Raw genomic sequence first — 241,463 nt, forward strand, 5'->3', positions numbered from 1 at the left:
AGCTGCAGCTCCAGATGTGAAGGGAGCTCTCTGGGGGAGGGGAGGATGGGGAGTCTGGCTCCAAACCGCTTGCATCACCCTCAGATGATGAAACCATGTGAGAGATTTTGGCAAGGGTGTGGGTTAGGGTCTGAGGATGGATGCATCTCTTGCTGCCATCCTCCCCGTCCTTCCCTCACCCACCCCCACAGAGAACTACTCCATCCAGTAGCCCAGATCCCTTAGTAGAGCAAACCAAAAGCAAAGATAATTTCAGGGGCGAATCAACCCTTCTCCCATCCCGATGGAAAGTGCCACCAGCAGGGTGGAGGTGGGGAAGGAAAGAGGTCCTGGTGGGATCCTGCACCTTGTACTAGCGTTTGAACCTAAGGGAAGCACTCCCTGGGGCTAGAATGTCACCCCTCCAGAGCAAGAGGCCAGCAGAGTGTGGAGGCCTCAGACCCTGGGCATTCTCTCCCCATCCATCAACCAGAAACAGGTGGGGAGACACCAAGTTGAGACCATACACGCGAACAAGATACTTTCTATGCACATTCTCATTTCATTCTCACAGCCTCTGAGCTAGGCTTTATAATTCCTTTTCAGTTTGCAGAAGGAAAAACTGTGTCTCGCCCAACACACGAACAGCAGACCCAGGATTTGAACTGATGTGTCTGGTTCCAGACTCCCCGTGTCACCTTCAAGCAGCTGCCCAGGGGACGGGACCTGGGCTGGCACAGGCTTTTGCTCCAAGAGTAGCCCTCCCGCATGGCAGCCGGCGTTTTATAAAGCTTGCTCTCCCGCCCACCAGATTCTGGACTTCTCTGGGGCTCGACTCTGGTTTCCTGCCTCCAGAAAGTCCCCTCTGACTTCCGAGAGTAGGAGACCCTTCTGACTCACAGCTTCACTGCTGGGAAATGGTGCCAAAGTCGCTGCTGCTGCCACCACCGCCACCAACACCACCCATCCCTCCAGGGCATAGGGTGTCAGTCAGGAGAAGGGGGAGGCACAGGGGCTAGAAAATCAGGCCTCCCAGAGTCAGGGCCTCAGGCCAGCTACACCAGCCCTGCAGCAGCTCCCTCCTGGGCTCCCAGGGAAAAGCAGGGTAGCTCTGGGCCCTGACCCCTGGTCAGCGCTGCTCAGAGGTGAGGTGGTAACTGGGCACAGAGGTCAAATGGGGCCCATGAGGCAGGAAGGAGGCTTAAACGCAGCTTGGAGAGGTTTAGGCCAGCAGGTTACCGGAAGCCTGGGACAGTCCCTTGGGTCTCTGTCCTGCTTCAGTACAGCCAGGCCTCCTGTGTCTGGTTTGTTCCCACTCCCTTTACCTCCTTCCAGCTCTCTCTTTCCTCCTTCCTTCAGTCTCCCCCACCTCCATATCTCCCCCACCCCCAACCCTTTCCTCTCTGCCTGATAGAAACAGGGGGGGGGGGGGGCGCGCGCTAAGGTATTTGGCCCTGAGCCCCACTCTTGTCCTGAGCTGAGGCTCTTCCCCCAAGGCATCTTGGGTCTCCATCACTTCTCCTGACAGGAGTTGTGGGTGTCTGGGCAGATGGGAACCTGGGGGAGCTGTGGGGAGCAGGGAGGCCTCTCCAAGGCAGGAATCTCCCACGCTACTGTGATTAAAATACTCTCAGCGACTTGGAACAGCCATCTGGCTCAGCTCCCTCAGGCGCAGCCCTTCAGGAACAAACCAAAACACCAGAGAGATTCCCTTAGGCCCTAGAAATGTCCCCAGGGGAGGCCTGACCTTAACTCCTGTTCCCTTTGATCTTCTTTAGCGTTAGCATCAGGCATTGGCATTTGCAGAAGCCATCAGCTCTTTGCCCTGAAGTTCTTAACTCCCGCCCTAACCCCTAGCCCCACCTCCGCAGCTGTACTTGGTTTCATGGGAGGCAGGTGTGAGCCCATCCTGCCCGCAGCTAGTGCAGCCCCACCCACCTGGAGACAGAGCTCAGATCTGTCTGTGCAGGAGCTCAGGACCCCAGACAGGGTCTATTGGGGTGCAGACTCAGATCTTAGCTGAGGCATAGGCTTAGCCTGACTTCCTCTGTTACAAAGGAGACAGACTTAGCTGTAGAGGAAACCAGAATTTGTTATAAATAGCTAGGGAGAGAGAGAACTGCCGTGGATCACAGATACCCCGCAGTCTTAAACCAACCAACCTGTTTTGGGTTTCACAAGTTACTGAAGGTTTAATTAGTTCTCCATGGACCCTCAAACAGGCTCTGCACCCAGTCTCTGCAATGCGCTCAAATACAGCCCTGGGGCGCGAGGCAAGAGCAGGTGTGGATAGTTCTCTCGAAGGCCATCGTTCAACCCCTTCATTTTCAGGTGAAGAAGCAGAGGCCCAGAGAGGTAGAGAGACTTGTCCAAATTTGCACAGTAAGCTGGGGGCTGAGCAGGGACTAAATCATGGTCCTCACACTCCCAGAACAGGGCACTTCCCACAACAGCATGAAGGACTCAAAAGGCCAAACATCTGAGATCAGGCTGTAGGTGAGTTTACGGTCCGGATAGAAGTGAAGTCTGTACCAACGGACAAAAGACAGTCCAGAAGCCAAAGGGCGGTGTTCCACGTCGCAGAGATCTGGGTTCAAATTCCATCTCTGCCATTTCCTGGCTGTCAAGACAAAGACACCCACAGTCACCTCATCGTGAGGCTACTATGAGGTCGCAGTGAGGTCACCCTGGTCAGGCATCCAGTGCAGTGCTCGGCACAAAATAGATACGAATCCCCTTCCCGTGTCCATGAACCTAACCCTTCTTCTGTGGGCCCCGTCCTCTACAGGGACAGAGGGCTAACGTCACAGTGAATCCCCTGGCAGGTAGGAAGTCTGAGACGGGTGTGGGTGAGGCTGGGGGGAGGGGGATGGCCGCGAGGTTGCCCGGCAGGTGTGGGTGAGGCTGGGGGGAGGGGGATGGCCACGAGGTTGCCCGGCCCAAGTGGTCATTGACCTGGGAAGTGGGAGGGGCCAGTTTGCAGGGAGTTACCCAGCCCGGGAGCCAGGGTGAGTGCAGAGGCAGGAAGGAGCCCAGCGTGCTGACGTCTGCTGTCCACGATACCCCTGGTCTCAGCTCATGGGGGGCTGTCTGCAGGGACATCTGAATTCTATTTTACCCCATGTGATACCCTGGGCCAAGGATGTTACGTTATGCTCCTTGTTTAATCCTCACAACAGTCTTTGAGGTGAGTGCTGATTACCCCCATTTTGCCGAAGAGGAAATAGGCTCAGAGGTCACTTGGCTCGTGTAGCAGTCATTAGTGCTGCCCACCAAATATTTCCACCCTCTGCCTCTGGCTCACACAGGACTTGGTGTCCTCGTTCTGAGGTTAGCTGTGCCCATGTGACTGACTTTGACCAATGAAAAGATGTCAAGGGGCCTAACTGCCATCCAGGACTCTACCTTCCATCTAAGACACACAGAAGCCCCTGGGTTCTGGTTCTCCTGGGATACCTGGAGCTGTGTGGGGCAGGTAGGAGGGTAGGAGGTGGAAGCTCTTGGCCTCCACCTATCTCTACCCCCTGATGATTTGACTACGGTTTTGCCATGTCTCCAGATTGCGGCGTCCTGGGGGCTGACGAAATGAGCATGATTTCCTATTAGCTCCCTGGGGCTCAGAGCCTTCTCTGGTCAGCTCTGCTGAGCTGCCCCTCGGGGTCTTCAGATGACACACTGATGAGTAATTAGAAACATTCCAAGGGCCCTCCAGCACCACTGCCCATCGCCTGTCTAGGAAACAGTCCTCGAACTGGGTGTCAGGCCACACCTGTGTTAACCCCAAACTCAAAGGCTGACCCTGGTCACCTCCTCCTTCCCTTGGGACCGAGTTACTCCTCCGTGGAATAGGGCCACTACAAAGGGCTGGGTAACTGCTCAGCTAGAGGAAGCTGATTTGGGGTCGTACAGCGCTTCTGAGAACCGCAAGCAAAGGAATAACTGCTATCGTTTCTGTGCGTCGTGCTGCATACTGCACGGCATGCATACTGCACGGCATGCTCACGACAGCCCCAGGAGGTAGGAACAAGGTCATCCCCATCCAACAAAGGACACCAGGAGTGGCCCAAGGTCACAGCGTGGGGTGGAGCAGGGTTCGCACCGAGCGAGCTGGTTTCCTGTTTCATCCTGTGTCCGGTTACAGTGAAGACTAAGGATGGATGGACCTGGCAGCTGCTGAGCCGAGGAAGAGCAGTCGTAGGTCCACACAGAGACGTCCACGGCTGTCCACATGGCCCCCACGTGGAGACAGCCCAAATGTCCACCCAGAGAGGAATGTACTATTCAGTGATTAAAAAGAACCAACTATCAACACACGATGGATGAACCTCAAAGGAATTCCGCTGAATGAAAGAAGCCCCGAAGAACACGTGCTCTATAAGCTCATTGATACGAAGTCCAGAAAACAAAAGCCACTTATAGGCTCAAAAGCAGATGAGTGGCTGCCTGGAGGGGTGGGGGGTCAGGGTGGGGGCAGAGGAGGGGTTACTCACAGGCACCAGACATTTTGGGGGGTAGATACCCATCACCTTCACAGTGGGGATGGTCCCACAGGGGATGTATCTTTCCAAAATAATCAAATTGTGCAGTTTCAATATGGGCCATTTGTTTTTTGTTAATTCTAACTCAACTGGTTTAAAAAGGTAACTGTTCCAACTTCTTTGCTCAAATAGGTGCAGAGTGGCTGGTGACTTATCCTGGGTCACAGGGACCATTAAGAGGAATCCTGGCCACCTAAGGGCACCTGACCCGGCTGCCTTGCCCCATTTGGCCTGTGGGCTCATTGAGGGTTTCTCCCCTAACCAGATGGGGGACAGTGGTGGGGAATTAGAGAGCAGACAAGGAGGGTGGACACACAGAAGGAGAGAGAGGGCACAGTGAGGGGCAGGCAGGGAACCACACTGGGAAAGGGGGAGGAAAAAAGATGAAGCCACAGGCCTGGGAGGAGGAGTGGGGAAGGGGGAGGCCAGCCCTCCCTTTACCTGGCGACAAGGAGGTGGCCTCCCAGGCGGTTGTAGCCACAGCCCCTCCTTTGGCTGCCACCCTGGTAAGGCCCTTAGGTTAACACATAAGCCCACCCTGCCTGTGGGTTCCCAGTCCCCCAGGATGTATCATTCCTTGGATTTTAATAGATATGTGCCTCAGCCAGACCCTGCATAACCAGCGCATGAGCGTTTAACACTGAAAATAAGAGGAGATGGTGGGGTGAGGGGTGCAGATCACACAAGGTTAACCTGGTAAGTGCCAGTTACCCCAAAATGCACCCAGACTGAGGACTTCATGGCTAGCAATGCATGCCAGCATCCCAGGCCATGCGGTGGTTTAGGGGATGTCAAAGGCACTTTCGCCATGACAGTCTGCACTGGCTGAGGTGAAATGATCTCTTGAAAATGTAATCTGTGTCCTCTCCCCAGCCCCTATTTCCTGACACTTGTGCCGTTGTTAGAGACACAGTTCCTTGGGAGAACTGGGAAGGGACTAGTGAGGATTCAGAGGCATGAAAAGAACTTTCTTTTCTCTTTAACTTCCAAACTAGGTTGGAAAAACCAAAAAGAAGCTAGGCCTGGGCAGAGCAAAGAGTTTTAAGTCTTAACCCAAATTAGAAAGAGGCCTCAGGGGACGGGTGATCACCTGTGTCCCAGCCCCCTCCCCCAGACTGATGAGGGCCCAGGCCCTGGAGGAGATCAAACCCCGATTCTTGAAGATCAGACGCAGGGCGCCCTGGAGAGAGAAAGGGGTCCTACTGGACAGTCAACCTGACACTGGCTGGCACTGGGACAGCTGGGTCCACCCCTGCAGACCACTCCTCTCAGGGGACATTTCAGGGATGACAGGTGCTAAAAGCATCCCCCCCACACACACACCCCTTAACATGGCCCGAGAACAGCTCTGCACAGGATGCCCACCTTGGGGAGCCCCAGCCGAACCCATTTATGTGATCAGGTCACCTATAAACTGCCCCAAAATGGAAGGCGGGGGCCCTGTTCCCCAGAGGGGCCGTGGTGGTACTTGGGTGGCGCTGGGCAGTGGGCACCCCCCAACCTCATTATAGTAGGTTAAATATTATAAAACTGCATTTTGTAGACAAAAGGGATAGAATATTGGCGATTTCAAATGATTCAATCTAATACAAACTGTTTACTGTTTAGGAGTTTGCTTGGTGCGGCCTCTTGCATTGGCCTTCCCTCCGTCCCTCCTCCCTCCTTCCATCCCTCCCTCCCTCCCTCTTTTCTTGTCTCTCTCCCTCCCTATCTCCTTCCATCCCTGCCTTCCTTTCTCCGTTCCTTTTTGCCTTGCTGGGACACAAAGTTATAAAGAAACGCCCTCCCTTGAGACCCGCACAGTATACTTGGAAAAGGCAAACTGTGGACTTCTAATCATGACACAGTGTAACAAGTGCCGTGACAAAAGTTACTAAGCGCTACAAAAATAATAGGAAGAAGCAACTAAGTTTACTAACTTGGGTGGCTGGAGAGGTCTTGCCTACAGGCTGCCGAGGGCAGAAAGGCCCCAGGAGTGGAGGCCCCTGGGAGTGTGGTGTGTGCAGGGGGCATTGGGTGGAGTGTGGTTGGGCTGGGGCCTGGAAGGGTGTGGAAGGGCCTCAGGTCAAGTTGGTAGGGGATGGGGTGGGGGGTGGGGGTCGGGACTGTCTTGCGATCCCCACAATCATACAAGTACTCAGCCGCTGAAGCATCATGCCGGCTCCTGTTAGACACCCCACTGCACTCCACCTTGGCCATGTGACCTCGGGTAGCTGACCGAGCCTCTCTGCACCTCTGTTATCATCACAGAATGGGATCGGCAAAGATAATACCTACTTTATAGATGGCATTGCAAAGACCAGGGCACTTAATGAATTAGGTGTGATGGCTGTCTTCTCTCAGCATTCTAAGACAGGAACCATTTAAAGAGAGTCCACAGCTCGAAGTGGGCGCAGTTTAGCTCCAAGTCCGGCCTTCCCTTTGATGCCCCCTGCCTATGTCACCGGCTCCTTGCTGAAGTCTGGCTGATGCAGTGACCTTGGGTAGACATGGCTCTTTCCTCCTCTGGGTCTCGGCTTCCCTTCTCACCACCATGAATCGCTTTTGTTCATCTTACTTGAACAGCGGTCAGTCCTCTGAACCCCCAGCATACTGCTCTGACATCCTAGCATTTTCAACTTCTGTTCAACACCACAATTATTATTTTGCCCTGTGTATTTATGGCAAATTTAAGATGCTTCTATGCCTTGCTTTTCTAAACTGGATGTCACGTTGCACTTAGGAACAGTTGTACAGCATAGGAGAAAGCAGCAAGGGAATCAGAAAGCGTGGGGACCACGCCTCACTCTGCCCCTTCCAGTTACGAGACCTTGCCCCTGGAGCCTCATCAGTGATGTGACAATAGGACCTTGGTGAGGTGGGGACAGTCACCTGGCACTGTACGTTGTCAGCCCCAAGGCAGAGTGGCATGTTACTGGGTCAGGTGCCAGAAGAATGGGGGTCAAGGTCAGCTTTGTGTGGGCTGTGCCTTCAGTATTGACCTAAGGAAGAGCTGGCCTTACAGCACGGCTGTCACTGGGACCTGCCAGCGCCTGTGACAGGCCCGGCTGAGGGTCACTGCTGCCCAGCTTCCCGTAGAGGCCCAGGGCCCCCCGAGCTCGGCCTTCAATGTCTGGTTCCCTCACTAGCCAGCAACTGACCAAATCAAAGCAATGGCTTCTTACCAAGGGCCTGGTCCTTACAGCGTTACATCCATGCTCTCCAATGAACACCACAGAAGCAGGAAGTATTACCCCATTTGAAAACTGCCTGATGTCACAGTATGGGAGCAAGCGAATGGGATCCCAGTGGGTCCGGCTCCCAAGATATGGGTGCTTTTGACCCCTCACAGGGTGCAGCCACGTCCGTCCTCTAAGAATCCTTCAGCCTGGCTACAGCAGGGCCCAGAGAGATGCCAGCGCCCCCCCCAGGGGGCTCCTGCGCTCTGAAGATGGCCTGAGCTGGGCCCTGCACCCTCCACTGAGCGCCACCCCTTCTAGAGTAGGAGGCCCCCGTTGTCCCCACCCTGGTGGCTTTGTGCCCATCCCTCGCACCAGCTGCATCCCAACACCTTTGAGCAGATTCCCCACCCAGCAGCTGGGCCCCAAGTATGCAGGGAACTGGCAGAGAGAAGATGGGGGTCCAGCAGACACTGTCCCTGGCCAGTGCCCCCAGGTGACAGAAGGTGGCTCCCCAGCCCCTGTGGGCACACTGTCTGTCAGATGGTCCTGCTTGGAGGAGGGGCCTGTCCCACCAAATCTGCCAGCCTCCCCCCACAGCCCCCTGGGTACCCATCCTTCTACAATCTGTTCCTTTTGTGCAGGAGACAAAGCAGGCAAGTTCACTGGTTTGGTGACAGGAACTGAGGGAGGGACCTTCTGGGGCCTGTGTTTCTTGGTGGAGGAGGAAGCCAGGCTCTCGCTGAGGGTGGGAGAAAGCATGCTGCTGGGCTGACATTTGGGGACAGAGGACTTGCAGGAGAGCCACTGGAAGGGACCGGAAGCTGTGGTGCTGGGGGAGGCGGGGCCATGGGTTTGCAGTGGCAGCCAGTGAGCCCCTCCCCTACCCTGGGCAACCACATTGGGGGGCAGCCAGGAGCCCTGGGGGTGTGGCAGGAGGCTGCAGGGGGACCAAGTTACCATAGCAACGGTCAGAGAGTGAGCTCTGGGCTCAGCTCAATGAAGGAAGGGGAGGAGAGGAGAGAGAACCAGCTGAGTGGGGAAGGGCCATGCTGGGGTCACCACTGCCTCCCGCTGGCTGTGTGACCACAGCACACGTGCCTCCTCTCTGCCTCCACTGCCACGTCTTCAAAACGGAACCCACCTGCACCTCACAAGGCTGTGGTGGGGGCGTGATGGGTGTCACACAAGGAGGCACTCGGCCAATTGCAGCCGCTGCTACGCATCGTCCCTTGGTGTGCACAAGAGGGGCCGTGGCGCCTGTCCGTCTTTGACAGCCAAGACCATGGGCAGGCACAGCCGGGGCTCTGGCCAGTGAGAAGCCGTGTGGCGTGACCGGAGGTGGGGCTGCTGGGCTTCCAGGAGAACCCACACGTGCTCAGTGGGCTCCACCTGCCTCCTGCAGAGTAGCAGTCCAGAGGCCCCCGAGCCCACGAGAAGGGGTTCTGGGGAACAGAACTGGGGTGGGGGGGGCACGCGTGTAGGGGAAGGTCGGAACAGGAGACAAGCAGAGGCCAGGTGCCCGTGTCACAGGCCGGGACACTTTAATGTTTTGCTGGGGATGGCCTCACACCAGCCAGACACTTGCACTGACCAGGCCAATCTGAAGAACGGAGGGTCTCCATCTAACTGCACCTGGTCTGGTGGGGAGACGGGCCTGCCAATCTGCTTCCTCCCGATGTCTGGGGGCTCCTGACCATCCACTTAGCTGCTGACGACGAGGCTGCCGCGGTGGGCAGCCTTCTTCCTCTAGCAACTGTCCCCAGCACTGCTCATGCTGGCTCCCAGGTGCGGGCTTCACGGCCTGGGGGGAATGAGGGTCTCCTGGGAGCCCTCGTGCTGGTCCAGGCTGCCCAGGGAGGACCTGAGGCTCAGGCTGCCCAAGGAATGGGCTGAGTCCTGGGGACACTCTCGTCCCCTCAGTAGCTCGGTGGCTGCCACCTCCACTTCCTCTGGTTCCATCCGGCAGGCGTCTGCCAGGGCGTGGCCTGTTGCCATGACAAAGCCAGCATCGGCCGCCAATGTGTCCAGGCCTCCTCGAAGCAGAGCCTGCAGGGAGGACAGGGGCTGGGTGGGGTCTTCCTGGGGGGCTGCCTGGGGCCTGCCTCCATTGGGCCTGCCTCGCCCTTCCCCAGGCCAGCCCTGAATGCGGCCCACAGCTCTCGCCCAGCCCTGGCCTCACCTCTTGGACCAGCAGGGCCGTAGCTGGAGCCGGGCACCTGGATGGACTCTCCTGGGTCCTAGTGCTGTGGGGGGTTTCCTCAGACAGAGACCCTGGCATGGGGCATCTCCTCGCCGCAGGCATGGGGGGCTGTTCCAAATGCACAAAAGCAAAGACTCACACAGGATGTTGGAGCCCAATGGGCCCAGCGAAACCACAGCTCTTTCAAGGGAAGCTCAGCCAAGACCCAAGAAAGGGGCAGACCCAGGAGTCAGGTCCCCTCTGTAATTGACTGGAAGCCCTTGCTGTGCATGGAGTTCCTCCCAGGTCCTGCCCTGTTACCTGGCAGCGGGCAGGCAGTGCCTGGGCTGTGGGCGTCAACCTCTGGGTCAGCTGTCCTCTTCGCTTTGCCATGTGGGATTTGCTGAGGGGTCCTGTGGGCAAGATGAGGAAGGACAGGAGGGGCTGGGACTCCTACCAGCAGCCCTGTCAACAGAGCTGGGCTTGGCCAGTCAGCCACACTCAGAGGCCCTCGGGCTGGGGAAGGAGTCCTGCAGGGTGGACACGTGCTGAGGCCCAGCCACGTCCAGTCTGGCGGGATGCGCTGCGCACCCCCTGCCCCCCAACCCCACGCACACTCCACTTGCCCTGCTCTTTGTCCTCGTGGGTTTGGGAGGGAGGATCAGGCCAGAGTCTGAGCAGCTCTGGCCAAGCTGCTTTGTGTCAGCGTGTGTGTGAGCACAGGTGTGTGTGAGCACAGGTGTGAGTGTGTGTGTGTGAGCCCGTGTGTGTGTGTGTGTGTGAGCCCAGGTCGGTGTGTGCACAGGTGTGTGTGTGTGAGCCCAGGTGTGTGTGTGTGAGAGCACAGGTGTGTGTGTGTGTGTGTGAGCCCAGGTGTGTGTGTGTGAGAGCACAGGTGTGTGTGTGTGTGAGCCCAGGTGTGTGTGTGCACAGGTGTGTGTATGCACAGGTGTGTGTGTGTGAGCCCAGGTGTGTGTGAGCACAGGTGTGTGTGAGCACAGGTGTGAGTGTGTGTGTGTGAGTGTGAGCCCAGGTGTGTGTGTGTGAGAGCACAGGTGTGTGTGTGTGTGAGCCCAGGTGTGTGTGTGCACAGGTGTGTGTATGCACAGGTGTGTGTGTGTGAGCCCAGGTGTGTGTGTGTGTGTGTTGGGGGTCGGGGCAAGCACCCACACCTCCACTGAACTCCAGCTCCCTCAGGGCTCCCACTGTCACACACAGCGGCCTTGACCTACTGGGAGATTGCAGGTCATCTGCTGAAGGGCCCAGAGCCGTGTCCCGGGCGCGTCCTTAGGGTTCCCCTTGTCTCACTCACGCTTCTCCCTGCCGGCCGAGGAGCTGCCCTGACAGCGCCCGCATTCCAGGCCCAGCCGCTCCTCCTTGAACAGGCTCCCCAGCTATCAGGCGAAGTGGGTTCCCCGGCCCCCAGGGAGGAGACTCACCTTCTGGGGTGCACAGAACAGACGGGTCCAGGGCCCCTCCTCTGGCAGCGGGCGTCTCTGTCTCCCCAAGGGACTCTCTGTCATAGTGGACGCTGGAATGGAAGCAAGTCCAGTGAACCAGAGCGGGCTGCTGGGCCTCCCACCGCCCGTCCTGTTCCCTCAGGCTCTGGACCTGGCACCTTCCAGCGGCCTGGACTCCAGGGCTGGCGCTCCCACCGCCCTGCCCAGCCAGCCCTGAGTCCCCAGGAGGAATCCGCTGCACACATTCCCACCTCCGCCCCTTGCTCCCTGTCAGAGATGCCGCCCCTGCACCCTCCCCACCGCTGCTCATCCTTTGGGGCCCAGCTGCAGCCCCTCAGCCCGAGGACACTGGTTCTCTGCACGGACTGCACTGTGGTCCCCCGGAAACTTGAAGACCTAACCACGGCCCTGTGCCCCCTGCCCGCCCTGGGCCCGGAGCCGTGGTGAGGCCCAGGCACTGCCGTTTTCACAGCTGCCACGTGTTCCTCACGCTGCTGAGCTCAGCTCTGGGCTTCTCAGCCCCTCTGCCTTCTCAGGACACCCACTCTTGGAAATGATTTGGTCCCGATTGTATCACAGGACACATCCATGAACAGGACAACCACCACCCTTCTACACCCGGTAGCAGCACCGGCACCCAAAGGCACAGCGTCCCTCAAGGTGTCGGCCGAATTCCAGGCTCTCTGTGTGGAAGCGGGTGCCGGTGGCCCGGGCCACAGGAGGTGGCTTCTGGCCTGACCCGCCCACTCCTGAGGGCACAGGACTCAGCCTTTCTAGGCAGAGACGTCGGTCTCCTGGCCTCCTGCCCAGAACAGAAGCTCTGCTTGGCACTCAGGCCTGCACGAGGGCTGAGGCTCTCCCCGTCCCGCTGTTGCCATGACACTGATGTGCTCACAGGTTTGGGGTTGCAGAGACGGGAACCACCCAGCACAGCGGGGCCTCCCTGGGCCCCAAATCCAACATGTGGCCCTTAATTGTTCACAGTGTTTTGTAGCATGTGCAGCCACTGAGGGTTCCTTTCCTAACCAAACACGTGCCGTGGGTCTCAGCTCCTGGACCTGCTGCTGGAGGTGACGGAGTAACAGACCCACGGACCTGGTGCCAATGCCGACACCAGGCTGCCCCCTGCTGGCCGCAGGCGCTCTGCAGTCCAGGACTGCCTCTCACATCAAGGTGCCGGATGGACTCCAAAGGGCCCAAGACCAGCAAAGGACACTCACTACACATTTCAGAGCAGCCCCTCCAAAACAGCCTGGCGCCCACTAACCATGTTTCCCAGTCCTACCCCAGAGCCCCCACATCCAGGCTGGCAGGTGCCGCTGCTACCTGGAAAACACGTGGCTGTCACTGTGGCTGCTGCTGCCGCGGGCGGTGTGGGCGTTAGCGTTGTTGGTGTTGGCTCGAGCAAGGGGGTGGGCTCCCAGCTCCTGAGGGAAGTCCTCCAAGAACACAGGTGACTCCAGCTCCTCCATCTCTATCTCGGCGAACTGCAGGGGTCTCTGGTTGGCCATGACGGGGGCCAGGGAGTTGGCCCTGTCCAGGAAGTTGTCCACCTGGCCAAACAGGCCTCCCGTCCTCTAGGGACAAAGGGGAGAGTGGAAGGACTGAGAGCAGTGATGGGGGTGAGGGCTGGCAGTGGGGGCTGTCGCCCTCGGATGGCAGCTGTGCTGGGCACAGTGATGGTTTGGGGAGACTAACCCCATGCAGAGGAGACTGGGCTGAGCTGGGGGCCAGTGAAGAGACCCTTCCCCTCAGAGAGTTCTCGAGTTGATGGGGTGGACAGGACACGCCCGAGGAACTCTGCAGGAAATGCGGACACGGCATAGTGGGGAGACCATGGATTTGGGGGTCTGGAGGGCTGGTCACAGTCCCACCTCTGAAACGACCTTGCTAAGCACTGTTGGACATCTCAGATCGTCTCTTTGGGCCATTATTTTCTCACGAATGACCCAAGAAGGTTTAACAAGGTGTTCATGAGAACTTTCCAGTTGTACAGCGTCAGTAGACAGAGCTGAAGACTGAGAACGGGTGTAACTGGAAGCAGGTGGGGCATTTGGCATCGGGGGGCTTGTGAGAGACAAGGGCTGACTAGGCATTATGGGGAGGGAGGAAAGGGTGAGACTTGGCGGAGGAAGATGGGAAAGGATGTTATACTTGACACCTCGGGGAGGTTGGGTCATTGATTCTGAGTTCCCGGGGGTGTGGGTGCTGGTCTGCGGCTTCCGTGCTCCCGCCTGGATGGCGGGGTTCCTAGCCTGCCTTTCTGGGGGACGTTGCTGGCCCCTGTGGCAGAACACTTACCCGGAATATCCCTTCTTCCATCGCAGCCTCCACCATGGCTCTCTCCAGCTCCTCCTCAGCTGTCAGGTCTCCTGAGATGGTTCGGCGGATCTCAGGAGCGGCCTCCTCCTCAATGGCCCGCAGTCCAGCCTGGGGAGAGAAGGGAGACTCAGGGACCCCTCCAGCTCAGGACAGGAGACCAGACCGCTTCCCACGGCCTCACTCATTTCCAATCCTTGCAGCTGGGGTTTCAGTCTCTCTCCTACTCGTTCAATGTCCCAGGGCTCCGTGAGGCCACCAGGTCCTGCTCTAGCCTCTGGAACAGTCCAAATGTTCCTGACCCCCGAGGAGTCTTCTCTCCACCTCATGGATGATTTCATACCCTCCCAGGCCTCCAGGTTGAGAAATCCTTTCAGTCAGCACAGTTTTCTAGACAAATGATCTCTTGATTGCACGTGCCACTAATACAATTCATTTGAGCTGGTCAAAGTTCATATCACCAGCAATGGGACAAATCAAGATTGGTGTCACCTGATAGTTTGCAATGACAACCCAGCATCACTTCTGTGACATTCCTGCCCAAGATGCATATCCTAAATCTATCATGAGGAAACACCACACAAACCCAGACTGAGGGATATCCCGGCCTGCAATCTTCCAAAGTGTCGAGGTCATGTCAAGGAAAGACCAAAGAACTTGTCCCAGGTGCAAGCGACGAAAGAGCTATGACAACTAAATGCAATGGATGATTCTGGGTTGGATCTTTTTGCTGTAAAGGACATTATTGGGACAACTGGCGAAGCTTGCACGGGCAGTAATGCATCAGTGTTAACATCCTGAATTTGGTGGTTGCATCGTGGCGCGTTGGCGAAGGCCCTCATTTGCAGGAAATACACCTTGAGGAAATACACTGGGTTGATGGAACATCGCGTTGGGAAATGCTCTCAGATGGTTCAGGGAAAAAAATGTTTTTGTATTATACATGCAACTTTTACAATTTTTTTGTGAGGTTGTTTCAAAGTGAAAATCACAAATGAAATTTTGAGCTCACAGCCCATATGCATGTGTGTTTTTATGAATTTACAAATTATGTACTTTATAATTAACACCAAAAACTAGAAATACAAAGCAGATGAGATAAAAGAAAGTTGTAAATTCCTTTGCAAACGCAGTGGCTCGTTTTAAGCGCCCCTGGGAGCGCTGCCATCTTTGGAGAATGTTGTTCTTGTCTAGCTCAAATCTCTTCTTTGAGCAAACCCCAGTTCCTACGGTCTGATCACCCAGAGATGCGAGAGCTGCTGGCTCTTCTGAGGCTGAAACATCTCCCACTGTGGACCACCCAGAACTGTCACTTCCTTTCCTCACTGGTCTCTACCACCAGCCCTCAAGGATGCGAAGAGGGAGCAGAGTTCTGAGACCTGGCTCGGGACCAGGGTCCCTTGGGGCTCGGGCTGGGCTCACCTGGATCTGGACGGCGTCCTTCTTGGGCCTATACCCATAATACTCCTCCTGCCGTTTCATGAACTTCCGGAAGTGCTCCTGGATGAGGAACGTGGCGTAGAACTTGCCCACAGTCACCTCGTCATCTGCAGAGGGGCCAACAAGGCCGGTGGCAACATGACATGGGATTCAGCATGGGAGCCAGGTGGAGCCAGGACCGGGCACTTCAGACCCCCCTCCTCTTGCTGACCTAGCCAGTGGGCAGTTTCGACCCTGATGGCCGCCATGGGGCCTATCCAAGGTATTTACGGAGGGCCTGGGCCCTTCTCAGACTCCCATGAGGCTTCCTGGAGAAGTCCCTGTCCCCTTTCCTCAGGTGCCCCTGGACTCCGCCTCTCAAAGCAGCACCCACCTCCTATTGGAGGAATGACCTGGACTCCTCCTCTCAAAGCAGCACCCACCTCCTATTGGAGGAATGACCTGGACTCCGCCTCTCAAAGCAGCACCCACCTCCTATTGGAGGAATGACCTGGTCCAGGAGCTTCATGCTGGTTCTCTTCCAGATCTTCTTGATGATGGCCCTCAGCTCCTCGTTGGCCTGCTCAAAGTTACCTGGGGATGAGGGACAGGCAGGGGCGGCCCCAGGTCATCCAGGCCGAGCCAACTGCACTTGACAAAGCCACCTCTGAACTTCTCACTCGGAAACGTTGGCTGGGTTTCCTTTTGTGGCAGCTACTGTGCTGGTCACGGGCAATGGGGGGAGGGTGTCCCTGTCCCCCTGGGGCCTTGTGCTCACTCCCCATAGGTCTTGGCTCCCAGGGCCCTGGGAGGCTGACTTCCAAGGCTGTCATCTCCTGTGCAAGGTCTGCCCCCAGGACCCAGGCCACCTCCCTGTGCTCTGACGGGGCTGCTTCCTGACTGTTGGCCTTTCTCTCCTGCCCCGTGGCTCCCAGCCGCCTGCAATGGTCCTGACCTTCCGTGGGGATGGCTCTGACACAGCCCAGTCCCAAGCAAGGGCTCAAGGACAGTCCCAAGACCCCACCTGCTCTGACCATGTCTGTCTCCCCAGCAGGTGGGAACCAGCAGGTTCAGGGAGCTCAGCGAGGACTCCATCAGGCTGCCTGTGCTCATGCCCAGGGCCGAACCTCAGGGCGCCCCCAGCCCCCTCTCCCCACTGCCACTTCTGGGCCACAGACACAGCTGTGTGGGGACAGATCCTTGCGACTGAGCCCAGTGGACAGTGTCAGGCTCCCTCTGAGCCCCAAGGGGCATGATGGTTTTCTAGTCATGGGCTTGGGCACTCCCTCTGCTTTTCCTCATGGCTCTTGGTTCCGACCTTTGTCTCAGAGGATCAGACAGAATCTGCACCAGAAAACTCGTCCTCCTTGGGGGGGGGCCTCACCTTCGGTCTTGATCTTGAGGGCCGTGCGGACCAGGGCGAAGAGAGTGGCGTTGAAGGTGACCGTGCCGTCACTGTTCAGGGGCATGTTCATGCCCACGAGTCGCTGTGGGGACAGGTGGGGACTCGCTGCTGAGCTGGCCAGGCCCTCACCCCGTCTGGGGGCAGGGAAATGAGACTGGGTGGGGGGTGGGCAGGCTGAGCAGGACGCCCTTCATGACGGGAGGGAGGGATGAGCTGGGGACATTGGCGACTTCAGATCCTCAGGGAGGCACTGGGGACCCAGATGATGACGCTGTAAGGTGACTCAGCCAACCAGGCCCCCACCAGTTCGCCCCCAGACCCCCGTGCCTCCTGCTCTCCCAGGGGCACCCTCTTGGCAGCTCAGGTTACCTTACATGCCACCCGGTGCGGGCAGAACTTCCCGAAGCCCAGAGGGGGCTGGATCCTTCTGAGCAGGGTCACCACATCCAAATGTTTGATTCTGCCCCTGCAGGAGGACACACAGCTCGGGGACCTGGCAGCCCCGCCCAGAGAATGGGCCAACGGGAAGAGAGCCAGGACATGGGGAACGAATGCATCCTTATTTCCCAACTGTGTTTAGGAAGTGGGAGCCTGCTCCTTTTAGAGAAGAAATGTTTGAACTCACAGGTGCCTGGCACCAGGCATGGGCTACCTCCTGGCAGGCAGGGCCAGAAGTCCCTCAGATATTGGGCTCCCAGGGCTGGACCTGGGCCTCTTTTCCCCACAGTGGAGCCTTCCTTAGGTTTTGATCAAGCTGGCTGTGGGCTCTCAGACTATATCAATAGAAGAAGCAGGTGTGGTTCAAGGGAGGTGGCAGCCCACCTGGGACGTGTGTCACAGGTTGTTGTAAGGATTAAATGCCATAGTGCACCTGGGACAGTCATCAAGCATGAGCTCACGACCGTTTTAGAAAGGCTGTAAGGCAGCAGTATCGGCTGGTGCCCTGAGGATCAGGCTAAGAGCACAGAGTCTGACCCTGCTGGGGGGGGGCGGGGGGGGCGGGGGCTCTGCGTTTTTGTCAGGCTCCAAGCTGCTGGTCCGTGGACCACACTCTGAGTAGCCTGGGCCTGAGTGTCTGGTGAAGTGTTGAGCTCCCACTCCTGGAAGTCTGCACGCAGAAGCTGGATGACCATTTCCCCATGAAGTCACAGGGGTTTCGGCCCTGTGGGGGCGGGGGTGCAGGCAGTGGGACCCCTTCCAACCCTGAGAAGCTGCAGTTCTCTGATCTGGGACCTTGGATACTGAAGGGATAGGAAGCCCGTGTGTTCTTATTAAACTGGAGAGTACCCGCCTTCCGGACACCAGGACGGGTCTAGGATGGAGAGGTGGACAGGTGAGGGAGTGCCTGGCACGGAGCCTGCAGTCCGGACTCACTTGGCCTCTGGGTCGTACTCCGCCCAAATGGCCTTGAACTCATCCAGGTGATGAGGACCCAGGATGGACCAGTCCCGCGTGAGGTAGTCAAAGTTGTCCATGATGACCGCCACAAAGAGGTTGATGATCTGTAAAAGGTGCCCAAGGCCTGCCAACATGGCAGGCGGTACGGGGACAGGTGGGGGCTGGGAGCGGCCTGCTGGGTACGGGGCCTATAGCTTCTCATACCTGCGCCTTCTGAACAACCCGTCCTCCCCCGACAAGCAGCCTGTGTCCCAGCTGTGAGCTCTGGCACAGGCAGTGTCACTGCCAGGGAGCTTGGTGCCATCCTTTATCACCCAGCTCTAACCCCTCCAATCCCAGCCTGTCATCCTCTCCCTGGAAGACCATCTCCCCTGCATGGTGCCCCCATGGGACGGAGCCCCTGTCACTGTTCTTGCCTTTTCTGTATATACAGGTGTCCCCTGGAATTGCAGGGTTGCTGATACATAGACCCCCCTTGGTGCCCAGTGAGCTCCTGTGGGGCCAGGACTGTGGCCCCTTCCTGTTTCTGTCCCCTGCACTGAGCCCAGGGCCTGGTACACATCAGAAGCTCACACAACTGTTCTAAGTGAATACAGGAAAGAAAAAAGCGAGGGACGAGAGCCCAGTGCACGCTGCTGGCTGTCTGTCTTCCAGGCGAGTGAGCAGACAGCAGCCCTGTGTCCAAAACAATGGGGGCCTCGCGGGGCACCTGGTTTCCAGCCTTACTGTCCTCCTCATGGGAGGAATAGAGGGCAAACAGCTCTGTTGGAAGCCCTACCTACTTAGGACGGAGCCTCATTAAATCTTCAGGTTAGAAAATTCTAACAATAACAACAACAAAAACCAACCCAAGGAAAACCTGAAGCCACCCTTCTGGAGCATGAAAAAGCACAGCGCGGATGAGCAGAATGGGGGCCACCTGAGGTCAAGCCCTGCAGAGCCAGCAGCTGACCAGGGAGGACCCGCGCCCAGCTCAGCCCGCGGTGTCTCACCAGGAAGGCACACAGCATGTAGAAGCTGATAAAATAGTAGTAGGCAAAGTTCGTGCCGCACGAGTACTCCTCGCCAGGTGCGTAGTCCGACGCGGGGTCGCACAGCTTGCCAGGGCTGCAGGCCAGCAGGATCTCCTGCCACGCCTCCCCTGTCGCACACCTGGAAGGGAGGGGCTCCTGTTGGCCCATTGCGTGGCTGCAGGGAGGCCAGCAGCAAGGGCTGGGAGCAGGGCGGGGGCAGGGGGGCTGACTAGGCTACCCCTCGAAGTGGGGAGGCTAGACCCCGAGTTTGCTGTGCAGTTCAGGGCATGCCTGGCCTCAGTTTCCCCTCTGTGCTCCACCTATTGGGGCAGGAGCTAACGATAGCAAAGGGTTTCTTGGCTGGAGGGGCAAAATCAATCCACAATTCGAGTCCCTGGTTGGGGGTGGGGCACAGCAAGAGAGCACCTGTGCTGACCAAGCTCGGCAGGCTGGGAGGTCATCGAGGCTTTCTGACCTCTGTCTCCTGCTCTGGGATGAGAGTGGGGGAACTGGACCGGCTACATCCTTTGCGGGCTCAGTGCGAAATGAAGACATGGGGCTGCTTGTTCAAAAATGCTTTGCAAAGTGGCGTTGGTTGTACAGTGGCGAGCCAAGTGGCCTTCCAGAAATGACAAGCACCATAGCCTGCTGTGCACAGGCCCTGTGTGGCCGCACAGGTCACACCAGGCAGCCAGCCCTGCCTGCAATGCAGGGAGTGCAGTTTAAAGGCCCAGGGGTGAGTGGGGGTGGGAAGGACAGGGGGCCTCGTGCCTGAAGAGCAGCAGCACAGCCTGTGGGAAGGTCTGGAAGTTGTTGTTCCGGTTTATTTGGGTCCCGTCCACCAAGGCGATCTTCCCAAACATCTGCAAATCACACAGGGCTGACGGGGAGGCCTCCATAGGCTCTGCCTGCGGCTCTCTCCCCCCTGAGCCCTGCGCAGCTCCTTCCACCTCCTCCTGCCCTTCCGCCGCAGACCTGAATACATCCACCTGTTTGTGCGTTGGTCGTTTCGGTGAAGTTCTTCCCATCAAGCCCAAGAAAAAAAGCAGGTGCATGAACTTTCCTAAGGGGATGCTCGCTGACTTGGGGACACCAAGTAGGGAAGGCGGACAGGGCTGTCGGGGAGCCCGACTGAGCGGCCTGGGCCTGCCGGAGGTTGGTCCCTCCAGCGCTTCTCTACCTGACTGCACTGCGGCTTTCTGGGAACCCCCTGGGCTGTCGGCTGAGTGAGGCAGGAGGGGGCGGGCCCAGCGGCTCCAGGATTCACTGAAGCCCCGCCCACACGGCCAGGATTCACTGAGGCCCCGCCCACTTGGTCAGGATTCACTGAGGCCCCGCCCACTTGGTCAGGATTCACTGAGGCCCCGCCCACTTGGCCAGGACGCGCCGAGGCCGGCCCCGCCCCTTACCTGCATACCAATGACCGCGTAGATGAAGAAAAGCATGACGATGAGCAGCGCCACGTAGGGCAGGGCCTGGGGGAGGGGCGGTCAGTCACAGGGCCTGCTCCCTTTGCAGCCTGACTGGCCCCTCCGCCCGCCAGGTCCCCCCGGGGCTCCCCTGCCCTCCGGCGTGGCCCTGGAGTCGCGGCTGCACAAACACACCTGGAAGGACTTGATGAAGGTCCACAGCAGGGTCCGCACGCCCTCTGCCCGGTTCAGCAGCTTGATCAGCCTCATGACCCGGAACAGGCGGAAGAAGGCGCTGGAGATACGGGCGCTTTCGTCCGGGTCCTGCGGGGCGGCACCTCCGCGGGGTCGGGGGGGGGGGGAACGGGGGGGGGGAAAGGGAGGGCAGGAGGAGATCCATGGTGGGGCTCTTGTCAGGGACGGGCCGTGACAGTGCTGGGCTATCCTGGGCTCAGGGCTCTGGGCTTGTCCCGCTGGGAGGAGGGGAGGGGGTGTGGCGCGAAGCATGCAGTGAGCCCATTGTCAGGAGAGGCCCCGGGGACTTGGCCCTGGGGTGACGCTGCGGCCAGGCCCATGCTGACCCTCTGGGCCTCCTGCCTCATCGCACCTTGTCCTCAGGTTGCCACTGAGCAGAGGACCCTGGCAGCTCTCCTGGCCCCATCCCCTAGGGTTCCCCCAGTACAGAGGTTCCCTAAAGCCCAGTGCTCTGTCACCATAATTTGGCTGACACCACCCTCCCCCACACATGCTGTCCTCTGACAAGGCCAGCCTCTGACCTTGTGCTTGCCTTAGACACCTGGTAACTTTGGAGGGGGGCCCCTCTGCCCAGCTTCCTGTGTCCCCAAAGCCTTGTGCCTGTGACCTGTCACTAAGGTCCTCTGCCAGCCAGCACCACTGTCCTCTCTGGATGGTCCCTTCTGCACAGAGGGTGCCAAAGAAACCCCTCGCCCCACTTCTCTGGGCTCTGAGAAAGCCACTAAAACCATGCACGCTCTAGCACAGAGCCCCTGTCCCAACCTTAACTTGGCCCTGGGGGGCCTGCTCTGGGGGAGGGAGCCCTGAGTGCCAGGTCCACCCCATGCAACCCATGGCCAGGCCTGAGCATGCAAGCTGCAGGGCAGAGCTCATGCAGCCTGGAATTACAACGGTCCCGCAGCCTCCACCCAGGCAATAGAGTCCCCCGCTGGAGGCCAGGAAAGTCTGTGGAGAGAAGAGATGGGGGGGGGGGAGAAGGGGGAGAGGAGGAGGGACACGGTGGGAGGGGGGTGTCAGAAAGGACAGACATGAGAAAAGTTAAGAGAGAAAAAGAGGCAGGGGGTGGAGACCTCAACTGGCTGCCCCTCAGGGTGGGGTAGGAGGGCGTGAGGACGAAGCTGTGGGGACAGGGGCAACAGGCTGGGGGCAAGGGAGCAGGAAGATGGGGAAGGCGCACACAGATCGATCCCTTCTTGTGTTCAGCTGCATCTACAGCTGACAAGGGGCTCAGGCTCTTCCTGTGTGTCTGGGTTACACTGGGGACACTGGGGACATCCCAGAGGGGTCACTTTGGAAAGTACGTGCACACCATCGTGAAGGGGTTACCTCCCTATCTCCCTGAGTCAGGGGTGCTGGGCAGTGCCCTCGTGCCACTGAGGCCCTTACAGATGTGCCATCCTCTAGGCTGAGACCGTCCACCGGGTGCTTCTCCACCCTGGCCTGGGAGCAGGACCACGGCTTCCAGCTCATGGCCAGGCTCTCAAAGGGCAGGCTCGGGGTGGGAGCATGTTTTCCTCCCACGCTCAGCGTCTCCCTCAGCCACATGTCAGGGGCAGCCCTGTTCTGCCCTTCTGGACAGGAGGGATGCTGGTCTCCAGAGCCCCCCCCCCCCAGGAGGCAGCTCACAGGACTCGCCCACAGGGAAGCTGTCTTTATATTCCAGCCTCTGAATCTCCTCCTCCGTGTCCCCTGCCACCTCCTCAACGCTGCAGGGACCTTGACCTTCAGACCCTCAGCGAGGCCACCTCTGGAGGGCTCAGCTTCTGAGGTCTCTTGAACATGGACCTCTCTGGCAGAAACCTGGCCCCCGTTGCTTTTTCTCGGTTTTCATTCCACACCCAGGGCCTCGTCCCCTCCAGCCCTCTCTCGGTCCAGCTCCTGGGGCCATGTGCCTCCCTGCTTAGTGTGGGCCCCAGCACCTGCCAGGTTCCAACGCCCTTGCCTGCACTGAGACTCCACCCAACCTGCTGGCTCTCAAGACCTGCTGTCTGATCCCTTCCCCAGGCTCCAGGGCTGCAGGCATGACTCCAGGGGACACTGAGCTGATGGGCCCACCCAGACTCAGACCCCTGTCATTTTCCTGTGATGCATTCATCACACCAGCTGTGTCTCAGGGGGCAAGGTGCACCCACCCTCACGCCCACCATCCTCCCTGGCCATGGTATGCAGACTCAGGGCCTTTGCACGAACTCGCTCCTCCCCCTGCAGCATGCTGTCCTGATTTCTGCCTGGCTCACTCCCTTGCTTCATTCAGGTCTCTGCTCAGATACCATCTTGACCCCCACCTCTCCTCTCATCCCTCCCGCCCCCCCCCCCCAGCCTTTGACCTGCTTTGTCTTTATATAGCTTGGCACACCTGCCGTGTTATAGATTGGTTTTTGTTGCCTATTCTACCCAATGCCCTGTTCATGCTGTGCTTGCAGCTGGCGGGAGGCACCAGATACTGTTTGGGGAGGAAATGACGACCTACTCCCTAACTGGCCCCTATTCCCAGTTGTTCTGAAGTCCTGCCCCTCGCCTCCAGGTGAACTGTGAAAAGAATCCTTCACTCCTCGCACTGCCCTGCTAGAGCTTCAGGGGCCTTGCACTGCCCCCCTCACTCCCCAGCCGTACCTCCCCTTCCCTCCTCTGCGTGTTCAGACTTCTGCTGAACCAGAGCACGCAGCGTGCCCGGAACCTTCCTTGCCCGGAACCTTCTTTGCTGTGTTTCCTACTCTCTGCTGTTCCTCGTATATCCTGCCTGTGGTGCTTGTTCTCCCCAACTCCAGTCGCCATGTGTTTCCTTCAGGCCCCACTTCCGGCTGCACCACCATGAAGCCTTCCCTGGCCACCGCACCTGGAGGTGACCACTGCTTTCCACTACAGCTCTTTCCTTGGACAGGCACGCCTGTTATGTCTGCCTGGAATCTGAGTTGTCTGTCTGCTCTGCAGGACTCACTCCTGTCATTTCTGCCTTTGTCACCCCTGGGGTGCCAGGCTGGACATGCACTGGGTCCCCCACAAACATCTGTGGACCAGACACGTGCTTCCACCTGCCCCAGGGACGGCTCCACCCACCCCACCGATGGCCCCGCCCACCCCAGGGACGGCTCCGCCCTCCTGACACTCACGTCAATCTCGCTGAGGATGACGTCAATGATGCTGCCGATGACAATCAGGAAGTCGAACACATTCCAAGGGTCCCCAAAATAGCCCTGGGGGACAGGGGCGGAGCCGGTTGAGCTTTGAGAGGAAGAGCCCTGGCGTCCAGCAGGGTGTGCTGGTCCTGACGTGGGGATGCAGGGTGCTGGCCAGGTCAATGGGTCTCCCCTTCCCACTGGTGCTGCCCTGCGCCCCCCCTCCTGTACCGCCCGGTGGCTGTTTCCTCCAGAGCAGAAAATAGTGCAGCGGGGAGGGGTGGGGATGAGGACCGAGGGGTTGGGGACTTGGGGTCCTGGTCTGCACTGGCAGCGCTTTCCTCCTGTCCCCTCGTAACCCTGCTTGGTGCTGGACAGGGTGGGGCTGGGCTGGACACATGGGAGTGGACTTGGGAACCACAGACGCAGCAAGGTCCGCCCACCCACGCCCAGCTCTGGGCTGAGTCCTTAGAAGCTCTACTGCCGGCAGGAGAGTAAGACCAGAGCCGGGCAGGGGCAGCCAGCATCCATCCTGTCCTCTGCCAGCTCTGGCAGCCCGACTATCTTGCCCACCCTGTGTCTGAAGGTAGATGTGGCCAAAGGGGTGAGCAGGTGGGGAGCAGACATGCGGGGTGAGGGCCTTCTGGAGACCGAGGCTGGGGTGGGGGTGCTCCGTGAGAGGGTCCCCGCCCTGTTGGGCCCAACCAGCTCATTGGCCCCGTGGCCCCAGACTCACCCTGGCTTTGAACGCCATGAGCTTGAGCACCATCTCCAGGGTGAAGATGATGGTGAAAGCCACGTTGAGGATGTCTGAGATGTGGTTCATCTGCTCGGACTGGTTGTAGTGCTGGGGGAAGGCCCAGGAAGGGGGCTAGGAGGGCCGGGCTTCCCCATCCTGCGTGTAGCATGCCCAGAGCCCCACCCTTTTCCTGGTGGCTCCATCCCCTGCCTTGGGTCCCCCCCTTTTCAAATCTCAAAACACTAGGAGCCTGGTTAGCAATCCCCCGAGTTCTACCCAGTCTAATGAGTATCCCCTCTCCCCCCAAGTAGATGATGGAGGAGGAGGAGAGGTGGCCCCATCCATGTCCTGCTGAGTGGGTTCCTCTACACATGGCTGCAAGGTCAGACTTGTTCACGTTTGTTCTGCAATGATCAGAGGAGGTCCCCAGCAGGGCTCTGTGCCATGCTCCTTCTGGTCATTCGGACACAGGACTAGGGAGAGAGGAGCCCTGGGTTCCAGAGCTGGTGGGATGCTGAGCTCACCAAGTCCACTGCATGTGCACGTGGCCCCGTGATGGGCGGTAGCTCAAAGCCACAACCTTAGCCCGCGTCACCCACCACTATGACCTTTCTTCTCAAACTTCCCAGGAATCCCTTACCCTCTCTTTCCTGGAAAGTGGACGACTTCCCACTTCTTCCACAAAACCTCCCAAGCTAGTTCAGGAGAGTCTGGTGGTTGGCCCCATCCCACCGTCCTGGCAGGACGACCCTAGTCTACTGCCTGCCTTGGGCCCAAACTCGAGCCCTTGGTCCTGATATCAGCTCTGTACGACCAGGGCCTGCTGGCACAGGGATTCCCTCCAGCGTCCTCACCGCCTGGCAGTGGGCGGTCACAGCTGGGTGTGTGCTGGCCTCTGAGGACCAGGAAGCCTCACTGTGAGGTTCTGTGTACACAGGCCTTAAGGGATCAGATGCTTAATTACGGCTTGCTGACGTTGCTGTCTAGGATATTGTCTGTAACGTGTGCTCGACTCCTAAGGGACTCCAGTTCTGTGAATATTAAATCCATTCTCCTCGGGACTGGAGCCAACATTCCAACCACCTCAACCATCCAGATTTGCAGCAGCAGAGAGACAGCGTGAGAGCACTTTGTGCATCTGACACTCCCTCATCCTTCCACATGGCCCGCTCCTGTTTACAGAATCGCACAGCTGCCGGAATGCTTGAATTACCCCCTAACAAACCGCTAGGTGCTTGGCAACAAGGTGTGGGGCAGTTCCTTGTTTGTGCCGCGTAGCACCTGCCCACACCACGCCTGGTGCGCAGCAGGTGGCAGGAGGAGTGGACTGGGGAACCAGCCTGGAGCCCTGCCCGTCGGGGCCGTGTGTCCGTGGTCCTCACCTGCATGCCCAGGCAGATGGTGTTGAGCATGATGAGGGCAAACATCAGGTACTCAAAGTAGGACGAGGTGACCAAGTACCACACCTGGTACTGGTACGGGTTCTTGGGGATGTAGCACCTCAGGGGGCGGGCCTTCAGGGCGTACTGCACACACTGGCGCTGAGATGGGACACAACGGCCGGCCGTCAGCTCCGAGGGCCCCACTCCTCCCACATCCATCTGCTGGAGGGAGCCCGAGCCTGGGGCTGAGGGACTCTGCTGGACCGCTGAGAAGCGTCCCATTGGCTGGGGGGGCCCTCGGGGTCCTCACGGGCCTTTCCTGACACGGCCGGAGCCCAGCCCAGGGCTTTGCAGGGCTCCCTTCCTCTGGGCATCATGAGGGTCCCACGAGGAGCCCCCACCCTACCAGCTGGTGTTGCTTCAGATTGGCGATAGGGTGAGGTGCGTGGGGGCTGGGGCTGGGCTTCATTAGAGGACCTGGGTCACCCCAGCGCCAGGACTCTGCACGGTCAGGAGGCCTGTGCCCCCCTTCCCCAGGCACCTGGTTCTTGTCCAGCTCGCAGTTCTTGTACTCGGTCTCCCCCTGCTCCTGGAAGGTGACAATGACAAAGCCCACGAAGATGTTCATCATGAAGAAGGCGATGAGAATAATGTAGACGATGAAGAAAATGGCCATCTCCACGCGGTTGTTGTACACGGGGCCCGTGTCGTCCTTGTTCGCGTCGATGGCCTTGAACAGCAGCCTGGGGCGGGCCGGGGACAGGGCGCTGGGCTGGCGAGGGGGGACGGGGCACGGAGCCAGGCTCTGTGCCCCCCCACGGGGGCCGCGGGAGCTTTGGGAACGGCTGAGCCACCGGAGAGGAGTCAGGGCTGGGCCAGGGACAGGTCCTGGAATGGGCCTGCCTTTCGCTGCCTCCGCTGCAGGGCGCCCCCTGCAGGGGGGTGGGGGCAGCATCTTTGCTGAGAACCCCGTCAGACTCTGTTTGGAATGAGCAGTGCAACACCAGTCCTGCAGCCCCGTGGAGCCGGTGGGGTTGGCTGAGCACCTGCCCGTGCCCCGACTGGGCCCCAGACCCCAGGCCCCAGGCCCCCGCCCTCACTCACTGCGGCCACCCCTCGAAGGTGGACACTGTGAACAGGGACATCATGGCCGAAAGCACGTTGTCAAAGTGGAATTCGTTGTGCGTCCACTCGCGGGGGTGCAGCTCTATCTGCGTGGGGTCCCCATCCTTGTACTCGTAGTAATAGCCCCTGGCGTGCGTGGGGAGACCTGGTCACCACTGCACGCAGCCATGCCGCCCCCCCATGTCCTTTGGGTCCCGGGCAGCGAGTGTGCAGGAGAAACGAAGGTGCCGAAGCGACACCACTGGGCACTCCCTTCCCACAGGGTGACCCAAAGCGAGGCACTGGTGGGAGCACCCCTCCTGCACCGAGGGGCTCGGTGCCCAGACCCCCAGCCTGGAGGGCCCCCTGCCCCCCTCACACGTCCCCCGGCTGGTCACCCTTGGCCAGCAGAGCACAGCGCACCTGCACTCCTCCTCTGTCATCTTGGACGGGTCATTGCAGCTGAAGAACTTCCCCTGCATCCAGGAGGAGGGAGGGAGGGAGGGAGACACGTTGTCATGGAAACAAGATTGAAAATGGGTGTCAACAGAGTGGGAAGGCAGGGCCTCTGGAAGGAGGAGCCTGTGTCTTCCTCTCAGAGTGGGTGGGGGGCCTCCTTCCCCATTACCCTCAGCCTGTTCCTGGCCCACAGGGGGTGGAGGGGTGGGGGGGAGGTCCCTTCATCGTCCAGAAGCCAGGAAGATGGCAGATACCCCGGGGGTGGCTACCGGCAGGGCCTTGGAGGACCCCTGGAGCTCCCTCGGCTTAGAGGGGAAATGGGCGGGCTCCGGCCTGGCCTCCGCCTGAGGGCCGGCACCAGGGCCTGTCGGCTCACCTTGAACAGCTGGACCCCGATGCAGGCAAACATGAACTGCAGGAGGGTGGTGACCAGTACAATGTTCCCGATGGTGCGGATGGCCACGAACACGCACTGCACCACGTGCTGGGGGGGCGGACGGGTTGGTGGGGGCCATGGCGGGAGCCCCCACCCTCACCTCCCAGCCAAGGGGACCCCAGAAGTGCCAGTGGGCTGGGGGACATGGCTGCCCACGCTCACCCTCACCCACGACCAGCAAAGGGGATGGGCTGAGGATTGTGGGGTCAGGCCCCCTGAAGCCCCCTCATGCTCCCCCACTAGGTGCCACCTGGTCCCCTCACCTTCAGCCCTTTAGCTCTGTTAATGGCTCGCAGGGGTCGCAGCACCCTCAGGACCCTCAGAATCTTCACCACCGATATGGAGCTGGACCTGTGCGGTGGCCAGGGGCAGGGCTGAGGGCAGCTCCCAGCCTCCCGCCTCCTGCTCTACACAGGCCTGTTTCTGCCTGAAAACACTCCCGCTTCCCCTCCACTGCCCGTGGCTGGGAGTGCCTCCAGGACAAAGTGCCTCCTGCTAATGGGCGTGCCCCCTCTGGTGCCAGCTGCACAGCAAGGCAGGCGCTACAGGCTGTGTCCCATGTCTGGCTGGAGGCACCAAGGGCAGGGGCTGTGCGCCCCATGGGCAGCTGGGGGACAGCCCTCTCCTCTCTGCGTTCCCTCCTAGTCTCCAGCACGTCGCTCTGCTTACTTAGCACTCTCACTTCGGTCCAGTTGATGATGCCCCAAGGGACCAGACCCCTGTGAATGTCGCTGAGACACCCTCCCCTTGCAGCTCAGTTTGCCCATCAAGCAGCACTCCCGCTCTGAGGCCCTGGCATGGAGCAGAGGGGCCCCGCCCCCGCCCCCACCGGCCCCACCGCTGCTCACGGAAGTCCCATGGAGATGAGGGACACGGCCACAACCAGCAGGTCCAGGATGTTGAAGTAGTTGCGGCAGAAGGAGCCTTTGTGAAGGAAGGCACCGTAGGTGGTCATCTGGGGACAGAGAGGCAGCGCCCTGGGTGGGGCTGGGCTGGGGACGGGCGTGTCCCCAAAGGCAGGGCTTCTGGGGGGAAGATTTGCCTCAGTCTGCTCCACAAGAGGCAAGGGTCTGCCAGAAGGTGTCTATGTTTCTCCCCACTGCTCGCTGTGTCCTAAGCATGTTCCCCCATTTTCTGCTCCCTGTTCAGGAAGTCTGGGGCCCTCTCAAAGCCCGTCTCTTTCATCAGATGCCATAGTCTCCGTCCCTGTGGGGTCACAGAGTGGGGAAGCCCTGGCCTCCTGTCTCCTACAGGATGTGATACCATTCCTCCTTTCAAGACGCTTCTTCAGAAGTCACCTCTGCCCTAAGGATGCCTGAGTTGACTGAACAACCCGAACAGGACTTGAAGACCTTCACCAAGCCCCTGACCCCTCTCTTTCTAGCCCCCTGCACTCCTGGCTGCACCTCTCAGCTTCTTTCCTGCATTCTCTGACAATCTCCCAGGCCCTTTGCACAAACACATACGCCCCTAACGTCTGACAGTGCTGAGGACTTTCATGGCATTCAGGACCCTGTGTGATTTCCTCTCAAGCTGCCTTCCCAGCCTCTGAAGCCAGGCCTCCCTGTATGTGTGTCATACCCCTGCCCAAAGTGGCCACTCCCTGAGCATGTCCTAAACATCTTACAATGCATTTGCCACCGTTCTGTCCACCCGGACTGCCCCTGTTCTCTCTCCCTAATGAAGTTCTTCAAGGTCTAACTCTAATGCCACCACCTTCAGGAAGTCCTCCTGGATCTCAGGGAAGCCACCATCTCCCTCTGCTCAACTCCTTTAATAGTAAGGACCCTGAAATAAGGGACCGTCCTCATTTCATACTGTAGCGTGCTCAGCAGGGCTTTTCTCCTGCATGGCTGCCCTCTCCCCTCCTTGCTTGTGAAGGCGAAGGCTGGGCTCCTGGGGCTCAGTCACACAGACAGCCCTCCCTCTGCCTCCCAGATCCTCCACCACGGTATTGTGGCCCCAGTGCGTCCACCTGGAGAATAGGCGAGCAGTGATGTCTGTGGACAAGAAGCGGGATAGCGGGACAGAGCAGAGCTGCCAGAAACCCAGCCCAGCGCCACAGACACTTCTCTGAGGGTGCCTGGAGGGGGGCCCTCTCAGTCACTGCTAATGAAGGTCTAGGAAGGAATCACAGCTCCCCGGGTCTACTCGCAGGCAAACTGTGTCTTGAACATGGAAGGAAAATTCCCTGTGCTCCACAGACATGACTGTTTGGCTGAGAGGTGTGGGCTGCAGAGGCTACGTGTCATGTCTCCACCGTCCACCTGTTCATGCGCTCGGACCAGCCTGTGAGCGGAAAACTAAGCTGGTCTCCAGGGTCAAGTCTCCCTGCTGCTCTCTGCCTCTCCTTGCTTTTCCGTCATCCCTGCCGTCCAGCTCCCAAGTGATGCTGTGTGAGTAAGTTGGAGCCATGTCAGGTGTGGTTCCCTGGCCCCACATGACAGCCTTCACTCACCTTGAGGACAATCTCCACAGTAAAGACAGAGGTGAACCCAATGTCAAAATACCCGAGGATCTGGGGGCAGGACAGGGGAGGAGAAGTCAGCGAGAGGAAGGGTGGAGCAAAAATATCACCATCACCACCATCACCATCACCACCATCACCACCATCACCATCACCACCATCACCATCACCACCATCACCACCATCACCATCATCACCATCACCACCATCACCATCACCACCATCACCACCATCACCACCATCACCACCATCACCATCACCACCATCGCCATCACCGCCATCACCGCCATCACCACCATCGCCATCACCGCCATCACCACCATCACCATCACCACCATCACCATCACCACCATCACCACCATCACCGTCACCACCATCACCACCATCACCATCACCACCATCACCACCATCACCATCACCACCATCGCCATCACCGCCATCACCACCATCGCCATCACCGCCATCGCCACCATCACCATCGCCACCATCACCACCATCACCATCACCACCATCACCATCACCACCATCACCACCATCACCATCACCACCATCACCACCATCACCATCACCACCATCACCACCATCACCATCACCACCATCACCACCATCACCACCATCACCATCACCACCATCATCACCACCACCATCATTAAAACCAGGCAACAAGAGCCTGTCTGTGCTGCATGCTGTGACGATACTATTCAGAAGAAGTAGATCGGGCAGTCTTGGCCTTCCAGGGACTTAAAAGCTAAGAAACTCTGATGCCTACAGGCACATAGATGACACAGTTGAACTTGGGAGCAGGGTGAGGTGTGTGGGTAGCTGAGGGCTGGAGTGGGGAGGGGCGCTGAGCTGCAGGGGCATGGGTCTGCTGCTACCTGATTCCTCATGGACTCGGCCTGGATGGGGTCCTCGGCAGCCAGCGCAGCGCTGCTGAGCATGATGAAGAGCAGAATGAAGTTGGTGAACCAGGTGGCGTTTACGATACGATGGCACAGGACGCGGACCCTGCAAGGGCAGTGGGTGGGGTTCAGGGCAGCTGTGAGCTGCTGGGCCTTCCCTGCCTCTGCCCTCCCCGGGGACACTGGATCCCTCCCTCCCAGGTCAGTGGAGGATAGCCTGCATCTGGCTGGACATGCAAGGTGCCCTGCCCTTCATTCTGTCCCCGTAGCCTTCGTCCCATGTCCCAAGCAAGCCCCTCCCACCACCTGCCCCTCCCCACTACTCCACCACCATCACCCCGTTTCCCCACCAAAAGAATGGGACAGACTGATGTCTATCTATGAGGCAGGTACATGGAGCTCCTTGAAGATTCCAGTCTGTGTTTTAAAGGCGTGAAGTTATGAAGCCAGTAAGAAGTACAGCTCCCGCAGCTCTCACCCCTTGTCCTGTCTAAAATCGCCCTTGGAAAGGAACCAGTATGCCAGTGCCTCTTAAGTGCAAGTGACAGATGAGACTGAAAACTTTCCTTTGCCCAGAGATGCTAGCATTTTAGACAGGACACAAGCTATTAGCTGAAGGAATGAGTTTCTCACAGTGTAATTGTAGGCTCAGACATCAGGACATGGGAGTCTTTTTAGAGCAGGGCAAGAGCGTTCTCTGCGTGTCCCATAAATCACCCCATGCGGCGGCCAAGGGGCCGCTCACTTGTTGGTGGGGCTGAAGATGAAGAAGGAGCTGGCTTCTGGGATGGGCACCGCCTTCTCTTTCAGCTGCAGCTCAGCCAGGGGCCGTGGCCGGGGGCTCACGGGGATCTCGGGCTCGTCTTCTTCATCGTCCCCTACAGGGAGGGAGGGAGAGATTGGGCTGTTTCCACGCTTGACTGCTCCCCTGGCTTCTGTACTCTGAACCCAACCGTGAGCCCCCAGCAGCCAGCAATCAAGGTGGTGCCAGGCCAGTGCAGGACACGAGGATGGCAGCAGACACCAGCCCAGGCCTCGCCCTTTCCCTGCAGTGAATAGGATTGAACTATCGGGTATAACAGGCCCAGAACCTTCCAGAAATAGGGCCAGGAGCAAGGCCAAGGAGACTTGCTGTTGCACGTCTATCTCAGGGCTGGACTCACACCATCTCAGACGCTCATACACTGGGGGCAGAGGGAGTCCAGGTAGGGGACACAGGAGAGACTGTCCCTGGGGAGAAACCAGTCCTAGCATAAACCCCCTCCCCCACCACAGTCCCAGGACTCACCTGGGAAGTCAGCCGAGGGGTAGGGGTCCTTCACCTCATTGACGTTAGACTCAAACTCGTCGATTTTCAGCTGTCGGAAGGAACACAAGGAAGACGGTGAGGAAAGCAAGACCTGCAGTTTCCACTGGTGGAACATTTGCTGCAGGGCCAGCGTAGGTTTCCGCTCATGTAATGCTCCCTGCAGCCCGGGGACAGGTGACACATGACCATCCCCGCTTGACAGGTAAGAAGCCAGGCCCAGAAAGTCACACAAGCTGGCCAAGCTCCCATGGGGTAAAGCCAGGACCCCAGCCGGTCTGTGCCTATGCACTGTGCCCCTGCTTAGCACCCCCCACCCCACCACCAGGGCCTGTTCCCTGAACCGTGGAGCTCTGCTTCCTCAGCTTCCTCAGCCCCCAGAGGGTGAGTGGAGCCAGGCCGGGGCAACCTGGGGCTAGAATGGTGGGAGGCCAGTCTGGGCCTCTCAATGGAATGAGGTGTCAAATGGTGGGGACACCTGCCTGGGGCGGGAAGCTAGGACTCTGAAGTCTGGTTCTGGGATCGGGACAAGTGTGCCTCTTGGCACCCAGGATTCCCCTGTAGCCACTGTACCCTGGTGGAGTGGAGGCAGGTGCCGTTGCCCGGCTGAGAGCAACTCTCCTACCTGCCGCCTGCCCGGCAGCACCCTCAGGCGTGGGGGGAGCCAGGGACTTCCCGAGGCGAGGCCCGCCCCATGCTGCCCCAGGAAAGCCCGTGTGCGGCGCTCACCTTGGCCGTGGTGGGGATGCCCTCGCCCTTGGGTTTCTGTTCCAGCTTCTTGGCCACTGACTTCTCCTCCTCAGGCTTCTCTGGGAGACCCCTGGGTTGGGGAGACCAAGGGACACAAAGTGAAGGTCCAGCTAGAAAGTTCTTGAGGACCTGCTCAGCCTGGGGACACCCTCGGGGGACCCTGCACCAAGGGCTTAGGTAGCTCTGTGGAGGATGGGTCAGCTGTGGGCCCGGGCAAGGCCTCTGTGACGAGAGCACTGACCGCCAGCTTGCACGCATGGCCAAGTACAGCTCACTATGAGCCACAGGCAATGTCTGCTGGTTGGCGAGTGGGTGGGATGTGGCTTTGCACCCGGTTCGCGATGCACTCCCTGGGGGGAGCAAGTTTGGTCCAAGACAAGACCCAAGTCTTTGGAAAGTCTTAGGGCACGTGGGGACTCCACAGCTGGCCTCTCCCCCTCCCGCTCCCCTTCTTGCCTCCACCAGGAATGGACACTGGGGATGGGGTTGGGGGGAACAGGCCTTTGTCTGGGACCACTTAGGGCAGCTGGTTCTCGAACCAGCAGCTTTGGCCCCACCCGGGAGCGTGCTGGAAATGCAGTCTCCATCCCATCCCAAGCTTCCTGATTCAGAATCCGCTTTTTGACAAGGTCCCCAGGCGATACACCCAGAGAGTCTCAGAAACTCTGTCAAGACCGCGCATCCAGCTGCTCCCGGAGGAGGGGCTCGGGCTACAGGTTGAATGACGAGCTCACAGATGGAGGCAATTGGAAGGGACCTGAGAAGTCAACTCCACTTCACAGGTGAGCTAACTGAGGCCCAGCAGAGGGAAATGACCTCCAAGATCTCGGGGACGCAGTGGCCGGCAGGGAGAATCCCTAGCACGCTCAGCGGGGCTCCCGGCCCAGCCTGCTGGCTCTGCCCCCACATTTCCGAAGCCTGTCTATGTGCTGACTTGCCTCTCGTCCTGCCCCAGGGACACCTCCCAGGACCTCAGCCCTCGCTGCGTCTGCTGGTCAAAGGCCTGCCCACTGGGCCGCTGTCACGGAGGCCTGGTCTCTGCTCCTCAGGGGCCCAGGAGCCTCAGGGGCCCAGGGCTGCAGGCCACACAGCCGCGCACTCCAGGTCCCCCTGCCGAGGACACAGCACTCACCTTGACATCTTCCGGCGTTTTCTCTCCTCCGCCTTGGCCTTCTGGGCAGAGGTCAGGCTCTCCGCCTCAGCCAGGTTGTCCACGGCAATGGCCAGGAAGACGTTGAGCAGGATGTCTGAGTGTGTCTGGCTAAGGAGCCTCGGGTTTGGGTGGAGGGGAGCCTCTGGCCGGCGCCCGCCCTGCCCACCTACGTCGGCAAGACAGAACCTCACCCCCTTGGTGGGGTCACTGGAGTCGCTCTTGCCAGAGTTACCCCACAGGAGGGCATGGGCACAGGGACACAGACACACATCCGGGGGGGGGGGGTCCTGCCTGCACAGGGTGCCCATGATGGGCCTGAATCCACTCGCATTGAACACCATCCATTTCCTGCCCTGGACTGACACGCCCCCCTACACACACCAGGCTGCGTGGGGAGCCACTACGTCCTACACGGGAGAATCATGCTTGGAACCCATGAGCTCAAGGGACCAGGGTTCCCTCCCTCACCTACGCATAATATCAAGTTCCGTGGTGCAGACATTGGGACGTGAGCACTGCCCACCTCACCCTCCCGTCTCTTGCTCTGCCCAAGCTCACACTGTCTGGTACCTGCTTCCTGCCTCCCGGCCTCCAGCCTTTGCAACAGGTGTCCCACCATCTCCACCGCCCCTGCCCCAAGCCTTGTCCTGCCTCCTACCTGCTCCGGGCTCACCAGCCTTCCTGGATGAATACCTCCCACCTGTAACCTGTCACCGTGGGCTCTCTAACCTCCCTGGTGGAAGGAACTATCCTCCAGTTATACCTGCACTTGCCATTTGCCACGTCCTATCTCCCCTCAGCTCCCCGTGAACCTGGGAGCCTGGCCAGAGGGCACCCTGGCCCCTGTTTCAAGCCTATCTCCCAGCGCCCTCTAAGCTCTCTCCTACACTTGCTGTGGAGGATACAGTTGCCACAGACGAAAAGGATGATGAAATAAATGCACACAAGCATCCCGGGGTAGGAGGGCCCCCCGTAGGCCATGATTCCATTGTACATCACAGAGTTCCAGTCTTCACCTGTCAGGACCTGGGGGCAGGGAGGAAAGCTGGGCTCACAGAGGGACTGAAGAGTCTCCGGTGGGGACTGCATGTCCCAAAGGCCCCTTCTAATGTGCCCATTCCTAGGCCTTCCCTCTCTCCATCCACGGCCAGGACAAAAGGCCCCTGCTCCCCTCTCTGCACCTCTTCCAATGAGCCAAAATCCTATCCTTGGTTTTCCAGAGCCAAGGAGTTTGACTGTCACCAAGTGGGGTCACTGCTTCCCTGGGCTCTGTTTCGAACACTCAGGCTTAACTGTACCATCCCCACCCGGCCTACTGTCACTCCAGCCTCCAAAAGACTGTGAAATGTCAAGTGCCATTAAAGACATGCGTGACCAGCCCATGGGCTGAATGGAAGACAGAGCACCCACGGATAGGACCAACCGGTTATCACACACTTGCCCACTGTCCCAACGAGGGTGTCCCTCAGGGGTACTGGCTGCAGTGGACGGGAGCATTTCTCTACACTAAGGCAGCTCCTCCCAGACGCCTCTTGGTGAGTCCCAGCCCTGCCCCCTTGGGTGGCTTCCAGGGCACGGGGGCTGAGCCTCCCCAGGGCGAGACGGTCTGTGCTTCTTGGGGAGGCACAGCCTTGGTGGGGGGACTCACGTCGTCTGGCTTTGTGCTCAGAGATAGGAGGGGCACACGGCAAAGAAAGCAAGCACCTGGCCTCCCAGCCACCCTGACCCCATTCATTCATGAGTTGTCACCCTACTGTGGGCCCGCCCTTGGCTGGCACCAGGGACATGGGCACAGAGGACAAGCTGGACACTGTCCTGGCTCAGGAGCCTGGAGGACACAGGTAAGCAGTTGTCACATGGAAAGAAGCACAGGGGGCACAAGGCTGCACAGGGACCTCGAACTCAAACCCGGAGACCCAAGGAGGCTTCCTGGAGGAGGTGGTGTCCACCCTGATCGGAAAGGACAGGCCTCGGGAGGGTACCTGCGGGGAGCGCACCTGGAAGACGCTGATGAGAGCCTGCGGGAAGTTGTCGAAGTTGCTGCGAGGCACCTCTGTGTCCTCGAAGTCATACCTGCCCCCGAAGAGCTGCATGCCCAGCAGGGCGAAGATGACGATGAAGAGGAAGAGCAGCAGCAGCAGCGAGGCGATGGAGCGGATGGAGTTGAGCAGGGACGCCACCAGGTTGCTCAGCGACGTCCAGTACCTGAGGAGGCGGCCGCCAGGTGGAGGGGGGCAGCCCTCCCACCGGTGTCCGTGGGGGGACGCAGGTGGAGGGCTGCCTGGGGGGGACCGACGCCTGCATCCGCCCCCCACTCTTCCCTTGCTTCATGGCACGGACCTCCATTTGTCATTTCACACTCAAAGTGGTTTCATGTGACCTTGCAGGACCCAGGCCATAGGAGATGGGATGGCTGTGGACCCGCCCAGGTGTGCCGCCCAGGTGTGCCGCCCAAGTGTGCTGCCCAGGTGTGCCACCCAGGTGTGCCGCCCAGGTGTGCCGCCCAGGTGTGATGCCCAGGTGTGCCGCCCAGGTGTGCCGCCCAGGTGTGATGCCCAGGTGTGCCGCCCAGGTGTGCCGCCCAGGTGTGCCAGTCAGGTGTGCAGCCCAGGTGTGCTGCCCAGGTGTGCCACCAGGTGTGCCAGCCAGGTATGCTGCCCAGGTGTGCTGCCCAGGTGTGCCACCAGGTGTGCCAGACCCGCCCGCCCTGCTCACTTGGTGACCTTGAAGATCCTGAGGAGGCGGATGCAGCGCAGCACGGAGATGCCCAGGGGGCTCATGGCGCCCGAGGCCACGAGCAGGATCTCCAGGAGACCGCTGCACACCACGAAGCAGTCGAAGCGGTTGAAGATGGACATGAAGTACTGGCGCAGGCCCAGCCCGTACATCTTCATCAGCATCTCGATGGTGAAGAGGGCCAGCAGCACCTGGTTGGCAACGTCTGGGGGACACGTGCAAGCTCAGGGCGTGTCCCCTTTCCTGCCTCTGCGCCCGAGCCTATCGGAGCCCTTCCCCCGCTTCCGGGAGCCCCTCGCCACGTGTCCAAGCCATTGTCTGTTTCCTATTCTCAAAATCCAATGAATCCGGTGAATTTTTGCCCCTTGAAAGGACACTAATCAAGATTTCTAAAAGCTAAACAGCTGTACAGCTAAGAGGCCCCCTTGTCACCAGTCACCAATCACTCCATGGGGTCGAGTCCAATGGGCATTTGACGCTCATTTTCCTGGCCTCCCGGAAGCACTGGGCACAGTGGCCCAGACTCGTGTTTTTTCCTTGGCTTCTTGACACCACACCCTTCTGGGTTTCCTCTGCGTCCACATCTCCTCCACAGACACAGTCTTCTCCTGGTCACTGACGCTGGACTTGAGCTGTACCGTCCCCGGTGAGCTGGTGATGCCTTCTGAGACCACGCCTCCCACTGCCATCTCTGCCGATACCCCCCAGACTTTAACTCTTCAACTCAGACCTTTCCACTGAGTTCCAGGCTTATTTTGCCATCTGCCTCCCTTACATCTCCATTCCCATGTCTCAAAGATGCCTCAAACTCAACATGCCCAGGGCTAAGCCGATGGGTCTTGCCCATCCTCCCCATCCCTCAAAAATAACTGGGAAGAGATGAACTCTCTTCCTCATCTCATTAGGGGGCACTACCGTCCATTTATCTACTCAGGTCAGGAACCTCAAACTCATGCCTGACTTCACTTGGTGGGCAGTGTTCACATCTTGTCCACATTTGGTCACTGACAATGCATGGCACACTCAGAGGGTCCTCAACAAGATTGTTTGCATTGAATGGATTCACGGATGGATGGATGGGTGGGTGGGTGGATGATTGACAGATGGGTGGATGGATGGATGGATTGATGGGTGATGGATGGATGGGTGGATGGATGGGTGGATGGATGGGTGGATGAATGGATGGGTGGATGGATGGGTGGATGGATGGATGGATGGATGGGTGGATGGATGGATGGATGGATAAAGGATGGATGGATGGATGGGTGGATGGATGGATGGATGGGTGGATGGATGGATGGATGGATGGATAAAGGATGGATGGATGGGTGGATGGATGGATGGATGGATGATGGATGGATGGATGGATGGATGGTGGATGGATGGATGGATGATGGATGGATGGGTGGATGGATGGGTGGATGGATGGATGGATGGATGATGGATGGATGGATGGATGGATGGATGGTGGATGATGGATGGATGGGTGGGTGGATGGTGGATGGATGGTGGATGGATGGATGGTGGATGGATGGATGGATGGGTGGATGGATGGATGGATGGATGGATGATGGATGGATGGGTGGATGGATGGATGGATGGATGGTTACATGCATCTGATCTGTAGCATTGTTTCCCATCTCCTACTCACAGAAAAAGATAGTCTTTTCTAGTTATTTTCCTTTTAAAAAAATATTTTCCATCATTTTAAACAAAGTGTGTATGTACTGTTCTCCCATCTCAGGCTCCGGGGTTGCCAGCTCCTGGAGGTCGTGCCTGATAACTCTTCCTCACGGTGGCCCTGTTCCTGATTCGGTTTCAATCATTTTGTTGTGAGCTCATGTCCAGAAACCTCCTTTCCCAGAGGAATCCTGTCTGTCTTGGGTTGAGAAACACCTTCAAGAATAGCTAATGCGTGCTTCTGCTGGGCAGCCAGGGGTTTCACTTGTCGGTAACTGGTTTTCTATGTTTCACTCAGTGCAGGAGCCCTCCCCCCGAGGACAGTGCAAACTGGACCTCACTGCTGTGCAGGGCACAGATGGGATCCGGGTTTTCCCTTCTTCCCAGAGCCTGCACTAGAGTTACTTCCACCCTCCTTCCCGGCCCAATGGGCGGTGAGATTTTGCTTCCCTTACATGGGAGCAGCCCTTCCAGGGCCCTGGCTTTCACCCTGGTCAGTCTCAGTTTCCCACGTCACACGTGCCTGGACCCCGTCTCCTGTGCCTGCACAGGCATTGAGCACTCAGTGCCATCTTCTAGGGCTTTGGGGTAGGTCTGAAATGCTCGTGGAAGCCAGCTCGTGAGCTCTCTGCCCAGGTTTTCAGTCACCCAGAGACTTCGTTTTCTCTCTTGGGAATATTGTGGGCAGCTTCACTATGTGCTTGTCGTGTGGAGGACATTCAGTTTGATCACTGTGTTGGTGGCACTTTTGGTGGCTCCCTTTTTTTCTTACTCTGCTGCCTGTCACAGCCTGGAGCTCCACACACAGGGGACACCCACCGCCGGGGGGAGGCTGACTGATTTACTTGCCATCAAGACTCATCCATCAAAAACTCAGGTCTGATCGTGTCATATTCCCGCTGATGACTTTTCACTACCTTCTTACTGTAATCCTCCTCCTCCTCGTATTTACTTCCTGTATCGCCCTCCCTACAGTGACTTGACATTATTTATTAGTACCTGTCTTTGCCTCGGGCTAAGAGCTCATTGAAGGCGCGGCACCGTTAAGTCTCTCTGCACCCTGAGGTCTTTCTCTGTGCGCTACATAGAGTATGTACCCAATAAACATTTGGTGAAACTGCTGTTTTGGGAGCAGAATTTCAACTTGGCAGCTTGGAGTTCTGAATTGCCAGCATTCTTCAGGTCTAGTGTCTGTAATGGGGATGATTTGCCCACACACCTGGGCGCACATCTGGAGGTTTGCCAATGTGTTACTGTAACTGCCAGGAGGAGGAACATATCACCAGCCTGGGTCTAGAAAACAATGTCAGTTTCTAATTGACCACTTCTGCAAAACCCGAGGTGTCAGTGGCTGGCTCTGGCCATCAGCCAATCTGTCCTCTTCCTGGCCTGTCTCACCTTGCAAATGGGTCAACCAGAGAGGCTGGTTGTGGTGCTCAGAGGCGATGGACAGCGTGTTGAGGGCCACAATCAGTATCACCAGCCAGTAGAAGGTTTTGGTCTTGACCACGTCGTGGCACTTCCAGCGAAAGATACGGTTCCACTGCCTCCAGTGGCGACTGAGGGCGGAAACGGAGCAGGAGGGGGGCAATGAGCTGCTTTACTCTGAGCCCCACCTGTCGGCTTTGCTTCCGGACAGACTCTGGCCACACTGAGTCTGACCACCCCTCTCCCATCCAGCCACACGAGAGAGGCTGAGGGCACCAGCTGTGGACCCAGGCTGAGCTATTAACACAATCTCGTCTCTTACTAGCTAAGTCCTTCCTCTTTCAAAGGACCATACAGCGATGCTAACCTCAGAGGGAACTAGAATTAATGGCACAGAACGTGCAACACAGTGTCTGGCATGCAGTAGGGCTCCACACATTTTAATTTTAGTGAAGGCAACACTGGGATGCCAAGTTTTGCCCATTACAAAAGCAATTCTTCAACAAATTAATGATATCTGGTGTTAGGGAGGGTGTGCGGCCAGGGCTCTTTCACAGTCAGTGCTGCTTTTTTGGAGAGCAATTTGGCAGCATTGACCAAAGTTTAAAATCCACACACCCTTTGACCCTTTGAGCCAGCAAGTCCGTTTCGAGGGATCTGCCAGCAGAAATGGTCACACTTTCGTACAACTGCTCCCTGTGCCGCTGTTTGTGTTGCCCCAACCAGGACAGCCTGACTGAAACTATGTATCTAAGTAGCCACACTGTGTGGTACTTAAAGATTACTAAGTATCCATACCGCGAATAGTTTAGTATTACTAAGTATCCATACCATGTATAGTTTTAGGTGTTACTAAGTGTCCACACTGTGGAATATTTTACATCAAAAGATATACCAAAAGTGGTGTGTGAGCTATGAAGCTATGAAAGACATGGAGGAACCTTAAATGCACATTACCACGTGACAGAAGCCAATCTGACAGGCTACACACTGTATGATTCCAACTCTGTGACCTGGAAAAGGCAAAACTATGGAGACAGTAGATGGATCAGTGGTTCCCAGCAGCTGAAGGGTTGGGAAGGATGAGTAGGCAGAGCTCGGAGGATTTTTAGAGCAGCAAAATCTGTGTGTGACACTATAGTGATGGATACGTGTCACGATACATTTGTCCAAACCCGTTGAATGCACAACACCGAGAGTGACCCTAATGTCAACTGTGGACTCTGGCTGATGATACGTCAATGTAGGCTCATCAGTGGTGACAAGTGTACCACCTGGTGGGCATGTTGGTGACGGGGAGATTGTGCGTGTTTGGGGAATTTCTGTACCTTCCACTCAATTTTGCCATAAACCTAAAACTGCTCTAAAAAGATGAAGTCTTAAAAAAGAAAGATGTGTATGTATAAGTATAAAGTTGCCCGCAACAGATAATTTTAAGGTAAAAATGAAAGTCACTAGGTAATATGTACAACACATTCATTTGTTCACCTGGCCGCGCCTCGTTGGGCACTGTTCTAGGCTCTGCAGTGACAAGAGTTAATATAAATAACCCTGTCATGTAAAAAGCAAAAACAAAACCCAGAAAGCCTGGTGTGTGTGAGATGAAAACCTGGAAAAGCCCGGGAGGGAGACTAATCCATTTCTATGGTTACCTCTGTGAAGGGCAGTGGGGCCTTCATCTTTTCTTTGATGTGTTTCTCTGTTGTTTGATCTTTCAAAATCACAGTTGTGTTTGCATTTGTAAAAGAAAGCAGCCAATCAAATAAACACACCCTCCTTTTGAGACAAAAGCATGGGCTGCCATTCTCCCTGCAAAGCTCACTGGCTGCCTGTGTGGGGCACACACCTCCCCTTGTCCCCTGAAGAGGTTCCAGGACTAACTGCCCCACCAAGTCCAGTTTGATCAGAGGGTAGCAGCCAGATGTGCTCCCTGCCCAGGCAGTGGTCTATGAACAGGTCACATGCTGAGTGCCCTCCAATTGCACTAAGGGACTGGGAAAGTGACTCTAAAGCCACATAGGAGGGAGGTAATGGGGTTCCAACACCATGTCTCAGGGAGCCGGAGGCCGGGAGGACCCCAGAGAGAGGGGCAGACACTCACACAAACTGGATGATTTTGTTCAAACCCTCAATCTCATACAGACTCTCCGTGTCAGAGCCACCTTCGTCCAAAGACAGCTTTCCTGGGGGAGAGAGAGAGACAGTGGGCCTGTCTTCTGGGCCCCTCTGTGCTGGACACACCTGGAAAAGGGCCTGTTGACTGGACACATCTGTGACAGCAGGCCCTAGGTAGGCCTGGGTCCCTCTGCTTTCCTGAGACCAGGTTCCCAGGAGCCCAAGAGGGGAGGGGCGGTGATAGACGGCAGTGCCTGGGTATACCCGGATGCCGCCATTTTGAGCGGTAAGGTTTCAGGCAAGTCCCTCACCCTCTCAGGGCCTCCTAGGTTTACTATGAGGGGCAGCTGGGAGGGGGGCATGTTGACCAGGGCCTTGGGGTGCGAACCTTCTCGCAGATCGTCAACGTCCATGACCTCTCCCTGGGTGATCCAGCTCATATAGCCCCGGAGGTCCTCGTCCAGCTGCTGCTTCTCCCGGAGCTTCTGGAAGGTTCCCCTGGACTTGGCCTTCTCCCGCTCCTTGGTGAACTCCCTGTGAAGGAAAATGGGAAATGGGAGGAGAGGAGAACAGGAGGGTGGGGAAGGACAGCCTCCCAAGGAGACGGCACTTTCTGGGGCTGGATGTATCCCTCCTGGTGGCCTGGAGTCGCCTGGGGCCAGCCCCCCCTCCCCCCTGCCCCCCTTCTCACCCCTCCTCCTCTCTCACCCTCCTCCCAGCTCCCTTACCCACTCAGGACACCCAGCACCAGGTTGAGGATGAAGAAGGACCCCAGCAGAATGAGGGTGACAAAGTAGATCCAGGGCCACTCATTCCCGATGGCATCGTTGACCTGGCCAGATGGAAGTAAGAGTCCTGTCCCCTGACCTGAGAGTTCAGGTCCCCTCCCTGAGTCCCCACCCACCCACCCTCGCTGGGGGACAAGGAGAGAGGCCACTTGGTCCATGGGAGGGCACTTTCTCTCCTGAAGACCTAAGTCCTGAAGATAAAGGACCTCCCTTGTGGGCTGCCTACCAGGCGCAGGTAGGACTCATGCATTTCCTCCTTCCCCTGGCCGCTGCCCTGACCTGACCCATGAACACCATTTCCAGTTGGTGTCTTTACAACCAAGATTTTTCAAAGTAGAAGAAACAGTAAAAAGTCCTGGCCTGAGCTTGGCCAGCTCCTTCATGGACAAACCACTGCCTCTGAATATTATCCCATCTACCTAATGGGGATAAAGATATACACTCCCTCTTAGAGCAGAGGTGAAATAACACGTGGCAGCCCTTTCAAATAGTGGTGAGCAATCTGCTCCCATAATAGGAGATCACAAGAACTGCTCATACTAATCCTTTATGTTTGCAAAGCATTTGACAGTGTTACACTGTTTCCCCCACAGGCAGTGTCACACTGTGGTTCTGGGATTGGAGCCAGGTGGATTCGAGTAGAGTTCTTCCATCTATTACTCACGAACTCCATAACTATGGGCAAGTTCTGAACCTCTCTGTGCCTCAGGTTCCCTATCTATGAAATGGGAACAATGCTTTGCGTTGCAGGAGGATTAAATAAGAAATGCAACCTAGCTCTGAATAACATCAAATAAATAATAGGCTCTACAACAAGACTGACAGAGTGTTGCCTGTGTGCCAGCACTGTTGTAATTCAGTGAACCCCCCCCCCCCCACTAACCATCACAGCTGCGCTGTGATGTGGGTAGAATCTATATTTTACAGACAAGGAAACTGGTACCTAATAACATGTATATAGGAAAGCAGTCTTGCCCAGTGACAAAAAGGGAGACTCAAAGGGCCCATCATCCCTCAAGAAATATGACTCCAGGCCATCAGGAATGAGTCATCACAGCCAGGCTTAGGGACAAGTTAGGAACTGAGACCAGAGCCAGACCACGGAGCTGCTGGCTTCCATTTCTCTCCTGGTTGTGGGTCCTGCACAGACAGGCTGTATATTGGGGACTGCCCAAAGCATGCTGGGACACACACCTGGCGGGGGGGGGGGGGACCTGCACCCTATACAGGTTTCCGGGGGAGCCTAGAGAGAACAGTGGGTGACTCGGGTAGGTGACTGGCAGCCCCAGACCCGCCCCCCAGCCAGCTGGGGCTGAAGGGAGGTGACCGGGCAGGTGCGGGCCTACCCACCCAGTACAGCACATCGGTCCAGCCCTCCATCGTGATGCACTGGTACACGGTCAGCATGGAGAAGCCGAAGTTGTCAAAGTGGGTGACGCCGTGGTTGGGCCCCGGCCAGCCGCCCCGGCACTCGCTGCCGTTGATGGTGCACGGGCGGCCCGAGCCCGTCCTGGCACAAGGGGACGGCTTCTCGTTGTCCACGGTGGCCACGATGTCTGGAGGCGGGAGGCGGCGGGAGCATGGGACAGCAGGAGCCGGTGGGCAACGATGGGAGAAAAGGCGTTAAAATCATTGGTAACAGATGGGAGTCGCTGTAGCTGGAGAGGGAAGGGCCGCAGGTGCAGAGGGCGCCTGGGGCCAACAACCCTGCAGTGGGACTCCGTGGGCAGCAGTGAGCCAGCCCGGGGCTTGTTCACGGTCAGGTCAGCGGGCTCCCTGTGAGCCGTCCTAGGACCTCCCCCGCGCCCCGCCCCCCGGGCTCACGTAGGACCTACCCGTGCCCCGCCCCCCGGACTCACCTAGGACTCCCCGCGCCCCGCCCCCGGGCTCACCTAGGACCTCCCCTCGCCCCGCCCCCGGGCTCACCTAGGACCTCCCCCGCGCCCCGCCCCCCGGGCTCAACTAGGACCTCCCCGCGCCCCGCCCCCTGGGCTCACCTAGGACTCCCCCGTGCCCCGCCCCCCGGGCTCACCTAGGACCTCCCCCCTCGCCCCGCCCCCGGGCTCAACTAGGACCTCCCCGCGCCCCGCCCCCTGGGCTCACCTAGGACTCCCCCGTGCCCCGCCCCCCGGGCTCACCTAGGACCTCCCCTCGCCCCGCCCCCGGGCTCACCTAGGACCTCCCCCGCGCCCCGCCCCCCGGGCTCACCTGTCCCAATGAAGTAGCAGGTCTTGTGCATCTTGCCCTTAAAGAGCTCCAGCCCGATGATGGCGTAGATGGTGACCATGAAGAGGACCAGCAGGCCGATGTGGAGCAGCGGGAGCATGGCCTTGAAGATGGAGTTGAGGACCACCTGCAGGCCTGGGGGCGGGGAGAGGGTGGGGCTCAGGACGCCATCCCCGTGGTCCCACCTGCAGGCCTGGGGGCGGGGAGAGGGCGGGGCTCAGGACGCCCTCCCTGTGGTCCCACCTGCAGGCCTGGGGGCGGGGAGAGGGTGGGGCTCAGGACGCCATCCCCGTGGTCCCACCTGCAGGCCTGGGGGCGGGGCGGGGAGAGGGCGGGGCTCAGGACGCCCTCCCCGTGGTCCCACGGCCCTCCCGCTCTCCATATCCTGGGAAGACTCTGGGCCAGCAAGGTCAGAGGGGGACCCAGAACTGGGCAAGGGAACGGGTTGGGGGAGGGAGGGGTCTCAAGGTGCTGCCACCCACTGGGCACCCCCGACACCAGCCGGAGGGGTCGGAGCACGCGGAAGGCTCTCAGCGCCTTCACGTCCAGGCCGGCGCCTTTGCTGCTCATCGGGGCCGTGTGGCTTTGGATGACGTTCACCTGCTCCAGAATCACCGTGAAGACCCTGGAGTGGGAAGGGGGACAGAAGAGGGCCCGGCGGTCAGATAAGCCACTGTCCTGGTGCTCTGGGACCCTGTGTCCCTTCTGTGCTCAGGAGACCTGTGCAAAGTCCCGGAAGAGAGACGGCGAACGGGCGTGTTCAGCTGCTAACTCTGGTCCGGTGATGCCTGCGGGAGGATTTTATTAGATAAGATGCTGAGGCCAAGGTCAGACATGAGGAAGACTAGGTCCATCAGTGACTCCGAGGGGACGGCGGGATGCGTGTGTCACACGTGTCCCCGCGGTGGGCAGCCCCTCACTCGGTGGGGACCCCAGCCGGAAACCAAGAGCTGCACTTCCTGCTCACCTCCTCCTCCTCTCAATTCACTCAAGTTCCCGGCATCCTTTGAAGTCCATGTCAGGTCCTTTCTTATGAACCCGCCGTTTGACGACACATTCTACGTGAAACGACGATACTCTGTGTGGGACTGTTTCCTGACCCTGGTGTTCTCTACACATTTGGCCTCTACACAGAGGCTTTCTCACAGAATCCTTCTGTTTTCCCTGTGTGCCCAAACGGCACTGGGGAGCTAGTAAATAACTGACAGAATAGTTATTGAAGTGAAGGATGGCACTGCGTCCCTCAGACTGCCTTGGTCTGAATCCTGGCCCTGCCACCGGCTAGCTGTGTGACGCCAGGCAAGTTGCTTGATTTCCTGAGCCTTAGCTTCCTTACGTGGAGAAAAGAAGAGAATTGTTGGGAGAATTAAATGTGTCATGTAAAGCACAGAGTAAGTGCTTGATAAATGCTGCTGTTGTAAGAACGTGGTGGTTATTGAATGTTGTGTATGGACTACATTGTGTGTCCCTGCACCCAATCCATGTGTTGAAGTCCCAACCCTCAGGACCTCGGAAGGTGACAGTGTTTGGGGACAGGGTTGTCAAAGGGCTGAGTTCAGTGCAGCTGTTAGGCTGGGCCCTGGTCAAACCTGGTTTCCTAGAAGCAGGGGGAGTTTGGAGCCACAGAGAAACACCAGGGCGTGTGTGCACAGGGGACGGACGCTGTGAGGACACAGGAGAGGCTGGCCGTTGCCACCCAAGGATGGCGGCCTCAGCAGAAACCACACCTGCTGGCACCTTGATCTCGGACTCCAGCCTCCAGAACTGGGAGGAAATAGATTTCTGTTGTTTGAGCCGCCCTGTCCGAGGTGCTTTGTTAGGGCAGCTCGAGCTGTCTGGTGTGGGTTACTAAACGTCCATTTTTGTGACCGCAAACAGCAGGTGCTCGGTACAGGTCTGTGGGAATAAACAGGTGAGAAACGTGGAGGAGTGGGGGCCGCTGGAAGCACGCACGGCCTTTCCAGTTTTGTGTGAAAGAAAAGAATAAAGGAACCAACAGGGCCTCGCAGGGGAGGGGTGTGACCTCCCCCAACACCGGCCTGGGGTACCCTTGCAGGGCTGGCCCCCAACAGGGGCTGCTTCCCGGCCTAGTGCCGGCTCCATCCTGCCTCTGGGAGGCGGGGGTGGGGGCTGTGGGCACCGGTCCTCGGAGAGCCCCTCTGACCCTGACGCCCCCCCTTGGGCCTCACCCCAGGAAGACGATGATGAAGTCTAGCACATTCCAGCCACTGCGCAGGTAGGCGTCCTGGTGGAACAGGAAGCCGTAGGCAATGATCTTCATGGCGGCTTCAACGGAGAAGACGATGAGGAAGAAATACTCCAGCTTCTCCTGTGGGAGGAAGTGCGGTCACGCCTCTCCTCTGCCCGCCGTGCACCCTGCCGCGCCCTGGCTCCAGCCCTGCAGGCACACCGTTCCTCACCCAGCTCAGGACCGTGGCACCTGCTGCCCCTCTGCCCACCTCACCAGCACACAGCCTTGGGCGGCCACCTGCTACCCCTGAACCACTGCTGCGTCTCACAGTCCTCTTCCCGCTGTGCACTGACCCCTGGCTAAAAATACCACCACATTTTTATCTTCTCCGTTTTCTATCTTACGCACTAGCACACAAGCTCCATGAAGTGTGGGCGTTTTTACTCGTTTTGCTGTCTGTTACTCTTCTTCTGGGGCCTGCAAGTGGATGAGTAAGTGACCAGGCTGGGCGGTCCCGGGATGCAGGTCTCAGGGGTTGACTCCTCCCAGCACCCCGAGCACTGATGTAGGAAGTGGGGGCGTTTCTCAGCGCTCTGGCTGGTCAGGGTCTTGCCTCACTTCATTTTTCTGTAACCTCCCCTGCCCGCCCCTCCGCCCACACCAGCTGCCCACAGGTGGCCACCTGAGGGCACCAGCATTACTCTGCAGGGTGAGGGGGACCAGGCTTCCCTGTGCATGGAGGAGCCCTCAGCACAGAGGCCGAGGGTTTCAGCCTCACCCCTCCCTGCTGAAGGCCTTGCTGACTGCTCCACGTTCTTCCCTTGTAGCCCTGTCACCCCTGTCACCTCACCTGGTACCCTCCCCGCTCCTCTGGATCCAGGAGAGAGCTATTCCCTGTCAGCTCTGCACGCCCACCCAGGACCGCACACCCGGCCCAGGGCCCGCCACGCACACAGTGCAGACTGCGAGCTCTAATTCTGGGGAATGGCCACCCATCAATGATTTGGAAGGGAACTTATTTTCACTTCCAAGTGGGTAGGTGTGGGAGGCAAGGGGCAAGGTCTCCCAGTGGGTCACCAAGGTGGACATGGTCCCAGAATCCTCCAAACTTGTTATGCAGACAATTTTCCTGAAAGCATCATTTCCCATTCTGCAAGAGCGGAATGCATAGCGTAAGCCTGCTTTCCTTACCCACACCCCGAATTCCTTCTACCAGTTTGTAGTCCCAACACTTTCTCCTTCCAGAAAACAACGACGTGTGATTAAAAGCAAAGCTGCACCAGTCTATTCAAGGATCCGAGGGCCTGTCAGAGGGACTGCATTAACAAACCCTTGGGGGGCAGTCATGGGGCCCCACTGCACAGAAAGGAGCTGCAAAGGGTGGTCTGGGTGCCCGCCCTACTGAGGGGGTTGGGGGCGGCCACGGAGGGTCCCCTGGGAATGGGCGGTGGTCCCCTTCCTCTGCAGAGCTGGCTTCCTGGGCGTCAGCCACACCGTGAATAGAAAGGTGCAGGGAGCAGAGTGAAGTCGCATCAGCATTTACACTTTCAAGTCGCTGCAACCCCAGGGGCAAGGCAGGAGTGGGGTAGAGCAGAGGGACAACAGGCCCAAAATAGGGGCCATGCTCACAGGCCTGGCGGCCAGCCACTTGCACGGAGAGCTTCCAGCCTCTGCAGGACGTGGGCTGAGCAGGGGTCGCTCAGGTCCCCAGGCCCTGTGGCTTCATGGCCCTGCGCAATGGGGTCGGCAGCGTTCCCCGCGAGCCAGCCTGCTGTCCAGGGCCCTGGCCTCTGTCTCCATGGCCACCTCAGCCTCCAGTTTGGAATATGACCCGCTGAGGCATGAGGGAAGTGGCTGTATTTAGCCCAAGGAACTCTCACCCCACAGACATGATGTCAGCGGCCCTGTCTTGCCTTCCACTCCCCCGCAGGGCCCGCACTGCCCCTCTGTCACACATGCAGGGCTTTCCAGACGAGGGAGACAGTGGAGCTGAGAGTAATGGGGTTCTGAACACTTGGGGTGGAGGTGAAGGGGCCAGGGGTGGGAGATGGGGGCTGCCTTGGGTTCCAATGGTCACAATAGCCGAGGTTTATGAAGCATCCGTTAGTTCAGCCACATGTGTACACTCAATCCTCACACGACCCCAGGAAGGGAGGCAGTCTGCCCCGCATTCCACAGATGAGCAACTGAGGCACAGAGAAGTTTAGTAATTTCTCCAGGATCACACAGCTGCTAAGTACCGTGTTTCCCCGAAAATAAGACCTAACCGGAAAATAAGCCCTAGCATGATCTTTCAGGATGACATCCCCTGAACATAAGCCCTAATATGTCTTTTGGAGCAAAAATTAATATAAGACCCGGTCTTGTTTTCGGGGAAACACGGTAGCAGAACCTCATGTGAATCCAGACAGAATTTAGGTTCGTGGTCTCAGCCACCATGTCCTGTCGGGGGAGGGCAGGAAGCATGGCAGACCTGGGACATCTGGGGGGTTTGTCAGATTCTGCCCCCACCCCACCCAGGCCTGTTATTGCCCCCCACGTCCCCGGCCTGGGCTCCCCGGGACTTCAGCTGTGAGCTGGGCGTGCAGGGAAAGCAGAGAAAGAAAGGGATGAAACTTGAGTGAGCGCCGCCACGGAGCGCCACCACGGAGCGCCAGGCGGGACACGATATTGGGCGCTCACTGATCCAGCAGATCTGAGGGCAGAGACTAGTCCCTTGTGCACAGACGAAGGGGTGCACAGGGTAGGAAGCTGCCAGCAAAAGGCCAGCTCGAGGCAGGTGGGTCTGACTTCAAAGCTCGTGCTTCCCCATGACTCCCCAAAGACGGCACAATCGGACAAAGGACCCGGGGTTTATCAAAGGTTTTCCTCATTCAATCTCAGTGTCACAGGCCCTCGCCCTGGAATAAGGGGTGGGATGCTAAGGTTCCAGCTGGGAGCTGGTGCCTGCAGCGGGGAGGCAGGTCAAGGTGGGGCCTTCATTTCGTTTTGCCAGACCCTTGTAGGGTGGCCCAGGCTCCCTGCCTGTGCCCTGAGGGTCTTGGCTCTCTGAGGGGCAAGGCCAGAGTTGGGGTTCTTCTGAGATGAGGTGGAGGGGGCTGTCAGCCACAGCAGTCTATGGGGACATTCCTGACCCTATAAAAAGACAACCATCCTGGATGCCAGAGGCTCAGGCTGCAGCCTCCTCGCAAGGACTGCAGCAACCTGACCCCCAGGAATGTCCCAGGGGCCTGGCGTCCTCTGCTGACACCAGAGGGGCAGGCACCACTTGGGAGGCCAGGGAGGGGCTGGCCCACCCCCCACAGGGCAGCACCAAGGCCCACCTCACTGCTGTTACCAAAAATCATCAAGAACTTGGAAGTTAAGCCAAGGGAGGCATCACGGCCTTGCTCCATCACGTCACACACCTGGCCCGGCGTGACTTCATCACTGACCTAATGAGGTCTGTCAGCCACACCCCTGTGCATGTTGCTTTGTTGGTGGGAGGGGGGCGTGCTGTGCATCGCACCCTGATCTCGACCCTCTGGATGCCAGCAGCACACGCTCTGCCCACTACCTGGGCCTGGGTTGTCTCTCACCCTCAGCTAGAAGCTGGTTGTGTGACCTACCAGAAAGGGTCCCTCACTGATCTCTGATAGCCCACCCAGCTCTGACCTCCGAGGTGATATTGTTGCTTTGGGAAGGTTCCTGCCAGGTTTTCCTTTCCCTGGAGCTCATCGTCTTGGCTGCACAAGCTCCAGACCTGACCCAAGCCCACAGGCTAAGGCAAAGCACACCGACACTTGGAATTGCTGAGGGCAGCTATTCTTTTGTTTGTTTGTTATTAAATTTATTGGGGTGACATTGGTTAATAAAATCATAGAGGTTTCAAGGGCAGCCCTTCTGTTTCAAGATGGAAGACAACAGACCCACTGCGATGTCACTTAATCTCCTCCGGGAGAGGAGTTTCTTTCCAAACTTGATAAGGAGTTGAAATGGAACTGAGCCCCCAAATTTACAAACCTGAGGGTGGGGGACCCAGAGCCCTTCCAGACTCGGGACCTGAGAACTGGGCGTGCTGTAAAAGCCTGGGGCTCTGACACGCACCTCCCTGTACATTAATCCCGCTCCTGCCACACTCGGGAGCTCAGTTTCCCCGCTTGTGGCCAAGCAAACAGAGCATCCCAGCTTCTCCCCAACTTGAGACAGATTCCCCTGGAAATGGGCACAAGGAGGGGCCGAGATAACACCTTTCTCTCTGGCCCTGGACGCTGCCCACCCCTGCAGGGTAAGTGCAGGCAAAAAGCCACCGAGATGTGGGTCCATTGTCTGGTCCCCTTGCCAGCCTGGACCACATACCTAAGGCCACTGTGTCAAGGGGCTTCCCCAGAAATCCTCATGTTGTCACAACGTTGGCAGCGCTGCCTTACAGGGTGGGGCTGAGTCCCAGAGGCCGGAGTCTGAGACCCTCTGAGAAGACATCTGGGGGGTGACTCTGGGCTAGGTAACTCAACTCTCTGAGCCTCAGTTTCCCATCTTATAATGTTTCCTACCTCACAGGGGCAGCTATGGGGACAAAAGTAGACAATAATGTAAAATATTTAGCACAGAATCTGGCATCTAATAAGCACTTAATAAATGGGAAGCATTTTTATTGCTATCTAGCTGTCGGGTAAGTACTAAGTAAGTACTAAGTAAGCCTCAGTTTTCTCTCCTATAGAACAATGAGGTTGGGAGGGGGTGGGACACCCCAAGTCTGGACAGTCTCTTCCAGCTCCAGCTGTTATGGTTCTTTTATGTGGTGTGGGTGGACATGGAGGAGATAGGGGCACAGAACCCTACAAGTGTCCTGTACTGGGAATCCCGGGTGGAACCGCCTAGGAAGTCAATCAGGGCTCTTCTGGATTTGATCCAGGAGGGGAAATAGGCATTCAGCACGCATCACACACTGGCTGACTTCCACAGCCTCAGTTTCCACCCCTGTCAGGTGAGCCTGCTCTATGGGGATGGGCAGAGGATCCAGGAGTATAGTCTGGGAAGGGGCTTAGCCCCGCGAGCCCTCCCGCAGGGCTGGCTGGCAGTGGCACAGAATCTAGAAGGGGCAGCCCTGAGGGTGGTTTTGGGGGGTCTGTATCCTCAGACAAAGCTCCAGCATCGTCCTCCAGCACACAGCCCACGAAGGGGGCCTCCCCAGATGGCCGCAGGCCCACAGGACGGGGAAGGGAGGCCGTCTTACCAGGCCGACGTTCAGAGAATTGTTGTCGTCCTCTGGCATGGGCAGGTACACGGCCAGTGCCACGCAGTTGGCAAAGATGGTCAGTAAGATGATTGTCTCGAAGGGTCTGGGGCCAGAGTTAAGGAGAACCCTCGAGTGCGGAGTGGGGTGTACAGGGTGAAGGGGAAGAGGGCCTGAGGGTCAGTCTGGACAGTGATGATAACACCCAGCTGAGGGCCTCCTCCTGCAGGCTGTGGAAGGGCCAGGCTCTGCTCAGGAGCGGTGGCTTCCGCTCAGATGCTTGGAGACCCTGCCGTTCTGGTTCCCAGCTGAGGCTCCTCATTTAAGGGCCGAGGAGTCTAAGGCCCCACTCCAAGGTCCTGTCTCCCTCCCAAGAAGCGGTGACTTTCTGAGATTCTAGCCTGACAACCTGGGGGGCTCGTTCGGAGAAATGGGCTGATGGGGGGTAGGCTAGGTGCCCACAGTGTGGGGTGAAACCTGAACCTCAGAGCCTGAGGGAGGAATGGATGACCCCCGATTGTCAGCACCCCCACCCCCAAGACACATCCGGCCTCCACAGCCACCTTCCAGAGGCACCGAGGCCCATTCCTTTCCTGCTCTGCTGGTGAGCAGCATGGCTGACCAGAGGCCGGCCCATCAGAAAGCCTGGGAAGCAGCTGACGGAAAAGAAGGGAAGGCGGTGGAGGGGGCGGGAGGCAGCTGTGGAGACTGGGCTTGGGTGAGAACCCCGTTCCCCAGGCAGCCGCAGGGGCAGAGGCCTGGAGGAGAGTCCCCTGAAAACCTGACCTCACGGGAGGCCGCGGGCGAGGCAGCTGTGGGCGAGGGCTGACTCCAGCCCTAAGGATTCCAACCTGGTCCCACGTTTTTCTTGTCTTTGCAGTTACCCCTTCTTGGGAACAGCTGGCGGGAGTCGGGTCTCCCAGGGCCCTTTAGAAATATTTCAAATATTCCTGACCATCTCTTTCAGAACCCACTTGACGTGGGCCTTCCCTCCGCCTGTATCTCCTTCCTCCTTTCCCCAAGTAACCCAGAGATTTTCATCGTCTGCCTCCCAGAGCTGATGCAGACATAGGAAGGGGTTTCGAGTGGGGTCTGAGCTAAGATCACCGGGCCTGCCCTGCCTGGTCCTGGGCCTCTCACAGCAGGGCTTCAGCCAGGCCTGTTTCCTCCCCCGCCCCCAGCTGGGCTCATCTGCTCCACTGTCCCGCCCGCCCATCCAGGGGGAGGGCTTTCTTCCAGAGCCCACCCACCGCTTTGTTCTCCCCCATCCGATATCAAAATGAGCCTGTTGCTTCCAAAGCCTGAGGGGAGCCTCACGATGATGGTGTGGGCCCAGGTACACCTGCCAGCGGCTCCCAGACACAGCCCGGCCTTGCCCCCGATGGTCAGCAGGCATCTCTGGTGGACCCTGGATCCAGCCGCACACTCAGGGCAGGGAGCCCCCCAGCGCCTCCTACCCCCCCCCCCCCGCCCACGGCTGGGGCCTCCTCTGGGGCAGTCACCCCATCTCCAAGACCCTCTCCGTGGCCTCCCTCTCCCACGTTACACGCGGGGCCAGAGGATACTTCCATTCCACGATGCTGATGCAGGCTTTCCTCAGCGGGTTCTGGAGGGTCAGGCACAGCAAGGCCCGGGGTGGCCGCGGCAGGATCTCGGGGACAGGCTTCTTGGGCTGTTTCTTCCTCAGACTGTCGTCCTGTGGGGAGGGCGGCTCCATGTTCCCCGGCAGCCCGGCTCCTGCTCCCCACCCACTGCCCTCTCCTGTGTCCTCTGTGCCCTCGCCTTGGGAACTGGGCTGCTGAGTCTGCAGGGCCACAGCTGGGCGAGGGGGTGGGGCCGCTGGATTACTCTCCCTGCTCCCAGGGAGTAAAATTAGCCTCCCACTCACTGGGCTGCCTGTGCCCCTGAGGCCAGGCAGCTGTCATTTTTTCCCAGCCTAGCCAGTGACATCCCAATATGTCCCAGGAGGGTGGGGGTGGCGGCAGCCAGAGGCACTGCTTGCAGGCCTGGAATGGGCAGTAGGAGGCAGGATGGAAGGTTCCAGGGCTGGGGGAGAGCGGCTCAGGAGGGCAGGCCTCCGAGATGGCCCCTGTGACACGGCCACTTTCCCCTCCCCCAGCCCCATGACACTGTCCAGAAAAGGCGCTGGTGGCCCCGATCGTAGTCACGTCCCACCGCAGCACCTGCAGCTAGCAGGCCAGAACTCCCCCCACCCTCACCCCACCCCACAGTGAACCCCTGTACACGGGGTGGAGGCCCCCAGAAGAACCTGGAATGTGCCCCCCTTGGGGACACTGCACCTGCCACTCTGAGCAGTGACTGCTTTGTATTCCCTGCCCCCTAACCCTGAGGGTCGAGTGCTTTCTCCCTGGGACTCTGGCCCCTCCCACACTGTCCCTGGATGTCATATGCTGAGCTCTGTAAATGGTAGTTGAGTGTAAGAGCTAACAGGACACCTTACCCACCTCGCGATAAGTGCGGGCCAACATTATCCAGGAATCACACAACTCAACAAATCTTTTATTTGGGCCCTTGGCACAGACGGCGCCACTGTACCCATTCGGTCCTGCCGCCCACAGAGGGGCACAGGATGAGGTGGGAAAACGCAGTCCTCACCCAAACTGGGGAAAAAACGAGGAAAAGTCCTCAGGGGGAGTGGGGAAGCGGGGTGATCGCCCACCATCACGGACCCAGGGGGTGCCACCAGAGGGCGCCACCAGTGCGCACACAACGCCTCTTTCCAAGTCTGTCGGTCCAGTCCCGCAATTGCATGCAGAAGCCCGCCTCCTCGTCCCGCTCTGGGCTCCGCTCCTGGGGTGGGCGGAGGGGCGGGGGGCAAGCAAACTCCCGAAGAGGCCGTTGGTATGTGAGGCCACCGCGTGGCGGCCCCGGCGGTGCGCGTCCCGAACCAAAGCGCGGCTGGCCTTCTGGAGACTCGCAGACCAAGGGCTGCGCCTGTGGCCACGGAGGACCACGCAGGGCACCGCCGCCCGCTGTGCACAACCAGAGGCTGGGCCTCAGCTTTCCCCGGCGCGGAGCCGAAGCTGATTCGGAGCCAGACCCCCCCAGATGACCGTCCTGGCCGGCCGGCCTTCCGGCGACCTGCAGGGCGCGGCACGCGCTGGAGCTTCCCCCAGGGCCTGCGCCCCGCTGCACTCGCCGGATGCCTCGGTCTGTACTGGCCACTGGCAACCCTTGCCCTGCACCTCCGCCCAGGTGGCAGGGAGGAGGCCGGCGGTGGGGCGGGGAAGGATGGTTCGCAGACGTGGAGCGCCGCGCATCTCTGAGTGTCCGGGCCCGCGCCGCCCCGCAGTGACCCGAGGCGCTGTCGGCAGTGGGGCGTCCTTGCGCAGCCGGATCACTGGCTGGATTCTTCCGACTCCAAGCCGGGCGAGGAGGAGAAGCGGGGGTGCTCCGGCGGCTGGGCGTCGCTGGGGCGTTCAGACCCGGGGCCGTCGGGGGCGGCGCGCAGCAGCTCCTGCAGGTGCCGGATGTAGCGGATCGCGGCGCGCAGCGTCTCCACCTTGCTCAGCCGCCGCTCGGCCAGCGCGCCGGGCAGGTGGCCTCGGAGGCGCGCGTAGCCCTCGTTGACACAGCGCACGCGCTGCCGCTCGCGCTCGTTGCGCTTCTGGATGAAAGCTGGCTCGAAGGGACCGTCGTAGCCCCCGAGGGCGCCTGGCCCCGGCGCGCAGGGGAACAGGCCGGCGTAGGCGGCGGCTGGGCCGGGGAACAGCAAGAAGGGCATGGCGCCCGAGGGCTCCGCTGGCAGGGGCGCTGGCCCGGAAGGGGGCGCGGCGCCCAACTGCATGCCACAGGGGTGCCCCGCGGGTCCCCGGTCCACCAGCCCCCGGCAGAAGTGCCCGTCCATGGTGCCACGGCCCTCCCTGAGTCGCCCCCGCTCGGGGTCTGCGCGTGCCCACCACGGGGACGAGTCACATCGCCAGCAGCAGCTCTGGGCTTCCAGGACTGCTTAGGGCTTCTCTTCACTCTTTCCGCTGGCTCCTGCCATTCCCCTAACGCGCGCCATCGCTCCGGATTCGGGTGGCTCCGGGCAGAGGCTCGGCGCAAGCACGACCCCGGGCCAGTGACCTCATCCGTCGGCCATGCTCCCGCGACACACCTGGCAGCGCCTCGCCTGCAGCCCCGCGAGGGCGCCTCCCGCGGGTGCTAACCGTGAGGCTCCGTGCTGGGGCCACGGTGCCTGGGCCTTGTTCCTCACGGCCTTGGGGACCCCAGGCCGCCTGGGGGGTCAGGAACTGCCGTTCCAGCTCCGCAGAGGGTCCCCGGGAACGTTTCTAAAGAAGAGGAGAGAGGACATATGGGTTAGGAAAGGCCTGGTATGCTGGCCCCTGTGTCACCTCCACCCCCACACCGGACTGCAGGTGTGGTGAGGGGAGGCCGCTGCCTGCTGCAGACAAGACGCCAGAGCAGGGTTCCAATCCCGCATTCCCACTTCCTGGTTGGACTGCCTCTGAGTCGTGGTTTCCACACAGGGAGAGAATTAAAACACCCCTCACAGGACATTAATAATATATGAGAACCAAATGAGAAAAAATATACCCCAAACAACTCCTGGGCCTGGCTTAGGAACAGCGTGGATGATATCATTTTCCTTGAGTGGGGATGAGTCTTATCACTGATACCTTCCTGGACCTGCCATCCAAGGAGCTCAGAGACCAATTATTGGGTCAGCAGAAGAAATGCAGTGGTGACCACAGCCCGCCAAGGGGTCTCACACTCCACTGGAGGACACGCATCTTTGATTCCAAGAACCTGTTGGGACGTTCACCGCCTTCTCTCTGCCGGGTGGAGAGGTGGGACCAGAGCACTCGGGTCCAGGACGCACCCCTCACAGCACCCTGGCTTCTGCTCGGGGGCACTGCACCGGAGTGTGTGTGCTTGTGCGGCTGGGCCCAGAGCCTGGCCTGCCCCGCGCGCGTGAAGACGCTCTCAGGTGCTGACTGAATAACCGAGGGCGGATTGGGCATCAAGGGCAGCCTGCCGCACACACAGCCCTGCCCAGACTCTAGGAAGCGGCTATCGCAGAAATCATTGGCCTGTGTTGAATGTAAATGCCACCAACCCTCATCAGCATGGGGTTACCGGGTCCACGTAGGTGTCATTTCCTCCAGGAATTCTCTGACCCTGCTTCCCTCTCTTGTGCGTGTCCACGATGTCCTGCAGAGGCCATCTGAGCACTTGTCACACTGCTGTTACTCTCCCCTCATGATGGAAAACCTGAGATTCACTGACTGAGGGGTGAGCAAGTGGGCACTGCATGCCCCGTGGACAGTGACGGACGGCTGGAGACCCGGGGCACTGGGCCAGGCCTCTCCACGGGACAGAAGGGGCCAGCTCTCTCCCGACAGGGAGGCTGGTCACAGGCTAATTCCCAACCGTCTCCTTCTGCACCTCCTGGGCTTTGTCCTTTTGCTGTCCCCGAGTCTGTTCCCAGCTAGCTCTGCCCTCCACGCGGAACGAAAACCAGGAAAAATCCACAGTGATTCTGACAGCATGGAGACTCACTCTGCTTTCAAGAGTGGAAGTAAGTGTGTGAAACATCGGGACAGACTCCCCTGCTCAACAGCCTTTGAGGGCTCCCCACTACCGTCCAAGGAAGGTTCTGGAAAATCTCTTCAAACAGACCCTCAGTTCCATCAGACCCAGGACACACAAAGTGTCCTGACCTTACCCCTGGGCTCCCACTGACCTGACTGGCCCGCGCGGTCCTCTCCACACCTCTGCTCCCCCAGTCCTGCCCTCACTGGGTGCCAGAGCCAGAGCTTTGCAGCTCCCAGCGTGGGCTTTCAAGGTTGTGTATCTCAAGCCTTCGGCCAGATTGGAGGCCACCAGAGGGCACAGCTTCGACTAAGGAGTGACGGCCCTCAGTGCCTCCCCCAGTGCTGGGCACATCCTGGGTGCTCACAATTTTTCACTAGCAGTGCTTGTTTGTTTGTTTGTTTTTTTGTAAAAATATGGGATTCAGACTGTACTGCCCACATAATCCCTATTTATAGTTGACTTAATTATTTAAATTTAATTTGATGGAGGTCTGAAGCTTTTATCTAACGACAATTTTAATAAATACAACTTAATGTTATTTGTGTGGATTCCATTTTCAAAATTTATTTCCCACACCTACTCATCAGAGCTGCCAACTATCATTTATGACGCACAAAGCACGGGGCCCTGACACCTCATTTGACTGCTACACCTTTCTTGTGAGGAGGTACTAAGGTCAGCCAGCTTTACAGGTGGGGACAGAGGCTCCTGAAGGTTAAGTTACTGGCCGAGGCCCACAGGTAGGAATCAGTAAATGGGAACCAAGCGCGCGGTCTTTCCCCCTTCGTCCCCCAGTACCCTCTTTGTGGCCTCACATGTGAACCAAAAGCTCAGCGGGGCTTGCACTGACCTAACAAACGTGTCCTGTTCAATGAGGGGGTGTCCCCGCAGGTTCAAGGCGTCTGCTGTTGCTGAGCTGCTGCTCTGGGGGGACAGGTCCCAGGTCACCTTGGAGCCGTGGGAAGAGAACGCCCCCTGGAGGATGTTCTCAGAAGGGCGGCCGTGGGGTTCTGTGGTGGGAAAGCAAGAATAGGGTGTCATCAGACTGAGTCCAGCACCAGGAGCTGCACCCCCTCCAACTTGATGAGGAGCTCCCTTGCCTGAGCTCAGGAAACGTGAGTAGTGGGACCCTCCCACTCAGAAGCCTGGCAAAATCTGGTCCCTCCACAGGTCGCCTGACTGGGCAGAACCGCTGGTCAACATCGCCACCGTGTGGCCCTGAGAAGCAATGGCAGCAGCAGATTGCTGGAATTCCAGGTGGGGACCTCAAGCCTTTGGACGTTTGAACCCTCGGTTAAAACTCCCCTTGGGGACAGTGGGAGTCCCCAGCTCTTCTGGGAAATTCGGGTGTTACTGAGTTCAGGTGTCACGGAATTACTGGTCGCTGGTACTGTCAGCGAGGCAGGGGCAGCCTCGGGAAGAGCTCCCAGAGGCTCTGAGGTCCTCGGATGGGGCTGTGAAAGACCTCAGACAGCACGTGCCGCCCCCGGCTTGCACAGGACACAGCGCTGCTGCCATGTCCAGCGGCTTCCCACAGCCACACAGTCCTGGAAGCAGTCCAAGAGGACATTTCCGTACACAAGGGCCTGATCTCTTCTCAAGTCTGAAGGAACAGTGGAGCCAAATCCCCAGTTCTCTGAGTCAGCTGAGTGTTCAGTGTCCGTCCTGCCACCGTCAATGTACCCGGCACCATCCCGAGAGGTCCCCTGGAAGCCGGCTGTGGGCTGCGCTCACAGACGACCAGCTCGAAGCCGTCCCCATTTGGTGGGGACAGTGCCCCCCCCACACCTCGCTCGCGCTCTCCTGCCTGCACACTCACAGCTGTCATCACAGCCCGGGCTGTCAGCACTGATGAGGTCCCCACCTTACAGGCGAGGAGGTGGAGGCTCAGAGAGGTGAAGCGACTTGCCCACGGTAGCACAGCTGGTACAGGCCACAGCCGAGTCAGACCCAGACATCTGGGCTCCTCACTAAGCACGACTCACTGTACACACGTGAGAGAGGGATGGAGAAAGTAGGGACACGCCGTGATGTGACCGCATTGCACTGTCCTCCCATCTCGGCTCTGCTGGCCGCCCAGGGCTGGGACAGCCCCGCGGGCCCGACCTACTCAGGGGCCAGCCTGATGCTCAAATGAGTCTGTTTGTAAAACCACAGTGTGAACTGTCGCGTTCCAGACAGTAAACAGGAAAGGAGTGTAATTGTGAGGGTCTGTGATCACCGTTTTGAAGCAACAGCCACGTCACGTGCTGTCCTCTGACTAAAGGGCCAGCGAGTCCTCTCCAGTGTCCTTTCAAGCCTGCAATGAACTTTGGGGGAATTCATTCTTGCATTTATCACCAGGGACCTAGACTTTCAGAAACAGTAACCCACTGGCTCAGGTGCCACCGAGAGCTGGGACTGCCGAGCCAGCCTGGACCAGAGGACAACAGCCACTGTGGGTATCAGGCTTCCTCCACGTCAGGCGCGTTCTACATGCCACACGTGTGTGTGCACACTCACATGCACTGTCGTGTAATCCTCACCACCAGGCACGCACTGTTATTGTCCTTATTTTACAGTTAGGAAAAACGAAGCACAGAGAGGGGAAGTAACTTTCCTAAGGTCACACAGCTGATACACGGTAAACTTGGATTCAAGAGAAACCAGGATGCACCTCGGGGCTGGCCAGGAATCATCATTCTGTCCACGGTGAGGTTTTCTAACAGCCCGAGAGATGTAGGAGAGAGAAACGCTGTTCCACGCATTGTTCCCTTAGTCACAAATGGGCCTCCGTCGTAGGCGGTTAGTATTTCGTGGGAAAAACCCTTGGGGACACAGGACATGCATGTGAGGTTTCCCAAGGCCCCTCCTGATCAGAGACTCAGAGGATCTGAGGTGGGAAGGGACGCCTGCCACAGGGCTTCGGGGACTTGGCCCCTCCTGGAGTGAACTAATGTTGCTTAGCTCTTGAAACGCGTCACACTGGGTGTCCCGATGGCAAAGGTGCCGTCAGCCCACTGTAGAGAGGAAGCTGGGGCTGTGAGAGCCTGCACCTGTGGCCAGATGGGACAGTGGGGCTGGCTTCTCAGGTCCCCACCCCAGGTCCCTCTCCTGGTGGCTGAGGTCCTCTCAGGTCCCTGCACATACAGGCTGTCATTGATTGTCCCATCCACCTCTTATTCCTACACTTAACCACATTTGAGAGTGAATGGGTGCTCTCTGCATCGTCAAAACTTGGCTGATGACCAGGGACTCTGGGGCCAGCCAAAGGGCTTTGGACCCTGGCTTAGCCACTATCCAGCTACAGGACTGTGAGCAAGACTGTTTTCTCTCCTGTGGGAGGGGGACAGTACCCACACTTACTTTGTGGGGACACCGCGCAGTGCAGGGACATGGTGAGTGCACGCATGCTGGCCTGCAGCTGACCGGGGTGCTCGGACCATGGCTCCTCCTGATGTGGAAGGTCAGGGGCCCCCCACTCTAGTCGCCCCCGCACAATCTCTCTGCGTGCACATAGCCAGACTCTTCTTCTAAGAAATTTCTTTGATCATGTGACTCCCCCACAAACAGTGCCATAAGTCCCTTGCCCGGCACCGAAGGTGCTCAGCAGTCTGTGGTCCTCCTGCCGCCCCCCGACTGCACCCCCAAATCAGCCCTCTGCTCCAGCGGGATGGCCTTCTCTCCCCACATCAGCCTCGGCCATCTCCCCACTAGGCCTGGAGCATCGGCCCTTCCCTGTCCCCAAGTCCTGCCCCTCCTTCCAGAACCCGCCTGGCCCTCTCCTGTCCCGTGCTTGGTCTCTCTGCACTGAAACCTAAGGCCTAGCGTTAGTCATGAGCTGTTTGGGGACGCTCTTTCTCGGGCTGTACCCTCACCTTGCCATTCACCTTGTCACACGTCAGCATCTTGCTCCCTCAAGGAGAATGGCAGGATCACGCCCCATGCATCTCAGCATCCTGCAGGGCCAGCCCTGCTCCTGACACACTAGATGTCCCCAAGAAGTAACCTAAAGGTAGAGGGGCCACTCAGCGGCTGAGCACGCAGTCACACATGTCACTGATCTGACCACAGACCATTTCGGTGAGGCGGGTGCGCTCACACCACGTCGTCTGTCTAATGTCCAAGGTGTCCCGAGCAGCTGCAGAGCGGTTTGGGCCTGAAGACACAAAACTTTTCTGCCCACGGTTCCCTCTGGCACAGAAGGGGAGGAAACACGATGTCTCGATGGGGACACGGTCTTGGCTCACGTCACAAGGCAGGAGACCACTATCCCCCCACGCTAACAACCCATTTCATCCCCTCGAGGTAACAGATGGGGAAACTGAGGCTCAGAGAGCCTCAGTCGTGTTTCTAGTGAATCGCAGGATTACCAACAAGAATGTCTGTGTAGTGGTCCACGCTGGACACCCATCTAAGCACGTCACGCACGTGGCTCCCACAGCAGTGCCACGAGGCTGACCCGTGTACCGGGGCTGGCACAGACCCACACAAGCAAATGGCTGGTGGTCACCCAGCTACTAAGTGATGGAGCTGGGATCTGACCCCCGTGGTCGGCTCCAGAGGCTGTGCCCCCACCCTCTGCCAGGCACCACTCGAGCCTGCCCCTCTGTTGCATGCAGGGTGAGGCTCTCCCCGCCTATACCTTTCTCATTTCGGCTCCTTTTCAACAAAGCCTCCTGGGAGAGCACACATTCCCTCTAAAATGTGGCTAAGTGCCAGATTTATACCCAGAAAAGCCACACGTTAGACTGCACACAGCAGGCGTCAGGCGTCAGGCCAAACCCAGTCTCAGTGGGCTCTCCAGTGGGCAAACCCACGGAGAAGTTCCCATGGGCGGCAATGCCCACGGCGGCCGGGCTCCCCTGCCTCCCCCAGCCAGCGGGAACTGGGCTGCTCACCCTCCTTTGGGAGGAAAGCCATCAGGTGACTAAGCCCCTGGGGAACCCGGCCTCACGTCCCCCAGCCACCACCTCCGTGGTTACCTTCTACGTTGGCTCCGCTGCTCTGCTCATGGCCACCTGTGGCTTGTGCCCGTCCAGGGTGGGGGACGGCGGGACCTCTGGGCTGCCTGCCCACCTCGGCGCCTCGCAGCCTCTGCCCAGCTTCCCGCCACGGCACCAGGAGCCAGGCACCAGGAGCCAGGCACACGTTACCTGATGGAGCTTCAAACGGCGACACACCCACCCAGAAGGGGAGGGCGGAGGGCGGAGGGGGCGCCTCTGATCTGGGATCGGCTCCCAGGAGGGGCGAGGGCCACTCCTGGTCTCCTGTGATTGGCCACCCGCAGCGCCTGCTGCCGCCAAGGGCAGGTGGAGGTGCTGGCCCCCAGGTGCTGCCCGGCTGAGGACCCAGGGTCGGGCGACACACCTAAGGTGGAAGCCTGTGCACTGAGCCGCCGACATGCTCCGGTGTCAGGACGAGACAGGGGCAGGGGGTACACCCTCAGGTTATGGGAAAACCTATCTCTGAGCAGCTCTGATGCTGCCACTTGGGGTGTCAGGGCTGCTGGGTGACCCTTGGGCCTCCAGGGCTGGATCGGGGACCAGGAGGCTGCAGCGGCGTGGGTCCACGTGGTGTCTGATCTCAGCAGCCCTGGCCCCGCCACACATCTCTTCTCACCCCCTCTGACCTGTGCGGAGACGGAAATCTACAGCTCACATAGCTTACAGATGTCATATCTGCAAGGGACCCAGGCCAGCAGCACTGTCCTCAGCTCCTGCCCAAATTCCTGCCCTTTCTGCACTTCCTGCTCCGCTAATGTGTTTTACATCTACTCACTTGCCGCCTTTTCACCGGCTCTTCACATTAGTGTCCACGAAATCCTGAAGGTCATGTGCTAACTACGTTTTTTCCTAATACTCATTAAAATAATGACGTGAATAAAAAGTATTCTTCCGGGCACTACCTGAAACCCCCTGCGTGTGTATACTGTGCTGTGGGAAACAACGGGCTGGGGTAACGTCCTCGCTCTGTGTGGAGAAGCTGAGGCGCAGGGACGCCAGGTGGGGACCGGGGCTCCTATCTTGCAGCTGGAGCCCTACCCTCCGCGTCCGCCGACACGAGGAGCCCAGCGCACTCAGGGTCAGCCTGCCTACAGCCTTTACTTCGGCTCAGCTCCACACCTGGGGCGTAGGGACACCAGTGACTAGACGGAGGGAGCCACCCGTCATGACCCCCCAGAGGTTCTGTGCGAACTTGAACAAGGGAGGGATTTAGCCGTGGGGTCCAGGTTTCCTGGCGTCCGGGGCCCCATCACACTGAGTGGGAGGTCCCTGTTCCATCTCCAGAGCCCTGACTGACAGCAGGGCTTAAGCTGGAACAGTAGCACGTCCTAGGTTTCTTCTAAGGCTTCACACATTAACTGGTGGTTGCTGACGACAGCACCCAGTACAGTGAGGAGACAGGCACGCGAGGCTTGGAAAAGCACCGGATGCCCAGCGAGTTAAGTGCAGTCAACAGGGGCTCCCGGGCGCCTCGACCACCCTGCTTTCCTAAACGGAGGGCTGGTCTTGGGGGTTTTGGTCCCAGCCCCCCTCATGGGCGCCACCACTTGACCACAACTGGGCCGTGCAGTTGTTAGGGACGCAGAGAGGGGCTCAGAGCGGACGGTTGCCAAAGGGCCAAGCAGGTTGCGGAGCCAGGTCCATCCCAGCCATCAGGCCCTCGTCCACCCGCCCCGCTGGCTGCCCAGAGCCTATAGGACTTGCCTGAGTGTGGAGAGCAAAGGCACAGGTCACTTCTCCCGGCCCTGCTCCCGCCTCAGTCCCCAGGGAGGAGAGGAAGTGTGGGGGGAGGGAAGGGGGAGCCTGAGACCAGGGCCGCCTGGCTGCCTGGGGGTCAGCCGTCCCCGCACCTCAGGCCAGCCCCGCCTGGGTGAGCACATATCCAGAGGGCCCCCTCCCACGGCCTTGCGCCGTCACTCCTGCCAGCTGGCTCTGGGGCTCCAGTCAGAGGGGCAGGCAGGTCATGGCCTTGAGGACTTCTGGGCCTCAAGAAGGACCTCGGGCTCAGGGAGCGGAGAGCCCGATGGCTCTGAAGGAGGCAGTGACATGACGTCTGGTGGCCCAGTGAGACGTGATGACGGTGTGGACGGGTGGTGCTGCAGGGGCGGAGGGGGCAGCAGGGACAGAGTCCTCGTGAGGACATGGGAACTGCAGGCGGGGAAGAACCTGCAGGTTTCTGGCTGGAACTTGGTGGGTGGTGGTACCACCAATTCAGATAAAGAACATGGAAGCCAATTAAAGATGAGTTTAGTTTGGGACACGCCCATTTCCACAGACTCTGTGGCAACTGGGGTGGGAGGGGTCCAGCTGAGAGCCAGATGGACAAGTCTGGAGCTCAGGATTGGGGCTGGGCTAGAGCCAGAGATTCTAGAACTAACCCCAGGAAACTACGAAGGAATAAGCTTCTGGGGAGAGTACTGTGACGTTCAAGTTTAGATGGAGTGGACTAGGATGTGAACGGGAGCCTGGGAACAGCAGGATGAGGGAGAAGTGAAGGGATGGACAGAGCGACAAGGTCACAGGAGCCCAGCAAGTTCACGAAGGAGGAAGGACCACGGTACGGTGTCCAATGTGGCAGAGGGGCCAGACATCCTCTGGTCCGGCCAACGTAGCCATCAGTGACCTTGCCTGCAGAGGGGGAAGGACGAAGTGGAAGGTGGAGGAGGGCGTGGAAACGAGTGGGAGATGCCACTACAGCCTGAGGCTCTTTGCAGAGCAGGAGACCTGAGCACATCAATAGGCTGAGAAGGACCAGCCGTGGGGCGAGGCTGAAGAGATGACACAGGTCCCAGGAGAAGGGATGGGTGGGTCGGCTCCAGACAGGAGGAACTTGCTACCCCAAGACCACAGCGAAGGTCAAGGTAAGTATGAAGGCAACTTTGCAGATGGGACAACTCAACTCCTAGGAGAAACTGAGAGATCACACCTACCTACTGGCCTCGATTTTCTTAAAGGAGCAAGGCGAGATTTTCCAGGGTCGGAGAAGGGAAGCCCTGAAGGTCACTCAGTGACCTCCACAAAGAGTAAGTCTCTAAAGACGAAGGCCAAAGGGCTCCGGGCCCATGAAGAGGGCGTGGGGTGGAGCGCACAGGTGCTGCTCAGTGCCCAGGAGCAGAGCCGAGCTGCCCATCATGACAGATACCATGGTCCACAGAAGCTTTCAGAGCAGTGTGGCACCAGCAGGTTGCCAGCGTGTGCCAGGTACATGAGGGTGGCAATGTCCTCCGTGCTGGTCCCTCTGCCCCCCATCTCATCTGTGACTCAAGGACCCAGCAGACTTCACGTTGGCTGCACACACCTGCTCAGGGTCCCACAACCAACTCAGCCCCTCGGCGGTGGTGTCCCTTTGTCCCTTCCTTGCTTCCAATGCCAACCTGTCTCTGCTGTTCCTGGAAGCCCCACCTGCATGTCACCCCCTCCCATCCCCTTCAGAACTTGCACTTGGCTCTGAACTTTGGCAAATCTTTGCAAATGGGCATCCTCGCCTCACCAAAAACGCCGCTTGGGGCTCCGCACAGAAGTTGCACACAGGGGTCCATTCCAACAGCCCTGAGGACAGTCAGACACACCGGTCCCTGTGGCCCCTTGTTTCTGCCTGGGCCCTGGACACGTCACACGATGGCCCCTGGAAGCCGGCACCCCCTCCTCCTGGGCAGCTGTTGCCCCTTTTCAGTGGGGGAAACGTGGGTTTTGCAGTGAGCACCATCTGCTCTGTCTGCGACACTGACAGCAGACATTGCTTGGAGTGTCAGGGGACTCTCCCAGGAAGACGAAACACTCAAGACAATCTCCACGGGCTGCTTACTCCTGGACCCGCGAGGAGCCGCACCCCCAGCCCGCCAGTGTCTCGCCTGTCAGGTGAGCGGGACCCCACTGTGGGCGCGGCCAGACTCACCAGGACTGTCCAGGCGCTACCTCCTGTCTGGGTCTGCCAAGGACAAGGCCCTGTCCCCTGTCTGGGACACGGCACTTACCAGGTCACGAGTGAAACAGTCGGTTCTCTAAATCTCTTAAAATCCAGAAAGTGAGAGAAGGGAGTTTAATGATGGCCTCCTTGACTTACAGGCACCGGGAGGATACACACGTCTCTCCATACTCCGGCGCAATGACATTCAGGGACAAGTGGAGATCCAAGGACCAGAGTCACGGCATTCAGAGCCACAGCCCGGCCTCGTGTGTCCCATGGTCCCCCCAACTCTCTGGCTCAGGAACTGCAGATGTGGGGGGACTGCTTGGTTCCCTGAAGGGGGGCGGGGGGCCAGGCTGCAGAGTGAGCAAGGGGCACGGCCCCCCATGCGGCGGGGCGCATGTAGGGGAGGAGGAAGCGGACGAGTGTCCAGGTGCGTCCTAAGACCCTAGCGGAGGGACTCAGCGGGGTCAGCAGTCCCAGCACAGCCACCCTGAGGTCCTGGGGTTGGGAGGGAGGTGGCCACAGGACGCACAAAGGAAGGGGGTGCATGCTGAAGGCCAGGCTGGCTGTTCCCACGCAGTCGTGGGGGCTCAGCTCCGCCGTCCATGGGGGAAGACCAGTCCCGAGATTTGGAGCCGGGGCACAGACAGGCCCCAGGAAACTCCTCCCTTCCCTCCTGGCCTGCCGTCCCTGCCTCAACCCCAATGAGCTGTCGAGGCAGCCAGAGGCCAGGACCCAGCCGTCTTCCCGATTAAATCAGCGGAGACCGTTTCTACAGAGAGGAGGAGAGAAGCCCGAGCTTTTACAGGGAAGACGCGCGGGTGGCACTGCGGAGGGCGGCCCCGGGCCCATCCAGCCCCGGCCGCACGGCCACCTAGCTGAGCATCTTGTGCCGGTCGAAGACGGTCTTGCGCTGCTCCTGCACCTGCAGCTTCCAGCGCTGCTGGGCGCCCTCCACACGCTCCAGGACCGTGTTGGCGCGGGGTCCCCCGAGGGCAGCCATGGCAGGAGCCACGGAGCGAGCATCCTGCAGTGGGAGGGAAGAAGCGAGATGTGGCTCTGCAGGCTGTGGGGTCTCGAAAGCCCGCCGTGCGACCCCGAAGTCTGAACTCCCCGATGGGCAGCCCAAGCTCCCCCAGGCCGAGGGCTCCCTGAGCGCATGCACGCTGCCCCCCAGGGCAGCCACACTGGAGGCTCAGTGTTTGCGGAATCTGTAGGACAGGCACCGTGATCACACGGCCACTCCAGTCAGTCCCCGGAGGCACCGCACAGGCCTACTTCTAACCCTAAAGAGGAAGAGTGTCGGCCTCAGGGTGTCACGCAGAGGACTTGGAGGAAATGCCACCAACGTGCCTCTGGGCTGGTGGGAGGTGGCACGTCCCCCAGACGGGAGCAGGGGCCCCTGAGGAGCCTGCACAGCTGAGACCGAGGATCTGCTTGGAAGGGATGTGACGTCACGGGCGCCTGGCAGGGAAGGAGCCAGGGGCAGGCGGGCAGCCCCATCCAAGCCTGTTCTTGGCCTTGGACGGCTCAGCTCCTTCCCTTCCCCTTTGCTCTCAGAGCTGCTTCTGTCGTCAAAGGCGCATCCGCCCTAATTACCACTCTGCGCCTCTGAAGCGAGGCTGTGCATTTCCGCAGGACCCAAACCTGGTCTTTGGGGGACTTAGAGCCCAGGGCCAGGCCCACCCCCCGTGGGGATTTCCTCCCCAGCTCTCCTGCCTCTCATCTCCTGCCACCCATCTCTTAAGGGATTAGTGCACCCCTCTAAGCCCAGAGCCGCCCAGTAAATGCAACTTTGCTTCTAAGGGGCCTGGGCTGGCACGGCTTCTGTCGCTACGCAGCTGCCAGGCTGGGGAGAGGGGGGCGGTTAGATGAGGGTAGGGGAGGCAGAGAGAGCTGGCCGTTGCAGAGAGGGGTCTGTCACCACAGAGCTGAGTCACTGATACTGCAGCTAACCCAAGGTGAGCCAGAGGTGGACAGTGTCCCCAGGAGGCCCATGTCCAGGGCCCAGGAAGGTCCCTCTGCCAGGCCAGGTGAGGCAGGTGTGGTGGCATCAGGCAGGGGGCGCACTGGGCTTGGAGTCAGGACCCTCCTCCCGCCTGAGACTCCCCTGGGCCCACCTCACGGGTCCACAGTGGCCACCAGGAAGGAGGGACGGCCTCCCCACCCAGCAGCTGTGTTGTTCCTGGACAAGCAACTTTATTTCTCCAGATTTCGATTTAGTAAATCCAGTGTATTCAGACTTTTGTGAGTCTAGTGTCAGTAGGAATGACATTTACCCAAAAGTCTCTCTCTCTCGCGTGCGCACACACATGCACACACACACACACACACACACACACACACACAGTTTCACAAAATACCGAATATGATGCCTCTGACACGCTCTGCTCCACTTCATGGTTTAAAATTACTGGTCATGACACTAAATTGAGTTCAGGACCTAGTGGGCTGTCACCCCCCCATTAGGAAAACATGGCTCATGACTGGGAGACACGTCTGGCACGGGTGAGTAAAACCACACCAGGAAAGTCCGCACACACTGGCGGTGCCGGGCGGGGACTCCTCGATGCTGCTTCTGCTTCTCCCCAGCAGCCGGGAGGACCCCGTGGACTCAGGCACCTGCCTGACGCCCCCCAAACACAACCTGGGCCAAGCAACCTCATCCTCTGAACCACCTTCCCAGTCCACGGGGGGCTGAAAGAGCTGCTTCTCGGTGAGACCACGAGGGCAGAGAGCAAGCACGGGACAGACCCACTGTCAGCCCCCAGCCCTGGGATGGACCAGGTGGGACACTGAGTCCCCTCGGCCATGCACACTCAGTTCCCTTCTCGCTCAGTTCGGCTGCAGCACCAGTGCTGCACGGTGCCAGGGACAGGTGTCCGTGTGGCCGCCTAGGTGAGTGGGCACCGAGGCCTGCTTGGGAAGCTGTGGGCCCAGCAGGACCCAGCTATCCCAGCTGCAGGCCACAGGGGCTTCTCTCCCTCCCCACTTCCAAACCAGTGCCTCCCAGGACCAGCGAGGAGCCTCGGCCCTGCTCATGGGGAAGTGGGGGCGCCAGGAGCAGCGTTAGGGAGCACACGGAAACCCACCGCATTACCGCTGTGTCGTCTGCTCTCCCTTCACGTGAAGTCTTGACAAACAGCTCCTAAGTGGGGTAAAGCTGCCGCTGACAGGCTCTGCACTAACAGTCTGAGTAAAAGGTATTAAAGACTCCACATCTGTTCCAGAAACGCCCAGAGCGGGCCATCGTCGCAGGACAAACACCCCCGTTCTAAGCTGCCTCCCTCTAGGCTGCGTGTCCTGCGACTCAGGGAGACGAGGGAAGTCAGGAGAGGAGGGGAGCCCCACCGATCAGGCCGCAGGAAATGTCATTGCACCGGAGCATCAGGCCCCAGGTCTCCTCTGCAACCCGGGAGGACCCAGACGCTTGTGTGGATGAGCCTGAAGTGACCCACCATCCCAGCAAACCTGCCTGGGAAACCCTCCTCCGCCCCCCAGGAGCGCGGGTCTGAGCCAGCCCGGGACTCGCCCACACCTCCCTGAAGACAAGCAGACGAGGGAGAGGACCCCCCGCTTCGGGAGGCGACCCACTTTCTCCCTCATCCTGGGCCTGGGGGTGGGACAGGTGGTCTTGTCATGGACCCAGACTCACAGCTAAGGACGGCCCTGGGACAAGGCCCTTCAGAGGGGGTCACACAGCCTCCCTCCATGCTCCACGTTTAACCCCAACCCTTCCTGCTGTAGCCAATCCACAGCCTCTGGGCTGCAAGGTTCCCCGATTCCCACACCTCAGTGCCAGCAGCCCCTGCTCAGAAGCCCTGCCCGGCGACACTGCTGCTGACAGACGCGCATGCCTGAGCACGGCGCTCGAGCCTGAGCTGATGGACCACGGACCCCCAGCCACAGGGACAGCCTCCCGGCCAGGCCTCCGTGCCCGGTGCCCTCAGCCGTTCCCCCCAGTCATGAGGCCACTTAGTACCAGGACCCGAGGGAGCTGCCTGCTTCTTAAGGATGAAGCAGCACTGCAGCCGCAGGCACACCCACATCCAAGTCCAGACCCAGAAAACCAGCTCGGAGGTTAAGCACCACGGACAGCAGCCGGCAGGCCCTGCTCCGGGGCTCTCCCGACCACTTGCTGGGAGGACCTCACGGTTGTTCTAGAAATGTCTGTTGACCCCACACCTTTCTGTCCTGTCCTCAGAGGAGATGAGGGAATTGTCACTCAGCGTGTGTCTGCCCCAGGTTTCCTCATCAGTTCCCTGGGGCCAGGGGCCTCAGCACACAGTACTGCCCACCCATCCCTGGGAGAAGCAGGCCATTCTCGTGGCCCCGAGTCCTCTCCACCCCAGTCCCTTCATGTCCCCAGGTGCCGTCACATCTTTCCTGGGTTTCCACACTCGCTCCCTCCCACAGGGGCCAGCACTGTACCCAACCCCCGTGGCGGCGATATCTCAGGCCACGCCGTGAGCAGCAGACACCCGAGCCTCCCAGAAGCCCCGTTTCTCTTCAAAGAAGCCAAACCCATACATCTGAACAGCTCTGTTTGCCGTTTCTGTCCCAGCAAACACGCTTGCTTCCTCCTTTCAAAGGGCGTCTGAGCCCAGGGATTAGGCCTAATGCTGTTGGAATCCTGGGGAGGCAGCCCAGTGCTTTCAAAGGGACAAGCCTGCTTTCATCTCCCTGCACGGATGGGGCCGGGGCGGGCTGGGCCTGCAGGAGGCCTCCTTCCTCTTCCAGCCCCCCAGCCCCAGGGCAGGAGAGCTCCTGGCTACAGGAATTGGGGGGCTGGAGCCAAGGGAGTGATCTGACCCCCAGATCTCCTCTGCCTGGGTCCCAGACTTGGGGTGTGGTGGGTGGGGGGCATGGGGCTGGGGCCTGGACAGCTTCCTTCTCACAGTCACTGAGTCGTACAGGCCGAGGAGCACGTTCAAAAACCCAAGAGGTCCTGTTCTGACCTTCCTCCTCTTGGGGTGAGAGCTAAGTGCCCGGCCCAGGGGGTGTCCCTTTCTCTTTCTTAAGGGAAACCCTCCAGGCCACTAACAAACCCAGGGACACAGCCTCCCCTGGGCTGAGCTGCTGCGCAGACAGGTGGGACGTGCTCTCCTGCCCCAAGCCCATACCTCCCTTCCCCATGTGCCCTGAGAGGGGAGGGCCAGCAGAGCGCCCTCCCCACCCAAGACTAGATGGGACCCCTGAGCTCTGCTCAGCCTGGCTGCCCCCCAGCAGCTGAGCAGACCCCACCCCGCCAGGAAGCCAGCTTTCCCCAGCTAACGTGAGGAAGGCAAGGCCCACCCTGGCTGCTCCGTCCTACCCTGGTCCTGCCCATGGCCTGTGAGCTCCTGCTTGCTCACCCACGGTGGGCTTCGTCTTGGGGCAGACACCACAGTGGCCACACAGGAGTCTGCAAACCCACAGAGCACACCTGTGAGGACAGGGAGGACAGGTACGTGCCCAGGAGAGAATGGACACAGTAGAGCCCATGAAGGGACGTCCAGAAGCACCTATGATGGGGTCACCCTCCAGAATCCTTAGGTATGACGGGGACAGTCCTGGCTCAGGACGCCGGCAGGGGGCAGGCCCCTCAGCTGCCTGAGAGCCTTCCCTGAACCACTCTGCAGAGCTGGCCGCACCTCAGGTCAGCTGTCGTCAGAGACTAAACACGCTTTTTATCACCGTCTAGAACCTCAGGGGGAACCTCACCCACCCCCCTTTCCTCGGCCAGGAGCCCCTCCTCAGCATGACGTGTGCGGTACCAGCTTCAGCTTGGGGGCTGCTGCTGCCCCCATCTCCCAGGCACGCCTGACATGAGGGGTGCACAGCGGCCCGCGCTGCAGACAATCCTCCTTCCTACTCAGCCAGAACCTGGCCCAGACGTCCACCCCCCGATTCAGGTTCTGCTCCAGGAACTAGACTGACCACATGGAACCCCTGCTTCCCCAGAGCCCATCACACACAAAGGCAGCCGTGCATTAAGGCTCAAAGTGGGGAGACCCCAGGGGGAGAGGGGCCTGGGCTCAGACCCCAGGTCACAGGCGTGCCCCCTCCGCTCTGCGTCCAGGAGGCAGGAGACGCGACAAGGCCAGGCCGAGACCCACGCATTCCGGGGAAATCGCAGCTCGGCTGTAATCACCGCGCATCTCTCAATTACGGCCCACCAGGACTGCAATTACCACATTACCCTAATCGCCGAGTGTTTATTAGCGATGCCCCCCCCCCATCAGAGCTGCTATTACTGTGCATTAATGACCAGGTAGGCACACCGGGCTTCCTCTCGAACACAGACCACCCAGCTGCCAGCGCCACCACCTCCAACGGGCGAGGCTCATCCTCTGCCCCACCTTTGGCCAAACCCGTATCAGCAGGAGGCTGGGGCAGCTGGCAACCTGGCAACCGTCCACGGGAGCGGCTGGGCCTCTCTCCCTCCCTGGCCCCATGCGGCTTCACACTCGGAGCTGAGCCCCGACCCTCTCCCACCTTCAATCCTGGGCTCAAACTGCTCTCAACTGTGCCTCCGCATGGCACTGCAGCCCATGCCTGGTGACCTCTAGTGACCCTGAACTCACCGTCTTACAGGGGAGCCCGCCCCATCGCCCCATCACTGACTGTGTGTCCTGTAAGACGCTCCTGGCTGTGGTCCTTCTGTCCCCAGCTTTACCCAGGATGACGCCAAGCTCTCATCTGCTGTCATGCACCTCCTTGAGTTTGGGTTCTATTTTTTTCAAGCTAAACGTCTCCCAGTTTCTTCAATTAATTGTCCCAGGACATGGCAGAGACCCAAGACTCCCTGGGGAGGGGGGGGGTGCGGTGGCCCTCCCTGGCTTCCTCTGCAGGCTGCCATAACTGCAGTAGGGGTCATTCACTGCTGGCCCATCACGTGAGTGCCCAAGGGGCCTGAGGCTGCCTGGCGCCTTTGGGTCCCCACCTTCCTCAGGTAACAAAGCCGAGATCCTTGGAGCGACACTGGAGGCCCTCAATAACCTGGCCATCACTGACCAGCTGCTCTGTCTGCCACCCTCCTGACGTGCCTCCCTGTCCCTGAAATGCTGACGTCCGTCACACACACACACACACACACACACACACACACACACACACGCCGGCCGGTGCCCCACGCCCTCCCACCTACCTGCCTCCTGTCGGCACCTGGAATCCCGCTTTCCCTTGAGGCTGCAGGGCCATGCTGCGCCCTGAGCAAGTGCCCAGCAGGTATCTGAGGCCACTGAAGATAAACCTGCCACCGCAAAGCCCACGGCCAACCTGACACCCCTGAGCCACCGGGACGCCGCGTGTACCCACGTGTGACCGGCCTGGTCAGATCACGCCCCTCTGTCTACAAGTGCAGTGTAACAGGGAGACATGGCGCCCCAGCGGTCACTGAGGCTGCCCAATGCCGGACGTCAGGAGAAACACAGGGCCACCCCGTGTCATCTGGAGGTCCACAGGGCAGTCCCCAGCGAGGAAAACACTGGCATCTGGGTGGCACGTGGGACACTTAACTGGAGCGCGGGGGAGGGGCAGGGAGCCCGGGCCCAGCGGGCGCAGTGCAGGGTGGCAGGCCCGGCCCCGGAGCCCGGTCGGTCGGTACCTCGTTCTCCTGCTCGTTGTGCAGCTGCTCTGTGTACGCGTCTGGCTTCCGGATCAGCGGGTCCACCAGCATCAGGAAAGCCATGTACAGCAGCAGGGCCCCCACCACCGACAGGTAGATGACAATGATGACCTGAGGACAGACCCACGGCCTAAGCCAGCCCATCCTCTGCCGCAGTGCTGCTCGGGGGAAGGGCCGGAGACTGCGGGCTGGGAGGGGCAGAGTGCCAGGGAGGGCAGCATGGCCCACGCCACAGTCGCTGACTCTGCCCGAGACCAAGGGCCCCAGGAGAACCATCAGTTCTCCATTAGCCAGTTCTCCATCAGACAAAGGACGCCTGAATCAGGAGGCCGAGAGGACCCCAGGGGTGAGAGTGGGGAAACGGTCCACCAGCCGGACAAGAGCCTACAAGACACGGCATAGAGCCATCTGACGCCAAGCAGAGCACCCAGAGGCAGCCAGGGGAGGCTGGGAGCAGGGGCCCAGGAGACCGGACCCGGATGTGTGCACCACTCCCCACCGCTGAAAGCAGGGCGGCTGGTGGGGAGGGAGCTTCAGTGCTTAAGGGACAGTCACCCTGCCGGGAGGGGAGAGGCAGGGCAGCAGGCAGCCTCAGGAATCTCCTACAGACATGGAGAGCCTCACAAGCTGGAGAGATTCTGTTTTACAGAAAAGACAGCTTCAACAAGGCAAATTCAACGCCTGTCAATCTCCATGTGGGTGCCGGGGGCACGTCAGACAGGACTGTCCAGGACATAGCACTGCCGTCCCTGTAACAGGGTGTCCTTGTAACCGTGTCAGTAACACCCTGTTGCTGGGACCACAGAAGCACCTCCACTCATTTCCTTGTCCCCTGGAGGGTGGTATGCACTCAACTGGGGACCCCTGGGCTAAAGCCTTCACCCTTAGGTCCCAGGCAAGAAAATGGCAGAAGTGTCACTTGCACCCCAGTTTGTGGACTCCACCTGTGACGCTCCTTCTACCTCCACAATGCCTGGCCTCTGACTCCAGCCCCAGCCCTGAATGGACTGAGACGAGGGGTGGAAGAGACAGGAACCTCAAGACTTGCAAGTTTGCTGGCCAGCTCAGTCAACAGCCAAGTTCAACTCACTTCGTCCCTGAATGGGGCATCAAGTTCATGCCGCTTTAAACAGGTAAACAACCAGACCTCAACCAGACCTCCTGTCTGCACCTGGGAAGGGGTGGGGAGTGGAGGCTGGGTCTCTAACAGGCTGCAGGTAGGGGTGTGTCCCCCCATGGAGAAGGACTCAGGGAAATTTGAGGGATTAGGACTTGTGTCTGATGGAGTCCTGTGCTGGGAAGTCCCTCCCTGCCAAACAGGGAGAGGCGACATCTGGCTCAGAATTTAAGGTCTCAGGCGTCTGGTCCCCAGAGGGGGGGACCCACTGGAGCAAGTTCAGAGAAGGAGAAAGGCGGCTGCAGGAGGGGCAGACTGGGCGGGAGGATGAAAAGGCAGCGCCTGCAGAGCCTGCCGGGGCGATGGCTGAGGGAGACAGGCAGCTGCTTTCCACCCGAGAGGTGAAGACACGGAACTAAGGACGTGCAAGGCGCTGGTCCAGACAGCAGGACAGCGGTGAGGGTCACCTCCCATCCCAATGAGCCTCAGAGGAGAAACCCGACTCAGCAGTGCCCCTAAACCCTGAGTTCTTTCCCAACGCTGGTCCTAGACTCTTCACAGGGCAAGCAGGAATAGCTTAAAAGCTGGACCAGGAAGGGCTGTCAGAAGTCCGTGAGCGGGGCCTGGCGCCGGACAGTCCGAGCTTAGGCTAGCAGACGGGGAGGCTCTAGGCAGCCGTGGCCCAAGCCAGTCCGGCTGGTGGCGGAGGAGAAACGGGCAGGCCCTTGTGGGGTGGCCATGCCTGCCTCTTCTCCCGGATCTGGGGGTGCGGGTCAGGGGAGCACAGAGGGCGCAGTCTGACGCCCCTGCTGTCCGTCCCGGCACCCGGACCCCAGCCCAGGGCCACAGCTCTCTGGAGCCCTCACAGGAGGCTGCTGTCACTCTGGAAGCTCAGGTAGACTGTGAGCTCTAGGGAGGGGGCTTACCTTGCCCAGAAGAGAAGATATTTACTGAATGAATAGGTGAGAGAGGCAGGGAAGGAACTGGGAAAAAAGCGGGGGACAGAACAGTGAGCATCTCCTAGGCTCTCACACCCCAGTGAAGGGGGGGGCCCTGGACGGAGGACAGAGGGCTGGCTCCAAGGGGTGGTAAGAGGGTCCCTGTGTATGGGACAGGCCAGGCCAGAAGCCAGTCCCATAGCCACGTGGCATGTTCCGGAACAATACCCTGCGGGAATCTGGCGGCCTGGACCTGCGGCGGGGCTGTGGGGGGCAGGGTCACCTTGATGGTGGCGGTGCTGCGCTCCTCGTATTCACACTCACACAGCAGGCAGTAGGCCTCCACGTCGCGGCTGGGCACGGGCATGGGCTCCACCACGTGCAGGCAGGTACTGCAAGAGAGCCGGGCAGGCAGGCCGTGGGGCGGGGCGGCCGTGGGCGGGGCGGCCGTGGGGCGGGGCGGCAGGGGGCGGGGCAGCAGGGGGCGGGGCCTCCCGGCACCCAGGCCTCAGTGCTGTGCTGCCTGCAGGATGTGGCCTCAGCGTCTGGTGTGGGCTCTGTCTACCACCTCACTCACCGCTGCCCTTTCACTGTAACCACAAGATACAAGGACATCCCGGGGCTCCCCCAGGACTTCACGTCTTTAGGCCTTCGTGAATCAAAGTTGTTTTTTTTGGGGGAGGGGGCAATGTACAGCATGGTGACTGTACTTAACAAAACTATATTATAAACCTGAAAGTTGCTAATCTTAGATGTTCTCACCACACACACAAAAGGAAACTGAGAGATGATGGAGGTGTTAACTAACCTTATACACCTCCAACTTACACAGTGTTATCTGTCAATTATATCTCTGTGAAGCTGGGGAAAAAACGAGACACCAACTCTTGGGGGCAGGAGGCGCCGGGGGACCTGTCTTTTCTCAAAGCCCCCCTGGTGAATCTACTGCACAACCAAGTAGAAGTAACGGGACCTGGCCCCCCACATGATGTTTGTTAATCCCTTCTTATCAAGGAACCCCCAGCCCCTCTGTGCTCAGCTCCCTCCCAGGAATGGGGCCTCCCAGCTCCTGAGCAGCCAGGATTAGAAACGCTCCCTGGAGCACTTCAAGCTGTTCCCCGTGGCCCCAACTCTACACCAAAGCCACACCGAGCATAACTGACCGTCCTGGCACCGCAGCCCCGAGCCAGCCTGCGCAGGCCTTACCAGTCCTTCTGCGACACGTTCTGGTTATAAATGTGCCCGCTGATGTTTCTGTACGGGGGACAGATGCATTTGCAGCGGATATCTTCAGAGCTCTGGACGAGAAAGCACATGTCAGGGACGTCCTGGGTTCAGGTTCCAGCAAGACTCTCATCTCTCAGCTCCCATTCCATAAGGGTCACCACACGAGTGCCCGGACCTTCCCCGACCCCCAAGGTCAGCACCAAATGACTTCTGACAGAAGGATGCCACATCACAGGGTCCTCAAGACAGGCTGTCCAGGTGGCAAATGAGAGGCACTTAGAGCTACCTAGAGCTCCACGCCCTTGTAGGGTGCTGGGGTGGGGGGCATGTGGCAAGCAAAGCTTTAGTCCTCTGCCCTGGGCCCACACCTGTGTGTGCACCTCTGTCCAGCAGACCTGGTGGCTGGCCTCTTCCCACCCATTCCATCTCCAACTTCCTAGGTGAGGCTTGGGGGAAGGAACAGGATGGGATGAACAAGAAAAAGTGGGTGGTTTCCATGGGAATACCCAAGATGCCCCTCTGAATGAAGGTTCTTCCTCTCTGGACCAGGGAAGAGACAATGCCACAAACATTTTCCAGTCAGGAATTCCCCAGAGGGAGTGCAAGTAAAACCCCACAGGCCCCAAATGGTGTCTCTCCTGCTAAAAGCCCTTGATAACAAACCTAGGAAATTATACCCAGGTTTTCTGTAACTCTAGGAGACTAACCTACAGTTAATGCCTGAGCTAATCGCAACTTCAGCCTCTCCCAGAAACGTCATCTCACTCAATCAGTCTGGGATTTTTCTGGCCAAGCACCAGCGAGGTAATCTGTCTCATGAGCCCTCTCCACTCCCCACGGAAAGAGGCAATCTACTTAAGAACCTTCCCCTCTCCCCCCAAAGGAAACACGTCCCTGCCCCCAAATAACCCTTTCTTTTTTTTGGCAATAGCTCCCCGGCCCTACCTTCCTCCTATGAAATCCTTCCCTTTTGCACACCCCCTCGGGTCACCCTTCCAGTTTCTAGGAGGGATGCTGACAGATCCACGAATCGCTTAATAAAGCCAACTGGCTCTTCCAATTGACTCGGTTGCATTTTGTCTTTTTAATACCGCAGACTTATGCAGAGTCTGGGGGATCCTCAGCATCTCAAATTCCACGGACCCACCCAAACCCAGGCCAGGGTCATCTCCCCAGCTCTCAGGCGGGTCGACCTCCCTCCAGAAACGTCCACCTGCGTGGGACGTGACGCTTAGAGCGCGTTTGGACTCGTCATGCTACTCCACGATCCCCCGAGGAGCAGTTGTTAAGGTCGCCCTCCCAGCCCCAGCCCCCCGCTGGCCCGGGAGGACACCCCCCGAGGCGGGGGTGCAGGGGAGCGAGGGGAGGGCTGGTGTCCTCGCCCGGGTCCCGAACAGGTGCTGCGGACTCCGCCCCCTCACCTTGTTGGCTTGGGCTGGAGGCGCCAGCAAACAGGCGACCACGGCCGCCACGCACAGGAGCTTCATGCTTGTCAGCCTGGGGACCAGAGGCCGCACACCTGCAACAGGGACACGGAGTCGGCCAAGGACGGGGGCCGCGGCCGGACCTCGGAATCGGGTGGCGGCCCCAGGGCCTCCGCACCCCGCCGCCAAGTACTTCGATCCCTCCCCCCAGTCTCCAGGGGCGCCCGGAAGAAACAGGGGGCGTCCTGGGGGCCCAGATCCCAGCACCGGCCCGCCGACCCCTGCGCTCCGCCATCTGAAGCCCCACGACGTCGGGGACGCGGAGTCCGGGAGCCCTGACCCCATGGCAAGGCCGGGGCCCGTCACACCCGGGCTTTGGGGTCGACAAGGACCCCCGAACCCCCACGACCCCGCACCCCTCCCCCAAGCCCCTCCGCTCACCTGCGAGCCCCACCGCGGCCGCGCGAGACCCGCTGGCCCCGCCCCTTCCGGCTTCCAGTGGCCGCGGGAGCAGCCTCTCCAGCGCACCGTTTCGTCGTCCAGGCAACAAGACCCGCTTCCGCCTGGACGCCGAGGCCCCGCGCAAGGGACAGGGAGGCATTTCCCAACCTCGAGCAGACAAGAAAAGGGAGCGTTGGAGGGGCCCGGCCTTCGTGCGCCTGTAGAGGGGCCGTGCTCAGGCCCTCGGTTATAAAACTCGGGGTTCAGAGAGGGGCTGAGATGGCTCCGTCGTGCCGCTTTAAAGAGAAAGCACTTTATAAACAATAAGCAAACTACAGCAATAGCAATAAAAACAGATTAAAGGGCCTTGTCCTTACTCACAACCTGGAAATGCTATTTAGGAATAGGACGCATTTGAGCCCATTTTCCCAGAGGAAAGCAGACGCGGTGATGTGCAGACCACGGCCAGTGGGGACAGGTCTCCCACTGCGACAGATTCCGCTGCTGACATCTGCCCATCACCATCTTCAGGTCCCCAGGTTTCAGTGTCATTTCCATGGTCTTAGGAACAGACCACCTGCTACCCAAAGATTCCTGTCACCAAGAAGAGGCAACATGATTGAAATATCGCTCATACATCACACTTAAGGTCAAAGAGAGTTTACAAAGACAGGTGTTTGTAGACTGATGGAGGGAGAGAGGAAGGGACGAGGTGGACGCAGGTTGGACCCATGCTTTTGTATGTCTGTGTCACAAGTGACATCTTCAAGTCAGTGGATCACCTTGTATTTGTTACGCGGAGGGGAATTTCATTAGCTTCCCAATGAAATCGAAGAAGAAAAGCAAATAACTATTCCTTTAAAAATCCTCTAAGGTTGTCAAACGTCCTGAAGAAGGCAACCTTGTCAACTTTGGAAAGGGGACAATGGGATTGTCCCGAGCAGCCCACACTGCCCTCTGGTGGCCGAGTGCGACACGGCGGCTTGAGCGCTGTGGAGCCCAGGGTTCTGTCACAGAAGCCCGCAGCCAACTAAAGCATCACCCCAGGCTTGCGGGTGAGACCAAAATAAATTCTGTAAGAGTCAGTGCTTCGGGGCGCCTTCTCGTAGAAGCCGTTGTCTTGTAATTTCACACCAGGCCTCATCCCAAGCCCGGTATTTCAGGGAGTGCTTTTTGAACTCCTGAGTCAGGCCCTGGGTTCCAGGACAGGAAACAGATGAGGTCACATCCCTGAACTCGCTGGGGGAGGGAGGGGGGCTGGGAAGTGTTGGGGTCACTGCTCTACCGCACAGCGCCTTACGTCTGGTTGAAGAAAACTGTGTATCAAAACAAAGCATCTTGATGAAACCTGATTAAACACTAAACATTTAAGCAAATCGGAAAACTATCCTTCAACACATTTGTATACTTTCATCTACGTTTAGACATAGAGTTACTCCAAAAATGGCGTCAGCCTATGTTCCCAGTCACTTTTCGTTTCATAGGAATAATTACCTCTGGCCTTTAATATTCCCGAATCGACGAGTTTCACGGCGGCACAGCATCCCCTTTCCTACGTTGTGCGTAACGTCTCTGTTTCTAGGCTGCCTGCTGCTGGCTTCCTCCACCAACCAGATCCTGTTTATCTCTGAAAGCGGAGTTCAGCTGCTGTGAGCTCCAGGCAGCTCCCGAATCTAGAATTACTTGCTGAAATTCCAGGGCGCTCTCACTTTATCCTTTCCTCGTAGGATGCTGAACACTTCATGCCTTATGTCCCGCTTTAGATCGGGAGCTTCTCCCAGGCCGGGTGCTGTTCAATCATATCTCCATCGAGCTCTTAGCACGGTGCTTGGCATATGGTACAAACTCAGCAAAGATCTGAGACACAGTCATTCTAAACGAGTTACTCGTTGTGTCAGAGAACTTTAAATGTCCACCACAATCCATTCGCCCCTCTTGGGGCACACAGCTGGACAGCATTTTCCAGCCTCCCGGTGGCCATATGACCTTGTCATTGCCAGTGGAAGATGACAGGGACTGATATGTACCATTGCAGACCTGGTGGGTACAGTGCCCCCACCCCACCCCCATGTGCATTTCTCTATGTTCTGTCCCCTCAGACTGACGGAAGCACACAGGGGTGATGTCCCAGGGACGGAGAAGGTACGTGACAGAAGGACTCTGGGTTCCTGAATAGCCACGTGAAGGAGTTCGTTCTCTCTAATCTGAACCCTCCCGCCCCCGGCACTGTGATATGGAAAAATACACAGTGACATGCTACAGAAATGTGGGGCTTATTCGCTAATTCAGCATAACTTAATATGCTCATGAGAAGGTGTAAATCACGGGATCAACTTAAATAGTTATCAATCTAGTCCATTTAAAATGACCCATCAATTTGGCTCTAACAACTGAGCTGGTCAGTGGCATGGATCTCCTCATCTGTTCACTCAGCAACCATGCCCTGAACACTGACACTGTGCCCGTGCGGGGAAAACCAACAAGTCCAATGCCCTCTAGGAGCTCATCGTCTGGAGGGGAAGGTGCACAAAACCACGAAAACAAAAACATGTGAGAGGAAAGAGCCAAGCTATGTGGAAACACAGCAGGTGTTACGAGGAGAGCCGAGGCCTGTGGTGAGATGCTGAAAAGGCCGCACCGAGGTGACAGTGATATTTCCAGCAGCGTGACCAGAAGAGCCAGCCCTGCACGAACTCAGGTATATTTAGCCTGGCACAAGGCATAGCTGTGCAGACACTTGGAGGCAGAAGGGGTCTGAGCAGAGAGGAGGTTAGCAAGTATCAGTGTGGCTGGAGGGAGTTTGGGAGGAGACGAAAGGGAGGGAGGAGGGCAAGGCCAGGGGCTGTCGCTGTGTGACAGCATTTCCCCGCACTTAGTGGCTTCACCAACAAACACTTGTTACCTGGCACTTTACATGGACTAGGAATGCAGCATGGCTTGGCTGCGTGCTTCAGCCAGCGTGTCTCAGGGCATTGGAACTGCGGTCTCAACTGAAGCAGGATCTGCTTCACTCTGGGTCTGAGCCCACCCGGGGGTCTTGGCAGGATTCAGTGACTTCCTCTCTATCTCTTGGTCTCCCTCAGTGCTAGGCCGTGGGCCTCTTCAGATAGCAACTCACAACACAGAGTCTTGTTTCCTGGAGTGAGAGAACTGAGAGAACAGAGACATAGGGAGAGAGAGACAGAGACAGACAGAGACGGAGAGAGACAGAGAGAGAGACAGATGGAGAGAGAGAGACCGACAGAGAGACAGAGAAAGGAGAGGACAGAAAGAACACAGGTCAGAGTGAGCAAGTGGTTAGGCACTGACTTTTTACAACCAAACCTTGGCAGTGACGTTGGACCCTTTGCCATCTCCTGTGGAGTCACTAAGGTGGTCCACACTTAAGGGACGGGGATCACATGAGGATGTGCCCCCCAGGAGGTGGGGAGACACTGAGGGAGAAACACAAGGGCCTGAGAGGTTCATGCCTTGCTCAGAATCAGACTTTGTCAGAACGCAGCCAGTATGACCTTGGTCAGAACGCAGCCAGTATGACCTTGGTCAGAACGCAGCCAGTATGACCTTGGTCAGAACGCAGCCAGTATGAGCCCAGCTCTATGGCCCCGAAGTTGGGGGCCTGGCTGCACCCAGGCTTTCTCACACACATGCACTCACACACGCGCACACACGTACACACATGTGCTAGATGTAAGGACTGTGGGTGGGACCAGAAGAGGAGGTGACAAGCGGAAGGAGAAGAGTTTGGAGGCACTCCGTACACGTGACAGCAGGGCCCATGTTACCGCTCTCACCCTACACATGCCTGAATGTCCCTAGAGGTACAGGCTAGTACCACTGTGCAGGCAGGAGACGGACAGGCCCTAAGTGGCACATCGGCTTATCCAGGGTCAAGAAGAGGTAAGAATGAGGAGCCCATCTGAACCCAGGTCTGTCTCCTCAAAGCTGGGGCCCTGGCCACACCCCGACCTCCCCAGGGAGGAGCAGTGAGAGGGGTGTGTTGGTGTCATTGGGTACAGACACAGTATTGGGTGGAGAAGGGGGTCGAGCAGGCAGCAGCCCAGAGAGCTATCTGGTAGCTGTTACTTGAGGGGGGACTTGGGGAAGGAGAGCCCAGGAAGTGATATCACTTCCCTGACAACAGACCCCAACAGAACTTGAACCCCCCGTAACCAGGCACCCACATTCTAGTGACAGCCCCATAGGTAGCTCACTTGGCAAGAGACAGTTGAAGGAGCAAGATGTTTTCTTGTTGTATTCCAGCTTCCCGGGGCTCTTACTTCCGGAAACCCCACGGCGAGAGTTTTTCCAGATGTTTGTTCCACTCTCACCTGCGATGTCTCTGGCCATTTACAAGGAGGTCCCCTAGAGAAACACAAGGCGACCTCGGTCAGGCCAGTCCAGACCAGGCCACCTTGGTGAGCCACCCCTGGGCAGCCCCCTACCCCGCACCCTCATGTGGGGCGAAGAGGGACTTGAAGGGAGGGCCCCTGGCAAGGAACAGGTAGGTGGCTGGCCGGTGGGTAACCTGGTGGTCCTTCACCATCACACCCCAGGACAGGCTGGCAGGGTGGCGAGGGATGTCCTGAGGGGCGTCTTATCTGCCAGTGGGAATCCAGGGCCCTCCGCTCTCACGTCATTTCTCCCCTCGGTGGAGGTCTGTGCGTCTGGGGTCTGAGGACCAGCAATGACAGGGCTTGAGGCACAGGCACTGTCTTTACAGAGCGCCACACAGGAGACCGGACAGGAGCTGACTGATGGGGTCCTCGGCTCCATCCCCCTGAAGGGTGGGCAGGTGCCCCCCACCACCAAGCGACTAGCACGGGCTCGGGGTGAGTGCCGGTGCGGAGGACACACGCCATCCGGGACCCCACATGCTCAAGGGGGGCCCTGGGTCCCAGAAGTCACTCTGCTGCTCCCTGGGGCTCCCTCCTAGAGTCCTGCTCCCAGAGGAATCTAGGTCCCCATGTCCTCCCCAGGCTGCTCTCACTGCCCAGCCCGTTCCTGGGCCAGATGCAAAGTCACCATCCACATATCCGAGAAGAGACTTTTGTACCGTTTCACCTCATTTCAGTCAAGAGTATTGGTGCGTTTCGTACAGATTCTCCTGCTTTAACGCCTGTCCCCAGGCGTCCACGTTGGCCTGGCTGTCCTTGCACACCTCCTCCCAATCTGACCCATCGCCGCAATTAGCAGGGGTGCTTTCCCCCCAAAAGGACCACATCTATGGCTCTGCCATGTGCCGTGACCCTCCAGGCCAGGAGCTGGGCCTCTCCAGGTGGCAGCCACAGCAGGAAGGGGACTGGTTACCGCGGCTACCAGCCGGTTCACTACTGTGGAAGCGTGATGTGATCCCTCCTGTTGCCATTGCAACAGTGCAGCCCCCAACACCCCACGCGTCCTAACGTTCCGACCCCACCCACCCCAGCAAGAGCCTTTGTGTTCTCATGTCCTAATGCAATGGTTTGTCAGAAATCGCAGGGATGGCACAGTCGATACAGGGAGGTACCATCCATCCTCAGCTGAGGCCATGACCAACGACACTAACACGTGTCATCACCCCATATCACAGTCTCCTTTAATGCCATGGACCTTTCCTCTCCTGCAAGCGCTAGTGTCCCACCTCTTGCCCCCAGTCACTGAGGGCTGGAGGCTTCAGTCTCAGCACCAGCCCCCACCCTCCTGAGGGTCCATGACGCTGCTTCTGACTGCACGTCCCTCCTCTCTATCCCCCACCCCCCAGGGGGAAACGCATCAAACAAGAGAAAAAACAAGGCCTGCGTGGTGAGGACCATCCAGGCACGTCAGCTAGACAAGCTGGTGGACCAGCTGGTACACTCCTTCCTGAGCAAGGACCCCACCTTCGTCCCCACCTTCCTGGGAAGTTATAGAACCTTTGCCACCACCCAACAGGTGCTGGACATTCTATTTACAAGGTGAGCCCCCCCCCCCCCACTGTGCAGTGGTCACCTGGCTGCCTGCTGGCTGTGAGTCTTCAGAAGGTCACAGCATCTCTGAGTCTGCTTATTTCGCTGCACAGCGGGGTGGACAGAGGACCAACGCCATGGGGTTCTGGTAGGTGCTCCCTGCCTGCCTGCCCTGCGGAGACTCAGCCAGAGGGGCTGTGGCTGTGCTACTTGCTCACTTTTTCTTCCTCATGACAAAGCCTCTGCCTTATCCAACACTGTCCCCGGGGCCTAGGGCTGGGCTGTCTTCTCATTTGAAAAGGAGCTTGGAGGCTCCATGCGGTCCGTAGGGACCCCAGAACAGAAATCCCAGGGCTGAGCAGGGGGCCCAGGCTCTCCCAGGAATCTGTGGTGGGGCTGGCTGGGGCTCATGCTACAGCAAATGTATTGGAAGCCCCACTGGGTGCGGGCATGTTTGTGGGCACTTACAGCTACCCTGGCCCCCAGAGCGGGCTCCTAGGCGGCAGTGACACGGTCACCCTACACTCCATAGGCAGGCAGCGTCCACAGGGTGGGCGATGTGATATCTTCCTGGCCCCCTCTAGGTATGGCTACATCTTGCCACATTCAGAAGAGGACGGTGGACCTCTAGACCAGCTGAAAATGTGAGTGGGCTTTGGATCAGAACTGTGAGAAGAGAGTGGGGACTGTGAATTGGGGGTGATAGCAGAACCCTGCCTCCCTCACGTCACGGGATTTCTGCAACAGTGAGAGGTCCGAGGGCTTCTCCTAGAAAAGAGGAAAAGAATCAAAGGAAGCTGTGGGTGTGGCGTTGGGTGCCGTGGGAGGGCACTGGGCGGACTGTGGGCAGTCGGCCCCTCAGAAAACCCATCCTGTCCCAGCCCCAGCCCAGCCCCACCGCCACCCCGTCCTGGGACCCAGAGGAGGGGTGTGGGGTGCACCCTGCTCACTAATCTGGTAGAATCTTGGGTGCTTGGCTGGTGCTTCCCCCACTGTGGGAGACGAGTGCCCTTGGGAGGAGAAGGCCGCAGGGGCCCCTAGTAAACCAGGCAGCATGTGAGGGCCGGAGCTAAAGGTGGAGGTTAGGACGGCCGGGGAGCTGGGGCCTGAGACAGCCCGTTTGTCGCCTCATCGGTCAGATATTCATGGAACACTTACTGTGTGCCAACGAGTGCAATGAATAGAGCAGACACCACCCCTCCCTGCCCTCGTGGAGTTGACATTCCAGTGGCAAGGGGACAGGGACACTGATAGAGCATGCCAGGCTTCCCTGAAGAAGGGGACAGGTGGTCACGCCATTGATCAAGAGCTCTCAGTCACAAAGGCTTTGTGCCAGCCCTCCTGGGTGACCCAGCGTACCTCTGCCAGGACTGCCAGACTGAAGATGCAACAGGAGTCGGAGGGGCTTGTGGGTGGGCAGGACCCCAGAGCCCACACGGTGGTTTGAGGAAGGGCTGGGCCTCAGACTCCGCTGCCCACCTGTCTCTCCCCAGGGCCATGTCGTCCATCCTGGCCACCTGGCTGAACTGGTACCCTGAGGACTTTTTCCAGCCCCCAGCCTTTCTCTGCCTGAAAATGCTTGTGGACTACTTAGGGTTCAACTTCCCGGGTTCAGACCTGGAGCACCAGGCCCAGCTTCTCCTCTCGGAGATGGAACACCTTGAGCCCACCCCGGGGGACGCAGAGGGTGAGGAGGACCCGTAAAGGTGACATGGGCATGTGGGGAGGCGCGGGGCCAGGGCCACAGTGACAAGAGCTCCCAGAGGCTGGGGCTCAGCCGGGAGCACTGTCTTCTTGACTGCAATCTGGGAAGGCTTCCTGGAGGTGGTGCTGGCACTGAGACTTCATTGATGGAGATGAGAGAGTTCTGCGGGAGGCACCTAAAGGCCGCCATGCTGATCAAATGTTGTCTTCTTGGATCCGCAGCACCAGTGCCGACTTCCACTCCACTGCCCTCCGCAGAGCTGGGGCAGGCCGAGGGCACAGCCTTCCCTGGGGCGTCTGCATCACATCGGCGGCTCACCCCTGCTCCTGCGATGGCTTGAGTGTCTGCCGTCACTCCAGGGAGCCCCTTCTCCTCCTCTCCAACTGCGTTTTGAAAAATCTTTGTTTTTAGCTGACATCAACTTAAAGTGTTATTGTACTTTTCTCATAATATTCAGTTAAGATACAATCGATTTTTCATAAAATTTAACATTAAAATAAAATTAATTTAAATAAAATTGACCCTGGGATCCTTCAAAGTGGACATTCTAGGAGCAATGGAATCCATTTGCCATTTCTCACAGCTGCCCCATCACATCACAACCACTCCCTAGTTCTAGAACATTCTCATCAAAGACAAACCCCGCACCTAGTAGCCAGCCAGTCCTCCCACCGAGCCCCTGACAATCAGCAATTTCTTTCTCTCCAGGCACTTATCTCATCTGGATTTTGCATACAAGTGGAATCATACCTTGTGTGGCCTTTTGTGTTTGACAACCTAATAGATGAGGTGACTGACTGTTTTTTGGTTTTAATAAAAATAACATTTTTTATTAGGAGGAAAAATCCCTACAAGGCAAAGATTCTGTGTAAGAGACGAAGCCCCAATATTAAATATTTTCATTGCCTCGGGATCGGGACCACTTCTGTAATTATAACACGAAAGGTGGCAACTATCCTGGAGATGCCTGGGTCTCTGAGATGCCTTGAAAATCCTTCTTTTCCTGGATCGGCAGTGTTTAAATTTTTCTAATGTGCATATTATAAAAATATTAAAATCACATGTTAAATGTTTCCCTTTATTATCAGCGTATTAGGTAATAAAATATAGTTTTTTTTAAAAAGGTTTTAGACAAAGATAACTAATGCTTATTAGTAAAATAACGACCTAAACATGAACAAAAAAACATGATACGCTTCTCCTACTAAGAAATAATTGCCCTTAACAAAAGATGTCCATCTTTCCAGTCCTTTCCCTCTCAGTGCAGGGGTGAGGCCAGGGGCATATGAGGGCTGTGCTCGTCTGTAACCTGAGGCCCCCACAGGTGGACACAGCATGGTCAATGTCGTCCCCCCCTCCATTCTCAGTGACCGTCACAGACTTTTGGATTTCTTGAGTTCATGGCTAGGTCACTGATACGCATGTCTTGTGGTCACTGATACGCCCACTTTCAGTAGCTGAGTTATGTGTTTGGGGCAGTGCCAGGCAATGGAAAACCACATCTTAACTTTGTATACACAGGTATTCAATGTCTTTGCTTGAATGTCCAGCCACACATTTTTTTTAATTTTTTTGTTTTGCTTGAATGTCCCTGTATCCCTTGACCAGTAGCACCCACTCTAGAGCTGGCAGCCTTATCCAACCCACGGGCTAAGAACAAAGAACACTCCTCAGAACTTGAAGTTGATCTTAAAGTTACCTGCACTTGAGCCAGCTCAGCCACCTGAGCGTTTTGCTTCAAAATACTTCAGGATGCTTTCTGATGACATGGCTGAACTCTTATGGGGAAGAAGAATGCAGGAAACCCAAGGGGCACCGGCCAGGCCTGCCACACAGTGAGGTTAAGTCTTCCTGGGCTCGTTCAACAGAAAATCACGACAGTTGCAGGTTTTCTTAAGGAAGGGCATAAGTCTCCAAGTCCAAACCTGCATAAGATGGGGTACAATCACCTTTCCACTGGGAAGCGACAACAGGTCCAGACAGATGCTTTGGGTCCCTCTGGAATGAACACATAGTAAGTGGGGTATCCGGCCACTTGATGAAACCAAATACCAGTTAAACCTCCCAAACTAGGGAATGGGTAACTTGTGACACTTAGGTACTTAGAAGGAAAACCTCATCTCAGCTCCCAAACAGCTTGGGGAGAGGGAAAATGCGTGGAACCATGGAAAGCCACCACTGGCAAGAATCCACAGGAAACATGACAGACGGCCCGAAATGTGGCTCTGATCACATGACTTCAGTGGTGCTCCACGACCACTGGAATTCCTACGACCGGCACATCAGGCCCCCGCCTGCTTCCCCATCGCCACCCCACACATCCTCTGTCATCTGCTCAGTCAGCCTGAACCCCTGGCTCTTTGGGGATCTGAGTTCCCGGGACAGGGGCGGCCCTGCGATGCTCTTAGCCTCTCCTGGCCTGGCTGTCCCCACAGCATGGCCTTCTGCACATCTGAGCACATCTGAGCTCCACTGAACAGCGGCCTGAGCCGGCCACGTGCTCAGCCACTCTGTGCCTCAGTGGCCTCGGACGAGACGATGGTGAATAGACCCTGTGCCCTGAGCTGGTGTGTGACAGGCAGGTCTGTGTGCTCGTGGTCTCAACCACCTGGTGAAGCAGAATCCGTGCTCTACAGGGGAGGACGCTGGTGCACAAGCAGGCTTGTCGAGGTCTGACAGCAGGACAGGGCAGCGGATGGGAGACGCCCTGCTCCCTGGCTGACATGGGGACGGGAGGATGGGCGCTGTCCTGGGGTTTTGCTGACAAGTAAACCAAATAATCCACAGGTCAGCCCCAAACCTGAAACTAAGGTGACGGGTGAACGGGCCAAGTTCTGGGGTCCTGGAAGATACAAGAGCCCAGAATTTCAAGTTCCAATAGAGAGGCAAGAGGGGAAACGTCAGAACAGCTCCCCTTTCCTCTGGTGGCCAGAGCAGTGCTGAGCTCAGTGTGGGGGGCGGGGGACGATTGTGACTGTCACAGACCTAGGGCAGCAGTAGAGCTGATGAGACTGGAGGTGAAGCCCCTCGGATTTCACCGCCTCTTCTCTCAACAGATAGTAAGATGCCCACAGGGTGCCCTGCGAGGCCTGGCACGCAGGGCTCCAACCTCAGGGGACATGCTGGGGGTGGGTACAGACCTCCAAGCTTCACACACCTCTGACTAGAGCTGTGCAGACAGCACGTGCCAGGAGGCCCCGGCCTGGGAGTTCAGGGAACGCTTCTCCGAGGACCAGTCGTGTTGGCCAGGCTGGGACACACCCGTGGGGAAGAGCTGGCCAGGTGAACTGGCTGCGGACGGGTTCCCCTCGACCTTCGGTCACTGCTCCATATTCAAAGTCAAAGGTGGAGTCAGCCTCATGGACCTAACTAGTCTTCCACCTGCCCCTCGGCAAGAAAGGTCAGGACGCCTTGATGGTCAGCCCAAGGTCATCCCCCAAGGTGAAACCAGAAGGCCCAACAGCGTCCTTTACAATTTCCAGCCTTGTCTCTCCCTCTCAGGATAGCACAGCAGAGCGCAAGAGACCACAATGCTTTTGACACCTTTTCAGGAATCATTTCCGATTCGTTCTAACTTATCTTTAAAAGTGAGAAATGCACCCGTCTGGGTGCTAACGTTCTTACCAGCAGCACATGTGACACTTGTCTTAACTGTGTGGTAAAAATGCCGACAGCGCTGAGAACACGACTCCCCTGGAAGATGGACAAGCGGACAGACCTGTGAATCAGCAAACAGGCATGAGGTGCCTACGACATGTCAAGCCCTGAGCTGGGCGCCAAGACTTATTAAGCCAGTGCAAAAATGGAAAGGTTAAATGTTTGCCCTGTGTACTCGGAAAGGGCAAGTGCAGTTCCCTGGGGCTGGACAGGGTGGGGCCGGCCAAGGAGGGGGGCCTTGCCGCCCGACCCCCAGTGACCTCACCTTCCAGCCATCAATCCCTGCTCAGCACACCCTAGAGGCTCTCTCCTGGTCTAGGCCCTCTGGGGGGAGGTGGCACCCCCAGAATGAGGACATTTCTGTCCCGGGCCAGCAGCTGTCACCTGAGAAAGATGGAGATTACCCCACCAGGCGACAAGGCTTGTTGTATAGACACAGGCACAGCTCAGCTTCCCCCTGAGGTGCTTAACCCCGGGGAGAAATGTGGCTCATCGCCCTGGGCATCCGCCCTCCAGCCGGCCGCCTACCCAGATGGGGCTGAGCCTGGAAGGGCCTGGGGGACAAATCTCCTGGGTGTGCATATGGGAGGACTTGTGACAGACCCCATGGGGATGTCCCGGGCTACAGACCCTGGCCCCCTGCCCAGGTGTGGGCTAGAAGCAAAAGGCTACAGAAAATGAGCTGGGCCACAGCGGGGGTGTCCTGGCCAACGGGCCCCAGGTGCCAGCTGAGCCCTGAGGTCACTGCTGGCGTCCTTGCCAGCCGCCCCAGTCCTGGTGATCCCAGGAGACATAGCAACACAGAGATACTAATCCACAGTTTTTACACAGACTCACTTCACACTTACGTACCTCACATTGTACTCAAAGCTGGCGGGGTTGGTGGCTTTAGAGGCTTTCCTCTTGGTGCCCAGGGCCTTGAGGGACAGGGCCTCAGGGAGGGCCCAGATGTCCGGGCTCATTTCAGAGCTGCCACTCTCTCTATATCACAGCCTCTCTCTGGGCCTCGGTTTTCCCACCTGGTTAATGGGTTACACTAACTCCACACATCTCACCACCTGTTAAAGAGAGACCAGAAGAGTAGAAATGGGTCAGAGGTGGAGGCTGTCTGTCTGTGAATCTCACACGTATCTCAGGTGTCTGCCTGCCCAGGAGTGCGAGTTCATGCTTTAAAAAGTCTGTAATTGACTTGAAGGAAACCAGCCTAACTGTTTGGTCAGGAGTGTGGATGACATGGCTGGGGGCGGCTGGTGTCCTCTGTGTGTGTGACTTCTGTCTGGAGAGCTGTTCTCAGAGCCATGGGGATGTCTGCTGCCTCGAGTGCAGGGCCGGGAATCACTGGACTGAGTCCCTCGTGGGACAGACAAGGACACTGAGGCCCAGATGAGTGGTGACTTGCCCCAGGGCACAGCTGGTGCCAGAGCCAGCTCTGGGTTGCAAGCTTCCCTTGCCGGGACTCAGCCGCCCCAGCCTCTACCCTGAGGTGAAAGCAGGATTTAGGATTTGGACCTTTCTCCCGAATGGTTAAGGAGTGTTTCCTCCTTGCAGTGCTGCTGCTCTGCTCGGCCCAGGAGGAGGGGTTCAGGGCTCAGGGGTGTCCCCTACTGTGGACTCAGTGGGGAGGTCTTCCTGGGTACCTGTACCTGGGTACTGAGGAGAGGCTCCGAAGAGAGGCCAGTACTCACAGCCGGCTGCAGTGGCCTCAGCCTGGGGCAGGACGGCTCCCATCTTTGGGGGACAGGCAGAGGCACCGGGGAGGGTCTCCTTCAGTCAGTCCCGAGACCCGAACACCAGTCGCAGGCGGGGGAATAAGTGGTCCCCCCACGATGACAGTGGCATCTGTGCTGTGCGTCTCCTTCTTCCCAGTTGAGTCCCCAGCTGTCCCAACCTGAGGAAGACGCTCACACACGAGGTGGTTAATGAGTCCTCTAACAGAGAGGCCCTGGCCCAGGTCAGGAGAGGGGGAGGGGAGGTTTGGGGGGCTTCCCCTGCCACCTGGATTAGCACCCAAGGCAGTAGAAACTGCCATGGGGCAGGGGGCTCAGGGGCAGAGTTTCCCTGCAAGGCGGCCGTGGGGTGGGGGCACTGGCAAGGTCAGAGGCACCAGGTGTCAGCCCCATGTCGCAGAGCTTGCTTCTGTCTTTGGCGTCCGGTGGGCCCAGCTGCTCTTAGTCTCGGACTGGAGACCCTGGGCCCTCGGATCTACTGAGGCCAGGACCGGGCTCTGGCAGACCAGCCCTCTGGGCCTCCCTGCAGAGCCCGTTCCCCTGGGGCTCGCTGTCAGAGGCCGGTCGCAGCCCACAGCCTGCGGCTGGGGAGTGGCTGTCTCTCAGTTTCAGGGCTTTGTGCTTTTGATGGGATAAGCTCTGAGGTATTCTCGGGGGGCCACTGGAATAAGCTTGCCTGGCAGCTCAGCCAGGCCTTGGTTACAAGCAAGACATATTTATGGGGTATTAAAAATAGACTGCAAACAAATATGTCGTTCTCTTTCTCTCCCTGACACTTTGCCTCTGATCTGTCACCTCCTGGGTGCCCAGAGTCCCTTTGACTTGACTCCAGAGGTTCCCCAGCTCCCTGCCATAGGACACCTGCCGACCCCTATTCCGTGTTGTAGGTTCCTCCCTCCTCTGCCCTCAACAGTGAGCGCCCCTGGCAGGAAAGCTGACGAAGCACTTAACAGCCTGGGCAGCTTATGACACACTCGAGCTGAGAGGTGCTAAGTCTTCCCCAATCAGTCAAGGGCATCCGCCTGCAGCTTCTTCAGGAGGGAAGGTCTGTCTCAAGTTCTGACATTGGCCCTGATGGGTGAGGTGCTTAACCCCAGCGCCCGCAGCACTGAACCGGACACTTGGCCATCCCGCCCACCAAGGAGTTACTTGTAAATATGTGATATGCTTTGTCGGCTCGAGCCTCTGCCTGAAGGATCCCATCTGGCAAGACACCCAGAGAGGAGTAATTCTGGGCAGAACCCACGACGGTGTGCTGTGGGGACAACCAGACGGAGAAGGAGAATGTCCTTTCCTCGGGGACCTCGTGGGGATTGTGTCTGAGTGTGGGGCGGAGAAGAGGGATGAGACACAGGCCACTCTTTGGCCAGCGTCCTTGCATCGTGTGATGTTGGAGTGGACGCAGAGGGAGGGGGGCGGGCAGGATGGAAGCATGTTAAGAGGAATTAGCCAGGAAGCTTTCTGACAGAGCAGGACCTTCAGCAAGCTTTACACAATGATGCTCAACAGAAGGAAAGAGACCTAGAGGCAGGGCAGAGTGAGTGACCTCAAAAGCAGGCTCACCGTCAGCAAAGGGGCCTTCCCGTGGGAGGACCAGAACAGCGTCCTCAGAGATGGACGGGGCTGGGATAAAAATACTTCCAGGAGAGTTTGCTCTCTAGGTCAGACCTATGAGCACGGTGAGGCAGAAGGGAAGGACTTCTGATCTTAAGACTGAGTTTCTTGGTACCCAGGTGTGCGTGCGTGTGTGTGCGTGCGCATAGATGTGTATGTGTGCATGCGTGTGCATAGGGGTGTGTGTGCGTGCATAGGCGTATGTGTGCATGTGTGTGCATGTGTGTGCGCGCGTGTATGTGCTGTGTGCGTGTGTACTTTGCGTGTGTGCGTGTGCGTGTGTACTTTACGTGTGTGTGCGTGCGTGCGTGTGTGTGCCTGGTGATGGCTCACCCTTCCCTCACCTCTCCGATGAAATCTCCTCCCCCTTCCTCTCTGCTCAGGGTTCTCCAAGCTCCCGACATGACGGCCTGGCCTCCAGGTAGTAAAAGGATATTTCCACCTGGGCCTGGCTGAGCCAAACGTCCAGGCCCCTCCCAAAAGCATCATCACCCCCCCTCACAAATGAGGGAACTGGTGTGCAATAAGTCTGAGACAAGGCTGCAGTCTCAGGCCTAGGAAATGTGACTATAATTGCAAATTATATCCAGTTCTCTGCGTCCTGGGATAGAGCCCCTGCCGACTCTTCTAGAAGATGATAAATGTCCACCACACCTACCAGGAAATAGTACCAGTGGCTGTTCACATCATTTGCACCATTTCCCCTTGATTTCTATTTCTACTTAGCTTGTGGTCGTGGCCCTTCTAGCCTAAGCTCATCTTACACTGATGTCAGAAAGTCCGCCAGGAAATGAAAACGTTTCTCTCTTTCCCTTCTTACACTGCCCACAATGTCAGAGCAGTTTTTTCATCCCCATAGTGTTTGTGAAGAAAGCTGAGGGTGGCACCCAGGAGGTCTGAGGTCACACCTTCTGCTCCCAGCCTCCACAGAGGTCATGCACAGCCAGTGCAGGGGGTGAGGGAAAGCCCTCCTTGTATCATCAGGACCATCGTGGGGACAGAGGGAAGCCCATCAGACAAGGTAACCCCGGGGCAGCATCTCCCACTCGTGGGGGTCCAGTCACACCCACGGGATGAGAGGAGGTGACCAGAGCATCCGGGAGAACTCTCTCCAGCATGGGCATGAACCAGAGTTACCATATCCGGGAGGGACAAAAGGCTGGACCGAGAGTGGCCCTCTGGTCTTCAGTTTCCCAGGTCCATGGAGCCACCATGCTGGCGCCCTGTCAACTGGTTCCTGATTGAGTTTCTCCAGGGGCACAAGTCAGTCACCAGACAGCAAAGCCCTTTTCCGCCTTGCGTATTAATGAGACCCAGCCGCTCCTGTCAATCTCCTAGGAGCCAGCGTCTAACGACCTTGGTTGACAGGTGGCCCCTGGGATGAGGTCTTTGGTGGAGCCCAGGCACTGCCGGGGGCATCTTTGGAGAATTAACTGCAGCGATAGTGGAATGCATGGCAGTTCTAGGAAAAGGAAGTGAGGACAGAAGAGAGGCACACACCCTGGGTCCTGAGACTGCTTATTGATGCTGGTTGAGCATTTGGAAGGAACAGCACCAAAGGTGTCACTGAGCTGACAAACCAGCAGGGTTTGTCACCTTCCCTCTGACTGGTGCTGACAGCATTCCCTGGTGGAATTCTGTTTTTTCCTTTTCTTTTTTTTGTTTTCATTTTGTTTGTTTTGTTTTGTTTGTTTTGGTGGGGTCTCTCTCTCTTTTGCTCTCTTCCTCCCTCCCTTCTTTCTTTTTCGTCTCTCTTTTCTGGTTCTCTAGGAGAAAGTTCGTTTGGGGAGTTGAACAGGATTGCAGTCAAGCAGACCTAGATCGCTCTTGTTTTACAAATGGGACAAACCCAAGTTTGGAGGAGCAAAGAGACGTGTCTGCCTGGCACCCCTCCCAGCACTGCCACCGTATCAGGGCTCCCTCGTGACCTAAGTCACTTCACCTCTCCCTGGGTCAGGTTCCCTCTCTGCAAACTGCAGAGGGAATTTCACCTTACGGCATGGTCCACTGTGGTATCTGGCACTAGCTCAGGATGCTCAGTGATTTCCCCGTAAAGGTCATGTCCACCTGACCATGCCATCATTTGCTGGAATCTGACCACAGCTCACACCTCCCGGAATGTGGGATTTAATCTTTGGAAGAGAAACTGAACATTTGTTTGGAGCCGTGTTTGAGAAATCAAATGTGTGGAAACCAATTACGGTGAAAATGTTTGGAGGCGCTCGAGTGGTGTTTATCTGAAACCATCGGTCCTCGTGGGCTTGGCTTGTCCACCTGTTGGAGACAAATGCCTGGTGTGTCACCAAACAGAGTTGTCACTCTTCCTTGGTAGTAACTACCGTCCTCCCACACTCAACGTTATTTCCTGCCACTGGGCTGGATCTGTGTGTGAGAATATTTCATGCTGCGATGGATGTTTAGCACTTTGCATCTGATATTCTGGTTGGGTAGCTGGACCCTGACTGTTACTTCTGAACCAGAGTAATAAAGAGAAGTGAGTTTTGACTACTGACTGTGGTTCCTTTTGTGTCTTCAAATGTCAACCAACCTCCACCTCTGAGCAGAGTTGGGGGAGTGTGTGGCTTTAGTGTAACAGTTTGGTAACAATGCATTTGGGCTGACGTGAGGAAGGGTCCTCTGTTCATCCTACATCCTGACCGCAGCGTTCAGCCCCTGACTGTGAGGCTTCTAACAGTTTGCTCCCAGGTGGGCTGTGTGAGACCCATTCCAAGCCTCATTGTCCCTTTTATTTGGATCCTCTCCCTTCCCCATCTTCCAGGGTTATTATACAGAGACGTGTGGGCACCTTCTTCCCCGTACCTTCATCATTGCAGTTACGGAGCAGCCTCCAAACAGGCCAGCTTGAAATCAAGTATGGGTGGTGGGGGACTTAGTCTCCCCACACTTAGGGAGACTATAGATTCTCTGGGGGAATGAGGTGGGCATGCCTTCAAGGAATGAGCACCAAGCACACCCTCAACAAAACAGAATGGCTGTCTCACGGGGTTTCCATGTCAAACTGGGGAGAGAGCCATAAACAAACACATGGACGGGTCAACCAGCATCAGTAAGGGCCAGCTACTTGGCTTCGGATAACCACAGAAGTAACAAGGAGTGACAACCAAGTGACAGGGAGTCAGCCAGGCAGAGGCAGTGGCCCACACAAACGTCTCCGTACAACCCAGCGGAAACAGTAAATGAGCTGAGTTAACGACGGAGTCATATCAAGGGACCAGCTGAGCTGCCCACTGAGGCTGCTTAACGCACACTTGTCTCCATCGCTACCTGTCACAGGGAGCTGGCTGTCAGCCGTCACAGCAATGGCAGACACCATTTACTGGTGACCTGACCGTGGAGATTATGCGTCCCCAACCAGACGGGAACTCTCTGAGGGGGAGCTGTGCCGCTATTGCTATGAGGAGGGCAGCGGGCTGTTCCTGCTGCAGGAAGAGCCCCCGAGGGCAGCCACGTCTCCTCTCTAGTCCCATGGGAGGGTTCTGTCCTTGGGTTTCTTAAGGAGGAGACGGGCAGCCACCTTTCCTTGCCACGGCTGGGCCTCCCAAGGACGTGAAGTGCCCGGAAGGCCCAGCCTAGCTCCCAGCCCAGCCTCAGCCTCGGTCCTTCTGTGGCGCCCCGCTTTGGCCCAGTGGCCCAGGGCCAGGCCACTGGGCAGGGATGGGGTTTCAGCCTGATCTTTACCACCAGCTGCGTGTAGCTAGGCTGCTGGGAATTTCAGAAGTTGGTGCCAAAGGCAGGACAGCTGAACCCAGGGAAGGAGCTATACTGCCCTTAGAACCCGAGCTAGAGGGATGGTGTCACGGGGTGTCGTCCCCAGGGCCTGGTCTCTGCTGGCCAGTGGGAGTGACGGTTCCCAGGGACAAGTTGTTTACCCATCTGGACCTCAATTTCCAGCTCAGATAATGAAGGCAGGGACTTGTTCCTTTACTTCCCAAAGGAAATGCCTACCAGGAGGTTTAATACCGTGTTTCCCCAAAAATAAGACCAGGTCTCATATTAAGTTTTGCTCCAAAAGACGCATTAGGGTTTCTGTTCAGGGGACGTCATCCTGAAAAATCATGCTGGGGCTTGTTTTGCGGTTAGGTCTTATTTTCGGGGAAATACGGTAGGTTATGCCACTGGGAGAGGCGGGGTGAGAATGTCACCACTGGCTGAACTCTGGGTACTGGGAAAGGTCATTGGGAGAACACCCTGACATTGGCTTGACTGGTAGCCTGGAAATTTCCAGAAGGAGCTGAACTGAGGGCTGGGCACCCCCTCTGACCCCCTCCCTTACCTACTGCCCATCGCAGGAGCAACCCCACGTCTGACCCAGGACCCGTCACACAGTTGAAGATGCCCACTTTTGTGCCAGGCACAGCTGAATACTGTTGGGCTAGAGGATGAAGGGCAGAGGCTAGAGGGCGGGTGGAAACCATTTGGCTCATCTCAGTTCCCTGGAGTCCTAAAATTTCCATCTTATTACAAGGAGGGGGACCCCATTGAGGCACAGGGCAGAGTGGAGACGCACCCAATGTGGTCTGCTGGCCACCTCCAGGCTTCAGAGACGAACTACCAGCTTCCTGGAGGCCAACAGGGGCACCCAAATGCAGAGGGCTCCCCTCCCCCTTCTGGGACAGTGCGGCACGGGGCTCAAGACGTCCCCTGGAGCCCAGGGACCCACTATGAGAAAGAGCACCCTGGGGTGGGGGCTGACTCAGTCCCACCCTCCTCCGGCTCCCTTTCTGCCCTGCACCAGAGGGAGGTTTTGAAAATGCAAATGGGATCCTGTCGCCACCCCCAGCTTAAACAAATCTCCATAACCTTTAGCACAGATCTGTTTTCCAGGGTCTTCCAAAGCTTACCTGTGCCAACTCACCTGCACTGCTCTTCCCAGCCCCCACAGCTCCCGACTCTCTGCGGGCCCCTCCGAGCACACGTGGCTGTCTATAACTGGCCACGTGACATCTGTGGGGGCTGTGATGTGCTCACATCTGTATTCCGCAGCCCACACATGTAGGTGCTCACAAGTGTTTGCTGAGTAGATGAAACACCTGCCTCTGACACTCAGAAACACACAGGGGGACACCCAAGTGTGTGCGTGTGAGCACACACACGTCCCCTCTGAGAGTACATGCAGGATTGGCTCTGTGCTCATGAGGACGCGTGACCCTTCCCAACCCCAATTTCATTCTCCTTCACTGGAACCCTCGATCAGCCCTGGCTTATTGGCAGCAACAAACTTGTTCTCTGACCTTAAGGAGAGAACAGATGGTTCCTCCATAGCAGACCAGGTAGCCTTATCACCTCTCTTTCTGGGCCTCACCTGCCTTCCACTCTCTTAAGCACATCTTAAGTATCCCCAGCACTTTCCTTCTACTCACCCAACCATCTGCCCAGCTGGCTGGGTCACTCCTTCTATCCCGAGAAAGCTCACCTCCTCCCAGAAGGCCTCCTGGGCTGCATAACTCCCAGGGTCCTCTCAGGGCAGATCCTGTGGGATCACACCCTCTTCTCTGTCTGGGTCTGTGACTAGCTCCCGAAATGTGTTGCCTGGTTGGTGCCACTTTGAGTTGTGATTCCCACGAGGGCGGTGGCTTTATATATCTGTGTGACTTATGGGTCCCCGGGGATCAGCTTAGCTGAAAAGCTAAGGCTTCGGAGGATGAGAACACCCCCGCTGAGAGGGGTCATCTAAATGAGGCAGCAGGGAACAAACGCAACGAAGCCAGTCTGGTTAGCAGCTTCAAGCTTTGCAAGACCAGGCGTTGGAGTAGCTGTGTCCCTGAGCCCTTCCATCTCTGATCTCCCGGAGGCTAGGGCATTAGCCCTGGGGGGGCCTGCCCTGCCAACCCCGGGCAGGAGGAGGAGGAGGGAGGCGGGGCGAGTGGGAGGGGCAGAGGAGCCCAGAGGCTGCAGTGACCTACATCTGCCCCAGCACTGCCTGTCCACGGGCAGTCCCTGCAGAGCCCCTGCAGCGTGCAGCAGCTGGAAACTGAGGAGGAGAGGGCAGGCAGGAGGCCGGAGGCCGTGTGTGCGCCCAGGTAAGTGGGCACCGTACAGCTGTCTGCTCAGTGGGGCAGAGGTAGGGCACAGATGGACGGCTCTCTAACTTTTCCACTCAAGTAGGAGAAGGCAGAGGGCATGAGAATAGCGGGGACATCCCCTGGCAGCCGTTCACACCCTGGGGTCACCCCTCTGGACAGGGCAGAGGGTTTCAGTGACACTGTCTGGGTGCATGTGTCCTGGCCCTGGCTTTCTCAGCACTGTCTGGCTGACAGTGTGGCCAAAATGATGGCCCAGCTACAGGTCTGACTAGCTGTCCAGAATCAGGGTTTCAGGGCTGCCCTGGGTGCGTCCGATTCATAACACGGTCATGCAGGTGCAAGAAACCCCATGTGTCTCTTTCAGCCTCAGGTCCTCCCAGCTGAGGAGCTGGAGGCAGCAGGAACCTGGGTCTGTGGGATGAAGCTGCCACTGGGGGCAGGGGGTGCTGGAGGGAGAGCAGGGGACATGGCCCTGGGTCCAGGGCAGAAGTCTTGTTGGGCTGGAGTGAGGACACAGCTGCTGTTTGGCACTGAGCAGAATTAGGGCTCTTCTCAGAATGAAGCATGGAGAGGATTCATTTCCTCCCCACCCCCAGCTGAGGCCACCTCCCTCCTGTCTCCAACCACGCAGATCTCTTGTCCATTCGTCATTGACCCTGCACCCAATCTGGCTTCTTTCTGAAAGAACGGAGTCCAGAGGGTGAGATGGTTTACCATTGGGCCCCTAAGTCCCCGTGGGGGCTGCGTCTCTCTCCCTTCTCAGCTGGGACCTGTAGGCAGGAAGCTGGAGGAGAGGACCGTGTTAGCGTTACCTCTCCATGTGTGACAAACAGCCATGTAAGGGACTGAGCTGGTGGTGATGGGGACAGGTAATGAAGATGACAATGAAGAGTGCTGTGTTGAATTTCTCCAGGGTGGGGTCGTGGACAGGTGCCAGGCGGCGGTGCTGGGGCGCGGGTGCGACGGGGTCCCTCTGCCAGCTTGGCGGCTCTCCCCCGCCTCCCTCGTGACTGTAGGATAGCGGCAGTGACCGCTGCAGAACGTCTCTGGTGTGCCATGGCATTCCAATGCGCCGGGGGCAGTGGCGGGGCTGTTGAAGGGACGCTGTGGGCCAGAAATGCCAGTGGGTGGGCACTTGTGAAACGGAAGATGTCATGCGTGGAGGAATGTGCTCTGTCACGTGTGGGGCCCTCTGAGAACAGGGCTCTTTGGGCAGGAAACAGAGTCTCCAAAATGGAACGCCACAGCCACGGGCCAATCACACAGGAGCTGGGCCGCTGGAGAACCCTGCCAAGAAGTCCCCTCCCGACGGCTCCCACCCCAGCCCAGAACCAGGCCCCTCCCTCTCCTGGGGGGCACTCCCCTTGGCCACACTGAGAGGGAACTGGAGGGATCAGGGTGTGGTTAGAAGAGGCTGGAAGGCTCTTGCTCACCTGACATCATAACTCACTGGCCTCAGAGTGGGGGCAGATGGATTTATGAGGATCCCACCATCCAGAGCAGACAAGAGCTCATGAGCAGCCAAGTGGGGGACTCTCCCCCACAGACCCAGTGATCCAAAGGGTCCAGACTGGCTGAGCACGGGAGGCAGAGGGCTGCTGGGCCCTTGGAAAACCCCAGAGTTCGTCTCTGGGAAATTCATGTCCAAAGTCAAGGGGGCCAGGCTGCCGGAGCTGAAAGAGTCCTGGACACCGGGAGCTGGACCTCCTGAGGTTGGGGAGGCTGCGTCTCACCCTCTGAGTGGTCATCGGGCCTGGGGTCCCACCAGGAGGCCAGGCCACCTGCACCATGTGTAGGCTCAGCCCCACGGTTTCCTTTACCTGGAAAGGCACAACGGGGCAGCATTCCACCCCTCCCTAGGTCTGGGCAATGGGTTTTGCTGGGCCCCGGGGTTACATGACCTCTGGGGGGCAGCCACTCCATCGGCTCCCACCCGGATACCGGCCGACGCACTGATGCTGTGGGAAGGGTGGGGTTAGACCAGCTGGCCTCCTAGAAGCAGTTCTGTCCTCTGTTCTCAGGAGATCACTTGCCACCCCCAGGAGCCAAAGACGAGCCAGACCATGGCAGGTGAGAGAGGGCTGACTGCCCGAGCCCCTCCCTGGGCCCCTCACTGGGTGGAGGGCGGTACTCAGAGACCTTCAGACCGTTCCTGTCTGCTTCTTCCAGTGTCAGCTTTAGGTTTTGGTTTATTTTCCCGAATAAAGGGTGCAGAGCTCCCTGCATGGCCCTGCTTCCTGGGAAGGACCCTTTCCCACTCTCCCTTGTCCAGCTTTTCCCCAGGGACACTCCCAGGGTCTCCCCAAGGCGACCCCCACCCACTTCCCAGGGGCTCCATGCACGCTGCTGGAGGACCAACCCAGCCACCACCAGAAAATTCAGAAGCACCCTCACCAGCAGGGGAGCGAGGGGGCTTTGTGCCTGGGGTCTGTGGGTCAGCGCTCCACTGTGTCCAGGGCCACCCATGAGGGAGGGGCAGGGCCCATGTGCCTTTCTCCCACCTCCTCAGGGAAGCTCAAGAAGTCTTCCATGCACGGGGTCACCATCCGGCAGCTGGTGGATGACATCCCCGAAGGCTGCAGCACGCCAGACTTCGAGCAAAAGCCGGTCACCTTGGCACTGCAGGAAGGTGAGGCTGGGGTGGGGGACCCCTGACGGAGATAAGAGCCTGCTCCTCCACCTCCAGCATACACAGCGGAGGGGCTGGGGTCCTTCCTGACCTGCCTGCCTGTCCCCAAGTCCGTCATCAGTCACAGCACATCTCCCTGTATTGGGGGGTGTCTGCCTGGATCCCCAGAAGAGGGAAGGGACCTGAGGAGCAGGGTGGGTCAAGGGAGTGAACGCATGCTGTGGGGTCCTGATGCAAGGCATCTGGGAACAAGGATGGGGCCATGCTACACTGGGAACAGGGACAGGCTGTGACGTTTCCCAGCTGCCCTTTCTTCCCTGCCCCTGCCTCCAAGCGGCTCCTGCAGGGGCCACTGTTCAAACCGAGTGAACCTGGGCTCTTCCCAGCCCTTGCCTCCAGACCTCCAGCGGTTCACAGGCTGGGCTCAGAAGCCCTTGTGGAAGGCCACACAAGAAAAGACCCCAGGAGGGTGCTGGGGACACAGGCTGCTGGGGGAAGGGCTGCATATTGCTGTTTTCCCCAACACAGATTCCTGCACTAAATTTCTCTTTACAACCTTCTGTATAAGTAAACCATGGTACATTATTTTCCTAAATCTGACTCCAAGTCCTCACTGGACAAAGTCATAAGAAACTGCCTCATCGTAGAGAAGGACCCTTGGGTGTTTATACTGTTCTCTGTTGACATATCCCAGGAGGAGCTGCAGAGTCCTTGAGAGGACCAGCTCCCGGGCTTCTGTGCCAAGCCTGGAGCTTGGGGTCTTTCTGAGGCTGGAGCCCTGTGTCTCAGAGCCAATTCCTTTAAGGTGCCAAAGGGCCATTCCTTTCCAAGGTTGTCATTCCTGCCCAGAGAGTGACACGGAACCCACAAAAACTCACCCCCTCCCCAGTCTTGGGAGAGCCCTTCAGATCCCTTATCTCACCTACTTGCAAAGACATGCCCACCCTCCTAAGCCCTGCTTTCTCCGTGGACAGTCCAGCCGCATGCCTCCCTGAAGACCCCAGCCCCTGCCACACAAAACCAGGCGGGGACGGCCTCTGGGTGCCTGGAAACTGCTGCTCTCCACCTGGCATCATAAGAGGTCTCAAGTCTGGAGACTGCAGCCTGGCATCCTTCCTGAATGAGCGGTCGAGATACCTGGAGCCCTGAGAAAAACATAAATTAACAGCTGTATCAAGTGTACTGTCACTCCCTCCCCCAGCTGGTCAACCTCCCCCCTGTTCTTGCTGCCACAGGAAAAAATGCCATCTTCCGGGCTGTGGTCTGCGGGGAGCCCAAGCCTGAGGTGTCCTGGCAGAGCAGCAAAGGCGACCTCAGCAACTGCAGCAAGTACCAGATCTCCTCCGCCCCGGGCAGCAGGGAACACGTGCTACAGGTGAGGACGCTGGCACCTCCTGGGGCGTCCCGCCTCTGCCTGGCCCAAGTTGTGGCGTCCCGCCTCTGCCTGGCCCAAGTTGTGGCGTCCCGCCTCTGCCTGTCCCAAGCTATGGCGTCCTCGCCTCTGCCTGTCCCAAGCTGGGGCGTCCCTGCCTCTGCCTGTCCCAAGCTATGGCGTCCCCGCCTCTGCCTGTCCCAAGCTGGGGCATCCCCGCCTCTGCCTGTCCCAAGCTGGGGCGTCCCCGCCTCTGCCTGTCCCATGAAGGGCTTATCAGTGGCCTCCAGTCCCCAGAGGAGTAAGAGGGGTCGCGGACCTAGCTCCATCCTGTGGTTCCAGGCGGCCTGAGCCAGGTGTGAACCTGGCAGGCTCACCGGCCCGTCTTCGGACGTTGGTCACCATGAGAAATATTTGTAGCTACCAGTCATGGAAACCCTACTATGTGCTGGACCCTGGGCTAACCACATGGCACAGAGGATGTCATTGAATCCTAACCACTCACTACGTTGTGGGTGAATTATCCTCACGTTCTAAGTAAAGACACTGAGGTTCAGAGAAGTTCGGTGACCCGCCAAGGCTCCACAGCACGAAGTCCCCGGCAGAGGCCGAGGTGCTCGGGTCCAGATGCCCCACACCCTGAACGAGCAGCTCCTCCTGCCTCTGATGGCACAGCTGGTATTGCCCCCGGGGTGGTCCAGGTTTTGTTTGGCCTCTGTCTTTCCTGAGGAGCACCGCGAGCTCCCTGAGGACAAGGACGTGTCTGTCCCCAGCACATGGCCGTGTGTGGTGACAGAGGAGGGAAGTGTTAGCGTGTTCCCCTGCCCTTGGCCTCTCTGTAGGTCAACAAGATTATGGGCGAGGACACGGACCAGTACCGCTGCCGGGCAGTGAACGTGTATGGGGAGGCCATGTGCTCGGCCCGGCTCACCGTCATTGAAGGTGGGCTTGCCCCTGCCCCACAATCAGTGCTCAGGGCGTGGGGGGCCTGAGAGGAGTTGGGGGCCTCGCAGGGTGGGCGAGCCAAGGAGCAGCTAGGAGGACGTAGGTGAGTGACTGCAGGACCAGCCCCACAGCTGTCGGACACATTGGGCCATACGGGACATAAACCATGGCAGCTCTCGGGTGAGCGAAAGGGCAGCTGCCCCTTCAGCTGTGCTTCAGTTTGTAGTGGCCCGTGGGTGCCACCTCCCTAGCCCCTGTAGACTTGTGAGTGGCCCCCCACCCCGCGTGAGATGATAAGCAGGTGGGTCCCACCTCGGGGGGTATTAATGCTCATGATGGACAGACCCTCTGCCTGGCACATCCCTGCTGCTGGGGGACGAGGCGGGGGGTGTCGGGGGCCCTGGTGCCGTCTTTCTCAGGAAGACCGTCTGTGTGACTGGCTTCTGTCCCTGCATGCCCACATCAACTCCCTCTTCTCCCCGATGGTCCAGTTGGCTTTCGGAAAAGTCGGAAGAGACACAAGGAACCCCAGGAGGGTAGGTGGAAGGGGTGTCAGAGACTGCCTTGGGGCCCGTGGGGGTGGGCTACTCCTTGCCTGCTTCTTTCCACTTGGCCAGGCCCCCATGGACACCTCACGGGTCCTCACCAGTCCACGGGAGACCCCCTTTCAAAAGCTCGGTTGTCACCGCGGCCCACAGGGCCCCCCTTCAGTCCCCACCCCACTTCCTATAAGGAAGCCCTGCCTTGACTCCTCGGGATCCCAGCCTGGGGTTGGGGCCTCATTACTGTTCCTTTTCCAGACCTCAGGCAGCAGCTGGCCGAGTTCCGGAAGATGCTGAAGAGGTGGGTCTGGCCTGTGGTGGGGGATGGGAGCCCTCGGGGTACCCATCCCCTGCGGCTTCCATAAGCATGCTGGGCTCAGCTCTCACCTCCACCCAGGACACAGGCAGGGAGCTAGACTGGGGGAGACGGAATCGGGATGCGGCTATGCCACTTTTAAGCCCCTATCCTTGCGTTGTCACCTCTTCTCCTGGAGCCTGATTCGCTCCTCAGTGACATGGGGCACTCCACTGGAACAGTAAAAAAAACACTTTAAAAAAAGTGTTGTTAAAGCAACAGAACAATTCCCCTAAAAGACCCATTGCCCAGAAATGCACAGTACAGGTTGTTAGGAGCAGACTTGCTCTCGGGAAGCTGATGCTGCAGGGTGACGGCCGCCCCTGCCCATCTCTGGGTCCTCCAGTCCCGACAGGGCTCAGTCCCACATCCCAGGCTGTCTGTCCCTTTCCTCTCTGGAGAGGAACGCTCCCCATGTCTCCTCGGGGTCCCAGCTCCTGGGGCTCCCTGGCCTCTGAGCTGCAAGCTTGCTGTTCCCCAGGGCGCAGCCTACTGCCTCCGAGAAGACAAAGGTGGACCGGGAACAGGTGTGGCAGCTGCTGATGACGGCGGACCGAAAGGACTACGAGAGGCTGTGCCTGAAGTACGGAATCATGGACTTCCGGGGCATGCTGCGCAGGCTGCAGGAGATGCGCAAGGAGCGCGAGGACAGGATGGCTCAGGTGCCGCCCGCCGCTGCCCCGCGCCCGCCCCGCCCCCCCCGCGCCCGCCCCGCCCCCCCCGCGTCCGCCCCGCCCCCCCCGCGTCCGCCCCGCCCCCATGCACCCGCCCCGCCCCCATGCACCCGCCCCGCCCCGCCCCCACGCACCCGCCCCGCCCCCACACGCACCCGCCCCGTCCCCCCCACGCCCCCGCCCCGCCCTGGCACCTCGCGGCCCGGGAGCTGGGTTCACAGAAACCAAGCCTGTTGGGGGCCCGCCCTCATCCAGCCCCCCAGCGTCTGTGTGTCTGGCCAGGGACCCAGGCTTCCAAGTGGACGGACGTCCTGGCTGTGAAAGCTGGTTCTGATCCTCAGTCCGGGGCTTGGGGAAAGCTCGGCCCGTGTCTTGGTTTCCTCCTTGTAAGATGAGTGTTGCAGTCGTGTCTACCTCGTGGGCTTACTGCGCAGGCGGTGAGAGAATGTACTTAGAGCACTCAGCCGAGCACGGGACACATAGGAAGGGCTTCCTGGCAGCTGTCGTCATCATCATTGCCACTGTCACCATCACCACCACTGCTGTCATCACAGACTGTGGGCACCTATCTTATTTCCAAAGCCTTCAGGGAAGGGAAGCTCACAGTTCCCACTGGCATTTTCATTCCAGCGACTTATAAACGGCAGAAAGTTCTTCCCTGTGTCAAACCTAACTAGAGTCTAAGTCTAGTTTTTCTTCTGGAAATTCAAAACACTTCTGTTCATCCTCCTGAAAATGCTATGTTATCAAACCTCCCATCTAGGGCCTCAGTCGGCTGTCCTTCAAACCTTCTCATCTGCTTTAGCACAGGGCTTCGCACGCAGTAGGTGCTTGGCTCATTTTGATTGGACAGAATAAGTGATGAACAGAAAAGTCCTACTGTGTTCTCAGAGCCCCTGGACACCTGGGGTTCTTTCTCGCTCCCCTTCCCGACCAGATATCTCAACTTGGAGAATTTCCTTCCTCACAGGGCTTAAGTCTCCCACTTGGGAAATGCCTTTTCCACGGGGTATTGGGGGGCCGGGGTCTGAGGGATTGGAGTGCCCTGAGGAGCAAGCTCAGAGAGCTCCCTTGGTGGGTTTGTCTCTCCTAGTACCTCAACTCCGTATCCAACTGGAAGCACATCAAAATCACCAAGGAGGGAATTGCAACATTTGAACTGGAGCTAGATCTTAAGGATTCTGAGAGCAAGATATACCTGTATAAGGTGAGCCTGGAGGAGCCGCTGAGGGGGAAGGGCTCTGGCAGGGCTGCTGCAGGTCCTTGGGACAGGAATTTGGGGGGACCCTGCTGTGTCCCCCAACCCCACCCTGGCACTCCTAAACTAACATCCTCCTCTCTCTGCCCCCGCTGTTCTATTTCTTCCTAACATATTCTATTATTTACTTACCACGTGTGTTATTTGTCGGTCTCCCCCATATCATCTGAGCTCCCTGGGGCAGAAATCCTTGCTCTTTTAATGCCCTGATGTGTCCCAGTATCTAAAACCCTCAGCAAATAGCAACTCTGTGGGGTTTGGCTGAGGTGGGCGTGTGTGAGTGGATCCCTGGGTTCTGCAGAGCCGGGAGGACACCCAAGAGTCCTCTGGCATTGTCATGAATGGACGCCCCAGCACCTGGCACTGTCTCCTGTCCCCGCTAACCTTGCAGGGCTGTGGGGGTGGTAGCTCTGCCCAGTGTCAGCTGCCTGCTGGGTAGTGTCAGGTGCCTCCCGCACAACACTGGCCAGCAATTTACTCCTGGGTCTGAAGCGTGGACATTCCTAGAGCATTTGTTTCCCTGCAGGCCTGCTCTCCACCCCCCCCCCTTCCCCTTTATGGTCCAGGAATGGGTCAGTGGGAGACAACTGCTGAGTGAGGCCGGAGTGGGTCTGTGACAGGAGGTGCTGGGGACCTGCCGAGGCCCTGAGCCCCTTCTTTTCTGCCCTCAGGATGGTGAGATGGTCCGCTACGGCTTCGACAGCCAGAGCAAGCGCCACGTGCGACGGCTGGGGAGGCACTACCAATTCCAGATCCAGGATCTGTGGCCCGAGGACGCTGGCATCTACCAGGTCAGGGTGGAGGACGCCGAAGTCTTCTCCACAGAACTGGAGGCCAGCGGTGAGTGGGCTTCTCCGAGCAAGTCGGAGTGGGCGGGCCCACGGGGGGTGGCCACGTCAGTGCCACAGCTGGGGGTGCATGGGTGTGAGGAGACCGAGGAGGGGGGCACACACCCAGAGGGGAAATGACAATGACCCCTTTTCCGGAAGGCTCACTCCATGCTCTGTGCGCTCCTGGTGCTGAGCTGGGCTCTTCTGGGTTTCAGCCCCACACGTGCACAGTACACGCCACGCCCCAGCTCTGCTATCAGCTTCCGGTCGTGTCCAAACTGAGTTCACAGCCCCCAGAAGCCCGCTCCGTTTTCATCTGCCACCCTTGTCTCCCAGCACTCCTTAGCAAGACCACCGCGTTGGGCACACTTGTGCCCTATCCAGACCTGTGCCTCCCATGCCCCCTCCCCACCTGGAACTGTCCTGTCCCCATGAGTAGAGTAGCTGCGTACACACCACCTCCTGGACCCCTGACAGCCCCAGGGGCCCCTGGGAAGCAGAGGCTGAGGTATCATAAAGTATGTGGCTGAGCGGGATTGAGGAAGAAGGAAGGGGTGGGACCTCCAGCATGCCTGGTGGGGCTTGGAAAAGCCTGGAGCTGACGAGGGTGGGGGATGAGCAGGGGCTTTGGAGGCAGCAGACCCGGGTGTGAATGCTGGTGGGGCCACCTCTGAGCTGGGGAAGACTGGGGCACGTCATTTAACTCTAGAAGCCTCCATTTCCTTACTTGTCAAATGGACATAGTCACGCCTGCCTCGGAGATGGCTGTGAGGATAAGGCACTTGGCATGATGATGTCCTTCACGTACCCACTTTGCCCCCAGACATAATTTTTGGATGCAGAATTACAGAATCCTAGAGCTAAAATAGTCTTCCCGTTCATATCCTAATTAGAACCCCTCGTTTTCTGGGAGGTAAGAGGTGACCCGTCCAAGGTGACACAGGGGGTTTGTGACAGAGCTGTCTGAACTGGGGTTTCTGAACTCCCAGCCTCGCCGCGCTGGCTCACACTGTGTACACGGCCAGTCTGAAGGCCCATTCCTACTTCCCCGACAGCCATCCCCCCCCGAGTGGTCGTGCCACTGGCCGAGGTCCATTGTGAAGAGCAGAGTGACGCCGTCTTTCAGTGTGTCCTCTCCAGCGCCTGTCCCAATGCTGCCTGGAGTTTCCAGCACCGCTCACTCCAGCCAAGCGACAAGTACGAAATGTCCGTGTCCGCTGATGGGCTGACCCACCGGCTAGTGGTGAAGGGGGCCCGTCTCTCAGACATGGGCGCCTACTCCCTGAGCACTGGGCTCTACACCTCCAGCGCCTGGCTGGTGGTTGAAGGTACGTGGATCATACCTGTCCCTCCCTGTCCCCACTGAGGCTTGACCTCAGGCCCAGGAGGGCGTGAGGAAGACCAGGGCAGGGGCTCCCTTTGGCCAGTCACTTGCTTTGGATGGGACTGTCGCCCTCAGAGGAGGAGGGGAGCTCCTTCAGTTTGTCTTGACCCACTGCCATGTGGCTTCCCAGCCAGCTCAGTGCTGCCCAGTGGCGTCTGCTCCACTGGGCCTCTGGGAGTTCTCTGGGGCACAGACCCAAGCTGGCCCTGGGGTCTGGTCCAGGGCTTGGCACAGTGGCCCGGGCTCCGTGGGTGAGAGGCCCCTGGGTCAGGCCAAAGAACACCCTGAACCACCGCACCCTCTGCTTTGGGGTTCAGGGTGATCCCAGGAGACTGTAAGGCGGGTTTTTAGAAACCACGTAGCTGCTCGTGGCAGTTTGATGAGCAGGTGACTTTGGGCTCCCGTATTTTCTCCAGATGTCCTCAGGAACTTCACAGCGGGTGCAGTGGGCTGAGGGCTCAGGCCTGAGGAAGTGCCCAGTGATGGCGTTTATCGGTCACTGAGCTGGCACATCCTGGCTTTCTTCTCCGATGGTCAGCTTGTGTCTCTATGGGGGAAACAGGGTCAGGCGAAGCAGTGGCCGTTGGACAAGTGACATCGGGTTGATTTAGTGGGTCTTTTCTCCTATCTCTCTGTGGGCACGCTGACCTCTCGCCAAAGATGGGAAGGACAAAAGCCTTCTGACCACAAGTGCTGACCTCCAAGTTCAGCTGCAAGGAGCCCAGACCTCAGACGCAGAAGGATCCAGGAGTACCAGCAGCGAGGGGGGGCAGCTCAGAGGGCAGGGCCCCCCAGGGAGCTCCCGCCAGGGGTCTGGGTTGTCTCCTGGGCTCCAGCTCACAGCTGGCCCAGACACACATGGCCTTGGAGGGCATAGCTACTCCTTGATGGTGGACGAGGGAGCAGCTGAGTCAGCCTGGGGCCCTGGGCAGGCAAGACAGGGCCTTCTGGAAGCAGAGGGGGGCAGAGCCACTCCTTCTGGGGAAAGTCAGCTCCACAGCGAGGGAGGCTGGGACGGGAGCTTCCTGGGGAGGCCCCATCCACAGGGAGAGGGCCCGGGATCAGGGTTGGGCCTGATGGAAGGTCATCAGCCAGACGGCAGGGACAGTCATGGGGACAGACCTGGTGGGGCAGCAGGGTCCAGGGAGCCTTGGGCTGGAGGACATGGGAGCAGTGAGGAAGGACAGGAACAACTCCGGGGGGCCCAGTCGGGACCTGGGACAGGAACGAGAGCCCTGCAGGGGTCCCAGTCTGGTCCTATGGGGTCTTGGTCAGAAGGGGAAGCAATGGAAATTTTGCAGGGGGAGAACCTAGGTGAGGAAGGGGGAGGGGATGGTCTGAGCAGGGACAGGGGGAGGGGAGCAGCCGGGGCAGTGTGGGGTCCTGGCCCTGGCCTGGGGGAAGCTGGAGACAGCAGTGCCGCAGGAGGTCCTGGCACCCTGGGGGCTCCTGGCGGAAGAGGACCTAGCTCATCGGCAGGCAGGGGCCCTGAGTCCTGGGGCTCTCAGGGAGGTAACAGTGAACATGGGGAAGCAAGGGGCCCTGGGGGGTCAGGGCAGTCTCCAGGACAGGCCTCTGCCGGCAAGGCCCTCCAGGAACCCCCAGGATCTGCTGGCAGAAAATTCCTTCTGGGGAGCGGGAGTCCTGAGGCCCAAACTAAGGGTTCATGGCAGGAGGCAGATGGGCAGGGCCCAGGGGAGCTTGTGGGTGGGGGAAGGGGCTCCAAAGCCAGTGCTGAAGGGCCAGGAGGTGCCGGGGACCGGGACAGGGGTCCTCGGGGACCCCAGGGACAGGAGGGCCAGCAGACAGGGGTCACCTTGGGCGAGGCAGGAGATGGCTCTGGAACCCCCGAGGGTTCCCAAAGGTGGACAGCAGGTCAGAGGGGAGCAGGGGTGGCTGGCAGAGGACAGGCCGAGAGCACGCATCCTTGGGACGACACGACGTCCAGCCTCGCCCAAACCGGGAGCCAGCATGGGCCTGGAGTGCCGGCGTCTAGTGGGGGAATGGGCGGTGCCCAGGTGGCTAGGCTGGCGGGGTCTGGCCAGGAGGTGGATGCCAGAAGCCACAGGCTAATGGGATCTCCAGGCCGGAGTGCTCAGGGGCCTGGGGGGACACTGGGAGGCACGGATGGATCAAGTGGTCCAGGGGCCACGGGGTCAGAACCAGATTTCCGGAATGGGACATGGAGCAGCAGAGGGGAGATGGGCTCTGAGGCTGGTTTAGGTGGCCTGGGGGGAGTGGGCTCCAGCTGTGGCGATGGCCGAGGGAAGTTTAGGGGGCTCGGTCCTGAAAACGGGGCTGGTTATGGTGATGGCTCAGGGGCGCCAGGAGAAATAGGGTCTGCTCGCAGTGCTGGCTACAGTGTGCCTGGGGGAGCAGAGTCTAAGCAGGGCGCTGGTCACGGGCATGGCTCACAGGGGCCTGGGGCACCGTGGCCTGGAAGCCAAGACGGGCACGGTCCTGCAGGAAGGGAGTCTGGCAGACTTGCTGGTCTCCAGCACGGCCCAGGCGGCCCTGGCGAAGCGCCCCTGGGTGAAACCAGGAATCGTCCAGGGGCTGGGGTCGCATCCATAGGCCCTGGGGATGCTGGCCCTAGGGGGAATCATAGTTCCGATGGTGCCCTAGGGAGTCTGGGGACAGTGGAGCCAGAACCAGGGGTCTCTGGAAGAACAAGGCCTCAGGGTTCAACTGGAGATGCTTCAGGAGCAATGGGGGCCTTTGGAGAAGGGGGTCCAGGAGCCATGGAGCCAGGGTCTCTGAGGGCAGTGGGCAAAGTGAGCGGTGGGGATGGAACCAGGGCCCTGGGAGCTGGAGCCGGTCCTGGGGACGACACCAGGCGCCCTGAGGCACAGGCTCTGCACACAGAGGCCGGTTCTGAGGGCCAGCGACCTTCTGGGTCTGGCAATGGGCTGGGTCACGGGGAAGGATCCGGAACTCTGGGTCCTCAGCACAGTGGAGGCAGAACAGCTTATGGAGGAGGGTCAAGGGGTCTTGGGCCTGGGGGGTCAGGGCCAGGGAGCGAGGGGGGCTGTAGAGATGGTTCGGAGCGGTTTGGAGTAGCAGGCTCACTGGCTGGGACGGGACATGAGGGTAGACCCAGAGGCCGAGAAGCCATGGGGCACGGGTCAGGAGACGGGGCAGCATCAGAGGGGTCTTACGGAGGCACAAGCCCCCAGGGTGGTCCAGAGAGGAGCAGGGGAATGGGTCTGGTGGATGGGGCCGGTCCTGGGGTGGGTTCTGGGGTGACTGGCGTGGGTTCTGTAGACGGGCGGCACTCCAAGAATGGCCATGGGGGCTCTGCAACCTCAGGGACCCCTGGGGGTTTGGGGGCTGTTGGATCAAAGGGAAAAGCAGGTGTCAGAGAGTGGCAAGATGGCCCTGGGACCTCACGGTCTCCTGGGGCTCCCAATAGGGAGGGTGGGTCTGCAGACCAAGGAGGTGTGCAGGCTTCTGGCTCTCTTGATGGTCAGGGGGCAGTGGAGAATGACACCCAGGCAGAGACAGCTGCTCTGGCATCGAGACGTGAAGGGGACTTGTGGAAAGTGGCCCCAGCAACAGCAGACAGGGGTGGAGCTGCTGGCCAGGCAGGACCGGCGTCTCGGGGGGCAGAGGACTTACTGCCAGGAGGTAAGGGGTTGGCAGTGGCACGTGGGAGCCCGGCAGGCACAGGCCAGGCTCTGGACAGCATCCAGACGCCCCAGGAAAGGGGCAGATCTGCGTCACAGTCTGCCGAGGGGCAAGCGGTAAGCCGCTCTCGGGCGCCAGGCTGGGAAGACCAGGGGCTCGGCCAAGGCAGCACGGGAAGTGGGAGGCAGCTCCCAGGCTCCAGGGTGTCCAGTTCTCTGCATGGGAAAGATGCCACTTCCAGTGGGAGCCAGGAAGGGCCAGAGGGCCGCAGGGCCCAGGAGGGGGCTGCAGGCCAAGAAGCAGCTGGTGGGAGGCAAGGCCCAAGGTCCCCGGACAGCCAGGGTTCAGGTCCTAGAAAGGGCAGTTCTGCTGGCCCAGGGGACTCAGATGGAGCCTGGAATGGCCGAGAAGGTGCTTTTCGCAGGAGCGACTCCGGAGACAGATCCGGGGACATCGGGGGCCCAGGGTCTCAGCTGGGCAGAAGACAGAAAGGAGAAAAAGACACACTAGAGGATGAGGGGTTCCCGAATGACAGGGCCCGAAGTCCAGGGGCCCTGAAGGGACATGAGGGACAGGGAGCAGAGGAGTCTGGCCGGTCAGGCAGGAGGCCTGCACCACTTAGGAGCAGGACCCAAACACAGTCAGAGGCCGAGGTTGGAGCCACAGAGAGGGGGGTGGCAGGTGAGGCCAGCGGTAGGGGGCAGCTGCCTGCAGAAGAAGACCGGAGCCGCAAGCCCCAGAGTCACCTTGGCGGCAGGAGAGGTGGCGCAGAAAGCATTTTGGATGTCTGTGGCCAGGAGAGGAACTCCACCAAGAGCCCCAGATCCAGACGCAAGCCTGACACTGGGGATTTCTCTGAGGAGGCCCGAGGTAGGTTTTCTCAGTTGTGCTGGCTCCACACTGGGGTGCTTGGGTCGTTCGCAGTTTTGCTTTCAGCCCCAGGCATTTGTTCCTGCCAGTGCCCCGTTTTGGGGGGCCTCCCCCCACTCCCAGAAGCAGCCTCTTCCTCCTCATGCAGGCGGGATCCAGGTTGTGGGGCCCAGGGGTGTCCTGGGCATCTGTCTTGACACCCTACATCCAAAGCACAGAAACGTGGGTCACCCAGCTTCCCATCTGACTTAGATGCCCTTTATCCATCTGCGCCTACGTCTCCTGCACTCGCCATAGGGACTTTCCTGTACCAGCACTGGCTAAGCCCAGCTGGCAGGACGTGCGAGCCACCCAGGGTGCAGGGCAGGCCATGGCCTGGGAGGCTGGCCCCTGAGTGACTGTCCTCAGCCTCTCTCTGTGTCTCTTCAGCCCCCCTAGGCCACTTCTCCCAGGGCCTGGCTGACACGGAAGCACAACTGGGAGAGACTGCTGTGCTCTCCTGTACCCTCACCAGGGACCTGGGACCCGGTTCCTGGTTTAAGGATGGAGTCAAGGTACTGTCCCCTCCCTTTGCCAACATGTTTGGGGTGAGGGCAGAGAGGAGAGAAGAGGAGGGGTGGGGAGAGGAGAGGTGGGGAGGGGAGGGGAGGGGAGAGGGAGAGGGCAGGGTTTTCATTCTTATTTTCCTCATACATCTACCCTGGGAGTTTAAATAACCAAGAACTTGGTGTGTTTATGATACACTGGACTTTGAACTGATGTCTGTCCTGCTCATCCCGTCCCCACACCTCTCACTCTCCTGCCGCTGCCCCAAATGCCTTCTCAGCCCAACACCTGTTGCATTCTCAGGTCCTTTAAGGCCTGATACAAAGGCCATCTTCTCAGCCCGCGCAGGCGGGATCTCTCAGCCCTGGGATGGCCATCTGTCCTCCATTCTGGCGGTCATCTCAGGAGTGCTTCAGAGCTGGGGCCTGGCGCCAGCAAGACCTGGCTTGCCGTGCACTTACGTGACCTCTGGTTCCATCTATAGACTGGGCTAAGTGCACGCACAGCCATAGGCTGTAGTGGCCATTCAGTGAGGGACAGAGCAGACAGCGTCAGCACATGCCTGGCACGCGCTAAGTGTTTCATTCACACCCGTTACCGTGATTCCTGCAACTGCGTTAGTGAGGGGCCCTGCAGAGCTGGGCCGGAGGAGCCTGGGCCGGGCTGACCGGCTCCGCTCTGACCCTGCCTCCAGCTCAGCGCCCAGGATGGACTCGTCTTCGAGCAGGATGGTCTGGTGCACAGGCTCATCATTGAGGACGTGCAGGGGACCCAGGCCGGGAAGTACAGCTTTGCAGTCGGCAACCAGAAGACTGAGGCCACCCTGACCGTCCAAGGTGAGCCCAGCCTGCCCTTCCCCGCCAGGTGACCTGCAAATACCAGGACGTGTGGCTGGTATGCAGCCAGGGTGTGACCTCAACCTGTCTGAGAAGACGATTTTAAAATTCCTTGTCAGAAAGTCCTTGAAGAGGTCCCTGGTCCACGGTCCCTGCTGCTGCAGATGAGGCCACTGTCCCACCTCCCGGCCCTGTTAGTCCTTAGGAGGTGGGGGCTGGGGCTCTGACTCTTAGCCCAGACCCCCCTCCCTGGGTCCTTCTGTCCCCACCCCGGGTGCCGGTGCCCTGGCCTCTTTGACTCCCTTGTGCTGTCCACGTCTAGATCCCCCCGTCATCGCTCCGGATGTGACAGACAGACTGAGGGAGCCTCTGACGGTCAAGGCTGGGAAGCCGCTGACCGTGAAGATCCCCTTCCAGAGTCGCCTACCTGTTCAGGCCACCTGGAGGAAGGACGGGGCCCAGGTGGAGGGCAGCAGCAGTGGGGGCGCCCAGGTGGCCCTGTGCGATGGCGTCACTCGGCTGTGCCTCCCCAGCACCAGAAGGAAGGATGGCGGCCAGTACAGCGTGACGCTGAGAAGCGAGGGTGGCTCTGTGCAGGCCGCGCTCACCGTGCAAGTCATAGGTGTCTGCCCAGCCTCCCCAGCCAAGGCCCGAGCGTCCAAACCTGCTCCTTCCTGTCCTCCCCCCAGACTGGGAGGGGAGATGCAGTTCCGAAAAGTAAAGGGCTGGGAGGGGGCCCTGGGATAGTTGCTGGTGGGAAGGTGGCCCCAGCCTGGAACAGGGCCGGCATGGTGAGGCTGGAGGGCTGAGGAAGTGCCCACACCAGCCACCAAGTGGGGTCTGGGCTCTGGCCGGTGCTGTCCACGTCACCTCCCTGGGTGTGTGCGTGTGTCCTGGGACGGACATCTCTGGGTCCTGCCCGAGTCTCTGGGTGTTCCAACCATGGCAGGCTTATCCGCTGATGGGGGAGGTCCAGCACCGCTCCCTTGCAGCCACTCTGATGCCCCTTCTCTTTCTGCTCCCCTTGGGGTCTCCCAGATAAGCCCCAGCCCCCACAGGGCCCCCTGGAAGTGCAGGACTGCCATGGGGCTGGTGTCTGCCTCCGCTGGCGGCCCCCTCGGGATGACGGAGGCCGGGCTGTGGAGCGCTACGTGGTGGAGAGGAGGCAGGCCAGCAGGAGCACGTGGCTGAAGGTGGGCGAGGCCCCCGCAGACAGCACCACCTTCACCGACGCCCAGGTGGAGCAGGGCAGGAAGTACGCCTTCCGTGTGCGGGCCGTGTCCTCGGAGGGGGCTGGGGAGGCCCTGGAGTCTGCGGAGGTGCTGGTGGCTCCTGAGGGTGAGAGGACCATTTGGGGTGGGGTGGAGAATGTCCTGGGGTCCCCGCTGTGCCCTTCGAGGGCACCATGGAGAGGCCTCAGCACAGCATCACTTAGCATGTGGGAACAAGATTTTTGGGGTCTTCTCCCAGCTGTGGCTCTGCAGGCAGGGGGGATGGACACGCAGAGCCCACGCTCAGGACCGACCGTGGTGGGCTGGCATTGTCCTCCACCAGATGGGTCCTCAGGGCTGGCTGGACTCCTAGACCACAGTGCTTCCCCATTCCCATCATTCCATGAGCGGCTGGAACAGTGTCTCCAGCTGTCTCCAGGAGGGACAGAGTGCGGCCCACCCCCGACGCCTCCCAGGACCTCTCTGAGCTGGCACGTCTCCTCGGCCTCGGGCTGACCGGCAACTTGTCTGCCCGCAGCGCTCCCCGGGCCCCCTTCCACCCCAGCCATCCTGTCGGCCTCCAGCCAGGGTATCACTCTGACGTGGACGGCCCCTCGCGGCCGCAGCCGTGTCCACATCCTGGGCTACCTGATTGAAAAGCGCAAGAAGGGAAGTAATACCTGGGCAGCAGTGACCGACCAGCCCGTGCCTGGTGAGCGCCCGACTGCGTGGTCCACGTTGTCCTGGCACCCCAGCTCTGGGGTCCTGTGTCACCATCACGCCAGATGGGCCTGGTAGAGTGGGTCGCACCAGGGTGGCGGGGCCCTGGGAACACAGGGTCATGTCTGGCAATTGGGCTGTTAGAACTGAAGTGGGCGAGGGTGGGGAGTGGCATCTGGTGTGAAGAGGCCAGACGTGCCCCTAAACACGAAGCACAGGACAGCCCCCTCCCGCCCCCACTTCCCCAGCAAAGAATTGTCTGTCTAACATGTCCACAGTGCCCAGGCTGACAGCCGGGTCCAGTGGGCGTCTCAGGGTGGAAGCTGGGCGTGGAGCTGTTCAGCCCTGCCCCTCTGTCTGGCCTTGACCCCTGGCAGCTCTCTTTTGTCAAGATCTTAGCTCCCTCATCCATAAAATGAGAGTTTAGGGCTCTTGCCCACGACCACCCAGCAAGCTGGTGCAGAACCAGACAGGGTGTGGGGGCCCTGACTTCCTGAGATGTGCTGTATCCACCTAGAAGGGAGCTGAGTCACACCTCCTGGCTGGGTGCGGGGGAGGGCTGTGTTAGGGCCCCAGGCTGGGTCGTCTCTTCTCCAGAACGGATGCACCAAGCCGTCTGTGTCCCCTGGCCACCTGGTCCTGTCACAGGGGGACTAATGGGGTGGGCTTTCCACAGAGCGGAAGTGGACGGTTGTGGATTTGCGGCACGACTGTCAGTATGAGTTCCGGGTCACGGCCGTGGCCCCTGCTGGCCCTGGGGAGCCAGGACCTCCATCGGATGCCGTGTTTGCTCGGGACCCCATGAGTAAGTGGACACCAACCCAGGATGCAGGTGGTGGTGGCAAGCAGGGGATGGCTCTGAAGCCAGTGGGACAGGACAGGGGACCACAGGTCAGGGACAGTCCCGAAGGGATCGGCCAGGCGGACTGCAAGATAAAGGTCAAAGTCCTCAGAGATGAGGCGTATCTTAGGGGCCAGCGGCGGCTAAGTCCTCAAGCTGAGCTCCAACAGACCCAAGGACCAGGCAATGGGGATTAGAAGAGTCCCCTCCCCAGGTCACTTCATGCACGTGTCAGCCTCTGGGCAGGTCAGTCCCCAGGCTGGCCCACCTGTCCTTTCCTGTAACCATCTGGTCCCCGAGTGAGGGAGTTTTGTCCCTGCAGGGCGGTGGGGGAACCCCACCGTCAGGAGCTCACAGGGGAACCCCACCATCAGTTCCCTATCCAGTGAGAGTTTGCTCGTCACCTGCTGGGCAACCAGCACTGTAGCAGCACTAGGTGGATACATCCTGGCCTCTGCCATTGAGACACTTCCGCTCTAGAATAGCATTTCCTTGCTTGTGGTCTCAGAAAGAGTGGAGTACCAAGATGTGACAGAAATTGTGAGAGTGATGGTGACAGCAAGGCCTGTGACCAAAGGAATTTGAGGTGCAGCCTATGACATCCCAAGTTCCACGGAAAAGATACCTGACCTGCTTTGTTTGACCCAGATTTCCCAAATCTGAGCAGAGAATGCCTTTTCCACAAAACACCGAGCAAAAACCTGACTCCGAGGCACGCAGCCTGGAAACGCTGCTCCGGGCACCTCCATGAAAGAGTCCTGCCCAGGGCTTAGAGCTCAGGATACAAAGTACAGAATTTGAGTCTTCAGGGCCTTGGAGCCTTAGAAATCATCCCCCGAAACTCCAGATCTTGGGAATCACAGGAAGCTAGTTAGGGGGAGGGGCTGGTGGAATGAGCTGGGAGGCTCCCTGCAGGAGGCAGCTGGGAGCTGTGGTCACGCCTGAGGCAGGGATGGGATGGAGTAAGGGCTTGCTCTAGGGAGGTGACCAGAAAGGTCTGGAGGCAGGACCCCAGACTTCCACAGGAACGCGAATCATCCCCAGTGAGGGGCCTCCCTCAGGAGAGGGCAGTGCCACTCCTGACGTTGCCATGGTGCCCGGCCAGGGCGCCCCGGGCCCGTGAGGGACCTCGAGGTCACGGACACATCACACACCAGCATCACCGTGCGCTGGGCCCCGCCGGACACGGAGGACGGGGACGAAGCACAGGGATACGTGGTGGAGCTGTGCAGCTCAGACAGTCTGCAGTGGAGCCCGTGCCACATGGGCACCCTGTCTGCCACCACCTACACCGCCAAGGGGCTTCGGCCCCGACAGGGCTACTTCGTGCGGGTGACAGCAGTTAACGACGGGGGCCGCAGCCAGCCCACTGCCCTGGACATGTTAGTGGAAGCTATGCCGGTTTGCGGTGAGTGCCACCTCCCTGCCCTCCCTCTCCTGAGAGGGGCCTCTGGGTGGCACCCCTGATCTTGCTCAGCCCTCAGCTTCATCAAGTGACACTTACTGGGCACCTGCTGTGTGCCAGGCAGGCCCTTTCAGAAACGTTTTCTCATTACAACTCATAAAAAATCCTGCAAGGTTAATATTTGTATCCCCAGTTTACAAACAAGGAGACTGAGGTGAAAGGGACTTTGCCCTGGGTCACACCACTAGTTATGGCCGGTCAGGATGAAACCAGTGACCCCACATGAGCTGCACGCTCAGCGAGGAGGACGCCAGCCTCCGGTTATGGACAGCTGGATTGTCCTCCTCCCTGGGCTCTAATGTGGACGCAGCTGACCCGTCTTCAACCCAAGACACGGGGCCATCCCAACTGCCCCTCGTTGTCACTGGACAATAAGGGGGACATGTACAGGGAAAAGCATACTGCACCTCAGTGCGGAATCCCTGGACCTCATCCTGGCTCTGCCCCGTCCCTGTGGTCTCAGACCTGTCACTTCCTGACTCACACCAGGGGCCGGCTCACCTGCAAAAGGAAGTGTTGGGTAACTTTTCAGTGTCCTTTCTGTTCAGGTCGAGCCCTGGCCGACAGCTTTCCTTTCTCAGCCCCCATCCCTCACCTGCTGGCACCTCCTCACCAGCTCCTGCGCCCCCCCAAGCCCTCCTCCCAGCTCCCTCGCAGTCCCTTCAGAGCCACCTGGCCAGTTAGGGCTCAGCGTCATTGAGGTCGGCCCGCCTTTCCCCACCTCCTCGGGGACCACGGGCTGGGGCCCAACTGCAAAGGGAGGTGACAAGCTGTCTTGTGTGTTCCAGTCTCTCCCAGGTTCCTCATGGACTCAAAGGACTCGCTGATGGTCAGAGTTGGGGACACCATTCGCGTGCCTGTCTCGTTTGAGGTGAGTGTATCTAGTGGATGTAGGGAAGGGCAGAGCAACCAAGGGAGCCAGGCTCAGCCCTCTGGTTCTTGTCTCATCCTGCTCCCTCTGGACCCTAGTCAGTGACTGGAGCTTATGCTGGACATCAGGCCAGAGTGAGGAAGGAGGGAAGAGGGCCTTCCTTGAAGGTCCAGCCCTCACCTGGCCGCCAGGCAGCCGTTCTGCTCCGGTCTGCAAGGCCCTCTAGTGGGAGCTTCCGGTACTGCACTTCCAAACCAGGGCTCCCACTTTGTCTGGAATTGAGGGGGCCTGCAGGGTGGATCACCCCCTTTGACTTCAGCATGCATTAATACTTTGTGCAAGCACATGACCTGCACGTGACTCAGGATGACCCTCAGGCAACACCACCTCACTCCTAGTATTGCAGTACAGGGTAGTGGTTAGAAGCTCAGACCGGGTTCAAATTTTGGCCTCATTGCTCGCTAGTTGTTTAACTTTAGACAAATCTCTTAACCTCTCTGTGTACCAACTTCCTCACCTGTCAGATGGGGACAATGATAGTAACTTACCTCAAAGGATTGTTCTGAGGATTCGAGGAACTCATGCATTGAAAGCACATAAACAGTGCCAGCACATGGTTAGCACCCAGCATGCACTGCCCGTTGTCATGGAAACTGTCACTGTCACCATTGCTGTCTGTGTGGGAAGCACACCGGTGGCAGAATGACACCCAAACCCAGGCATAAGTCCAAATTGCCTGTTCTGAATGAACTATGAGATTGTAAGAGTGACACGATGGCAGAAATGTGTGACACATGCCGAGTGTCCACTGTGGTTTGCTCCCCATCGCTGCACTTTCCTTGTATTATTAACTTTTGGGTCCTCAGAACATCCCTGAGGGTTAGTCACTTTACCATCCCCATTTGACTCTGATGCCAGAGGACCCCGTGCTGAGGGCCTCACAGGGTGCGGTGGCGTGGCCATCCCATCCTGGACAGGGTCACCACTGCATGGGCCAGGCGACCATAACCCCCTCCTGGACAGCTGCTGGGCCCCCAAGGCCTGGGCATCCAGTGGTTAGCGCTCACCTCTGCATGAGGCCCCTCATTCCCATCTCACCCCCTCACCCCTGCCATGTGTCTCCAGCTCTAATATGTTTTCCTGCAGAATAAAATCCAGATGTCTGCAAGGGTGTGGCACTGAGGACACTTGGCATTTTTGCCCACCCCCATCCCCACCTGCATCCCCGTCCCAGCCAGCACTCCCCCCAGAGCCTGTCTTTGCCCCTCAGGGGCCACTGTTGTGGCCTCCACAGATCATCCCACCTCAATGTCCTTCCTTGCTCCCCAGGCTGCCCCCATGCCGGAGGTGACCTGGCTGAAGGACGGCCTGCCCCTGCCTAAGAGAAATGTGACCTGCAGCAAGGACGGCCTCACCCAGCTCCTGGTTCCTGCGGCCAGCCTCTCAGACAGTGGTTTCTACACCGTGGTGCTGAGGGGCCTGCAGGGGGAGGAGGCCACCTACTCCTTCCACCTCAGGGTGGCAGGTGAGGCGAGCCTGGGCTGGGGCTGTGGATGCCAGCTTGGCCACTCACCAAGGTGTGGGGCTTCTGTCTGGCTTGCTCCCAGGTCTTGGCTTTTCTACCAGGCCTGAGGATGCAGGTGACCACACCCCAACCCTCGTAGGTGCTGAAGAGAGAAAGGAGGAGAGGCCAAGGGGGTCTGGGGACTCTCTTCTGCCTCAGGAGCTCAGGGGCAGTTAAGCCACAGCCCCTCAGCAGACCTCCGTTAGTCTTCACTTCGAGTCAGTGAGCAAAGACGGTCACCCCATGACCTCACTCAGAGCTGTGGGGAGAGCTATCTGTAGTCCCTGTGGAGGTGAAGGGTGCCCCCCACCACAGTGCATCCTCCACACCTATCCCACCCGGGAGGTGACTCGGGACCCAGAGGATGAACCACTGACAAAGGGCTCTGGAAGGTGTCCATGAAAGCCCCCCCCCGTCTGTTCCCATCCTGGGTCATTTTACATAGAAACCAAAGTGAGGTTCCCACCCCCCAGAGAGAACTGTGGACCCTGGAATCGCTCTCTGGCTCCAGCTTCCTGCACAGCAAGACTGTTCCCTAGAAGATGTGGGGACTCAGGGAGAGCCACCCAGGAGCCCGTGGGCATTGTCAGGCGCTCTGCCGGGTTGCCCCCTAAACTCGGCTCCCTCTGGCCTCTCTCCTGCAGACTACCCGCAGTCACCCGGGCCCATCAGCCTGCAGGAGAACGTGCCTGGGACAGTGACGGCCGAGTGGGAACCGTCTCCGGACGAGGCCCGGGGCATCCCTCTGCACTACACAGTACTGACACGCTCCTCCAGCCACGGCTCCTGGCGCGAGGTGGCCGACCGTGTCCACACCAACCGCTTCACCCTGCTGGGCGTCGTCCCCGGCCACGAGTATCACTTCCGCGTGGTGGCCAAGAACGAGCTGGGGGCCAGCATGCCCTCAGACACCAGCCAGCCCTGGTGCATCCCACGGCAGCGAGGTGAGCTCTGTGAACCCCAGGATGGCAGGGCACACGGGGTGCTGGGGTACTGGCTGAGGGGGCCAGAGCATGTCTCCGTGAATAGCTGGACCCAGGGTCTAATGTGTGTTCCAATTTGACCACAGTGAATGTGTGTTAGCTTATAGTAAAAAAAAAAAAAAAAAAAAAATCCCGAGTATTTATAGCAAAAGATGACAAAGTGAGTGAAGTCTAAGGGCCGGAATGTGCAGGAAGGCCCAGGAAGTGCCGCGTTCCACCGGGTTTTTCTGCCGGTGGTGGCCCTGCCAGCATGTCACCTTCTGACCCTCCTGTCTCGCTCCGGGTTTCACCACAGATGGGCTCACTGTGAAAGCTCCCAGCTACCAGGAGCCCAACCTGAGCCAGAAGCCCTGGTTCCTGGTGGGCCTCCGGCCCCACCTGCTGCCGTCCGGCTGCCAGTGCTGCATGAGCTGTGCCGTGCGCGGCTGGCCCAAGCCCCACGTCACCTGGTTCAAGGACGACCAGAGCCTGACAGGAAACCCTGGGGTGTACAGCACCAACACGCTGGGCGTGTGCTCCCTGGTCATCCCCAGCGTCTCCCCCAAGGACAGCGGCCAGTACAAGGCAGTGGCTGAGAACACGCTGGGACAGGCTGTCAGCACGACCACCCTCACTGTCACAGGTAAAGGCGCCGCCCTCGCCGCGTGCCTGCCTTCAGGGCCTGTCAGCTCCAGAGAGATCGGGCCTGGGGAGGACGTAGGGCTCTGTGCGCAGCTGCCCATGGACTCTGCCCTTGAACCTGGCCTTCACTGGTCATCCTGGGCCCAGCACATCCCATCTGGAAAGTGCAGTATTTGGACCAGACCAGTGATGGGCAACCCGTGGCATAAGGGTCTCCATGCCGCCCACCTCAGCTTCCCAGGCTGCTTTGCAACATGTTTCCACGGGCGACAGAGGCTTCTTCCATGTTGTACCTTCGTAAATATGCCCAGATTTGGACACTCAGTGCCCTAAAGCCGTGCCGGTTCTCTCAGTGGTGACCTTGTCCTATGTAAAGCAAATGATATCTGTTCATAAGAGAACATTTTTCCCCAATAGGATTTTAACCTCTTACATGTTAGAGCCGAAACGAACAAACAAACAAATAACCCCTAACATTTTTAATTATTCAGAATTGAACTTTGTTCAGACAAACAGCCTTTTGGGCCTGGTCTGGGGCCCTGGTTCTGTCTGTGGCACCTGTCCCAGGCGCTCAGGGAGCCTCTCAGAGGCCCATCTTTTGTGGGTGCCTGGTGTCTGGGTGGCCTGGGGAAGGCTTTTGCCCCAAGAGTACATGGTGGCTGTGGATTTGAACCCATGACCCTGATGGCAGAGCCCCAGGCCTAACGCCCTTGCTGTACGGCCTTCAACACTTATATATCTGGGGGTGGGCAGCTGCCCTTGCAGGACCAGCCACGTACCCTGGGGCCTTGTGTCTTACAGAATCCAGCTCCTAGCCCCGCCTCACCCTGGGATGGCCCTGCCAGGCCACACAGCCACAATGATGACAGATGCCTGAAGCTGACACCTACACTGGCCTGGAGTCCCCAAAGATGGAAGACACCGGCAATGCCCAGAACCCCAGGGAGGCAGGAGAGGGGCTTCTGAGGAGGTTTCACCAGGAAGCTATGGAGTCCTTGGGGAAGGAAAAGAAGAATGGGGGGCACTCGGCCTCAGCGCCCCAAGCGACATCATGAACAGGGTACCGGTGACCTCCACTCACCACGCAGCCGTCTTCCTTCTCCACCTGAGGAGACCCAGGGAGAACCTGCCTGCAGGACGGAGGCCAGTCCTCCTCTCCTGAGCCATGCCCTCTGTGGGGATGAGCGGGCCTGCTGTGACCACAGGGAGAGGAGAGTAAGGGAGGTCCGTGGACCTGGGTCGGCACTGGGGCATGGAGGGCATGTGTTAGGGGTGATTTCTGTACTTTTCTTCATTAAAACATTAGGCAAATAGAGGCAAATCATCTGCAAATGAGCCGAGAGGTTGGTGTGTTGGGGGAAAGATTCCCAAAGCAGAGCCTTTCGCCCCGGCTCCAGTTGGGCGGGTGGGTGGGTCCCGGCTTGGGGGAAGCACTCGCTTGGAATCGGAACTGGGTTCTTCAGCCGCACAGGCCTGTGGCCACCTCGATTCCAGACGGGAAAGGAGGGAGGTCGGAGGGTCTGTGTGGGGGAGACCGCCCTCCCTCCTGGCCCTCCCTCCGGCCGCGGCTCCTGCGCGCCTCTGCCTGGCAGAAAGCCTGTGGGCAGCAGAGCCAGTGGTTCCCCAGTGTCACCTGTGTGCGGAGCACAGGGCCAGATGCCTCTCAGTCCCTGGGGCCACACAGAGCCCGGGCTGGCGAGTCCCTGCTCCAGGAGGGGCTCTGGGGACCCATCAGGAGAGGCCAAGAGGCCGTCAGATACATGGGAACCCGGCCCTCACTCAGGGCTCTGGGGTCCCCTCCTCACCTTCTCCACTGCCCGCCCGCATTGCCCCGGGTCGCAGATGGAAGCCGATGTCTGCCTTTCCTGGGAGGACCTCTGTGTGCCCCACGCCCACCGCTAGAAGGCCTTATCCTTCTCGTCCTCAAGCCCCGAACCTCCCAGGCTCCCAGGAAATGTTGGGGGTCTGGAGGGCCAGAGGAAGGAGGGAGCCCTGGGAAGGCTGAGCCCGGCTCTCCCCCATTATGTGGGCTCCAAGGCCTAAGGTTCTCTAAAGAGCAGAGACAAAGTCTGCTCCGATCCAGGCCTCCACTTTCCGCTGCCTCCCCTGCAGCCAAGGATGGGGTCAGACCCAGGGAGGGAGGATGACCCAGGGAAACGGAGAGGTAACTGGCCACCCAGATAAACCAAGAGTAGCCCCTGAGGCAGGGGCGTGGGCCAGACGCCTTGTCTGTGCGGCCGTGGTTCACACCTGCCCCACCAGCAGGACCTACAAGACCCGTCCTCCTGGGCCTCCCACCTTTCTCCTGCTCCCACAGAGGCCAAAACCAGGCCACAGGATAAAGCAGTTCCTGGAAAGGGAGAGGCAGTGGCTGAACCCCTCAGCCCACAGGGGCTGCCCTCTCTACGCTTCCTGTACCTGTGCCCTCTGGCTCCTTCGTCAGTGACGCTCTGCAGCCATACTGGGGCTGGGCATTCCTCACCCTTTCCCCAGAGTGCATCTCCCCAGCATGTGCTGTTCTGCCTCAGATGGCCTGTCACATGGGCACTGGGGACCCAGCACGTCGGGCTGCAGCCAGGATTTCAGGAGCCCCCGGCAGCAGCCTTCCCCCAATCCGTGTGAGGAGGGGGAGGCATAACTCCTGTTGGTAAACGGGCAGGAGGGCCGAGGGCAGGGGTCAGGGGAAGCCTCAGCTGCCTGAGTCCGTGTCAAGTGGCCTGCCATCCCAGACTTGACCACCAGGTGGCGGCACAAGCTCTTCAGCGGCTGGGAAGGAGGCAGAAAGGTGTACAATCTGGGGACAGCCTGGGGACAGGGCACAGAGAGAGGGATGGAAGGTGGGCTGAAGCTGGGGCTGCTGTGGGCACGAGCAGGCGCTCCCTCCCCCTCACGTCTCCCCCAGGTCTCTCGGGGAATTTCACGCCGAACCCAGGAACGCTGTGCCTGCCTGGCGCAGGGATACGTAGTGCGCCCTCCTCTCGCCACCTCCATGGTCCTCAGCCTGGCCAGACCCTCAGCCTGGGTCCTCCTGGAGGTCGGGACTCGGGCCCTGGGTGTCACTGAGAGGGACTTCAGAGTGGAGGTCAGGGGGCAGGACCTTTGGAGGTCTGGGTGTCCTGGACAGCCCTGGATGGGGGGGACAGAGGGCGAGAGCAGTGGCGCCCCGCCTGGCGCCCCGCCCCTCTCCTGCTGCTGCCTGTGACCTCTCCTCAGCAGCACTGGCCTCCTGGGGCCTGGGCCTGGGCCAGACTCCTTCCTTCTGTCCCCTGCTCGCACGGGGGGGGGGGGGGGGCAGGATAGAGCAGAGGCCAGGTACACACAGCAGACCCTCCCCTCTTCTTCCTGAGTGCAAAGCTGGGGTGTCCCTGAGGGTCCAAGAGTGGTGCCAGGGCACAGCCAGAGTGAGGCCCTCAGGGCCTGGACTCAGATGGCCTGGACAGGACTGCAGAGTGTCCCATCAGAGACACGGTGCAGCCACAGCCAAGGAAGAGCGAATGAAGCTAGTGGCAGAGGAAACTGAGGCCAGACCTGGCCAGGGGGTCAGACCCAGAGCTGGCATCAGCTGCCTGGCAAGACGACCCCATGGCTGGTACAGGAGGGCACTTTCCCTCCCCCCCTTGCCCCCCTTGGCTGGGGAGCTGGCAGACCAGTCAGGAGGGAGGCACCCCAGGGAGCAGCCTGGGCTGCTGACAGCTGTGCTGCCTCCGAGGACATAGTGTCCTGGGTGAAGTGGCTGGGGTGTGGGCTGCAGGCTGGGCCCAGGCTCAGGGAGGGTGGGGCCCCCAAGGGCAGGGGACAGGTGCTCCCCCAGACTTGGCTGCAGTGGATGCTGCAGGGCAGCCCGGGGGGAGCTGCCTGCCCTCAGCTGTCCAGAAGGGCTCCTCCCAGCACCCGCCCTGGGCCTCTGTCTGCCCACTGCAGCCGCCCATGAAGCCCAGACCCTACAGTCCACCCCGCTGTCCTCTGTGCAGCTCTCCTCCCTGTGGGAACCCCCACCCCGAAACCCAACCCTGTCCTCTGTCCCCCTCCCTCTTCCCCAACCGCACAAACAGTTCCCACACCCAGGGCCGTGTTCTCCAGCCTGGGGACTCGAGGGCACCCTCTTGGCTCCTGCTGGGTCACTAAGGAGGAGCCCACCCACCCCACCCTGCCTGGAGCAGCCTCCATGGGGCCTGGGGGCAGTGTGCACAGGGCAGAGCCTGACTGGGGGTGGGCAGCAGGGCCCTGGACAGCACTTCAGTGGTCCTGCAGCCCCAGGTGAGCCCTGCCACCCCTGCTCTAGCTTGCTAGGGGGGAAAGGCCCCAGCTCTGTGGAGCTTACCATTTTCTATTTCTTTCCTGAGATTTTTTGTTTTTGCAATGATCAGGGGTCAGTCCCCGTTGGGTCACCTGGGCAGCACTACCAGCTCTGTCGAGCTCCCCAGCAGGCCTGGGAGTGGGCTCTGCCTGCGGCCCGCTGCCCCTTCTCTGGGCTTGTCAGGTTACCAGATGGCAGGGACCCAGCAGGCTGCATCATGGCCATTACATGAGGTTTGGAGAGGCAGGGGATGGGTTTGGCCCCAGGAATTGGAGGTGAGGTGTTGGGGTTCTCACAATTACTGGTGAGAAGTGTGGCTTTGCTGTTTCCTGGGGGCTGCTGGGAGGGGAGCCCCTCTCCCCCAGGCCTGCCTTCACCCAGGGAGCTGCCACCCAGGAGCCCTCCTATGGTGCAGCCAGGAAAGGCTGCCCGTCCCACCAGGAGGCCAGGCCCAAGCTGTGGCTCTGGACGCCCTGGAGGCGTGTGCTGGGTCCATGGAGGGCTCACTGGGGCCTCCCCCCATGTGCAGCACTGGTGAGGCAGCCCTGGGGACAGTGGGCTGCTCCCCTGGCAGCAGCACCTGACAACCCCCCCCCTCGTCTGCGTCAGGGGAGCTGTTCACGCTTGCATCGGCTTCCCAAGCGATGAGACACACTCCCAGCCCGCCGCCCCAAGCGGCTGGCAACTCACGCCCTGCCATCTGGGGCAGCCCATCCCCTTGGAGCGATCGCTAGAGCCCCCTCTGCCAGGGTCCTGCGACTGCCTGCAGTGTCCCCCGCGGCACTGGACCTCTGGAGGACAGGACCAGGCAGGGAACCACAGGGCAATGAGGCTGCAGGTGGGCAAATCCTCCCTCTGTGACTCGGGGACAGAGTCGCCCAGCCCCACCGCCAGGCCCTGAGGGTGGGGCTGAGGACCGGAAAGGGGCCACAGTGAGTTAGCCTGGATGGTGAGAGCGGGCGTGTGTGGCCTGTGCAGCACAGATCCTGGTAAAAATGCACACGCAGGTGGGTGGGTCTGGCCTTGGCTTCTGGGCTGAGAATCTTCCTGTCACTCCCACTTTTCTCAGGCTGTCCCTGGACCATGACTGGCCCCAGTCTGTAATTTCCCTCCCTCTGAGTCTCTCCTTCGATGACTTGTTTTAGCCATTGAGGTGTATTACATACAGTCACAGGTACAGGTCTCAACATACTTTCTGATGAGTTCTGACAAATGCACACAAATCAAGACATAGCACCTGTCCATCCGCCTCCCCCCTCCCCCCCCTCCCGCCCCGCTGCAAGAGTCCCTCCCTGAGACTAGTAACCTGAAGGCAGGGCCTGTGTCACCACTGCCTGTGTCCCTTTAGCACCTGGCACCAGCTGCCATTTGTCCCTAGAAAGCCTTTCCTAGATCGATTTGCCTTCCCTGACTCAGGGCCCCAGCTCACTCCCAAGAAGAGGGGTTTCTGGGGGCAGAGTCTCCCGCAGACTCGGGACAAGTCCGCCTGAGTCCATTCACCACAGCCTCTGAGCTCTGCCCACCACTCCCGGTTCCCCTCACCCCTGACATGGTACCTGCCTGACCCACAGGATTCAGAAGGGGGCAGCTGAACCCCCCTGTCCATTCCAGGGAGTGGACAGGCGAGGTTGGAGTTTGAACACTGCCCCGGGAGGCCAGCCTGCTCTGGCCTTGGAGAGGCGGGGTGGGGGGGGTCTCTGGCCCCCGCGTCAGCAGCCCCCGCTCCACATAGGCTGGCATCCGCGTGGGGCAGGCACATCCCACTTGATGCTCATGACACACAGTGTTATCTCCATTCATGTCTGAGGAAACGGAGCCCCTGAGACGAACGCACCTCAGCTGTCCCGAGGCTCAGAAGTGGCAGAGCTGTGATGCAGAGAACACCTACGGGACTTCAAGGACCCTGCCCTTGACCCCTAGCGTGTCCCATGAGGGGGTTTCCAAGTCCCAGAGGTGGAGTGGGGTTAGGCATGAGCTTCAAAGGACAGAGCAATGGGCGCAGCTTGCCCAAGGTGAGTGTCGTGGGGCTGCACGTGGAGGCCAGAACTGCTGTCCGTGACATTCTGCTGTCCGGGCGCTGACCAGCTGGGCTGGCAAAGCCCAGGGACAGCGAGGCCACCCGCTCAAAACAGAGCCCTCGTGTTGTGGGCTCGGGGGAAGATGAGGGAGACTGAGGGCATTTTATTGCCACTTGCTGTGTAATTAATGATTTAATGACCTTGGGAGGCCAACGGAGCCATGACATGTGAGAGCATGACCCCAAGAGCTGAGTCTCTGCCTGCAGGTCAGTGGGTGGGGTCACCACCATGACCTTTGTCTGCTCTCTGGCCTCAGTCTTCCTGGCCCCTCCTCTCTGGAGCCTGAGGCTCTCCATGGAGGACCTGCGGCCTGAACCAGGCACTGCCCACTGTTGCTGGGGCTGGTCCCAGAGCCCAGGACTGTCTGTAGTGGCACCGCTCATTGCTCCCTCCCCTGTCCGGCCTCACTGCCATTACACTCTTGCTCTGAGGGCAGTCCCTGCTGGGTTCACACGGTCACAGGTCCTTTCTCACTCTGCCCGGCACACACTTCCCCTTGGAGTTTTGCCCCTCAGAGGCCAGGTCCCAGCACTGCTGGTTGGTTCCCAGCAGGCCTGTGCTTTGTGCTCTGTCTGCCATGTTCTTCCTTTGCTTTCCTCTCTGGCCTCAGTTTTCTTATCCATAAAATGGGCACGATACTATTTACTCCACAGACTTCAGAAGGTTGAGTAAGATAACCCATAAAATGCCTGGGGGCTGGGCGGCGGGGTAGGCAAAACAGATGCCCATTTGTCAAGGTCCAGCTCAAAGGCCATCTCCCCTGAAGAAACCCCCTCTTGTGTCCCACCCCCCTGTTCATATGCAGAAGGAGCCGATGCCCTCATCCACAACAACCCGCCCACCCCCAGCTCCAGGACTCACTTTAGGCTATAAGCACTCGAACCTTTCATGTTTCTAAGTCACAATTTCGATGGTTTTTTTGGTGTGGTTTTTTTTTTTTTTTTTTGTCAAAATGCTATATGCTTATTATAAAACTTCAAACAGCACAGAAATCTATAAATAGAAAGCAGTACCTCACACCACACCTCACCCCCTAGAAATAACCAACATCAATAACTGGGGAATATCAGTCCTGATATATCTCTAAGCATGAACACAGAACAGAAGGTAGATGACAGACACACAGACACAATTGTGTAAGGATGGAATTAGATGTTACATGCTTTTAAAATATGGACGCGTTAAGTTTATTTGTATTTATAACAAAAAAGAAAAAGAAAGCTGAAGGCATTATTCTACCTTGGATAAATGTTCCTTAACCACAAGAGCTGTGTGTACCTATGAGATCCTTTTAACGATAGGAAAACAAATTAGGTTTCAAAATCCTTTTCAAAGGTTGTAGTCATCGGTTTTTTAAATGATGCTTTCATTGTAGATGGTGCAGCTGACTCTGGGCTACGGGGTCTCGAGTTCCCCCCCCCCTTTCTCCCACATGCTGATTTGTGTTGCTGACATAATATCCATTTTGTTGGGAGCTTTAAAGGTTTCTATTCTACTGTGTAACAACTCTGTATTTAAATGATACAATGTTCACCACCAGTCCTTTCTTCTTTGGGTTCTCTATTCCTGCCTTCTTCTGATTGAAAGATTCCTGGTTTTCTGCCTTTTGGTGTCAATATTTTTTAAGACAGGCTCTCAGGCCTGATGGCTCATACTTTCTTTCCCTCTGTATTTTGTGAACATTACTTCACGGTGTTCCAGCATTGAAGGTGGAGAGGTCTGAAGCTAACGCGAGTTTTCTCTCTTGTAATGACTTGTTTGTCTCTGCCTGAAAACGTGGAAACTTTTCATATTTTGAAGCTCAGTAACTTAAACAGGATCTATCTTAGTATTGACCATCCTCTATATTTCTTTTTTCCTGGTATGCTATGTGCCCTTTCCATCAGTAAATTCAGTCCTTCCTTTATTTAAGGGAAATTTTTCTCTACCGTATCTCTGAATATCTTTTCTGTTTCATTTCGTTGGTTCTCCACTCCAGGAATATTAATTATTCTTAGATCAGCTGATCTTTATTTATTTTTTGGCCTTCAAACCCATCTCTTCTCTCCTGGCTTTTTCTCTCTGTCCCTTTTTCTCTGCGTTGATTATGATGGTTTCCAGACTTCCCTTTGTCCCCATTCTATTTTTAGCCTTATGTGTTCTTGTTTCTAAATCTTTTCTTAGATAAGGGATTGTATTTAGTTCCCAATTTATTTTCTTAACCTGCAGTCTCTTTTCATCTCACTCACTTTGAATATGAGCCCGTGTGAATTCACATTGCGCGAACATGACTGCCTGCCTTCTCAGCCTAGCTCCCTCCGCCCTGCTTGCCCTGCAGGTATTTTCATAGTCCTGGGCTCTTCCTTTTTCTTCTGCTTATGCTAACATGAGCAGCTCTGTCCACACCCTCCGTGAGCTTCAATGCAAAGTGGACGGACCACGTTTGTCCTGCATTTTTCCCAGGATTGCCTCATACATGGAAATCTTGCCCTCCTGCCTGCGCCTTCCAGAAACAAGGGCCCTGCTTCATCTGCTCTGTTCCCTGCACACTGCCGGGTGTCTGAGCTCCACTCGAGGGATCAGAGGTTCTCAAGTCCTGGACGACGTCTAAAAATAACTACAGAGGGGTCTCCACAGCAGTTCCAGGAGCTTATTGGGGAGAAAACCAGAGAAACTGTTCAAGTTTCAACAAGAAAATTGAGGTTACTTAGAAAACATAACTTGCTAAATGCCAAGAGTTTGCCTGCCACTAATTTTACAGGAGCGAAAGCCTCAGGGCTATTTCAGTTGGGAAAGGGGTTTTGCATATGCCATATTCTCCAGGTGCAGTTTGCACAATTGCACACCTCGGAGCCCCTGCTGGGAAAAGTGCTCCCTTTTCTTGTCCCAACAAAGGCCACCCACAGCGTGCCAGGCCCTTCCACTTGTCTGCCCACTTAATCCTCTCAAAACTGTTCTACAAGTTAGTTTTCATTGGTTTCCTTTTATAGAGGCAAAAACTACAGTTCAGAGAATTATGGGCATATGTTCGAGGACGCACGCAGGCTGGTGAACTTCCACGGCAGGAACAAACTCACCCTGTGCAGCCCAAAGCCTATGCTCGTCCACCGTGCAGCTCTCAAGTGGCCTTCACGAGTGGCAATGGACTCAGAAGAGGCAAGGGTGGGACTTGGGAGACAAATCCAGAAGCAAAAAGGGGGAAGTGGCCGCGAGATGTCAGAGTATAGACCCCAAAGAATTGAGCGAACAGATACCTGCACCCCCATATTCACAGCAGTTATTCCCAATAGTCAAAAGGTGGGCACCACCCCAGGGGCCCCTGACGATGGATAAACACGTGTGGTCTACACATACGACAGGATACTAGGCAGCCTTGAAAAGGAAGGACATTCTGACACAGGCACCACATGGATGAACCTGGAATGTGCTCAGTGAAATAAGCCTGTCAGAGAAGGAGAAGTACTGTGTGACCCCACGCCTCTGACCTCACACGGTCAAGTTCAGAGAGACAGGAGGTAGCAGGGTGGCTGCAGGGGGCTGGGGGGCGGGGTAGGCAGTTGTTTTCAGTAGCTGCAGAGTTTCTGCTTGGGATCATGGAAAGCTCTGGCGGTCGATGGCGAGGATGGTGTAACACGGTGTGTTGCTCTCAAGGCCACGGAACTGGGCACTAATGGTTAAAATGGTACGTTTTCTGTTTTGTATATTTTATCACCATTTTAAAAATGTACAAAAACGATTCAGCTGGGCCTGAGGGCTCTCTGAAAGGTACAATTCCCAGATCTCACTCAGTTTTTTTCTGTAATGTGGCTACTGGGAGGTTTTCGAATCTCCCCGATGTCATCCATAGTTTTCCTTCCTTTCCCTCAGCTCTGTCATTAGGTTCACCCAGGAGGCTTATTGTCTGGGAGGACACAGACCATGGGACAAGCAGAGACGCTCCACTGAAGGAGGAGGGAGGAGAAAACCCTGCTGGGGGTTGGGGGGGCATGAACGATGGGGGGGGGGTCCTGAGGGACTTGCCCTCTACCCCACCCTTGGGTTCCCACAGGGGCGGGAAGCAGGGTAAGTTACTGGTGGGAACACCCAGAGAAAGTGGTGGGCGAACCCTGCAGGAGTCTCGCTCCCAGCTCCTGAGAATATAGACCTAGAACAGGGCAAGCCCCTCAGAAAAGCCTAGTGTGCCCCCTGGGGCCACGTCCAGGACTGCCAATGGCCGAGGGAGGTGTCCAGACAGACGCCCTGCGCTCGTGTCCCTGGGTGTCCACAGCCTTGATGAGGCACAGGGGCATCCAGAAGGCCTCTTGTACCCCAGGAAGCACAAGGGGGTGGAGAGGGCTGACGGACAGATCTGCCCAGAAGGCACTGTCGGGGCGGGCAGAGCAGCCAGGCTGGGCCAGCGCTGTCATCACGACAGGACCCCGGGCATCTTCTGGGCCAGTGAGAAGGGAGGTGGAGAGGGCTCTGGCAGCGCAGACATGGCCACACTCCCGCCCGAGAGCACAGGGCCTCGCCTCCGACATGGCAGAAAGATCTGCAGACAGAGGGCAGAGGGCATGGTACAGACCCCCTCCTCCAATGCCACGGGGGGACTTTGGGGCAGGGAGCCCCATGAATGGGCAGGAATAGTCAGCTGAGGGGTTTTGATTCTGAATCGACTGCTCACCCGAATGACTTTGAACGCATGCAAAAGAGGTTGTTGTTTACAAGCACCCTGGCACCCCCCGTATGCAAGTGGGAAGTCTGCCTTGTTTTCTGTCACTGGTTCGCCATCATCAGAATCAGAATCAGTAAGGGCCCTGTGAGCGCCACAGGGCTGAGTATAAGTGTGTTATGTAAACGTCGCACATCCACAAACCTGAGCCTTCAGACCTAGAAACGAAGAGATTCCACTCACGGCAGAGACCCCAGAGACCTGGGGCGTGGTGATGGGTCTAGGTCCCTCTGAGACCCCGCTTCAAGGGCCCCAGGCTACTGCTCCGTGGTGGCCGTGGCCAGCCAGGGTGAACATTGCCTCTTACTGTCAGACCAATGATGACAGTGTACTCAGCGCAAACAGCAATTAGGGTAATCGTTCTGTTTAGACACAATCAGAATTCACTGCCGGTTTGGGAGAGAGTCTCCACGCCTCCCCAGAGGACTGCAGGTGCTGCGAGGGGCTCCTGCTGGGGGGAGGGCGGGTGTTGGGGGACGGGGAAGGGAAGGCAAGAGCCACTGCTGGGGGAGTCCCTGTCGTCGAGGCCCACGGAGTGGGGTGGGACCTCTGAGTGTCCCCCTGGTATCCAGCAGGTGCCATGCTTACACCACAAACCTCACCACCATGGAGACTGACACTCCCACCAAACGCCAGGCACCTTCAGGTGGCAGGTAGTTTCTCAAGGGAAATGAAATGAGGATTGTCCTGACCCCAGACAGCTGGCCTCCCTCCTACCTAAACCCCAACGCCAGGTGGCAGAAGCTCACAGATCACCCAGCTGCTCCCAGTGGGGGCCCCCCATGCTCTCAGGGGACCTGGCAGAGGGAGCTGCTGCTCCAACCTCTAGGATGGGAGGAAAGTGGAGGAGCCTGGGTGGGACCTTAAGGAACCCTGCGGACTGAGTGGCCATTGGGCCATGACCTGGCGGATTGGACTCCAGGATGAAAAGGAGAAGAAGCCGTGAGGGCAGACGCAGCAACTGCCCCCTGACCGTTCGTCCTGCAAGTGGGCTAATGGCTGAGAGGAGGAAGGTGATGGTGTCGTCTGCGTGCAGGGTTGTCTCAGCTGCTGCAGCTGTCAGGGACCTCATTTTATTCTGTCCTCACAACTGGCCTGGGCGGCAGCTTCTATCGCTCCCATCGTTACAGGCTCTGAGAAATGAGTGCTTGCCTGAGGTCTTCGAGCGGCGCTCTGGGGCAGCAGTGACAATGACAGGATGGCATCTCCCAGATCACGGTCCGGTGACCCGCCCCAGACGCCGCCCACGTGTGGTCTGAGGACCGGACCCGCAGCAGCACCGGTGGCGTGTTAGCCATGCAGGGTCCCAGGCCCCACCCCCGACGTGCTGCAGCAGATCCCAGGTGAGCCGAGGCGCAGTGAGACTTGGGAAGGACAGCCTTCGAGCATCTGCCCCAAACCCCTCCTTTTACTAGCAAGGAAACCGAAATCCAGAGAGGGCAATGACGTGTCCAGTCACACAGCAAGTTGGCGGCCACGCCAGGCCCGGAATCTGCCTTGTACCAGGGACACTGAGGCGCCCAGGAGCCCCGGAGACAGCGCCTTCTCCCTAAGCCCCCCCCCACACACACCCCCACACACACACCCCACACACACACACACCCACACACACACAGCCCACGGCTCCTTCAGCTGGGCTGGCTGGCTGAGCCCCACTCTGACCATCTCTGAGAAGGTCCAGTAAATCCTGCGGACTTTTCTGAAAACACACCTAAGCTTCCCATTGAAGGCTGATGGACCAGTGAGGGGGTTGGGGGGCCCCTTCAGGACCCAGTCTTGGCCAGAAGCTCTGATTGATAACTTGACCAGAGCCCTGTTCTGGCTCTCCTCCTGGCCAGTGCGTCAGTTTATCCATCTACAAAGAAAGGACGGGGCGCCCGAGGCTCCTAACCCTGCCCCAGCTTCCAGAATGAAAGGCCCCACAGAAAGACAAAGTCCTCTTCTGTTTTCTTGTGTTTAATTGTGGCTGCGCACCATTAACTGAGGAAGCATGAAAGTGACGGGTGGCGGGACTGCCAGGCCGCGGTCATTACAGGCTCGGCCCCCCCGACTTCCTGGCGGAGGCGTCACCGGCTGTGCAAATTCCTCCCGGTGGAGGGTGACGTTGTCGCCGGGGCTGCCTCAATTTTCCCACGGCCGTCAGGCCTCATGCTCTTCTTGGTATGGAATGAAACCAAACACACCGAGGGAAGGGCAGAGGGCGAGAGGCTGGCTGTCCAGGGCTGGGCCCCTGCCTGGTCCCATTGCTGAGGGGCGGTGTCATTCTGCTGCGCCCCTGGGGGGCCAGTCCTGGGTCCCTTACCCCACGAGTCTCGTGCTGAGTGGGTTTGCTGAGAGAGGCTGGTAGTTCATGTCAGGTGACTGAGACAGTTTCACAGCTGGTGTCTCTGTTTCCTGGGCGACCACAAACTTGCTGTCTAAACAATAGAAATGTATTATCTCACAGTCCTCTGGTTCCTTCTGGAGGCTCTGAGAGAATCCCGCCCAAGTTCCCTCCAGCGTCTGGCACTCCTGGGCTCGGCTGGCATCGCGCCCATCTCTGCCTCCATCTTCCCGGGGCTTCTCCTCTGGGTCTCAGGTCTCCTCCAGTCCTTCTTTGGAAAGGACACTTGCCATTACTCTGGGATGATCTTGTCTCTAGATCTTTTACAGCTGCAAGGATGCTTTTCCCAAACATGGTCGTATTCACAGGTCCTGGGAGCTGGAACGTGAACGTAGCTGTTTGGGGGAGGCCAGCATCTAACCTGCTACGGTGCTCCCCCTAAGGCTGTGCTTCAGCAACTATGTCCCCCTCCACCTCACCCCCACCCCCCAGAAATGTCTTGCAGTGTGGCGCGTGAAGTGTGGTTTGGAGGTGAAGCACTCGGCTTGGGGGTGCAGGAAGAACTTGGCCTTGACCTATAGTAGCCAGTGGAGACTTAAGACCAGACATGGCAGAAGGGCCAGGGTTTCATGAAACCCCCAGCTCCTTAAGGGCTTTTTATCAAAATGGGGCATGTGCAGCCCCAACCCAACAGGGCCTGGAAAGAAGTTGGGGGAAGGGGAAGCAGAAAGGTGCTGAAATGGGCATGAGGACACAGGTTACTCTGAGAGTTGGGGGAGGGAAGAGTTACTCAGTGCTGGACGTCTGGGGGCCTGTGGGGAGGCGGGTGGGGAGTTGGGCTGGGAGGCCAGGCGATGATGGAATCTGGATGGCAGGGGTGAAGCAGCGCCCCGCCAGGCAGAGGGCGCCACACCTGACCTTCTGTGCCTCCCCACTTGGGTCCAGCTGGCCAGTGGGAGACTAGAGACCCTTTGGAGCAGCTGACGCCAAGGCCCGCTGAGCACAGATCTGGGAGGCGCCAGGCCTATGCCTGTGACTGGCAGCCCTAATCAGGAGGCACCTGGGGCGGGCCGTCCACAGGAGGCCCTGGTGGTGGCGATGGGGCAATGCAGAGGGGAGGCTCTGCCACTCAGCAGGTTTTTAGCCCGGTGCAAGGCCCTGGAGCGTCTTGGCTCCCCATCAGTGCCCATCTATGGCCTGGCCCAGCAGCTCAGAGCAGAAACACCATCCAGGGTGCCAGCTGCCCTGGGTGTGGCCGCCCTGTCTGCAGGCGCGGGCGGGTGACTCATCAAATTACCATGAGGCGGTGCAGGGGCTGGGCTGGAGACTGCGAGACCGAGAGGAGAGAGCACAGGGCCCTGCTCAGCTCTTGGGGCACACACCCCAAGCTCTTGCCAGCTCTGCAGCTCCCACGGCCTTTCCCTGGGCTGTGCTCCACCCCCAGAGGTTGGCGAACCCCCAGCAGTGGGCAGCGAGAGCAGCACCTCGAGGACCCCTCTCCTGCTGGATTCCCTCAGCTCTCCACCCTCACTCTCCCCAAAGGGAGAGAGGGCCCATGCCCCACAGTGGGGGAGGCAGGGCAGACACCCAGGCCCTCGCAAGAACATGTCACCCTGCCTCTCGTCACTCAGTGCGTCTTCTGACAAATCAGGGCGAGAGCAACGGTCTGGGAGGCCCCTTCCTCTCTGAGGGTCTGAACTCTACAAAGGCCGTGATGACAGACAACGGTCGACAACAGAGTGGGGCATGGGCAGGAGGACAGGCCTGCGTGGGGGCTGGGCCCTGCTAACAGCGTAAAGTGGGGCGTCCAGTGGACGGGCAGCTGTTAACACACAGGAGGTGTGCGGCTGAGCATTAAGCTCCTACAGTGTCCCAAGCACCTGGACATTGTACACATACACTTACGGTCACAAGAGCCTTGTGAGGTCGTGTTACTAACCTTATGTTGCAAATGAGGAAACTGAGACACAGAGAGGTGAGGTGGTTTGTTCGAGGCCACGCAGCTAGCAGCGGGAAAGCTGGGGCGCACACCTCTCCTGTTCACTCCAAAGCCCGTTTCTCACTTTCCTGTCTACCTCCCTGGAAAGGCCCTGGAGTCTGTGCCCAAGAGGCATTGCAGCTGCAGGGAGCGAGGGGTCCCCCAAGACCCTGAGGCTGGGGCCCCAGGCTGGAAGCCCAGTCCTGATGGCCGGGGGAGGGGCAGATGGAAAGGCCAGCATGTGGGGAGGACAGAACTGGAATTTTGGGTTGGCAGAAGGGTGTGGCGCAGAGCCGACCGAGTGCTGACGGCAGCCAGTGGGCCGGGGCTGGGTCACTGCCGTGTAATTCATCACCGTCCCTCCCTCCCTGGCCGCCGCCACACCCACCCCACCCAGGGACCAGAATGGCAGCTCCAGAGAATTCTGGCATGTTGGAGGCCTCGGTGCAGGGCCTGGCTTTGCCCCTCAGCTGGCCCAGCCCTGGACTCACCCAGTCTCTGCTCTCCAGGCTGAACCGGAACCTTTGCTCTCTCTCGGCCCACTGCCAGGCCTCCCTCATCTCCTACCAGAGCACAGCAGGTGGGCATGGAAGGGCACAGCCCCCCTCTAGTCCCAGGCCTTGTGGAGAGGGGACCCAGGGTCACAGGCGCTGACCTTCCAATCGGGGTACCTGCCAAGGGCTTGGGGAGTGGCGACTGCCATTCCCATCCCCCCCATTTCCCATCACTCATCCATGGCTGGGAGCCGCTCTGGGTGCCCTCTGTACCCTCCAGGCACAGAGGCCTGCACAGGCCCCCACACCTGGGGACAAAAGGTCACAACAGGTGCCAGGCTAAGAGTCTGGTCCATTCCTACTGTGGTATCCTGAGGGCGGTGGCGAGGGTCAGGGTCCTGAAGTCACCACGGGGGCAGAGTCACGTTCACTCAGACCCTCGGGAAGATGGCTTCCTGATTGGTCCCCTGAGACGACCAGGACTGGACAGAGAGTGAACTAATTTGACTTCCTGATGCCAGTTCCCCTCAGCTGGTGAGATGGGCCAGTTCCCACCCTCTCAGGAAAATGGGCTGGGGGGCTCGAGCATGCCTGAGGGGGTCCCTACCAGCAGGGGACAGGTCAAAGGTCACCAGAGAAACTGGCCTTTAGAAAGGCAGAGGCTTGACCAGGACACACTGAGCCCGAGTTATCCAAGTGACCTGCTGAGGGCTGGGCATGGCCTTGACGGAGCAAGAGGGTGGACTCCCCTCAAAAAATAAACACTGATCGAGCACCGTATGTGTGCCAGAGATGTGGACAGAGGAGAGAGCAGTGGACGCACACGTCCCTTCACTCAGGCTGCTCCAGGTCGTACTGGTGACATGGGACAGGCAGGTGCCAGTTATGAAGGGCCCAGGAGAGGGCAGTTTGGGAGTTCCTCAGCAAGGAAAACTAGGACAGACAAGTTGACAGAGGCAGGAAGGAAGGGGTTGGAGTGTCCTGTCACCCCCTGTTTGAGGCCTCTCAGTGGCCTCGCATCCATCTTAAAATCAAACCCGAGAGAGGCCTCCAAGGTCCAGTGCGATCCGGTGCTGTCCAGGGGGGACCCTGGTGACGTGTGACTCTTGGGCATTTGAAATGTGGCTGATGTGCCTGAGGAACGGCACTTTTCGTTTCATTTCCTTTTAACTGATTTAAATAGCTACATAGATAGATGGCGCTTCCATCCTCACAGAAAGTCGTGCAGCACGGTGCATCCCGCCTGCCTCTGTGCCCGTCTCGGGCCCACGCCCCTCCCACAGAGGCCACACGGGTCTGTCTGTGGTTCTGAGGACATGCCAGGCTCACAGCCAGGACACCTACGGTTCCCGGTGCTGGAGTGCCTCCCCCACACGTGGCAGCTGCCTCTCACCCTCCTGGTCTCAGCCTGCACGCCCTGCTCTGACCACCACGGCGAACGTCACCCTTCAGCCCTGAACACAATTCTCAGTCCTCTTAGTAGCCCCTTTACAAGTTTGCTCTTCTCCTGCCCTCTTAGAATGGAAGTCCCGTGAGGGCAGGACCTGGTCTCTTTTCCTGGCCACACCCCCAGGAGCTGACCTGCCACTTGGTACACACTTAAGTGACTGAGAGCGACTCACGCAGACGGAATGGCATATGTGCAAAACCAGAGAGGCTGAGGGCTGAGAGGAAACATGGGAAGGGGAGCTTTAGAGATTGGGGAGGGGCCAGTGTGGCACCTCAGGGAAGGTTTTAAGGTCCCTGAGTTGGGCAGCCATTGGGAAGCCTGCCAGCTGACCAAAGGAACTGCGCTAGAAACGGCTGGACAGCAGGGAGCTGGCCCCATGGCCGCTGTCCAGGAAATCCAAAGGTGCCTGCAACAGGGGTCAGTGGCAGACGACTGGGTTGAATAAGGTGGGGCTATGCTGGCAAGATTAGAGGTCCATAAAGCAAGGTGACCTCGTTCAGCTTCCTGGGGGTTCTGCATCAGTTTGGGGGTCAGGCACAGGTGGTCCCCTCCCCTAGGAGGGCTGGAAATCGAGCACAGTGAAGCTTCTGTCCGGTCACGCTCAGAAGCAGCAGGGGCCCCTCTCAGCCTTCACCTGGGCCAGCCATCCTCCCTGGGCAGCGTCCCCTCTCCCCCCGTCTCGAGGAGAAACACTTGATAAGGGCAGAAATTTGTGTCCCAGTGCATGGATCCAGGCTGTGCTCCCCAGCAAGCCGTGAGGTCACGGGTTGCCTTCCTTTTGTGAGCACCGAGAGCCTCGAGAGTGGAGAGTGACACTGGGTCCCACTTCATGCTGTAGGTCAGGCGGCAAAGAGAACTAGGACCCATTCGTCCTCATCAAAATTAGAGTGTCAGGGCTCGAGTAGGAGCCATGACATCTTCTCACTTACAGATTTGGTGCAGGGGACAGAGGGAGGGAATTCTAGCATCGTGAAGCTTGTTAGTGACACACCTGGATACGGAACCCAGGTGGCCTGATTTTCATGCCATATGATGGACACAGGTGTTGTCAGAAGACTGATTCAGGGAAGGCTTTGGAGCCCACTGCTTGTTACTGGGAAACTGCAAGGAAGCAGCCTGTCAGTGCCACCGGGTGCCCAGGCCCTGGCTTCAGGCTGCCTGTGCTCGGCCCGGTGTCTGCCACTTCCCAGCTCCGTGACCTCACTGAGCCTGTTTCCTCATCTGAAAGGGAAAGATGACGGCACTGGTCCCCACCTCACAGGGTCACTGTCAGGATTCCAAGGGGAGGATCCGTACACAGGACCGAGCACCATGCCTGGTTCCCAGGGGCACGGCCGGCATTGGCTGTGGCCATCAGCACATCAAAATAACATCAATATCAGAATAAGGGAGAAGCATCATCTAGAAAAACTGAGATTCATACCTGGAAATAGATTTGAAGATACTCAGGGTCCGTGCTCAGCGTGTCCGTATGACCTTTTATAGCAGTGCGGGCCGCTCCAATCACTTCCTTCAGGGCCACTCTACATCCTAAAGGAAGCAAAATTATCGTTCTTTAAAGACCTAATGAACATTTATTGTAGCTCACATATTAGGTTTGGGATGGGCCTGATGTGTGACACAATGGCGGTGTATTTTTATGTGCTGTCATGTGCACTTTATAGTCCCGTGGGGCCCCTATGTAACCCGCATGAAGGCACTTTAATGCACATTTTATGGCACTTTTAAAAGGGAGGCTGGAGAGTTGGAGGGAAGAACAGTGGCCCAGACGTCACAGGCCCGATTAGGATGGAAGCTTCGACATGGGTTAACTGGAGGCCTCGGGCAAGCTACCTCCCTTCCCCGTCAGAAAGATGCAGAGGCTGGGCTGTGAGGTGTCTAGGGCTCCATCGGCCCTCACAGTCTATGGCTGGAAGCAGAATCTTACAATTTTAAGGGGTGAGAGAGGGTTACAGGGGTTGACTTTTTGTATCTATGACATATTGTTGGTCATAGCTCTGGTTTATTTGATGCCAGGCAGTGTAGGAACACAACCCTCAATTATAAAACTATTTCTATTGGAAACTATACTCAGCTTTACAATATTCTGCCTGGCACGTGGCTACCAGGAATGCCTTCTGGGGAAAAGCTGGGGCTCCCCGCATATGACACCCACTTCTCAGAAGTGAGAGCGTCACCTTCATGTGACCCTGAGACTGTCACTCAGGCTTCTCCATCCTTCCTCGATGTAAAATGTGCAACAAGCATAGACTCTGACGGCCCCTTTCTCTGCAGATTAGAAGGGCAAACTCAAAGGGAAGTGTGTGAGCTGTGAGCAGTGACTACAAACGACAGCAGAAGTGATAGCTGTGACAGCGCAATGCAGCCAGAGGAGCCCCCAAAACTCAGGAGCTGAGCAGACGTCCACACTGAGGACCCAGCGTCATCACAAAGCTCATGAAATGTGTTCAGGATCTTTTCTTTTTTAAAAAAAATTTTATTTTACTAAATTTATTGGGGTGACAATTGTTAGTAAAATTACATAGATTTCAGGTGTACAATTATGTATTACCTCACCTATAAATCCCATTGTGTGTTCATCACCCAGAGTCAGTTCTCCTTCCATCACCATATATTCGATCCCCCTTACCCTCATCTCCCACCCCCCACCCCCCACCCCCCTTACCCTCTGGCAACCACTAAACTATTGTCTGTGTCTATGAGTTTCTGTTTCTCATTTGTCTTGTTCTTTTGTTGTTTTTGGTTTATATACCACATATCAGTGAAATCACATGGTTCTTTGCTTTTTCTGTCTGACTTATTTCGCTCAGCATTACTCTCTCAAGACAGGATCTTTTCTTAAGGAGGCAGGTTGCGCTGCTTCTACAAAGATTTCCATCAACGTCATTTAAAAAATAACTCAGCTCCTCTCACACCAAATCGCCTGGTGTGGGCCACCACCGTGCCTGAGGACAATGCTATGTGAATGACACATCACCACACATGTGTCCCCAGGGGCGTGTGTGGGAGAGAATGCACACACGAGGCCATCAGGGGGTAGTTTTATGGGTGAGGCGGGCTGAGTTTTTTGGTAAGGATCTGGGTAGGTTTCACATTAGACTTAATTTATCTTAAATTAGCCTTCATTCATTCATCTGTTCAAAAATATTTGGCATCGAGCCCCTACGATGTGCCAGGCAGCGTTTTAGGGGCCAAGCCCTGAGTCTCAGGAGGACCCACTCCTCACGCATGGCAGGTCACCGCTCTGTGGGTTTTACATCTCGAGGCTGGTCCAGGTCTGGCTTCTTGCTCCCACGCCACTCCCTGCAGGCTGGAAGCCGAGGTACAAGAGAACACATTGTCCCCACAAGAAGGATCACTCCCCTTGGACGAGGGCTGTGCTTCTGTCACCAGCCTGGGAGCCACCACCTACGGGTGGTCTTGGCCATGGTCTCAGGACAGAGGGAGGTGGGCATCTGGCTGTCCTGGGGACCAAGTCAGAAAGACTCCTTCCTAGAAGGATGTGTCCCTGGGTTCCTGAGCTGAGCACATACTTTCTCCATGAGCGGCAGGAACAGGACAGAGGGGCGTGTCAGGTGCCTCACCTCCTGCATAGGGGGGCGGGAAGGAGAGAAAGGCAGAGACAGCAGTCCCACACTCAGGACGCAGCCCTGCCCCCAGGAGCTCCTGCTGGGCTGCTGCAGCTACAACCAGGTGGAGTGGGTGGTGCAGGCAGGGGCCGTATATCCAGTCTGACGGAGGGCGGGCCTCGCCAGTGCCAGGAGAGGGACGAGCCAGGGCGGAAGCGCCAGGAGCAGCCCGGAACCCTCGCCAACACTCACTCTATGGCCACAGGGAGCCCCTGAGCGAGAAGAGCCCTCCGCTGCCCTCCGCACCTCGCCACCTCCGCCGTCCAGGCCCCAGCGCTGTCTGCCACCATGAACCACTCACCACTCAAGACTGCCCTGGCCTATGAATGCTTCCAGGACCAGGACAACTCGACGCTGGCGCTGCCTTCCGACCAGAAGATGAAGACGGGCACGTCGGGGCGGCAGCGCGTGCAGGAGCAGGTGATGATGACGGTGAAACGGCAGAAGCCCAAGTCATCGCAGTCGTCCACCCTGAGCCACTCCAACCGAGGTAACGTCTCGGGACGCGCGCGGGACCGTGCGCGCCCCTGAGGGGTTGGGGTGGGAGCCGCGGAGCGCGCACATCCCGGCTGCAGTGGAGCGAAGGACTGCCGGCCGAGGCAGTCCCAAGCGGACAGTGCCATTGCCCGGACCCGGTGACCAGTTCCAGGAGTCAGTGCGCACCGGTGAGCGCCAGAGCGCCTCCTCGGACACGGCCAGGAGCTCTCTCCAGCGCCGTTCTCGTGTGGGGCCCTGGGCCCCAGCGGCTTTCTCTTTCCGATCCTGTTCGGGAACCCCTACATCCTGTCCTCTAGGGGCGGCGACCCCAGGGCTCGCCCTCACCCCTCGGAGTGCTTCCCAGGAGTGGCTGTTCCTTCAGCGGGCGGTGGCGTCCAGGACCACAAGCTCTTGGAGCCTCAGCCGCATGTTATTGGGAGCCTTACACCTGGAAGAGGCCACCCAGGGCTGGTGGGCTCCCTGGGGACCCTCTTTCCCCAGGAGCTAACGCAGAAGCTCCCTTTCCCATAGGACTGTCCTCACTTAGGTGGGACTAGTGTGTTGGAGGGGAGCGGGGACCGAGGCTGGCACATTGTGAATCCAGCCCCCGCCCATGGGGCACGTGTCCAGTGTGGGTCCTCAGCCTGACCAGCCATCCACCCCCGCACAAGGTGCCCCCCCGGGGCGGGGGCTGGGAGAAAGGGACAGGATCCCTGAAACTCAAGGAGGGAGGCACAGTGTCTGACGGACGACTGGGGAGAATTTTTAGACCAAAAGCTCTCACACAAAGGATTGATAGTCATATCACACAGATTAGTGAACCTCCTGCTTACGTATTTACTTAGCTAAATTGAGTAAAATACTAATAAAGACCCTGCAGGCTGCAAACCATTGCAGTCAACTAGGCCCTCATGGGAGAGGGAAGGGATGGGGTGGTACAGGGGAGGGAGAGGAGGGAACAGAGCCCTGCCCACCTCCCACCACACACACACACACCAGCTCACACTCCCTACTGCTGGCTTCTGTCCTCTTCTCTCCCCTGTCCCCAATAGCCCTGCTGAGGCCCTCCCAGCCCCCAGGCTTTGCGGCTCTGCGTGCCCTTTGCCCTGGCCTGGGCTCCTGGTTCCTCCTCTGCCAGACTCAAGGCCATGCAGCCTCCAGGGCCCTTTCTCCTCTTTTATTTGGTGCCTTGGTAGGTGCTTACTAGCCTTTTTTGGACGGAGCCTTCAGACAACAAAGTGCCCCATTCCTGGCCACAGCCCAGTCACAGCCAAAGACAATGTACACTCTTCTCTGAACAAGACTCACCTGACCCACTCCCACTCCTGCTCTATCTCTGGCCTGAGCTCCAGGCTCACAGCTCCAGAAAAATCTCAAGCCATCCGGTGCTCCAAACACGTCTTCCCACCTAACTGGACACCGGCCAAGTGCCTGCAGCCAGGTGAGGGCTGGCTCCGGTGGCTCTGCATACCTCTCCAGACACGGGGTCTCCATCCTGACAATATAGGTGTGTCCCCTATTCAGCTCTGGTGAGGTTCCCAGAGGGGCCAGGTCCCCAGAGGCGTCATCACCGGGAGAGGCGGTTAGGGCAGCTGGAGCTGTGCTTCTGGTTTGTCTGGCTCGGTCTCATCAGATTTCGCCTCCTCTTTAGCAGAACCACCCGAGTGTTCCCTGCTGGCTCTGCGGCCACTCACTCCCTTCCCTCCTTCTCGAGTTGGTTGACGTCCCATGTACCCACTAGGGTTCCTGGGACAGAGACGTGGTGGCTCTGGAAGGCCTACACCCCAGGCCATTTTCCACCCTGCTAGACAGACTCAAATCCTGCTTCGGTCTCCTCCACGAGAGGTGAGCAGGTCCCATGGGGTCTGTTTCTCCCTGAGTCCCATCCAGGCCCCTTAGTGAAGGACTCCTGCCCCAGAGAAGGCCAGCCACGCCCCACAGGAGCTTGGCAGGGTGGCCGCCACTCCTGGACCCCGTGAAGGACAGACAGGAACCGGCCAGCTGTGGGCCTGGCGGCGGAACCGGCTCTCCCTCAGAGCCCTCTCCACCAGGTTCTCTTCTGTCTTGTCCGTCACGGGGAGCTGAGTGACGAGGGCTGAAGAATGAGCCCGTGGAAGGAGCCTGGGGCCCAGGGCCCATCCCTGCCCAGGCAGGTCCTCCCTGAACACACCCTCCTGGCCGGGAAGCACCGGAGGGAACAACGGGGTCTGGGGTCTGAGACCCTGCAGAAGGAGGCTGCCATCAGCCTGCCTGCCCATGTGACCCTCTCCCTGAACTGGCCCCTCATTTGCTTCCTGTGTTTCCAGAGGGCCTTCATGTGCACAGGTGTCCCCTCAGACTGTGTGGGATGCAGGGGTGTGGCTGCTTAGATAGCTCGTCCTGCCCAGGCTGGGAAGTCCCTGCAGGGGTTGGTGACCAGGCAAAGGGCAGATGCACTGCTTTCCCACACTCAGGTTCTTCGTAACTTCACAGGAATCCCTTCTTAAATCTTCACCCAAATCTCATTTGATCCGACCCCAAGCCCCCCACCCCCACCGCTCCACTGAGATACACACCACCCATAAAGTTTGACAGTCAGCTTTTTTTCCCTGTCCCTTCTCATTCTGGGGAAATCCTGACTGCGGCTGGCAGCCCCATTCACCTGGTTTGTCGCCGGCTGCTTAGATGCTGTGTCTTTTACCTTCGGCCTTGGGCCTCACTTTTTCTTCTCCCTTTTTCTCAGAAGTACCATTTCCAATTGAAAATGGCCAAACTGGATTTCTCCCTGGTCAGAGCTAGAGGCTGAGGTGACAGTGGGCTGGCCATTCCTTCTCCCGTCTGTTCCCTCATGGGCCATGGGCTTGGGTCTCCCTGTGGGACGCCTCGTGAGCGTGTCCGTGTTTGTGTTTGACTGTTTCACCTTGGACCGTGCCTGAGTGGGGGGAGGGGGGCTGCTCTCTCTCTCTCTCTCTCACTCATTTTTTGTTTTTTATAAATCTTATTGGAGAATATTGGGGAACAGTGTGTTTCTCCAGGGCCCATCAGCTCCAAGTTGTCCTTCAATCTAGTTGTGGAGGGCACAGCTCAGCTCCAAGTCCAGTCGCCATTTTCAATCTTTAGTTGCAGGGGGCGCAGCCCACCATCCCATGTGGGAATTGAACCAGCAACCTTGTTGTTGAAAACTCGCGCTCTAACCAACTGAGCCATCTGGCCGCCCGGGGGCTGGTTTCTTGAATGTTGTCCTCGGACCACAGACCGCGAACAGGTGTCTGTGGCTGTGTTTTGGGGACCAAAGCTGAGCTGGGAGATGGTAAAGGGTATTGGTGCCTTAGCTTGTTCCCACAGCAAAACACACAAATTAAACTTCAAATGAACCAATTCTTGTTTCTTTACAATGTTTCTTGGCTTAAAGTTAAGGTTTGAGCCAGAATTTCCGTTGGCTTGTTACAACCCATGCAAAAATGCTGGGTGTTCCAGGATGTTTTGTAGCAAATGCTATTTTTCTAGATCCTGCTCCTTGGCTAAGCTCATTGGCAAAGGTGTTTTTTTTTAAAAAACCAAGAAAACACAAATTCCTCTCACCACACACAGAATTGTAAATATCAGCAAACCAATTGTTCCAGGTTTAAAAGCCTGGAAATCACTTTGGTGATGGTATGACCCCCAGAAGGTGTGTGATGTTTGAACCAAACGAAATGGAAGACGGCTAGATGTCCTCAGGTGACGTTCTTTGTAGGCACACCACACACACGCACACACACCCATATCCACACCTGTGCACGTACACACGCATGCACACGGGCACACATACCCACCTTGTGGCTTGTACTGGACCCGAGTCCAGCCGGTGTCAGGAGAGCAGGGCTCAGTCTGGGTCTGTTGCTGACTGAGTGAGCTTGGGCAAGTCACTACCTCTCTCCGGGTTTCTGCACCTGTGACACATTGGGTTACATCATCGCCAAAGTGCTTGCTGATGGTAAAACACTTTGGAAATAGCTTGTATAACCCCTGACCTTGCAAACCATCCCCCAAACCGCCTGCAGGTGTCCTGCAAACAGGCTCCTCCCTTGAGACACACAGCTCATAGTCTCTTACAATAGGAAACACCCTCATCCACCCCAAACACCATCTGATCACTCTTCTCACACTGGAGGCATCTGGGAATTTTAACAGATGCAACTGGCTGGGTCCGTCCCCGACAGCCTGCCTTAGTTAGGATGGGGGTCAGGTGGGAATCAGGACGCTTCAGAGTTCCCAGGTGATCCCAGCATGCCCTTCACTCACACGCAGACCCAGCGTAGGGATCCCCCCGTGACACGCACACACTGCTCTGTCACGCGCTCTCACACATGCAGACGGACATCCAGTGGAGTAACTGCTGGTGACCATTTTTCACCCTGGCCCTCCAGCCAGGTGGCTGCGTCCTGCTCTGACCTTGTCCACGCCGCCCACCACCCTGCCCCCAGGCCAGCTGTCTCCCCACTGGATGCTCCCAGCCTCTGCCCTGTCCTTAGGTTTAGTGGAGGCCACACACAGGTCCCCAGGAAGAGTGGCAGGCTTGTGGCAGAGCCGGAGCCCTGTGTGCGGGCGAGGGAGAGGACATAGGCGGAAGCAGCCCAGTTGTTTCTGCATTTCTGTTGTGCGCATGTGCCTGGAAATAGGGGAGAACCCCAGGCAGGCGCCTGGTGAGGCTGTGCTGACCTCCTTGCCCTCCTGGGGCTCCTGGGACAGGGAGGCATGTCCACAGTGCTCCCAGCCAGCCTGGCAGAGGGAACGGGAGAATGTGTGGCCCGAGGCACCTGGGCCTTCCGCGGACACCTGCCCACTCGTGCACACCTCAGAAGGACGTTGTCTCAGGACTGTCTCCTACCAGTTCTGTTTCTTAGCTCCCTGAAATTCCTCTTGCTCTGGGCCTAGGCTTACTGGGCACCACAGATGGCACAGATTTCGGGGGTGAAGTAAAGGTGTCGTCCCGGCTGAAAGGTGCGAGGCGTCCTTTCTTGAGCTCCCTGAGCTGAGGAACAGACAGGCTTTACTCAGATGTGGAAGCTAGAAGAGAGGGTGGCCTGGGCGAGGCAGAGCCAGCAGTGGTCACACCTGTGAAGCAGCTTCCCTCTGAGGCCCGACCAGCAGGAGAGGGCTTTCAGATGACCTCTGCCCCTGACAGCAGCCTGTGGTTGTGTGGTCGGGCAAGCTGATGGCCTGAGAGCCTTTTCCAGGGAGAGTCTGGCCCTGGGGTTGGGGTGGGGTGGGCACTCCTGGCTTCAGGGAGCTCCCAGCCTGGGTGGAGAGACCCAGGCCCTGCTCTGCGGGAGAAGGGTTCAGGGGTGTGCACACACGTGCACACACATGCACTCACGTGCACACATGCGTGCGTACACATACACACATACCATGTACAGAGGCATGACGCAGGGAACCCCTGAGTCAGCACAGGGCGAGCAGAGAACGTACACAGAGGGCTGACAGCGAGGGTTCTGCTGCAGGGTTTGAGAGCCCAGCTCTGGTTGGGGTCACCCCAGGAGGAACTGGTTTGTGTGAAGGTTCTGAATGCAGGGAGAGGGTTTGGCTGAGAAGAAGAGAGATGTGGCAGGTGTGGTGGGTGTGACCTATTTGAAAGCTTAGAGGTGACGAGGATGAGTCACCCTGCAGAGGTCAGCCTGTCCCCACAGGATGAGTGCTAACCGAGGAGCTGCCTCCATTTTCAAAACTTCCGCAGGGGAGAAAGCTCGGGCTGCCCCTAGGATGCAGGCGCAGGCCGGCATCTAAGGCCCAGAGGGAAGCAGTGTCCCGGGACGAATGGGGTCCTCTGAGTGGCAGGTTTCTGAAACACTGGCAGGAATGAGACAAGCAGTGTGCACAGAGCAGCTGGAGGTACTGGCATATTAGGAAAGCATTATACTCCCTGAGGCATTTGTTCCTTGACCTTGGGGTTCGGGGTGGGGGCAGATGACTCCTGGGGACGAAGCATAGGTCGGGCGGCAGCCAGCTTTCCTGAGAGCGCTGTCCTTTGCCCATAGCGTGTGCACCTTCTGGAGACATGGGGTACAGGTGCTCACCTGGGGGCGGGGTGAGCTGGGTGCTGGGGTCACCTCCCCCGGCCAAGCATCCCCCTCAGGGAAGTAGCCTTGGCTGTTCTAGGCGCCACTCAGCTCCTTTCTTCCTGGTTTACCTGACCCACCAGGGACCTCTGGGTGGGACGAGGGCCTGGCTGGGTTCCAGGACCGTGGCCCCACGTTGAGCCTCCAGGCACCAGAGCGCCCTCACCAGGAGGGCTGAGCAGGGGAGACCACACTTACATGCTTGCACTGAGAAGAAAGTTGGTCAGCGGGGACTTGATCAGGAAAGGCTCCTGGACGTGAGCACTAGAGAATTCCGGGACCACGTGGAGAAGTGGAAGTGCCCCACGAGCCCCACTGCTCTCTGTGAGAAGCCGTGTACCCTGCCTGTTGAACTTGACGTTCAGAGGGTAGTGCTTACCAGCCAGACGCCCGTCAGGAGAGGGGAGAATCCCTTCTGGGGTGGGAGCAGCTCTCTTACAAACAGCTCACCTCCCGCTCCCATCCCTTTGGTTGTGTGGCCCCCTGCGAGGTGTGACTTCGGGTGTGTAATGTCTCTGAACTCCTACCCTCCCTCGCAAGCTTGGGCCCAAGCACAGCCACCTTCTGCCAGAGCAGCAGGGCGAGCTGGGGTGATGGCAGCAGGCTCGTTCTCACCAGGAAGCAGCTTCAGGTGGGAGTCAGGCGGTCTGAGCCTCGGTTTCAGACGGAACTTAGGAGGTGGCTTCAGGGCGTCCTGGGAAGGACCTGGAGGCCCAACAGGACCCGAGAGTGATAAGCCCACACCTGTCATCCCCAGAGTCACCTCTGGGACATGGAGACTGGCTTTGGGAATTAGAGGGCTTTCCCGAGAGGGTCTCGTTTCCCCCACTCCCTCCCCCACCTCCGTGGCAGAGAACTCCCCACTGGTACACGGACAAGAGAGGGAGAGGGAGACGGCAGGTTTGAGGTGCGGAGGGAGGAGATGCTTCGTCTGGTGACCGAGAGGGTGAGTGACATCGCTGCTGACAGATGCCCTCTGGGGACGGGCGGAGGCCCGTGGGAGCCTGTCCCAGCAGGGGACCTCCTGGGGCTCCCTGCCGCTCTTGTCTATCACCACTGCAGATTTTCCGTCCCAAAGCAGCTGGCTGACCCACGCCTGCCCTTTGGCAAGAAATTATTATTCGTGGGGCAAGAGCCAAACAAAGTCGGGTCTGCCACAGCCTGGCAGGAACAGGAGAGGTGGGCCGGCTGGAGGGGAGGTGGACAGACCTGGCTGCCGGCCGCCTAGGGGCTGCGGGTACCTGTGGCTGGCTGCCGCCCCTCCCCTGGATGTCTGAGCCCATGGGATTGACTCTGGTTTCCTCCTGAGGAAGGCGGCCTTTCCAGAGGGGCAGCGTCTGGAGAAAGGGTGGCCTGAGCTGCCTGCACTCAGCAGGGAGCTCGGAGTAAGACAGAGGCTCGGAGGGAAGCACCTTTGGCAGTCAGGGCTGGGCTGGGCCTGGAGGACCCTGAGGCAGGCAGCCAAGGAGATGGTGCTGCAGCCTTTGATGTCTGCCCTTCTTCCTTCTAATGACCTTCATCCTAGCGAAGGGCTCCTCTGAAAACCATCATGCATGTCGCAGTAAATCACTCACCCATGGGACGCTGGCGCTGCATGGGGCTTTTGGGGTCTATAAAGGCCAATCCCATCTTTTTATGGAGGAGGAAGCTGAGGCCCTGGAGAGCACGTGACTTGCCCAAATGCCAGAGCAAGACCCATTTCAACACCTGTAGGCTCCAGAGGCCACAGCTGATGGCCCTGATGGCCAGTGGCTCCTCCATGATTGGGGGGCGGGGATCAGGGGCAGTGTCCTGTCCTGGGAGCTATGTGACCCTGCACAGAGCAGGTGGCACCAGGCAGAGACGCCTGCCACATTCCAAGGCTGCCCCTCCAACTCTGAGCTCAGAGAGTCTAGTCCCCCCACCCAAAGGCTTGGCAAGTGGGGGAAGGGCTAGCGTCCTAGGTGAGTCCAGCAGCAAACCCTTCCTCCTAGATGGCCTCGGACGCTGAGTCGGACCATCACTTTAGGGAGAAGCGGGGCTCATCCCCTGAGGAGGCTCTCACGGGTCTCACAGAGACCATCGTTTAACAAGTGTGTGGGGCAAGCTTGGCTCGGACGTCCCCCCCATGGCCGCCCCTCGTGCAGCAACCAGTGTGGGGAGGGACACCAGGCAGGTGTGATTTGGGTGCAGATAGCGGAGAGTGTGAGTTTAGAGGCAGCAAAGACCGCCCCAGGCAGGGCTGGTCAGGGAAGGCTTCCTGGAGGGGACGAGGTCTTGAGCTTGGTTTTGAAGGACGGGGAAGATTGGATGGTGGTGGCCTCGGAGGGAAGGCAGACTCAGTGAGGGGCCTGGTGTGAGCGAGGCTGTGGCCTGGCACTGTCGACCATGTTTCAAGGACAGTAGGGATTGTCCTTTAGTGCCCCCTCTGCCAACTGGCAAAGGGGAGAGGGGGGTGGCCCCTCCAGGAACCCAAATCCAGTTCTGCTTTCTGTGACTCAAGGCCACTTTGTTGCGAATGACCCTAGTGACACTGGCACCCCAGGTGCCTCTTATTTGTGGGTCTCCAAGGACTCAGAAAACAGTCATTAACCCCCATGGGGCCTTTGAGGGTGATAGCTGCTCCCCTTCACCAGCTGGAGCAGCCAGCAGATGCAGGAAAGGGCGGAAGGTTACCTGGTCACTGGGGGCCAGGCTGAGGTTTGGAACGAGACCCACTGTCACTGCTCTGTGGCTCTGACCTTGCCACTGTGGACCTGGCAAGTCAAGAGCCTGCCTGTCTTCCCTGAGTGGGACGTATCCTCGTGGAATGCAGAGCGGTCATTCCCTGGAATGGAATGTGGGTGCTCCAAGGCCCTCCACGCCAGCTCCTGACCTGGAGGTGTCAACCTGCCCCAGGAGCAGGAAGCCATAAGGGTCCCGGGGGTGGGGGTCGGCCAAGACTCCCCGAGCTGACCCCCTACAGCTGCCTGTGGGGACCCTGGCCTTGGCCCTGGCTGCAGAGGACGTGCAGTAAAGGGCGTCGGATGGCCATCGTCCCCTCCCCAGCTCAGGCCTGTCCGCCCGTGGGGCGTGGAGGGCCTGGATGTAGAGTGACGCCCAGCGAGGAGGTGAGGAGGGTGGGTGAAGAGCATTGTCCTAACGCCTGCCTCTGCCCTCAGGTTCCATGTACGATGGCTTGGCTGACGGTTACAACAGCTATGGGACCACCGCCAGGAGCAACTACTACTCGAAGTCCCAGGCGGGGAGTGGCCCGTGGGGCTATCCGGTAAGCAGTGCTTCCACTCAGAGACCTGGGACCAGGTGGGGACGGTTTGCGTTCACGGTGGAGGAAACCACACTGGTGGTCACAGCAGTGATGCAGGGAGGGGAGGGCCCCTGAGATGAGCTCCCTGGCTCTGACCAGGTCCCTTTGCTGGGCCAGTATGTCATCGCTGGCTCTTAACGCAGCTGATTAGAGATGTCTGACTGTCTCAAGTGAGACATTTGAGAAAAAGCACTTTTTTAAATTAATGATTTTTTTCAATGACGGTTGATATTCCATATTATGTCCAGGTCAGGGCAGGACGTCTCTTGTTCCCTAAAACCAGGGCTATTGGGCTGGATGACAGCTGGAGTTTCTCCCAGACCCCCAGTTCCACGGCTTTCATTTATGTTTGTAGATTTCAACGTGAGTCTGTTTTGTTCTTGGAAACTCTTGAGAGACCCTAGAGGAAATGTGCAGGTGGGGTTGGGGCTGCTTTTTCGTGGGAGGCTGGGGCGCCGTCTTTGTGGGGCTCCAGGATTGTGGCAGCGTTTGCTCTGAGTTCACGCTGCTCACAGACGTCTCCCTGATGGTTGGGGTCCTGGGCAGGGGGGTGGTTGTTCATGGGTCAGATGTTCCTTTGGTCGTTGGCTCAATTCCTCCCCTCCTAGGTACTTTGGGGGCTAATTTTGGGGACCTTGTCTTTCATGCATATTATAGGTTAGGATGAAAGGAAAGAATTAAGTGGCTTTCCTGCAAATTTACTTCCCTCTGTGTGTTTTTTTCTGATTCTTGATGTGAATTGATACCCTTGGTGCAACATGAATATGGTTGACTCAGCCCAGTAAGCTGGTGGATCAGGCATAGATGTGAATGAAGGGCTTTGACACAAAGAGTGATGACCAGGCAGCACCAGAGAAAATGACTTGGTCATGCAGGGTAAGGGTAGGTGAGACCCGAGGAGGGCAGGTCACAAGATGGGACCACAGTCCATGATAGTGGACCATCACGCTGACAATGCAGATGATACAAGGAGGTTTGGTCCTGGCTTTGTGACTCCAGATAAACCTCTTAGCTCCTCTGGGCATCAGTTTTCTCATCTGTGAAATGGGAATGGTGATGCCGGTGTGTGAGCTTCCCCCACAGGCCAATACTACATTGCATTACCTCTGAAGTGTTACCAACTTGGTAACCAAGTTATGAAAGCTGCTCACCAGGAACTGTAAACATCCCAGCTGGCCCATGGCACGCATTTCTTCCGGGTGATTGACTCAATCTCACCCGCTCTAAATGCTCCCCACTACCCCCCGTTCACTCCCACCGCTGTTTTCTGACCACCAGCGAAAACCCTTTCCTTTCCCACACCCGAAGGCCCACCCTCCTCACTCCCCCTTCGCTGGTGGGACCTCAGACATGACTCACGGAGGGCAGCTGCTGAGGCACGTCCTGTGTCTTCTCAGTTCAGGAGAGACTCTGGGAACGGCGGGAGCTGAGCACACATGTGGCTTTGGCAGAGAGAGGGTGACGTAGGAGGGCATGGAGTTATTCATACTGGACCCAGGCCCACAGCAGCCGAGGACGGGGCAAACGAAAGGGTGCCAGGGCCCAGGGACCAGGAGAGCGGGGAAAGGTGCCAGGCAGCGGTGGCGAGATACCCCTGTGTGTGGGATTTCCGGGCGTGGTACCACAGCACAGACTGGTGGGATTTCCTCCTGTCTCCTGCAACCAGCTTGGCTCAGGGCGCACTCATCTGCACAGGCCTCCCAGAGGTGTCAGGACCGTTTCCTCCCACTGTACCCACAAAAGCGCGGGGCCCCACCCAGAGCTGGGCAGATACAGATGAAGGCACTGTCTGCCCTGCCTAAACTTGCCATCCAGCTGGGAGAAGCACAGAGGTCAACAGACAGATGGAATGCAGGCGTCACTGCTGAAGCATCGCCACTGCTCCAAATCTTTCTTCCTGTATTCTTTTAATTGAATTGTCCCCAGGGTCATCTCAGGGCCAGGAGACTGGCCTTTTCTTTTTCTTTCCTTCCTAGACTCAGGCTGGATTCACTTAGCTCTAAGGTCTAGCAGGAGTCAGAGCAGAGTTGCCAGATGAAGTAAAACAACGGGGACATACTTACTCTAAGAAGTTATTTGTTGTGTTTCTGAAATTCAAATATAACTGGGTATCCTGTATTTTTATTTGCAACCCCAGCTCAGGGCCCCTGTGCACCCCCTTCCACGCTCCTCTCCCAGGTGAGGGACCCAAGCTGAGTGCCTTCCAGCTGCAGCCGTTTCTGGTGAAAAATGGGGGCTGTCTGACCCACTAGGGATCCTCACCACGGACCCCTTGGATGCCTTTCTCTGGGCCAGCGGAGACCAGGGTGAGGGGAACAGAGGGCTGGAGCAGGAGAGGGCGCAGCCCTTTATTCCAAAGCTGAAAACGGCGTCCACACAGCTTGTCCTCGGTGAAGCTGAGGCAAGTGGACATGTTTGATTTCCAGGGAAAGTTTCTGGGTGAAGATTGCAGTCTCCTTTCCTATCAGCTCCAGCTCTGCAGGGTTTTCCTATTTACAAACCAAGAAACACATCTTTTCGTGCTTCTGTGTGGCTGGAGAGCTGACTCTGAGCAGCTGCAGAGACCCGTATCCCAGGCCTGCATGGTGGGCTCCCAGGGGCCTGGCAGACCATTCCCTCAGGCTGAGTGCTCCACTTCCGGGGAAGAAGTGCCTGCTTTCATCTGAGCAGCTCCGGGCACCAGGAAAGCAGCAGCTAATTAGCACTTGCAACAGGATGGAGAGACGCAGGACCTCATTTCCTTTAGCTTTGCAAGAGGAGAGAGGCTCAGTAACGATCCACATCCACCTTAACACCCTGGCCGACCTCCCCAGCGCCAGGTCCAAGCTGTGACAGCTGCTTTCCAGACTCGCCACCGGCTGCCTGTTGGGCCTCTGTCTGTTCTTGTAGAGTCCATGGGAGGGGAGCACAGTGGACACAGCCTCCTTCCTTCTCCCCAGAGGGCCTGCCTCCTGCCCCGGGAGCGAGCGATTGATGTGTTTGCCAACTCAGTGTCCCCGTGCCAGCTCGTGACTCACTCCTACCCAGCCCTGGGAGACAGGAGGGTCCCACAAGGGCCCCAGGCTCTCTCCCAACAAGAAGAGACAGCAGTCATACTTGCCAAGGGACAGAATGTGCCTGAGAGGAGAGGCACAGCCGCTAGTGAGCAGAGACCAGCTGCTCCCAGGCCCCCACCCCCAACCCCCCAGAAAGCAGCAGCAGCAGCAGGCATGTCTTCACAGACACCTTGCAGAGGCTGGAGACACTCCCTGTATTTAAACTGTGGCGGACCTGGTAGCAAACGCCTACGTGTGGGGTGTCCCCTGGGTCGAGCGCCCTTCACGAGCTACGTGCATGAGGGCTCTGCTTCCAGGTAAGAAGCTCCTGCCGTGGGGCCGGGGCTGAATGGCAGCAGCTCCCTTTTGTGCTCATTTCTGGCATCTCGGGGGACCAGAGACAAAGTGCAGAGAAGGAGGAAGCACTGGCCTGGAGACGGGTCCTCCATCACTGCAGAGGTGACCGCTGGGCCTCAGGAGTGTATTGTCGGCAAGACTGGACAGATGCCCAGACCAGCTCCTTGCAGCCCTGACATCCCATGTCCTGCGTTCTTGCTCGGAGGAGAGAAGTCAGAGAATGTCCCCGTGGGCTTGCACAGGGAACAGGACATAGTCTCCACGAATATATGCAAGTGGTACCCAAGGGCGGGTTCCAGGTGGAGGAAACTGGACAGGCTTCAGGGGGAGCTGAGCTTGAAATGGGGAGTGAAAGGCGCCCTGAGCAGAGGGGGGCCTGGGGCTTGCTCTGACCAAAGCCCTGGGCCCTCCTTTCTGGCTGGTCACCAAGCAGGGCAACTAGGTGCACCCTGCCAGCTCCTGACGTCCTCCACCAGTGTGTGGGGGCACAGAGCCCATGACGCCCCTCTGGCTGAGCACGCACTCTGGCCCACCCCTACTCCTGCCCCAGTGAGGCAGAAGCTCACCTGTCAGCATCCTGGCTGTGTGGGCCTTGTGGGGAAGGCGCAGTTTGGGCGAGTGTTGGGGGACTCCATGGGCAATGTGTAGCCGGTGGCAGCGTCGGGCTTTGCCAGCTCAGGACAGTGGGCAGCGGGCTCTCCCCCAGTGGTCCACAGGAAGGATCCCAGTCCTGTCACTGACACACAGCCAGCCTCCATCTTCCTTTCACGTAGTCGATACACAGTCTCCGTCAGTCACTTCCGTTCAGGCTGTGGAGAGCTCCAAGTTTGTGGCTGGGAAACCAATGGCTTGGGTGGACCTGGGGCACGAGGTCTCCCATCCTGACGAGGTGTTTGGAGGCAGAGTTCCCTCTGGCCATGGAGAACAGAATCAATCTTCTCCCAGGAAGCAGGCTTCTTCAGACTGAAAGTAGAGCCTCTGAAACTTTAGAGGGAAGATTGGAGAATCAAGGGTAATTGTAAACTTCTTTATTTCGCTTCAGAAGAAAATCAGTGGAGTTTAGTTGGGGGCCTTTTTGTCCCTTTGGTCGTGACAAGGACTAATTTACTCAATCAACAAGTCTCTGAAGTCCTTAGACAGTTGTTCAAACAGATAATGGGGAGGATGTAAGTAAATGCTGTACGTTGCAACACAAGCTCACTTCAACCTGACCCAGCCTCAGTTTCCTCGTCTGTAAATGGGGGTGGGACCAGGTGACCGCCAAGCCTTGCTCAGCTCCAGCCCCTGTCCCCTGCATCCTGTGGGTTTGGGCATGGGCCCTCGGGGGGTTCTGGGGTGGCAGGCAAGTTATCTTCAGTGGAAGACCTCCCCCCCCCGCCGACGCCATTAATAATCCCCTGAGTTCGTGTGGCTTTTGGAACCTTCTCCAAGTGCTCATCCCCCAGCTGCTCCTTCTGTCCTGCTCAGACCAGTAAGTAGGTGGCCCTCGTGTCGCTGGCCCGATCTTATGTCAGGGAAGCCAAGCTACAGAGATGTGCATGGGTGGGGGGTGCCTCCCAGGCAGAGCTCAGTCCGGGGGAGTGAGTCAGGATGTCTCTCCCACCTGGAGAGTTCAGATGCTCCGAGGGCATCACCACAAAGCCCTGGGTGGGTCTTCTGGTGCCTCCTTTCTGGTCTGAGAGTTTTCCTTTTGTCGCTGTGTTTAGCAGCGCTCACCAAGTGGGTGGGAGCGCTCTCCCCACCCTCCGCTGGGAGAGGCTCAGCTTCCCCCCCCCCCAGGCCCTGCCTGTCTCTGTGGAGGCCTTCCTGCTGGAGGGAGAGCAAGCTCAGCTGAAAAACAAAGTCAAATGGGTGGGGGAGCAGGATGTAGAGACACTGCTGCAGAGAGAAGCGGCTCCCCTCTCAGTGGGGAGCCCCCCACGAGGATGAAGGCGGGGCTTGTGGGGTTTGTCCTGAGGTGCTTCGGGCAGCAGAGGCCTCCCCCAGTTGAGCTGCTCCACTCTTGTCTCCGAAGACCTCCCGTGATCTCAGCCAACAGAGGGGTGGCACCTCCCATGTCTGTAATCCCTGGGGAGGGGTTTGTAGGAGTCAGGACCATCAGTGAACCAGAGAAGCTGGGGGGGGGTGCAGGCAGGCGCTTCCTGCAGGGCACCCCTCCCTGCAGAGACTCTTAGCCGTTCAGACTTCATTCCCATCACCAGACTTTGGTGGCCAAGTGGCTGGAGGACAGACGTGACAAGTGGGTTGGCTGGAGCCTGAATCCTGGTCAGGGGCTGCCACGTCCTAGCTGTGTGGCCACGGCCCAGCCTCAAGTCTCTGGGCTTAATGTGCTCACAGAGAGCATGGACCCCTCATTGGCCAGGCAGGAGGCCAGGGTGCTGTGTGGCTCCAACAAGATGGAAAGGGGGCAGCTCTTTGCAAACTGTAAAGCACTAGCCTGTAAAGTGTTCTCAGGATACGCTCCAAGCCCCTCCTTCCCTGAGTCCACCTGCAGTGAAGTGATGTGTGTCCCACATAGGTTGGTATGTATATGGGAGAGAGAGAGAGGGAGAGAGAAGGAGAGGGGGGGGAGAGGGGGAGAGAGAGAGAGAGAGAGAGAGAGAGAGAGAGAGAGAGAGAGAGAGCTCCCTCTATGCCCAATGAGCAGCATGGCCTTTGAGTGGTGGAACTGTTCTGTCCTCCATGCTCCACGCAAAGCCACATGCTAGGGAAAGAAAGGAGAGCCAGCCCAGGGTGGGACCCCTGCACCTCGCCAGAGAGGGAGCAGTGCCCAGGAGGAGGCAGGGACTGGCACGTCCCTCCAGCTCTGGTGACTCAGGCCCCGTGGCTCCCACGCTGCCTCAAACTGCTGCGCAAGCAGCTACCCCGTCCCTGGGGAGAGCTCCCTCCTGGGCAGCCCTTGCTGGGAGACAACCGTGCTGTCCAGACCCATGGAGAGAGGGTGGAGCCGAGCTGCCAGCTGTGTGCAAAGGGCCCCTTGCCACCTTGTGACTGGCCAGGTGTGCCCAGGCCTGACCCAAATCCCAAGAAGATGCGAGTTGCTCCGTGTCACAGGTGCTGGGTGGGGAGCAGCAGATACGAGGGAAGTGGCCAACGAGACCTGTCCCCAAGGCATTCCCAGTCAGGTCCCTTCTCAGGAGAGCCCTCCCCAGGCCTCAGAGACACGAGGACCCTGGGACGCTGTGTCACTCACTCTCCTGAGAAGGGCACTGGAGATGATTCTTGGGCACTTTCCTGGGTGTGACCAGGCAGGGAGGAGCAGGGTGCGCCCCCTGGAAAGCCGGTTTGGCCAGCCCCACCTTGCTGGCAGATGCTTGGTTTCAAATGGGCTAATAGCTGGGCACCCAGACAGTCCTTTCATCTTGGCCCGCCCAGCACAGGCCTGGCCGCCAAGGAGCCAGGCAACTTCCATCTGTTCAGCCAGAGCTGGAGGAAGGCTCTGGACGTGGCCCGCCAGCTGCCATCACCCCGGTCATCGCCCAAGGGGTAAAAAAAAGAATCGTGGACCATCGGAGCCTGGTCCCATGGGGGCCCCCTCCCTGACTGGCTCTCCCCATGTACAGCACCCCGCCTTCCTAGCAGCTCAGAGTGGACAGAGGCTCTCTGGTGCCCACAGAGGGCAAGGGCAGCCCATGCCAGTCAGCAGCCTGACTCTCCACCCTCAGCACAGATTCCTTTGTACTGAGTATTGGCTGTGAGCCCAGCCCTGCTGTGGGCACAGGGAAGGGCCTCCGCCTGGACAGCTTGGGACAATGAAAGAGAGTGACATTAGCAACGGAAGAGCACCTAAGACCACAGGCGGCTGGGGGTGAGGTCATCCGTAGATACCCAGAGAACGGCTCTGGGGTGGGGTAGTGGGTCCGCGCAGGCTTTATAGAGCTGACAAGTGGAGAAGAGGCCTGGAGAAATGCAGGGTTTGAGAGGATGGAGAGACTCCCCAGGATGTTGGAGAGGCTGCACAGAAGCAGGAAGGAGGCCGGGAGGTGGCTGATGTCACCGGGATGCATGAAAGCTGTGTGGGGAGGGGGGAGGTGACAGAAGGGCTGGGTGGGGCCGGGCCAGTGCCTTGGTCTTGTGGTAGCAGGGACACTGTAGGCTCTCGAGCAGGCAAGGGCTAATGAAAGCTTTGTCTGAGGATGTGAAGGAGCTGGCACCACCAGGCAGGTGCCAGGGCCCTGAGGCTGGGTGGGGCTGGTGGGAGGCACGAAAGCTGTCCATTGGAGACGTGGCGAGAGCCAGACCACAGTCTGGGCAGTGGGAGGGGACAGGGTGGAGTCAGAGAGTCTCAGATGGGAAGACAAAAGGACACCCTCTCTTCCTGCGTGGTTAGTCACTGTCCTGTCCGATTACCTTGTGCTCTTACAGCTGGGGGGGGACTCGCAGGGGAACTGACTGTATCTGTTCTTTGAGACCCTGGACCTTGGGCTTACGCTGCTGTACTTTGCTCTGGTCACCTTCTAGGGCCGTCTCCTTTCCTGCAGAATGAGGAGATGGCCTCTGAGAGCTTCCTGACTTAGGAGCAGGGAGAGAAGACGACGTTTGGCTGCGGAGCATTCACTGGGGGAGGGGGAAATTCTACCCTTGTCCGAGAAGGAAGGGAGAAGGGCAGAAAGAGGCGTGAGTCACAGGTCCACATCATTAGCAGAAGAGGAGGGGAGCAGAGCCTGGCCGGGGGGCTCGCTGCTGACAGGGCCCCTCTGGCCTACCTTGGAAGAGGGGTCCGACTGTCCCCCCAAGAGCCCCTCGTTCCCCCTCCCTGTCCAGCCCAGCCAGCTTTCTGGGTGAGGGGTCAGCTCCACTCCCAGGAAGTTGGGTTTCTGGAATGTTCTGACTGTGGATCATCCTCCCTGAGGTGGGACTTTCCCGGGGAAGCTTGAGATAAGCAGACAAAGCATGTGTGTGTGTGTGTGTGTGTGTGTGTGTGTGTGTGTGTCTCTGTCCTTGTATTCAAAGGGAGGGTGCTGCCAGCAGATCACTATCTGAATGTGGGGGTGCCTGGGACCGGCACTGCCAGCAAAGCTCTCCCACCTGCCGTGGACACGTGTGTGCACGCCGCCTGTGCATTCCATTCCCGCTGCAGCTGCTCGCAGGACCTGGAAGGGAGTGTCTGGAAGAGTGGGGGGCATTCTCACTAGTCGCAATGACGGTGAGGCATCGCTGACACGTAGGGCCCAGGGCCAGGGGCACGAAGCACCACGTGGTGCCTGAGGCCTCCTGCACAGTGGAGGCGTCCTGCCCCCATTGCCGACGCGCCCACAGCAAGAAGCACCGCTGCCTTCCACCAGGAAGCCTGGCTTCGCTGGGGTGTGCTGTCTGGACGGACCGCACGCCGGGTGTTCTGAGGCCGTGGGGTGCGACCAGCAGGGGCACTAAATACCAGTGTGGACTCCTTTACTGGGCTGCCCTGGCTTCGGGGTTCATCCCCCTCCTGTGCCCACCTGGTGTGGCTTCGGCTACGTAAAACCCTCAGGCAGTCCTGGCGGCGGCCAGATGTACCCACTGAACAGACTCGGCACGCGCTGTCCTAAATGCTTCGCTGGTTCTCCCAACAGCCCTAGACACTGGGCACAGTTATTACTCTGGCTTGACAGATGAGGAAACTGAGGCGCATTGGGTTTAAGTAACTTACCCAAGGCCACTCGTTGGTCCAGGGACGCGGCCAGAGCTCAGCCACAGTCTGGCTCCAGAGCCCATGTTTTGACCACTGCGTCTCCCTCTGCTGCAGAAGTCTCAGCCCAGTGAGCTCGGGAGGTGTGCCAACAGTCCCAAGATGGCATGGCCATTTCAGCCTGATAGGAAAAGAGGAACGGTCCCGCACTTCAGCTCGGACACAGTCATCTGTGCAGGGAGGGCTGGCGGCAGCCTGCTCGCCTGAGCCCTGGAGGGGAAAGGGCCTGGCTGAGAGGACACTCCGCTCCCACTGGTCGGAGTGACAGCAGAGTCACAATGATGGGACCAAGTCATGCCCAGCTGCCCTCTGCCACCACCAGCCAACACAACCCACCAGCAGCCCAGACACAGAGCTCGGGTGGGGTCCCCAGGAATGGGTGACACTGCTGGAGTGTGGCTGATGGGGTGCTGGGAAATGCAGTCCCCAGGGACGTCTCTACCTGCCCCCGTGGCTGCAGCCAGCACTGTCCTCGTCCCCATCCCCAAGGGCAGGGCTGCCCGCTGCCCTTTCCCCAGCACAGGACAGAAAGTCCAAATCCTCTGAGAGGTGCAATCAGCGTGATCACATTTTCCCGGGATTTGAGCCAGGATGAGGGCTTGGAGGCCTCATCAGGCAGCTGAGATGACACCTGGGGGTGTCATTCACTAGAACAAGGGAGCTGCTTGTTGTGTTTCCATTTAAGGCTTAGCCACTGTCCTGTTTGGGAGTAACCAGCTTTCCCTCCCCGGTGCCATCGTCACCTCCCTCCCCGAGAGAATGGAGGCGAGGGGGTGTGTCCAACCGACTGAAAGCAGGGAGGCCTAATTGCATAGTTTGCGTGTTATCTGCGAGGCACACATTCCATGGCCAAGTGCTCACAAAACTGTCCCGCTCCCTCCCCTCTGCCTGTTACTGTTCATTCGTGCCTCCCCACACCCACACCCCAGGTCCCTTCAGGGAGGTTGGTTTGACCCAGTTTGGGGAAGAAAACTGTGCCTGCACCACTGGGTGTGTGGGTGGAGGTGGCGGGAGCCCCGTTGCCAAAGCTAATGGTTTGTGGCTCTGAGTCTGGGGGCCACTTCTCACTGGAGCATGGCTCCCACGTTTCCTGCCTCTAAGGCTCTCCCTGCAGAGAAGAAAGGGGACCTGGCCAGCAGCTGGCCCCTCCCCAGCCTTGTGTGGCTAGCTCTGGTGTGGAGGCAATGCCCCGCCACCCAAAGACCTCGCTACACACGCACTCGCTCCCTGGGTGGGGCAGGCAGGCTCGGGCTGCTGCAGAGCTGAGTCCCAAGCTGGCCCCTGTGTACAGACATTTCATCAGGCTCCGTGCTGATCCTCTCGTCTCAGGACAAGTCAGAGCAGGCAGACCCACAGCTCTGTTCCCAGCTCGTTCCCACCACACCTCCAGCTTTGCGGCTCTTCCCAGGGAGGCTGGCTCCCCAGGTGGGCTCACAGGGCCCTGGGGGGCCTGGTTGTTGTATGTTTTCCTGTTGGATTGAGCCTCTGCCCAGGCCCCCCCACCCCTACTGCAAGCCTGACGACAAAGCCCAGGGGCCCAGCACCCCAGCCTGCAGCAGCAGTCTGCCTGCGTGTGTGCAGGGGCCCCCTAGCAGAAAGCCTAGGATCAGGAGGATTCTCCATTTGGCCTTTGAGGGGCCCCTAGGGGCTGTTCCCATTTGCTTCTTGCAGGATGAGGCATTCAGCTGAGGTGACAGTGGAGAACTGCTGGCCAGAACAGGAAGTCACCCACGCCGTGGGCAGTGGCCCATGAAGGCCACCATGTCATGGTGCTGGAGCCGCTGGTGTCGGGGAACGGCCCAGGACAGCAGGGCGAGGGCTTGGGGATGCGGGCTCAGATCCCGTTGCTGCCCTTCTAGCACCACATGACTGTGGGAAGGGTCCTCTCCTCTCAGAGCCTTGGGCGCCCCTCCCAGACGCACCCGTGTGGGACCAGATCTGTGCGGCCAAACTGCACCCCACAGTGAGAAATACATTTTACAGCCTGGTACCCACACGCTGCTTCCCGACACCACACATCTTTACCACCTGCATGGAACTCTGACCGCTGACATTTTATATTCCAGTTGATATTATTCTAGTCTGTTTTTTTTTAAACGATGGTTCCAGTCTGATCAATTGATTCATAATCCATAACGGGGCACAACCTACCGTTTGAAACAGGATGTATCAGAAAGTGACTAAGATGCCGTCTGCTCCAAACCTTCCGGGGTTCCGGCCTCGGTCAGGACTCTCTGCTGAGCCTTTCTCCCTCTCTCCGGCCAGATCTACAATGGGACCCTCAAGCGTGAGGCTGACCACCGGCGCTTCAGCTCCTACAGCCAGATGGACAACTGGGGCCGCCAGTACCCCCGGGGCGTCTGCAGCACCCTGGGTGCGGGCAGTGACATCTGCTTCATGCAGAAGATCAAGGCCAGCCGCAGCGAGCCGGACCTGTACTGCGACCCCCGGGGCACCCTGCGCAAGGGCACGCTGGGCAGCAAGGGCCACAAGACCACCCAGAACCGCTACAGCTTCTACAGCACGTGCAGTGGGCAGAAGGCCACCAAGAAGTGCCCCATGCGCCCGCCCTCCTGCATCTCCAAGCAGGAGCCCGTGTATGTCCCACCCATCTCCTGCAACAAGGACATGTCCTTTGGCCACTCAAGGGCCAGCTCCAAGTGAGTGCTGCTGGGCCGGGTGGGGCTCAGGTGGGGGTCGGGGTGGGAGGAGACCAGCAGCCTGACTGCACTGGAGGGAGGGCGCTCCTGAGTTGGGAAAGACATAGTCACTGTCCCCAGGGATTTACTTGTCCTTACCTGGGGACATTCCCAGTGTGAAGGGGCTGGAGAACCCAAACACTAAAACATGTGCTGCATATATAGGTTTTGAAGCGTCACAGGTCATGAGCAGAGGGAGGCTAATTAGAGAAGCTTCACTAGGCCAGCGGTGCTCAAAGTGCGTTCATTCCTCGACCAGCAGCAGCCTCCTGGGAACATGTGAGACATGCTCGTTCTCAGGCCCCACCCAGACCTGCTGACTCAGGGGAGGGCCCAACACTGCGTGTTGTCACGAGCCCTGCAGAGGGCTGTGATTCATGCTAGAGTTTGAGAACTTCTGGTCTTCGGCGTCTCGGTCTGTTTTCTGAAAGAGAAGGAATGTGCCCTCCTGGGAAAGGGACACTGTGTGAGCCCCATCCTGCTAGAAGAGACCCTCACAGGGGCTGGGAAGTCAAGCACAGCAGGGCCAGACATTTAGGTTAAAACATGGTTTTTCTGGGCTTTTGGCTCAAAAATGGTTGACTGTCAGCCATTTCATATGGTTCCACCTAACATATGCCCTTGGATATCAGTCTAAGCAGTTTGAACTTGACCCTGCAGCACGGCAAAGCCCCTCATGGGAACAACACAGTGACCAGGGTGTTCAGACTGCTAATCCGATAAAAGGATACAGGGCGTTGGATAGGGGAGCTGGAAGAAGAGCCAGTTGTGGGGGTCTCATACTGCAGCCTCCAGGAGAGAGGTCATGAGCAGTAGGAAAGCAGTGGCCTTGAGGACAGAAAGAAGGAACAGATGCAAGAATTTTGTGCAAAAAGAATTAGCTAGACTTGGGAATGGAGAGAAGGAGAGATGGATGGATGGACGGATGGATGGTGGATGGATGGATGGATGATGGATGGATGATGGATGATGGATGGATGGATGGATGGTGGATGGATGGATGATGGATGGATGATGGATGGATGGATGGATGGTGGATGGATGGATGATGGATGGATAAATGGATGGATGGATGGATGGATAAATGGATGAATGGATGGATGATGGATGGATGGATGGATGGATGGATGATGGATGGATGGATAAATGGATGGATGGATGGATGGATAAATGGATGGATGGATGGATGATGGATGGATGGATGGATGGATAAATGGATGGATGGATGGATGATGGATGGATGGATAAATGGATGGATGGATGGATGGATGGATGATGGATGGATGGATGGATGGATGGATGGTTGGATGGATTGATGGATGGTTGGATGGATGGATGGATGATGGATGGATGATGGATGGTTCGATGGATGGATGGGTGGATGGATGGATGGATGGATGGATGAATAAATGGATGGATGGATGGATGGATGGATGGATGAATAAATGGATGGATGGATGGATGGATGGATGGATGGATGGATGGATGGATGATGGATGGATGATGGATGGTTCGATGGATGGATGGGTGGATGGATGATGGATACACATGGATGGTGGATGGATGGTGGAAGTGTGGATAGGTGGATGGACAGGCTCACATTCTTTCCCATTTTCCCAATACCAGGCACAAATATGAGAGATGGCAGTGTGGGTGGGGAGCATCCCATTGAGAATAGGGCAGTGTTTTTTTCTCAATGCAGAGGTAACTTACCTGCTTGGATACTGGCCCATGACCAGGGTCTCGTCACTGAGTGTTCACCATGGGGTGAGCCTTTTCCTCCTCTGGAGGAGCTGTTCTACAGGGGCGTTCTCCAGGTGGGCCTGGGCTGCCTTGTCCTGGCTCTCTGGAGGGCAGGTGAGACTGCAGCAGCCTGGATGTGCAGGGGGGAGCTCTGAGCCCCTAAAATCCACCCGCATGGCCCATTTGGCAGGATCTGCAGTGAAGACATCGAGTGCAGCGGGCTCACCATCCCCAAGGCTGTGCAGTACCTGAGCTCCCAGGATGAGAAGTACCAGGCCATCGGGGCCTATTACATCCAGCACACCTGCTTCCAGGATGACTCGGCCAAGCAGCAGGTACCGGCTGCACACGTTCCCCGTCGCTAAGGGCCTGTGGGGAGGGGGGTCCCCTATGTCTGTCCTGCTTTAAGATCTTCATGTGTATTTATATTTTTTGTCTCATCTGGGCCTCACCCGGAGGAGGTAGGTAGGGCTTGAGGGCAGGAGTGCCCCCCAGAGTGTCTCCGCTAGGATGTGGGGGGTTGGGGTCTGAGTCCTCCCCCATCTTGGCTCCTCATCTGGTCAGTTATGGTCAGTGTAGGTCACACTGCTCATTTGTTCGGCTTGGCCTGGATGTTTCTGAACTGAAAGCCGACTGTTTGGCCTGAGAGTGGTTGGCGGGGCCTCACCTCCCTGACTGTGTCCACAGGTTTACCATCTGGGGGGCATCTGCAAGCTGGTGGACCTCCTGCGGAGCCCCAACCAGAACGTGCAGCAGGCCGCAGCAGGAGCCCTGCGGAACCTGGTCTTCCGGAGCAGCACCAACAAGCTGGAGACCCGGAGGCAGGGTGGGATCCGTGAGGCTGTCAGCCTCCTGAGGAGAAGCGGGAGCACCGAGATCCAGAAACAGCTGACCGGTAGGGAGCCTGGCACGGACAGCCGGTGGCAGGGGGGCCGCGGCCCCAGGCAGGGTATGGGCAGTCCCTCGGGCTGGGCTGGGCTCAGGTGCCAAGCTGGCCTCAGACTAATGTACTAGGCGGCCATGGCACCGGCGTGGCCAGGTTCATGGTGTCCAGATGGTGACCCTGGGCATGGTGTGTGTCCACAAGGGATCAAAGTCCTCTGGAGGATACTGGTCAAGCGGTGGAGGGCTGGTGTTCAGGCAGGATCCATCGCCAGCAGACCCTGGGTTTTCAGGTGAAGAGGACAGAGCAGGGCTAAAGGTCCAGCTGGTCTTGGGCACCTACCGCGGGTCCACCAAGCATGCTAAGTGCTCAGTTAGTAGGGCCCTTGATGGGATGGGAAGACGACACCATGGACCGAGCAACAGTGATGGTATTTCTAGAGCGACTTTCAGGTGGAAAACAGAGGATGTTAGGAGATTTTGAGCACGAAAATTCATACTGAAAACCACTTATCAGTCACTGTTTTCTGATCACCATCCGTGTGCGTGATTGTGACCTCAGTGGAGAGCTCTAGATGCTCCCTGCCCCCCAGAGAACCTGCAGTCTGGTTGAGACCCCGGGAAATGGGCTCCGGAAACAACGAGACAGTAGATTTGATAGGCCAGGCCTAGCTGGCAGGCGGCATTTCCGTAGGCTCCTTGGCGAGGGCAAGCTGGGTGACCCCTCGGCCCCGGGGTCCTGCTGCGCCTGGCATGTGTGGGGTTGACTGTGCCAACCCCTGCCAGGGCTGCTCTGGAACCTGTCGTCCACCGACGAGCTGAAGGAGGAGCTCATCGCCGACGCCTTGCCCGTCCTGGCCGACCGCGTCATCATCCCCTTCTCCGGCTCTTGTGAAGGCAACAGAAACATGGCCCGGGAAACTGTGGACCCCGAGGTCTTCTTCAATGCCACAGGCTGCCTGAGGTGAGTGCAGAGGGCGTGCGGGGTCTTTTCGCCCAGCCCTGGGCCCTCCCTTCCCCAGGCAGCTCCCACTCGGCCCCGACGGGACCAAGGCAAAGCCTGTCAGGACACCTGACCCTCAGCAGCTCCACAGGCCTGATTCCCGGGGTCTGGATGAAGCTCCTCATTGGGGACCCCGCCACCTCCTCTGAGGACCAAGCAGACTTCCTTAGGGATCTAAGAGAGGAGACACCTGGATCTAAATATCCAAACTGGTTCAACCATTCCCCTGCCCCCCACCTTCCACCCTCGAAAACACGCATTTCTTGTACTGTCTTGAAGAGCATGCTTTTAGACAAAAAGTCCATGGATTGGCTGCTAATGAGTCATTTCCCGGCTGTGGGGCTAAAACCCTTTCCCACAGTCACTGGCTGAGGATGGCACTGCTTTGCCCAGCATCCTGAGTTCCTCACCAGGGTGTGGCGAAGCCCCTGGGGGTGGGGCGGGCTTGGGCTGCGCTCATTCCAGGACAGGTTTCCAAGCTGGGAGGGGTGCAGGTCCTGAGGTGGGGCAAATCCCTTTGGGGTCACACCTGGCTCCAAGGGGTTTGTCTTCCCCACATTCTGGGAGCCCTCCCCAGGATGGGGTGCAGTTGGCATGGGTCTCTGCCTCCAGCAACAGCCTCGGGAAACAGGGAGGCTGGGGAGATGAAAAGCCAGGCTAATTAAGGACTTTATGGGACTGCAGGGCTGCCTAGGCAGAGGGGCCCAGGCTGCTGTGGGGAGAACACAGCTCCCCTGGAGAGGGGGCCCCTGGCTGCTTTCCCAGATCCAGCGCCCAGCCCCGGCTCCCACAGAGAGAGCTGGGGCAGGCAGGAGCTTCCAGCTCCTGTCCCACAAGTGCCCACGAGGGCAGGCGTATGCCTGGGCTGCCAGCTGCACTGGAGCCACTGAGAGTCATAAACTTATGGCTGTTGGACTCAGCAGGCAGATAGAAAGGTGAAAAGAAAGAGCTGAGTTCCAGCCAGACGCCCCCAGCCCCCAGGCCTGGTCAGGGCTGCGCCCTGGCTGCATGCTTTGTCCTTCCGCATTGCTCATTTCTTATTCCTTTAGCCCTCGTCCTTCCTTTCCTCTGCCTCCTCCCACACCTCCAACCTCCACTGGTCCCCTCTGCCCCTTCTTTCCCACCTGCTGTGCCCTGCATGGCCCCCCCATCCTCCTCTCCCCCCACCCCTCACCCCTGCCCTCTCTGCCCTCCCTCAGGAACCTGAGCTCCGCCGACGCCGGCCGGCAGACCATGCGAAACTACACGGGGCTCATTGATGCCCTCATGGCCTACGTCCAGAACTGCGTGGCAGCCAGCCGCTGTGACGACAAGGTGAGCGCCTGCCCCTGGCTGCTCAGCCTGGTCCCAGTGGGCGTCCTGCCTTTCCTCTCTGGAGGGAACCCCCATCCTTGTGGAACCCAGACCCTGGGAGGCAGATCCCTGCAGGACCCAATGTCCTTAGCAGGGCAAACCCCCGGCTGGTCCCCTAGAGGGAAATGGCGGGCCTCGGGGAGCAGCTGCCATGGCACGGGGGGGGGGGGGTCTCCTGTTCGTGTACACATGGAATGGCACCTTGGTGTTGGAGGCTGGGGACCAGCCACGAAAAGAGGGACGGGTGGGGACAAGGGGCTTGATGGTTTTTGAAGCTGCAGACGTCAGGGCTGCTCCTGAAGGTGTGTGTGCCAGGCCGGAAGGCATGTGCTCAGAAGCCCAGTCTGACCACGGGCACATTGGCCGTAACTGTGGAAACTCACCTCTGTCTGTTGTCCTACTAAGTGCTAGGCTCCATGATAGGTACTTTCATGTGTAATCTTCCCGTTGTCCAGAAGTAGGTGACTTCAGCCCCATTTTACAGCCGGAGAGCCTGAGGCCCAGAAAAGTAGAGCCAGCCCCTCAGCTCCCACAGGCAGGAAATGATGGGACTGGATTCCAATCCAGGTTCCGGGACACAGCCCTACGCGACTGTTCTGGTCTGTGGTGGGGGCTTGTGCTCAGGGCCTCCAGGGCAGCCGGACGTGCTTGCCCCTCCATGAGTGAGGGCAGGGAGTGGCCTGGAGCCTGAGGCCGGGCAGCTTCTCAGGCACATGCCCTGCTTGTCCCCCAGTCCGTGGAGAACTGCATGTGTGTCCTGCACAACCTCTCCTACCGCCTGGACGCAGAAGTGCCCACCCGCTACCGCCAGCTGGAGTACAACACCCGTAATGCCTACACGGAGAAGTCCTCCACTGGCTGCTTCAGCAACAAGAGTGACAAGATGATGGTGAGCAGACCCCAGCCCGCTGGGCTCAAGCCTGGAACCAGCCCCAGGGGCCAAGCCCAGGTCCCAGCCTTGGCCTGGGGAACCGACTGCCCTCTGGGAGCTGGGCAGACGGCCGTGTAGACAAGGAATCTGTGTGTTGGAACCCACCGCGGGTCCCCAGGTCCAGCTCCCTGCAGGCCTCATTCCTCCATCCTATGTAACTGCTAAGGCGTCCCCACTGTCCCCTTTACTCCTGAGGGTTTGGGGGAGCCAGGAGTCTAACCCTGTCTCTGGTTCCCTCTGCTTCCTGAGCCTCCCAGGTTCCCCCAGAAGCAGAAGGTGCAGGGTGGAGAGACAGAGGGCCGGCTTTCTCCACTGGCACTGCTGGGCAGGCCAGGCCCTGGACCACCGCTGTGGGCCTAGGGGGGTCAGGCTCTGACTCAGGGCAGTGGGGGGCAGGAAGCATCGTGGTGTGAGACCCGAAAGCAGCCTCACGCAGCTGGAAACTTTGAGCAGAGGCTGGATGCACTTCCCAAGAGACCGAGTGGCTCCCTGTCTCTCAGACACAGCCGGTCCGTCACTCACTCTTGCAGCTAGCTGCCTTAGCGAGGAAAGGGGCTGCAGGCAGGTGCTTCCTTGGCCCCCCTTCCAGGAGCCAGGAGCATGCTTGGGTGCTGTCCCTTCAGAGGCTCCCTGGTGACCTGCCCTCTGTCCTCAGAACAACAACTACGACTGCCCCCTCCCGGAGGAAGAGACCAACCCCAAGGGCAGCAGCTGGCTGTACCACTCGGACGCCATCCGCACCTACCTAAACCTCATGGGCAAAAGCAAGAAAGACGCCACGCTGGAGGCCTGTGCAGGGGCCCTGCAGAACCTCACCGCCAGCAAGGGGCTGGTGAGCAAGGCCGCCTTACGCCTGCACCTTTCCCCACCCCTACCCCCCGCCCGCCCTGTGTCCCCAGCTGCCCCATGCCGCCCTGTAAAGGAGGAAAAGTGTGGGGTCTCTCTGTGTGGGATCCTTGGCCCCTCCCCCCGCCACTGGGCCTGAGGCGCTACAGGCTGGGTCTTCATTTGGTCCTTGTGTCCAGATGTCCAGTGGCATGAGCCAGTTGATCGGACTCAAGGAAAAAGGCTTGCCGCAAATCGCTCGTCTCCTGCAATCTAGCAATTCCGACGTGGTGCGGGCTGGAGCCTCCCTGCTCAGCAACATGTCCCGCCACCAGGCACTGCACAGAGTGATGGGTGAGTGCCACACCGCGCCAGCCCACCCCGCCCTCTACACAGGACTTCCAGCAGACCCCACCTTCCAGGGGCTGCTGGAAGGTCACCCCCTAACCATTCCCTGGGGTCAGCATTTGGGAGGGGAAGCTCAGAGGTACAAAGGGGCAGGTCCCCTGGGATGGACAGCAGGTGTGTGAGGTCGCATCTGGGCCCCAGGCCTCGAGCGGCCACCTTGCTCGGATCCCGACTGACAGCCGTCCGGGACTGTGGCCCCCTCCCTCGGGCATCTGACCCCATGTGTTCCACTCCTTTCCCCCCCAGGGAACCAGGTGTTCCCCGAGGTGGCCAGGCTCCTCACCAGTCACACTGGCAACACCAGCAACTCAGAAGACATCTTGTCCTCGGTCTGCTACACGGTCAGGAACCTGCTGTCGTCGCAGCCGCAGATGGCCAGGCAGTACTTCTCCAGCAGTATGATCAACAACGTCATCAACCTGTGTCGCAACAGGTGGGCAGAAACGGACGGCCCCTGACCCCCAGCACAGCCCTCAGCCCTGCAAAGCAGGCCATCCTGCAACTCTCTGAGAAGGCGCAAACGTGGGGCTGCAGTGGGGCCTTGGGTGGGGGGGAGGCTTGACCCCAGAAGCCCAGAGCTCCTGGGAGCCGAGGCTCCTGCAGCCAGGCGTCAGGGCAGCGCACCGCTCTGCCAGGGCCCCTGGCGGACCCTGAGTCCTCAGAGGGTGGCCGGAGGCCGGAGAGGCAGACCCAGCGGGTGGGAGCCTCCTTCTGTCCCGGGCTCCCTCCTCCCAGGACAAGGGCCGGGGGCTGGAATGGAGAGTAGAGCCCCCCATGGCCCCCAAGGAGTCCCGGGGTTCCTGCAGGTGGCAGGGGCATGGGGTTGTCCCCTATGTGGAGAGTGACCAGCCCCAGGCTGAAGATGGCCCCTGGAGGGGAGGGTGGGAGGGAGGAGGGCCCAGAACCTCACCCACAAATGACCTTCCCACCTGCCCAGTACGTCCTCCAAGGCCTCAGAAGCTGCCCGGCTCCTCCTGTCTGACATGTGGTCCAGCAAGGAGCTGCAGAGTATCCTCAGACAGGTAAGACCACACCCTAAGCCTGATGGCAGGCTCCCCCCCCCCCCACTTTCCCTGCGTGAGCCAAGTGGACAGAGAAGGGACGGGCAGGGTGCCCCCTTCCCCCCCACACACAGAGCCAGAGCTGCGACACACGTGCAGGACGCTGAGGGGGTCAGCCTCTGAGGGCATCTGTCGGGACCCCCAGGGGTGCTGAGCGCATGGAGAGCAGAGGGAATCAGGGTCGCATATCGGAGGCCTGGGGTGGGAGCCTCCAGGAGCAAACAGACCAGCAGGGCAGACAAAGGCATTTGGTTCATTTGGGGTGTGACGTGCACGCTGGCTGGAGAGCTAGGTTTGGGCTGGATTACTGACCCCTTCAACTTCAGACCAAAGAGATTGAGCGTTTGCCTTTGGCACTGGAGGGCCACTGGGGGTATTGAGAGTAGGGTTTCGTGATGAAAGCAACACTAAAAAGACTCCCCCACACCAGTGTGGGGGCCGAGGGGGCAGAGAGACCCTGGGGCTGTGGGGCGTGTCCAGGACTGACCCCGACACCTGCCTTCTCTCTGCCCACGGTCCTACCTCGGGTCTCGCTTTATGGAATCTCTCCACACCAACTCTTCTCTCCCACTCCTGCGTCAGCCATTCCTTCAATGGGGGCAAAAGGCAGGAGACACAGAATATGGGGCTGACAGCACTCACGCCTCTGCTTGGACACTGGTTACAGTCACAGAACAGAGTGGGCTGTAGGGGGGCGATTTGCAGCAGTAAAGGCTGAAGCGTGGGCTTGGGGCCCAGGTGTGGGACCTGGGGAACAGGCCCGGCTGCCACCCAGAATGGAACGTTGTCCAGACAGAAAACAAGCCAGACCATCACAGGGCAAGTCTGTGGAAAGTCGTGGAGGAGACCCTCACATGGGGGTCGAGGAGAGAGGGGGGCAGGGAACAGGAGGAGCTGAGCGAGGGGGCCAGGACGGGGCTGGACCGCGTGGCACGGGGAACGTGCTAAGGAAGGGTGGGCGGTGGTGCCCAGGGGTCCTGAGGGGACATGGACGACATAAACCAGGAGGTCTCCCACGCCCTCCGAAAGCACGGCTGACACAGCCCAGGGACCCCATAGGGCCTGTTGCGTGGGGGAGGCTTGTGCGTGGGGCAGGGACCCATTCACCACACTTTGGCCCAGAAATGAGGGAGACACAAGGACGGGTAAAACGGCAGCTGTTGCTGTCAGGAAGCCTGAGCATCTCTGTCGTGACCTGAGAGGGAGTGGGCGGAGCAGGGGCGAGAGAAGGGGCTGGGGCGTAGGGGGGACAGAGAGCGGACGGACCTGAGCGGCAGGAGACGGGCGCCCAAGCACGGCTGCAGGACATCGGGTCCGGGGCACAGACCACAGCGCCTGCAGCACACCTGCTGCCTGTGCCAGCCCTGCTCCTGTTCGGGAAACGCTGGCCGCGTCCTGCCTGCCAAGTGTCAGGATTTAACACACGAAACAAAAAAAGGCAGGGACAGAGAGAAGGCAACGAACAGACTTCCAACCTGACGTTGGCTGTTGTTCCATTCAAAGAGTGATGCGCGCTTGCTGAAATCCTCAGGCCTTGATCGGACTGCCGCACAGGCAGGACGCAACCTCACACGGCTGGTGGGAATCCCGACACTTCTCACGGACTCACAGGGTTGACGGCCTTGTGTTCGGTGACCCACTTACTTAGGCCCATTTTGACCCTGACACACACCTGCAGCGTGTTCCAAGGGCTGTGGCTCGAGCCCGAGGACACTCTGGGTCCCCGGGTGTTTCACACGGTGGCCGTCTGTCTCCTTGCAGCAAGGTTTCGACAGGAGCATCCTGGGAACCTTAGGAGGGGCCAACAGCCTCAGGAACTTCACCTCCCGCTTCTAAGAGGAGGCTGCCCCACCAAGTTCAGCTTGCAGGTAAGAAGAGACCCACCCTCCAGGACCCCTGCAGCAGCCTCAGCCAGTCTCAGAGAGAGGGGCCAGGCCTGTCTCCCCAGGGACACAGAAGCATCCTTTGGTCTAGCAGGCAGCCTGGCTCTGGCAGACACAAAGGCTGCTTGGCCAGGCTGCCATGGGCTGTCCCACCACAGGACATCAGGCCTATGCAATGTCCTAGTAGCATCAGCAGGCCAGAGGTCTGGGCAGAGCTGCCAGGTACAGCCGGGTAGTTTGTGCACTGAACAAGCCAGGCCATGTCATTCACACGGGCTACAGTGTGAACGGCCCCTGCAGTTATGCAGCATGTCACCCACTGCCCACCTCCTTACCCTTTTCGCAGTCCACTTCCCAGTCTCTGCACATGCCTAGTGTAGACAAGCTTATTTCCAGCGGACGATTCTAAGGACCAAAAACTCAGAACCAGTATGTATTAATGTGACAAAGGCTGGCAAGCCTCAGTGTGCGTTAGGGTCACCTGGGGTGCTTGCTAACATGCACTCCTGGCCCCACCCCAGCATTTCTGACTCAGTAGTATTTGTAGCATTTTCCCAAAGCATTTGTAGACAAGCGTGTCATGTGTTTCTGACTTGGGTAAGCCAAGGACCCCACTTAGACACTCAAACCAGACATCATCAGCCTTAGAGAGGGTCCCCAGGGGCGGCCCCCATGTAGAGCCTCTGCAGAGAGCCAGGGTGAGAACAGGGCCACCTGAACTGAAGCCCTGGTGACCTGCCAGCACCCCAACACCTGAGGAGGGTCCATGAGGAGAGAGGGCTGGACCTGTGGTCCAGATGAAGATTAAATCATACTTCAGACGCCATCTCCTGGTGGATGAGCATAAGCCTGAGGACGGAAAAGGAAAGAAGTAAATTCAGTAGATTCCGAATGAGCCATCTAAGTGCTCAGTGCCAGGCTAGCACCGTGTGGGTGGGACAGGGTGGGTAAGGCAGTGCTGACAGATCTGACACACTTCTGATGCTACAGAGTCCACCTAGAAGGTGTCGGAAGGTCTCAGGCCAGGGCACATGGGGCAGACGTGGTGGGGAGCGGGAGGTGGCATCGCTGGACCTGCCGGCATGGCTGCGTCTCGCTCTGCACTCTAACAGGAGGGCTCCCTCTTTTGCAGAAACGACATGACCCCTCAGAGAAGACCTCAGGCCTGGCTGGAGGGTTATTCTGTCCACCTGTGCAGTATTTGGAAAAGTTCAAAGCAACTAAGAGCAAACCTGAAAACTGTGGATAATGGAAATATTTTTAGATTCTTTTTTTTTTTCCCTTGGGAGAATTGGCAGGCAATGGGGGTTGGGAGGGTGGGGGGGGGGGCCTTTCTTGAGTTACAGGGACTTTTTCTGATGTCAATACTTCTTTTGCTGAGACATGATATATATATGTGTGTGTATAATGTAAGTGTGAGCGTGTGTGCGTGAGTGCCTAAAGCCTTGACCACAAACTGCAAAAAGCTAAGCAGGCTGTCTGACTGCAGCTCATGGGTGGTGAAAATGTTTCTTATGCGTAGGCAAGGACATGTGCTTTGTTAGCTGCCCACACCCCCCGAAATGTACATGCCAGGGTGGGAGCCTCCCCAGCGTCCTGCGGGCCAACTCCCCCCTTCAGAGGCGCTTTCCAGGAAGGGAGGTCGGCCAGGGAGGTGAGGTCGTGTGTCTACGGGCAGTCCAGCTGTCTGCTAACACCGCCCTTCACAAAACGCCCCTGGGACTGGGCTAGAGATCGTAGGGACAGTCACACTACACAAGGTCTGTCCCGGAGAGAGGAGGCCGCCATTTCTCGGCTGTGTGCCCGGCAGAGCGGGCTCAGCCTCTAAATCTAGTTATGTCCTTCAAGGGGACTTGTGACGTACCTGTTGCAGGAGAAAGATGGAAAAGTGGTGCTCAGAGCCCAAGAGCTGTTCTGGGAATGGCTGTTTGGTCTTCATATTCCCTGGGGCAGGGGGACAGGCTGGGGCTAGGCAGGGACCTACTGTAGCCTTCAGGGGGACAGGGGCCATTTGGAATTGACCAGGAGGACACTTGCCACCACACTTGTGAGACTGGGGACTCACATGGGGGAGCGTTTGGGTCCCAGGACTTAGAGGAAGCACATTCAGGGAGACCAGCCCAGGGAACGGTCCTGTGAGGCCTCCAACCAGCCCACGCCCCAGCCAGAGGCCGTCCCCACTTCCCCCTGAACCCCAGCCATCCTATCTCTGCCCTCTTTGTGAAACCACAGGGCTTGTGATTAAAGAGGCCCGTCCAGGGCACCGTCCATGCCCGAGACCCCTGCCTCTTGTGATCTTCAGGCAAGTGGCAGGAAGCCTCCTGAGAGAAGCTTGCTGTAAATAGCCCTTCGCACGTTCTGTAGATGGAGCCAGCCCAGGTGCCCAGGCCTTCCCGTCCCTGCCCCTCCCCCCTGCTCCCAAGCCAACCCCACTCTGACCCCAGCAGTCAGAATGGAAAAGTGCCTTCTGGACAGAGGATGGGCCTTCCGAGATGTGCCAACTGAGACAGACCCACGAGGACGGGCCTTTGAGCGGGTGTCCTGGGTGCTGTGAACCTGACACCCCCCTCCCCTTTGCTCACGACGGAAGGTCCCGCTCACCCCGCTCAGGGCCCACATGTGACCCTGCTCCCACCAGGATGTCCTGGAAGGGGCTTTGGGGATGACTGCCTGCCTGGCCTCAGGGCCCAGAGGAATTTATTTCTTAAAAAAGTGTGGAGTCCCTGTTTGTACCAGGGAGCGTCCCTTACAGCACTCAGGACACGTGAATGAACAGACCGCACTCCTGTCCTCATGAGCAGACCTTCTCCTGGTGGAAAGAGGAGACAGGGGCCTGGCTTTAGGGGCCCCCAGTGTGAGAGGACGAACCAGTCTAGTCAAAGGTGGACAGTTAGGCCACGCCTGATTTTGGTAACTTCTCTTGTGTCCCCTGAGGCTGGCCAGAGGGGCCTGTCACCCAGCCTATGACCCATGCCTGTCATTTTGGAAGAGGAGAGACTGAGAGGGGCCTGAGGGTGCATGTGCTAAGGAAGGGAGGATGGGTGCTGGGCTTTGTGTGTCTGGGGTTGCCGTACTGTAAGCCCATGGTCGCCTCACTCTCAGGACAGACACCCAAGATGAGACGCTCCAACCTGGGGCCAAGCGAGGAAGGACACAGAGCCGCAGGCTCTCCCATCCTGTGCTTCAGGCAGAGCCAGTCACTGGCCACCAGCCCTGTCCACTGGGGGCCAGACTAGCAGTGCAGCCCCCGCCTCTCCCAGGGACTCAGGACATGGTGACACGCTCCTGTCCACCTCCGAGCCTGGCTGAGAGATGGACGGCTGAAATGCCAAAGGCTGAGGCTGTGGGATGGGCAGGGGGCTGCCGTGAGGTGCCCTGGAGTCCATCGTCCCCCGCTCCATGTTTGTGTAAAACCTTTGTACTGTTCAGGCCCAATTTACCTGCGTCGTATGCTAGGTACTTGCTTTTTTGGAAATAGAGGAAATCAATAAATTGCTGACATCTCTTTGAACCTTTTCAAGCAGTGGATTATTTGGGTGCCGTTGAACAATGAAGGGCTGCTGACTTCCTTCTGGAATCTCCTTACTGAGGCCCTGCGCCAGGCGAGGGCTGCAAGTGCCACGGGGGGAGGGACGCCACTCAGACACCTGCTCACGTCCTCACAGAAGCTCTGAGAACCCTACAGACAAGTACAGTGAGGCTTAGGGAGGGAGCCCAATGTCACACGGCTTGTAAAGGGAAAACCACCCCCTGTGAAGGGCCCCAAACAAACCTCCAGGGTATAAAAGGACCTTGTGTTTCCTGAAGATGCTCGCTTCCCGCTCCCATATGGGGTGCTCGGGGTCACAAAGCAGAGGGTGCAGGGGGCCTGGTCTCCAGAGGGTCATAAGAGACAAGACATGCACATGGAACTTTCCAGACATAACTGCTGAGGGCCATGGGGCAGGGCCACCTGGGGGGAGGGAGCTGGGTGGGCTTCTCCCAACCCGGGAGGAGGACGCTGGCACGGCCTCTCACCAGAGCCCATGGCCCTGACCTCCTGGGGCAGCCCTCACTGTGGTACCAGTCAGAAGGCCAGGGAGGAGGGGCAGAGCCTCAGCCCAGGGGAGGAAGACGGCCTGTCTATGGCCTGCATTGTTAACACACGGCCCCTGGCGCCTCGGGTACTATGTTAAGAACATTAATCGATTCCAAAAATCATGTATTGGCTTCAAATTACAAACTCAAAATCGATAAATGTTTCATTGGTAAGCTTTCATTCACATGGCTTTTTTAATGAAATTAAGCTATTTTGCTTTAAATTAATGAAAAAGCACAGACATTCAATGAGTGCAACCCCGTGACTCTCCACAAACTGAACACACAGACCAAGAAAGGCACGCTCTGAGCAGCCACCTTCAAGCCCGGCCTGGAACACGCTTCCCAACTGGCCTCTTGTCCCCCCCACCCAGCCCCCAGCCACCAGAGTGGGCCACCGCCAGAGCCGCCACGAAACAATGCTGACACATCCCTCCTCTGCCTAAAAATGTCGGCCAGCTCCCAATTTCCTGTAGCAAGAATTCATAGGCTGTCCCCACGCTGTCCCCATGCTGTTCCACGCTGTCCCCATGTTGTCCCATGCTGTCCCCACGCTGTCCCCCTGCTGTCCCATGCTGTCCCCACGCTGTCCCCATGCTGTCCCATGCTGTCCCCACGCTGTCCCCCTGCTGTCCCACGCTGTCCCCACGCTGTCCCATGCTGTCCCCATGCTGTCCCACGCTGTCCCCATGCTGTCCCCACACTGTCCCACGTTGTCCCCTGCTGTCCCAGGCTGTCCCCATGCTGTCCCCACGCTGTCCCCCTGCTGTCCCACGCTGTCCCCTGCTGTCCCAGGCTGTCCCCACGCTGTCCCCATGCTGTCCCAGGCTGTCCCCATGCTATCCCCACGCTGTCCCCCTGCTGTCCCACGCTGTCCCCTGCTGTCCCAGGCTGTCCCCACGCTGTCCCCATGCTGTCCCCTGCTGTCCCCACGCTGTCCCCCTGCTGTCCCACGCTGTCCCCTGCTGTCCCAGGCTGTCCCCACGCTGTCCCCATGCTGTCCCATGCTGTCCCCACGCTGTCCCCTCTCTGTCTTGCCTCCTCCCCTTTCACAGTCCCTACACTCCACCCAGGATCAGCATGTCCCCAAACATGCCATGCCCATTTAATGCCACTGTCTGCATTGTTTCTGCCCAGCGTGCCTGTCAAAGCCTTGTCTGTCCCAGAAGCCCGGCTCACTTGTCCATCCCCTGTGGGACCAACGTGTCAGTGCCCTGCAGAGGCCCCTGACTTGGAGCATGTCTGTTGTCCCATCTGGGGAATGTGGCCGTAGATTCCCATCTTCCCGTGGGCAGGAACAGTGCCTGCTCATGTGCGTCCTGGTGCAGACCCCGAGAATCCCCGCTAACTGGCCTGACAGCACTTCCAGGCCTCCCTCCTGCTAACTAAGCCTGGGGGTCCGGAAGCAGTTGGCCCAGCAGCGCCTCCGGGGTAAGACAGCCCAAAGCTGCCCTGCCGTTAGACAGTCTGGCCCCTACAGCTTCCACTGGCGGGTCTTTGTCCTCACCCCCAGGGACCACAGAGCCTGGGCCCGGCCTCGCTTCTCCAGGACGGTCCTCCCAACATCTGGACACAGCCACCTGTGCCCCTGACTTTTCTCAGCTCCAGAAACCACCTCGGCTTCTTTAGTCTTTCCTTAGAGGGCCTGGTTCAGTGCCCCTCACTGATTAGTCACCCTTCTCCCAACATGTCTCAGGTTGTCACCATCCCTCTTAAGACCTGGAGCTCCCAATGGGGTACGGACACCAGATGTGGTCTGAGCAGTATCCAGTACAGTGGGACTGGGGCCGCTCAGATTTGGGGCCTCCATTTCTGGTCTGCTCTGCCATCTAGGCCTGGAAAGCCACAAAAAACGATTCTCAATAAAATTGTCAGGACACCACACATCTGTCAGGCTTTGGGAAAGGCTGCTCACCAGGGTCCTTTCTGTAAAGTTAGGGGGTGGCTGAGGTCCCTTCCAGTTCTGCCACTCTACGTGATGGCCTGTGCCCCCAGCTCCCCAGAACCTCCATGAGCCCCATGCCTGGCAGAGCTGGGAGATCACAGCCTGGCATCCCCGCCCGCGGCGGGAGGCGGCGGCCAAAGCAGCCAGTGACTCAGAACCGGCCCTGCCGGTCCCACTTCCATCCAACACAGAGTCAGCAAAAGCCAGGCCAGCTGTGCGATTGGCAGGAGCTCCCGTCCCCCCACGTGGGGGTCCCAGCTCCTTCCACAGCGGCCACAAGCCCCACAGAAACGAGTCTCCTCCTTGCTGCCAGGGACTGGGGTGCCAGCTCTAGGACGATAGCATCTGAGACTCAAAACAAAAGCTGGTGAGGGCAAGCTGCCTGCAGACTTGGGGGAGGTGCCACTGCTGCCCCCCCACAGCCCCTCTCCAGAAGGGACTGGAAGAGGAGCTCCCCCACGCCCCTGGCCAGCACCACCAGGCTCAGCGCCTCTCCTGAGAAACTGGGGGCGAGGGTCTACCATCTGCGCGCTGGGGAGCACCTCCCCTGCATGGGGGTTGTAGTAAAGGTCCCCAAACCTAACAGCCTTTCACTCTTTCAACAGTTAAATCTTAGTTACTAAGACTCCAGCCTAGTCCACTTCTAATTCCCACGCGTATTCAATTCCCAGCCCCCCCCCCCACACCCCCACTTCTGCCGGACACAGATTAGCCTTGGCTGACGGCTGGGCTCTGCTCTCTCACGCACCCCTTTTCCACGAGGACCTTCTGGGCTGGGGGCCAAGGCCAAGGGAGGCGCCAGCTCTTCCTGGCAGCGTGGGGGTGGGTGGGAGAGGAGGGCGAGGCAGCCGACACTCAGCAGGGCTCCCTGACCCGCTGTCAGGGCCTCAGCACAATCTCAGCGGGAACGCCCCAGCTCTCGGCCGCCCCCCACTTTCCTGAAGAGTAGCCCAGCCCATGCCTCCTGCAGATTTGCATTGCCTGGGCCTGACTTGACTGAGGAACCTGCTTTGGGCGTGGGGTGTGCTGAGGGTGTGGCTGGTGTGGCGGAGGCCTGAGCCCAGGGCCACAGGTGGGGCGACCCCTGGGGCTTGGGCGCTCCAGGAGTGGGGAGACAGTTTCTCCTGAGTCTTCAGTTGAGAGTAATTTACGTTCCTGTCGTTGCTGGCGTGGGGGCTGAGAGCTGGGATGAGTAGGTGGGTGGGGCTGAAGCTCCGGGAACTGGCCCAGGAGGGGCGGGCGGGTGGCTGGGCACCAGGCCTGGTTTCTGGGACTCACTAGCCTTAGGTGGGGGCTTCTCCAGGCAACATGGGAGGCGTGAGCCACGGAAGCCACAGTCACTCAGGAGCTCCCCCACCGAGACTGAGACTTCGTGGGGAAACAGGGACTTAAGCTGTTTCCTCAGTGCTGGGGGGTTGGATAGCAGAGAGGGGAGGGAGGGCAAGGACCACTGCAGGGACACGGGGGCACAGGGTAGCTACTCCCTCGGCTGGACAGGACGACTGCAGGTGCCAAGCCTCTGCCCACCCTGGCTCACGCTCTGCGGTCGGAGGTGGCACAGTGGCAAAGCAGTGATGGGTCCCCCCAGCCACCCTGGTCACAAGAATGGGCTGTAGTCACCCCCGAGGAGGAGGAGGCTGAGAGCCCTGCTTGTTCACTCTGGACAAAGTCCCTTCGCGTGTCCCCGTCTGTGGCTGCTTGCAGAGCTGCCTCCAGGCTGGCCTCCCTGCTGTACTTGCTACCTCTTCTCCATCAGGTCCCTTTTAGGCTGACAGGCACAGGGCAGAGAGGCTTTGGGAGAGGCTGCTGTTCCTGGGGTGGGGGGCAGCAGCCAGCCCCCACCTCGTGCCCTGTGCCCTGACCTCCAGCTCCAGCACCGGCCAGCTCGCAGGAGGCTTGTCCTGCAGGGTCTCAGCTCCCGCTCCCCGCACAAGAACGCAGGATATGGCGAGGCCAAAAAGGAACACCCACGGAGCCATGGATAGGGGAGTCATACCACTATATTCTCGCTGGCTGCTGGTCGAGACACAAAAGCAAACATCCGCCAGTACCCCAACAGGGCATCTTCCTGCACCCCCTCTCGCTGGCGAGAGAGACACAGGAAGCAGGAGCCACACGATCCACAATCTGCCGTCCGCTTCTCTGCCAACCAACCAACCCCCTAGCGTAGCCACGGCAGTTATATTAGTGACTAATACCTAACCGGTAGCAGCTGATGGCCACTCAGCCACAGCGAATGGCCATCTAATAACCGAGCCAGCACCTTTCCACGTGAGGCCGAGAGCCTGGAAACTGCTCTCCTGGCGCTATCCCCACAAGGCTCCATCCTGGTGCAGCCACTGCAGTCTGGGGAGACTTGGGGGGCTCCTCACTCAACATGGTCCACGTGCTGGGAAGAGCCATGGACCTGGGTTCCAGTCCCAGCTTTGCACTTACTGAGTGGCCCTCTGCACGTGGCCTAAACCTCTGAACCTGTTTCTTCATCTGTACCATGGGGATGTGACCTGGGGACTGTGGGTGGCTGAGCAGGGAACGTTTGTAAAGTAGCTGCACACGGCCAGTGCCAGTCCCGGGACAGAGGAGAAAGCAGGAGGGACACAGTAGGAGATGAAGGGCCAGTTTCTCCCATTTGCACTCAGCCGTCCTCCTAGCAGACTGACAGGGCAGGGAGAACCAAGCCCAGAGGCTCCAGCCTGGTCTGCCCTGCACTTCTGGCCACTGCCCCCCAAACCTGGGGCATCCGAGAGCATGGGGCCTGCCCCTGAGAGAGGACCCAGCAGCCCCCCTCCCAGGGCAGGTCCTGCCCCACCCTTTCCAGAAACCAGGCTGCAGAATCAGGGGTGGAGCCCGCCTGGGAGTGAGTTCTGCCACCTCCATCCAGACGTGGCACAGACCTGGGCCAGCCACCGGGGCGGGGCCAGTGAGCAGCAGCAGATTCTGGTCATGGTGAAGGCCTGACGCTGGAACCCAGGGAGAACAGAGGCTTCTGAGGGCTCCGTAAAGGCCCCCAGCCAAGGAGGGGTCGGTCAGGACCCCTCACTTGCAGAGCTGCTTCCCCAGACCTGGTGACACGTTACAACAGAGACAGCAGCTGAGGTTTATTACAACTTACCAGGCACTGAGCTCTGCCTTGTTACCACGCACTTCATTTCACTTCCTGGTCATTTGTTAGACCAGGGAACTTGGCACCCAGAGGGGAAGGAGCTGGGGGGCGGCAGGGCCAGTCGTGGACGGGTGCAAGTGACGCTCTAGATGCAGAACGAGGGCCTCCTAGGGGAGAGCTGGATTTTGAGGCAAACAGGCCCCTGGAGAATCCATTGTTCTCAGCTTTCCTGCCTCTGAGGTGGGTGTGACGTGAATGAACTCTGCCCATGATGACCACGCGTGTGGAGAGCCATCTGATGGCAGGACTGGAGAGGGTCTCCATCTCTGGCTCACCTTCCCTGAGCAGACGGGTGCAGGCAGGATGCCAAGAGATTCTCGAGGCTAGTGTAGTGGGGTGCCCAGAGCCGGGGATGGGAACCAGGTGGAGAGGGCGGAGCCTGGGATTGTGCAGGCCGCGGGGGTCAGGCAGCCTTCCCCAGCTCCCAGCCAGCCCTGCACCTTCCAGGTTTGATTCCGCTCCCGCCTCACCAGAGTGAAGGAAGGATGAATCGCAGAGGAGGCATGCACGCTTGTCAGCACCTCCACGCTCACAGCCATCACACTGCTCTGGGCACACATCCTAGGGATGTCACAGGGAGAGCACAGGTCCTGAAGCCCACGCCTTGCCTGTTGGAAGGGCCCCCACCCAGGACTGATGGCCCAGGTGTGCCCTCTCCTTGGGGAGTGGGGCAGGACAGTTGCTTCAGGCCCCATGCACACTGGGTGTCTATAGCCTTCCTCATGAGCCAGACCACTGTGGTCGGGCGGTGGTGCAGGGGTGGGCACCTGGGCTGGGGGCCACAGAGTCAGAGCAAGTTGGCACTGTGAGGGGACAGTGTCTGGGGACCTCCAGAATCTTTCCTGAACACCAGGTGACCTCAGAGAAAAGCTCACTGGGACGTGGCATCAGGTAGGCTCAGAAGATGACCAGGCTGCCCTCTGACCCACTGCCGCGGACGGGTTTCAAAGGAGGGTCCACGTCCACAGAGGGCTGACCACAGGCCCCTGGTGGGAGAGGGCCTAGAGGGGACCCCAGAGCACACTGCCACGCTCCCCCAACCCCCATCTCTCTGCCCTCGGCCCACCCAGAGACCCCGGATTCTGTGATAACCGCGCCTCTTGTGTGTGAGGGTCCCTCTTCCCTCCCCGCCCTCCCCGCCTTTCTCCTCCTCGTTCTCTGGGGCGGGGTGTAGACACCCTTTCCTCCATTCACCCCGGTCTCACAGGGACGCAGGCCCTGGTCCCCTCCAAACCTGGGGGAGCACTATCCTGTCCGGTCCCTCCCACCTGGCAGGTGAGACTGGAGTCTCGCCTCAGTTTCTCTCCCTTTGACGGGGAAGTGACAGAAATGCCAGTCAATATGCAGTGGCTTTTATTGCTGGCCATGGGCATGTGGGTGCAGGCATGCGCAGCGGCTTCCAGCGGGGCCAGCTCCTGGTGTCCAGACAGGAGCTGTCCCCAGTGCCAGGAGGGCCCAGGGACAGAGCCAGGAGCAGGTCTGTGGTGAGGAGGCCGCTGCCTCTACTTCCAGCGCCCGGTGACCTTGGCCTTCCCGCGGGTCTTGGAGCTGCAGGAGAAGCAGGACCCCGTTGGAGGGGGACACGAGCAGGGGTGGGGTGGGGTGCTGAGGGTTGAGAGCTGCCCCAGACGCAGAGAGGGCAGCAGGCTCAGGCTGGAGCGAGCAGCGGGCGAGGGCGAGAGGAGAGGGAGGCCCTGGAGGAAGCCCGAGGAGGGACCCAGCACGTCGGAGCCCCGGAGGGGCGGGAGCAAAGCCACAGAGGGTGGCTGGGGGACAGGGAAGGCTGGACCCAGATACTCACACTTTCTGGTTGTCATTGATCCTGTTTCGGAGAACATTGATCTGTAAGAAAAGTAGGAAAGAGTCACATTGGAGAGCCGTCACTCAGGTCCCCGGTGGCCTGGGGGTGGGGCGCAGGGAGCTGGCACAGCCGCAGGAGGGGTGATCTCTATAAGCCACACAACTCTTCAAGAGGCCCTGGGGCCATCCTTGTTCCCATCTCCTTCAGCAGAGGAAATGGCAGAGGGAAAGTTAAGCAATTTGCCCAAGGACACACAGCTGGTGAGAGGCAGAGGCGGAAACCGCCCCAGGCTCCAAAACCCATGTCACCCATGTCACCGTCAGCTCGCAGTGCCGCCTTTCTCAGCATGGTGGGACATGGGGACCCTGCTGCCATGGGCCTGAGCTACATCAGGGACACACAGCAAAGCTGACCCTGAAAGGGAAGGGAGGCCCCTGCAGGGCCGTGTGGGGGGCCAGTGCTGGCTGAGTGTCTGCCTTCCTGGGACCCCCACTAGTTCCCCCAGGACCCCACAAGGCGGTGCTCACTGCCTCCATCCTGTGCGCACACCTGTCTCCGTGCATCTGAGCTGCGGCCTCCCAGGCTTCAGGGCCTGTGGCCAGCCAGCAGGGAGGGACACCCCAGCCAGCAGTGAGTGGGCACTGAGCCCTGGGGATACAAGGCAGGTGCGTGGGGGGCAGGGAGAAAGGCCGCAGAGGGCGGGGGGCATGTGGGCTGGCTCACTTCGTATTTCTGCTGCTTGAACTTCTCCTGCAGGTCGAACTTCTCTGCCTCCAGGTTGTAGATGCTCTGCCACAGTTCCTTGGCCTTCTCCCTGCTCAGGCCAGAGTGGGGATGGGGGGACTGAGGACAATAAGGACAGGCCCTCATCTGCCTTCATCCGGATCCTCACCCAGCTCCTCCCCACCTGCCCACCTGTTGAGAGGCACCCAGCCCACCCCAGCTCAGCACCAGGCCCACATGGCAGTGCCCTGTGCTCACGACCTGTGGGGGCAGAGCCCCAAAAAGCAGTTTCCAGGCTCTCGGCCTCACGTGGAAAGGTGCTGGTTCAGGTAGTAAATGGCCATCAACTGTGATTGGATGGCCATCAGCTGTGGCTACTTGGCCGTCAGCTGTAACCAGTGAGCCATTGGCCACTAATATAACTGCTGTGGCTACGCTAGCAGCAAATGGGGGCTAGCAAGAAGACGGTGGCTGTGCTAGCAAGCGCGGATTGCAGTTAGGATGGCGGGTTCCGGACAGTGTGGCTCCTGCTTCCTGTGTCTCCAACCCAGTCGCCAGCGAGAATATAGTGGTATGACTCCCCTATCTATGGCTACATGGCTGTTCCTTTTTGGCCTCACCATGTCCTGCGTTCTTATGTGGGGAGCGGGAACAGAGACCCCGCCTGACACCCTGCATGACAAATGGCGCAGTGAGCAGGGTACGTGCCAGCCAAAGCTCTGCAAAGGGCGGTAGAGCAGTTTGTGTGTCTGAACACTCAGTCTCAGGAAGACCAGGAGGAGCAGCTGCCGGAGAGCTGGACCCCGTGGAGGGGTGGGAAGATGTGGTCAGTTCCCCAACCAGTAAAGGCCGGAGAAAGTGAAGGTCGTTGCGGCCCTGTGGGCTGGGAAGTGCTTGCTGAGGCCCTCACCCCCAGGTTGGGGAGGACTTGGAGCCCTTGCCCTGCAAGGAAGGCACACATTGTGAGGCTAACACACAGCCCTGGCAAATGTCTATGGACTATGGAGAATTCCTTCCATCCCTAATTTAATGGACCGCTTGACTGTTTGCTTGGGAACGTACCACCATGTAGTGGAATTGGCGGATTATGTTTGCTTTTGTGTCTTGACCGGCCGCCATCAAGAACATGTAAGCACCTTGACTGTGAGTCGCTGTTGTTCCAGCAGGGTACCCTGAGAGGCCCAGAGAGAGTGGCAGTGCCCTGAGAGACCTGGCTGAGCCCAGGAAGTCTGGCTGTGCCCAGAAGGACTGGTGGTGCCCTGAGAAACTCGGGCTGTGTCCGGGGAGACTGGTGGTACCCTAAGAAGCCCAGGAAGTCTGGCTGTGCCCAGAAGGACTGGTGGTGCCCTGAGAAACCCTGGCTCTGTCCGGGGAGACTGGTGGTTCCCTAAGAAGCCCAGGAAGTCTGGCTGTGCCCAGAAGGACTGGTGGTGCCCTGAGAAACCCTGGCTCTGTCTGGGGAGACTGGTGGTTCCCTAAGAAGCCCAGGAAGTCTGGCTGTGCCCAGAAGGATGGGTGGTGCCCTGAGAAACCCTGGCTGTGCCCAGAGAGCCTGGCTGTGTCCAGGACATTGCGTTCCCCTTCAGGCTCCTCGCACAGGGCCCCTCGCGGAAGACACTTGTCGCGTAGATTGTGAGGCGAGAGCCTGTAGGGGTGGAGTGTGGGGACAGAGCCCCAGAAAGCAGTTTCCAGGCTCTCGGCCTCATGTGGAAAGGTGCCGGCTCAGGTAGTAAATGGCCATCAACTGTGATTGGATGGCCATCAGCTGTGGCTACTTGGCCGTCAGCTGTAACCAGTGAGCCATTGGCCACTAATATAACTGCCGTGGCTACGCTAGCAGCAAATGGGGCTGGCAAGAAGATGGAGGCTGTGCTAGCAAGCGCGGATTGCAGAGAGGCGGATGCCACCAGAGAGACTATAGTGATGTGACTCCCCTACCTATGGCTCCGTGGGTGTTCCTTTTTGGCCTCACCATGTCCTGCGTTCTTATGTGGGGAGCGGGAGCAGAGACCCCCGCCTGACACCCTGCATGACACGACCCAACACCTGGGGCCGCCAGGGCAAGGTTCTGGGGACATGGTGGACAGGGAGAAGCCCTCTATCCCTGGACCGCATCTAGGCCAACCACCTTCTCACCACCTGTGTGCAGGGGCAGGTGAGGCTAGAGAGGGGAGATGCTGCTCCAACGGCAAAGCCAGGCCGGAAGCGGGCTGCACCTGCTGACTCCCACCTCCAATCCCAACAAACTCGCCCTGGGGCGAATCGTGAGGCAGCAGCGCTCCCTGGTGGCGGCGGGGAGAACGCGCCCTTGCGAACGCCCTCCCAGTGCGCATGCTCGCGGCCGCAGCACCACCAGCCCTACCTCAGTTGGTCTTCATTCAGGTGGTCAATGGCCAGCACCTTCCTCCTCTCCGCCAGAATCTTCTTCTTCTTTTCCCGCTCGGTCTGCCTCTTCCCACTTCTCCGCTCCGTCTGCAGAGGGTGGCAAACAGGGGCCGTTGGCTAGAGCACGTCCCCTCCTGTCCCCAGTCCTGCCCAAACCCAGTGGAGGTGGTTAAGGCTGCCGACCGCCAGGGTCTCACCCACACCATCACGGCCTGGATTCCCCGGAGAAACTGAGGCGCTGGCAAGGAGGGTCCATTTCGGCCCCTCTTCCTTTGCCTCACCAGTCTCTTCATCTTTCTCCAGGCTCCTTCCTCCCCTCCCACCCTCCCAGGGAGCTCCCAAAACTAAGAGGAAGTTTTGTACCCACCTGCGCCTGCAAAGCCAGGACACCATGAGAGAAAGACCCAGAGAGAAAGATGGAGAAGGCGGCAGAGAGAGAGAGAGGGCAGGCACAGGGCGGAAGAGAAGGCAGAGAAGGGGAGAAGGGCAGGTGATGAGGTGCTCACTGTAGGACAACCCACTCACTAGAACCTGAGGGGCGCGGGGCAGGGCCATGCAGGAGTTTGGCTGTGTGGTCACCGTGGGGCAGAGGCAGGGAGCTGGCCTGGTTGACCTGGGGACTTTGCAGAGTCAATCTGACAGTCCCCTCCTCCCACGAGCACCGAGTGTCTAGTAGGTATGGGGCCTAGAAGTCAGGGACTGAGCGTGACTCCCAGGAATAAACCACCTCACATCGGTGAGGCTCACTTGACCTTAAAGCAGGCAGGGCAGATGGTGTCAATCCGCTTGTGCAAATGAGGAAACCAAGGCCCCCACCCACAGCTGTCTCCGACCAGGGCTCCGCCAGTGGCACCCGGCCTTCTGGGAGCTCCTGGGCACTGCTGACGCCAGGGGTGGGGAGTGGCAGGGGTGACCCGGCCTCGCCCACAGCCTCCAACCCCCGCAGGGCAAGTGCCCACGGGGGCTGGCATGAGGAGGCCGCAGTCTCTCACCCCCAGCAGTAGGGAAGTTCCTCCTGGGCCCCAACATATAGTCTATGTGCTGCAGGGGACCCCTCGTGGCTCACGATCCATTGGGGCCCGAGGCGCACTGCTGCCCCTGTCACCTTCTGGATGTAGCCTCCAAAGTGCATCATATTGGAAAGAGCCTTCTTCTTGCGAGCCTCGTCCTCAGCCTTCCTCCTGCTCTCCTCCTCCTCCCGCCGGGCCCGCTCCTCCTGGTGGCAGGAGGTGGAAAGGAGCGGATGAGGGGCAGGGGCAGGAAGCCTGGCTGGGGAGGGAGGGGAAGCTGGTGGTGCTCTGACGGATGAGTTCAGCTGTGCTCCCTGCACTGGGCGGGCAGCTTCCTGAGGGCCCTGCCTGGCTGGGAAGACCGTGTTTGTTGAACGAGTGAATAATGAATGAGTGAGTGAATGAGGTCCTGACTTCTGAGTCGCGGCTCCATCACCCCTGGGGCTGGGAGCTCCCCAAGGAGGCCTGTTGCTTGGCAGGGCCTCCAGCCTCCGCACAGGAAGAGGTCTGCTGGGGAGGGGCGGGGCTGGTGAGTCTCTTGCAATCTTGAGCTTGGAGGACCTGACGCTGCTGCCTCATTCACTGCGTGTGGAGCGTGGGGGGCGCCGGAGCGTGGGGGGCGCCGGAGCGTGGGGGGCGCTGGAGGCCTTGGGCGGGGCCACTCACTGCCACGCGCGCCTGCCGCTCCTTCTCCCTCTCGCTCCGGATGCGCTGCTGCTCCGCCCGCTCGGCCCTCCGCTTCTCCTGAGGAACAAGGCCGCCATTGCGGGGGTGGGCGGAGGTGTCATCAGCAGAGCAGGCCCCCCCCCAGAGGTAGCACAGGAACCCACAGGCGACATTCCCTGCCCCCTTCCTCCAAGGGCGTCTGCACTCAGCCAGCTGCAGGGAGGGACGAGGCAGACAGTCCCGGGACAGGTGGGCAGCACACAGGAAAACCCTGGCCAGATGAGGCTGGGCCATGCCAGGCACGTGCAGATGACCCACATGTGACGTCACTCGTTGTGGATTCGGCCTCCATGATTGAGAAATGTCAGGCAGCCTTCTCCTGTCTCCCATGAGTGAGACCTCTGACTCCCCACCCCCTACGCAGCTCTGGCAGCTGCTCTGAGCTCAGAGAGATGGTCTAGGCCCCAGCTGCCAGCCAGTGGGCTACAGCTCGTCAATGACAGGAAAAAAGAATCAAAATACCTCCCACCTCACAGTATAATAACGTGGATTCTAGTCACCTCACCCTCCCTTTGTACTGGGGGGCGCTGTGCCCAGTGGCACGGATGCAAGGGCAGGGGTGGGATAACAGGCACCGCCAGTCACCCCACAGCCAGGGCCTGGCTGGACGCAGCTCCAGCCATCAAGGAGGGTCCAGGCTGACAGGGCAGGAAGGCAGGTCTCCAAGAAGCCCCAGTGCAGCGTTAGGGTGCACTGCCCACTGCCAGTGGGGTGAGGGGCTTCAGGGAGGGCTGCCTGGAGGAGGTGAGGTCCAACGCCAGAGGGCAGAGAACAGGGTGTGGCCTGGGGAGCACTCGGGTGGGAGCCGAGACACCCACAATCCTGTCCTTGAGGGAAATGAGCTCCTCCTCCTCCTTCTTCCTGTTTTCAAAGTGCGCCTCAATCAGCGTCTGCAGCTCGTTCAGATCCTTCTCCATTCGCTTCCGGTGGATGTCCTGTGAGGGCAGCAGGACTCAGGTAGCCATGGCCCCGAGCCCAGGGGAGGGACGGGCTGGCACCTACCGTCCGCCTCAATGCGTGAGGCCTCCGGGAGGGGCAGCTGTGGTCTGAAACCAAGATCATGCCAACCTGGCCTGTGCCGGACAGCGTTTCGCTGCAGCCTTCTCCCAGCCCATAGGTCATGAGCCCCCCTCTGATTGGGGGCCCTGGCGACCACCCCCAGCCCAGGCCTGCTGTCCCACAGCCACCACTCACATCGAAGTCCACTCTCTCTCCCCCGGGGATCTTGGGTGGTACCAGGTTGGGCATGAATGGCCTGTTGGAGAGAAGACGGAGCCGTGGGTCCGAGGGCCCTGCTTCCTGCAGACACGGCCAGTGCTGCCCTGCCAACTGCACCAGGGTCACACACCTGGGAGTCCCCTCAGCTCTCCGTGTGCTGTTTCATTCTAGCCTCACAATATCCCAAAGGAAGGTACCAGGCACCATCTGCGGGGAAGTCACTTGTGCAATACCACACAAGCCGCAAGTGGAGAGGCTGCGACAATGACATCTGTCGGACTCCAGGTCCCTGTGGCTGACCCCACATAATTTCCCAGGAGCCCCTGTGAGACACCAGGCCTGGTGGGGTCTAGTCCTCGGTGTCCTTATCTGCCCACAAGTCTGTGGGGCTGGAATGAGGGGCTGCAGTGCACACGCAAGTGACCGGGAAAGGGGACAATGCTGGACAAATGACACAGTTGGAACCATCTTGGGGCTCCAGGGGCTGGTCTCAGAGAGTCCCCTGAAACAGGAAGCCTGTGACAGTGCTGAGGTGCCATTACTGGCCCCTACCCCAGCACCCCCAGCTTCCAGGTAGAGTCACATGGTGCCCTGCACCTGCCCTTTGAAGTCACCATGCCTAGGCTGTCATGGTCTCATTGCTTGGCTCCCCTGAATTTTCTTCCCTTTTTCCTCCTCAGCCACAGAGGAGGGTGTTCCAGCCACCCTATGGAATAGGAGAGGGTGTCTGCCAGGGACACGAGTCCAGCCCTTTCCTCTAGATGAACACACTGCTCTCCATGCCAAGGCACGCAATTGGTAATGAAGTGTGGGGTGGATTTCAGGCAGAGCCTCCTCTTGTGCAGTGTACAACCTGTACAACTGTACATGGAGGTCCGTGCCTGCCACACCCCAGCCCACGGCCGTGCCACACTGCACTCCTGTCCTGTCCTGACCATCCTCCCAGTGCCTCGCTGCAGGTGGGTACAGCTCACCTGGGCTTGGGTTTGGACTCCTCCACTGGGCCATCTGGAGGAGAGAAGCACACAGTTACAGGGTCAGAAGGCCCCAGATCTGGTCCCAGCTCTGCCCTGATGAGCTGGCCACCGTGGGCCTCCATTTCCCCATCTGCACAGCGAGTCCCTTCCAGGTCTCTGGTTCTAGGAGCACCCACGAGAACTAAGCAGCAGGGGTTGCAACCCCCACACGCCCTCTCCTAGGGGCTCCCTGCGCTGTCTTGGGGGGTGGCCAAGTCCCAGCAGGGAACGCACTCTGTGTGGGGCTCCAACACCTTCTCTTGTTCCCCATCTGGGCTTCTCTCAGCCCCAGTGTGCACGGGGCCTGGAGTGAGGAGGGGCCAGGCCCCGCGTCCTCTCCCAAGTCTCTGCCTCCTGGCTGCCCCTGGACTTCCTGGGGGCCATGATTCCAAGCCCCAGCTGGCTGCCCCTCCCCTCCAGAGGCGTGGCTGGGACCACCTGGACCCCTGGTAAGGGCTGCGGTGTCCACAGCAGTGACGCACCACACGGACCAGCTATGCTCTGGGCCTTCACCCTTCAGGCCCCACACCCTCCGAGTGGCTCTGCCTGAGCTCCAGGTGCCTCGTGTGTGGACATGACCTCTGGGCACCCTGCCCACACTGGGGACCTGTCCCCCTGGGTAGCACCAAGGCAGCTGCTCTGAAATGAGGAGGGGCAGCAGAGCCCAGCCCCACTGTCACCAAGCCCCGCCCTCTCCCCTCCTCCACGCCTCCCTGGGAGCCGCCTCCCCCAAAGCTGCTTGGAGGGCTTCTCTCCAACCCCAACCTCTCCCTGGTGCCCAGCGTTTCTCACCGTCAGCCTCCTTAGCTTCCGCTTCTTGTCTGTCTTCTAAACAGAAGGTGAGAAGTCAGTGAGGTCTTGGTTCTAAGCCCAGGGCCCCCGCCAAGCCCCCCCCCACACACACACAGGCCCTAACTCAGGGGCGTCTGCTGGTTCGGGTCAAGGAGCTGTCTGTTCTCACACACATGCCCTGGGCCCAGGTTCCGCCTGGCGCAGAAGGGGCTCAGGGTCAATCGGATAGTCGACTGCTGAGGCCCGGCCCAGACAGGAGGTACAGCTGGCTGCACAGCTGAGGAGCATGGCGGGTGCGTCTTTTCCCGCCACTGGAATGGCTGTGGGGGCTCTGGCACCCCCAGCACCATGGCACAGCCCCCGGCACCCTCCCCAGAGCCTTGCCTTCTGCGTTGGTCTCCTCGGCCTTGACCTCACCGTCAGCCTCTCCTGCTGGCTCTCCTTCTGCTGCCTCTCCTTCCTCTGCCTCTTCTTCGGCTGCCTCTTCCTGCTCTGGAAAAGTGACAGACGCAGTGAACGTCAGGGCTGTCTGCTCCAGGCAGACCCCAGAATGAGAGGGTGGAGTGGGGGTTGGGGACAGCCAGGCTCCAGATGAATGCCAGGAGGAAATGACCGGCCCCTCACCCCACCCCGGACAGGGCCCTCAACCAGCCTGGCGCTCAGGACACAGGGAGAGAAGCACTGTGAGAGTAACGCTGTGTGCTGCGGGCGTCCTCTCTCCTGCCCAAAGAGAGAGCTTCGCACTGGCTCTGTTTCTCTCCTGGAAGAAGCAGAGACCCTGGAGTGCCCATCAGCAGGCTTAGTGACACCGTCTGGACCCTGCTGTCCCATGGTCATTTACAGCAGGGACTCAGCTCAGTGCAGGCCAGGCCATCGCTCCATGGAGCCCAAGCCATCACCACAGTGGAGAACAAGGTCATTAATTCACAGCCAAGTCCTACGGGGTGGAGCAGGCAGGTGGCTCCCAACTCCAGGGTCTACAGGTCAGACCTCAGGCCCCCAAACCTGTCACGAGCTGGCCCGTCCTCCAAAGCAAAGGAAGACCTACCATATTGAGAGTCTGTGCAGGAAACAGCAGACAGTGGAGTCAGCTGCATTTTTGATTCAAAAATTATTTCAAATACCTTCCGAAGTGTTTAGTGTTCCTCGAAAACCAAGAGTGAGTGACTCCCTTGGCACTCTCGGTTTGCCAGATACCCCTGGAACAGCCTTAAACATGCCAAAGGCTCCTGTTTTCCACAGAAGGCCTGGGGAGCAGAGGGCAGCTACTGAGCCCCTGGCTCTCTCCTGAACCTTCATGGAGAAGGCCCCCCTCACGTCCACACAGCATGTGCTGAGCCTTGAAGGGCAGGCTCCAACCTGGCTGTGGTGAGAAGCCTGAGGGGCCTGGGGGCCATTCTGGGCCATCTGGGGGCGGGGAGGGGACCAGAGTAAGACCTCAATCCCTCCATGTGTGAAGTGTTCAGGGGGGTAGAACGGGTGGGGTGCCCTCAGTGAGGTACGGGGCACAGAGCTGAGGAGGGAACTGGGATGACACATCAAGGAGCAGGGTCGGCAAAGACCTGTGGGTCAACCTGGGCTCTGCAAGGTGGTTATGCTTTTGTGCCCAGGTGGGACGTGTCGGAGAACTGAACGCTTTCCTAATCCAGCCCGAAACATTCTTAAATTGGATGTGTTCAGATGTGATCATGGGATTTCAGTTCCTTTTCCTAAAATAGCTTATCACTTAGACGTGCATGCTGAGTACTTAAGCCTGAAATGATACGACGTCTGGGAACGAGTCTGGATGTCTGCTCTGAAGCAACCGGGGGAGAGAACACTGGCCGGAAGTGGGTGACTTTTGCAGCTGAATGACGCGTGCATGGCGGGTGGGGGGACATTATTCTGTTTTTGCTACTTTTCCACGCATTTAAAACATTCCGTGGTGAAATAAAAACATTAGAGGGGGAAAAAGCAACAGTAATTCATTGGGGAAAACGGTGATCCTCTTTGAACAGAACGGCAGGCAGTGGAGACAGGTTTAAACCTTCTGCCTTAAACTTGAGCTGCCAAGGTCAGGACTGACCCCACATAGGAGCCAAGGTCATAGAGGAGCTTTGCTCAGGGGAGGGTGAGCGGCAGACAGACAGGCTGATTTCCTGGGGCTCCCAGGAATACTGGGCTCCTGGGGCCTCCGTCCTCCCTCCATCTGCCCACGCGCCATACCTTCCACAGCTTCTTCTGCCCCATGGAGAAGGTCACGGCCAAAAGAGAGGAAACAAGAGGTGGGTCAGTTTCAAACCAGGCTGTCCTCTGTCCAAAGAGTTTACAGGTGTGTTCTTACCTTCCTGCTCCCTGAAGGGCACAAGAAGAGATGGTCAGGAGCGCGCAAACACACACACACACACACACACACACACACGGGACTTTTCCTGAAGGTGACCCCATTTTTTATTCCCCTCACTGCCTAATGGGGTTCACGCTCTTTGTCCACCCTACAAAGCCCCCTCACCTGGCGCAGCTTCCCGTCCAGGGCCCCTCCAAGCTCTGCTTCAGCCAGCTTGGTCTCCTGCATTCTGCCCCTCACTCCTCCCCTCTACCTCTGAGCCTCCCCAGGCTGCCAGGTGGTTCCAGGGACAGGTGGGGGAGGGGGGAAAGCACTGGGACAGGACACCCCGGTCACTCACCCGTCTAACTCCTCTACCACTTCTTCCGTGTCAGACATGGTCTCTGCTCTCCCTCCAGAAAGAGAAAGATGTCACGGTGAATGGAAGGGAAACCTGGCTCCCTCAGCTCAGCCAGGGGATGAATCGAGCCCCTCGTCAGCCCTGGGACCTGCACTGAGGGGCCTCCTCCGGCACCCACGTCACCGCAAGGGTGACAGTGGTCCGGGTCATTCTTGCCCCAGAACAGGCAAATTGGAATTTCATTGCTCCGTTCAAAACATGAACTCGCTAAACAATGTTTCTAAAGCTTCTGGACCTCTCCATCCTGCAGAGTGCTCAGGGAAGCAGGCGTTACCCAACCCCCATCCAACCCCCGCTCCATGTGGTCTGTCCGTCATGGCCAGAAGTTCCCCGGGGGAGCAGTCACCTGGCTGTGGTACGACCACAGCATGGGATAGTATTCAGCGACAAAAAGGAACAAGCCAGTGCCACACACAACACCCTGGGTGGCTCTCCAGGCAATTATGCTCACGGGGGACAGCCAGCTTGGGTGACTCCATTTCTAGAACAGCCTTGAGATGGGACAGATTGGTGGTCCTCGGGGGCTGTGTGGAGGGCGGGAGGGAGGTGGGCGTAGTAATAAAAGGAGCACGAGGGCTTGGCCTTAGAACCTACCCAGGTGCAAGTTGCGTAGAATTTCACACACACACAGTCCCCGGAGCTGGGGAGAGCTGAGTAAGGTTGCACAGTAACAATGTCTATGTCCTAGTTGGGGCTTGTAACATAGTTGCACAAATGTTACCACAGCAGGAACTGGGCAAAGCGCCCCAGGTCCGTGTCATCAGGGTGAGCGGCCAGAGAGCCACCAGCCCAGAGCGGGTGGGGAGCCTGTGACAGAAAAGCACTGCCCGGGCCCCAGAGGAGCGTGTCTGAGAACTGGGTGGGTTGCTCCCTGCCCTGGAAGGAGTCTGTCACCTCAGGGAGGAGGGAGGCGTTTCTCAGGGGGCTTGTGCACAGCCAGCCTGGCGTGTGGGGACTGCGGCATCCTCTTCCCTCCCACAGCCTCCAAGCCACCGGGCCTGGGTCTGGGTCAGAGGAGGGAGCAGCAGCGTGGATGCTTCCCCCTGCTCCTGGGAGCACCACCCAGCTCCCAGAAATAGCCTCCCTGCCACTTGGAGGTCACGGCCAAGTCAGTTGGCCAAAGGCAGAACTAAGGAAGGGGCAGGTGACAGACAGAGCTGGGGACAGAATAGGAGACAATTAAGAACCTGGCAGAGCAAGTGTGACAATGTCCCAAAGCAACTGTCCTTGCAACCACGCCCCACCTGCTTCCAGACTGCTTTCTGTGTGACTCCCACACAGCCAAGAGCAGGGTCACCTTCCTTGGGGACTAAAGCAAACACAATAGATGGCAGAAATGACTGGCCGTGGGGTAAAACAGCTGGGTTTTTTGCTGTGTGACCTTTGTTCAATCACTTAACCTCTCTAGGCCTCAGTTATCTGTAAAACAGACGAGCTTCAAGTTCTAATCTTGCAGAAAGTCTCGGAGTTTCTAAGGAACGTAACCCCATCCCTCAACATTTGTCCCCAACGTTCAGCTGGGATTGTCCTAAGCCTGAGGCTGTTAGTCCATCAGGAGAGCCACGAGGCAGGGGAGTGGGAGCTGCAGGAGGGAGGGAGGGGGCAGTGGGCAACTTGATGCTCTGAGACGCCTCTTCTGCCCCAGGGCTTGCCCTACAAGACAGGTCAGAGGAGGAGCTCAGGACGTCAGGTGGCCCAGCTGCGCGGGGCTTGGAATGTGCTTGGAATTCCTGACACTCCAGGCAACCCCTTCCCCAAATATTTTCTCAGCCTGCCCGAGAGAGGCTGGAAAATCAAGGGAATGTTTACCTCCCCATGGTCCTGGGGGGGGGGGGGGCAGCTAGACTCAGGGTTAACCCCTAAGCCAACAAGCTGGGCTCACAGACCCGCAAAGACCTCCCAGAGGGGTTCCCCAAGTCCCCAGTGCTGCTCAGCCTAACACTCTGAGTCTGGGAGTTTGGATGAACTTCACCACCAGCCGGGAGAGGCCTCCGGGTCCCTGGCAGCTCTGGACTGTGGTCCGTCTCAATGCTCGCCGGGCAGTTTCTGCGTTTCTGGAGATGAGACTTGGCCCCAGGACTGTCCTGCCTGATATGGCCAGTCTCGCTCGGTTCTCTGAGGATAAAGAAGGACCTGCCTGAAAGCTTGTGGGGGGGACCCTCAGCTGGGGGGAAGGGGGCGAACAATCTGGGGAGTCCCTGTTGTATTTAGGGCAGGCAGAGTCCCAGCGATGACCTAGTCCCTTCCACCGAGGAGGAACCTGAGACCCGGGGACGGAGCTTCTTACCTAAGACTTACCAACTACCTAACGTCTTCACTGGCAGCTCTGGGACTCAAACCCAGTCTCCAGCTGCTAACGGAGGCTTTGAGCCTTTGTCCTTGGAGTCCCACCCCTGTGACGCCTCCTCCAAAGCGTGGCCTCCTCTCGGAGGGAACAAGCACCTCTGTCAACTCCGACGTCCCTCAGAGTGGACGCAGGCAGGCTGGACGCCGGTGCCGGGACACAGGTGCCGGGACACAGGGCCTCTTCCCTCTACTCTCTGCTCCCCCTCTAGGCCGAGTCTTACCTCAGAACGAGCCGCCGCCAGACCAGGACAGGGACTGGGGGAGGGCGGGGGTGCCAGGGCTTTAAGCAGGGCGTGGGGCATTGGAGCCCAGCCTGGGTGGGAGGAATGTGCGGGGGAGGGGCGGGCGGGTGGTGGTCGTGGGGCGTGGAGGGTGTTGGCTGCTATTTTGTCAGGTGCCGGGGATGGGGCTAAAGAAACATGTACCCCACGCCATATAAGCCCATGTGGTCATCCAGCTGCTCAGATAAGCTATTTAAAACCAAAGCAGATATGTGGGGAACTGAGGAGGGAGCAGGCATGTGACATAAACCAGCTGTCCCTCTTGACAATCGTGATAAAGCAGATGCCAGCGGCCCAGCCTGGGAAGGATGCTGGGAGCAGGGCTGGGGACAGGATCAGCCTCCGAGACAATTCCCGAGTGTCCAGACCAGGGGTCTTCTCCTGGGCTGAGAGGCCTTTGCAGGATGAAGGCCTCGTGAGGACATGTGCAAAGCGGGTCTTCTCCACGACCCGAAAGCCACATGACAAGCCCTGCTCACTGGGAAGAGACCAGAACCGCTACAGGAGGTCAGACAGAAGGTAGAACTTCCAGTCAAGCGTGGTGGCTCCGCGGACAGGCAGCTGGCTGTGTGAGGGGCCGTGAGGCCCTGGGGTCACCCTGTAGGGCTGTGGCACGCAGCCGCACGGGACCATGACAGACTGAACCCACCGAAGGGGAGACACGTGAGGGGGTTCTGTCGTCGGCTAGCATGTGTAGGTCCCCAGCCCCGAGCAACGTGCCCGGGACACTTCAGGGCTCAGTACGTGATGAAAACAAACAAGAAGAGGAAAGCGTGACTGACGGCAGCTCAGCTGACACCTGCTTGACCTCTGAGTCTTCAAGGCCCCTGTCCTAACCCTGGCCCAGGCTCACACCTCCATGGACCCCCGGCCTCTTGCTCATCAGTGACCCACACGCCTCGCTGCGGGCACACAAAGTCTTCCTCGCCTGAGCATGTGTGCAGCCTCCCAGTCCTGTTTTCTCTCAACCCTGCTGCCCAGGGACACTGTGCTGCATCCTCTGCTAATGTCCTTGAGTCCCCACAGGCCAATTTCCACCCGCCTCTCGCCCCATCATTGAACTGAAACCGTCCCCTCCAGGGGCCCCAGTGGCCTTGGAGCCCAATGGCCTGATTCCCCACCCCTAGGCGTATCCCCTGCCACCTGGCCCTCACACTGCCAGGACATCAGTGGCAAGACAAGCTGAAGCCACCTGCCGACCAGCCAGCATCCTAGGAGAGAGGCCACGAGAGGTGGGTGGAGGACCGGTGACAGCCAGGCTCTCCCCTGTGAGCCCACCAAGGGCCCAGCCTGGACTCTCCTGGAATCTCAGAACTGTGCTTCTGCACCATCCCTGCACTTGAGCCACTGCAGTGGGCCACGGTCCCTGTAAGACCAACAGTCCTGCAAACTGGCCAAACGTGTTCGCATGGACGTCTGAAGAGGGAACTGGGCTCCTAAGACCCACACAGCATCATGGGAAAACCATAAATGGGTGAGGCTCTTCCTAATTATTGTGAGGCAAGGGTCTGATTGGGAGCTGGCAGGCGGTCACTTAGCTGGCAAGAACCACTAGCCGCCACCGTGACATAGCAGGGCTGTTCCCATCAGTCCCAGGAGGCCCCTGTCTTTGCAAATAGATAAAAAGTCATCAGGGAGGAAAGAAACAGAGATGGTGCTTATCTAGAATGGTACTGGAAGACACATGGACTGGAGCTGTGCTTGCAAGTCTGAGGACCTACGAGAGGACAGGCCACTGGCGAGGACCCAGGGCCACCAGGGCAGGAAAGCAGGAAGGCAAGATGGGAGGGGCGATCACGTCGCCTCCTCCAGGAGCCCCCCACACGCCCTTGCCACTTAGTTGCCTCACTGTCCGGCTTTGTCCTTGCACCTGTCACTGGAATCATTGGGCATCACGAACATACACATACTTTTTAAAGACGACAGCACTGAGGGGTGTGATGGGGCCCCAGACTGACTCTGCTTGGTCCTAGGTTGTCAGGTGGCCCACAGGGCCCAGGACGGTAGGGACGGAGTTTGGGGAGAGTGCCTGTTTCAGGGGGGCTGGCAGTGCTGGCCCACCCGAGTCACTATGTAGGACAACTGGGAGGCAGAGGAAAGAGGGGGGCTGCTAGGAAAATGACTGCTCCCCATAACCCAAATAATGTGCCCCCCACACTCAGATGACCCCCGTTCAAAAGCAGGGCCTCCAGGAAGGCATGTTTTTAAGGTATTATTAGTCAGTTACACCTGAGAGTGAATGAGTTTATCAGAATTTTCCTGAGAACAAAGGGGAGGGTGAGGGGAGGCACAATAAGGCACCGAGGTCCTGCCAGGGCAGAGGCCAGGGCAGTGAGGGGACACGGAGGGTGGCAGGCATGCGGAAGGCCGCCACGCTCCTCCACAGCTGGGGCCGTAGCGAGCAGGGGCCAGCCCGGGGGGCTCAGGTGGGGAGGAGCAGGCAGGCTGCAGTGACGGTGACACACCTGCTGGGAGCAGATCGGACAGCTGGCTCTGAAAGTGGTCAGCAAGCAGAGTCTCTGGATGGGGCGCTGAGGCCCAAGGGCGCTGAGGCCAGAGCTGGGCCCGGGCTGACCACGGGTCCCCAGAGGCTGGGCTGGGAAGGAGCTGGGTGAGTCTCCCTGACATTCCTGGCCCCAGGTCCAGAGGCAGAAAGGGAGCAGGGCAAGTGGGGATGCAGCTGCAGGAGGCAGGGGCCTGGCGAGCAGGAGGGCCCTCGAAACAAAACTTGCAGGTCTGTCCTGGCAGGCAGGGCTTGTCACACCTGTGGGACAAATGTCCATTACATCAAGGGCAGGGCTCCCAGGTTTGGGAGGGGGAGGGGATATCTGGACAGAAAGGTGTTCCTTTGCCCAAGCCCCACATCTGCGAGTGGAAGAGGGTGGGGATTGACAGCTGGAGGGAACACAGCCAGCTGGGGGTTCGACCAGGCTTCTTGAGGTTGGGGCACACCACCCAGGGGCATTCTGGTTATGTGAACTGTGCCACTGCAGACCAGTTATTGTGTGCGAGCGTGAGGGGTGGGCATGGGGTCTCCAGGGCAGCCACCGCTCTGCTCCCCTCACCTTGGTGTCCAGGGACGGGTCTGCCTTCTTTTCCCACTGGGTGCTCTTGGCAGCTGCAGTCTCTCTCGGCACCTCCTGGTTGGGGCACCGGGGTGGGGAGCAGGGATTGACGCAGACTGTGGAGGGCTCGGGACCCCAGGCCCCCCCCTTCCTGAGGGAGACCCCAGACCCACTCCTGTTCTCTGCTGCCCCTGACCCCCCCCCCTCCACTTCCGCTGTCCATTCCTGGAACGTTTGCCTCACTCTCAGGGCCCCTCTGACGCCCCTCATTCACCACCAAAGGGTGCACGTCACAGGCCCCGGGTACCTGAGTGTCCAGATCTCCGGGCTCCTGGGTCCTACTGATCCACAGATTGAGTCTTGATGTCACAACCCCTGAGAGCCTCAAGTTCTCCTAGAGAGAGGCTTCCATGAGGCCTGGGGACCCCTGGCAAGAGCAAGCCGTCCCTGGCACAGGACAGGACCTCACTCGCTTGCTGTCTATCCAACACAGCCCACAGAGACCCGGAGGCCACTGCCCCCTCCCCCGGCAGCTGTGGAGACTTGGGCTCAGGACACGAGTGGTAACTCAGGTCAACAGCAGGTTCTGCCAAAATCGACACAAGAAAACATGGCGCTTCCTAGCACGGCCAGGACAAAGGCCCTGGGTCTGGAGACCTCACGCCTCAGCCTGAGCTCTCACCTTCCGGCTGGAGGCTGGTTCTGCTCGGCTCTGGCCTGTCAGCTCCTTCTCGAAGAGGTGGCGTTTACTGGCTACCCCCACAGGAGCCACAAAGAACTCGGGGCGGGAAGAGCCTGGAGTCTTGATGGCCTCAGACCTCTGGAAACAGTGAACACAGACGGTGACTCACGAGGGTGGGCAGGTGTGCAGCCCATCCCCCCACGCCCACCCTCACTCCCTACACACACCTGGCAGGTACCACTGCCCCCTGTGCCCCGCCTACCTGGACGGCGGTGTGGTATCTCTCCAGCTTCTCGCCTAACTTGAGCATGCTGGCCGGGAGTCTCACGCTGGAACTGCAGGACAGGACAGGACAGGTGAGACTTCAGGACAGGAGTCCAGGCCTGCCCCACCGCCATCACCAAGTGACACTGCACCTCCTTGGCCGAAGTGAAAACCTACAGACTCCAGGACTGTCCTCACCTCCCTAAAAACAGCCCTCGCAGGACCGGAAACAGCTGGCATGCCCCCTGGGCCACCTCACACCTGTTCCCTGCATCCCCTCCCCATTGGCCCTAGCACTGCTGTCACCTCTGCCCACTGCCCCCGCCTGCCACCCAAGCTCTCTCCCCACTGCCACCAGACCGCTCCCGCCCACACGAATCCCATCCTGTCCTTCCAGCTTGAACCCCTCAGGACCCAGGAGGCCGGGATAGGCACCGAACTCCAGGGCCCAGGAGAAAGGCCTCCATGAGCTGGTCCCTGCCTCCTGACCCGACACAGCGTCCCCCAACCCGTGCCACATGCTTATGGGCCCCCAACCAGACACCTCAGGCTCGTCACAGTTTGCCTTTCCACAGGCAGCTCCCTCTAGTGAAGACGCATCCCTCTACTTCTCCACCTGGAAGTCCCCCCACCCCCACCCTGCCCTTGAGTCCCACTCGGATGTCACTAGCCCTGTGACTCGCTCTCCAGCCCCGCAGGTTGAGCTCCTGGGCCTGCTGCTGCACCCCCACCCCCACCCCGGGCAGCCCTGGCAGCTCTAAGGGTCTGATGGGCAGCGGGTGGCAGTGGCTTGAGGACAGCACCCGTGTCTCCTTCCTGTTGGCACCCCGCCAGGCTTCAGCAAAGGCTCAGGGGCCTCCAGTTCCTACCACAGAAGACACTGCTTTTCAGATCCAACTGTGGGATTTTCTTCAACACATGGTCCTCTCACTACTCCCCTCAACATTCAGGGCTGGGGTGCTCATTCAACACGCAGGTCCCCAGGGCCCCTCCTCACCCCCTCATCTCAAGGATACACCCCTCTTCCGTCACAGCCCCCCCCCCCCCCGAGCCCTGCTCCTCCAAGAAGCTCCCCTGTGGCATCTCACGGGGCCTCAGCCCCTCATGCGCATTCAGCCTTCCTGCCAGATGGGGAGCCCTGGGCAAGGCCAGTGCCTTCCGCTCGCGTGCCCAGCACAGCCTGGCACACGGAGGACTGGCAGGTGCTCAGCAAACACAGGCTGAACGTGACCGGATGGGAGGAACACACACGCCAGCCCCTGACCTGCGGGTCAGTGTTGCTTCCGAGCTGTTTTTCCTGGGGCTCATCTGAAACAGCAGAGAAAGGCACTGATGAGTGTGGGCGGGGGGGGGGTCCCAGGGAGGCCGTAATCCCCTCAAGGAGGGGCTCAGCTCTCAGAACATTTCTTCCTCAGACCTCTCACCCCTCTACTGCTCAGCCCCCAACTGAGTGTCTAGCAAAGGCCCCCCTTTTGTCTGCCCCCACCCACAGTCTGGATCAGAAGCCCTTCCTTGGACCCCCCCAGGTGTTCTTGGGGAACCTACAGCCACCTGCTTTCCCGCCTGTCCCACTGCCTACGAGTCCTGTGGGCAGGGGCCGGCACTGATCAACTCAGGCCTCCAGCCTCCTCCCCAGGGCCTGGCACAAAGCACTGTCAGTCACAAATGAGTGACTGATCCAGTGAACAAAGGAACAAAGAGTAAACACTGGGGTGGGACGGTGTCCCCAGGCCATACAATTGGTACTACTGGGGCTGAGCAGAGCGGACCACTCGGAGGGCCTGCTGCCCTCTGCCCTCCCCTCCAGGTGATGACAGGAGCTGGTGATGGCACGCATGCCCCGGCCAGCATCCCTGCCATGTGCCACCGTCCTGCAGCTCCGCCTTTCCCCACCAGGTGGCGCTGCTCCTGTGTCCACACCTGCCTTCCAGGTCACTGACTAACCAGCCCTCCGCACATAACCCAACCTCCTCTGCGCTTGGCCACCAGGGGAGCCCAAAGCCCCTCTCTATCCAGGCTCCTTGGTATCTGACCCAACGTCCCTGTGCTGTGACCCAGGCTGGTCCCTTGGCTTGTCCTCCAGGGGGCTGGACAAAGGTGTCCTGGACTCTCACCCGAAAGGAGATGGTTCTGGGGCTGAAGCGCTGGAGCGAACTGCTGTAGGTGACCTGGGTGGGCGAGAACGTGTCCGCTTCTTCCTCCTTGATGGGAATTTTCACCTGGATGGACGAGGGAATGTCACACAAGCGGTGTGGGTAGCCCTGAGCCCAAACTGCCACGGGCACCCCAGGTGACCTGGCCCATCCCAGGAGCTGCAGGAGGAAGTGGGCAGGAAGGCAGCCCTGTGCCATCCTCTGCCTCGGCTGCGGGGATGGGGACACAGTCCTAAAGTGCCAGACCACCAGGCAGAGCTTTCCAGGGGGGCTTCTGGAAGGATCTGAGGTTTCCCCAGTCTGCTGGGGTCCTGGGGTCCAGAAGCTGGATGAGAATATCCTCCCCGTCACACAGCTGGTGCCGCTGCCCTGCCTCAGTGTCCCCTATTCTGACAGGGGCTGTCAGCAGGTAGGGAGAGAAGGCCAACATCGGCCTGAAGGTGGCAGGACAGCAGACAGCCCGGGAGTCAGAGGCCACCTGGGTGGGAGCACTGCCAACCTGGAGTGTGATGGGCGGGAGGCGGGAAGCCACGGTCGGAGAGGTGGGCACCACCGGCTCTGCCGAGGGCAGGGGGCTCTTCTCAGGGAGGGCCCTTGTTTTCAGCTCCGTGGTGGTGGCCTGGCTCCCCTCGGCCGCTGGTGGCTCCTGGGCCTGGGGCTGCTCTGAGCGTGCCGCCCTCTTTGGGACCAGCTTGGTCTCTGACACTGGTGACTTCTCAAAGATGGACGCTTTCTCAGACACCAGTCTCCTCTGTGAACCTGACGTCTTCCTTGGGGCTGGCAGCTTCTCCGAGGTACCTGTTTTTTCTAGAACTGGCTTCTTCTCTGATGCTGCCACGTTCTCCGACAGCGCCATTCTCTCGGAGACGGAGGTTTTCTCTGAGCCCTGCCTCTTTTCCAGGGCCGTCGTCTTCTCTGGCACGGCGGACTCCTCCAAGACCCCCTTCTGCCCGTCTGCTGGTTCTCTGCCCACCACGCTCTCCTCCTGCCTGGCCCAGGGGCCCCGCTGCTCCTGGCTCAGTCTGCGGCGAGGTGGCACATCCACCCCCTTCTTGGGCACGATGGGCTGCTGCCTGGTCTGCACAGGGTCCGAGCTGTCCCTCCCTTCCTCCGCCTCCAGCCGCTCCCGGATGGGGGTCTGGGCCGCCTCCACCACCTGCCGCCTCTGCCTGCGCTCCTGCCGCGTCCTGAGGATGGCCTGGATGTCCTCACTGTCATCTTTGAAGGCTGGGGGTGGTGGCTTGGGCACCTCTGCTTCCTCCACGCTCCGCAGTCTGAGCCGGAAGATGAGAGATGGGGTGGAAGATAGAATCAGAGGATATCAGAGAGGGGAGGGGCCCTGGGGTGTCTGAGCCAATGGGGAGGCCGCCAGGGCCGCCAGGGAGGGTGAGGAGGCAGAGCCCTGCCCCGTCCCCACCACCATCACTTAAATAAGGATCACTTCCTCCACTTCACATACTGGACAGAGCACACCACGCTTTCCCAACAGTTTATAAACCCCTGGAAGGTCCACACACCCGTGTTCAGATATAGTCAACACACACAGAGTGAAGAACGACTGTCCGTGAGCCAGGCCTTGTGACAACATGGACAGGAATAAATGCAGATCCCGCCCTCAGAGCCGCGATCAAGCCCAGAGAGACTCAGGGATTTGTCAAAGGTCACACAGCTGACTGGTGCTGGCCGGACGAGAGCCGGAGCCCCTGAGCGCACCCACACTGATGGCTGCCATGTGCTGCAGCCACAGGCACCCTGCGCTCCCTTCTGCGGGGACCCCAGGGTGCGAGGACCACATGAGAGGGCGGACTCAACCGCAGCTTGGCCTCCAGCAGGAGGCTCTTAGCGTCCTCGCAGCTGCTCTCCACGTGACGTGGGACAAGTCAATTCACTGTCTGGGCCTTCGTCTCCAGGTCTGCAAACTGGGCTCGTTAGGAGGTAAAACGAGACTCTTCCGTGAGACGGCCCAGCACAGGCCTGTCACCCAGGGGACATTCCAGAAACCCTGGGCCCTTCTCTTCCTTCCCTCAGACCCCACAATCGAGGCGGCAAGACTAGCCCCCAAGAAGTGAACTGTGGCGGGCTAGGGTCGGAGGGAGACAGCCTAGTTTCGTGAGGAGAGTGGAGCCTCTGAGGCTGACAGAAGGCAATGCCCCCTACTTGTTGTCTCAGCACGTCACCTGCGCACGCTGGGACCCAGTGGCTCCACTGTAAGTGGATCCTCGGTACCTCTCTCAGGGATGATACTGTAAGGACTAAGCGAGTTATGTCCATCTGATGCCCAGCAAAGTGCTGACTGGTGGATGGAATCGACAGAGCACAGCGGCCATTCTTCTAAAGGGGGTGGACCCAGACAGGGTCAAGGAGGGGCTGGGGACGGTGGGAACACTGGGGACCCTGACACTCCTGCTCATGCCCTCGGCCTCATCCCCCCGGGCAGGCCAGATGCTGCACTTTGTCCGTCACCTGGGACAGGACCTGAGGCCTCACCCCACCCTGACCACGCACCTCTCTGCAGCCGACCGGCCTCCGTTCTGGGCGAGCCTGGGAGCCTCGTCGTCTGTGCTGGAGCTGAGGTTTCGCTGCCTCCTCCGCCGCTCTCGCTCCTGCTCCTCCTCGTCTTCCAGGGTCCACTGCCTGGCCAGGCTGGGGGACAGAGAGGCCGTGAGTCCCTGGCCAGCCGCCTGTGGGACTGGGGGACACCAGCGGCCTCCAGGTGGCGCCCTCTGTGGGTGGCTGTGGGCACTGTCTGTGAAGACTACAGTGCTGAAGACAATACGAAAGACAATTCTGTGTTGATTGAATGTTGGGATAATATTTTGGATACACTGGAGTAAGTCAGATACATTATTAAGTTTGCCTGTTTCTTTTTACTTTTTTAGTGTATCTACCAGAAAATTTTAAGTATGATTCACATTATAAGTCTATTCAGCGGCTATTAAATTTCTGCTAAAGCTGCAGGATTTGGGTTCGACTGGAGTTTTTTGGCTGTGGCACTGCTGGCATTGTGCCTGGGGAACTCCACGGGCAGGCCCGTCCTGGACTGTCGGCTGCTGAATGGCACCTGGCCTCCACCCGCTGGGCGCCAGTGACACCACTTCCCAGGTGTGACATTGTCGGCTGTGCCCTGGGGGGCAAAACCACCCCCAACAAGATCCACTGGGCTGGCCTTGATCCTGGACTCCACAGTGGGAACATGGGGCCGCCCTCTGTGGGGTGACTGGGGAGGTGGGCGGGCCCACGGTCCTGCCTGCAGGAGGCAGATGAACTTGACAAGCTCCCCTTTCTTCTTGTGGGGACACCCCCAGGCAGCCAAGCCTTCATTTAAGGAGCAGACACTTTTCTGAAAAAAATCACGCAAACCCACAATTGTATACCCTGAGTCACATAGCAAACCTATCTCGCAAGCCTCCTCCAGAAAAGCCTCCTCCAGTGGCTTGAGGAAGGCGGGTCAGGTGGTGGCTAGGCCTTCTGCCCTGGGAGGGTCCCTTCCTGTTCGCCTCCTCCTCACGTTCCTTCCTCAAATGAGGAGGCAGCCACATGATGGCGCCGACCTTTTCCTCCAGGTCCAGCATCACACTCGTTGACCCAACATTCCCTGAACAAGTATTTTTCGAGCGCTGACGACATGCCAGGCCTGGCTGTGGGGACTGGTGCAGCCCAGAAGGAGGCCAACAGGGGCCTCCTTTCCCGGAGGGCATTCCAAGTGGGGGTGTTGGACACTGAGCCAGGAAGTGACACAAGGACAATGGAATAAGGTAGGAGTTGACGTGAGGGAGGGGCTGGGAGGGGAGGCTTCTCTGAGCCCTGAGGAGTCCAGTGACCCAGGAGGAGGGCACCGCAAGTAGTAAGGCCTGGGCATGACGAGCTGGGCGTTCAGGGGAAGGGTCAGCAGAGCCAGACCATGGCCACAGGGGCTTGGATGGGGCAAGGCCAAGCAGAAGTCCTTGTGGACCAAGTGTCTGGAGTTTTACCCAGGGGAGTGACACAATAGGACATTATTACTGTGATGTATCTCTGGCTGCTGTGTGGAAAAAGAACTGAAGGGGGCAGGGAGACAAGCAAACAGGCCCGTCAGGGGCTCCTGCGATCGCCAGGCGAGAGACGGGAATAGTGACAGGTTTAGGACAGGTTTTGAGGACAGCGCCAACACGGTGGGGCGGATGGCGTGAGGGGGTGGGGGGAAGAGAGGAGTCCAGGGAAACGCCTGTGTTTTGGCCTGAAGAGGTCCTGGGGCTGCTGTTAGGAAGATGGGGAAGAGCAGGGGCGGACGCGTTGCTGAGATACCGGGTGGCAGTGGGAGGGGGAAGTGAAGAGTGAGGAGGAGAGACCAGGGAGAACGGAGGGAACCAGCTGACAGCGCTGACCTGCGGCGAGAGGCGAGGGCCTGTCCACACCACTGGAGACATGAGAAGACCAGGACGCAGCACAGCCTCCTGGTCTCCTAGAAAGAGTCCCTGGCAGCTGGGGCCAGCGCGGCACCGCACTAGTCCTGGGAGAATGGGCCCATCAGCAACTCTTAGGAGGAGTTTTGCTGAGAAGAAAAGCGAGTAAGAGGGCACAGGCGCTAGAGGACAGGGCTCAAGGAATGCTTTTGTAATGGAGGCCTAATTTACACACCGTAAACACCCAGGTCTTAAGTTGTGCTTCCTTTTTGAAGACGGGCAAATGAAGGAGCGTGGAGGGGGTGTGAGAGGTTGGAAAAGGAAGAGTGAAGAAGAAGTCCTGCAGGGAGAGGAAACTGCCTTTGGAAGGAACCTTCCGGAACCTCCCTTTCTGCCATCAGGACAGCTCTGGCGGACATCTCAGCCCCCCTGCTCCTGTCAGTGGAGGTGGAGAAGGGCTCCAGTCTAAGCCCTGACCACAGAATGTGAGCGAGACTGCCCTGGCCTTCACAGGACCCCGCCAGCTCTGCACAGTTACAGATGGATCATTCATTCATTCATTCATTCATTCATTCATTCATTCATTCACCATGCACAACGACGGTCTATTACGAGCCCGGCCCTGATGCCCAGCTCTATTTGGCTTCCATTTTTCATACTTGGAAATGCCAAGTCCAGCTGAGGCCATGTTTCCAGCTCTCCCCCTCTCTAGACGCACCCCTGCCCCTAGTGTTGACAGTTGGGGGTCAGCTCTTGGCCTCCAAAGCTGAGGGATCCATCTACTGGGGAGAGTGACCCACAAAGCCAGAAGCTCCTCTCCCCTGACCACACCCAGGCGGGGCCGGAGCCGCCAGGACTCCTGGGTCCTGAGCAGCCCTGTTCCCACACGCTCCTCTCAGCCCTGGGGAAGGCGGCTTGTTTGTTTATCCTCCGGTGGGGCCATGTAGTATGTGAGTGAGCTGTCAGAGCCTGGTCCCCGCAGCCATGATTCACTCCCTCACTTCCCAGGCCTGGCCTAGCCCCGAAAGGTCTCCCAGGTGTCCCTGAGTGTCCCCTACCTGTGCGCCAAGACCCTACAGCTCACCCAAGGGGCTGTGGTCACCCCACCTCCTGCTGCCTTCAACCCCTAATGAAAAGCGGGTTTCAGCAGCACCTCCCACCCTGCCGGTCACTGGCCTCTAAAGATGAGGAAACAGGAATGGAGGGGAGGGAGGGGCAAATGTCAGAGGGACCTCAGGGTGCAGTTGCTGAAACCCCAATAATAAAAAAAAAGATAACTAGGGGCTCAGAACAGTGCTTAGCATTTGGTAGCATACAAATACTTGTTGAACACGGTGAGTGATAAATCAGTAAGTACAGGAACGAAGGAAGAAGTACGGGCACTGACACAGAAGGGCCCCCATCCTGCCAGGCACTGCTGGATTTTACAAACCCCGGCAACCTCAAGCCTCACCACAGCCCTGTGAGGGAAGGCGGTGTCGTTCCCATTTTGCAGATGAGGAAACTGAGGTGTGTGGGGGTTAACAACTTGCCCAAGATAGCACAGTGAATAAAAAGAAGGAACCAAGATTCTATCCTAGGACAGCCTCTCAACGCCAAACGCCAGAAAGGGATGTGCTGGGAGGGAGACCACATTCTCAGGGGCCCCACAGCTGAATAGAGGAAGGAGCAGGGAGCGTGGGAGGGCCTCTGACGGTGTGGGGTTCCCCACCCAGGACAGCCCAGAGCTCGTGGGGCAGCCTGGGAGAGCAGGTTTGGGGAGACCCAGTGGCCAACACAATTGACCTTCGAGCTCCAGAGCCAGGCCAGGGGTGGAACCTGTAGGTCCTGCCATCCAAGGAGCCCCAGCCACCCTCAGCAGCTGATGCCACAGCCCCGCCACTCCCTTCCTCTGGACAACCCTGTCTTCCACCTCCGCCTTCATTTGGGGACACTTATCTCTGTCGCCATACAGGGCTGCGATCCTCAACTGCTCTGATTAAAGGAGAGGAATATGTGACGGCGGCCCAGCGGTGTGTGGGACACTGGGGCGTAAGAAGCAGAGTTTGCCAATCTTGGAAGAGAGAACAGACAAGGGGCCGGGCCTGGCACTGGGCTGGGTGGCCCAGCGCTGACTGGCTGTATAACCTGGGCCTAGTCTGCAGCCCCTGAGAGGGCCAGGCCTCAGGCTCCCCTTCCCCACAACAAAGGGTCACCCTGGGTGGTCACTGAGGTCCCTTCTAGCCCTGATGGCCGAGGGAGAGGTGTCGGAGAGACTGGGGGCAGTGCAGGGAGGCGAGAGGGCTGCTCCAAGCCCAGGCAGGGGAATGATTAACCGCTGGCTGCTCAGGGCCGGGTTCTCAGATCCACCTTCACCCCCCGCAGACAGGCCGGGCCCAGCCCCGCCCGTCACCAGGCCAGCTCAGGGAGGAAAGGACAAGGCACCCAGCCAGCCAGCTCACCACTGCCCCCACTCCAGGCCCGGGGCATCTGAAGCTCCACTTCACGCCAAGGGTGGGCTGCAGGCTAGTCCTCAGCTCCCCACGGGGCCCTGGCAGGGCCACACGCCCTCCCAGTCCTCCCCAGCCTGATGGTTGACAGTGACTCACAGCCTTCTTCCTCCTGCCGCCGAGGCTTGTTCACCAGGGAGCCGAGTGGGTGCTCCGGGTGCCTCATGGGTAACAGTTGGCAACAGCGTGTCTGCCCACAGGGCTCTGTGAAGGCTGGGGCCCTGCAAGGAGGGCAGGCCAGGGGCTCCTGTGGCAGGACGGGTTCCCCTGGGCCACCCTGGACATCCATAGGAATTCGGCCCCACCCCTGCTGCCACACCAGACCGTGTCCAGCTGAGCAGTGGACAAGCTAAGACCAAATCCTGCCCCCATCTTAAAAGCTGCAGTGCCCAGCTGCCCACCTAGCGCATGCACACGCCCTGTGCGTATCCAGGCATGCTCTCAGACACAAAATCACATATACCCCACCCGACAGCTCCTGGGGAAGTAGTGTCTGCTCAGTGTTTCTAACCCAACGCACTCAGACCAAATAGGCTCGGATGACCAAGACCAAACTCAGCAACCTCAGAACTGGCTGCCCACACAGACATCTGCTCACTCCACAGGCCATAAACACACGTGCCCGCACCCAGCCAGGCACAGATACACCCGCACGAGGCCCAGACACTCCCACATCGCCCCCAGGCACACTGACCCACATGCAGAGTCCAAGGCCATGACTCCAGCCCCACCCTCAGCACATACCTTCCCTGGGGTGTGTCCAACCTCTAGGGCAGCCTGGGTTCCTTTCCCAGAGCGCCGAGTTCCCTCCATTCCTGGAGTTTACCTGCCCCCGTTCCCCCCAGACCCACCACACCGCAGTAGGAGGTGGACCCCCAGCCGTGTGGGATGAGCTGCTCGGGGTGGGGGGCTGAGTACAAAACCCTGGAGAAGCTCTGGAGCCCCCCCTCCATGGAAGGAGGGGGAGAAGGGGAGCCCAGGGCCCCCTGAATGAGGACAGCCTGGGGAGGCGGCACCTGCACAGACAGCCCGGCCTCCGGAAAGGCTGCCGTGCCCCAGTGCCCACCTGGGAGGGGCCAAGAGTCCAGTTTCTACCCGGGAGCTGGGTTTGAGCTGCAGGGGTCTCCGTTTCTTCAGGGACAAGATGTGTGTGTGAGGTGGGGGAGGGAGTGGGATAGAAGGTGAAGGTGCTCATGGGAGCACTTCTGGGGGGCGCAGAGCAGGGCCAGGAGGAGCCCCAGTGGGGGGCGCTGCCCCGGCGACAAGGCCCCCTTCCCTGACCCTGACAGGATGCCCAGCGGGCGGGGATCAGATACCCACTCCCTGGCCCGTTGAGGGCCTAGCTCACAAATAAATACTGAAGCACAGAGGAGGGCGAGAGCGTTCTTGAGGTCACCGAGCCCAGACACCAACCACCCCCAGGGCCATCCTCAGAATCCGGCCTCATCAGCGGAAGGGGATCTAGTTCCCTCGGTCCTTGCTCTGTGGCCCCTCCAGGTGGGGTGGCTCTCACTGCTGGCACTGCCCCCACTCCCTGCCAGGAGGGGCTGAGGGACACCTCCCTGGGGCCCACTCTACAGAGAAACCCGTAGTGAGGGAGACTTCTCTCTGGAAATGAGGTTTGGCTACTCCTGACCACGTCCCAATGCCCCAGAACGGGATGGTGGGGTTGGGGGCCCTCCAGGCCAGGGACCAGCCCTCCACAGGCACCCTGTGCATGAACTCACCCCTCAAGGGGAGAAAAGGAAGCCTGGGGGAGTGAGAACACCCACCCTGTCCCTGAGAGTTCCCCAGTTTGGCCCCTGAGGAGCAGCCAGACCGGTCCGGCCTTAGTGCCGGGCTCCGGGAACAGGACAGCCAGAGGTGCGCCGCTGCCCCCCTCCCGGCCACCGCGCTCACCTGGACAGCGCGGACCAGTTCTTCTTGCCGCCGGACATGCTGCGCGCTCTGCGGGGCTGCCTCACCTGCGCGCCCCTCCCCCGTCACCGGCCCAGGTAGGTCACCTGGCGCTTATATTCCCCGCCCGCCCCGCGCCGCGCGCTGATTTGCCGTCGGGAGTGACCCCGGGGGGTGGGCTCCCACACCTCCGCCCTGGTCCCCGCCCCGGTCCCCGCCCCGGCCCCCGCGCGCTGGACAGACGGCCGCTTGGATCGCCGCACGAACGCCCGGGCAGCGCGGGGCTGGTCGGCGGGCGGCCCGGGGCGAGGGCGGCCGGCTTCCTGCTCAGAACCAGTCGGACCAGCTCGGCGCCGGGCGCCTCCTCGCACAGGTGTCGCAGCCCAGGGTGCCGGGCGAGGGGCGGGACCCGCAGATCGGGGTCAGGCTGAGCTCACTGCCGGAACCGACTTAGCCCGAGAAACCCAGAGCAGGAAGCCGGGCAGGAACCGGAGCGCAGGTACCGTAATCTCGGACCTAGAGCGCACTCCCGCTCCCGGGCTGGGGGACCTGGGGCCCACGCCCCTCCCTAGCAAGCCCTGAGATGGGCGGGGCAGTGCTTTTCCTGTGCTGCCAGGCACTCCCAAAACGCGACTCAATTAAGCAAACATTTGAGAGCCCACAGCACTGAAAACGCGAAGATGTCCTGTCCTCGCTCACTGGTACTGGACTTTGGGCTGGAGGGGGAGGGTGTATAACAGACCAGAGGCTCCGCTTTCCCCAGAAGGAAGGTGTAGGCATGGACAACTGGACCTGGAATTTGGGGGCAACTTGAGGCAGCTCAGTCACCACCAGAGCCACCTGGCTCCCTTTCCAGCCATCTGGGCTGATGGAGCACGTGCTTCCTACCCAGGAAGCAGCCTCAGGTGGGCTGACATTGGGGAATATTCCCTGATGGATCAGAGCTGCAAGGTCAGCAGCAGCAACAGTTCTTGCTCTGAGACGCATGGGGTACAGCCCTAGGCACCTGGGCGAAGGAGCTTGGACTGTGAGCATCTGCTGGGCCCTGCTCCCAGCCTGGCTTCCCTTTGGCACTGATCCAGGGTGGATGGTCTCACAGTTGCCCTCCAGCTCTGAGGTCTCAGGGAAGGGCAAGCCAGCAACGGAGCAGAAGCCTGAAACACACACAGCCAGCCTGATGTGGCATGTCCTTCCCTAAATGCACCTCCTCCAGGGAGCCGTCCTTTTTGGCATAGGTGAGGAGAGAGTTTCCAGGGACTGGGAGCCTGGAGACCTGGCTTTGAGCTCGATTCTGCCACTTATGGACCACATGACTTGGGGCAAATCACTTAGGAAGAAAGAGACTGCTGGTCATTTGAAGCCTGGCCCTTGTAGGGACCCTTCCTGAAGCCAGGGAACAATGGGGTGTCTGGAAGTCCAAAACCCGACACACTCTCTACAGATATAAAAGCCCAAAGACACGGACGGTTGGTATGCAGACGACTGAATAAGTGAGGAAACAAATTATGCACGGCATGTGTGAATATTTACTGTGAATATTTACCAGGCACTTTCTACGTGCCAGGCCCTGGGTCCGGTGCTGGTCAGCCTCGTAGGCTCCTAGGGCTGTAGGAACAAAGTGCCACCAACTAGCAGCACCGTTTACAGCAACAAAAATCGGGAGAGCACCCACATGGCTCTCCACAGGAACGTGGGTGAATAAACGATGGTAAATTGCATCACTTCACGGCAGAGACAATAAGCTCCCGGTAAGTGTATGCACAGGGGGGACTATTCCAAGCTCAAGCTCGAACGGGGGAAAAGCAGAAAGCACGCCTGTGTGTCCGGTTGACCACAAAGATGTGGAGCAAGCCAGGTGTTGTTTAGGGATTCATACAGGTGTGGTGACGTCACACCAACAGGCCAGGGGATGACGCCCAAAAGGGAGGGGTGTGTTCTCCCTGGCGGAGAGGAAGGGTCACGATGGTAGAGGGGCCCAGTGGCTTCCAATGTGCAACTGCCTAGTTCTTAAAATGTGCAGGTGTTCATTTTGTAATTCTGTCTACCCTACAAGCATTAAACACTGACCGTGTACTGTTACTTCCTCTGGGGGGAGTCCGAGAAAAAGGCATCTCACATGGGAAGTCCCTGGGCAAAGCCAGGGGTTTCCAAGACTTCCCAGCCAAGGGTGGGAAGGGGTCACCTCTATCCTCCCAGAACAGATGTCAGGCTCTGGAATCCCCCACCCCCTGTCCCTGCATTCACAGGGCACCTTCTCCTTCCCCCAAGAGGCCACAATGGAGATCCAGGGGTCTCGCGGGCCCCAGCTGTGTGAGAAGTCACACCTGACACATCAGTTCCATTCCCTCTGCAAGGTGACAAGACCCACATCCAAAGGATCCTGGACAGTGGTTTCCTGGCTCTTGGTTTTTACAAACTAACTAAATATATATATTTAAGTGGGAATACCCTAACGGTGTTGTCACCATTTTATTTTGTGAAGTACTAACATTAAAAAGCAGTTACTGCCTGCCACCCTCCCAGCCCGTAAGCAAAGGCTGTTGTAACCCTAAAATAGTAAAATGAAGGCATGCCCACTTTCAGGACACAGGAGCCCTTTTCTACATTTTGCTTCATGGAAATCTGACCATGGTGGCCCTGGTTCCCTCTTCGGGCAGTGAAGCAGTTGAAACTTGGTCACAAAGAGCTGACCGGGAGAATTGCATCTGGGAAGTGCTAAGTGACACATACATAGGCATGGTCACACTCACGAGCAGGTAAGCCACCCACCTGTGTGCCACGTTCATGTTCCCACACACTGCGCGTCCCTTCAGATGAACACTCACGAGCGGTCACACACACACCCCTCCCCACAGGGCTCCTAACTCACAACACCTGCCCCGGCTCTCAGGTGAGGCCATACTTCTCTCCTGAACCTGGAGCGAAGGGCCAGGTCACCCAGCCTGTGCCAACAGTGAGAGGGCCAGGTGCTGGCACTGGAGCCAGCTGGACGCTGAATCCCAGGCCAAAGGTGGCCCACCTGCTCTGATGCCCAGGCCTCTGCTTCTGGCTGGGGGACTGAAGTTCTCTCCACACCCAGTGTTCTCGGTGGCTTGGAAGTCCAGGGACCTGGGATCTAGTCCCGGTTAGGTCTGTGACCTTGAGTAAGTCACTGTCCCTCTCTGGGCCTCCAGGCCTTGACCGCAGTGCCCTGTGCCAAGGGTTATAGAGCTCGTGCTGCTCAGACTGGCCTCAGGGGACCCACAGGCCAGCTCAGGAGTGTGTCCTGGAGTAAGAGAGTGCCCTCGCTCCTTTTGTCCAGTGAAGGGACCCCCAGGTGGTGAGCTCTGGGGCTTTTTGAGGAGAGCCCTGCTGGGGTCTGGCGAGGAGGCTGCTGTCTGCACTGGTCGCAGTGAGCTGTCCGGGCTTTGGTAGCTTGGTCACCCATCTGGAACGAAGCTGCCCCCCTGGCTGCCCAGCCTGGAGCCTGTGGGGAATCTGACTCACTTCGCAGGGGGCCATTGGGGCTAATGTTTAACTGGCTCCCTCCTCATCCGGGCACTCTAGCCCCTGCAGCCCTGAGCACTAGGTAGTGCGAGGCGGGCTCCAGACACAGCAGCTCAGCCTCCTGCCTGTGGAGGGAGGGGCCTCAGGGAGCAGGAGAGCCAGGCTGGGACAGGCGGGTGGTGGCACGGGCCATTCTGCCCTGGTCCTTTCTACCAAGGAGCCCCAGGCCCACCAGCTGTATGTGTCAGTTTGCCAGACACCCCCCGAATAGCCCATTCCTCCACCCCAGCCCCAATGGGCAGTGATGACATGTGGATGTCATTTGCATCTTATTCGAATACGTCCCTTTTAGTGGGGCTTTTGGAACTCCCCAGGTGCGGGTGTGGGGGCCCTTGTACCCCCAGCCGAGTCCCTTTGGAAAGTGGCTGGTTGGGTTGCGCTGAGGCAAGTCCGACCCCAGAAAAGGAACACCGCAAAGCAGTCAGGCCCAGGCTCCCACTGCCAGCCCGCCGCCATCACTGTGTAACAGGCCCGTAGCTTCAACTCTCCAAGCTTTCACTTCCTCTGTAAATCTGAGATGACAGTATCTACCTCTTAGGTTTCTGTGGGAATACAGTGCTGTAATTCTGATAAAGCATTTCAGGTTGTAGGAATAATAATTATTATTATTATTAACATGATAACTAAGAGTATGGACTCTAACAGACTGCCTGGGATAAGTAAGTCCTGGCCCCTCCATTGACTGGCTGTGTGACCACGGGAGGGTATTAACCTCTCGGTGCCTCGGTTTTCCCATCTATAAAATGGGAATTGTGATAATGCCTTTCTCAGAGGGAGGTTGCGAAAGTTAAATGGATTAAGTATGTAGAGTGGTGCCTGGTGGGTCATGAATGTGCTGTCACTCAGAGGAGGCCCTGCTCCCAGCTCTGGTGTCCTGTGTCCTGTGGGGTCCAGCACCCTCCATGGTGAGAGGGACTGGAGTGGAATCACGACTCTCTACTCCATGCCTCCCAGCCAGGCCCTGTCCATGGCTGCAGCTTAAGACCCAGCCCCTTGCCCAGCGTGCTGTCCACCCACAGGAGCCCTGTGCCAGACCCTCCTCCCCTCGTCCACTCAGGGTGCCCCAGGATTCGCACTCAGGGAGTGTTCCCGCCTCTTTGCCCTTGCGCCATCCGTCCTCACAGGAGGTGGGCTCGTCTAGCCTTGCCTGGAAGCAGGAGGGACCAGTGGACCTCCAGGAGGCCCTGGGACGGCCTGAGGGCCCCCACCTCGGGCGTGTGCTGCTGGCCCCAGAGTCCTCGCCCGCAGGTGCTCTGCACCCAGGTGTTTGCTTTGAGTCTGGCCCGGGGCTGGTCCCCCGCCTTTGTAGGGCAGGGTGAGGACCCCTGCTTAATAGCTGAATGGCAGAACTGACATTTGGCTGTGGAACTTCTCAAAGTGCTGAGAAGAGGCAAAGCCAGGAAACCAGGCTTTGGACCTGGGAGGCAGGGAAGGTGGGTTTCTGTGGCTGCCTAGGTACAAAGCCCATCCTCATCCTCTGTGTCACATCACAGAGTCCCCCGACAGGACCTTCAGGTGTGTGGCTGTGTGTGTGTGTAGTGTGGAAACAGACACTGGGCATGTCTGTGATAAGGGTTTCTGGGTATGGTAGGTGTGCTCTTTGCACACATCTGTCTGCCGCTCTGCCCACTGAGCTGTTTGTGGCAGGAGCCCTGGGCAGAGCGCTGCCCCTTCCCCTACGCATCCTACATTGCTGGTCCCTTGCTAGCTGGCGGCCTAGCAGCCCTGGTGCCAGACCCTGCCCCCGAGAGCAGCTGGCACTGCACTTTGCACCCAGCCTCTGCATTTATAGCAGACAATACACTGGGAGCAGAGGGCAGGCCGGGGACGTGCAGGCAGGTGGCAGGAGGCTCCCCTCCCCTGGACCAGTGCTCAGACAGTCAGAAAGCCAAGGGGCCCCGGTCAGGAACCAGCCACTTCCATTGTGGGCTCAGCTCCAGAGTCACCACGACACCGCCCTGAAAAGCCAGGCTCCGCTCTGGCCCGGAGCGGTGGTCTCTGCTCCACCGGAGCCACTCTCCTTGGTGTGGGGTACAGGGGAGGCTGCCCCAAGCCCCCATCCACCCCAGCAGGCTGCTGCCACTCACTGGGCTTTGGGTCCAGATGTCAGTGGGATGGAGAAAGGACTTGACCCTGGGATGGAGGACAGACCACTGCTGCCCTTTCACTGGGATGTGACCCGTCCACGAGTGTGAAGGGACATAACTGGGCTGAGGGTGGAGACTGGTAGAGCCAGCAGGTGCAGGAGGGACACTGGAGCCCAGGGGCGAGATGGAAAGTCGCCACCTGGTGTCCAGATGCAGAACTGCAAGGTGTTCCTCCACTGGGGAGCAGCCCCCTGCCCTGTGCAGGCAGGACAAGGTGGGGGTCTGACAGCACCCTGACCTCTCAGCCCACAATAGTTAGGAATATCCAGCGGCACCAGAGAGAGGGGACCCAGGTTTGCAGAGGAAGGGGAGAGTGAAATCAGGCTGGCAAGCGGCTCGGAATGGAGAGGCCCCTCTCGATGGCTGGGGCTGTTTCCGAGGTCAGGGCTTGGGGGGAGCTGTGCATCCTGGATGGGGAGGGTATGCTGTGTGAGGTCACTGGGACTGGGCAGAGGGGTCCCAGGGGAGCCGTAGGCGCTGCCACTTCCTTAGCCCTCATTCCGACGGAGCTCCTGACAGGAGCAACCCAGCCCTCTCTTCACAGACCCCCGTCTTCCGTTTCTCCCGAGCGCTCACGGCCAGAGCTACAAAAGTGACCAGACACTGGGGTTTTAATGGATGGGCCACGATGCCTGTGACACTCTATATGTCAGAGCCGCCAAGGAAGGATGTGGCAGGGGGCTGGGGGGAGGTGCTACAGCCGTGACACCGGTATGTGTGGGGGGTGCCCACCTTGCTGGGGGGAGGTCTTCAGAACCGTGGTTCTCTCGTGTCTGTTGATTCCGGAGGAGGGCACTCAGGCTGGAGGGAGAGGTGGGGCAGGATGGGTTGGGGGGTGCAGAGAGACGCAGAGGAAGGAGCATGCAGGGGACCCAGGGTCAGTGCAGCAAGTGGCCTGTGGGGACAAAGAGGTGGCAGCCGTCAGTCCCAGTGGCCCCGACTTACCCCAAGCACAGGCAGCCCCGGGACTTCTCAGCCCAGCGTGCCCTGGGCTGTACCATCTCCCACGGTGCTTCTCAGCCCAGGGCCCCAAGCTCCCTTCCGACCGAGCCCAGGCACTGCTCCTTCACAGTGGGCTCTGCCCAGTCTGGCCTTACAGCCCCCTTCCTTCCTGCTTAATTCGCGCCTCTGCTTCTGAGGCACCACCCTGCGTGACACCTGACACCCACCCATCACTTCTCTGGTGGGTGAACACCTGCTCTGACAGGGCTGTGGCATGTCCCCTTACACACCCCCAGAGGGTCTCATGGGGCCGAATTTTGCTGCTCTGTCCAGTTTCCTCAGCCATTTCCTCAGAGATCAGGCAGTCTTCTCTGAACAGACCCCTCAGGGCAGGGACTGGGGTGCTGGGTGCTTTGCAGAACTGGCTGAGGAAGTTAAAAGAGCCTAGACTTTCAGAAGGTCAGGGCTGGAGTATCCCCAGGGGTCATCTAACCTAGTGGACCTCAAACTCTTGCATCAGAACTCGGAGGGCTGGCCCTGGGTTTCCATTCAGTGGGCCAGGGGTGGGGCTGGGCATTGGCAGCTCCGGTGGTACCTGGAGAACCCTGACCTGATATAACCCCCAATTACAGATGAGGGGACCATCTGTAAATGAGGGGCCCAAGGTCCCATGGTGCTGAACCCGTGAGAGCTGACCACACGGCAGCCCGCCAGCCCTGTCCTGGGGTCCCTCTCCTCCTGTAGACTCGGTGGGACTGAGGGGATGGGGGCTGGTTTCCCGGTACCTTTACTGGGAGGTGGGAGACTTGGCAGCATCGAACATCTTCTTCCGGCCTTCCATCCCAGACATGGCCTCCACGTTCTTCCTCCAGTCGCCGACCTCCACGGGCCGCTCCTACAGGCAGGCCACACGCACGTCAGATACTCACCGGGCCCTCGCTACACTGAGGCTCCACAGGCAGAAGGCAGCTGCGTGGGTCTGGAGCTCAGGGGGACCGTGGGGCTTACGGGGCCCGTCCCCACCCCAAGGAACCGCCGCCCAGCTTCTCCTCCAGGCCCCCACGCCACCCTCCTGGTCTGGCGCTCAGCAGCTCAAGGCCACCTCTTCCAAGAAGCCTTCCTCCTGCTCATTTGGCTCATTTCCTGTTTCCTCAGCACACTGCCTGGTCTGCCTCTTCTCCATACAAAGTGTCTTGGGCCAAAGACCATATTTTCCTCCATTTCTCACCCACCTGGCCTCTTACACTCTGGGCACGGACGCTGCGAGCTCAACCCACCTGGAGTGGTTTGTTGCTGAGTAAGAGCCTGAACTCAGGTCCCTAACATCTGCTCCTGTGTGCTGGGACTGTGGGTGACCTGCTGAGTTCCCCTCAGTGACAGAGGGCAGTGCGTCCCAGCCCCCGAAGCCCCCACACCCTCTTCACGGGGTGCTGTGTGCTTGGTGTGGCTTTGTGTCCCAGTCTCGTCCTCAGACTGGGCGCAGCCCGAGGGAAAGATGAGCACGATCAGACTCCATCACTGGTCTCCTGGGGCTTCTAGAATGTTCTGACAGGAGCTCCAGGGCCTGCTCACAGCTGTCAGTGGTGACGGCGGAGGCTGGCGGGTGACAGGTGCTGGGGACCAGCCCTCACCTTCTCCGTGTCCTCCTTCTTCACAGACTTGAGGTTGGCTCTCAGGTCCATGGACACCTTGTGCTTGGAGCCCAGCAGCGCACGCAGCATGGCGTCGGCGGAAACACGCACGCGACGCAGCGCCGGGCGCTTGAACTTCCCACGGAGGTCCAGTACCTTCAGTTTCAGGTCCTTAATCTGCAGGGGACGATCGGGGCAGGGCTCACTGGGGGGGCCAACCAGGGCTGAGCCCCACTGCTCCAGCCTGCAGGCCAGGCGACCAGACACGCAGACCCACCCACTGCTTTACAAGTAGCCACCACGTGACTGTTGATAAGCAAACGGACGGTCAATGGACAGATGAAGCCAGCTGGCCTCCCTGTGGCATGGCCATGAATAGCTAGGGCCACCCCGCCCCACGGAAACCCTGGTCGTCTCGTTCCCCAGCCTCCTGACTCATCCCTCCCCACAGAACCTCCAGGGCAGCCGCTGAGGCACAGCTTTGATCCCATGAGATAGATACAGGCCAGGTCCTGACCCTGGGGGACTTCCAAGATGTGCTGTCTGGGGAGATCAGTGAGCCTACAGGTCATCACTCTCAGGGGACAAATGGGAAGGAGGGGACTGGCTCTGGTCCCTGCCTATGCCTTCCCCCAGGACAAGTGCCCAGAAGCAGCAGATGCCCTGCCTCTCCGTGGAGCAGGGTCTGGACGGAACCGAGGGAGCCCTGCATCCTGGAGGGGGGTCTCCCCAGACCTGGGCCTCCTGAACCTCAGTGTTCTCCTCTGGGAGGTGCAGACGATAGCACCTACTTCACCCACAGGCATGGAGGGAGGAGCAAAGGCCTACAGAAGTTGTTGGCAAAGGTTAGATGTGCTTTGCAAGCAAGTGAGTCTTGTGGAGTGAAAAACCCGTGGGCCAGCAGGGAGGAAGTGAGTGCCCTTCATCTGTGTGGCTATCCTCTCTCTGCCGTCTGCAGCCCTATGGGGCCGGAGTGTCCTGCGACGTGGCCACCTCCCAGGCCCTGCAGAAGGAGCAGACCTGGTCCAAGCCGCGGCATCAGTGCACCCAACCCCCGTCCTGGGCTTACCTCCCTGGTGTTGTGCAGACACTTAGCCTCGATGTCGTATCTCTCCTCGTCCACCATCTCCACCTTGGTGTGCAGGTCCCGGCACAGGTCCTGGGGGACAGGAGTGGGCGTCCAGCCTCCCTCTCTGCCTCCAGGCCAGGTCCCTGGGCCCTCTCCGCTTGGCGGAACCTGCACTCTAGACAGAAGCTGAGGAGCCCCTCCCTACGCCTGAGGTCCCTGACTGCTGACAGCTCTGGACGTCGAAGCCCTGTGTCTTCCTTTCTGAGTATCTTGTTTTCTTTAAAAAGTTGTCTTGTGGTAAAAATAAGTTAATTATAGAAATTTTGAAAATTGCGTCTTAAACAAAAATAATAAAATAAAAGCGACTAGTGATGCCACCAGGGGAGATAACCATCGGTGACATTTTAATGTGTTTCCTTCCACTCTCTCATCTGCAATCACTGGCATTTGAACAGTTATCAGTGTTTTAAATCCATTCAAGACCCCTCTGTAGGGAGGGACGGCAAGTCTTTGGAGACCTGGGGCATCCCGAGTCCTGCCCTCTGCTGCCTCCCCGTCCACGCGTCAGGATGGCTCAGCCCCACCAGGTTCACTTCGCTTCCTGTGTCTGTAAATGGGACCTAACCTTCCAGAGCTGGGAGCCCGTTAGTTCGGCTCCTGCCACGTGGTCCCCGGTGTCGCCCCCAGCCCCAGCCTGAAGGGCTCACCTGCAGGGCGCTGAGGGACAGGCCCCGCGTCTGCAGCGTGGGGATGCGCTCCGCCAGGTAGCGGGCCTTCTCAGCCTCGCGCTCCTCCTGCTCCTGCTCCCAGCACTCCTTGGCTTTGGCCAGCATCAGGCTCTGCAGGACAGGGCAGGTCAGCCTCCGGCCTGAGGGGGGGCAGACGCCAGCTGCGCCCGCCCGGGGCTCCGGGCTCACACGCTCGTCAGGGCCCAGACCAGGCAGCCCTGGGAGCGTGTGAACTGGAGGTCGCTGAGTGCGCAAGTGTGTGTGTTGGCGACAGGCAGGCCGCGCGTGGGCCCTGGAACGTGCTCTTCCCCCCGGCTCCTCTTTCCCTCTTCTGGCTAGGCTCACAGAGCTCCAAAGAGAGAAACTCTTAGCAAAACGGCAAGTTCCTCTGTCCCAGCCCAGTCTTCTCACCCTCCAGCCCTGGACCTCTGGCTCCAGGGGACAGCCAGGCTCCCCCTGCCTCCTTCCTCTTCCCTCCCGGGATTCTCACAGCTGCTCTGCCTACACTGCTTCCCCTCTGCCCCCCCCGCCCCCCCCTGCACCTACATGCAGTGTCCCCCAGAGCCAGCACCCGGCCTCACCTTCAGCAGGAGTTTGCGGGAAGCAGTGATCTTGGATTTTCTCTGAAGGCGAGAAGGGGAGAGACAGGGTGAGGCAGAGGCTGCAGAGCAGGAGACCTGGGCCGGGCCACGATGCGTGCTGCCAGAGTCACCATCATTATCCAGAGCCCTCGCCCAAGGCCCCTCCAAAGCTCATCCTTGTGACTTGGGCAGAATTCTCACACTCAGAGAATGCTGCAGTCAGCTACCATCACTTAGGGGCTGTGGCTGGAAACCTGCCAGGCTCGGTGTGGGTCACATGACCTCTATGGGCAACACCTTCCCGTCTGCAGACAAGAAGCCCTAGGCCCCCACCCCGGCTTCTTTCATAGAGTCGTTGCAGCAAAACGAGATCAGGGGTATGCAAACCCCCTGAAAAGCATGAGACGTGTGTGTTTGGCACTGGGTGTTAACCTCCTGAACATGGGCGGGCGGGACGAGCTCCCAGAGTGGGTGACGGGAACTCGCTCAGGGCTCGGGGAGGGTGCAGAGTCACAGCCAGCTCTGCTGCCATCCCAGCCCCAGCACCCCCTCCCTCCCAATGACCTTGAGCGCTGGGCAGCCCTCCATCCCTGACCCAAGCTCTCTCTGGTTTCCTCCAATGCCCACCCCACCTTCACCAGTCTGAAGACTTAACCAGGACAGAGCTCCCCGAAAGCTCACCTCGCTTCAGGCATCCGTCACAGGAAGGATTGGGGGCCGGGGGAGAGAACAGAAGACAGAGTATGAACAATGCATATAACACATGCAGCCACAGAACCATGTGGACAAGCTGGGGAGGCCAGGTGTCGGGTGGGGACCAATTCCAGGGTCGCCGCAGAACAGAGTGAAAGCCCAGCCCTTTGGGCTGGAGGAGATGCTCCCCGTTGTAAGTGGGGGCGGGGGTCAGAGAAGCCTCGCCAGGGGTTCTGCAGCGAGAAGCTTCAGTCCCTGGGCGTGTGGGTGGATCCCCAACGCCTTGTCCCGCCACGGGGCCACCACTGCATCGTGGCCTGGCACGCGCAATTCATCTGACCAGTGCAGACGGACAACGTCCGCGACAGGCCGGGGGGTCTTCCCCAGGTGACCGGGGAGTGTGAGTTCTGCTCGGACGCCGGGAGGACGCGTGGGGACGCTGGGGACCCAGGCACTCAGAGCTGTTCCTATTCTAGGGTCTGGCCTTTCGGGGAAAGGCTTCGGAGGTTGGACAGACGGAGCCTCAACTCTGGGGCTGAACGTGCTGTGAGGGGACTTGCGTGGGGTGGGCTACTTACACTTCCGGCATGGCGGTGGGCACAGCACCTGGGGGCACAGGAGAATCATTCATGAGGACAGTTACAGCCCCACCCCCACCCTGTGGGGGGAGAGTCAAGCAACAGGAAGAAGAAACTAGACAGCGTGGGTCCCCTGGGTCAGGATGGGATAAACACTGTGCATCTTCCTGCGGGCGCCATTCACGCTCCGTGCAGTGTAACTGTGCCCAGGGCTGGTCTCCTGGGAGCCCTGTGGCTGGGAGTCTGGGGTGAGATCGTGAGGATGCCCCACGTGGAGTGGGTGAGCGGGGAGGCAAGGTGAGTGCGTTCTACCCTGATCCTCGTCCTGCCCCTCCAGGCCCGTTTCCTCTGCAAAATTAGGGCTTAGAGAAGTTTGCCAGGTAACATTTAGCTCTTGAAAGCTTTGCTCAGACTGAATGTCACCTGGGAGCAAAACAATCCTCCAGAGCAGATGGCACAGGGTTACCACAGGAGCCCTTGTCCTCTGGAAGGACCCCTTTAGCCCTGGCTGTTGGGGGCCCCGGCCCAGGAGGGGGTCTTTGAGGCTGCAGAGGGGCCAGACCTGACTGGCCATCCTGCCTGGGTCTGGACACAGTGGAGGGGGCGTGGGGTGGTGTGCACAGCAGGACAGGAGCCCGCCGTTGGGTCGTGAGGGCGGGGTGGGGACCAGTGTTCATGGGGTCGGGGCACCAGGTCAGCCGTCTGGATTTGTTCCAAGAACCTGGTTGGGAGCAGGCAGTGGTTCCAGCAACTTCACTTCAGAGCCACCTCCTGACCAGGTGACCTCCTGCCTCTGCCTTAACGCTCACCTCTCCCTTTGTGCCCAAGAAACACCGCCCCCGCCAGGAGCAGGGCTGGCTCCCCTCCTGAATCTCCCACCAGAGACCCTCTGGGCCCCACCTCTGCCTCTGCCGCCAGGGAGAGTGCAGTCGGGAGAGGAGGGGGGTGGCCTGGAGTCTCAGCTGTCACCCTGGGCACAGAGGGAGAGGTGGGCGCCCATCCATCTATACATTCTCAGCATGCTTGGCTGAAATTAGATTTATCGCCAGCTGTTTATTCTGAGGGCTCTGCTCCTCTAGAGATACTGAGAAAATCAAGAAAGAAACACTAGCTGGGGAAGAACCACCCGGGGACGTCCATCCATCATCACCGCCCTCCCAAGGGTCCCGGGTCTCAGCCCTGTGGGTCTCTTGTCTCTTTCCCCAGGATGTGCCTCACCTTTGGTGGGCATGTAGCCATGCTCAGGCCTGCCTCAGAGAACCCCATCACCAGTGTGGGGCCCACCTGCCCAGGCAAGTCCAGGCCTCCTGCCAAGCTCCAGGGCCTGCCCCACTGACAAATGCCAGGCCCAGGGGTCCCCAGCCTGTGCTGTGATACCCACCAGACAGGACCCCTTGACAGGTCCTGTGGAGACAGCAGGGACCTGATAAGAAGTCAGGATGTAGATAGCAGCAAATGGGCTGCTGGAGACCGGCATTCCATCTCCCCCACAAAGGGCCAGCAAGGAGATAACCACAGACCCACAGCCGGGAGAGGAGGCCGGGGTTTGACTCAGAGCTGGGCTCGTCCTTTGAGGCCCCGTGGGGCGGGCGGTGTATCAACTGAACCAACAGGACAGAGGCCGCATATATAAGTGTGATTGTGATTGTGTGTGTGTGTTCTCTGCACACCCGCTCATTAAGGACACACATTTCAAGTGAGGCTCATGTGCCTCCCGCTGCTCCCCACCCTGACCTTGGGTCCAGTTCCAGGGCACCCTGGTCCTCCCTGGCTGACCACACAGCACAGCCCCATCTTGAGCTCTGACCAGGAAAGCCTAATCTCAAACCTGCTGGCAGGCACTGCCTGAGCCCCCCCGCCACCCCAGCCACGGAGCCCAGCACAGAAGCTGCCCGCACTCATGTGCAGACTCCCATGCCCCAACCCAGATGCTGTCACCATCTGCCTGCTGCTTCTCAGAGCCAGGAGTGGCAGGAGGAGGGGGGCCGTCGCCCTCACCTGCTGTTGTCCTGCTGTCCAGATGGACGGCAAAGGGAGCCAAGCCCGTCCCTCAGAGACAAAGAGGCAAGAGATTTCTGCAGTCAGCGGGGCCTGGGGTTCAGTCTTCCAAGCCCCCGAGTCCTGCTTGCCAGAGGACCTTCTCTGTCCGCTGCAGGCATTGCTCCCTTCTGCTGCCCACCAGGCTCTTCCACACGCAGCCTGCCCTGCCCTTTGATCCCCCATCCCTTCTCCCCTAGGTGGTCTCTTCCTCCTGGGACCTGCTGGGCTGCCCAATGTGAAGACAGAGGCCAGCAGGCTCTGCCCTGGGTCCTTGGAGCAACTTGTGCAAAGTTCTGGGCAGGAGACATGGCACCCAATGGGACATAGCACCGTGGGACTGTCCGGCCAACAAATCCAATTGTACAGGCAAGAAATGCCTTCTCCCACCTCCAAGCCCTCGTGCTCTCCTGAAACCCCAGCCTAGCTCCTCGGTCTGGGCTCCACCTGGATCTGAAGTTCTGAGCTGCAGACACCTACCTGGTTTGGTGTCCGTGAGCTGGGCGGGCGGTGTCCGGCAGTCGACTGCAGACTCTGGGGCCAGCGCTGAGGGGAGGCTATGAAAACTACGGCCAATGGGAACTGCCAGTAAAAATAGAACAGAGCCGCTGCCCCTCCCAGTGCAGACACCGCAGCACACACAATGGGCCCACGGGCTTGATGACGTGTGCACGAAGCTCAGGAGGACACGCGAATCCTGTGCACAGAGAGGCCAGCACCTGAGTCAAGACAGGGAGACAAAGAGGGGAGAGGATGGGCAGTCAGACCAAGGGGGCCAGAGCAGTGACGGCACTGGGCCGAGGGGCGAGGGGAGGGGAACGTCTCCATGACCCTCCATCTTTTACAAGGAGACGTGGACATCAGGCCGTGAGCCCACGCCCCAATCTTTGGGGGAGGGGACACCAGTGTGGCTCTGGTGTCCATGTGCCAGGGGGTTGTCTGCGCTTGGGGGTGACGTGAGCATGCTGCAGAGAGGGTCCCATGCTGAGCCCATGCCCAGCAACAGCTCATGGAAGTCTGAGGGCCTACAGGGGCTCTGCACCCCTCTCCAGCTGGGGTTCCAGGCATCAAGGCTTCCCAGGTTCCGAATGGCACCCCTTGTCCCGGGCCTGGATGTCAGTGAGGTTAACTCCCCTTTCCCCGCCCTCCCTTTGTCTCCAGCCACGTGCTAGAAAACCCAGGGGGCTGGTGCCGTCGGGGCTGCACCTGTTTACGGGGTATTTTTAGGATGGTGGGTGAACACATAATACCCACCTATCGTCAGAGCAGGACAAAGCCGGCTATGCTAATCCCGTGGCTATTATCGTCGGCCACCTCGTGGGCCAGGAGCGCTGGCTGGGCCAGGACCAGCAGGATGCTGACCCACTGGAGGCCAGCGAGAGGCCTGGCAAGCCGCGCCATACCACCGTGTGCCGTGTGGTGGGGGAGAGAGCTGGCCACGGGTGTCCTAAGGCGACAGCCCCACCGTGCCCAGGGAGGGGCCAAGGCCCTGCCCCCTGGACACTGCAGCTCGGGTCAGGTCAACCTGGGGAGACGCCGCTCTGGAAGGCTGCCAGGGAGAAGGGACAGGGTCTGGGAAGTCACGGTGGTGGCCGGGGACGCAGGCTTCCAGCAGAGGCGTGGGGATGGAAAGTAAGGGCCGGCAGCAGCCGAGGCGCAGCTGGGGTCAGAGAAGGAATTCGGGGGCTGGGGCGGAGTCCATGGGGGTTTGTGGTATTGCTTATGTTTTTAATTTACGCAAGAGCTTTCTTACAAAACCTTCATATGCACAAAAGAATGAATTGTCAGCAAGGTTATCCTGCTTTTGGAAAAGGAAAAACAGAGAGGAGACTGACACAGAGAAGAGCTAAATGTGGTCCAGACGTGAAAGCATCCAGAGGACGCGTCTGCAGAAACCACAACTACAGGGACTCGCGGACTCTGAGGCTCGTGTGTGTGTGTGTGGGGGGGGGGGTCCTCTTCAGGTTCTGCAGGGGCAGAGTGGGGCCAGGCCCCTGCCCCAGGTCCCACAGTCCCCTCCCAGGGCAGGGAAGAATGTGTCCGCCAGAGGAGCTAATCCTTAGAAGGCCGTGGCTGCGCAGTCAGGCCTGTCCCCTCCGTGGCCGGCACCTGTCAGCCCCGCTGCCAGGCATTGTCTGAGAAACAAGGAGCCCAAATTAGCCAGTGACCAGGCACAGGGGCATCTGTCTTCCCAGCTCCCCTCCCCCCACGGCTGGGGCCCTGGCCTTGGTGACAGCCAGCACAGCCCCTCTGTGCCTCCCCACAACCCCATCTGAGGCCCCCCCCTACAGTTGCTAGGCTGGGGCCGCCCCCCCTAAAGTTGCTAGGTTGGGGGCTGGGGAGCTAGAGCAGAAGGAACAAAGACCCAAAAAGCCATCACCCCTCAATCTCTGCCACCAGGAAGGCCTGTGGCACTGGAGACACAGCACAGGGTGAGTCGCACAAGCTCTGCCACCCACCAGGGACACTGGCTCTGAGGCTCCGTTTGTCCCTGAGAAATGGGGTAGCAGTTGGCCCCCCTCAGCAGGCTGCCGTGACCTGAGATGGGGTCGTCTGCACGAGGCAATCGCCTGACAAACGTGAGCTCTCGGATGTGCTCACCGCGCAGGCACCGTCCTCAGCCCCTTCACCGAAGAGGAAGTGGGGCTCAGAACGTGAAGCAACTCACCCAAGGTCCCCAGGACACAGGTGTGTCTCCACAGGTGTGTCTGCTGCCAAGGTCTGGCCCAGAGCACGTGCCCCGTCAGCAGGGCCCGGTTATGGCTTCCGTGCTCTTCTCTGCGGCCAGCTTGCCGTGGACACAGGACTACACCCAGGTGGTAACCACTGCAACTGAGGCAGGGGACCAAAAGCGGCACAGTGCCTGACACATTTTTGCTCACAGTAGGTGCTCAATAAATGCTCATTGAATAACTGAATGGACAACACAGAGAGGAGCCGTCTGACCAAAGACGCTACAGGAAATTGCCTCTCAGGGCTCAGGAGAGGGTCTTGCTTTCTCCCCGGGGTTCCTGAAATAAGGTTGGGGAGCTCATGGCTGAGGGTATAGGGGCAGGGTGCTCAGAAGGCCCAGGCCAGCTGCCCCCTCCCCCAGGGAGGCGCTATCACAGCCACGAGCTGACGTTATCAGTGATGAACAACTGTCCCCTCCAACAATGTGCTCAGACTGACACAGAAACAACAGCTGGGCAGCTGGACCTTTGTTGATGTTAAACTTAGCCCCTCAGGTCACCCTGAGCTATGACCACCCCCTCCACCAGTGTCCAGGCTGGAGCCTGGAATGTCAGGGGACAGCCACCAACACAGACGAAGGGCCCTGCCCCTGCTCGCTTTCTCCTCCCCCGCCATGCCTCTCTAAACCCCAGACCCCAGCAGCCCTCCTTCTCCGCCCACCTCACGCTCCTGCCCCACGCCATGGCTGTTCTGCAGGAGTCTGGGGAGGAATGGGTCAGGAGGGGGCTTCTTCGTCAGAGGTTCTAATGAAGTTCCTTCGGGACCCCCGCCAGCATGAGATAACCTCTCCACAACTCCGAACCCCCTTCCTAGGGTAGGGCTTCCACGGGTCCCTGCCCTTTCCACAGGGGGGTGGGGGTGGGGAAGCTGCCACTTGCCTCTCAGGGCAAGAGAGAGAAGGCCTCTCCTTGTGTGTCCCTCCCACACCCCAGCACAGACTCCCAGTCAAACATGGGTCACAACCTCTGCCCAACTCTTCTCTCCGTGTCACAGGAGTTGGCTGTAGGAGAAGACAACCCAAAGGCCTCCCCTTTGATCACCCGCTGTTGGTCCAGTGCGGAAAGGGTACCGTAGGCACAGGACTACGCCCAGGGGGTAACGACTGGAACAGAGTCAGGGGACCAAAAGGGGCTCAGAGGGGTGGGGGTGAAATGAATTCACCCTCCAGCCAGAGCGGGAGATGGGATGGCGTCTGGCCTAGCAGGACAGACCTGTCTCTTCTCAAACTGCACCAGCAGTCGCCGTTGCCCCCCACGCACCCACCGGAGAAAAGCCAGTTTATGGACGGGTGCCCCGATGAAGCAAAGGGCTCATCCTATTCTAGTAAATATGGTCGCTGTGCACAGAGCTCCCTGCCATCTACCAAAGTGTGAAGCATAGCACTTCCAGCTGCTTTTCCGTTTTTACATGAAAGAATGACTGACTGAAAAACAATAGGTACTTGGACTTGAATATTAGTAGATATTTTCTCAAAAATGAACAAAGTGGGCCCGGTTTCTCAAGGAAAACAACCGAGCATATTTGTGGCCAGTTATAAAATTCCAGCTTTCAAGAGAAAATGGAAATCTTAGAGTATCCGTATCTGCCGTTGTGAGCACGACAGCCTCCCAGACCTGCAGGCTCTTCCCCTACGATGGGCGGTGATATTAAAGACTGGTTTTTCACAAACCACTGTATAAAGGATGGAATGTGTTAACATTGGGAAGATCTGCATGGCTCGGAGCACTGATACTCTCCAAACGACCAACGCAGAGTTCTGGAGTCACGCAGAGCAAAGAACCCACCCGAGGTGGGGCCCGTTGGCTCAGTGGTTAGAGCGCAGTACTCATGACACCCAGGTCACCGGTTCGATTCCCACGTGGGCCAGTGAGCTGAGCCCTCCACAACTAGGTTGAAAACAACGACTTGATGTGGAGCTGATGGGTCCTGGAAAAATACACTGTTCCCCAATATTCCCCAATACAAATTAAAAAAGAAAAATGAAGTCTGATTTTTCATTCTGTCAATGACAGCTAGGAACAGGAACCAATCAAGAAATCCCTCATCTGCCAGCTACTGAGTGTGGGATTGGCCACCATAGCGAGCTCTGCCGATTGTGTGGTGTCATGATTCAATAAAATGTCCCTAAAATGACAAGTTAGGGAAATTTTCCTAAGGAACTACTGTGGTTTTCATTTCAGTCCTTCTCTGTGTGTGTCTTCGAGTGAGAGCACTTGGCATCCACAGGCCTCTTCCCAGGAGCTGGAGGTGAAGTTCTGCTCCTGGCCACCAGAGGGCGCACGTGTGTGTGTGTGTGTGTGTGTGTGTGTGTGTGTGTGTGTGTGTGTGTGTATGTGTGTGTGTGTGTGAGTGTGTGTGTGTGAGTGTGTGTGTGAGTGTGTGTGTGTGTGTGTGTGAGAGAGAGAGAGTGTGTGTGTGTGTGTGTGTGTGTGTGTGTGTGTGACAGAATGTGAATGTGACTTATTTGTGACCTACCAACTACAAGGTGTGATCAAACAATACAGCAAATGTTTAAATAAAAACACCTCGCTTCTGGTATGGCAATTTCTGTCCAATAAAAAAATTACGGTGTGCCCTCATCCACTTTATTCACTAGATCTGTGTCTTCTGGCTCTTCCCCAAAGTCAAAATGATTCAGGACATCGAGGCAGCCACTACAGCACAACTAGACACTCTCGAAAGAGGACTTCCAGAACTGCTTCAGACAGTGGTAAGAACACAGGACAAGTGTGTTCGCAGCGAGGGGGGTCTTCTGAGGGGGATTAATGGCAATGTGTCCTTTACTGTAATAAGGTTTTTTAAATTTAAACATTCATCATATTGTCTGATCACATTTCATTCCTCTTGGAATATAGGAATATGATAGGAACAATAAAACATTCAGTAGAAGGCTGATTGAAGTTGAAGAAATTTTCCAGAAAGTACCCCAAAAAACCCAATGGGAACTAGATCAGGCAGGATAAGAAAAATTGAAGGATCACCCAGAAGGTGCAATACAGTCCTGGCTGGAGGTCCAGAGAACTTAGAAAGAAGTCGTTATCAAAGAAATTAAACCCACACCTTCCAGAACCGAGGCAACAATGCTCACCAAGTACCAGCTCCATTACAGCAAAAGCTTAAGGCACAGGGACCAAGGGAAGAGGTTTAAAACCTCCAGAGAGAAAAGGGGCCCCATACAAATCTGTGGCTGGATGGGAAGCTAGTTAATAACAATGTATCAATATTCATTCATCAAGTGTAACAAATTCATTACTTCAGTGCTTGACTATTTTAATAATAGGGGAAACTGCATGTGGGGATGTGAGGACGGCAGTTAGGGAAACTGTACTTTCTGTGAGATCTTTCTGTAAACCTAAAACTGCTCTTTCTATATATATAAATATGGTCTATGTTTTTAATGGGAAAAATGCCTTCAAAATTCTAAGGGAAAATAATTTCCAGCCTGACCGCCTGCATTGTGCGTTCTCGGCCCCATGAGCTTTGTCTCTCACTCCACCCAGGGGCCCTGGGAACAGGATGGGAGTGGTAAGCTGGGGTCCGAGTGTCACCACGGGAGATGCCATCAGGCTGCTCTGTCACTAGTTAAGCTGGGCACCAAGATGGGTGGTGCAGACCGGCCACCAGGGGGCGCGCACACTCACCGTCCCAACGTCCACAGGGAGCCAGGGCCCTGCCAGCCCAGTGGTCCAGGAAGAGGTGACAGGAACAATGGGGTAATTGATGCAAATATGCCATGAAAGACAAATTGTTCAAAGGAAGCACTCCGGCTCCTGCCAAACGCCCAGGGTGTGTGGAATTCCAAGGAGAAGCTGAGTAGATTTGGGCTGTGGCCCGGGACCCTATGTGTCCTCCTCCAGAATGCCTAAGGCTTGGCCTGGACCCCCAGAGGGCAGTGGGAGTGGATGGAACAGGTGGGCACTGGGGGGACAGCGCTGCTAAAGATCACGCTAGGGGGACACGCACTCCCACTCCTCAGATGGCTTTGGGTGTCCTGAGCCGACTCAGCCTCAATGAACTTCTCGCACCTATCTCCTACCCTACTCCCAGAGCTGGGGTGAGCCCTAGCTTACTCCCTGGGTGGCCTCGGGTGAGGCTGCCACCTCTTTGAACCTTGGTTTTCTCATCTGTAAAATGGGAGTAACCACCCCTTCCGTGTATGCCTCCCAGGAGGAGCAAATGAGAAAGATCTGGAGAGCTCAGCATCTCTGTTCCTTTCTGCTCAGAGGAGCCCACCCCTGGACAGCCAATCCCACCTCCTCCAGGCTCCAGAAACCCCTACCTCGCTCCCAGTGCCCCTACCACGCTCCCTGAGACCTCCAGCTGACCTGGCCCCAGCCAAGGCCTCCTCCCACCCCAGGATCTGAACTTCCGACCACCCCCAGGCCAGGGAGGGTGGAGCAGGAGCTGAGGCCAGGCCACACAAGGGCTTCTTGTGCTGCTGCAGGCACCGCCTGGCCGCCTGTCCCCAGGAGGAGTCTCTCTGCACTACTGTCTCTGTTGTGGCTTGGGGGATGGGCCATCAAGGCCAGCAGGGCCAGGCCAGTGGTGGGGCTCACAACACAGACCCACTCCTGCAGTGCTGTGGCTGCAGCTTTTCTTACCTCCCTCCCACCCCGCAGTGGCTGACACCTGCAGGCTTTGCTCTGCAAGCTCTGCTGTGACTCCTGACGCCTCTGCCCCTTGCCCTGCTGAAGAGCCTCAGCTCCCGTTGCTTCCACAGCCTCCTGCCTGTCCTGTTTCCTTTGCTGTCTTTGTTAAGTGAATTACTTATGAGTTACACAGTGTCCCGAGCAGAGTGCCTGCAGTAAACTCTATTATTGCCCAGCCACCACCCTAAATCACCCAGGACAGGGATCTGAAACTCCTTCACTCTGGACCTCCTGCCCTCGCCCTCCGTGGCTTCTCTGCCTGGCCCCCAGCACCTTCCTGCTGCCCTGCCCCGCTCCAACAACACACAAGAGCTGTGTGATGCTGACCAATTACTACATGGCTCTGGTTCTCAAGTTCCTTATTCACAAAGTGAGGCGGGGTCATCTGTGCTCCAGGCGGTGGGGATAAGACAGGGTAAGTAGCTAGAAGCCCCATGAAACTCCACTCCCACGGCCACAGAGCAGACGCTAAAGGAGAGAGAGGAGTGTGGCCTCCCAGCTCCTTGGAGACTTGTGATAATTACCCCCCTGGTGCATGATGTCCTAATTTAGAGGCATTTTCAAACCCTTCAACCCCTGTAACTTTCCCAGGTGGAGCCAGCTTCACAAGGCACAGGGAGGGAGAATCGCTTTGGACAGCCAGAAACTTTCAGAGCCGTTTGGGTCCTTTATACAAAATTCATTATCTGCCAAAGATATACAAGGTCCCTGCCCTAGACAGGTGCAGCCTGGTGAGGCAGGCGAGCGCTCAGTAAGCAGCTCGTTTCAGCAGCCCGCCCTGGGCCTGCGGCCCACAGTGCGTCCCAAGCCTAGAGCAGTGCAGTTCTGAACAGAGGCCTTCAGGGGGGCTAGTCACGCTCACAGAGGAGGCTCGTGTGCCCCAGTAAGCCCTCCGTGCCACGCCAGGGGCTGACCTGGCCCGGCCCTTCCTGCTTCAGGCAGGGTGCGCAGCTTCCGTCTCTCCATAAACAATCCTGGAGCCATTCCCGGCATCACACGCGTGAGAGTGGGATGCGGAGTCCCAGGGCCACGGGTCACTTCTCTGAGCATCAGCCTCGGTGTAAGAGGAGGACAAAAGTGCAGCAGAGTCTGCGACTCAGACCACACTCCTTGGAGCCTACGGCCAGAATTAAGGAAAAGAGGCGTGAGTGTGGCTAATTTAGGTGTAATTGCAGGCAGCTTTCCACCTGGGGATTGGGCAGAGCCAGGTGGCTAGAGGATTACTACACTACTGTCATAACAACCACGTATTTATTCACTATCTATGTGTCTTATCGCCTAATTCTCTCAATGAATCCTCGCAGTGATGTTAGGAGGGAGGCTGTTATCAGCCCCATTTCAATGGGGCGCCAGGTAACACAGCTAATAAGAGACACAGCCAGCATTCACTCCCCGGTCTGTGACTGGAGCCTCCGTGTGAGTGACAGGTGGGGATCTACTGACTAGTCCCGCCTTCCCCGTCCATCCCCACCAGCGCTGAGGGCCCTCACTACCTCCTGCAATTGTCCTGCTCCCAGGGTCTCCCAATGTCACAACCACCACCAACACCCATTCCAAAAACGGTGCCCACCACCATCTCCCGCTCTCCGCGGGCTTCAGCCATTCCACTAATAATTCCCCTAAAGAAACCAGAGACACAAATGGAGATTTACATACGCAGATGTATATGTAACAGAGAACAACTAAACGAACATGTGTGTCCAACAAGAAGGGATTGGTTTGTCAATAAATAATAGTAAGTATATAGAATAACATGGAGGCATTAACGTATTTAACGTCATGGCTTCATAACGATACACTGATACATTAAAAAATCTGGATAGACTAGAATACATGAAGGATCACCCCATGTGTGAATAATTACATGTAAAGTCACATGCAATAATTATATATTACATGCATATTTGCATAGAAATAAATGCAGAAGGATATACACCAAAATGCTAACAAGATTCTCTCTAAAAGATGAGAACACAAAGGTGATATCTGTGGGCGGCCAGTTAGCTCAGTTGGTTAGAGCTCGGTGCTCTTAACACCAAGGTCGCCGGTTCAATCCCCACATGGGCCACTGTGAGCTGCACCCGCCACAACTATATTGAAACAACTGCTTGACTTGGAGCTGATGGGCCCTGGAAAAACACATTTAAATAAATAAAAGTTAAAAAAAAATGATGTCTGTTTCCTTCTTTATCATTTCCAGTCCTTTCAGTATTCTTCAATGCATATAATTCTATAGTTAAAAGCAAAGGTGTGTGTGTATATTAAGAACTGCAGGTTTGGGGTGCTGCCTATAGAAAGATGCCTGGACGCCATGGCCAGCGATCGGGGCTCCGAGTCAGCCCCCCTCCTCTGTGCGCAGCGGCCGCACCCCAGGCTCGCAAACCTGTTGTTTTCTGCGCCCCTCACCTGATCCAGCCCTGGCACCTGTGCCCAGGCAATTTCTTCCCCTGAACACCTGCCTTCTGCTCTCTCTGATGGTGAGAATGCTCTTATCCTCCCTTAGAAAGACCACTTCACATGCTCCCGGAGTGTCCCTACCCACCCTCACAGCTGTCCCCACCTTAGACCCCTCTTGCCTTGCTGCTCTCTCTGGCTCTATTTCCTCAGCAGGGGGCCCAGGTTGAGGATGAGTTGGGTGGAATTGCACGGCAGGGGACCCAGCAGAGGTTGAGCTGATTGAAGAACCCCTGAGGACACCTGGCTCTCACTCCTGCCTGCAGCTGGGGCCCAGGTGGAGCAGCCGCTGGGCAGTGGCACTGATGCCCAGAGGCCTGGACTCTGCTGTGGTCCTCTCAGCAGTTTGCAGGCCACCCGGGGTATGGGGACTGTGGACACAGACAGGAGGAGGTGTCCCGCCTGTGGGGAGCAGCACCTGCCCCCACAGCAGTGGGGAAGCCTCTGGAGGTTTCCAGCAGGAGAAGGAATTGCATTCTGGACAGAAGGGCCTGCACACTGGAGCAGGACGACCAGAGGCCAAGCCAGAGCTCACGGTGCAGCCCCATGGCAGCTGGCCACAGCGAAACACACGGGCTAGTCCTGGGGCCCTAGGGGCACGGCCACCCATGGCGTCTACACACCCCCGACTCCTGGGAAAGGCCAATTTCAGGGCACCCGCGGTACATCCCTCTCCGGTTCCAGTTCCAGCCACGGGTTCCTGCCAAAGCCTCAGCGCCAGCCCCTCTCCCGCTGCCCAGGGCAGCCCCCCCCCCGCCCCCCCGCCTCTCCACCCGCAGCCTCATTGGACTGCCAGTTGCTGGGCTGGGACTTGCCCATCTCATTGTCCCATCGATGACTCACGCATTTGGCAGGAGTGAGGCAGGGCAGACACGGGGCCTTATAGTCTGCAGGCCCAACTGAGCAAAGCTTTTCCATCTCATGCATGTCTGCTGGCACTGCCCGGCCTGTGCCCTCAGAAAGGCCTGGGCCCTACTCTGTGGTCCAGCCAAGCATTCCTAGGGTGAGGGCATATGCTCCTTCAGAATTCGGAGTTGCCAGAGCACTGAGGACACCCTGAACCCAGAAATCAGGTTGGGTTCTGCCCCAGCAGAGACACAAAGACTCCCCACAGAGGTCATATGTATTTACAAAAACCAAACTCCT

At 58.7% G+C, this 241,463-nt stretch overlaps 9 protein-coding genes across 13 annotated transcripts; 3 read left to right on the plus strand and 6 right to left on the minus strand.

Annotated features, from left to right (window-relative positions):
• Positions 1–9,194: 9,194 nt before the first annotated feature.
• On the minus strand, positions 9,195–54,516 carry CACNA1S (calcium voltage-gated channel subunit alpha1 S). Of its 2 annotated transcripts, XM_074317104.2 has the most exons (44): positions 54,294–54,516; positions 52,729–52,834; positions 47,512–47,651; positions 45,805–45,947; positions 45,305–45,457; positions 44,447–44,652; positions 43,037–43,140; positions 42,697–42,842; positions 42,295–42,376; positions 40,164–40,324; positions 37,065–37,290; positions 36,347–36,554; positions 35,255–35,375; positions 34,329–34,443; positions 33,176–33,266; positions 32,429–32,498; positions 31,886–32,018; positions 31,117–31,246; positions 30,230–30,289; positions 28,620–28,726; positions 28,035–28,122; positions 27,712–27,819; positions 27,300–27,352; positions 26,877–27,023; positions 26,314–26,515; positions 25,773–25,931; positions 24,388–24,498; positions 23,646–23,729; positions 21,424–21,480; positions 20,476–20,604; positions 20,281–20,346; positions 19,643–19,734; positions 18,851–19,010; positions 17,835–17,962; positions 16,830–16,926; positions 16,440–16,542; positions 15,548–15,649; positions 15,059–15,183; positions 13,619–13,747; positions 12,644–12,894; positions 11,297–11,388; positions 10,179–10,270; positions 9,858–9,986; positions 9,195–9,724 (listed from the first exon to the last, which is right to left on the minus strand). In XM_074317104.2, exons 1-44 carry the CDS (start codon positions 54,443–54,445, stop codon positions 9,473–9,475), a joined length of 5,610 nt encoding a protein of 1,869 aa, XP_074173205.2. In that variant the 5' UTR covers positions 54,446–54,516; the 3' UTR covers positions 9,195–9,472. The 2 variants fall into 2 exon arrangements, with proteins under 2 accessions (XP_074173205.2, XP_074173206.2); XM_074317105.2 differs by lacking the exon at positions 21,424–21,480 and having other exon boundaries at positions 9,332–9,724.
• A 711-nt stretch (positions 54,517–55,227) lies between these two features.
• ASCL5 (achaete-scute family bHLH transcription factor 5) lies at positions 55,228–67,179 on the minus strand. Its single transcript, XM_019750870.3, has 2 exons — positions 59,141–67,179; positions 55,228–57,023 (listed from the first exon to the last, which is right to left on the minus strand). Exon 2 carries the CDS (start codon positions 56,594–56,596, stop codon positions 56,087–56,089), a length of 510 nt encoding a protein of 169 aa, XP_019606429.1. The 5' UTR covers positions 56,597–57,023; positions 59,141–67,179; the 3' UTR covers positions 55,228–56,086.
• A 121-nt stretch (positions 67,180–67,300) lies between these two features.
• Positions 67,301–80,095, minus strand: TMEM9 (transmembrane protein 9). 2 transcript variants are annotated; one of them, XM_088799189.1, is made up of 6 exons: positions 79,942–80,095; positions 79,498–79,595; positions 78,056–78,147; positions 77,174–77,241; positions 74,774–74,905; positions 67,301–68,212 (listed from the first exon to the last, which is right to left on the minus strand). In XM_088799189.1, exons 2-6 carry the CDS (start codon positions 79,561–79,563, stop codon positions 67,881–67,883), a joined length of 690 nt encoding a protein of 229 aa, XP_088655315.1. In that variant the 5' UTR covers positions 79,564–79,595; positions 79,942–80,095; the 3' UTR covers positions 67,301–67,880. The 2 variants fall into 2 exon arrangements, with proteins under 2 accessions (XP_088655315.1, XP_088655316.1); XM_088799190.1 differs by having other exon boundaries at positions 77,133–77,241; positions 79,942–80,094.
• Positions 80,096–84,161: 4,066 nt separating this feature from the next.
• Positions 84,162–86,666, plus strand: LOC148758196 (ral guanine nucleotide dissociation stimulator-like). The gene is made up of 3 exons (XM_088798914.1): positions 84,162–84,434; positions 84,665–84,773; positions 85,685–86,666. The coding sequence occupies exons 1-3, from the start codon at positions 84,183–84,185 to the stop codon at positions 85,879–85,881; spliced, it is 558 nt and encodes a 185-aa protein (XP_088655040.1). The 5' UTR covers positions 84,162–84,182; the 3' UTR covers positions 85,882–86,666.
• Positions 86,667–100,516: 13,850 nt separating this feature from the next.
• IGFN1 (immunoglobulin like and fibronectin type III domain containing 1) lies at positions 100,517–126,094 on the plus strand. Its single transcript, XM_019750939.3, has 24 exons — positions 100,517–100,612; positions 102,637–102,685; positions 103,125–103,244; positions 104,480–104,619; positions 105,459–105,558; positions 106,053–106,097; positions 106,362–106,404; positions 106,940–107,120; positions 108,226–108,339; positions 109,062–109,230; positions 110,276–110,548; positions 111,265–115,101; positions 115,531–115,655; positions 116,342–116,483; positions 116,806–117,105; positions 117,522–117,821; positions 118,233–118,406; positions 119,091–119,219; positions 120,361–120,663; positions 121,509–121,591; positions 122,921–123,116; positions 123,800–124,099; positions 124,434–124,760; positions 125,561–126,094. Exons 2-24 carry the CDS (start codon positions 102,679–102,681, stop codon positions 125,572–125,574), a joined length of 7,422 nt encoding a protein of 2,473 aa, XP_019606498.3. The 5' UTR covers positions 100,517–100,612; positions 102,637–102,678; the 3' UTR covers positions 125,575–126,094.
• A 19,650-nt stretch (positions 126,095–145,744) lies between these two features.
• Positions 145,745–180,900, plus strand: PKP1 (plakophilin 1). Its single transcript, XM_019750808.3, has 14 exons — positions 145,745–146,188; positions 155,396–155,502; positions 166,867–167,261; positions 169,234–169,378; positions 169,731–169,938; positions 170,712–170,889; positions 172,128–172,242; positions 173,015–173,170; positions 173,868–174,044; positions 174,238–174,391; positions 174,692–174,878; positions 175,383–175,467; positions 177,268–177,374; positions 178,522–180,900. Exons 1-13 carry the CDS (start codon positions 145,987–145,989, stop codon positions 177,340–177,342), a joined length of 2,184 nt encoding a protein of 727 aa, XP_019606367.2. The 5' UTR covers positions 145,745–145,986; the 3' UTR covers positions 177,343–177,374; positions 178,522–180,900.
• A 7,010-nt stretch (positions 180,901–187,910) lies between these two features.
• On the minus strand, positions 187,911–199,085 carry TNNT2 (troponin T2, cardiac type). 2 transcript variants are annotated; one of them, XM_074317108.2, is made up of 14 exons: positions 198,912–199,085; positions 198,569–198,579; positions 198,451–198,465; positions 196,630–196,737; positions 196,246–196,281; positions 195,412–195,445; positions 194,414–194,474; positions 194,038–194,154; positions 193,160–193,237; positions 192,589–192,699; positions 191,461–191,570; positions 189,099–189,189; positions 188,376–188,416; positions 187,911–188,122 (listed from the first exon to the last, which is right to left on the minus strand). In XM_074317108.2, the coding sequence occupies exons 1-14, from the start codon at positions 198,947–198,949 to the stop codon at positions 188,077–188,079; spliced, it is 897 nt and encodes a 298-aa protein (XP_074173209.1). In that variant the 5' UTR covers positions 198,950–199,085; the 3' UTR covers positions 187,911–188,076. The 2 variants fall into 2 exon arrangements, with proteins under 2 accessions (XP_074173209.1, XP_074173208.1); XM_074317107.2 differs by lacking the exons at positions 198,451–198,465; positions 198,569–198,579; positions 198,912–199,085 and having other exon boundaries at positions 196,663–196,731.
• A 3,980-nt stretch (positions 199,086–203,065) lies between these two features.
• Positions 203,066–217,163, minus strand: LAD1 (ladinin 1). Of its 2 annotated transcripts, XM_019750919.3 has the most exons (10): positions 216,533–216,709; positions 210,268–210,405; positions 208,262–209,036; positions 207,724–207,828; positions 206,874–206,917; positions 205,608–205,680; positions 205,346–205,483; positions 204,971–205,057; positions 204,664–204,738; positions 203,818–204,362 (listed from the first exon to the last, which is right to left on the minus strand). In XM_019750919.3, the coding sequence occupies exons 1-10, from the start codon at positions 216,568–216,570 to the stop codon at positions 204,357–204,359; spliced, it is 1,479 nt and encodes a 492-aa protein (XP_019606478.2). In that variant the 5' UTR covers positions 216,571–216,709; the 3' UTR covers positions 203,818–204,356. The 2 variants fall into 2 exon arrangements, with proteins under 2 accessions (XP_019606476.3, XP_019606478.2); XM_019750917.3 differs by having other exon boundaries at positions 203,066–204,362; positions 204,664–205,057; positions 216,533–217,163.
• A 5,652-nt stretch (positions 217,164–222,815) lies between these two features.
• Positions 222,816–227,323, minus strand: TNNI1 (troponin I1, slow skeletal type). The gene is made up of 6 exons (XM_074316333.2): positions 227,174–227,323; positions 226,572–226,703; positions 225,865–225,954; positions 224,796–224,972; positions 223,950–224,059; positions 222,816–223,117 (listed from the first exon to the last, which is right to left on the minus strand). Exons 2-5 carry the CDS (start codon positions 226,695–226,697, stop codon positions 223,952–223,954), a joined length of 501 nt encoding a protein of 166 aa, XP_074172434.2. The 5' UTR covers positions 226,698–226,703; positions 227,174–227,323; the 3' UTR covers positions 222,816–223,117; positions 223,950–223,951.
• Between the last annotated feature and the right edge of the window lie 14,140 nt (positions 227,324–241,463).

The sequence above is a fragment of the Rhinolophus sinicus genome, chromosome 6 (genome assembly GCF_057876585.1).
Source record: "Rhinolophus sinicus isolate RSI-liver-muscle chromosome 6, RSI-T2T, whole genome shotgun sequence".
Classification (NCBI taxonomy): domain Eukaryota; kingdom Metazoa; phylum Chordata; class Mammalia; order Chiroptera; family Rhinolophidae; genus Rhinolophus; species Rhinolophus sinicus.

What these genes read in the sequence shown, in the direction of transcription:
- TNNT2 (XM_074317108.2), bottom strand. Translation starts at nt 198,949, where the DNA reads ATGTCTGACACGGAAGAAGTGGTAGAGGAGTTAGACGG. An exon ending in GAGTCCAAACCCAAGCCCAG is followed by an intron (nt 194,475 to 195,411) that starts GTGAGCTGTACC and finishes TCTCTCCAACAG; the next exon opens with GCCATTCATGCCCAACCTGG. An exon ending in AGCGGCAGGCGCGCGTGGCA is followed by an intron (nt 192,700 to 193,159) that starts GTGAGTGGCCCC and finishes TCCTGCCACCAG; the next exon opens with GAGGAGCGGGCCCGGCGGGA.
- PKP1 (XM_019750808.3), top strand. Translation starts at nt 145,987, where the DNA reads ATGAACCACTCACCACTCAAGACTGCCCTGGCCTATGAATGCTTCCAG. An exon ending in GTGGCCCGTGGGGCTATCCG is followed by an intron (nt 155,503 to 166,866) that starts GTAAGCAGTGCT and finishes CTCTCCGGCCAG; the next exon opens with ATCTACAATGGGACCCTCAA. An exon ending in GATCCAGAAACAGCTGACCG is followed by an intron (nt 169,939 to 170,711) that starts GTAGGGAGCCTG and finishes AACCCCTGCCAG; the next exon opens with GGCTGCTCTGGAACCTGTCG.
- IGFN1 (XM_019750939.3), top strand. An exon ending in GCAAGATATACCTGTATAAG is followed by an intron (nt 108,340 to 109,061) that starts GTGAGCCTGGAG and finishes TTCTGCCCTCAG; the next exon opens with GATGGTGAGATGGTCCGCTA. An exon ending in GGTGCTGGTGGCTCCTGAGG is followed by an intron (nt 117,822 to 118,232) that starts GTGAGAGGACCA and finishes GTCTGCCCGCAG; the next exon opens with CGCTCCCCGGGCCCCCTTCC.
- LAD1 (XM_019750917.3), bottom strand. Translation starts at nt 216,570, where the DNA reads ATGTCCGGCGGCAAGAAGAACTGGTCCGCGCTGTCCAG. An exon ending in GAAGCAACACTGACCCGCAG is followed by an intron (nt 205,681 to 206,873) that starts GTCAGGGGCTGG and finishes CCTGTCCTGCAG; the next exon opens with TTCCAGCGTGAGACTCCCGG. An exon ending in AACCAGCCTCCAGCCGGAAG is followed by an intron (nt 205,058 to 205,345) that starts GTGAGAGCTCAG and finishes GCCTCTCTCTAG; the next exon opens with GAGAACTTGAGGCTCTCAGG.
- CACNA1S (XM_074317104.2), bottom strand. Translation starts at nt 54,445, where the DNA reads ATGGAGCCGCCCTCCCCACAGGACGACAGTCTGAGGAAGAAACAGCCC. An exon ending in ATCTTCAGCCCCACCAACAA is followed by an intron (nt 31,247 to 31,885) that starts GTGAGCGGCCCC and finishes CTGCCCTTGCAG; the next exon opens with GGTCCGCGTCCTGTGCCATC. An exon ending in ACATGCTGTGTGCCTTCCTG is followed by an intron (nt 17,963 to 18,850) that starts GTGAGACACCGC and finishes CACCTTTTACAG; the next exon opens with ATCATCAACCTCTTTGTGGC.
- TMEM9 (XM_088799189.1), bottom strand. Translation starts at nt 79,563, where the DNA reads ATGAAGCTCCTGTGCGTGGCGGCCGTGGTCGCCTGTTTGCTGGCGCCT. An exon ending in AACGTGTCGCAGAAGGACTG is followed by an intron (nt 77,242 to 78,055) that starts GTAAGGCCTGCG and finishes GCTCTCTTGCAG; the next exon opens with TACCTGCCTGCACGTGGTGG. An exon ending in GGAGGCCTACTGCCTGCTGT is followed by an intron (nt 74,906 to 77,173) that starts GTGAGTGTGAAT and finishes GTCTGTCCTCAG; the next exon opens with GTCATCATTGTCATCTACCT.
- LOC148758196 (XM_088798914.1), top strand. Translation starts at nt 84,183, where the DNA reads ATGTTTTCTTGTTGTATTCCAGCTTCCCGGGGCTCTTACTTCCGGAAA. An exon ending in ACTTGAAGGGAGGGCCCCTG is followed by an intron (nt 84,435 to 84,664) that starts GCAAGGAACAGG and finishes CTGTCTTTACAG; the next exon opens with AGCGCCACACAGGAGACCGG. An exon ending in GCGACTAGCACGGGCTCGGG is followed by an intron (nt 84,774 to 85,684) that starts GTGAGTGCCGGT and finishes CCCACCCCCCAG; the next exon opens with GGGGAAACGCATCAAACAAG.
- TNNI1 (XM_074316333.2), bottom strand. Translation starts at nt 226,697, where the DNA reads ATGCTGGCCAAAGCCAAGGAGTGCTGGGAGCAGGAGCAGGAGGAGCGC. An exon ending in TGTCCCTCAGCGCCCTGCAG is followed by an intron (nt 225,955 to 226,571) that starts GTGAGCCCTTCA and finishes CCTGTCCCCCAG; the next exon opens with GACCTGTGCCGGGACCTGCA. An exon ending in AGAAGGAGGACACGGAGAAG is followed by an intron (nt 224,060 to 224,795) that starts GTGAGGGCTGGT and finishes GCCTGCCTGTAG; the next exon opens with GAGCGGCCCGTGGAGGTCGG.
- ASCL5 (XM_019750870.3), bottom strand. Translation starts at nt 56,596, where the DNA reads ATGGACGGGCACTTCTGCCGGGGGCTGGTGGACCGGGGACCCGCGGGG.